This window comes from Zosterops lateralis (genome assembly GCF_965231275.1).
Source record: "Zosterops lateralis genome assembly, chromosome: 4".
Taxonomy (NCBI): Eukaryota; Metazoa; Chordata; class Aves; order Passeriformes; family Zosteropidae; genus Zosterops; species Zosterops lateralis.
In genome coordinates this window covers 8,960,084-9,248,441 of record NC_139765.1, presented here as the reverse complement: position 1 = coordinate 9,248,441, position 288,358 = coordinate 8,960,084, and the positions used below count along the sequence as shown (strand labels likewise).

General features: G+C 42.2%; 10 protein-coding genes and 1 long non-coding RNA gene across 14 annotated transcripts; 4 read left to right on the top strand and 7 right to left on the bottom strand.

The window, feature by feature from the left end:
- Positions 1 to 1,609: 1,609 nt before the first annotated feature.
- On the bottom strand, positions 1,610 to 3,295 carry LOC310909133 (peptidyl-prolyl cis-trans isomerase-like 4; the record flags this gene model as incomplete). The annotated part of the gene is made up of 1 exon (XM_083860699.1): positions 1,610 to 3,295. One exon carries the CDS (start codon positions 3,293 to 3,295, stop codon positions 1,958 to 1,960), a length of 1,338 nt encoding a protein of 445 aa, XP_083716825.1. The 3' UTR covers positions 1,610 to 1,957.
- A 59,887-nt stretch (positions 3,296 to 63,182) lies between these two features.
- LOC310908763 (putative RNA polymerase II subunit B1 CTD phosphatase RPAP2) lies at positions 63,183 to 65,006 on the bottom strand (the record flags this gene model as incomplete). The annotated part of the gene is made up of 1 exon (XM_083860127.1): positions 63,183 to 65,006. One exon carries the CDS (start codon positions 65,004 to 65,006, stop codon positions 63,183 to 63,185), a length of 1,824 nt encoding a protein of 607 aa, XP_083716253.1.
- A 3,131-nt stretch (positions 65,007 to 68,137) lies between these two features.
- LOC310908762 (pre-mRNA-splicing factor SLU7-like) lies at positions 68,138 to 69,320 on the bottom strand (the record flags this gene model as incomplete). Its single annotated transcript, XM_083860126.1, is given in 2 exon segments — positions 68,138 to 68,170; positions 68,172 to 69,320. Coding segments are annotated over 2 exon segments (1,182 nt in total).
- Positions 69,321 to 73,342: 4,022 nt separating this feature from the next.
- Positions 73,343 to 75,574, bottom strand: LOC310908761 (splicing factor Cactin-like; the record flags this gene model as incomplete). Its single annotated transcript, XM_083860125.1, has 1 exon — positions 73,343 to 75,574. One exon carries the CDS (start codon positions 75,572 to 75,574, stop codon positions 73,349 to 73,351), a length of 2,226 nt encoding a protein of 741 aa, XP_083716251.1. The 3' UTR covers positions 73,343 to 73,348.
- A 2,373-nt stretch (positions 75,575 to 77,947) lies between these two features.
- On the bottom strand, positions 77,948 to 78,787 carry LOC310908760 (pre-mRNA-splicing factor SYF2-like; the record flags this gene model as incomplete). Its single annotated transcript, XM_083860124.1, has 1 exon — positions 77,948 to 78,787. One exon carries the CDS (start codon positions 78,785 to 78,787, stop codon positions 77,948 to 77,950), a length of 840 nt encoding a protein of 279 aa, XP_083716250.1.
- Positions 78,788 to 82,682: 3,895 nt separating this feature from the next.
- LOC310909094 (E3 ubiquitin-protein ligase RNF113A-like) lies at positions 82,683 to 83,968 on the top strand (the record flags this gene model as incomplete). The annotated part of the gene is made up of 1 exon (XM_083860658.1): positions 82,683 to 83,968. One exon carries the CDS (start codon positions 82,683 to 82,685, stop codon positions 83,658 to 83,660), a length of 978 nt encoding a protein of 325 aa, XP_083716784.1. The 3' UTR covers positions 83,661 to 83,968.
- Positions 83,969 to 88,182: 4,214 nt separating this feature from the next.
- Positions 88,183 to 101,096, top strand: PYROXD1 (pyridine nucleotide-disulphide oxidoreductase domain 1). Of its 2 annotated transcripts, none has more exons than XM_083860024.1 (12): positions 88,183 to 88,474; positions 90,093 to 90,173; positions 91,593 to 91,712; positions 92,838 to 92,966; positions 93,815 to 93,888; positions 94,492 to 94,652; positions 95,280 to 95,380; positions 96,189 to 96,318; positions 97,171 to 97,283; positions 98,409 to 98,531; positions 99,440 to 99,577; positions 99,917 to 101,096. In XM_083860024.1, exons 1-12 carry the CDS (start codon positions 88,394 to 88,396, stop codon positions 100,163 to 100,165), a joined length of 1,500 nt encoding a protein of 499 aa, XP_083716150.1. In that variant the 5' UTR covers positions 88,183 to 88,393; the 3' UTR covers positions 100,166 to 101,096. The 2 variants fall into 2 exon arrangements, with proteins under 2 accessions (XP_083716150.1, XP_083716151.1); XM_083860025.1 differs by having other exon boundaries at positions 88,450 to 88,474; positions 90,103 to 90,173; positions 99,917 to 101,091.
- Positions 100,445 to 117,293, bottom strand: RECQL (RecQ like helicase). Of its 2 annotated transcripts, none has more exons than XM_083860023.1 (15): positions 117,269 to 117,293; positions 115,889 to 115,961; positions 114,574 to 114,771; positions 112,518 to 112,697; positions 111,874 to 111,980; positions 110,738 to 110,936; positions 109,153 to 109,319; positions 108,679 to 108,760; positions 107,389 to 107,537; positions 107,178 to 107,295; positions 106,404 to 106,542; positions 105,581 to 105,672; positions 103,565 to 103,784; positions 102,404 to 102,533; positions 100,445 to 102,211 (listed from the first exon to the last, which is right to left on the bottom strand). In XM_083860023.1, exons 2-15 carry the CDS (start codon positions 115,902 to 115,904, stop codon positions 102,023 to 102,025), a joined length of 1,986 nt encoding a protein of 661 aa, XP_083716149.1. In that variant the 5' UTR covers positions 115,905 to 115,961; positions 117,269 to 117,293; the 3' UTR covers positions 100,445 to 102,022. The 2 variants fall into 2 exon arrangements, with proteins under 2 accessions (XP_083716149.1, XP_083716148.1); XM_083860022.1 differs by lacking the exon at positions 117,269 to 117,293 and adding an exon at positions 116,916 to 117,001.
- GOLT1B (golgi transport 1B) lies at positions 116,979 to 131,375 on the top strand. The gene is made up of 5 exons (XM_083860026.1): positions 116,979 to 117,534; positions 122,765 to 122,856; positions 124,588 to 124,766; positions 127,301 to 127,382; positions 128,726 to 131,375. Exons 1-5 carry the CDS (start codon positions 117,054 to 117,056, stop codon positions 128,762 to 128,764), a joined length of 873 nt encoding a protein of 290 aa, XP_083716152.1. The 5' UTR covers positions 116,979 to 117,053; the 3' UTR covers positions 128,765 to 131,375.
- A 4,750-nt stretch (positions 131,376 to 136,125) lies between these two features.
- LOC310908227 lies at positions 136,126 to 139,942 on the bottom strand. The gene is made up of 3 exons (XR_014589815.1): positions 139,514 to 139,942; positions 139,028 to 139,256; positions 136,126 to 137,568 (listed from the first exon to the last, which is right to left on the bottom strand). It is a non-coding gene; the product is annotated as an uncharacterized lncRNA (long non-coding RNA).
- A 127-nt stretch (positions 139,943 to 140,069) lies between these two features.
- Positions 140,070 to 200,732, top strand: BCAT1 (branched chain amino acid transaminase 1). Of its 2 annotated transcripts, none has more exons than XM_083859045.1 (11): positions 140,070 to 140,200; positions 155,864 to 155,935; positions 171,836 to 172,036; positions 175,264 to 175,374; positions 176,865 to 176,984; positions 178,835 to 178,998; positions 180,363 to 180,505; positions 186,300 to 186,385; positions 188,010 to 188,150; positions 189,277 to 189,351; positions 193,377 to 200,732. In XM_083859045.1, exons 1-11 carry the CDS (start codon positions 140,192 to 140,194, stop codon positions 193,416 to 193,418), a joined length of 1,164 nt encoding a protein of 387 aa, XP_083715171.1. In that variant the 5' UTR covers positions 140,070 to 140,191; the 3' UTR covers positions 193,419 to 200,732. The 2 variants fall into 2 exon arrangements, with proteins under 2 accessions (XP_083715171.1, XP_083715170.1); XM_083859044.1 differs by lacking the exon at positions 140,070 to 140,200 and adding an exon at positions 140,233 to 140,287.
- Positions 200,733 to 288,358: the final 87,626 nt, after the last annotated feature.

The window sequence follows — 288,358 nt, the reverse complement described above, 5'->3', positions numbered from 1 at the left end:
AGGGTTCAAAACCCTACTGGAATAACAAAAGTACATGTTAAAAGAACTGTAAACTTTAACAGAACTTCTCCTCACCATACTTCACAACTCCTCCTCATTTGCACGAGCCAATTAACGCACCTTAGTAGTAACACCTCCATGAGAAAACCCCCAGATAAGAAACAGAGTAGCCAGGTGTACCCCTCCCCTGAGCTGTGGCAAGTCTTTTGTCTCTCTTAAGTACCCAGTCATTATTGTCTCCTAGCAACATATATGGGACAAAATTCCAAAAGAGAAATGATCAAAAGGGACAAATTCTAAATCCCAACAGATCTCAACAAAGCAGTGAAGAAATGCACCTCAAAATGGTGGGGTGTACACCCCACAGTAGCGGGGGTTTCCATATTAGGGGAGGATTTGGGTTTATCTCTTTGTCTCACTTATAAGGTAAAAAAACAAAGACTTCAATGATTTTCTTACTTTATTTAGCTGTGTGCTAAACAGAGACACCTAGTTGGATCTTTAGAGCTGTACATCAAATCCTGTTGCTGTTTCTATTGGGCAGGATGTCAAGAATCCCACCTCAGTTGTTACACACTTAAAAGAGAGGACAAAGGCTCTCGTGGCGTTTTTGGGGTGTTTTAGCAGGTACAAGGATCCTCCTTTGTGCCTGGCATGGCTTTTTTCCTTTCTTCTGAATAGTTTATTTTCATATTACTTAAAACAATTTTGTCTTCAAACATCTCCATTGATGCAGTCTAACTAATATTTCTAAGCCTTTCTGGGGTTGCCGACCAACCCTAAAGGTGACTCATCTGCTAGGAGCTTGTAACACTCTGGCTCTCTGTAGCTGCATCACAGCAAAAAAGAGACAGTCTAGGAGGTTGTTAGAGTGTGTGGAGGGAAACTTCTTGTCACAGCTGAGTGAGCTCACAAGGGGAGGGACTATGCTAGACCTGCTGTTTGAAAATAGAAATGGGCTGGTGGGAGATGTGGTGCTTGGAGGCTGCTTGGGGCACAGTGATCACAAAATTACAGAGTTTTCAATTATTTAGTGAAATAAGGGGGGACATGAATAGAACTTTCACGCTGGACTTCCAGAGGGGAGACTTTGGCCCATTTAGGAGCTTTTTTGAGAGTGTTCCTTGGGAAGCAGCCCTTAAAAACAAAGGAGTCCAGGAAGGATGGGTGTCCTTCAAGACACAAATCTTGAAGGCACAGGAACAGACTGTCCCTGTGTGCCGAAAGATCAGCCAACAAGGAAAACATCCAGCCTGGATGGATAAGGAGCTTTTGAAGGAACTAAGGAAAAAAAAGAGGGTGTATCACCTTTGGAAGGAGGGTCAAGTGTTGGTGCTCACTCCTCACATGGGGCACCCATTGACGGTAGACTCACAACTGACTCAAGCCTCAGTAAAGAATAGAGAGATTTGATGAACAAGTCAAACGCCCTTTACTAACCAATAGAGGAATTGGTAAGAAAACTATTAAGCAATTAGAATTACACACAAGATCTGTGGAAAGTGTATAAAATTAGTTGTGTGAATAAAAATTTGGTTTTCCTGTGTGAAGAAACTGAGTCCAGGGTGATTCATTACAACATACGGTGACCTCAAAGATGTGATCAAAGGGAGACAAACAGCCTGTCATGACTGAGAGAAGGTGAAATGAGCCAAGCTGACTGCAGGCCTGGGCAGTGAGACAGGACTTAGAGATGGAATATACAAAGATGCAAAAGGAAGATTACAGCTGGCTGGGCATAAAATATTGCTGTTCATCTAAGAAACCTGTTATAGATGTGGGGCAGCACAGGAAGTATCCCATCACCCCAGCTTGGCCACGGCAGCTCAGTTGGGGTTTTCTATTTGTTTGTTTGGGGTTTTTTTTTGTTGGGTTTGGGTGGGGTTTTTTTTGGTTTTTTAAGTGTTAAATTTATTATATTAGTTCTTCTGTCTTTTCCTTTCCTTGTTCTTCATACCTACTTGCCTTTTTGTCTCCAGTAAGTGTAACCTCTGTCGTGAGAACGGCTGCGGCTCCGATGTCTGTCTTTCTTCTTACTCTTGGTCCTCTCCCTACAGCGTTCTGCATGCTTTCGGTCAGAATACTTCATTTTTTTTGTTCTCTTCTCATCGTCTTCAGAGTGGTGGTGCTTTTTCTTCTTCTGTTTTTTAGCGAAATGTGACTGACTTGCGTGACACTCTTCTACATCCTCATCCAGCACAAGGTCATACTTGGCATCGTGCTTTGTCTTTATGTTTTCTTTCACTGCAAATCTCGAAGCTTTCTTACATTCTTTCTCATAGTCCTTGAAATCTTCCTTGGTATACCGCCCACCTTTGCCCTTCCATTTAACCTTTGCAACAGACTGGCTAAAATCCACATGGATCCGTCTGTCATCTATCAGCACATTGTCCATTTTGAAGTAGGCTTTCTCACAGTCTTCCTCCTTTTCAAATTCAATGAAAGCATAACAAAGTGATTCACCAGTCTTCCAGTCTCGGATCACTTCACAGCTTTGAATGGGACCAAAGCGTGAAAATATGATCTCCAGGTCTTCACCTTTGGTCACAGGATTCAATTTACAAACAAACAGCACGTTTTCTGGTGGCTTGATGTCTGCATCTGGTAAGTCTCCCACCATTTCCAGAAGAATAGCACGAGTTTTTGCTTCTTTTTCTGCCTGAACTTCTTCTATTTCATCTGCAGACCGTCCTTTCATGTCATCTATCTCTTCATCTGCTCCTATTCTGCCACTGTCCAGCTGTTCCTTTGTAGGTTCTGGGGAACGATCAGGAACACACAAGCCAGGTGGATCATCAAAGGGATCATCTAAAATTACTGTGTGATTTATCCTGATATCTTGATACGGGATAAAATCCTTATCTACAAAGGTTTCATTAATTTTCTTCAACACATCCATGCCTTCTGTCACTTCTCCAAACACTGTATGCACACCATCAAGGTAATCCAGGTTTTCCCCTGTAGTAATGAGGAACTGTGATCCATGCTGGTCACTGCCATTGTTCACCATTGACACAGTTCCCTTCTTCTTGTGCTTGATTCTGGGCACCTTTTCTGCCTCAAAATATCTGGCTTGATCACCATATAGCTGACAAAATATGGATTCCCCTCCACGGCCAGTTCCAACGGGGTCACCAGTTTGTATAATAAAGTCCCTCTGAACATTATGGATAAGACAATAGTTGTAGTACTTGACTTTGCAAAGCTTCAGGAAATTCAGGCAAGTACGGGGACGCTCCTCTGTGTACAGGTCGATGACCAGGTCACCCATCGTGGTCTCCAGCAGCACAGCCATGCTCTCAGGCAAATAGGAAAAACAGTTCCTTACCAGGATAATGAAAATAAAATGTAGTAGTACAAAAAACACTGACAGAGTCAGAATACAACCTGACACCCTGTCGGGCTGGGTGTTGGCAGCAGTCTGAATAAATGGTGGCTGCAGTCCTCCTGGAGTGACAGATGTGGTTCTGCTGAAGCAGTGATCCTGCAGAAGGATGGAGTTTTCCTCTGAAGATCCGGTGGTGGTGTAGAAATGGCACGTCTTCCTCTGGCAATCCAGTGGAAACAAGCTGCTGTGGAGTTCCAAACCTCAGATTATATCCAGGTAGGAATGCTTGGCTCCTCCCCCTGGGTGGAGCATCTCACAATGGGATGATGTAATTTTATCAGTCAGGCAGTGATGGCCCATTAACAGAAGGTATCTTCTGTGGGTGGAAGATGGGTCAGGGAAGAGATAAAGAAAACTCCCCCACCTGGTTTTAACAGATGATAAGAGCACACACTTCTAGTTACATCTTGCATTGCAACATAAGACAAGCACTCTTTCAACAAAAGATCCTTTAGATAACAGGCATTCCTGTTTCAATTTTTATGTGCAGTTGACACTAAACACATGCAAACTATTTCTATACACATACAGACACACATGCTCCTAAGAAACAAACTCACAGTAGTATATCCTGCAGGACTCAAACCTGCAATTCCTTTTTTATTTTCTCTTTTACCCAGAGTGGAGACTCCAACTCAATGCTTCCACAAAACACCACAGAGGGGCCTGAACCCCACAAGGCAAGAGCTGCAGAACTGCCTTCAGAACTCAGACCTGCCAGTTCTGGCTAGTCCATAACAAACCATGCAAAAAGACACAAGGGGGGACTTCAATCCCACAAAACCACAGCAGCAAAATTCACAGTTCACCCAGGAAATTACAAGATTTGGTATAGCTCTTATACCAAATCAAAATTCTGTCAGTGGCCACAGAAGGAACCCTAAGCCCCACAACAAAACCCTTGTTTCAGCTTTTGCAACTAAACCCAAAATGTTGTGTGCAGCAAAGACTTTAGAATTCACCATGCAATTTCATTTTACACTTTTAACCAGGCATCAAGGCTCAAACCCACTTTTGATATTCACTTACATAACTTTATACATATATTTAATAGAGGGTAGCAAATTATACCATCACTAGTAATTTCTTTTCATTATCTAATTATACCATTGATGCCAAATTTTTTTTGCTTTTTATATATTTTTCATATAATTTGTAGCTCCGTAGACTATTATTGTATAGTTATATAGTTTCTTCAGCTAATTCCAGTACTTTGTTAGATACACACATTCCTGGAATCCTATTCTAATCTTGCTTCCTCATTGTGCCAAGGCCATTTCACTTTCCCGTGTATTTAGACATAAATAATGTGGAGCTGGAAGCGAGGGGGAGGCTTGAGTAGGGGGTCAAACCAAGAGGGGAAATTACTTCATTAACTTTACTTCTAACTGGGGATTCTTGTTAATTATGCTAATTTGCTAAACTTACAAAAGTGTCCAAGCCCTCTATTATCAGCGATTGAAGGAGAGACGGGGAGACCGACCATGATCAGAATCCGATTTTACTCAGGTTTTCCAAGAACTTATATACCATTTCAGTAAGGTTAATAATTTCTACTACAATAATTAGGTTAAAAGATCATACAAACAATTCATACATTTTTCAACATATCCATGTAGGGGGTTGATTGAATTTTCTTCTCTTGAGCAGATTTCTAATCCCATCTTCTCATAAACTCAAAGTTCTATTTGTTCTTTCCAGGGCATCCTAGTCACCAGACTAGATATGCTAATTAAGTCTGTCTTACTCTCGTGAATCCCCACAATTTCTCCTTCTGTATTAACCAAAAACACTCTTTTAACAGCCTTATCAACCAACTTCTGCACACATTGAAGCAAGCAAGGTACCATAACTAACATAATTATTATTAAAATTATAACATACATTCTTATTTTAAGAAAATCTTTTAGCCAAGGTGTCAAACCCCAGCTACTAAACAAGTTATCTAGCTATGATTCAGATTCTACTTTTAATTTAACTACACTATCTTTCAGCAACTGAATGCTTTTATGGATAGATTCTGAATGGTCAGAAAGGTTCATACAACACATGCCATCGAAATCCTCACATCCATGGCCTTGTGCAAGGAGAATGAAGTCAATAGCAGCACGGTTTTGCAAGCTGGCATGCCTTACGCTGTCAACATCTGTTAATAAATTTGACAGGGCAGAGCTGTTGGCATTTGTTTGTTTTGCCAGCCAGCAGGCTGCCTTATTTAATTGGCTCAAGGCCTTCTTTGCAGCCAGTCTTGGCAAAAGCAAAGAGGCCCAGTTCATCTGGGTCACAGACCACAAGGACAATTCATCACTACAATATTCATCAAATGCATGCAAGCTGCGCTTTATTCTGCGGGGATACTTGTGCTGTAAAATCACGGATGCATCAGGTGTCAGCACAGTTAGCTGTCTCAAACTACAGGGACCTCCCTTGATGTGTGAAGGGATTGCTGCCCAGGCTCGATCTCCACATACCAGGAACATTCCCGGCGGCAGCCACAGGGGGGCGTTACTGGACTTAGAAGGGCTGCTAGAAGTGTAGTTACACCAGTAGGTCTGGTTCCTATACACGGGATGATAGGCAGAAACATCCCAAGCTTTAGACTGATTTTTTTTTGTGTAATCAAAATTGATACAAAAATCTATTTTTACGGAACTCAGGAGTTTTAATTCTTGTGGCTCCAAGAGAGTTATTGGAAGGTAGGGAGTCCACTGATCTCATGTGTCAAGAGGATTTGAGCTCTGTACAATGCTTTTAGTAGCTTCTGGTCTTGGCCAGCTATCTAATGGCAAGCTTACTAAATAGGTTGAAAATGGATTTTTTGGGGATGCAGTGGCCAGGCATAAGGTTTCTTGATTGGTTGCATTAGCCAGGGTTACCCAAAAATTTGTTTTGGGTTGGTTAACAGGCCATGCTGTACTACTATGGGCAAGCAATGCTAAAAGGCACAACATTTGATTCAATTCCATTTTTGCCTGTTTGTTTTGATCTATGTTGTGGAGAGAAAAAAAGATTTTTTCGCGTATCTCCCTTTTAAAAATTAGTTAAATATAAGGCACTTACTTAATTGTTGGTTGCATTCCAGTTTGCAAATGTGGCTGTGTTCTGCTATAATTAAAAATTTTAATGGCTGTATATCTGAATTACACCAAAAGAACTCTGTAATAACTAGTTTTCACACCTTTTGTACTGACATAAAGTTAAAAGTTCACAGTTTCCTAGATAGGACAAAAGATCATCAGCTGCAGTCTGGGTGGGGTTCCTCTTCTGTCTCTTCTCCTGTGGAGTCCAAGGTGTCAGCTGCTGGCAGAGGTTCTCAGAATGGCTTCACATTCTTGGCTGGGATCCAGCGGGGGGTCCGCTTTCTGAGGAGATACAAGCAAAGCCCCTCTCCCAGGTGATTCAAGGGGTAAGGGCCCAGGATTTTACCAGATTCTGGGTCACGGATTAGTACCGGTGGTTTTTCCTTGCAGGAAAGCAATTTGGATGAAGCAAAATGTCTAGTTATGGGAGGATTTAAATTTGTTATTGAACAGTTTAAAAAATTGAAAACATATAAGGCTTTACACAGTCGTTCAGCAGGGATGTCTCCAGCTCCCCCTTTTTGTTGTATTAAAAGGCGTTTCAGGGTGCCGTGGGCACGCTCTATAATGGACTGCCTTGTGGGTGAGTGTGGTATGCTTTTTTTGTGGGTGGTTCTCTATAAGGAGAAAAAATTTGCAACTTTACGGGAAATGTATGCAGGTTTGTTGTCTGTTTTAATTTGTTGTGGGATCCTTAATGTAGCAAAGGCAGCTGCCAAGTGGTGGTAGACATTTTTTGCTAACTTTCTTGTGTAGGTTGAGGCAAACAAGGCACTTGAATATGTGTCAATGGACGCATGCACGAGTTTTAGATGGCCGAATTTAGAAAAGTGTGTTACATTTGTTTGCCAAATCTGTAGGCTTTGCAAACTTCTTGGGTTAACTCTTGTGTTCACATTAGGAAGACTGTAACGCTGACAGTCGGGACATGTAGCTATAATACTTGAGGCTTGAGCTGGAGTCAATTCAAAAAGTTTTACTAGAGCTTTAGCATTTTGATGAAAGAAGGAGTGGCTCAGTCTTGCTTGCTCTATTTTGTTAGGTAAAACATGCTGTACTGGTAAAGCTAACAAGTCTGTTTGGGTGTTACTTTTAGTGAGATAGCCTGGGAGATTGGAATGAGACTTAATATGTGTTACAAAGTAAGGAGCAGTCTTTTTGTCTAACAGACTAACTAACAGTTTCAACTAGGAAAACAAAGTGTCATTTTTAACATTTTTCAAAACAGAATTTTCTGCTCTTTGAAAAATGCTTGAAATAAACAAAGTCAGTAATCAGATTAAAATGTGCACTGAACTTCTGAAACACTTTCACTACAGCGGCTAGTTTCACTATCTATGGAGACTTTTCGACAACAGTAATATTAGACTGCTAAGTTCTAGTTTCAGAATCTTTTTACACAATTACTGATTTTTTACTTTTCCCAGAACTATTTGTGAATATTGTCATAGCTCGCAAAGGGGTCTCACTTTTTTTTGGCTTAGGAAGTAAGTTAAATGAAGAATTTAATAATTTGTGTTATGAATAAAATGGGCGGAGATAATATTAATCTCCTTAAAATGCCTTTATTAATCAGCTCTTACAATAGTTGCTCGAGGGGTTTTTGGCTGCCCGTGTGCGCCGTGGAGGAGGAGAGTCTTTATCAGCTCTGTTGCAGAGAGTTGAGCAGAGCTGGAGAACCCGCCTCTCGCTGGGAGTAAACCCAGGATTCTGAGTTCTTTTTGTTTTCCTTGGGGGTCTTATTTCTGGTTTGGCACATTTAACTTACAGCAAGTAAGAAAAACTGGAGAAATCAGTTTTTTCGATACTTTAGGGTTTACACGGCTTAGCATTGGTTCTTGTGTGTTTTAATTTTACTTAGTTTTATTTTATAAGGGGTTTCTGGTGTTAAAAGGGGTCCCAAGACGCACTTCGGGGTCTTTGATTTGCATGCGGGGTCGGCCTGGGCAGCAGGGGCTGCGGGCTCTCATAGTATCCAATATGGCGTTTCGGAGGCCTCGGGGCTGGGCAGCACCAGGGCTGCTAGATGTGGCTGGCGTGGGTTCTCTCCTCTTGGAGCGGGGCGGCGGCCCGGGCGCGCTCGGGGACGCGCTGTCCAGCAGCGGCGGCTGGCCGCGGGCGGGCCGAGCAACGTGCGGGCTTTGGGGCTTCTCTGCGACTGGACTCAGGCCGGGCGGGCGGCATGGCGGCTGGAGCCACGCTGGGGAGGCGGCTCTGCGGGCTCCGGGATTCCCCGTGCTGGGCTTGGGGGGAGCGGCCGGCCCCTCTTTCTCGGTCTCGGCGGCGGCGGCTGCGGGGGTTGGGGCCAGACAGCCCCGCTCACTGGGATCCCCGCTGTGGGCAGGGAGAAGTGGCCGGTTCTGTTTGCTCTCGCCCCAGGCCGCCGCCGCCGCACTGCAGCACGGTGCCGGCGGGGACAAGCTCCGCTGCAGCGGCTCGCTCCAGGAGCGGGGGGGCTTGCAGACAGCCGCCCGAATGGGGGGGGAAACTGGGGGCGAGGCCCGCGCCTCGCCTTTCTCTTGGTCTTTGGTGGCGGCAGCGCCGGCTGCTCCGCTGGTCCCTCTCGCTCCGTCGTTGGGGGTGGGGGAGCCGCGGTGCCGGGCTTCTTTGAATGGAGCTCTCGAGGTTCGTTTTTAAGGTGGTCTGGGGGGAGGTGCCACGGAGGTGGTCCCTCACTGCTACATTACAAGATAAACATTCCAAATTTCATTTTTATCAATTTGTGTTTAGGTGGATGAATGGATATCTGTTTTGGGTAACCTGCTAAAGCAATTTGTAGTTTTTCAGGCATTTGCAGCAGCTTATTCAAATAAATCATGGTGAGAGGCAGAAAAATGCAATCAAAATTTTTTCCAGCCAAGGAGGTCAGCCTTTGACGAGCTTTGATAATCAACATGGCCATAAATTCATCCTGCATGGAAATAGTTTGGGGCATGTTATTAGACAAAAATGCTCATTCGATGATTAATAAAGAATTTGCTTTTTCTGTGTCTCACTGAAACATTAAAGCATAGGGTTGTTTACTAGGATTTAGAATAATTAGCCACATTGGTAATTTAGGTGCCCAGTGGGCTGATTGCCTCTGAGAGATAGCATCAGCTACTTTTTGAAGTGCAATTTGCACTTTTTTGTTTAAATGCTTAGGTGATAAGAGATTGGGCTTCCCCGCCCCGCCCCCCCCCCCCCCCACACACACACACAAGGCAAACAATGGTTTCAAATCTGCATTTGAAATTCTAAGTAGGGGACAAACTCAGTTAATAATCTCTAGTAATTTTTGTGTATCATGTAAGGTTTTTATCTCAGCAGAGATTTGCAGGGGTTGTGCTAAGATAGAATGCATAATTATCTTTTAGCTTAAATATTTCTAGGGAGATGTCTTTTGAACTTTTTCAGAACCAATGTTCAAGCCTGCTGTTGTAACAGCTTGACAGACTGTTCGCATTTTTTTTTTTACATGAATTACAGTTTCTGCAGCAATTAAAATGTCGTTCATATAATGAAGCAATAGAATATCAGGCATTTTTTTTCGTATTGGATTTAGAATTTTTGCCACATACCACTGGCATATGGGCTTACTTGAAGCCCTTGGGGCAAAATCAACTAATGATATCTTTTTAGTGGACATTGCACATTTATACTTGGTATGAAGAAGCTAAATTTGGGTGCATCATCTGGATGCAGCAGAATATTAAAAAAGCAATCTTTTAAATCAATCACTATTAGATGCTAGTTTTTAGGGATCATGGAAGGAGAAGGAAGCTCCGGCTGTAGAGGTCCCATTTTTTCAATTACTTCATTTATTTTTTTTAAATCATGTAAAAGCCTTCATTCTCTAGACTGCTTTCTAATTACAAAAACAGGTGAATTCTAAGGACTATTAGATGCGATTATATGGGGTTTTTTCAGCTGCTTTTGTACCAATTCCTGTAAAATGTGCAGTTTTTCTAATGACATGGGCCATTGGTCCACCCAAATTGGATCAGATGTTTCCCACTTCAATTTGGGTGTATTGCACATTTCAATGACCTTCAAACAAAATTTGACTGCATGAAAATTCTTCACTGAGATAAAACATCTCTCCTCCACAATATCAGAGGTGCTGAGACCACAAATGGTTTAACAGAAGCAACTTTTCCTTCAGGCCCTGTAATTTGCACCAGATGCTGGCTCTGATAACTTTGGTTGTTCTCACTCACCCCCGAAAGGACCTGGGGCACGGGCATCAAAGGCTAATCACTGGGCTATTGTTTTCAGGAGATAAGACTAATGTCTGCCCCGGTGTCAATAAGTCTAGTTAAAATTAACTTCTTGCCTTTTAGAGACACTTTACATTGGTATGTGGGACGCTGAGAAGTGATATGTTGTGTCCAAAATACTTGTGGTATCCTAGTGGAACCAAACCCACCACTTTTTCGAGCAGCTATCGGGGGTGCTAACAAAGGACTTGCCGGGAAAAGTATCAGCTGAGCAATTTTGCTGCCTGCGGGGACCATGCAAGGGGGGTGTGGGGTCCAAGCTATGATTTTTATTTCTCCAACTGTATTAGAGTCAATGACTTTTGGCAAAACAAACAGACCTATAACAGAGGTAGAAGATCTACTTAAAAGCAATCTATGATACCCCTGTGGTAAAGGGCCACAGATTCCTGTGGGGAGACAAAACACTGAGGAATTTGTTAATGTTACTGTGTTACTGGTCGATATGTCCAACCCAGTGCTTCCGGGAGTGGCTGTACATAATTCTGTGACAGTGGAGACAGAGCCGGCTGGAAACTGTAAGTTGGTTCTGGTAGCTGTGGCTGTGAAGGCTGTGGAGCTTGTGTTTTGACGTGTCGCCATTCCGTGTTGTGAGAAGAGTTTCTCTGCAAAGGCTGGCCATTTTTGTGAAATTTAGAAGGACAGGAATTAGCAAAGTGAGGACTGTAGGGATTTTTCTCCGTGGATGGCAGGGACAAGGAACTCTGCACACCTGAGATGCTCTAGAAACACGTGGCTTTATTATTACAAGGTGTTCTGGTTTGGGTTGAATTAGGGGAGAACCTCCAAGGAATCCCCTAATAAGAAAACCTCTACCACCCCTCCCCCAACCCTGGGTTTGGGAAGGAATCTCTCAAACAAAAAGTGGAAAAAACCGGTTTATTAACAAATAAATAAACACCCCCCGACACAAGGGAAAAAAAGAAAAGAAAAAGCTCAGGTTACTGTGAGGGGGAGGGCGCAGAGCTTCTTTCACGGGCCCTGGAGATCCTCCTCGGACTCCTCCAGTCAGATCAGCTCCAGGTGCCGGTCCTAAATCTTAAAGGGAAGGCGGGGGGGGGGGGGCAAGGGAGAAGAGGGAAAAGGAAAAAAAAAACCAACCAAACAAACAGAGCACAGAGGCGGCAGAAAGAGAAAGAAGGAAAGGGCAAGAAAATAAGCAGAAATTGCGAGCAGCAATGCAAGCCTTAAAGCCAGAAGCCAAGCAGCAGCGCGAGAGAGAGAGAGCCAGCAGACAGTGCCCGCCCAGCTAACAGGGAAGGGACAGCTGTTAGACATAACAAGGGAGTCCACGATATGGGATAGAGAGCACTGTCAACCCAGGACATTCCACCCCTTATCCCATATGTGGACACACAATAAAAACTTCCATCTCACTTACTCAGACCTTCGACACTTACACATTTCCATCCGTCTTACTTGCTCCGACCTTTGACACTTACACGTTTCCTTCTGTTTCATGTCTGAGTGATCTAATGTACAGACAATGGTAGTAACATTCAGCACATATGAGTTTCACCCCATATTCAGATCTCCCTGAGGTACACATCGTGTTGTTCCATCTTTCTGCATTATCCACCATGTATAACCCAGTCCTTGAGCAGAGACAATTCCACGGATGGGTTTGCCTGTACTCGAGGCAGGGTTGATCCATACTGTTGTTTTTAAAATGAGTCCCGTTGTCTGACTCAATTTTCTCGGGAGTACCGTGCCTCCAAAAGACCTGCTTTTCAAGGCCCAGAATAGTATTGTGGGCTGTAGCATGAGACACAGGGTAGGTTTCCAACCATCCCGTGGTGGCTTCTACCATGGTCAGCACATGGCGCTTGCCTTGGCGGGTTTGAGGCAGTGTGATGTAATCAATCTGCCAGGCCTCCCCATACTTGTACTTAGACCATCACCCTCCATACCAGAGGGGCTTCATCCGCTTGGCTTGTTTAATGGCAGTGCACAGTCATGGATAACCTGAGAAATGCTGTCCATGGTTAAATCCACCCCTCGGTCTCGTGCCCACTTATAGGTGGCATCTCTACCTTGGTGACCTGAGGCATCATGGGCCCATCGTGCTAGGAACAACTCTCCCTTGTGCTCCCAGTCAAGGTCTATCTTCAGCTCCCCTATTTTTGCAGCTTGATCTACTTGCTGATTGTTTTGCTGCTCCTCATTAGCTTTACTTCTGGGGACATGGGCATCTACATGGCAAGTCTTCACAGGTAGTTTCTCTAACCGGGCCGTGATATCTTTCCACTCTTAAGCAGCTCAAATTGGTTTTCCTCTACGCTGCCAGTTTGCCTCTTTCCATTTCTTCAGCCATCCCCACAGAGCGTTGGCTACCATCCAAGAATCAGTATACAGATAGAGCCTTGGCCATTTCTCTCTCTGCAATATCTAGGGCCAGTTGGATGGCTTTGAGTTCAGCAAATTGGCTGGATCCACCCTCTCCTTCAGTGGCCTCTGCGACCAGTCGTGTGGGGTTCCATACAGCTGCTTTCCACCTTCGACTCATCCCTATGACGCGGCAGGAACCGTCGCTGAATAAAGCATAACGTGCTTCCTCTTCCGGCAGCTGGTTGTATGGCGGAGCTTCCTCAACCCGGGTCACTGGTTCTTGTTCTTCATCTGTGACGCTGAAACTTTCACCTTCGGGCCAGTTCGTAATTACTTCCAAAATTCCAGGGCGATTCAGTTTCCCAACTCAGGCGCATTGTGTAATGAGGGCAATCCACTTGCTCCAGGTAGCACTGGTGGCATGGTGGGTGGAGGGAACCTTTCCTCTAAACATCCACCCTAGCACTGGTAATCGGGGTGCCAGGAGGAGTGGTGCTTCCGTACCGATCACCTCTGAAGCAGCTTGGATTCCCTCATAGGTGGCCAAGATTTCCTTTTCCATTGGGGTGTAGTTATCTTCAGACCCCCTGTAGCTCCGACTCCAAAATCCCAGTGGTCGGCCTCGGGTCTCACCAAGTACCTTTTGCCAAAGGCTCCAGGACAGACCATGACTCCCAGCTGCAGAGTAGAGCACATTCTTCACATCTGGTCTCATTCTGACTAGGCCGAGGGCTACAGCATGAGCAATCTCCTGCTTGATCTGGGTGAAAGCTTGTTGCTGCTCAGGGCCCCAATAGAAATCGTTCTTCTTGCGGGTAACCAGATAGAGAGGGCTCACAATCTGACTGTATTCTGGAATGTGCATCCTCCAGAAACCCATGGCACCTAAGAAAGCTTGTGTTTCCTTCTTATCCGTTGGAGGGGACATAGCTGTGATTTTGTTAATAACATCCGTAGGAATCTGACGCCGTCCATCTTGCCACTTCACTCCTAGGAACTGGATCTCCCGAGCAGGTCCCTTAACTTTACTTTTCTTAACAGCAAAGCCGGCTTCCAGGAGAATTTGGATGATTTTCTCTCCTTTTTCGAACACTTCTGTTGCTGTATTTCCCCACACAATGATATCATCAATATATTGTAGATGTTCTGGGGCCTTACCCTTTTCTAGTGTGGCCTGGATCAGCCCATGGCAGATGGTGGGGCTGTGTTTCCACCCCTGGGGCAGTCTGTTCCAGGTGTACTGCACTCCCCTCCATGTAAAGGCAAATTGAGGCCGGCATTCGGCTGCCAGAGGAATAGAGAAAAATGCGTTTGCAATGTCGATAGTGGCGTACCACTTTGCTGCCTTGGACTCCAGCTCATACTGCAGTTCCAGCATGTCTGGTACGGCTGCACTCAGAGGTGGAGTCACTTCATTCAAGGCACGATAATCCACAGTCAATCTCCATTCTCCGTCAGATTTCCGCACCGGCCAGATGGGGCTGTTAAAGGGTGAGTGGGTTTTGCTGACCACCCCTTGGCTTTCCAGCTCTCGAATCATCTTATGGATGGGGATCACAGCATCTCGAGTGGCTCTATATTGCTGCCGATGCACTATTGAAGTGGCAATTGGTACTATTTGTTCTTCTCCCTTCAAAAGTCCTACGGTGATCGGGTTCTCGGACAGTCCAGGCAAGGTGTTCAACTGTCGAATGCTTTCTGCCATCACAGTCGCTACTCCGAAGGCCCACCTGAACCCTTTCGGGTCTTTAAAATACCCACTCCAGAGGTAATCTATGCCCAAGATGCATGGGGCCTCTGGGCCAGTCGCAATAGGGTGTTTCTTCCACTCATTCTTAGTCAAGCTCACATCTGCCTCCACCAATGTATAGTCCTGTGATCCCCCGGTCACACCAGCAATAGAAATCGATTCTGCCCCTACATATCTCGATGGGATCAAGGTACACTGCGAGCCAGTGTCAACCAAAGCCTTATAGTCTTGTGGCTTCAATGTGCCAGGCCAACGAACCCACACAGTCCAAAACACACAACTTTCCCTAACCTCTACCTGGCTAGAGGCAGGGCCCCTCTAAGCATGATTATCCTTCTTCCCTGGGGTATATGTCTTAGAGGTTCCTTCAAGGGGATCGGACATGTCATCATCGACATCATATTTGACATCCTGGCTGCGAACAACTGGAGCTGCTCTCTGTTTATTGAGACTTCCTCTTTGAATCCTACCTTCCTTCAAATTACGTACCCGTTGTGCCAGAGCAGCAGTGGGCTTTCCATCCCATCTCCTCATGTTCTCTCCAGATTCACGCAAGAAGAACCACAACTCAGCTCGTGGGGTGTACCTTCTCTCCCCATCAAAGGAGCGCCTGTGTTGGATACCAGGGCCTCTAATTTGCACAGCCGAGATTTGGAGGAAGTCCTCCTTAATCTCTTCCCTGAGTTTCCTATGATTCTCCTCTATTTTGTCCTCTAATTTCTGCAGTCGTGTTTCCACAGCTGCAATTCTGGCATGAGTTGGGCCATGTACAGCGTCAGCATATGCTCGAAGCTTTTTCACCATATCGAGCACAGTCTCATCTGTCTCCTCTCGCTTCATTATTGCTAGGGCAGAGGCGTATTCAGATGGCCCAAGTCGCACAAGTTTCCTCCACATTACAGGTGTACATGCTACCAGGTCTGGATTCCTAGTTGTTACATCATCTGAAAAAATAAGCTCTGCTACTGCCATCTCTCTCAGACGTTGGATCCCCTGTTCTATGGTCCTCCACTGTGTCTGCTGCAAATAAAGGTCATCTGCACACAGGTATCTTTGTGCTACACCATCCAGAATCCGTTCCCAGAGGCTGTGAGGGCTAGCCTCCCTCATCATGCCCTGATCAATAACAGGGTCAAGCGACAGATGTTATGAATAAAAATGGGCGGAGAAAATATTAATCTCCTTAAAACGCCTTTATTAATCAGCTCTTTCAATATTTGCTCGAGGGGTTTTTGGCTGCCCGTGCACCATGAAGGAGGAGGGTCTTTTTCAGCTCTGCTGCAGGCAATTCAACAGAGTTGGAGAACTCGCCCTCGCTGGGAGCAACCCCAGAGTTCTTGGTTTCTTTTGTTTCTTCCGGGGGTCTCATCTCTGGTTTGCTCTTTTTAACTTACAGCTAGTAAGCAAAACCAGAGAAATCAGCTCTTTCGATACTTCAGGGTCTACACAGCTTAGAATTGGTTTCTGTGCGTTTCAATTTTGCTTGGTTTTTATTTTATGAGGGGTTTTTGGTGTTAAACAGTATCCCGAGATGCACCTGGAGTCTTTTATTTGCATGCGGGATTAGTTGGGGCGGGCGACTGGAGACTCTTGCGACCGCGTGGCAGTTTTGCCGCAGTTATGGTGTCTCGGGGTCTCACGCTGCCTCACAGCGGCGGCAACGTTTGCGGGGGTTCAGGCCGGTTCTTGTGAGGTGGGGGTGGATTTCTTTCTTTTGGAACGGGGTGGCGGTCCGGCCCAGGGCAGGCGGCACGGCGGCTGCAGGGGTCTGGGATTTCCTGTGCCGGACGGCCGACTGCTTGGCGGCTGGAGCCGCGTCAGCGGCAGCGGCTGCAGGCGGCCGGGGTTTCTCTCTCTCGGCCTCAGCACGGGGGAACGGCCGGCTCCTCCCTCTCCCGCTCCGACGGCGGCGGCCGCGGCTGCTCCGCTGGTCTCTTTCGCTCCGTCGTTGGGGGTGGGGGGAACGCGGTGCCGGGCTTCTTTGAATGGAGCTCTTTTTGTTTTTAAGGTGGTCTGGGGGGGAGGTGCCACGGAGGTGGCCTCTCACTGTTACATTACAGGATAAACATTTTAAATTTCATTTTTATCAATTCCCTCATCTTTTCTCTTGATCAGGTTTTTTTTTAACCTGCATCAACTTATTTATGGTAATATTTTTTTTTTTTTTTTTGTGACTTTTGATACTGATTATAGATTTTTTTCTGCTTTATTAAGTGTTTTTGTACTAGAGGTTAGTTCTAGTACGCTTGCAGGCTTTTTGGGGCTGAGTTTTAGAATTTGAAGACTGGTTTGTATGGTGGAGGTTATAATTCGAATAAAGAGGAAAATTATAATTACACTTAAAATTATAAATCCAGTTTTTTCCCACCAGGCTTTCTCTAGGGGTTTAAAATTGTTCCACCAATCGACATTGCCTTTTTTTGGGGGGGATTTTTTTGGTTTTTGTTTTGGAACAGTATTGTGATGAATTAAACGTTTTCCATAGGTTATCTTCATTTGCTAGTAAATAGTTTACAACTAATTTTATTTGGTTCATTTCTGCTTTTGTTTGGGCTATTTGATGGCTCATATGATTTAGGGTTAAGACTGTTCTATTCATTATTTTTTTTAATAATGCCTGTGATTGAATAGTCTGATTTAACATATTTATGAGGGTTTTGTACTTCCAGGACTTATTTTGTGTCCAGGTGGTTGACTTATGTATTTTTTTGGTTCTTTTTGGGGTCTTAACTTCACTGGTCCAAGTTTGGACTTTGCTCATATCAATCACAGCTTGGTTTTGTTTTGTCATTTTTTGCTTAATTTTTGGGGCTTTTTTTGAGGTGCTTTTGGTGCTAAAAGGAATCCGAATTTGGGCTACATTTTTGACTACTAGGGACTTTTTGTAGCTTATTCTTTTTATCAAACTAATAACCAAATTCTTACTGAGAGGTTTGCCTAGCCAAAACCATTCTCTTATAGAGCACTCTCCAGTTAAGCTTTGCTCAAAGGTGGCAGTATTTTTTATGACTTATTGTTTTTTCTCATCCTGACAGGTTGAGAGTTGCAGATCAGCAAAGCAAGTGTGGTTTGGGTTGATATAAACTTCTATTGAGGACTTTGAGTTCTTCTCATCATTGATGAGGGAATGCCTCTCTGAACCAGCTCCTCTCATGGGTTTACTCATCACCCAGACTATCATGAGTCCTCTCAAGAGTCCAGTATGAACCATTCTCATTTTTTTTGGTTTCACCTGGGCTTTCCTCTTGGTTCTAGGAGCTTTCTTGGTTCAGTTTCTAGAGTTTTTCTCTTGCACTTTCACACTTGGCTGTTAACTTTTAGGTAGCCTTTTTTTGGGTTGTGCTTTATGAGAGATTTTTAAATTTTTGTAGTAATTTTTCTCAATAATTTATACTAATTTAAAACAACAAACAATCCCACAGCTTTTGTGATTGATATGCGCTTTCAGAAACAATATACAATAATAACACCAACAAACTTTTAACAACAATATTACAACCAACAATACTAACAGTAAAAAAGAAGAAAACAAAACAAAATAAAACAAAAAAATTTCCTGTAAGCAGTATATAGTTCTTTTTCACTGAGATTTTGGGTGTTTCTTGAAAGTCATTTTTAAAGGATCTGTCTGTGAAACAACTGTCCACTGGGGATGTTTTCTTGGAAGATCTGGGCTGGACAGATTATTCGGAGCTGGCACTGGTCCTTTCACTCTGGTAACATGGGTCCAGCCTTTTTCCTGTGTTCGGACTGCGGTATGGGTGGTTAGCAGCACCTGGAAAGGACCTTCATATTTTGGGGTTAATGGAGTACTACTCCAGGACTTGATTAATACCCAATCCCCAGGGTTAATCTGGTGAGTATTTGAGTCTAGGGGAGACGTTTGGGGGAGATATCCTTTTTTTCTGAGATGTTCTAGTGTTTTTCCAATTGTTATTATGTACTTTTGGGTTTTGGTTTCTCCTTCTTGGTAACCTCCAGTGCTATAGGGGGTTAACAAGAATGGAAGTCCAAACATCATTTCATAAGGGGAGACTCTTATATCAGATCGGGGCCTAGTTCTTATCCACAGAAGGGCAAGAGGCAAACATCTGAGCCAGTTTAGTTGTGTTTCTTCTATTAATTTGGTTAATATATTTTTGAGAGTTCTATTCATTCGTTCTACTCTCCCTGAGCTCTGAGGATGCCAGGGAGTGTGGAGTTTCCACTTTATTCCTAATGCTTTAATTGTTCTTTGTAAGATTTGAGCAGTAAAGTGGGGTCCTCGATCTGAGTCAATATTGCTGATTAACCCATATCGAGGGATTATGTGTTCTAGGATGATTTTTATTACTACTTCTGCTGTTTCTCTTTTTGTTGGGAATGCTTCTACCCAGTGAGTGAGATGGTCAATTATTATTAAAAGATGTTTATAGCCTTGAACAGATGGCATTTCAGTAAAATCTACTTGAATACTTTGGAAGGGTCTTAAAGCTAATTCTCTTCCCCCAGGGGTAACTTTTTTCATTACTTTTTGATTGGTTTTTTGACAAATGACACATCCTTGGGTTACAGTTTTGGCTAAATCATACACTCCTAGACATAAATTTTCTCTTAGGAAGTGGTCACATAACCCTTGAGTTCCCCAATGAGTTATTTTATGGATTTCAGTTAACATTTTTCTTGCTAGGGGCTTATTTAAAAACTTTCTTCCATCAGGGGTTACCCACTCTCCTTGTCTCCCTTTTTGTATTTTTAGTTCTTCTATTACTTTTTGTTCTTTTTCACTATAGGTTGGTTCTGTGTCTTTTTCATTTTCTTCTGAAACTTTGGTTAATGCTAAAATTCTGATTGGTTCTTTAGAATTTAGGGCTGCCTTTTTTGCTTCTTGATCTGCTACTTGGTTTCCTTTTTCCTCTAAAGTACTTCCTTTTTGGTGCCCTTTTATGTGCACTACTGCTATTTCTTCTGGTTTTAAAAGGGATTCTAATACTAATTTTATTAAGTCTTTGTGCACTAGATCTTTTCCTTTGGAATTCAAGTATCCCCGTTCTTCCCAAATTTTTCCAAATGTATGGACTACCCCAAAAGCATATCTTGAATCAGTGTAGATTGTTCCCCGGTCTTTTTCTAATAAATCCAGTCCTCTTTTTAATGCATAAATTTCACAAAGCTGTGCTGACCACTCTGGAGGTAACCTTCCTCTTTCTATGACTTTTATGTTTTCTTTATCTGAACCTTCAACAACTGCATACCCAGAGACCCTTTTTCCCTCTATTATTCTTGAAGATCCATCTATGAACAAATGTCTCCCATATGGTAGGGGCACACTCTCCAAGTCTTCCCTCACCTTTGTTTGGAAGTTCATAAGTTCTAAACAGTCATGCTCTAAATCTAGAGAGGGCTCTCCGGAGAGAAATTGGGCTGGGTTTAAAGATTTGGAAGTAGTCATGTATAAGTTTTCAGTGTTCATCAGGGTCATTTCATACTTTAGGATTCGATAATCTGTTATCCATCCTGGGGCTCTCTGGCTCAGGACAGTTTTTAAATCATGGGGTGTGTGTACTCGTATTTTTCCTTGGAATGTTAGCTTCTGGGTTTCTTCTACTAGCACTGCAGTGGCAGCGATGGCTTGTAAACAGGTGGGCCATCCCCTTGCTACCGGGTCTAGTAATTTGGAGAGGAAGGCTATTGGTTTTTTGCTTCCTCCCCACTCCTGAGTTACTACTCCATAGGCAACTCCTTCTTCAGTATTTACAAATAGGTCAAATTCTTTTTTAAGATCTGGTAAACTTAAAACAGGTGCGGTGGACAATTTATCTTTTAATTCTTTTAGTTGTTTTTCATCTTCTTCTGTCCATTCAATAGGCTCTGGGTTGACTAGTTTACTATAGAGAAGTTTTACACTTTGGGTGTATTTGTCTAGCCATAACCTACAGTATCCGAAGAGGCCCAAGAGTTTTCTGATATCTTTTTTAGTTTTTGGAGGGGGTATTGACAAGATACCTGCAATTCTTTCAGGGCTCAACTTTTTGTATCCTTTTCCAATTAGGTGTCCTAAGTATGTTACTTCAGATTCAACAAATTGTAATTTGTTTTGGGATACTTTTAATCCTTTTTCTCCCAGAAAATTTAAAAGCTGTATACTAGTAATTTTTACTTTAGCTTGGTCCTCTCCAGATATTAATAGGTCATCTACATATTGCAAAACTTGTACTTGTTTCTCAGGAGTAAATTGTTCTAATAACTTTTCTAGGGCTTGCCCAAATAAGTTTGGTGACTCTGTGAACCCTTGAGGTAGACGAGTCCACCTTAACTGTTGCTGTCTTTTTTTTTCTGGGTGGTCCCACTCGAAGGCAAACCAATCTCTACACTCTTCTGCCAGAGGACATGCCCAAAATGCATCTTTTAGATCTATGATAGTAAACCAGGCATGCTCTCGGGGGATTTGGCTTAGAAGGGTATATGGGTTGGAAACTACAGGATGTCTGGTAACTGTTCTTTTGTTAATTTCTCTAAGGTCTTGGACTAACCGATATTTCCCTTCTGCCTTTTTTACAGCTAGGATGGGTGTGTTATGGGGGGACATACATGGTTCTAAAATGCCTTCTCTAATTAATTGGTCAATTACTGGTGCTAACCCTTTTTTCCCTTCTAGGGATATTGGGTATTGCTTCACTCGAATTGGGGGGATTCCTGCCTGCATTTCTATCTTTATTGGTGGAATATCAAGGAGGCTACTTTTCCCCCCTTCTGCCCAAACTTCTGGGTTTATTTCTTCCAGGTCTCTTGTGGTTAATCTCATAATTTTTACTACCATTTTCCCTTGTTCTGGGACTACCCCACTCCCAACCTAACTTGCAAGTCTCTTCCTAGTAAATTACCTTCTACATTTGGTAGATAAATAAAATCACACATAGTTTGTCGTGAGTTTCCTCGGATTTCAACATTCTCAATTATTAATGCTTGGAATGGTTTTCCTTCTGCTCCTGTTACTTCACACATTTTGTTTCCTAAAGTTACTCCTGTTGGGAGCTTATGGAGACCAGATCGATTCGCTCCTGTATCAACTACAAATTCATATTGCAGTGGTTCGGCTTTTCCAAGGGTGCAGTTCCGGCCAGCCCTGCCGCCACTACAACCCGGGGGCCACTTTGCCAGAGGCGTGAGCAAACCCGACCACGGTGCGGATAGTGCGCAGAATAGAAAGGCGGGACTCTCAGGGTGTGCAACCAAGGGGTGCGTGGTCCCCAAGGCAGCGCTCCGAGGAGAGACGCTGACCTCGGAATGCCACGGCTCTTTATTGAGTGGGTTACAGGGGTGGGATTGCGTGGGACCAATCACAACCTTTTGCCAACGTATAATGAGGGAATGCACAACTTTTGAACCAATAATAAGTAACTTGGGGAGGAGGAATACATGATGAGGGGGTGGGGAAGTTATATAACTTAAAGATTGACACTTAACAGAAAAGTGGTAAACAACTATTATGGGATAGGGTTACCAGGACAACCAAGTTTTGGCGGGAAAGTCTGAGGGAAGGAGAGAAGGGGAGAAGGAGAGGGAAGGAGAGGCCATCTTAAACAATAGTAATAATTACAAAATTATAAAACACAAATTATAAAACCAAACTGGAGCAGTGAAAACCCAATTGGAATTGAATTTAAGCACCACCACACATATTCCTCATGTTGGGGACCCACATTGAAATTTATTATGGGCTCCTCTTGGTGGTACATTAGGTCCCCTAGTGTATAGAGCCCATGACACCCCTAAGTTTCTTTACCTTCTCCCCTTAATAGTTTTTTTAATGCATCTTGCTCTTCTTTGATTGTCTCATCAAGAGTTAACTTTTGGCAATTTCTTTTTAGGTGCCCTGCTTCTCCACAGTAGAAACACCTCCGATCTTCTCCCTGCTTTTTAGGGGTTACCCAAGGTGGTAAAGTGTTTCTTTTCCCTCCGACTGGCTTTTTGTCCCCTCCGTTGGGCGGACTCTGGTTAGATACACTTTCCCTAGCCACAGCTACCATAACCCTGGCTTTTGTTCTAGCTTTATCTTCTTCCCTTCTTAAATAGACCTTTAAGGCTTCCCTTAACAAGTCATTTATTCCTTTTTCTTGCCAGTCTTCTATTTTTTCTAATTTTCTTCTAATATCTGGCCAGGACTTTGTAACAAACTCTGTTTTAAGTAACACCTGGCCTTCAGGGCTTTCTGGGTCAATATTAGAATATACTCGGAAATTTTGTTTTATTCTGCTCAGCCAAGTGGCTGGGGTCTCATCCTTTCCTTGCATACTATCAAATGCAAGTTTTGAGTTATTGCTTCTGGGGACTGACTCTTTAATTCCTTTGATTATCAAATTTCGATAATCATCCATATTTCTCCTGTCTTCTTCCCTATTTGGATTCCACTTTGGATCACTCACTGGCAGTTTCTGTTCACTTGGGGGCCCTATTCTATTCTCCCTTTCCCAAATCCGTATCCCTGCTGTTCGAATCATCCTTATCTCCTCAGGGCTAAATAAAATTCTGAATATAGAATTTATTTCCACCCACGTGAAGGTATTGGGACCCAGGAACTGATCTACCTGTTCAGCCACCCCCACTGGATCTTCTACTAAGTTTCCTAGTTCCTTTTTGAAGTTCCTGACTTCTGAGGCTGTCAGAGGGGCATTTACAAATCCCACCCCTCCAGCAACTCCGCCCATTGGAACTTCTCTCAAAGGAAAAAGCTTAGCTTTTGATCTTGTGTTATAAGAATGTCCCTCTGGATTATTTTCAGGGGGACGCTCTATGCTTGGGGTGGGCAAATTCGGTTCCCAGTTTGCAGGTGGGGCTGGAACCATAGATGGCAAGGGAGAAAAAACATAGCTACTGTCAGGGGAAACTGGGGGTATTTTTGTTGTACAGAAGGGGTTAGTACTGGATGGGGGGAGACTCACCGGAGGGCTGGTTAGGGAGGGGGCAAAGGTATTGGTAGAGGGAGGAATAGGGGAATTAGTTTGAGGGATTTGAGGGTGGCTTGGGGCTGAAGGTAGGGGGGAAAGAGGGGTTACAGTTTGGGGAAGTCAGAAGGGGTTTCCAGGGGGAACCTGGGGCATATCTGGATATGCGGGAGGGGGAGGTAAGTAACTAAGTGGATCCCAGATGGGGCCATTCTCTTCTTTATTACTCTTTTCTTTTTTCCCCTGTAACTTACAAATCTTTATGCTTTCTCTGTTTCTGCTTTGTTCTTCCCAACAAGCAGCATACTGCACTTGTTCTGATTTTCTGTCACCTTGGGCTCTCAGATGCTGATTTAACTGAGCACACATCCAAGGGTCTGTTGTTCTGTGCCATGGCCATTCTCCAGGTAAACCCAGAGTAGGCCATACCTCTATACAATAATGGATCATCTTGATCTTATCTAAATTTTTAGTACTCTCCTCCCTGTCCCACTGTTCTAACATTTTTCCTAGTGGGCTCCCTGGAGGGATGTGTGGTATTTTCTCTTTTTGTGTTTCAGCCTCTCTAGGCCTACTTATCCAAGTACCCATTCTTACTTTGTAACTTTATTCAAATTTTTTTTTTTTTTTTTGAAAGCTCTTTCACTCACACTCACTTGATTCACACTCACTCGTGAGCTCTGGAAGCAGTTCGTATGACCCGCCCTTAGGGCCCCGACCACTGCCACAGCCAGCCCCCGGTACCCGTCAATGGCCTCAGCACTCCTGGTGCTTCAGCCACCACCCCAGCCAGTACCCTCTTTCACTCCTGCGCGTCTGGTGTATCCCCATAAGCAGCCGGTCAACCTGGGCCCAGAGTTCCAGTCGCTACTTCTGCCAGGATACACACACACAGTATGCGACTCACTCACTCGCCCTATCGTCAAGTTCCTCGCACGTTGGAACTCCCCTGACTTTCACTCACTGCACCCGGTAGCACCGGCCTTAAATACCCCCGCTCAGCTTTACCACTCCGTGTCCGGTAGCATGGCACTCCTGGCCACCCCCGCCCAACACGACACACTCAAGCCCGGTAGCGTATCTAATCTGACCCCCGACCAATGCACTCTTCACACCCGGTAGCGTGCTCCCCTTTGAGCACCCCCGTCCAGTGTGACCATCCTGTACCCCGTCAGTTACCTCAGCCTGGCCACCCCTCCCCTCGGAGCAGCCCCTGGTAACCTCGGCCAGTACCTCTTGCTCTCCCCACACCCCTGCAGGTCCCTGGGAGCAGCCCCTAGCCACCCTTTCTCCTGCGTCGGTGTGGTGCGTGTCTCACACACTTGTCCCTGGCCTCCCCGCACACTTGAGGTGACCTGGGTGGTTTGCCCCTACAGGTCTAGGGGAAACCTACAGTACCACTTACTCTATGACGTGCCACTCACACTCTATTTAGCCTCCGCACGTCCGGAGGGGGGTCCCCTACACCCCTGGAGATGCCTCGCTCACTCTGTTTCCTTCCGCTTCCTCCTGTTCCTGACCACTCCTCTCGCGAAGAGGTGGAAATGCAGTACTGAGGAGTCCTCACTTGCTTCGGGGGTCTGAGCTGCCGGCCCCCGTCTCACACACACACACACTCGTCCGTCTGCACTCCCGCCACCGAGTTTATACTTACCCGGTGTTCCTCAATGGCGCCCCCTTGTGGCTGCCGTGTGTCCCTCAAGGCTGGCGTGCGTTGTCCTCTCTGGTTGTCCCTCGAGGCTGGCGTGCGTTGTCCTCTTTGGTCCAGGAGGCCAGCTGTCCAGGAGGTCCAAGGTGGGTGGCGCCTTCCCATCTCAGTCCCCTTCTGGGCGTGGCCAATCCCGGACGAGTCCCCAGTTGTTATGAATAAAAATGGGCAGAGAAAATATTAATCTCCTTAAAACGCCTTTATTAATCAGCTCTTTCAATATTTGCTCGAGGGATTTTTGGCTGCCCGTGCACCATGAAGGAGGAGGATCTTTTTCAGCTCTGCTGCAGGCAATTCAACAGAGTTGGAGAACTCGCCCTCGCTGGGAGCAACCCCAGAGTTCTTGGTTTCTTTTGTTTCTTCCGGGGGTCTCATCTCTGGTTTGCTCTTTTTAACTTACAGCTAGTAAGCAAAACCAGAGAAATCAGCTCTTTCGATACTTCAGGGTCTACACGGCTTAGAATTGGTTTCTGTGCGTTTCAATTTTGCTTGGTTTTTATTTTATGAGGGGTTTTTGGTGTTAAACAGTATCCCAAGATGCACCTGGAGTCTTTTATTTGCATGCGGGATTAGTTGGGGCGGGCGACTGGAGACTCTTGCGACCGCGTGGCAGTTTTGCCGCAGTCATGGCGTCTCGGGGTCTCACGCTGCCTCACAGCGGTGGCAACGTTTGCGGGGGTTCGGGCCAGTTCTTGTGAGGTGGGGGTGGATTTCTTTCTTTTGGAACGGGGCGGCGGTCCGGCCCGGGGCGGGCGGCATGGCGGCTGCGGGGGTCTGGGATTTCCTGTGCCGGACGGCCGACTGCTTGGCGGCTGGAGCCGTGTCAGCGGCGGCGGCTGCGGGCGGCCGGGGTTTCTCTCTCTCGGCCTCAGCACGGGGGAACGGCCGGCTCCTCCCTCTCCCGCTCTGACGGTGGCGGCCGCGGCTGCTCTGCTGGTCTCTTTCGCTCCATCGTTGGGGGTGGGGGGGAACGCGGTGCCGGGCTTCTTTGAATGGAGCTCTTTTTGTTTTTAAGGTGGTCTGGGGGGGAGGTGCCACGGAGGTGGCCTCTCACTGTTACATTACAGGATAAACATTTTAAATTTCATTTTTATCGCTCTTAGGGATGGGGGATCTGTGCTTGCTCAGAAGGCGTAGCATGGTTTCATAGACGTCTCTCTCGGTGGACATTCCCTGTCCCATATTTTAGTTTCCCTGGCTCACCTGTCACATCGCAGTGTACAGGGATTGTGGGCCTAGATGCGGTTCTTTCACCGTTACGATCAGTTCCAGGGGCGTCGCCGATTGCCGTCAGATAGCTGGTTCTTCTCCCCTCACACGGAGCACCAATTATCAGCGATTGAAGGAGAGACGGGGAGACCGACCATGATCAGAATCCGATTTTACTCAGGTTTTCCAAGAACTTATATACCATTTCAGTAAGGTTAATAATTTCTACTACAATAATTAGGTTAAAAGATCATACAAACAATTCATACATTTTTCAACATATCCAGGTAGGGGGTTGATTGAATTTTCTTCTCTTGAGCAGATTTCTAATCCCACCTTCTCATAAACTCAAAGTTCTGTTTGTTCTTTCCAGGGCATCCTAGTCACCAGACTAGATATGCTAATTAAGTCTGTCTTACTCTCGTGAATCCCCACACTCTATCATATGTGCATTTTCCCAGAACTGCACCTGGAAGAGCTTCAATAAATCGTAAGCACTCTTTATTTTTTTAATTTTGTTTGGCTTGTAATTTTAGGGCTGAGATGGCATCACCACCACTATTATCACAGAATCACAGAATCACAGAATGTGTAGGTTGGAAGAGACCTTCAAGATCATCGAGTCCAACCCAGCCTTAACACCTCAACTAGGTCATGGTATCAAGTGCCACATCCAGTTTCCTTTTAAACACATCCAGGGATGGTGACTCCACCACCTCCCCGGGCAGACTATTCCAATATTTAATCACTCTTTCTGTGAAAAACTTCTTCCTAATATCCAACCTATATTTCCCCTGACAAAGCTTAAGACTGTGTCCTCTCGTTCTGTCAGTTGCTGCCTGGAGAAAGAGACCAACCCCCAGCTGTCTACAACTACCCTTCAGGAAGTTGTAGTGAGTGATAAGTTCACCTCTGAGTCTTCTTTTCTCTAGGCTAAACAACCCAAGCTCTCTCAGTCATTCTTCATATGGCTTGTTTTCCAGTCCCTTCACCAGCTTTGTTGCCCTTCTCTGGACACGTTCAAGCATCTCAACATCCTTCCTAAACTGAGGGCCCAGAACTGGACACAATACTCAAGGTGTGGCCTGACCAGTGCCGAGTACAGGGGAAGAATGACCTCCCTGCTCCTGCTGGCCACACCATTCCTGATCCAGGCCAGGTGCCATTGGCCCTCTTGGCCACCTGGGCACACTGCTGGCTCATGTTCAGCTGGCTGCTGACCAGAACCCCCAGGTCCCTTTCAACCTGGGCACTGTCCAGCCACACTGTCCCCAGTCTATAACGCTGCAGGGGGTAATTGTGGCCAAAGTGCAGGACTTGACACTTGGACTCATTAAACTTCATTTTGTTGGACTCTGCCCATTGACCCAACCATTCCAGATCTCCCTGCAGAGCGCTCCTATCTTCCAAGCGGTCAACACATGCTCCCAGCTTTGTGTCATCTGCAAATTTACTAATGAAAGATTCAATACCGTCATCCATATCATCAATGAAAATATTGAACAGAGCTAGTCCCAGCACAGACCCCTGAGAAACACCACTGGTGACTGTCCCCAGCTGGATATAGCACCATTCACCACCACTCTCTGGGCCCGGCCATTCAGCCAGTTCCTAACCCAGCAGAGAGTGCTCCTATCCAAGCCCCGGGCTGCCAGCTTATCCAGGAGTATGCTGTGGGAGACAGTGTCAAAAGCCTTGTTAAAGTCCAAATAGACAACATCCACAGCCCTTCCTGCATCCACTAGGCGGGTCACCTGGTCATAAAAGGAGACCAGGTTGATCAAGCATGACCTACCTCTCCTAAACCCGTGCTGGCTGGGCCTGAGACCCTGGCCATCTTGCAGGTGCTGTATGATGACACTCAGTATAAATTGTTCCATTATCTTGCCAGGTACTAAGGTGAGACTGACTGATCTGTAATTACTGGGATCCTCCTTCCTACCCTTTTTGTGAATGGGTGTCACATTGGCTAGTTTCCAATCTTCCGGAACCTCACCAGTGAGCCAGGACTGATTGTAAATGATGGAGAGTGGCTTTGCAAGCTCATCTGCCAGCTCCCTCATCACCCTGGGATGAATCCCATCTGGACCCACAGATTTATGAGCATCCAAGCATCTCAGCTGTTCCCTGATTGCCTCCTCTTGGATAATGGGGAGACTATTCTGTTCCCTGTCTACCAGCCCAGGAGGACAGTTGTCCTGTAGGCAAGTCATCTTCCCACTGAAAACTGAGGCAAAGAAGGCATTAAGCACTTCTGCCTTCTCCTTATCGGCAGTTACTAAGTTCCCTTCCGTGTCCAATAGAGAGCAAAGGTTAGCCTTACCTTTCCTTTTACCATTAATGTATTTATAGAAGCACTTTTTATTGTCCTTTACAGAAGTCGCCATTTGGAGTTCAAATTGAGCTTTGGCCTCCCTAATTTTTTTCCTACATTCTCTAGCAGCCCCCTTAAATACTTCCCAAGGGACCTGGCCCTCTTTCCAAAAACGGTACATCCTCTTTTTATTCCTGATTTCATCCAAAACCTCCTTGCTTATCTGTTGCTTCGCGTATCTGTCTCTCAGGCCAGCCCAGCGTCCGGCTGGACCACCCTGCTAGCTCTGATACGCCTCAACAGGACCTTTGCATGGGTCTTTGGCTCCGCAGTACCTTTGCCTTTGCTGTCATGGCCGTGGTTCGAAAGAGGGGACACTCTCGAGGCTCAGGGAAGAAAGGTTTAATTCGGAGATCACAGGGGCAGTCCCTGGTCCCAGGCCTGTGCCTCAGAAGAGTGACCCAGGACCTGGTCAGCAGGGGGTTTTTGTTCACCAGAAGTCTCAGGGGTGGGTACAAGTTGCAAACCAATGAAACAAAGCAAGGTGGCTAATGCCAAATGCAATACACAAACTTCAACAAATCAGGTAAATTGGGGTAGGGTCTCTGGGGGATCCACCAACCACTGTCCGACACCTCTCAGAAGGTCTCGGGCCTGGGAGATTGATGGACAGGAGGGGGGAGAAGATACATTGGGATGAGGGAAAAGACAATGGGATGACCAAACTCCAGGCAGAGGCTTAGGTTGTCTTGGAAACTCTTATCAACTTCTGATAAGAACATACCAGGACAGGGGCTCTTATCTAGCTAGGGTTAAAGTCCAAACCATACCAAACTTATAACTAAAAACCTATAAAACAATTCCAGCATCCCCACACCTCCCCCTTTTTCTTTTATTTGTGTTACTGTTCTGGAGTGTAGATATCTGAATCGTACTCACTGCTGGAGGCAGAGTCTGGTGGGAATTCGATGGCAGGTACCACGGAATGCACAGAGGGGGTAGTAGTGGGGAAAATTGTATTCATGATCAGGCTTTTGACCAAACCAGAAGCAATGGCTACAATCAAAATGATGAACAGAACTAGCAGTCCAGTTTTGACCCACAAGCTGGCAATGTTAGAGAGTCCAACACCTATGAAGAGGTTGTCAAACCAGTCCCCTGTTTCTTGCTTGATGGAATCGACCATTCCTCGCAGCTGTTGGATTGACTTTTTGACATTCTCAGCCTTGGATGATAGATTGAAACAACACAGCCCTTCAAACTCCTTGCATGAATGTTGGTTCAGTAAAAGTAGATAGTCAATTGCGGCGCGGTTCTGAAGGGTCACCTGCCTGGTAATCTGTTCGTCTGATAGGAGGTCACTTATGGCTTGAGTTGTTAAATTTGCTTGTTTGGCCACCCAACATTCTAAATGGCCTAATTCTCCCATAGATTTTGCTATCGAGACGCAGGGTAAGAAAACTGTCAGGGCTGTGGCCTTTGCCCTAGACCAGTGGATGATTTCTGAATCACAATCCGGATCAAGACTTGTTAGGTCTCTTTTCTGGATTGGTACATGGAGAGAGGAATTTTTTCTGTGCCAATTAAGGATTTGAGTCATGTTTGGGGTAAACAGGCTCAATTTGCCTAATGTGCATGGGCCTCCAATCAGCCGAGCAGGAATGCCTGTAAAAGCTCTGTCACCACAAATGAGGAAAAAACCTTTGGGTAGGGAACGGGGAAAAGGACTGTGAGCATCAGTGGAGGGAGTGGTAACGTGCAATTTTTGTGCACCAGTTTTTTGCTATATAAGAATCCTTAATTTGCAACAAATGATAAAGTGACTTGGCGTGTTCATCTTGGGGGGTGTAACGAAAGTGAACACATCTAGTGAGGGCTACCTAGACAAATAAAAAAGGAGGCTGGCCAGAGAAAACGTAGGTCCAATCAATGTGATTAACACTACGCAACTCCTTTATTTCGAGAGAAATGGCATCTTTTATACATTTCTATATAGTTTACAGTTCAGATAGCTCAGTCATTGGCACACAGCAAGGGAAAGAATGAAAACACACATTATTTTAGTTACAATTAAGGTGGCTACACATGTGCCTACTAACTACTTCACTCAGTGACCTTCAAATCCCCATTATCTTCCCCAAACACCTTAATATCTATTTTCTAGCTGCGCCACACACCTGATGGAATTTTAGCTGCGCAACAGGCTTCAAGGCCTCGTCAAGGCCTCAGGTCAGAACTCAGTCACAGTAGTTCAAACTCTTGATATAAATCATGACCTCCTGATTTAAGAAAATCAGCAACAAACACAGAAAGGAGCTTTTGAGGACCCAAGAAAGTCTAATTCTTGGGGCTCTTGGGAGGCACGTGGGAGAGTTTGCAACCACTCTTTCCAAAAAGCAAGGGGATTTATGACAAAGGCAGAAGGGGCATCACCAATTTCTGTAAAGTGGCTAGCTTCAACAGGTTTTCGATTGTATTTTTGTTGTATCTGGAGGAGTGAGAATGGAAACTCCTCCTCTTTCACAGGGATTCCTACCAGGCAGGAGGACATGGGATCTTGGGCTGCTGCTGAGGCTAGGCAGATGTGATCTTGACCTAGACTCTTTGCGAGGGTTTTCCATACATTGGTTTTGGGCTGTGGAACGATCCAGGGGGTGGTTATCGACAGGAAGCTGAGCAGCACCGCAAGGGTAAAAACTGCTGTGCTGCGGACTTCCATGCTGATCACCAGGTCCGCAGTTCTGTAATTCAGAAAAAAGGGGTCAGTTAAACAACCACTGAAAACATTCAGCTGGAGGAAACAGCTCTTCTGCTTCCTCTTCATGCCAGAAAACCCAGGAGGGAAGAGTAATTGGGCAAGGAGGACTTGCCTCTGGGCCCGCTTTCTCTTCCTCCTTTTTCCTCTTTCTCCAGGAGGCCACAGTGACTTGGGGTACTTTTGTTTCTGAAGTCTTGGGGACATAGGGTCTCACATTGTGGGAGGGGATCCACCGTAAGCCGGTGGGAGTGGAAATGCAAGCGTACCTACGCCCCCAGGTGACCAAATCGTGAGGACCCTGTATCCTCAAAGTTTCTGGATCTTTGACAAGGACTTTTGGCCTTTCACGGGGCTCTAACTGTGAGGACCCACGGAACTGCCTTGTCACTGGCGGGTTCATGGTCTCAAAGGAACAGTTAAGAAAATTCAAAGTGAACACAGCACGGGCTAGTCTTACAGATGGTGGTTTAACTTTGAGGATCGGTTGCTGCTGGCTGAGGACTCTTTTGAGGTTCTGATGAGTCCTTTCCACAATTGCCTGACCTGTTGGGGAGTGGGGGATGCCAGTTTTGTGTTCCACTCCCCATTGCTGCAGAAAGCTGCAGATTTCCCTGGATTTGTACGCTGGTCCATTGTCAGTCTTCAGGACTTTGGGATGCCCAGGACAGAGAAAGCCTGGATGAGATGCTTGATAGCATCCCCAGCCTTCTCCCCTGTGTGGGCAGAAGCGAAAACAGCTCCTGAGAATGTGTCCACAGAGACGTGCATGTATTTCTGCCTCCCAAAGGGGGCAAAGTGCGTGATGTCTGTCTGCCACACTTCACAGCTGGACAAACCACGGGGATTCACGCCTTTGGGCATGGATGAGATGGCACATTTGTGACATTGTGGACAGCCGGTCACAATTGCTTTGGCCTGGTCACGGGTTAAGTTAAACTGCCGGATCAGACCTGGCGCGTTTTGATGGTGAAGCTGATGGCTGATTCTGGCTTGCTCAAAATGATTTGGCAGCGGGGTCACCTCAACAGGGGCAGCGAGAGCATCGGCTCTCCTGTTTCCCTCTGCTATGAACCCTGTGAGCTCTGTGTGTGATCTGGTGTGCATCACATAAAAGGGTTGCTTCCTGTGGGAAATCAGTTTGACCAGCTTAGAAAGCAACTGAAACAGGGTGATGTTGGAAACCTCCTGCAGCACAGAATGTTCTGCTCTAGAAACTATCCCTGCAACATAACTCGAATCTGTTACTAAATTGAAAGGTCCAGGGAACGTCTCAAATGCTCTAACGACTGTGGCCAACTCAGCAACTTGAGGCGATCCTTCCACCTCAACAACCTCTGATTCCCACTGCTGAGTGAGAGGGTCCCGCCAAGTCATAACTGATTTGTGGGACTTTCCGGACGCGTCAGTGAAGACGGTTAGAGCATTAAGAGGCTCCTTGCTTTGGACACTCTTTAACTCTAATTGAAATTGGGCATCCGAATTGAAAATTTTGTGGGCAGGCCGATGAATAGAAATTTGGCCAGGGTAGTTATCTAGGGCAAACTGCAATGCTTCATTCTCTTGAAGCAAGTGCTCTAACATTGCTTTTGTAATTTGGCCCGATTTTAATTTGATTGGCATGTGAATGCACTCAAAGTCACAACCAGCCAGTTCCTGAAGGCAAACTCTGGCTTTCCAAATCAGGTCAGCCATCAATTCTTGTGGCTTTGTCATCCTTTTGGTCCTGTGGTGGCTCAGAAAGACCCACTCTATAATAGAGAGAGAATCTTCTTTGCCTTGGACCTTCCTTGATTTTTGGAGGGTTTTGCTGTTCCATTGGAAAATCATCCCATGGAGGTGTGGCAGCTTTCCTAAGATGATGAAACGAAAAGGCAGGTCAGGTTTACATCTGTTGGCCTGTCTGGTGGACAATGCGTGTTGAATGTTCTCAAGTGCGATCTTTGCCTCTGGGGTGAGGGTCCTGGGTGAACTCCGTTCAACTCCCCCTTTTAACAAATTGAAAAGGGGGGCCAGGTCTTCAGTAGAAAGACCCAGCCAAGGTCTCACCCAGTTCAAAGCTCCACACAGCTGATGGACATCTGCAAGGGTCTGAATTTGGGTCTTGATTTCCAATTTTTGAGGAACAATGGTCCTCTTCCCAATTTCAAGCCCTAGGTATTTCCAGGGTGGCATCTTTTGAATTTTGGATTCTTGCAGCTCAAACCCTGCATCAACCAGTGCAGACACTGTGAGGTCGAGTGCATGCGCCAACAGGTCGTCTGTTGGTGCGGAAATCAACACGTCGTCGATGTAATGATGGATTATTACTTGGGGCACGGCTGCACGCACAGGTGTGGGAAGAGAAGAAACATACCTTTGACAAATCACAGGTGAATTTTTCAAACCCTGAGGAAGAACTTTCCACTGATACCTCTTTCGCGGAGCCTCTCGGTTCAAGGTGGGCACCGAGAAAGCAAAGCGTGAGGCATCGTCAGGGTGGAGAGGAATGTGGAAAAAACAGTCTTTTATATCAACGACAGTCAAATTCCAGTTTTCGGGGAGCATGCTTGGGGCGAGCATCCCTGGTTTTGTATGTTCTACTGTGCTAAACTACTATTTTCACTTCCTGGTGATTTGCAATGCCTCTCCTAATGCTGGAAGTTTCTCCCATGGCCTAAGATCAAAGTCAGTGTCTTCCTGGGCTCTGTGCCAAGGTTTCCAACCCCCCTGGACCGGTTCCACACCCCCCTGTCCAGGGCTCAAATTCTCTTTCCCAGGTCCCAGGTCATCCAAGGGGATGTCCTGGACTCCAACATCTCCCCCTCTTGTTTGCACCAAAAAGACCTCTTTTGCAGCCTTGTGCATGAGTTGCCGTATGCATTGAAAGAAACACGGCATGACCATGAGAAGAATTACAAATCCCAACAGTATGCAGAAACCTGTTTTTGAAATTTCCTTCCACAAAGGTGAAAGGTCTAAAAAATTGAACATGCCATCCAACCATGACCCTGTTAGCTTTCCAATTTTGTTCACATTTTCCCACAATTGTTTGATGTTCTCATGGATTGATTTGGAGTGATCTGACAAGTTCATGCAACACATCCCTTCAAATTCCTCACACCCGTGCCCATGTGACAGCAAAAGATAATCAATTGCTGCCCTGTTTTGGATAGTTGCTCGTCTTACACTATCAGTTTCCATTAACATGTCACTCAGTGTAAGAGAAATGGCTCGGGCATGCTTACTCAGCCAACAAGCCATATGATCCAATTGTATCAAGGCTACTCCTGATGCTGTCTGCGGTGAAAAAATTGCAACCGCAATTCTCTGTGCCTTAGACCAAGTATGAACATCATCATCACATTTTGAATCATATTGCTGGAGAGATCTTTTCTCTTTGGGATTTTGCTCTCTCAGTAACGTTATGTTGGGTGTTAACAATGAAAGTCTTCCAATGCTGCATGGACCGCCTTTGACATTTGCGGGGATTGCGGGCCGAACTCTGTCCCCACAAATAAAAAAGATTCCTCTTGGCAATTGCACTGGATCATGATTGGATGGTCTGCTCACCATCTTAGTGTAGTTACACCAAGACGATGCTTTTCTATTAATTATGTGATTTGGAGTGACATCTGTTGTTTTGTTTTCCGCCACTCCAGAGTGATCAAATTTCACACAAAATTTCATTCTGACTGATCCAAGAATTTCCAGTTCCTGAGGTTCAAAAGGAGCTACAGGAAGGAACTTTGTCCAAACGTCCCATTTGTCCACTGGATTTGAAATGATCTTTAAGATTGCTGGAGGGATGTTTTCTGGAATCGGCCATTTGCTCACTGGCAACCCTACTAAACATGTTGAAAATGGCTTCCCTGGTCTTGAGTGTGTCAAACAGATGGTGTCCAACCCTGATGCATTGGCCAGAGTTTCCCAAACATTTTCCTTTGGTTGAGCCATGGGCCAATTTGCCACATTGCTCAAGGCAACCAATGAGAAAATGAGGCAAATGTGTGCTATCAAAGGCCTCCTTCCCCTGGGAACTCCTAAAATGCACCACTACCCAAGTCCCAAGGAAAACCCAAATCCCAAAGTCTCTCTTGCGCGTAGAACAAGGGGATGTCCGCTGTCTTGACACCCGCTCATGTCTGCATGCCTGTGTTCCTGCTTCCTGTCTTGGGGTCCGCGTCTGCTTGCGTTTGGACTCGGTAGGGCTTCACATTCTTTGCAGCCACCCATCTCGGTCCAGCTCCTGTGGAGACACAAGCATAACCCTTGCCCCAAGTTACTAATTTGAATGGTCCTTCAATTTGTCCTGTGTCTGGGTTCCTGACCAAAACTAAAGGATTCTCCTTCAGTTTTGCTTTTGTACTATTTGAAAAGTGTCTGATGATTGGCGGAGTGGGCTCTGTAAAAGAGCCATTTAGAAAATTCAACACATACAAGGCTTTGTGTCGCTATATCGGACACACAAAAGACACGCAGGCCACAGCAGGTCAAGCAGCTATGAATATATTTTAAGGTCTGACTCCATCCTTATATACATTTTGTACAGAAGGCCAAAGATTGGCCAAAAGGGTCACCACCTTATGAACATCATTGGTGGGCTTGACCATCAATCACATTCCTCCTCCTAGAGAAGAAATATGTAAACACATAGATAAAGTTCTAAGAATACAATATTGTTTATGTGAAGCAGCGTGAGAAAGCTGCTGCAAAGGCACAAAATTTCACAGGCAAGAAATTCAGGGCGACAGCTTTGTTCAAGCGCATGTGTGGTGCTGCATCTGCCTCCCCCCTTTTCTGTTTTTCCAAAAGGTCTTTCAGTGTTTGGTGTATCCTTTCAATGATTGCTTGACCTGTTGAAGAATGTGGGATACCAAAAGTGTGATGGACACCCCACCTTTTCAGAAATCTGTCAAGCACTTTCCCTGTGTAGGTTGGACCATTATCTGTTTTGATTTCTTGCGACACGCCTAATGATGCAAACGCTTGTAAAAAGTGTCGACAAGCGTGTTGTGCCATCTCGCCTGTGTGCAACGGTGCAAAAGTTGCACCTGAAAATGTGTCTACTGAGACATGGATGTTTTTAAGTTTGCCGAAAGATGGGTATTTGGTGACATCTGTCTGCCACAGTTGCAGACTGTGCAATCCTCTTGGATTGACTGCTCCCATGGATGCAGGAGGCTGTACACGCTGACAGTCTGGACAGGTATTGATGATTTCCTTTGCCTGGCTTTTGGAAATGCAAAAGGCTTCCATCAATGCCTGAGCATTCTGATGAAAAAATGCATGACTCAACTTTGCCTGCTCAAAGATGTTTGGCAAAGTGTTTGAAATTGGCATAGCCAATTCATCTGCGTGTGCATTGCCCTCTGCTAAGAATCCTGGAAGGGAAGAGTGTGCCCTAATGTGAGAAACAAAATATTCGTGTTTTCTCTCTTGTAATAGAGTTCTCATACAAAGTAAGTATGAATACAAATCTTCATGGTCAACTTCCTTTAAAAGTGAATTTTCAAGCCTTCTGACCACATTTGCTACATATGCTGATTCTGTGATCAGATTGAGAGGTTGAGAAAACAGTTCGAAGACTCGAACCACTGCTGCCAACTCCACTATCTGTGGTGAACCTTGCACTGTTTCTATGTTTGATTCCCACTTTCCTGTTGTTGCATTTTGCCATGTGATTACTGATTTGTGAGTTTTTCCTGAGCTGTCGGTAAATATGGTTATTGCATCCAACGGCACCTCACTTATTTTTGGCTTCTCTCTAAAACTTATTTTTGCTTTCAACAATTTGTGGCTTGGAAAGTGGATTGTGGAAGTGCCAGGATAATCTAACAATGCAATTTGCAAGTCTTCCGACTTTTGCAATGCCCAGTCAAAATAATCTTTTTTCAAAGGCAGGTAAATTGTTGTAAAATCTTTGCCTGCCATTGTCAGCAGTCTGGACCTAGCTTTGATGATGATCTGAGCTATCATTCCCAGGCTTGTGAGAATTGTTCTTGGAGACCTGTAAGATAAAAAGATCCATTCTAAATTCAGCAATGGGTCTGTGTGAGATGCATCCCATTGAAAAATCAAACCATACAGTTGTATTTTCTCTCCCAACACTGCAAGGAAGAATGGTAATGATTCTACAAAACGATGTGCCTGTCTCTGTTGAAGGGCTTCTGCAATCCTTTTGAGGGCTTCTTGAGCTTCTAGCGTGAGAGTTCTGGGAGACTTTATATTGCAGTCTCCTTTCAAAAGGTTAAACAATGATGTAAGTTCGTCATTTGTGATTCCCAAGACTGGTCTCATCCAGTTGATTTCTCCCAAAAGCTGTTGCAAGTCTTGCAGATTGTTGACTTCTGCTTTGATTTGAATTTTCTGAGGTTTTATGCTCTGTTCTGAGATGCTCCATCCTAAGTATTTCCAAGGTGCAACTTCTTGAATTTTCGAAGTAGAAATTTCCAATCCTGCATTTTGCACTTCTGCAATCACGCAGTCACTGCAGAGCTTTCTACAGCTCCTGTTGTGTCGATGCTGCGATGAGCAGATTGTCCATGTAATGAACGATTCTTGCCTCTGGATATTTCTTTCACGCTGGAGACAAAGCTCGTGCCACAAACCATTGGCAAATCGTTGGAGAATTTTTGAGTCCTTGGGGTAAAACCACCCAATGGTCTCTTTCCAGAGGTTCTTGTCTGTTGATGCTTGGGATGGAGAATGCAAATCGAGGAGCATCATCTGGATGAAGTGGAATGTTAAAGAAACAATCCTTGAGATCGATGATCACAAGTGGCCAGTCTCTCGGAATCATTGAGAGAGCTGGAAGTCCTAATTGAAGTGGCCCCATTTCCTCAATGACCTCATTGATCTTTCTGAGATCATGAAGCAGTCTCTATGAACCTGAGGCTTTCTTGCGGATCACAAACACCGGAGAATTCCAGGGACTATTGGTTGGTTTGATGCGTCCCTTTTCTAACTGTTCTTTAACTAAAAGCTTAAGTGCACTCAACTTTTTCCGCTCAAGGGGCCACTGATCCACCCAGACAGGATCGTCTGTTTTCCAGGTCAGTTTCAAAGTGGTGAGTGCCACAGTGACCCCCACTAAAAATCCAGTTCCAATCTCGCACCCCATTGTGCCAAAATGTCTCTTCCCCACGCTGTGATGGGTTTTTGTATGATGAATGGACGAATGACTGCCGTCTTTTTTCCTGGTCCTGAGATGAGAATTGTATTTTCACTCTGTGGACAAACAGAACTTCCTCCAATGCCTGAAAGTGAGCTCAAAGGTGCAATCAGGCTCCACTCTCTGGGCCAAAAAATATATGAAATTACCGTGACATCAGCCCCTGTGTCAATCATTCCCTGGAGCGTGATTGTCTTCTGGCCATAGGTCAAAGAACATGTAATGATGGGTCAATCTCGACCTAGGTGCTTTACCCATGTGGCATGAACCTCCACGTGCTCACTCGAAGGGGAGTCCTGTTGACGAAACACTGGCATGACCTGTTCTGTGGTGTGAGATGGCAATGCAATGGCTTTGGCAATGGAAGTGTTCTCAGGAATGACCAACGGTGGTCGAAGAGCCTTGGCTAAGATTGTCAATTCTTCATTGCAGTTTGCCCAAACAAGTGTTGGATAAATGATGAGACCTAAAATACTACTTCTGTCTTTACCTATAATTAAAAATTCTTGGCTTTTCAATGAAGTTCCAGTGACCCCAGTGGGTATCACTGCATGGCTCTCATTCATGAAACATGTCATTTTGGAAGCTGCCAAGTCACATTGTGCCCCTGGTGGCAGCAAGTCTGAATCACTGGGGATCCTGTAGATTGTCCTGCTGAGGGTATTGCGTTGACGTTCCCCGACAACTGTCCTGTCTGTGGAATTTGATTTTGAGTCATCGCCATCACTTGTGTCGTCGTGCGTTGACGATTCGCGCTCTTCTTGGAGTTTCCCGAGAGAGGCAGAGGTCTTCCATCCACACCTGTTTTTGCATGGCAATGGCTTGCCTGATGCTTCCCTCTTCTGCATCTCAGACAAACACCTGATGAACTTGCATTTTTTGCATGTTCTGGACAGTTTCTCTTGAGGTACCCTTGTTTGCCGCACTTATAGCATTGTGCTCCTGAAAGTTTCTCTGTCATTACTGTTGTGGAGTTATTTTGTCGAAGAGCTGCCAAAGCCTCCTTAAGGTTTTCAGTCTGGGCTTTGATGATTTTTTCCATCTGTTCTCCCCAGATGCTTGCTTGAATGGATGCAACATGCTGTGGTGTTCCTACTTTGCTGCACCCTTCCAACATTTCTGCCAAGGACGGCTGGCCTGGCATTGCACTGATGATGCGTTTGCAGTCTGCATTGGCATTTGCAAAAGCAAGACTTCGAAGCAGATGTGGCTTCACTCCCTCATCATTGACTTGCCTGTCTATTGCTTATGTTAGACGATCAATGAATGAGGAGAAAGATTCTGATGGGCTTTGCTTTATATCTGTGTAAATGCTTTCTGGAATTCCTGCTGGTGGAATTTGCACTGTTGCTTTTCTTGCTGCTTCCTTTATATCTGTCAACACCTCTCGTGGCAAATTTCTTGCTTGATGACCTGCGTCATCATTTGGTGGATCACCTGCCATTTCTGCCACGGTGATGCCTGCATTTTGTCCTCCTTGATATCTCCTCCTGAGCTCTTCAAGGGCTCTTTTCCATTTCGCTTCCCAGATAAGGACTTGCGAATCTGTTAGAATCATTATGCGATGGATCTGAGATCAAAAGGCGTTAGATCATATATGCTGAATGTTGCCTTCAAAAGCTGCTTGAAGTACGGGGATCCCAATCCATTATCACGGATGGCTTTCACTAACTCCTTGATGACATCATGATCCAATCGCTCCCATCTCGGATTCTGACCTTGTGCATTGTATGCCACTGGCAATGCTAGACTTCTTGCACCTGTTAAATTGAATTCTTTCAATGCTTTTTTCTTTATCTCAGTCCAATATGTTGCACTGGGTACCTGTGCATCAGATATCTGTGAATCTTCCAAAAATGGAATTAATTGCTGCAATTGCCATGATGATGCTGCTCCTGTCATTTCGGAGTCTTCTTGTGTTTGATGTCTGTTCACATCTTCTTGAGATGTGATCCCTTCATCCCTGAGGGATATGTCTCTTCTTGAGATTTCTTTTCCTCCTAATTGAGGAGTAGGAAGCTGGGATTTCTATGCAGCACGTGATCCCTGTGCAGCACTACCAAAGGAGAGGGTTGATCCATCGGGTAGCCAGAGGATAAATGGAGAATGCGTCTGTGCAGTTGATTGAAGAAGAGCTTGATTGGCTTTTGGTGAAAGGAACACATGAGGGAATTGAGTGTTTGAATCTGGGTTGAGCTCCAAAGCTGTTTCTTTAAATTGCAGGAGAAATTGCTTCATGAAATCTTTGGATAATAAAATTGAAGGAGCTTGAGATGAAGAATCCGCAGTTGCTGTTGTTGTTGATATGAAAGGAATGCCTTGCGAAGCAATGATATGAATCATGCTTTCATCCGTGCTGACTGCTTGTTGTTGTAGTTGAGTTGCTTCGTGATCCTCTAAAGTTGACATAGGCTGTGTTTGTTCCTGTTGAAATTGCTGCTTTGGAGAATAAATCTGTTTTTTGTATGTAATTGGGGAAAAAAATATGTAATGTGGGTGTTCCGCCACTAGGAGGCGCTGTTGCTGGACTGGCTGCGTATGGAAGTTGCTGTGTTTGCTGTAATTGTACAGTCCCGCCACCAGGTGGCGCTGTCATCAAGACAGCTGGACCCTGTCCGGCACTAGGTATTTTTTCTGGGATCTGTTCCGTCAGCTCTGACAAAAGATGCTGTGCTTGTAACAAATTCTCCGTTTCTGGATCTCTGGAAACTGTTGTAATATTTTTTGGACATGCGCCCTTGCATATGAACGAGCTAGCTGATTTTGAATCGCTGAGCGCCTGCTGTGCTGGTATCAAGGCGCCGCTCATGGGCGGGGTCATGGTCTGCGGCTGCCATGAGGAGGCGGCTCCTTGGAGAAATTCTCCACCCTGGCCACACTCCATCTCTGCCTGCGCCACCCCTGCCTGCTCCAATCCTGCTTGCGCTGTCCCGGCACCCCCCTGGGAGGTGTTCCCTCTCGGCCCGCCCCCAGAGACCGCCCCATCCCGCTCGCCATCGGGGTTTACCCCACCCAAAGTGAGACTGCAGCTTGGGATCCACCCCACTCCCACCGCGCTTGTGCCAATATCCGCTGCAAGCACCTCTGGGGTTTGCAGTGCATGGCTCTGCGCCTGCGCCTGCGCCGCCCTTTCTGGCTCTTTGCCCATGCTTTGCGATGCGGATGCAACTTGGTCCACATTGCTCCCCGTAGCTTGCGTCATCAACCTGCACTCAGCTGCCGGCATGGACTTTCCCCCCGCTGCCGTCCCGGTCCCGCGGTTTGCAAAATCCTGACGGTCACCCGCAAGTTGTTTTTTTCTGCGATCCGCGCCCCCTTGACACGGTATGTTTTCCCGCTGCCCCCCATCGCGTTCCCCATCACCGCCGTATGATTGTTCCCGGCGCGAATGACTCGGATCGCTTTCGCACGCATGCGCTGCGGTCTTATCTTCCGCGGCTGATGCACTGTGGGGTTGTTTTCCCTGCTGTTCTGGTGTTTGGCACTCTCCCCCTCCCCCCTGCTGTGTTTGTCCTTGCTCTGCTGGAGGGAGAGGCAGCAAAGTGATTTCGCATGATGTCTGGGGGGTGGTAAACGGGCTTCTAGATGGAATATGCTCTAAATCTCCCTGTTTCCCCCCCTGGGGCAATTGTCCCATGTCCGGGGGACATGTCTCAAAAGAACGCATGTCTCTATCTTGATCGCTGGGATAGAGTACAAGGTTTTTGTTTTCCCGGGACTGGCTTTGGGGAATCAGGTTTTGGGGTTTGAGGCACTGAGACAAGCTGCTGTGCATCATGTGCCTCGCCTCTGGGAAGCTGCTGGCTTTCCCCTGATGTTGCCTGGGTGAGCTGATGGCTCTCCCTTCCCACATCCCCACTAGGAGATTTGGGACCCGCCTGCTGCTGAGAGGCAGAACAAGTCACTGCTGGCTGCTGCCCAGCGGAAGAGACCTTGCTTTGTCCCTCTTGCGCAGTCCTCTGCTGTTGTAAAGAAGGAGGAACTGCTCTTCTGTTACGTGAAATGGACTCCAGCATGGTTCTCGCTGCGGGCAAAAGCTTTGCAGCTGCTTTGTCTTTCTTAGTTGCTCTGTTGTAAAGTTCCCTGTTTGCCTCTTGCCAAAATGCAGGCTCAAATACAACGTGGGTCTCACAATGTGGAAAGTTACACCGAACCCAGAAAAGAAGAGCTTGAAGCTCCTTCTCAGAAAGGCCTGCAGGATGTGCAGACACTACTACCCTTAATTTTGATAGGATCCTAAGCTGTTCCTGGGAGATTCCCACCCCCATGTGTTCTAAATTCGACTGGTCTTACCAAAGCCGAAAAACAGGGTGCAGGTGTTCTCAAATTCATCCCGTAGGTGTCTTGATCACCAACTAGCAGATCTCAGGATGACGACTTCAGGGCCCTTGAAGTTCGTCTGTCCAAGGCGAATTTGAAGGCAGCTGCATTGGCCAAAAATCTTCCCCTGTCTTCTCTGGCTGTTTTCCTGGCTTCAGAGGGCTTGGTGTGTCCACTGGAAAGTACCCAGGGACGCCAATTCTCGGGTTGGTTTTCTCACTCGAGATTCAAGTTGTTTAAAGTCTTTGGTCCTCTAAATGCCCCGAGTTGCGTTGGTACAAAGAAGCGGAGTCTTCAAGGCCTTGCTTTCTGATTTCTCGAGTTGTTTATTATTTGATATCACAAAGTTTTTTCTCCGCTCCCAGCCAAGGTCTGGACAGCAGCTGGGACACGAGGCGACTGCCCACCGATGGGACGTCACCTTACATTTATACAGATAATTACATATAGGTTTCACACCAATGCCTAGTGCTTACACTAAGAGGGTCACTTCTGCTTTGACCCAATCCACTCTAACTATCTTGTATCATCACCACCCCAGAAGATGGAGGACGAGGAAGAAGGAGAGGGACACGAGGCACCACCCAAATTCCACCATCTTGTCCCCCATTTACCTCTATTCTAAGAATCTTAAAACTACTGAATTTTGTATGTTCTACTGTGCTAAACTACTATTTTCACTTCCTGGTGATTTGCAATTCCTCTCCTAATGCTGGAAGTTTCTCCCATGGCCTAAGATCAAAGTCAGTGTCTTCCTGGGCTCTGTGCCAAGGTTTCCAACCCCCCTGGACCGGTTCCACACCCCCCTGTCCAGGGCTCAAATTCTCTTTCCCAGGTCCCAGGTCATCCAAGGGGATGTCCTGGACTCCAACAGAGGGATACACAATTTATGAGAAACACCCCACAACTGCAGGAACTGCCACACCTTCTGTGAGGTGTAAGCAGGACCATTGTCGGTCTTGATAGCAGAGGGTATGCCTAAAACAGCAAAGGCCTGCCTCCAGTGGGCAATGACATCACGGGTCTTTTCTCCTGTGTGAGCCAAGGCCCACATCGCAGATGAGAACGTGTCCACTGTAACTTGCACATACTTGAGCCAGCTGAACTTGCCAATCTGGGTAACATCTGTCTGCCAAAGTTCCAAGGCCTTCAGGCCCCTGGGGTTTACCCCTGCTGGCAAAGGTGCAGCAGCTGCATGATAGTCATCACAGGACTTGATGATGTCATGGTCTTCAGTTGGTGTCAACTGAAACTGCTTCTTCAGTGCATGCACATTCTGGTGGAAGAACCCATGTGACGCCTCAGCCTGCACAAGTCTATCAGGCTGAGGTGCAACCCACACTGGGTTAGCCAACTTATCAGCCCTCCCGTTACCTTCTGCTACAAATCCAGGCAAATTTGTGTGGCTTTGAACGTGCAGAACATAGTGGGCATGTACCCTGTCCTGAAGTGCACACCACAGGGTCTCCAGTAAACGAAACAAGGCAGCATTGCTGACTTCTTTCAACACTGAATGACCCAACCACTGAGCAACGTCTGCCACATAAGCAGAATCCCTGACCAAGTTGAAGGGTTGCTGGGAAAATTTCTGAAAAGCCATGACGGCAGCCCTCAGTTCAACCAACTGGGCTGACCCGTCCTCGTGGCCTTCCAGGACCTTCCACTCAGATCCATCCTTCTAAGTGACAATGGCCTTCCCTGTTTTTCCTGACCCGTCAGTGAAGATTGTGGGTCCTTGCACTGGTTCCTGGCTGTGTTTGGGCTGCAATGAAATTTGTGTGGATTTCACCACCTGTAGTAGCTTGGGCTGGGCAGATGATAAGTGATCTGCCCCGTAAAATTCTCCAGAGCACTTTGCAGTGACACACTGTTTGCAAGGCTCCAGTCAAAATCTTCCTGTGGTACCGGGAGCACAATCTGTGCAGGATCCACACCCATCAATTGAAAACATGGTTGTCGGCATTTGATTATCAAACGAGCAATGAGCTCGAACAATGCCGTTGCCATCTTCTGTGGCTGATGGGGCAAGAAAACCCATTCCAGGACATGCAAGGGGTCACTTGTCACTCCATTGGCCAATTATGGCTGTGGGATGTAAATCTGGAGTGGTGACATACACAGTTACATTAATGGAGGGATCAATGCGATGAACCTGTCGAGTCGAAACAGCTCGCTGAACCTCTGGGGTCAATGTCCAAGGTGACTTCAAATCAGTGTCCCCCTTCAACAAATCAAACAGAGGAGACAACTTTCCTGTGGTCAGTCCTAAATACAGAGGGGCCTTTATTGAGGTAACAAAGAACGGGTTTTACTAGTAAATATATGTACAATGTCCACGGAAGAGAAGAGCGCTCTAGATGCCAGGGCCCGGGCAATCCTCCCTAGCCTCGCTTTAGAGAGGCCCAAGGCCAATAGCAACTCGGAGTTCTTCTCATACCATTTCCCCCGCACTCCTAAGGGAAACCCGACGAACTCGACAGTCTCTGTGTTAGTGAGGTCTCTGATTTGTGGGAGAAGGCCTTGATATTTTCTGACCTTCTCCGCGGCTGCCTCCTTAAGGGACGAGTTGCTGTGCTCGTATCGCACTGTCACATCTACCACGAACGCCTTAGTCTCTTTCACCAAGATTAAATCCGGCTTATAAAGCTCATTCTTATCGTCTCTCAAGTGATGATACCCACCAACTTCTGGGCATCATTCAATGTGCACACTGAATAGTCAAATTGTACTCTTGATGCTGGATTGTACATTCCAGTATCTTGACATCCAGATATTTCCAGAGAGGTCGCTGCTGAACCTTTTCTGGAGCCACCTGCAGCCCATTTGAATGCAAAACATGGAGCAGCTGAGGCTGAATCCTCTGCAACTCATCCTGTGTAGATGCAGCCACCAGGATATCATCCATGTAATGATAAATTTGGGCATTAGGAACTGCAAACTCCAGACAAGGCTCAGGCCACATACCATTGGCACAGGCTCGGGGAATTTCGCATACCTTGCAGCAAAACTCTCCATTGATACCGTTTTGCAGGCTCAGCATTATTAATTGCTGGCACTGAAAAGGCAAATTTCAGTCTATCATTTGGATACAAAGGAATGGTAAAAAAAATCCTTCGGATCCACAACGAGGACCAGCCATTCTGCAGGAAGCATGGTGGGCAATGGCATACCAGCCTGCAGTGTCCGCATGCTTTCCATCACTGTGTTCACCTTTTGGAGGTCTTGCAACAGCCTCCATTTCCCAGACTTCTTTTTGATGCAGAACATAGGGATGTTCCAGGGGCTGGTAGAAGGTTCCAAATGACCCTGGTGTCAAGGATCCCACGAAGATGAATTTCCAATGGCGTTGAATCAGGAAGGCACAGGGTTCATATCTTCTCAGGACGTCTCTTCTTGGTCAGGACATCAGTCCAGAAGACCTGAGGCAGCCCAGTGGATCCGAAGCCGCCATCTCCTCTCACCTGACTTTCTGCCCTGGGAACAGAGGACTTAAAGGGCACAAGTTGAGCAATTTGTGTTTTCTCAGGGATAGTGAGGGGAGGAGTGGACGTGGAAACCATGGCATAAATCCTTCCCATGTAATCTGCATCAATGAGACCTAGATGCACAATGATACCCTGAATGGTGGTACTAGATCTACCCATAAGAAAGGCACTCAAACCATCACCCAGAGGACCAAAGGCATCCAGAGGGATTTTATGCACTGCGCTGTCTTTCAGGACAACCATTTCAGCAATGCAGATGTCTGTGCCTGCAGAACCGAAGGTGCTGGCTGTGAGCTTGCCCAGCAGATCTCCATCAGTTCTGGGGACTGGGAAGACACTTGTGTCTGACTGTGCTTCCGCTTCGCGCTCTGCCGCTCGTTTCCCAAGCCCGACAGAGGTTGGCCGTTCACATGAACTGCTGCCTTTCTAGCATTGGTCATGTGATTCAGTTGTCCACAGCGTCCACAATAACACAAAGGAGTGGTCTCCATTTTTCCCTTTCTTTCCTTTCTTCTTGCCAGCCTGAGCATTTGCCTGTTTCTGCTTCCCACCCTGCTGCCCCTTCCAGTTTGGTTGCAGGGTGGTAACCATGGCAACCACCTTACCACCGGTGGTGCCCATCTTCAAACATGCCTCAACCACTTGCAAAAGTGAGGGATTGCCTGGCAAGGCCTCAATGATCCTCCTGCACTCTTCATTACAGTTGCTCTCCACCACAGACTTGAGCAACATTCTTATGGCAGTGAAATCATCCACCTGTCACTCAACAGAAGCCGTCAGCCTCTCTGCGAACCTCAAAAAAGGTTCATCTGTTCCCTGAAAAATCGTGGCAAATGACTGCTTTGGTGCAGACATCTCCATTGTCTGTATCAATGCTGTCATGCCAGTTCTTTGGCACTGCTCCAGCACCAAGGGCTCATAGGCAATTTGCTTATTCACATCCGCAAAGTCACGTATGCCCAGCAGCATGTCTGGCCCGACCCCATACCTAGGGTCATCCTGACGAGCCATCCGATTCTGTGCTGCAGCAGTTTCAGCCAACTGAGTCCATTTAGACTCGAACATGTCATATTCGACCGGCTGAAAAAGAACCCTGGCCAAACACCGAATGTCATAGGGGGGTAATATGTCTGTGTCTACCAATTGTAGCATTTACATCATCTCAGGAGACCCCTGATCATATTTACCGACCTATTACGAAGATCAATCAGTGCCTGCAACAACAAATGGGCATGTTTCTTTTGGCCAGCATCCTTTACCACAGCAAAAGCTTTCAGACTGGCTGGTGAAACATCATCATCCTCTGAATCCTGTCCCATGCATTCCATGGGGACAGGGGCGAGAGCATGTCTCTCAACAGCTGCAGAGCTAGGGAATCCATCCCTGCCCTGCAGGGGGCACGGTGCTGAGCCATGGCCACCCACTGCATTAGCCTTGGTGTGGACATTATCCCAAAACAGTGCGCAGTTCCAGGGACTGGTAGAAGGGTCCAGATGACCCTGGTCCAACTGCTCCTGAACCAAGTCACAAAAGGCGACCAATTTGTCTTGAGGGAGGGGCCACTGGTTTTCCCAGATGGGTTTATCATTCAGCCACTGCATAGGAGGCGTAGGACACCCTGCGCCCTTCATCACAGTGGCCCCTACCAAAAATCCGTCCCGATGTGCACCCCCCATGTGGCCAGAACATCCCTCCCCCAGAGATTGGTACAAACTTCAGTTATGACATGAGGCCAAACTGTGGCCATCTATCCCTCTGGGTTCATGATCATCACAGGCCTCTGGCTCACGTAACATTGCACAGTTCCTGCCAACCCTGTGATGGATGTCTGTACCCAATTCAAAGGCCACTCCGGGGGCCAAGCAGCAAGGGAAACAATCATGACGTCTGTGGCAGTGTAGAGGAGCCCTCTAACGAGGGCTACCTAGATAATAAGAGACTGGCCAGAGAAACGCAGATCCGATCAATATGATTAACACTGCGCAACTGCTTTATTTCGAGAGAAATGGCGTCTTTTATACATTTCTATATAGTTTACATTTTGGATAGCTCAGTCATTAGCACACAGCAAGGGAAAGAATGAAAACATACACTATTTAACTTACAGTTAAGGTGGCTAAACATGTGCCTATTAACTATTCAACTCGGTGACCTTCAAAACTCCATTATCTTCCCAAACACCTTAATAGCTATTTCTAACTGCACCACAAGCCTGAAGGAATTTCAAGTACGCCACAGGCTTCAAGGCCTCAGGTCAGGCCTCAGTCAGAGTAGTTCAATGTCCTGATATAAATCATGACCTCCTGCTCTAAGAAAATCAGCAACAGCGCCCGAGGAGGCGTATCTCAGATTGTGTTGCACCACATGGACAAGGTACAGATCCTCTCAGGCCGGCCTTTCATAAGGACAGCAGTCCAGTAAACCTGCAGCGGCCCTGTAGATCCAAAGCCACCATCTCCTTGCAACCGTTTTTCTACCCTGTGAACAGAAGACTTAAAAGGTGCAAGTTGAGCAATTCCAGTTCCTTCTGGGATAGTGATGGGAGGGTGGGTGTGGAAACCATGGCATAAATTTGTCCCATGAAATCCACATCAATGAGTCCCCCATGCATGACTATACTCTGAGAGATGGCACTAGATCTCCCCATAAGGAAAGCACTCATGCCATCCCCCAGGGGACCAAGGGCATCCAAGGGAACCTTGTGCACTCCGCAAGAGTCTAAGATGACTGTTGCTGCTGTGCAGACATCAAGCCCTGCTGAGTCGGTGGTGCTGGCTGCAAGCCGGCCAAGCAAACCTCCATCAACTCCAGAGCTTGGAGAGAGACTTGTGTCTGAGCACATCTCCCCCTCGCGCTCCACTTCCCATTTCCCAAGCTTGACAAGGGCTGACCATGAACCTGAATCATCACCTTACAGACATCCACGGTATGATTCAGCTGTCCACACCGACCACACAAAAACAAGGGAATTGTCATCCCCTGTGCTTTCTTCCCCTGTTTCTTCTTGGCCTGAGCATTCCCCTGTTTCTGCTTCCTGCCCTGCAACCAGTTCCAGGCTGGCTGCAGAGCAGCAGCCACAGCAGCCACCTGTGGTGCCTACCTTTGCACAAGCCTCTTCCATTTGTGGTACAGAAGGATCACCTGGCAAGGCCTCAATGATTTTCCTACAATCTGCATTACAGTTGCTTCTCGCAAGGTGTTTGAGCAGAAGCATCCATGCAGTCGGATCGTCCACCTGCCTCTCCACAGAGGCAGTCAGCCTCTCTGCAAATCACAGAAAGGGTTCCACAGCTCCCTGCACAACAGTCACAAAAGAGTCCTGTGGGACAGGGACAGAGTTCTATGGTCTGAACCAACGCTGCCATGCCCATTTTTGTACTGATTGAGCACCAGGGAGTCAAAGGCAACCTGCCTGTTAAGATCAGGAAAATTGCCCTGCCGTGGGAAGCACCATGGACGCTCTGCAGACCCCATGGGAAGTCCTGTCTGTTTCAAATGCGTGGTCCGTGGAAATGCCATGGGATGCCCCACAGGTCTGGCTTCTGCTGGACAACCCCTGTCCTGACCTTGGGACAGTTCTAGCCCCAAACTCCGCTTCTTCCCCTCCAGAGAGTCAGACCCCTGCGCTAACTTCCCCCTTCCTCCTCATTTCCTGGGAGGACCTCATCTATGAAGCTGTTACTGCTCTTATTCATTTTGTAAATACTTTTTTATTTGATACAGGAAGTGCAGTCGGAGTCCAAAACTATCTCAATTTGAGTTTTGGGGACGGGAAAGAGGGAGGGAGTGGAGCTCCAACATGGTTACACCCAGGGGAAGAACAAGGAAGTAGTAAAGTTTATTTTCCAAGAGATGAATTTCGTATAAAACCTTTAGTAACTTCAAAAGTTGGTCCTCAAGAAGTAGTATTGCAATTTTTAATAGATCTTGGGGTAGAGGAATCCTGCATCGTAGAAAAACCATGAGAATGCAAGGTAAGTTGTGATATTTTAGAAGTAGTAACCGTAGAGGTTACAAAGTTTAAAGTTCCTATCATAAATGATGTAGTAATTAAAAGAAATACCAATAGATGGATGGTCAATACTTTATTGATTCCTGAACTGGGTCTCAATGTGTTGGGAAAAGATATGGAAATACTATTGGGAATAGGGGTTATACTAAAATAATAATAAAAGTTTGGCAGAATAAAGTCTTCTTAGAAGAAGAGAGAAAATATGTTGATGGTTTGTAGAAAAGTCATACAAAGAAAAGAATGCTGGGATGTGCCTTTGAAAAAGCATAAAATGTTTACTGATTGTGTGCATACCTTTAGGTATAGTACACAGTTTTAGGAAAAAATTGAAGAAAAAAGTGGGCTGCTTGGAAAAGATTAATACGGTTTTACAGATTAATAGGGGGTTCATTTTTGGAGGTTTTTTTAAGGTTTTAAGTTTCTGGAGGCCTTTAAAGTTTTTAGAGGTTTTTGGAAATTTTTAGAGGGTTTTTTTTTTAGGTTTTTGAAAGCCTTGAAAGTATTTTAGAAGCTTTTGGGGGAATGGAAATTGCCTGAAGAAATCGCTATGCGATACCAGGGCGGGGAATGACCTTGGAAATGGGAGGGGGGGATTTTGATGGAGCAAGAGATTGGAGTCAAAAGAGTTGTGATAATTCTAGTTTTTCATGGGAAAGAATTGGAAATTTAAGAACATAGTGAAGGAGAAGAAAAAGGAATTATAGATTAAATTAGTTTTTTGTTCTGTTTTGTTTTGGTTTTTGTTTGTTGTTTTTTTTTAAAGAAAATGTTTTTAACAAAATTACTACTCAAATGCCATAAGTACAATGTGTACTGAGAGTCCAAAGGCGACAGGTTAAAACCTGAAAGTAACACTCTAAGAGATAATGTTTAAATTATGAAACTGCTGTTTATGAAGTAAGAAGAAATTAATGTTAAAAAGGTATGTCATCACAATTGCAAACATAGGAAGAACAGTTCTTTAACCCCACAACAAGACAATGCTTTTTCAGGTATCACAAACAACTGAAGCTGCAGTATGACTGACAACTAAAGCTGCAAATTTTGGATCAATGCCAGCAAGATCAAAAGACTGGTGCAAGAACCTAAGAATGAATTTGCCAGGCATCCCCATACCTGTACTTCAGCCATCGTCCGCCATACCACAGAGGCTTCACTCGTTTGGCCTGTTTGATTGCAGCGCAGGTCTCACAGTTGTGGATGACCTGGGAGATGCTGTCCATAGTAAGGTCCACCCCTCGGTCACGGGCCCATCGGTATGTCGCATCTCTTCCTTGATGACCAGAGGCATCATGGGCCCAACGAGCTAGGAACAGTTCTCCTTTGTGCTGCCAGTCCAGATCCACCTGTGATACTTTCACCTTGGCAGCTTTGTCCACCTGCTCATTGTTGCGATGCTCCTCATTAGCCCGGCTCTTGGGTACGTGTGCGTCCACGTGTCGAACCTTTACGGTCAGTCTCTCTACTCGGGCAGCGATGTCCTGCCAAATGTCAGCGGCCCAGATGGGTTTTCCTCTGCGCTGCCAGTTGGCCTTTTTCCAGCCATTCAACCATCCCCACAGAGCATTAGCTACCATCCATGAGTCAGTGTAGAGATAGAGCCTCGGCCATTTCTCTCGTTCAGCAATATCCAAAGCCAGCTGGACAGCTTTAAGCTCTGCAACCTGACTCGACCCACCTTGTCCCTCGGTAGCCTGTGCAACTTGTCGATTGGGGCTCCAAACTGCAGCTTTCCATTTCCGGTTAGCGCCTACAATTCGGCAGGAGCCATCAGTGAAGAGAGCATATCATCTTTCAGTCTCCGGTAGCTCATTGTATGGTGGGGCTTCCTCGGCACGCATTACTTGCTTTTCTTCTTCTTCAGACGATAATCCAAAATTCTCACCTTCTGGCCAGTTTGTTATAACTTCCAGAATCCCAGGGCGATTTGGGTTTCCAATACGGGCGCGCTGTGTGATGAGAGCAATCCATTTGCTCCATGTGGTGTCAGTGGCGTGATGTGTGGAGGGAACCTTTCCCTTAAACATCCACCCCAGCACTGGTAATCGGGGTGCCAGAAGCAGCTGTGTTTCAGTGCCAATCACTTCTGAGGCAGCTTGAACTCCTTCATGGGCGGCCAAGATCTCCTTCTCTGTGGGAGTGTAGTTGGCTTCGGAGTCTCTGTAACTTCGGCTCCAGAATCCCAATGGTCGGCCTCGAGTCTCCCCAGGCACCTTCTGCCAAAGGCTCCAGGACAGACCGTTGTTCCCGGCTGCAGAGTAAAGCACATTCTTCACATCTGGTCCCGTCCTGACTGGGCCAAGGGCTACTGCGTGAGCAATCTCTTGTTTGATCTGAACAAAGGCTTGTTGCTGTTCAGGGCCCCAGTGGAAATCGTTCTTCTTGCGAGTAACCAGATAGAGAGGGCTCACGATCTGACTGTACTCAGGAATGTGCATCCTCCAGAAGCCTATGGCACCTAGGAAAGCTTGTGTCTCCTTCTTATTGGTAGGTGGGGACATGGCAGTGATCTTGTTTATTATCTCTGTGGGGATTTGGCGACGTCCATCTTGCCACTTGACTCCCAGGAACTGGATTTCTTGAGCCGGTCCCTTAACCTTACTTCGTTTAATGGCAAAACCAGCTTTCAACAGAATTTGGATAATCTTCTCTCCTTTCTCAAAGACCTCCCTTGGGGCGTTCCCCCATACGATGATGTCGTCGATGTACTGCAGATGTTCCGGAGCCTCACCCTTCTCCAGTGCAGCCTGGATCAGCCCATGGCAGATGGTGGGGCTGTGTTTCCACCCCTGGGGCAGTCGGTTCCAGGTGTACTGCACGCCCCTCCAGGTGAAAGCAAACTGGGGCCTGCACTGTGCTGCCAAAGGGATGGAGAAGAAGGCATTGGCAATGTCAATGGTCACATACCACTTTGCTGCCTTGGACTCCAGCTCATATTGAAGCTCTAACATGTCTGGCACAGCAGCGCTCAGTGGTGGTGTGACTTCATTCAGAGCACGGTAATCCACCGTCAGTCTCCATTCTCCACTGGACTTACGCACAGGCCATATTGGGCTGTTGAAAGGTGAATGAGTATTACTGACCACCCCTTGGCTCTCCAGTTTACGGATCATCTCATGTATGGGAATCACAGAGTCTCTGTCAGTGCAGTATTGGTGGTGGTGTACTATTGTTGTGGCAGTTGGTACCTGTTGTTCTTCGACTCTCAGCAGTCCCAAAGCAGAGGGGTCATCTGAGAGACCAGGCAAAGTATTCAACTGTCTGATGTTTTCCTTCTCAACTGCAGCTATTCCAAAAGCCCAACGATATCCTTTCGGGTCTTTGAAATATCCATTCCTGAGATAGTCTATGCCGAGAATGCATGGGGCCTCTGGACCAGTTGCGATGGGGTGTTTTTGCCACTCATTCCCAGTTAAACTCACTTCAGCCTCTAATACAGTCAGTTCCTGGGACCCTCCTGTCACCCCAGAAATAGAGATGGATTCTGTTCCTACATACCTTGATGGCATCATGGTACATTGGGCCCCAGTGTCAACCAACGCCGTATATTCTTGTGGGTCAGATGTGCCAGGCCATCGGATCCACACAGTCCAGTAGATCCGATTATCCCTTTCCTCTTCCTGGCTAGAGGCAGGGCACCCCTATTCCTGGTCATGGCATACATTGTTCTCCTCCTGTACGTATGTTTCTGAAGTCCCTTCCAGAGGATCAGTCATATCATCATTCCTGTACCGTCTGGAGTTCTGAGAGACTGGGGCAACCTTGATTCTAGATAGGCTTCTTGTGGTAGGTGTTCCTCTTTTCAGTTCACGTGCCCGGGCTGCTAAAGCGGAAGTGGGTTTTCCATCCCACTTCTTCATATCTTCTCCATGCTCTCTAAGAAAAAAACAGAGGTTACCCCGTGGTGTGTATCCTCTCTCCCTGGCTGGGGGACGCCTGCTCCTAATGGCAGAGACTCTCGTCGGCTCTGGTGAGATATGGTAAATTTCTTCCTTAAATTCTTTTAATTTCTGATGGCTTTCTTCAATCAAGCTCCGGACTTGCTCAGCCAGTCTTGTTTCCACAGACGAGACATGGGTGCGAACTGGGGCGATGACAGTGTCCTCATAAATTCTTAATTTATTAGCCAAGACACCCACCTTGTCCTCACCTTCCCTCCATTGCAGTGTTGCCAGGTAACATGAGTGCATCTCTGGTCCAAGCCGTGCAAGTCTCAGCCACATTCGTGATGTGCACTGGACATCATCTGGGTTTTTAGGAAATCTCTCGTTTTCTGAAAAAATGATCTCCAACCCAGCTAATTCCCTCAGGCGTTGGATACCTTGTTCTATTGTGCTCCATTTGCCTTGGTGCACTTGGAGGTCTTCTTTACAAAGGTATCTGTCTTTCACACTTGTCAGCAGTCGCTGCCAGAGGCTGAGAGGTTCTTGGGTTTTCCCAATCCCCTGGTCAATGACCACATCCCGGGACAGCGATCCCAGTTGCCTGGCCTCAATTCCATCCAGAATGGTGTCACTGGCTGCAGCGTCCCAGATGCGGAGCAGCCAGGTCAGGATGGACTCGTTGGTCTAGCGGGTGAATTCCCTTCGCAGGTCACGCAGCTCACCCAGGGATAGAGAGCGAGTGACGATCTCTATCTCTGTCTCCTCTGCTGGCTGTGAAGGTCCTGCTGCATCCTCGTCAGTCACTACGCGAACTGATTTGCTCCTTGACTTCTTTTTCTGAGTGGTGGCAACTGCTATTGGTTTAGGTTGTTCCAGTTCAGTAACGGTTTGTGTGGAGATGCTGACGGCACCTTTAGTTCCTTTCTCCTCTGTGACAGTCTGCATAGGTGTGGACACTGTTGCCTTGCCTTTGGTTCCCTTTTCCTCTGTGACAGTCTGTGTAGACACGGACACTGTTGATTCACTTTTGGCTTCTTTCTCCTCTGAGATGGTCTGTGTAGATGAGGACACTGTTGCCTTGTCTTTGGTTCCCTTTTCTTCTGTGACAGTCTGTGTAGATGCAGACACTGTTGATTCACTTTTGGCTTCTTTCTCCTCTGCAAGAGTCTGTGTAGATGCTGATGATGTTGCTTTGTTTCTCTTTCCCTCTTCCTCTTCCTTAGGAACACGCTGTATCACACCAGGTAGTGTTTTGTTCCTAAGTATGGTGCAGAAAAAACAAAGGGCTGTGCAGAGAAGAGAAAGCAGGGATGACAATAACATAATACTGTCCTAGGCATCCAGAGGGTACTCAGTATTTTCAAAAACTGCTGTGTGGTGCCTAAAAAGCTGGAAAAAATCATTCTTTACTCCTCCCCACAGGGGCTGAGTGAGATTGTTGAGGCCCCAGATGTAGCATCCTAGACCAGGACACGAATCCAAAACTGGGTATACATTTTGAATGCTGTTCATTGCCTCGGAGTTTATCAAGCAATGGACATAGTAGACCAATAAGGCAATTTTAGTACCATACCCTGGTCTACACAGGAGCATTAAGACCAGCAGATAGTACCCCATGTGTGGAAAAATATAGAGAGATAGGTATAAGACACATGTAAGCATGTTGAGCATCATAGCAAACAGGTGTCTTCTCAAATACAAAACTATAGTTCTGACTTTTCTCAGTGCCTCGTGCCCCACGTTGGGCACCAAAAACGTTGGTGTTTGAAAGCAAAATGAATGAGAGGCTCCAAGTCAGAGATATAAATTAATAAGAAGAAAGGTAAAAAGGTAAAAGTAAAATAAAATAAATACAATAACACAAAGGATCACTGACAGACTCAGAATACAACCTGAGCAGGATGGTGGAAGCAGTCCAGGTGAAGTGCTCTTCCTGAAGCAGTGATCCTGTAGAGAGGTCTGGGAGCTCTGCTCCTCTGGGAATCCAGTGGATAAGTGCTACTTGCACTGTCCCACATACCAGCTTATATCCAGGTGAGAATGCTTGGCTCCTCCCCCTGGGCAGAGCATCTCACAATAGCATGAGAAGTGCGAAATGGGTCCTTGATGGCCCATTAACAGAGATAACCCCTGGAGGGAGTTACCTGTGACTCATGGGCCAGGCGTTGATGGGCCATTAGCAGAAGAGCCCAAAGGCCATTAGCAGAAGAGGCAGGGGGCTTGGGAAAACACTAGCCCACCTGGTTTCAACAGTTCATGAAGATGGTGATAGAATAAATACTTTGTGTACATCCTACACTGCAACCCAGGACAGAAACACCTCAAAGAAGGACCAAAAAATGAAAGATCCTCTCCTAATAACAGAGTGGGTCTTCCTAAGCCACCAAAGGTTCAAAAGGATGACACGGCCACAGGAGTTGGCAGCTGAACTGATTGGGAAAGCTAGCATCTGGATCAGGGAATTAGCTGGCTGTGATTTTGAATGCATTCACATTCCAATTAAACTACAATCAGGCCAAATTACAAAGGCAATGTTGGAACATGTGCTTCAAGAAAATTAAGCACTGCAGTTTGCTCTAGATTCATACTCAGGACAAATTTCAATTCATCAGCCTGCCTACAAAATTTTTAATTCAAAAGCCAAATTCACATTGAAACTTAAAAATGTTCAGAGCTGGAAGCCTTTAAAAGCTTTGACAGTTTTCACTGACATATCTGGACGGTCCCACAAGTCAGTTATGACTTGAAAAGACCCTCAGACTCAGCAATGGGAAACAGATGTTGCTGAGGTGGAAGGATCACCTCAAGTTGCTGAGTTGGCCGCTGTTGTCAGAGCATTTGAAAGGTTCTCTGAACCATTCAATTTGGTCACCAGTTATGCATATGTTACAGGGGTGTGTCCAGAGCTGAGCAATCAGTATCACAGGAAGTGTCCAATGCTGCCCTTTTCCAACTGCTCTCAAAACTTATTAAATTAATCTCCCTCCAAAAGCAACTTTTTAATGTGATGCACACAAGATCACACACAGAGCTGCCAGAGTTCATTGCTGAGGGAAGCAGAAGGGCTGATGCTCTTGCTGTCCTTGTAGAAATATCCCTGCTGCCAAATGTGTTTGAGCAAGCTAAAATCAGCCATCAGCTTTTCCATCAAAATGCCCCAGGCCTAGTTCGCCAATTTAATCTCACCCAGGAACAGGCCAAGGCAATTGTGGCCACCTGTCCCTCTTGCCAACAGCATGGACTCCCCACCCTGAGTGCAGGAGCAAACCCCAGAGGCCTTAACAGCTGTGAGGTGTGGCAAACAGACATCATGCACATCCCACAGTTTGGGAAACAGAAGTATGTGCAGGTCACTGTAGATACCTTTTCTGGTACAGTTTATGCCTCCACCCACACCGGGGAAAAATCCTGGAATGCTATAATACACTTAGTCCATGCTTTCTCATTTTTGGGCATCCCAAAATCTTTAAAAACAGATAATGGGCCCACATACAAATCCAAGGAGTTCCACGACTTCCTGCAGCAATGGGGAGTGGAACATAAAAAAGGCATCCCACACTCCCCTAAAGGCCAAGCAGTGGCGGAGAGGATCCACCGAGACCTAAAAAGGGTCCTCAGTCAGCAGCAGCAGATTTTGAAAACTGAATGTCCTTCGATCTGACTGGCCAAGGCTCTGTTCACCACGAACTTTTTAAACTGTTCATTTGAAACGCTGAACCCACCAATCGTTTGGCATTTTGGAAGAAGCCAGCAACTGACTCTGAGGGCAAAACCACCAGTCCTCACTAAAGACCCCAAGACTGGACAAACAGAGGGTCCTCTCAAACTGGTGACATGGGGACAAGGGTACTCCTGTGTCTCCACCCCCACCAGGCTGAGATGGATTCCAGCAAAGTGAGTGAGGCCCTATGTTCCAAAAGTCTCTGGGCAGAAAGAGTCACAAGTCTCTTTTCCTACCTGGCACAGAAAGAAAAAGCAAAATAATTCCTGGGAAGAGTACTCTCTCTTCTTGCTCTTTCCTGACTGACCTTCTAATATTTTGCTGTTTTAAGTTCTCTTTGCAGTCCCAGACCATATCCTGCCAAAATAGAGATCCCCACAACTGTCAAAATCCTGCAGCTGCTCCTGCTCACCAGTTTTCAAACACCTATCAGTGGACGAGCCACACTACAGCCAACAGTGAACATCTCATCTAATGCTGAGGACATCCACCAAAACATCCTGAATGTGGTTGGCAAGACTGAAAAGGAATCTGAAGACTGGCTGAGTGGGATATTTAGAAAATGGGGACTCCCAGGCTGGGCAGAATTCTGGGTCAAAATTAGACTTCTGATTTTGTTCATTATCCTTTTAGTTTCGATTGCCTTCTGTTTCATTAGGTGCATGGTTCATAGATTGATTTAAAGTTAATTCTTAATGCCATTTTGCTCCTTGTGATAAATCGAGTCACCATGCCTGCAGGTCCTGAAGATGAAGAGGACCCAGAACAAGAATGGTCCACTGACCACGAGAGGGTTGCAATCTCATATTTCAAGTCTGGAATTCCCTCTCCTCAACTACAAGACAATTCACTTTAAGTAAAAGAAAAGGGAGAGATGTTGCTGTATGCATTTTGGGTTTTCAGTAATTCTGTATGTTTTTGTTATTTGTTTATAATGGTTTGTTCTGACACCCCCATCCCCAAACCCCCCCAGTGGTCTTTCCCTGATGATAGATCTTGTCAATCACCCCTGTAAAGATCTGGAAGATTCTAGTGAAAATGCCCTGTGATTCAGGAAGGTACCCAGTACCACCTTTCTTCATTGTTCTGTTAAGTTTCCCTGTTCTGGGTCACACTCCCCGTACACCCCTGGGTACTTAGGGGGAGAACAGAGGGCCAGAGCTCACTCTTGCATGCGGGCAGCTCCCTGGATGGAATATAGCCTAGTGAATCCCACGTGAAGAGTCCACTCTTTTCTTCCATGCTGTCGATCATGCTCCAGACAGAGGTTCAAACTCATCAAGCCTTCCTTATATGTTGGTGTCATAGTTTGAAAGCAAAATGAGTGAGAGGCTCCAAGTCAGAAATACAATTTAATAGGAAGAAAGGGAGCAAGTAAAATAAAATAAATGCAATAATACAAAAGACCACTGACAGAGTCAGAATGCAATCTGAGCAGGATGGTAGAAGCAGTCCAGGTGAGGTGCTCTTCCTGAAGCAGTGATCCTGTAGAAAGGTCTGGTAGCTCTGGTCCTCTGGGAATCCAGTGAGTAAAGGCTGCTTGTACTGTCCCAAATCCCAGATTATATCCAAGTGAGAATGTTTGGTCCCTCCCCCTGGGTGAAGCATCTCATAATGGGATGATGAGCTGTGAAGTGGGTCCTTGATGGCCCATTAAACAGAGATAACTCCTGGAGGGAGTTACCTGTGAGTCATGGGCAAGGCATTAATGGGCCATTAGCAGAAGACAGCCCAGAGGGAGGGGGCCTGGGAAACACTGCTCCAACATTTGGATTCAACAGTTCATGAAGATGGAGATAAAATACTTTGTGCACATCCTATACTACAACCCAGGACAGTTGGTCAGAGAGCAAGCTAGCCAGTAACGCAGCTCAGAACATCAACATAATAGTGTATGTGTCTTCCTGAGTTCTCCTAAGGTAGTGGGGGAAATCTTCAGGAACAGCAGGAGTTCATTGTCTTCCTGTCCCAAGAAGAAGCTGGGCAGGGGATTTGCCCACCAGAAAATTTCAGTATTGTAAGGTCCTAACCTCAGAATATTTACCAGAAATTAAAAAGTTTAAAACTGCCTGTAGTACTCTCGTAAAGAAGAAAGAAGTTAAGGGGTAAAATAGTTTTTCTTTTTTACACTCTGTAGTTTAGGTTATTTTTGTTACTGAGAAAATTTTCTCTTTTAAGTTTCCTTTTAACCTGTCTCTCAGTCCTGGTTGCAGTTAAAAAGGTGGAGACTTTCAAAAGGTACTGTAACAAGAAAAGTGTATAAATGGTATCAGAGGTAGTTCCCTAGAGAGGAAAATGACACCCAAATTTCAGTAAAGTGATGATGCAGGAGAGTCACAGTACATTAACTGGCTAAGTAGAAGATGCAGTTATTTTGGTTTTACTCAAAGTGCAGTCTGGCCAGCACAAATAATTGTCAGTTCTAAAAAGGCTTTGCAGCTGGCCTTTAAGGTTAAGTGATTTTACTGCCTTTTAATAATGCATCTGTGTATATATATATATATATATATATACACACATCCTTGTGAATGGGGATTACTAGTGCCTGTTGAATGGGAGATACCTGAGGAACATGGAAAAACTTAAATTAAAAGGTATCAGAAGCAATTTGCTAGAAAATTAGCAAACAGAGTGTGACAAGAAAACAGGAGGGCAAGACCAGTCAAGACCACTGTATTCGCCACCGAGAAGAGTCATATACCGGCTGTGGGATGCACCCCCATAGGCCTGGTCAGGTGGGAATATAAGTCAAGGAACTGGACCTCTATTCTGTCACTCACTCTTTTACAAAAGACTGTAAACTCAGGTTTGTCTCTAATACCCATGTCAACATTCACTATTACAATCCATCCAAATTAAATACTTATATATGTAAAATTGGAACCAATACTAAAATTTTTAAAATTTAATTCTCTATTCTATTTGGCTAATCATTAGTGCAGTCCAAAAAAGGCAAATACTATAGATCCTAAAATAACTGCATCTAAAAACAGTATAAAAAGATACAGTGTGAAAGAAACAAAATAATATAGAAAACCTCTTTGAAGAAGCAAGAATAATTTGTAAAAAAATGAGCAAATAACAATAAAAGCTAGAAAACAAAAAAATATTGCTCAGGCCAAATGAACTATTGAAAGAAAGAGGGAGGATTGTTATAAATACATATTATATGATTGGCTTTTCGCAAATACTGAAATGAATACCATATGTGTTATGTTAGAAACTTCTGTTGCATAAATGCAATGTGTTATCAATACACATTATAAATTTAGCTTCTTGTAAATATTAAAGTGAATCCTATATGTATAAGAATGTAGTTTTTATTTCTGCTATTAGTAAAACTTTTATATGGTAGTAGGATAGCAGATATGTAGTTATGCTTAAGTGGATGGCCTGTTTGGTTGGAATAACAAACAGTGAACATATGATGGGGGACCCTGCTGCTGACATGCCAATTATCAACATCGACCATCTGTGGAAGGTGGGGACCATGGCCCAGGCTGGAGGTGACAACGAGGACACAGCCAAGAAACATGGATGCTCTAAAAAGGCAGACCCAAGGAGGGACCATACTAAACAGTTCCTGCAATATGGAAACTAATTTGTGGAAAAATTGGAATATGCTAGAGACTGATGCAATAGACAGGGTATTTACAGAAGGTGTCTGAAACAGCAGGCTGTGTACTAGGCTGAATGCCAAATCACCCAGCCTGGTTTTACTTTGCTTTTTTTCTGTGTCCTAATTGTCTTATTTTTTTTTATTAAACCTATTTCTTAAAATTTACCAAGCAAGTGAACCTCATTTTTCACACTCCCACAGCTTCCAGATGTTTGCGTGGGTAGATTCTGAGTGTAAAGAAAGGTTGAAGCAGTCAAAGTCCTGTCATCCACGTCCCTGGGCAAGCAGCAAAAAGTCTGTTGCTGTTCAGTTTTGCAGTGTTCCACACCTGATAGTCTCAGTGTCAGTAAGCAGGTCACTGAGTGCAGAGGAGGTGAGGTAGCTGGTTGCCTGCTTACTAAGCCAACATTCCAGGTGAGAAAGCTCACTGAGAGCCTTTGCTGTGGCCACCCAAGGTAAAAATAGTGAGACCACAACTCTCTTTCCTTTATTCCAATTAGTAACTTGGCTAATGAAATTTCAATCAAATTCTGTATATGATCTCTTTTGGCATGCCAATTTCCCTTTCTGCTTCCAATTTTGAAGTAAAGTTATGTTTGGGGTTAGGAAAGTGGGCTGGCCAAGGCTACAGGGACCGCCCTGGAGGCATGAGGGGATCCCAGTCCATACCCAGTCTCCACAGATAAGAAACACTCCCTGGGGCAGCACTTTGGAATGGAGTGAGGATGAAGACAGTGTAGGATTGGTGTAAATTGCACCAATTTGGAGTGGTATCATTTTTGTTAAATGGGATTAGATCTTTCCTATATGTAGACCTAATAAAGTCAAGGTAGGTCGAGTGTTGGCAGAAGGTTGATAATGAAATTGAACACAATAATGAGTTTTGGAGGATCCTAAAAATTCCAATTCTTGGAGTTCTTCTTGTGATTGCAGTGTGGTTTTGGTCCACTCATCCCAAGTATCTACTGGATTAGGTTTCTTATCTGCATATGGGTATTCATTTCCAGCTAAAGGGATCCCTACCACGGACATCAACAGTGGGTTGTGCACTCACCCATGGACAGGTATAGATTGTCTTGCTGTAGAGTCTTGGCTAGTGTGACCCAGATGTTCTGTTTGGGCTGAGGGATGTTTCATGCACGAGCTGATGGAAAGGAGCATCCAAAATCCCATATGGAGTAGCTGGGGGTTCCCGCTGAAGAAATGGCAGGATACTTAGGGATGATGATTTGATTTGTGCAGGTAGTAGGAGATGCTAAGATGATCATCTTATTTATTTGAGTTGTTTATCTATTATAAATATTCTTGTTAAACTTTCCAGATCTTCATTTTTGAAATGCAGTTCTTCTAGTAATGTGGTTAGGAACTGTGTGTACATTGGTCTTCTCTGAGTATTCTTGAAAAATGGAGTTGTTTGTGACAATACAGATAACAAAACAATAGCAATGAGAGTCCATTCAGTCATTTTGTGGATAATATTTCTGCTTGTTAACTGAAAAGTTTTGACAAGATTTTTTAGCTCTGTGTAAACATCACCTGAAGCAATCTGAAGAGGGCCCCAAACTGCAGATAATGCTTTTCTCAATTTTTCAAGGACGATTCGCTTCCTAATCTGCATTTGTGCATTTGAATCAACAAGTGGGAAGGTGAAATCTTCCTGATGATCATCTTTGTCTTTGCTTGGATGTTCCCCTGTCTGTGCTTGTGTCGCTGCTTCTTCAGCCCAGATGCACCTTCCTTCATAGAACTCTTTTACTCGGAGTTCTAGGAACTCTGTTTCTTCTTTTAACTTTTCATAACTAGGCACAGGCTTAACTATCCCACCTGAACCTGTGAAAGGCAAAGAGTAGTTCAGACTGTTCTCAGACTCCCCTACAGCAACACTGTCAAGATCATCAGTTGTATCTAAGTCATCTTCATCAAGTTCTTCAGTCTCTTGGTTAACAGATGCTATGCACTCTGATGAGCACAAAGAAGTATAGTTTGGGCCATAGAGAAATTTTAAAGTTTCCTCAGTTCTCCATTCCGTAAGTGTTTGCCTAAGCACTTCTAGTAAACTGCCTTTGGAATTACCTGGATGCTTCAGTTCAAGGTTTATATGTTCTCTTGAGTTAGCTAGTGTTCTTTTCAGATGTTCTGCTCCTCTTTTGCTCACACCTAGAAAAACTATCTGTGATCCACATGTATTTTTAAAGATTTCTGAAGCACCTGATTTCCCAGGAGCAGTATTGTTTGAAGGTGGTGCAGTTACTTCATCACAAACAGAGCAAGCATGTTCCTCTTTCTGAGTATCTAATTTACAATGAGAGAGTTGTTCGGTGGCTTCTACCACATCTGCATCTTCAGTTTTAAGGCTGGCATGAATTTTCTGAGCGTGCTTCTTTTTGAGGATGCATTTTCTGTCCAATTGCTGGACAGAATTGGCTGAACTTGACTGACTTCCTGGTAGGACAGAAGAAATAAATCCTTGTTCAGTATCAGAACTGCTGTCACTGGCTGTGTCATGAGAACTAGATTCACATGGATCTGAAGATAGCCTAGGATTTTCAATGTCAGATGGTTTAATTGCTTCATCACATAGTTTCACCTCTTCTCCAGACTGTCCACTCTGTCCCTCCTTCAGCAGCTCTATGTCTGGTGGTGTTTCTTCTTCTCTCATCCATACTGGACTTTTGGAAATTTGAGTTTCAAAATATTTAGATGCTCTATAGCAAAAGTTGCTGCAAAAGCACTTTCTTTCAGTGATATTATAAACTCTGTTCGTTTTTGTTGAAATTTTGTACTTCTGCTTTGGCACATTTTCCAGTTTATTCTGACATAGAGGGTAACCACACAGTTTGATGATAGACCGTTCATCAACAATGTCTTTATAGTGAGATGGAGTAATCCATTTCCCACAATTTAGAAGGAACTCCTCAGTAATGTCCTCTTCCAGGAGCTGTTCAACGATAGACAATGCTTTCTTCTCACATTCAATCTTCTTTCTCAGTGCAGCCTGCAGAGCTGCTTTCCTTTGAGAAGCATCCTCATTTTTCTGAGCAGCTGAATGCTTATTTCCTGTGCACTGCTGGGAGGGCTTGCTCATCCTGGTCACCATCATCACTCCTACGAGTGGAGGGGGAAATAAATGGCAGTTGCTTCTCCCTATTCCTAAAAAGCAAAAGACACTGAAAGTCAGAAGACAACCTGACACCCTGTCGGGCTGAGTGTTGGTAGCAGTCTGAATAAATGCTGGCTGCAGTCCTCCTGGAGTGACAGATGTGGTTCTGCTGAAGCAGTGATCCTGCAGAAGGGTCTCGTTTTCCTCTGAAGGTCCAGTGGTGGTATAGATGGCACCAGTCTTCCTCTGGCAATCCAGTGGAAACAGGCTGCTGTGGAGTTCCAAAACCTCAGATTATATCCAGGTAGGAATGTTTGGCTCCTCCCCCTGGGTGGAGCATCTCACAATGGGATGATGTAATTTTATCAGTCAGGCAGTGATGGCTCATTAACAGAAGATATCTCCCTGAGTGGGGAATGGGTCATGGAAGAGATAAAGAAAACTGCCCCACCTGGTTTTAACAGATGGTAATAGAGCACATACTTTTGGTTAAATCTTGCATTGCAACATAAGACAAACACTCTTTCAACAAAAGATCCTTCAGATAAGCATTTCTGGTTCAATTTTTATATGCCAGTGAGACTAAACAAATACAACCTATTCCTATACACATACAGACACACATGCTCCTAAGAAACAAACCCACAGTAGTATACCCTGCAGGACTCAAACCTGCAACTCCTTTTTTATTTTCCCTTTTTCCCACAGTTGAGACTCCAACTCAATGCTTCCACAAAACACCACAGAGGGGCCTGAACCCCACAAGGCAAGAGCTGCAGAACTGCCTTCAGAACTCAGACCTGCCAGTTCTGGCTAGTCCATAACAAACCATGCAAAAAGACACAAGGGGAGACTTCAATCCCACAAAACCACAGCTGCAAAATTCACAATTCACCCAGGCAATTACATGATTTGATACAGCCCTTATACCAAATCAAAATTTTGTGAGTGGCCACAGAAGGAACCCTAATCCCCACAAAAACCCCACATGTTTTGACAGTCCTGTCAGCCAGAGCTGCCAGGCAGTAACCATAAAAGAGGAGGGGTGTTGCCCTAAATTTTCTTGCTTTCGAGTGTTTGAATCCCTGCAGCGGAGAGTCTCATGCAGCTTGATATAAACTATGTATATATTTAGAACTTATCTACTTTTGTTTACATATTTGTCCTCTGGGAGGACAAATATGATTGATGGTGATGTTCATCAATGAGTTGGAAACCTGTGTAGCCAATCCTTTGCCCTCTGATCAAAGTGTATATAAGATGGAGTCAGAAAAATAAAACAGAGCTTTTCTGCCTGACTTTGTGCTGCCTGCCTCGCTCTTTGTGTGTTGTGAACAGCAACAGAGGGCAGGATTGAAGGAAGAACAGAAAAAAAAATCATACTGGAACAACAGATGAACATGCCATAAAGAACTGTAAACTTTAACAGAACTTCTCCCCACCATACTTCACAACTCCTCCTCATGTGCACAAGCCAATTAACGCACCTTAGTAGTAACACCTCCCTGAGAAAATCCCCAGATAAGAAACAGAGTAGCCAGGTGTACCCCTCCCCTGAGCTGTGACAAGCCTTTTGTCTCTCTTAAGTACTCAGTCATTATTGTCTCCTAGCAACACATACTGTATTAGCAGTTTGGAGCACTGCTGTCCCAAAGGAGTGGCTTGTAGGAGTCTCAAAATCTGATGGGAGTTGAAGGATTGGAAGAGTTTAAGGGTAGGAACCGGAGGGACAAGAATCTTAAAATCATAGAATAGCTGGGTTGGAAGGGACCTAAAAGATCATCCATTTCCAAATCCCCTGCCTTGGGCAGGGACATCTTCCACTATTCCAGAGCCCCATCCAACCTAGCCTTGGACACTTCTAAGGATGGGGCAGCCACAGCTCCTCTGGGCAGGCTGTGCCAGAGCCTCACCACCCTCACAGGAGATAATTTCTTCCTGATATCCAATCTAACTCTCCTCTCTGTCAGTGTGCAGCCATTCTCCCTTGTCCTGTACCTCCAGACCCTTTTCAAGAGCCTCTCTCCATCTTTCCTGTAGGCTCCCTTCAGACACTGCAAGGCCACACACCCAAAGCTTTTCTCCCCCAGTCACAACAATCCCAATTCTCCCAGCCTTTCCTCCCAGCAGAGCTGCTCCATCCCTCTGATCCTCTTAGTGTCCCTGCTCTGGACTGGCTCCAGCAGCTCCCTATCCTTCCTGTGCTGGCATCCCAGGGTTGGAGGCAGCTCTGCAGGTGGGGTCTCACCTGAGCAGGACAGAGGGGCAGAATCCCCCCTCCCCTCCCCAGCTGCCCACACTGGGGGCTCAGCCCAGCACAGGATGTTCTGTGTCCCATGTCACACAGCCTGGGCAGGGTCAATCTCACTCAGTAGCACCCCCAGGTCCTTTCTGGAAAATTTCCCTCTATTTTCCTGGGGAATAATGTAGTGTTAGTCACTGGTGTAGCAATGAAGATGGCTGAACTAAAGGAAAGCTATGAACTCTCAGGAGGTTTCCCCTTCAGTGCCTCTTGGTAAGGGTTAAGCATTTCCACCATGAGCTGAAGCAGATGTGAAAGGCCCTTGGTCAGAGGCTGTGACTGCTTCCCTCCTCTCCCCTCCCCTCCCCTCCAGGGTGCCATTGTCTCCACATAAACTTCTGTAAAACCCCCAAGAGTCCCAGCCCAGACAATCAGACCCTTTGGAGTTTCCTCAAGTCTCAGCCCTGAATGGTGACTTGATGAGAGAGGCAGCCTTGATCCAATTGTCTTGAAAAGGAATTTTAATAAAGCTAAAAAAACAAACAATAAGGTGTACACAGCATAAAGAGGGAATCGGGAAAAGGCAGTAACAAGGGGCTAAGAAGCACAAGGCCAAAAAGGCCCAGGTCACACAGGGGTAGTTATACATCCTGGTGTGGAATGGGAATTAAGGTGGGGTCTGAGGGAAGGGTCCAATAGGGGAGAATAATTTGGAATATTAAAATCTCTGCACCAAAAATCGCCCTATGGTAAAACAAAGAACTAAGAACTTTCTAGTAACAATTAGCAGGGAGGGCATGTGAGCCAGCCTCTTGCTTGTTGCACCTAAAACAGGGTTTCTTAGGGAATTATCCCAGGGCTTTTCTCTTCCCCAGGGAAACCACCTCTACACTTCTCTTTGAACTAACAGCAGTTGAGATAGGGGTGGCATCTAAATGTTCCTGTCCTCCATACTTCTCTAGGATCTTTTCTTTCTGCTGTGCCTTGAAATCTTCTTTTTTCGCTTTGAATGATTTATAAAGGAGCTCTAATTTTGTAGGGTCTGCTTGAAGATGAACTTCAGAGCCTTTTTCATAAGCCTCCCAGGCAAACAACTGAGTCTGTGCCATTGCAATGGTATCGCCTGTGTAGCGAATGAAGTTGTCACCTGCATAACTAACTTCATGTGGATTCTTGCCTGTGTTGGCATAAGGGTTCTCCCTCATTGCTCTTGTTTTGGGATCATAATAAGCAGAGTTTGGATCCAGATTCCTCAAGTATTTTGCAATGTCTTCCCGAATACGTAAATTTCGGACTGTGATGCGTCTTTTAAAATTAAAGTTCTGCCCAGGCACATCAATATCATCTGCATATTTGTCTTCATCTTCGTCTTCACTGTTATGATCTCTTCCTGTCTGTGAATTCATTTCCTCTTCTCCCCTCTGGTGTCTTGGGGAGTTAACTTGCTCCAGCTTCCCTGATGCAAACTCCTCCTGAAGCTTCTGACTTTTCAGTGCACATTTGGCCAAATCAACTTTGGAATATTCCTCAACAATTTTCATGTGCTCCTCTGGGTTATAGCCATTCCACCGGTCTCTCTTCCCGTCATAATCAAGTGTCAGCTGAGGCTGCACATGTTCATCTGGGGCAATATTCATGCCTGTGTATTTTGCTCCAACTTTCCTGGGTCTCTGCATGCAGTCTTTCTTTCTGTGTGTCAGTGCCCCACAGTTCTCACAGGCTCCTTTGCGGTACCTCGTGGCCACACTGTGCTCCTGAAGTCCTCGTTTGTACCAGTCTCCAGAAGAGTTATACTGTTTCTGTTTCTTTGGCTGAAGTCTCTGATGTTTTAGTGTGGGTCTTTTAGATGGATCTATGTACCATGGTACCGAGGATATGTACTGAGGAATATGAGGATTGATATCTTTTCCTTCTTCATCCACTTCAGCAGGTATATTTCCCAGTTTTCTCTGTTCCTCTAATTCTTTCTTTTTCCTCCAGTCTTCCCTAGACATCTTCTTTAGTTCCTCCAGGCTCACATCATTTGCCCCTCCTGCAGGAGGGATGTTCGCTGCTGCACCTGGGGCCATTTTGGCTTTTTCCCTGCCAGACCACATTGCTGCCCTGCACTGGGTGCCAAAATATGTTCTAGTTTGAAAACAAACCGATGGCAGATCCCAGGTCAGAACTGTCACCCTGTTGGTCAGGGTGGTGGCAGCAGTCCAAATAAATGGTATCTGCAGTCCTCTTGAAGTGACAGATGTGGTTCTGTTGAAGCAGTGATCCTGTAGAAGGGTCTGCTCTTCCTCTGAAGGTCCAGCGGTGGTCACGAAGCTCTTGTCCTCTGGGAGTCCAGCAGGTAAGGCTGCCCATGGTGTTGCAAGCCTCAGATTATATCCAGGCAGGAATGCTTGGTTCCTCCCCCTGGTGGAGTATCTTACAATGGGATGATTAACATGTTAATAGGCCCATTAACAGAAGATAACCCCTGGAGTTATCAGGGATGAGTCATGAAGGAGATAAGCAACACTGCCCCCCCCACCCCCCGCTTTAACAGCTTAGGGAGATGCTGGTAGAATACATACTTTTGGTCACATCTTACATTGTAACCTAAAACAGCCCTGGATTTGGGGGCAGGGAAGAAAAACCCCTGGCCTGCATAGCAAAGGGATGGCAGCTGAGTATAACACAAGACTGACTGGCTGGGGATGGTCTCAGTGGCTGGACTCTGTTCCCAGAGGACACTGCCTTTTGCAGGCTGTCCTGCAGAGCAGTGCTGGCTGTCCTCACAGATGATGGACACACAGACAGAGTTCCCTGTATGGCCACAGCTGTTGCCTTAGCAAGGGTTCTTTCTTATCAAAGGCAGGAGACAATTAGATTGCTGTGGTCATTAGGGGGGACTTGGGCTTCAACCAGGCCAAGTGCTGGGTCCTGCACTTTGGCCCCAACAGCTTCCTGCAGTGGTCCAGTCTGGAGCAGAATGGGTGGAAAGGGCCTGGAGACGCTGATGACAGTGGCTGAATGTGACCCAATATATGGGCAAGAAGGCCAGTTGCACCCAGCTGGGATCAGCAATGGTGTGGCCAGCAGGATCAGAGCAGTTATTGTCCTCCAATACTGGGCACGGGTGAGGTCACACCTCAAATCCTGCGTCCAGTTCTGTCCCTATCACTGCAAGATGGACATTGCGGGGGCTGGAGTGTGTCCAGAGGAGGGAACAGAGCTGGGGAAGGGAGGGGCTGGAGCACAAGTCCTATGAGGAGCAGCTGAGAGAGCTGGGGGGGGCTCAGCCTGGAGAAAAAGAGGCTCAGGGGGGACCTTCTGGCTCTGCACAGCTCCCTCACAGGAGGGTATAGCCAGGTGCTCTATGGAACAAGGGACAGAATGAGAGGAAACAGCCTCAAGCTGCACCAGAGGAGGTTCAGATTGGACAATAGGAAGAATTGCTTTACTGAAAGGGGGATTCAATATTGGAAGGGGCTGTCCAGGGTGGTGATAGAGTCTCCATCCCCAGAAGTGTTTAAGCAAAGGCTGGACATGGCACTGGGTGCTGTGGTCTGGTGTTTGGTCACAGGTTGGACTTAAGGATCTCAGAGGTCTTTTCCAACCTGAATGATTCTGTGATTCTGTGATTAATGTATTTTCCTGTGCAATAGTTTGCCTTCTGCTGGTGGGAATCACCAGCCCAGATCTGCAGAGTGGGTTGGAAAGGGGCAGATGGGAGGCTCTATCCATTCAGGTGTGGCACTGGAGAACCTTTTTGGTCTGGTGTGCACAGAAATAGGCTTGCAGGTATGGAGAACACAATGCTGGCACAGCAGCAGGCCCAACGAGCAGACAGGAAGGGAGCAGAGAGGTACCTGGGAGCTCTGGGAGAGCAAGGAAATGTTTTTAAACTACACAAGATGAGAAGCAGAGCAAGAGCACCCTGAGCACTGGCTTGTTGGTGGAGGTCCACATGAGGTCCAGAGCAGAAACATTCTGTATCGTTCACACCAAGTGCAGTCCTGCAGAGTTTGTAGGGATGTTTTAAAGCCCTTGAAATCCTGGTGAGGTTGGCTGTAGAGATTGACCCCAGGTGAAAGAGGAAAAGGGAACAGCAGTACCTGGACACAGATAAGCATCCTGTTATGATGATAATACCATGTCATGCAGCAGGACACAGAAAAGAGGTGGGAGACATGCTGATCTCTCTAGAGGGGTAAATCTTGACACAATTCATTATTTCAGTTCCTAGAGACATGGATACTAGCATCAGACCTGACACCAAACAGGGTAAGGCACAGCATGAGCACCCCTGGCACACTGCCTCCTATATTTGCCCTCCTGGAGGCTTTAATCTTCAGTAGAACCAGACCTACATGGTCCTTCCTGGGCCCTTATCTGCCTAAGTATGTGTGGTTCAGGAGAGTTTGATAACATGACACCTGTTCTGTTTTTTCTCTTTCAATCAGAGAAAATAAAAAGTGAAATCAACTCTGGTGAAGGAAAAAAAAGGTTCAAAATACATGTGGGGTCTCAAGTCCTTGTCTTGAAGGTGAGCCTAGAATTGGTCAAAACAAGAATGAAAAAGTGCAAATATTGATGTAATTTCCCAATTTTGAAAGTAGATGCAAGCCAAAAAAATGCCAATATAACAATGTCCACAAAACAAACCAAACCAGAATTCCTCTCCAGTTTACAGCTTGAACAAGTATCCAAAGTCTAAGGAGGGGCAGAGGAAAATTGTGCAGAGCCTCACTTTTATAAATTTGTATTTTATAAATAGAGCAGCTTGATTTAGAAAACTTTGTGAGTTTTTTTGCTTTGACACTATTTTATTCTTCATATAACCAGATACACGTATTTATTTAATAGAGGGTAGCAAACTATAGCACCACTAGTAATTTCTTTTTATTATCCAATTATATCATTGGTGACAGAAGATTTTTGCTTTTTATATCTTTTTCGTGTATTCGTAGCTCTGTAGACTATTGTTCTATAGTTTTTTCAGCTAATTCCAGTACTTTGTTAGACAAGCACATTCCTGGAATCCTATCCTTATTGTCTACACAACCAGGAAGAAGAGGCGGACAACTTACTTTATAAGCAGCTGGAGAATGTTTCAGGGTCATCAGCCCTTGCTCTTGTAGGTGACTTTAACCTACCAGACATCTACAGGGAACTTAATACAGCAGAAAAGAGGCAGTCCAGGAAGTTCGCTTTTTAGGGTGTGTTGAGGACAAGTTTTTGTTGCAGCTGGTGAGTGAGCCTACCAGTGGAGGGACTATGCTACACACCTGTTGTTTACAAATAGAAATGGGCTGGTGGGAGATGTGGTGCTTGGAGGCTGCTTGGGGCACAGTGATCATGAAATTACAGAGTTTTCAATTATTTGGTGAAATAGGGAGGGACATGAATAGAACTTCCACACTGGACTTCCAGAGGGGAGACTTTGGCCCATTTAGGAGCATTATTCAGGGTGTTCCTTGGGAAGCAGCCCTTAAAAGCAAGGGAGTCCAGGAAGGATGGGTGTCCTTCAAGACAGAAATCTTGAGGGCACAGGAACAGACTGTCCCTGTGTGCCAAGAGATGAGCTGAAGAGGAAAACATCCAGCCTGATAGGACAAGGAGTACATGAGGTCTGTGAAAACTGTATTAAATGAGTTGTGTGAATAAAGATTTGCGTTTTCCTGCATGAAGAAACTGAGTCCAGGGTGATTCATTACAACATACAGTGACCCTGAAGATGTGATTAATGTAAGCAAACAGCCTGTCATGAATGAAGAAGGTGAAATGAGCCAAGCTGACTGCAGGCCTGGGCAGTGAGACAGGACTTAGAGATGGAATATAAAAAGTTGCAAAAGGAAGATTCCAGCTGGCTGTGAGCATGGTATTGCTGTTCATCTAAGAGACCTGTTGTAGATATGGGGCAGTGCAGTGGGTGTCTCCCTGCCTTGGCTTGGATGTGGATTTTGGGGAGGGGGGTTGTTTTTTTATTTGGTTGGGTTATTTTTTTTAAGAAAAAAGGAACATGCCCAGTGCTGGGCCGGGCCTTGGGGACATCCACAGAACAGTGTCTGTGCTGTGGGATGAGACCTCCCTGCCCACCCCTGGCAGGAGTCTGAACAGCCCCTCACCGGCGGTAACGGTAACGCTTGAAGTGGAACCAGAGCTGGAAGATGCCATTGGCAAACTGGCAGCGGAAGCCGTGGCGGTGGGAATACTCCCACTCCCTGCTGACAATCTTGAAGGCAATGTCCTCATAGGGTGGCCCAGCATGGAAGCGCAGGATGGCAAAGTCCTTGTTGTCCTGGCAGGCCTCCAGGAAGTACTCGGGCGTCGAGCACTTGTCAATGAGGTCGGGGTAGAAGATGTTGAACTTATAGCCCTGCACAGTCTTGGGCGGGGGGTTGTCAACGTCGTAGTGGGTCTGGTTGTACTTGTTCCACTCAAAGCCTGTGTGCACACGGTTGAAGAAGCGGGGCTTGCGTGGCCGGTACTTGTCAGCCCACAGATAGGCCTTGCCCGTGAGCGGCATCTCCACGCTGAACTGCGCCTCCTCACTGCCCATGCCCTCCTTGGCCTTATGGAAGAAGATGTCATCCGTGCTCTTGGGAGCATCACCTGTCACCTGGAGCTGCTGGCGCAGGAGCAGCAGCTGGTGTGTGTCCTCCTCAGCCTCCAGCACGTGGGCATTGAAGGGCAGCTCGTTGGGGCTCAGCAGCCGGGGGCTGTATTTGCCTGTGTCGTACTCATCCAGGCTCTGCTGGATCAGATCCTCCTCCATCACCACAGCCTCCCCCTGAGCCTCTTCCTTGGCCTCCATGTCCTGCTCTGCCTCTGGCTCTGAGGACGGCCCTGGCTGTGTCTCAAGGCTCTTCTTGGGATCCATCCTGCATGAAAGGGACAAGAGAGGACTGTCACTGGGGGAAGCCGGCTCCTGCTTGATGATAGGGAAGACTGGTTCACTCTCCATGCCCTGCTCCTGCTTCAGCTTGTACAGCTTCTGGCGCAGAACATCCTGGTGCCTCTCCCGTAACCTGGCCCGAGCCATATAAGCCTTCAGCTGCTGCAGGAGGCTCTCCCAGTACCCGATGTCCAGGCTGGGCCCTCCTGCCTGGATCTTGCTCTCGATGCCCTGGTACAGAGCTTGCAGCTGCTTGTATGTCTTGCCCTTGAACACAGCCTGCACATCTGAGCTGACCGAGGCATTGACTCCATCCCGACGCTCCCCTGGTCCTCCCTTCCTGGAGGCCTCCAGCTTGCGGAGCTTGGCTATCTCATCCTCTGTGATGATGATCATGTTCCTCCAGAAGTCCATGTTCTTCCCTTGCTCCAACTTCATGTACACCTGGATGTCTTCCACCAGGTCCTCCATGTCGGAGACTGTCAAGCCGTTTAGGAAGGTGCAGGGTTCGTGCATCTCCACAGCCAGGTCATCGTCCTCTGTGCTGATGTACTTGGCCAGAAGGTCAATAGGTTTTGCTCTCCCATCTCGAATTCGAATCTTAGACCTCAGCTTGGCCTGCTGCAGGTGGAAGTTGTCCTCCTGCTCTTCCCAAGTTTTGAAGTGCTCTGCCTCTTTCTCTCGCTGCAGCATCTCCAGCTCCTGCTCCCGCATGGCTTTTTCCCACTCCCGCTCCAGGCGCAGCTGCTTCACCTTCTGCAGCTCCAGGCGATTCTCCTCCTGGATTCGCTTGTTCCTCTCCTTCAGGTCCTTCTCATCCAGATGGCTGATCCCTTTCTTTTCCAGTGCCTTGCTCCAGATGAATGTGCCCAATAGGTTGTTGTCCCCAAAGGGATTGTCGGTGTTGGTGTAGCCCAGGTACTCCTCACCCCAGCCCATCTTCTCCCGCTTCTTTCTCTCCTTGGCCTCCTTCTTGGCCAACCTCCGTGCTCGCTTCTCCTCGGGTGTCTCCAGGGCCTTCAGCAGAGCTGCCTGCTTCTTTTTCTCCTCCCTCAGCCTCAGCCGCTCCTGCAGGCTCAGCTGCTGCCCCGGCTCCTCCTGTCCCTGGGGCCGCAGTGGGGAGGGGGAGCTGACAGAGGACACGGAGAACTCGGATCCATCCCTCCTGCGGCACTGCTCCCGGGACCGTGAGTGCTGTTTCCTCCGGTCCTTATGGTGCTGGTCCTGGCTGCTGCTTCTTTTCTTCCTTTTCCACTTCTGTCTCTCATTGCCTGAGTGTGAGCCCAAGCTCTTCTCCGAGCATCGGCCCCGACTCTGGCTCCTGCTCCGGTGCCGTCGCCTGCAGCTCTCAGACCGCGAGTGCCCCCAACCTCTCTCCTTTTCTTGGGCTTGGTCCTGTTCCTTTTCCCAGGCCCTGTCGCTTTCCCACTTGGTGTGGCCACCCTGGGCCATACTGCGTGACCTGGAGCTCATTGGCAGTAGAGGTGTGGGGGGCTAGTCAGCTGAGAGAGGGCTGGACCCTGCTGCCCTGCGGGCTTCTGCCCACCACCTTCCCCGTTCCTTGCTTCTCAGTCTGGTTCTGCTGAAGCAGTGATCCTGCAGAAGAATGGAGTTTTCCTCTGAAGTTCCAGGGGGAGTATAGATGGGTCCAGTCTTCCTCTGGCAATCCAGTGGAAACAGGCTGCTGTGGAGTTCCAAACCTCAGATTATATCCAGGCAGGAATGCTTGGCCCCTCCCCCTGGGTGGAGCATCTCACAATGGGATGATGTAATTTTATCAGTCAGGCACTGATGGCCCATTAACAGAAGGTATCTTCTGTGGGCGGAAGATGGGTCATGGAAGAGATAAAGAAAACTGCCCCACCTGTTTTTAATAGATGGTAATAGAGCACATACTTTTGGTTATATCTTGCATTGCAACATAAGACAAACACTCTTTCAACAGAAGATCCTTCAGATAAGCATTCCTGGTTCAATTTTTATATGCCAGTGAGACTAAACACATACAGCCCATTCCTATACACACGCAGACACACATGCTCCTAAGAAACAAATCCACAGTAAACCCTGTAGCACTCAAACCTGCAACTCCTTTTTATTTTCTCTTTTACCCACAGCAGAGACTCCATCTCAATGCTTCCACAAACCACAGAGGGGCCTGAACCCCACAAGGCAAGAACTGCAGAATTGGCTTCAGAACTCAGACCTGCCAGTTCTGGCTAGTCCATAACAAACCATGCAAAAAAGCCACAAGGCAAAATTCACAGTTCACCCAGGCAATTACAAGATTTGGTATAGCCCTCATACCAAATCAAATTTCTGTGAGTTGCTACAGAAGGAACCCAAATCTCCACAATAATTCCCTTGTTTTAGCTTTTGCAACTAAAACCAAACTGTTGTGTGCAGCAAAGACTTTAGAATTCACCATTCAATTGCATTTTATACTTTTAACCAGGCACCAAGGCTCAAACCCACTTTTGGTATTCACTTGTATAACTTCACACAAGTATTTAGTGGAGGGTAGGAAATTATACCATCGCTAGTATTTTCTTTTCATTATCCAATTATACCATTGATACAGAAAGATTTTTGCTTTTTAATATATTTTTCATATAATTTGTAGCTCTGAAGACTATTATTATATAGTTCTATAGTTTCTCCAGATAATTTTAGTACTTTGATAGAAAAACACATTCCTGAATACTGTTCTAATCTTGCTTCTTCAGTGATCCAAGGCCATTCCACTTTTCCATGTTCTTAGAAATGAAGAATGTGGAGCTTGTGGCTTGAGTACAGGGGCCAAACCAAGAGAGAGAATTACTTCATTAATTAAAATTGTACTTCTAATTGGAGATTCTTGTCAATTATGCTAATTTGCTAGACTTACAAAAGTGTCCAAGCCCTCTATCACGTGTGCATTTTGCCAGAAGTGCACCTGGAGGAGCTTCAATAAAGGTAACCACTTTTTATCATTTAAAATAATTTTTTTTGTCATTTTAGGGCTGAGACGGGATCACCATCATATTTACCCCAAAGTAATGCTTTAATAAAAACACAGGGACCTTGCTTTCAACTCACTGGACTCAGGAACACAAGGTCTCTTCAGTTAGTATATTCCACACTTGCATGAAGCCCCTCACAATCCCAGAATCCCCAGAGTGTCAGAAGTAGTCATCCCATTTGGGATGCCAGAATTGTCACCAAAGCAGTGGGTACTGAGGTCAGGCTAACTGGCCTATAGTTACCAGGATCCTCCTTCCCACCCTTTTTTGTGAATGGGACTCACATTGGGCCAGCTTCCAGTCATCTGGAACCTTACCAATGAGCCTGGCCTCTGGGTAAATGATGGAGAGTGGCTTCAAAAGGTCATTTGCCAGCTCCCTCATCACCCTGGGATGAATCCCATCAGATCCCATGCATTTATGATTACCCAAGCACCTCAGTAGTTCTCTGACTGCCACTGCCTCCTTCTGGATAACAGGGGAGCATTCTGTTTACTGACACCATCAACCAACCCAAGAGGACAGTTGTCCTGAGGAAAAGCCATTAAAAAAAAAAAAAAAAAAAAAAAAAAAAAAAAACAAAAAAAAAAAAACCACAGACAAAACCCAACCAATTAGACTAAAGACTTTATTTAGAGTAGAAATAGCAGAACCTGGGTACTCCTGCAGGCAAATCTATTTACAGCTGAATTATGCAAATCAGCAAATCACCTGCAGTACACACAGAGCTGAGAAAAACAAGAGCTACAATCTACTGATACAATTTAAAATTGAAAATGAAAACTGCAACAGAGGAGCCAGGAGTGAGCTGCGCTGGGCAGGCTCACACCGCCGTGCCCCTCTCCAGGTTCTGTTTGATCTCAGCTGTGTATTTCCCGTAGAACCTCACGGCCTTCTGGTTGAACTTGGAGTTCCTCTCATTGATGTAGTCGATGATGGCATCGTCGTTGTAGGGCCGCCTCCGGCTGTACTTCTTCCTCTTCTCCATCTGTTTCTCCAGGTCCGCCACCATCCTGTCCACCCCTTCCTTGGAGGGCACGTGGGTGCCGTGCAGGAGGCTGTCTGGGGTGGGGTACAGGGCTTCCCCATACTGCTCCTTGAGCTTCTCGTACTGCTCCAGGTCGGGTTTGAGATGCCTGGTCAGCCTCTGGTACTGGCGCAGCTGCGCCGCCGCGTAATCTGAGAACCCCAGGTCGGGATTTTTCTTCCTCTTCTTCCTCTCCCACCTCTCAGCATCCTCAGCACTGATCTCCAGCAGCTTCACCCACTCGTAGTCCTCCCCTCTGGCTGCGCATTCCTTCTTCTTCTCCTGCACCTGCAGCTTCCACTCCATCCGAGCTTTTATAGCTTCCCAATTTGGGGGCAATTTCAGCCTTTTGTTCTCCTCCAACATCTCCTGGCTGTTCAGCCTGCAGGCCTCGTACCGCTTCATCTGCAGCTCCCAGAACTGCCGCAGCCGCTGCTCCCGCCTCTGCTCTGCTGCTGCTGCTGCTGCTGCTGCAGCAGGGCCAGGCTCTGCCTCCTCCTCCTCCTCCTCCTCCTCCTTCTCCTTCTCCTCCTCCTCCTCCTCCTCCTTCAGGAAATTCAGACAAGTACGGGGCCGCTCCTCTGTGTACAGGTCGATGACCAGGTCGCCCACCGTGGTCTCCAGCAGCACAGCCATGCTCTCAGGCAAATAGGAAAAACAGTTCCTTACCAGGATAATGAAAATAAAATGTAGTAGTACAAAAGCACTGACAGAGAGAGAATACAACCTGACACACTGTTGGTCTGGGTGTTGGCAGCAGTCTGAATAAATGGTGGCTGCAGTCCTCCTGGAGTGACAGATGTGGTTCTGTTGAAGCAGTGATCCTGCAGAAGGATGTTGTTTTCCTCTGAAGGTCCAGTGGTGGTGTAGATGGCACCAGTCTTCCTCTGGCAATCCAGTGGAAGGAAACAGGTTGCTGTGGAGTTCCAAACCTCAGATTATATCCAGGTAGGAATGGCTCCTCCCCCTGGGTGGAGCATCTCACAATGGGATGATTTTATCAGTCAGGCAGTGATGGCCCATTAACAGAAGGTATCTCTCTGTGGGCGGAAGATGGGTCATGGAAGAGATAAAGAAAACTGCCCCACCTGGTTTTAACAGATGATAAGAGTACATACTTCTGGTTACATCTTGCATTGCAATATAAGACAAACACTCTTTCAACAAAAGATCCTTTAGATAACAGCATTCCTGTTTCAATTTTTATATGCAATTGAGACTAAACACATACAGCCTATTCCTATACACATGCAGACACACATGCTCCTAAGAAACAAACTCAAACCTGCAGAACTCAAACCTGCAATTCCTTTTTTTTATTTTCTCTTTTACCCACAGTTGAGACTCCAACTCAATGCTTCCACAAAACAGCACACAGGGGACTGAACCCACAGGGCACAGAGGGGGCTGAATCCCGTAAGGCTTCAGAACTCAGATCTGCCAATTCTGGCTATTCCATAACAAACTATGCAAAAAGGCACAAGGTGTGGGGACAGTCCCAGGTGTGGTCAGTAAGGATGAGGAGGATGGGGACAGCCCCAGCTGTGGTCAGTGAGGGTGAGGAGGATGGGACAGCCCCAGGAGCGGTCAGTGAGGATGAGGAGGGGTGGGCTCTGCCCAGAGCTGCTTTCAGGGGCGTTTTTGGGGCCTCTGGAGTGGGTGATTTCCAGGAATCTCTCAAAGGACACCAGTGACAGTGTTTGTCCCCCCTGCAGGAACACCTGGATGCTCTCGGAGCGTGGCTGCAGGATGTGCCAAGGGACAAGCTCTCTGCCAGGGGCAGCACAAGAGAGGGAACAACACACCCGAGCAGGAGGGGCAGCGTATGGGGGTGCAGAGAAGATCTCTCTTCTTTCTCTTTTCAATTTCATCTTTCCAGTTCTATCCCAGTGCCTTCAGTCCTGTCCAAGTGCCCTCAGTCCCATCTCACTCCCTCCCTAGAGCATCCCAGTGATCCCAGCATCCCCCTCTAGGCCTGGGAGACTTGAACCACTTTATTGACAGAGTACCAACATGGCACAGAAAATAGGGGTGAATAAATCCTAGATATTGAGTTGTCAGACCTTAGTCAAACCCCACCCAACAGTACAAAACACTCAAAATTCCAGGGAAAGAAGAAAACTCCACAACAGCTGGCAATGTGGTAGGAAAAGTTTTTTAGCGGGTTTTTTTTGTGTGTGTGTCAAGGAAAAAAAAAAAAAAAACAACAAACTAAAAAACACCAAAGGGTTCCCACAGCAGCTTTAACAAAAGATGGTGGGAACCTGATGAATCTCTGGTGTTGGTCTCCTCTTCGCAGCAGGTGAAGCAGGTGGATTTGGGGTCCTTTCTCTTCCTGGCTTGGCTGTTCTGAGGCCAGGGGCCAAGATGGAGCAGCCTTCCCACTGGCCATTCTCTCTGATCTCAGACCAAAACCAAATCATACAGTTCACTTTGAAAAAAGCCAGCAAATGATCACTGCCACAGCCTCTCCAAGGCTAGGGAAAGACCTTCTTGCCTAAGCTAACAGAAACCAAGCTAGTTAAGCAAAAAAGAAAAAAAAGAATGCAGTCCACACAGCATCACAGGTGCCTTTGAAAAAGGCCACGAAAGAGCACCAAGGCTTCACCTTCCCACCCCTCACCGGACCCACCTTGAAAGTACGGCAACCATTTTGGGCATAAAACAGATGATCAGGGAACAGATTATCATCATAAAACCACCCTGGACACTGGTTTACTTTCAAACCAGCACAGCACCAAAAAACTAAGTTACTTGAGTGTAACCAAGGAATAACTGGATGGGTTTATTGCAAGTGTTGCTCAAATTTGGATGTAAAAGGAATAGGCATTTTAAGCACACACTGGTGGCATGTTCCAGACAATTTGGGATACTACTGGCTTAGCAGAAAGTTAGAAAGCTTTACCCTGTAAACAGCATCCTTGCTGTTTATATGCACCACTGGGACTGTAGTTCCAGAAACAGATATCATTAATAAATCGGAATTACCCAAAGGACTTCTGTGACTTTTATGACAGGTCACAAATGAAACTTAAATCCTTTAGTTGAGAGGTCCTCTGGTTTCCACAAGTTTATATAGAGGATTCTTACTGTGATTTGGAGTGCCTGAATAGGAAAAGGCTATAGGGAACATATCTGGAGTTATTAAACAAATAGAAAATCAGACAAACAATGCAATCAGTGCCTTGTAACAATGAATCACCAGCCTTTCAAAGGTAGCTAAACAAAATTAAATGGCTTTGGATTTGCTTTTGTCTCACAAAGGTAGTATGAGTACAGTCATCAACACCTGCTGCTGTGTACATGTAGATCAAAAATCAAACAGATTTGGAGGAAATTAGAAAAAATGCCAAGACCTTTCATGGAATACAATAAAATCAAGTGGAAGATATATTTAATCGGATAATAGAATGGATTCCAAATTTAAATGCTATTGTAAAAAACCGAATTGGTGTAATTATCATAATGTTAACATTCTTGGTTGGCTTAAGGATTTCAGCCCAAATTTGCAAAGCTGAATGTAACAAAATGGAATGAAAACCATGTTGTATAAAGTGAAAAGTTCTCAAAAGTCTAGCTGGCTACTCCAATTTGTTTGCTTACATGGTGCTGATCAGTTTGTTAGAGTACTAGATAACTTCAGTTTCATTAATGATTGTTGCATTTTTGATGTCTTATAAGTTTCTTTTTACAGACTGCTATAAGTTTGTTGCCAGCAACTTTACTGGAAGTTGTTCCCCACCGATCTTTTCCTCTTTCCTGGGTATAACTTCTGGGGATCTCCCTGAAACCTGGTTGGTGGGAGGGATAAGCATGGTAATCTGGGATATGTATACTTAGTTGGGTTATGGTGATATGTGGACCTGTAAGGTTACAGCTCTGAAAGGCAAGGCAGCCTAAATTGAACTCACTAACCTATTTTCAAGCTCATCATACAAGTCCAACAAGTATCAAAAATAGTTTTGTAAAATTGTCTAACATTTAAGAATGCTGAACCTCACCAAATAAGACTGTTGTCTTGACTATCTTAGGTTACAATGCAAGATGCAATCAAAAGTGTGTATTCTATCACCATCTTCATAAGCTGTTAAAACCAGATGGGGCAGTGTTCTTTATCTCTTCCACAACTCATCCCTGATAACTCCCTCCAGGGACTATCTTCTGCTAATGGGCCATTAAGCCTCACTTCATGACTCATAAAATCACATCATTCTATTGTGAAATGCTCTGCCCAAGGGGAGGAACCAAACATTCCTCCCTGGATATAATCTGAGGTTTGGAACACCAGGGGCAGCCTTATCTACTGGGTTCCCAGGGGACAAGAGCTACGTGACCACCACTGGACCTTCAGAGGAACACCAGACCCTTCTACAGGATCACTTCAACAGAACCACATCTGTCACTTCAATAGGATTGCAGACACCATTTAATCAGACTGCTACCATCACCCTGACCAACAAGCTGTGAGGTTATATCCTAACTGTCAGTTTAAACCAGTATTTTCTGCCTTTATTTTAATCAGCTGCAAGTGATGGCAGAGGAGAGCAACATCTGCAGGTTTGTGTTCCAGAAGCGGGTCCGAGCCATGGGCAGCGGCCGGCGAAAACGGCCCATCAGTGACCAGGACGGGGAGAGCAGTGGGGAGGAGGGCAGCACCATGGTGTGGAAGAAGCCACAGCGGGACACCCCCAACCCCATGATCCAGAAGACCAGGCGCTGCACGAGGGAGAGGCTGGAGTATGTGCTGAGCAGCAGTGAGGATGAGGATCCTGCCAAAGAGATTTGGGTCACCTACAAATCGACCAGGTCGGCAAAACCTGTTGGCCCAGCAGACATGGGAGCCACAGCAGTGTATGAATTGGACACAGAGAAGGAAAAGGATGCCCAGGCCATCTTTGAGCGCAGCCAGAAAATCCAGGAGGAGCTGAGAGGAAAGGAGGATGATAAAATTTACCGTGGCATTAACAACTACCAGAAGTATATGAAGCCCAAGGACACATCAATGGGAAATGCCTCTTCAGGAATGGTTAGGAAAGGCCCTATCCGTGCTCCGGAGCACCTGCGGGCCACGGTGCGCTGGGACTACCAGCCTGACATCTGCAAGGACTACAAAGAGACCGGGTTCTGTGGCTTTGGGAACAGCTGCAAATTCCTGCATGACCGCTCCGACTACAAGCACGGCTGGCAGATCGAACAGGAGCTGGACGAAGGCCACTATGGCATCAATGACAATGAAAACTACGAGGTGAGCAGTGATGAGGAGGACATGCCATTCAAATGCTTCATCTGCAGAGGTTCCTTCAAGAGCCCTGTGGTCACCAAGTGCCAGCACTATTTCTGTGAGAGCTGTGCCCTCCAGCACTACCGCAAATCCCAGCGCTGCTATGTCTGTGACAAGCAAACCAATGGGGTCTTCAACCTTGCAAAAGAGCTCATGACAAAATTGGAAAAACACAAAAGGGAGGAAGAAGAGAAGCAACACTTGAACCATGAAGAGGACCCACAGTAGCAGAACGCATTTTGTACATAACTGAATAAAACTTTTGTAGGAGGAAAAGAGGAAAAAACAAAACAAAAAAAACCAAAAACAAACAAAACAAAACAAAAACAAAAACAAAAACAAAAACAAAAAAAAAAAAAAAAAAAAAAAAAAAAAAAAAAAAAGGGGAGTGTAGGGTGGGTTTATACCCCTCACAAAAGTCTTGGATGTTCTCATGTTTTTCAATTGCATTCAACATGACCTAGCAAACCTATAGTTTGTCAGATGCAGAATGTTGTCAACAAAGGTAAGACAATCTACCCATCACCCTACTTGAACCCCAAGACGCAAGCATTTGAGAAACATCAATAGCAGAAGGATGTGTGTTTTTAATTGAGATGGTTTTGAGTTGAACAATTTCTTGTTTGTAGTGTTGAGTTGTAATTTGTAGATACATTTGGGATATGAGGGCTTAAGGATTTTATTTATTTAAGGACATCGGTCACAAAACCTAACTAAGACAAACTGTTTCTTCTATTAGTTGTTTTTTCAAACTGTTCTAAAGTTGAATTGTTTCTTGTTTGTAGTGTTAAATTGTAATTCGCAACTTCTAAGTACTGAGCCTGCAGCACATGTGAATGTTACAATTCTGGTGATACATGGGATACATCACTGACTGGGGGGCTAGACTGGTGGAGTTGGGTGGAAAGCCTTTCTTGAACTGGGCTTATCGTCTGTGTCATCATGCTGTCTTTGTCATCCTTTCTGTAAAGGGCCCTGCAGAGGATGACAAAGAACACTTTGTCCTCTTTAAACAGAAAAAGGGAGAACTGCACAGCCACAGCTGGCCTGTGGTCTGTACAGGCAAATTTGCCACAACAGACCTTAACTTGACCAGCCTAGCTTTTAGGGAGCAGAATAAATGAGCCCCTGGGTTAAGATAATGATAGATTGGATTTGAACTCAAACAGGGACCCCGAGTAATCTCATTCAAGCCTAAATGTAGACAGGTAATTGAGCTGGGCAGTGTTAAGACCTTGACCAATCAGATGTGTAAGCACAGGAATTTTGAAACTACTACAAAAGAGAGCAACCCTCAATAAATCTTGGCTGTTTGTTGCATGATCTTGGTGTGTCCAGTCATGTGTCTGTCTCCAAAACTACGACTGGTATTCAACATTTCCTTTAAAATTGTAGTTCTGACTTGGAGTCTCCCACTGGTTTGCTTTCAGACTAACACAATACCATCATCCAGAGTCCACAGTCACTGGGGAGCCCTTTTTCAGTGAGGACCTGGAGAACCCTTCCTGGCACTTGGGAAAATCCTACACGAAGTGTCCACCTGTTGCCATAAGGCCTCTGTTAGCAGTAGTTAGGCTAAGGAGTTGGTCCCTGTGCAGGCCCATGGGAACCAAACCTGAGAAATGAGGCCTGAGAATCTGCTGATGCAAAGAACAACGTTTAAAGGACTTAGTAGAGCATGTAGTACATAGGTATACGAATTACTTGTGAAATATGATTACATGGTTACCAATAAAATGTTTTCTATGGTGGGAGTTAAGCTTAGAGAATTAACCTTTATTTTAGCTAGAGCAAGCGTGCAAAATTTTTAGCCTTTAGAAAGGTTACCTGTAAGATGAATGTGAATGTTTAAAGTAAAATACGTAGGAGACTGCACGTAGGCTGATGAAGTAAGACTTGTAACAAAGGTATAAAAGATAAGCATCTTTTGTAACCAACTCGGGACCCTGACTTTGAGACATTAGTCCTCAGGTCCCCGGGCCCAAAAATAAAGCACCGCATAAACTGACACTCTGTTGGTTTGTGTTTTCTCTGGGGATCGGGCAGCACATCCATAGGTGAGGTCTCCAGTTCACCCAGAAAAGTGGCCCTTCATTGATAGGCCCAAATTGACAAGTCCAAGTGACTTGTTTACCTTTTTTGTGCAGAAAACATCTGGTTCTGATGGCATGTTTCCTGACCAGCTGCAGCCAGGGCTTGGCCAGAGCCCAGGCCATAGCTGGTGGGGGTTTTGCTTAAAATATTCCACTTAACAAGCCTCTATGGATGTCTGTTGGGAGGATTTCTTGATATATCTTACACACGATTATACAAACATCTCTATAACATTTTTTATAAAGAACAACTACCATAAGTGTTTAAATCATCTATTTTTAACTAAAGAACCTTGGTGGTATCAATAGCATCATGCTCAAGAATCATCTTCTAAGTCAGATGAGGATTAGGTCTGCTGTTCAAACCATCATAGCACATCAAAGCCACAGTCCAATTAGGCAGTGGTAGCAGTGCTGTTGAAGGAGTGCTTGAAAGCAGTGGCTCTGTGGAAAGTTCTGGCCCTTCTCTGGATGTGTCTAGTGGTGGTGGTTTCACTCCCCAGACTTTGAGATTATATACTCTAAAATTCAGGCAGGAATGTTCAGTGCCTCCCCCAGGATGAGGATTTTTACAATGGAGTAAAGTAATCCTATGAGTCATAGTACACTTTTGGAGTCCCTCATGGTTGTTCCAGCTGCCTTTTCTGCTGGAGCCATTGAGTTTGTGATGGCCCATAAACACCCCCTCAGTGTGGGTGGTGCTGCTGCTTCCCCCGGAGGTAGTTATTACAGGTGAGTCATGGCAAAGATAAATAAACACTGCTCCACCCATCTTAAAACAGTTCATCACAAGGTGATGTAGATAGTGGTAGATTACATACCTGGGTTACACCCCATATTGTAATCCAGAACACCTTCCTAAAACCCTGTTCACCGGCATGGCCTGATGGTCTTGACATCCACAAATTGGGAGTAGCCAGCAGATACACAGGAGATAAGCAACCATTACACACACAGAATCACTGGGTTGGAAAAGACTTTCAAGATCATCAAGTCCAACCCAGCCAAACTCCTCAACTAAACCATGGCTTACAGTGTGGAAGGGGCTGTCCCCTGGTCTGTGAGCCAGAGGAGTGAGTTACCTGAGGAAGAAATTGATAAGATTCGTGTTTACTCCTGAAAGGAGTTTTACCAAGGTCATTAATATGGAACCTGAGAAGATAAGAAGAAGATAAACAAAAGAAACCTGCAGCTGGAAGAAATATTTTTAGAAAAGCTTTGTAAATGCTAGCTGAAAACGGTGGTGGAGATTGCTTTGTACCAATGAATACTGTGTTGATTTATTGTAACCAATTAATGGAATATAAACTTTGTTAAGAAATAAATAAAAGACAGCATGCCCCCAATAATAAAGAAGAACCCTTCTGAAACTTTACTGTGTGTCTTGGCTGTCTCAACAGCAACACAGAGTGCCACATTCAGTCTTTCTTTAAACACATCCAGGGAGGGTGACTCCACCACTTCCCAGGGAAGACCATTCCAATACTTTATCACTCTTCTTGTAAAACTTCTTTTTCCTAAAATCCAACCTATATTTCCCTTAGTGCAGCTTAAGACTGTGTCCTCTCGTTCTATCAGTGCTGCCTGGAGAAAGAGACCAAACCCTATCTGAACGGTCTTTTATGTACAGGAGTATTGAATACCCAAAACACAAATGCATATTCATAACTCTGGTACATCCCATTCCCCGCTTCCTATGGTAATTAGCCCAAAAAGCCATTAAGCGTGTGTGGTTTGTTCTTTGAAATGGGTCGGTGGTCTTTTTTATAGGGTGGGGTCCCAAAATGATGAAGTAAGATGGGTCTTCCTCTCTTTGACTTTTTAACCTTTAGTGTTAGTGACAGCTGAATCCTGTTTTTTTCAGGACTGTTTGATTTATGATTGTATTGTTTTCACGGGGTCTATTGATTATTCAGGATGCAAAAGCCCTAGTTTGACAGCTTCCATGATTTATCAGTTCCTTCAGTCTGGCTTCTGTTAACAAAAAGGGAAGTCCTAGCTACATTATCTCAGCACTATCTATTTTGACTAAAGTCTTTAATTCTTCTAAATCAATGCTTCACCAGATCCCTCAATCATTCCTCACAGGGTTTGTGTTCCAAGCCCCTCACCAGCCTCGTTGCCTCCCCTGGATGTGCTCAAGCATCCCAATGTCCATCCTAAACTGAGGGCCCAGAGCTGGACACAGCACTCAGGGTGCCCAGTACAGGGGGAAAATGAGCTCCCTGCTCCTGCTGGCCACGCTACGCCTGATACAGGCCAGGATGTCGTTGCCCTTCTTGGCCAACTCGGTTACTAAGCTGTAATTGCCTGGGTAAAGTGCGAATTTTGCGGCTGTGGTGTTGTGGGGCTGAAGTCCCACCTTCACACACCCGCGGCTGCCCTAGACCTTGATTTAGGCAGGAATTTCACTAAACCCCACTCTGGGTCTCACTCAATGACTTGAGCAAGCCTTGCTGCTCTGATATTACACGTGAAGCTGGCTAATATGGGGAAATATGAAGGAAAATAGAAGCAGAGGTCACTGAGTAAAGTTCGACCGGATCAGGCCCGCGGTACGGCAGCGGGGAAAACCCGGACTGGCTTTCCTCAGAATACGGAATGAGGAAAAACCCGGACTGGATTTCACCGGAATACGGAATGGGGGAGCCTCGGACTGGATGGCGGCTCGATCCCGGAACGGGTGCACAGGATGGGGTTTGATCCCCGCCTTTTGTACGGAGACGTACAGCAGATACTGCATACGACGTCACACAAACACCAAATCGGCGGGGAAAAGCCGTTCCGGTGCACAGGCGGTGACTCAGGCCCTCCGTGAGGCGGAGTGGAAGTTTGGGCGCTGCCGCTCGCCGTAGGCGGAGCGGGGCCATGGCGGGGCCCGGCGGCGCGGCACGGACCCGGTTCGCGGTGGTGGGCGGCGGCATCGCGGGGGTCACCTGCGCCGAGCAGGTACCGGGGCCGCCCCTCCCCTTCCGCCCGCTCCCCCCCTGCCGGGAATTGTCCCCACCGCTCCCGGAGCGTCCCCGACCCCACGGCGGAGCCTCAGCGGGCCGGGGCCCTTGGCCGCCCTGTGCAGCCCCTGGGCCGCCTGTGAGCCCCTGGAACCGGGCTGTGTGCCGGGGGAACCGGGCTGTGAGCCCCTGGAACCGGGCTGTGTGCCGGGGGAACCGGGCTGTGTGCCCCTGGAACCGGGCTGTGAGCCATCGGTACCGGGCTGTGAGCCCCTGGAACCGAGCTGTGTGCCCCTGGTACCGGGCTGTGTGCCCCTGGTACCGGGCTGTGTGCCGGGGGAACCGGGCTGTGAGCCCCTGGGACCGGGCTGAGGCATAAATCCCTTCAGGGTCTCCTTCTCCAGGTTAAAGAATCAGATCTGCACAGCAACTACATAAATATTCGCGTGTGTGCAGTAGTTCCGTACTCCGTCCTGCACCCCCCTAATCCCCATTTCTTAACAATAATTCGTCTCGCTTGAGAAAACACAAACCAAACGCAGCCCCGGGGCAGTGTTGGTGTAATATAACGATATTTATCCGTGTAGAAATATGTCTCAAGAGGTTAAAACTTGATTAGATTATTTCGAAGCTACGCTTTGTAAAAAGAGAGTTAAAACTTCATAACTGCGGAGAGCTGGCACTCTGTGCCCTGGTCCAGAGGTCAGGGACTGCAGGATCCCTGCAGGAATTATTCCATAAAGGACTGAGCTGCAGCCAAGTTGAAGGCTGCTGTGATGTCCTCTTTATTATTAATACTGCTCAGTTTTTATAGGCTCCGTGTTTTAGAGCTGTATACTTCATCCACCTCTCTGTTAGTCCAAGCTCTAAAAATAAATTAATCTGTTTCTTGGTCTCAAGGTTTTTGATGGTTTTAAAGTAATTGTCACTGGAGATAATTTTGTACTTGTAGAATGAAATTATGTGGGTATTATTTTGATGAGGAATATTTTATCTGTTGGAGCTGTTTTTGACTCTGTTTTGGATGCCATGTGTTCCCTGGTGATGTTCCTTGTGGTTGGCATCCCTTCCCCTCAACAGCACCACTTGTCTTGGTCTGCCTGTCACTTTGCTAAGCAATGCACATTTAAAATGGGAATTTTTCCCTTTGGCTTGGGGCTTTGTAAGTCTTCCATTGCTTAATAACAGCCTGAAGATGATCACTTTACTAAATAGGGGATAAAATATCCTGGAGAAATCAGCATTTCCTCTGGGAAAATGAAACCTGTAAGCAATTAGTCACTGCTGTGTAGTAAAAAAAAATCTGTATCCACCAACTGGGTGTCTCCAGAAATCAAATGATCGTAGTCTGATCCATCACATGGCCTTTGGAATATTGTGACAATAGTCCTTTACACTGTGGCTGCAGTTCTTGAAGGTATATTTATGTGTGATTAAAATAAATGTGTCTCCAAATTCTCTTCAGTCATTATCCTTCTGTTACCCTGAAGTAGTGTTCATTCAATAAGAGTCTACAAAATCGAAGTAACGTATTAAGACATACTGCTTTTCACCAGTAGTTTTATTGTGTTAAAGGCTGATGATGACTCTCACCATGGTTTTTGTTTCTTTACAAGCTGGCTGCAGAATTCCCATCAGAAGACATTTTTTTAATGACAGCTTCCCCAGTTATAAAAGCTGTAACTAATTTCAAGCAGGTAAGAGAGACTTAATTTCTCCTCCAGTAAGATGTGTTCAGAGTTTATATGTGCAGATAATTTAGAACCCAATGGTGAAAATGCTCATCACTTTGAGCTTGTTTTCATATTAGTGTGATTGCAGCGGTGTTAGAAGGATTCATGAGCTGTTTTATAGTGGTGTTAGTAGGACTGAGGAGCTATTTTATAATGATTAGTAATTGGTGAATATATTCCCACCATTCAAACAAAGGTTAAACCGGGTACTTACATGGTTGAAGTGTGTTCAGAGTTACTGAAGCTTTATTTCACTGATTGATTAGTGAGTGACCTCTTTTAAGCACTGAAATAGTATCCTAGTCTTGGCTCATGTTTGAATTTGGGGCAGAAACAGCCTTCTGACAAGTAGCAAAAGAAGGGATAGATTTCTGGGAAATTGTATTGAGCTTTATCTACTCCAGCAGCTGCTGATTCAGTGACATCCTTCCTTCTGGTTTGAAAAAGAAAATCAAATGCATCCATGAATCAGATTTGTGGCTAGTAGGGTCATTAAGCTGAGTCTGAGAGCCCACTGTGAGACTGTTGGAGTAACACCCAACTAAAGAATATTTCCTGAGAGTGCTGACAGCACTGCCATGAGTGTCCAGTAAAGACATCTGCACAGTGCAGAGATGTAAAGTCTGTCATTCACATCAGTGGAAATTTGCATATCTGAAGAATAAGGGAATAACTAAGCACTATTTAGAGGCAGCAGCGTCTAAGTTTTGGACATGAGCATCTTAATTCCTCTCTGAATTGCAAGCATGGTGTGGCTTCTGGTTCCTAGATATGTTCCAAACTCAGAATATTCAATAAAGTAGCAGGTTTGGATGTTTGCATGCAGCTACTCTCTTTTGGAAAAACCACAAAATTGTCATCACTTACTTGAATGTTTTTCAAGTTCTGGTTTTCCTCTTTGAGGTTTTTATTTTGTTTGTTTGTTTTCTGTTTGATGTTGTCCATTTCCCCCGAGGTCTCTGAAATACCAGATAGTGGCTCTGGATGAGTTATTTTATAAAAGTTACAAAAAAGAAAAAAACAGGATTTTAACACTACATCACGTAAATTAAAAAGCAATGTTAAAAACTCCGATAATAGATTTCTTTATGGAGTAAAACATTGTAGCAGTTAGAGCAACTGTCAGGATTCTCCACTTTTGCTCAATCTCTATCTTTAGTATTAAAATGTAGTTCTTTGACTCCTTAACCAGGAACAGGCATGAAAAGATTCTGTATTGAAAAAGGAACGTTTAGCAGTTACATGATAACACATTTTCAGACAATATGAGCTTTATGTTGTGACTTTTTTACTGGCGATGAACACAGCACCTTCTGTCAAAAGCTTTAAAAAAAGAGATGGATAAATGATCTATATTTTTAAATATCTCTTTTTCTCCCACAGGTCTCCAAAACACTTGAAGAATTTGATGTTGAAGAGCAGCCAAGTTCCCTATTAGAAAAACGATATCCCAATATTAGAGTTATACAGTCTGGAGTAAAACAGTTAAAAAGTGATGAACATGTAAGCTAAGGTTTTCTTTTTTATTTGGTTTTTCAAGTTATGTATGCAAAAAATAATTTAAGAAGTAGCTGAATGTTTTGGGTGAGAAATTTTGTTCAAGAATATTTTGGTTATTGAATTGATAAGTTACCAAAATTGCAAGAAAATACTTTCTAATTCTAATTTCACTTACTGCTAAACACTGTTTTTCAAGTAGAAATATATGCAGAGGACAAAATAAATCTTGAAAGAACCAACTTTTCCACATTTTATTACTTCTGTTTAGCAGGAAACACATTGCAAATAGAAGCAATGGACAGCATGTACACACCCTTGTTAGCTCTGTGTCAACATATTATTTTTCACTTCAGCATGTATGAGAAACTCACATTCACATCCAAAACTCACTTTTAAGTTTTGGAGATGTAATGTCACGTAGATTCTGCTAACATTCTGAATCCAATGGTTTTCTTGTATCATTACTAGTATAGTGTTTTAATATTAGTCTTGGTGGACACAATTAATTAATGTATGTGGATTTGGAGGATCTTTTGCCCAAAACCACTTTAATGCAGCTTCTAGTTTGCAGAACAACAAATAATGTCATTAAAATGTTAAAATTTGTGATCTTCTTTCTCAGAATGACGTAGCTTGTTTAGTGCCTCCAGTTTTTCTTCAGCAAAGAACGAATTTGCAGTCTGTCTAAACTGTGTCCTATCCTGTGCCTGGTTACCTCAGAGCTACTGCTGTTGAAATGTTTTGAATGAGATTCCCAACTGCTCATGTATAGTAGTGCACAGTTCTGTTCCTGGGGCCCGAGGGACATTTGTCATGCAGGAAACACAGAACTCTTTTGGCACAGCCAGTGAGTACAAAGTGCCACCAAGTGGTAAACTTGATCTTGCTTCGAGTGCACTGTGCACACTTCCCATTTTATTGGTCACATATTTGTGGTGAGTGTGATAGGAATAAATGACACACAATAAGAGTATGAAGGCTTGCTCCTTAGGAAGCCCCTTACAGCTTTTAATATCTGCAAATTACTGTGACATTAAGGAAAGAGAAAGCTGATGTTCTCTTAGATGTCTTGATTTAGATGAATTCTCTTAGATGAATTGATTTTTCTTTTCTCTTCATTTTTAACAGAAAATTTACACTGAAGATGGGAAAGAATACATATATGAAAAGCTTTGCCTGTGTGCTGGAGCCAAACCAAAATTAATTGTTGATGGGAACCCATATGTATTAGGAATCCGGGATACTGACAGTGCACAGGTAAATCTGTTTTGCACGTAAAAATGTGTAATATATTCCTGCATCTGGTGCAAAATACCAGAATTATTGTGAAGTGAAATGGAGAAACAGAAGATAATGTTTGTTATTATATATTCTTAAATAGGAACATTTTCACTAGTGGAAAAACAGCCTTCTAATGCCACTAAGTTAATTAGCCAATATATTTTTTAAATTTATAGATAGCTCATGCACATTATTTCTAACATGATAATGTGGAATGAACAATATTTTTTCACCCTCCAGGCAGAATCTAGCTGGAAAATATAAGCAGGAAGTAGGCACCAGTAGAAATTTCCCTGGGAAGGTGTGTGTGATAGCTGGTACAAAGGGCTGCTTCTTATGGTGGAAAGCTACTGAAGGATTTACTTTTTATTGTCTTTTAATTCTACTGTAGCTTCTTCTCTTTGTACAGAAAAGAGTTAGATAAAGTCAAAGATGTGGGAAAGTTTTCACCTGAGAAATGACTTAATGGACTAAAAATGAAGCTTGGAAGGCAAAGGTGAAGTTTCACTGCTATAGGCTCTCAGAATTAGAGGAAGCAGGGTGGGCACTGTTTATCCATAACATGGAATTGCTGCTATTCATCAAATGAAGCTGGACCTTGAGGATAAAAAGAGGAGTTACATTTTCAAATAATCTGAAACGAAACTGAAATTGTTGTTTGTTACAACAACAGCTTCTGTTACAGGTCTCAGCCTAGCTATATGTGTATCAGTAGTCAGAGAAAATCAAGACTAAGAGCAAGAAAATACTGAAAAGTATATAGCTGATCAGTGTGAGGGAACTTGCTTTAAGTTCTAATTGACATTTTTCCTTTCCTAATGCAGGCTTTTCAGAAGAATTTGGCTCAAGCTGAGAGAATAGTGGTAGTAGGAAATGGTGGGATTGCGCTTGAATTAGTGTAAGTGAATTAAAAATACATAATCAAATAAAATCTTTAACAATGCAAGGCTAAATCTAGTGTACATGATTTGGGAGAAGGTTGACTTATAAAATTGTATCTCTTAGAGCACGTAGCAGCAAAACTGATTAGAGGGGAGTTTTTTGCAACATAGTGGTTTTTACTGACACATTATTAGGAAAGCTCCAGAAGAACCTTTGACACACAGATATCAAGAATATACAGTTCATGTTCCACATAGTGCAAACAAGATCCAAAAGCTTGTTTTTAACAGTGAGAGTCTGGCAGAAATGCACTTCTTTTTCATTATGGGGAGCAGGAAATATCAATTATTAGTATTATAAATTTGATCTGCCCCCAACCCCTTAGCCCAGTTCAGTCAAGGTTGTGTTGGTGAGAAAGTATGACTTGTCAACTTGAAGAGATATTTTTTTAATGGGTTCCTTATGTAAATATTTAGAAGTGGATTTGATAGGTTGGAAAGTCTTAGATCCCCTAATTCTGGCTTCTGGAAGGAAACTTGACACACTTCTGCTTGTGTTGCTAACAGTCAGATCCCTTTCAGGCAGTATGGTATTTAATCCCTTGTTTAAATGTCCACAGGTATGAAATTCAAGGCTGTGAAGTAATCTGGGCTATCAAAGACAAAGCCATTGGGAACACTTTCTTTGATGCAGGAGCAGCTGAATTTCTCCTCCCAAAGCTCACTGCTGAAAGCAGAGAGACTCCAATCGAGTGTAAAAGAACCAAGTACACACTGGAAGGTATGGGGTTTAGTGTACTGACACGGCAGCAGCATTTCATGTTAAAGAGAGTCTTAAAATCAGTCAATTTAGCAGCTTGGAATAAGGCTTCCTGTTATCATTAATGACATTTCCTTCTTCAAAAACTGAGAGTAAAAAAGCAACATAGAAACACATCCTGAATTTATGTAGACAGAATGTAATACAGTTTCTTGCAAACTGTAAAAAAGTGCTTACTTTTGTGCCAAATTTATATTAATCCCCTATATTCATTCTGCTGAAGAACTTGTTCCATTTTCTGTGATGTTTTGATGTGAACTATCTCACCATTATATAGGAAGGAGCTGTCCCATAGTAAGATATTGGAGGGGCACAGAACATTATTACAGGTGGAGTGAAACTGCAGCCTCAGAAACAACAATTAACTGGGTCTGCATGAACAAACATCACACAAACGTGTGACAAAATCATAACAAAAAGAAGAGCATGGTTCTAGACATCTGGCAGGAAGAATAAGGATATTACAATTTCCTCTTCCCCTTTGGCAGCCAGATGGTATTTTTCAATTAATTGAGAATCCTTGTTCTGAGTTCTGAGGACAAGGAAGTATGCACACTAAATCTGATATACTCCATCTCTTTCCTTTAGGAAGTGAGGAAAAAGGAAGACCTAGAGGAGCATCTGACAAACTGGGCAGTGCCTTAGGCCCTGACTGGCATGAGGGCTTACACCTTAAAGGGACTAAGGAGGTATTTATTTGAGTGTTGTGGGCATGAGCACTGTAAAGAGTTCTATCTTGGCAATAAAGCAAAAATCCTCTTTTTTTTTTTTTTTTTTTTTTCCATTTATGAATCACTTAGCTGTTAGGTGTTTGTTTCTGTTTTGCATTTAAAAAATGATCTGTCAAGGGTGATCAGTCATAGACCAGCTAAAGGATGTTTAGGATATTGAGCAGCTTAATCAGTGGTGGTTTGGCTGTTGAAGGCTGTGGTCCTGTATTTGTGTAGTGGAGAATAAAACAAGGCCCAAATTCACAAAACAATTTAAAGAAACAGGTAACTTTCCAACTTCTGGCTTGAGCTCAGAATATGCTTGTAATGTGGGTTGATAGTACAGAATACTTTTTCTTTTTACAGTGATTAGAACAAACTTATTATTGTTACCAAAATTTAATTCATGATAGAGAAACAGAGGATTTGCACTCCTAAAAGACAGAAAAGATGAATTTACTTTATTCTGTTCTGACCAGGTTTCAACTCTCTTCTTGTAAGCAAGCTGAGGGGAACCTGAATATGTTTTCTGGCATTCCAGAAAAATCTAATTGTTATGAACTTTCAAGGAACATCAGATACTTGGTAAAAAAGCAGGTAAATCGCCATTGGCTACGGTTAGATCTGTGCCAAAAAGAGGAAAGTGTGGGAATCCAGCTAGTGGGCTGGGATATATGGTCAGGGGTTTTCCAATTGAGTAATATCAATTTAGGTGAAGATACCCTTGCTATCATCAATCTTGTGATTGCTAATCGTTATGTTTAAAATTTTGTCAATTTTTCTTTAGTTTTCTCATAAAGTACATATTGAAATACTGTGTGAAGTAAAGAAAATATACTTACAGCAAGAATTTATCCAACTGCAGCGGACTTCCTTGACTTTTCCTAAAGGAGAGAAAAATGTAGAAGCAGATGAAGGTGAGTGCCTGTGTTGATAAGATGTTGAAGATGAATCTGTGAAGATGAATCTGGAGCATGTTTCATCTTGTTTGCTGTTTTAAAGCAAATACAGATATGAAAAAATAAATCTTTTATCTCTCTAAATTTAAGTCTAGCAGTTTACAGTAATCAAATTTATGGGCTACAAGTAAATTACAAAATCTTATGGGTCAGATGCTTTTTTTCCACAAAGTAACCAAAATCCTGTATGCAGAATATTCCATCCTTAACAAAATCCATTAAAGTAATATTTTAATAGTGAAGTTAAAACAGGAGAAAAGAAACCACCAACATTTTGTATCAAAACTGAAGTAAACCTTCAAAGTAGAGGAAAATATTCCTTTTTTAAAATGAGTAATTATGCCTATAATTTCCACCTAATTAAAATGAGTATTTAAAATTCTATTTTAGTTACTAACTAGTTACTTTCAGCGTAGAGTCAAATCTGTGTCTTTCTTTTTGCTTTTGAGGCACTTTGTGCATCTTTAAATTTCTACATAAAAGAGGATTTGGCAATTGCATACTTGAGAGAACAGGACACAGTATTTACCCCCCCTACAAATGAGGACTTAAATTTAGAAAAATTCTGAAGTTATTAGTAGGAGTTGGAGCTGAGATCCAAATTTTTTTTTTCTCTAGTTCTGAGTGATGGTAAGGAAAGTTCTAGGTAATCTCTGATAAGTTTTTCCTTTCTAATTTTCATTTTAATCTTTCTTTATTCGGTTACCTCTAAGGTTTTGTGGGGTTTTTTTTCTTTCATATCATAAGATGTAATTAATAAAATAACTTCTGTTGGTTACATTCTCAGGACAAAATTTTCCCCTTTTTCAGTGCTGTGGCCTGTATATGTGGAATTAACTAATGGAAAAATTTATGGATGCAATTTCATTGTCAGTGCAACTGGAGTTGTGCCAAATGTTGAACCATTTCTTGATGGTAATAATGTAAGTATACAGATTTCTTTTGGATCTTTTCAAGTAAGGTGAAAGAAACTGTTTCAGCTGGTTTGTGCTTCTGTTCTGACATGAAACATGGATTGCTAATGATTTAAATATTATGCACCATCTCAAAATAAGGCAGATTATGTTGATACTGAGATATCCAACATGATACAAGTGTATTTGATTTGTGGTCTTAATTTATTATGTTGTTCCATAGGTGTATATATACAGTATATATACAGTGTTAAGTCTGTGCAAAGAGAGAAAAAGCATCTGTGAAATTGGCTAATATGGAAAAAAAAAATAGAAAATTTCCGTGTTAGTTCTCTACCATATTCTTACCTTATTAATCTTGACATTTGCTCCTGGAAAGGGAGCAACTATTTCCAATACTTTTCATCTGGGACACTGAGCTGTCAAGGTCCTCATGTTCATTGAGGAAAGTCACCCTGAGTCAGCACCCAAATTTCAATGGTGGTTCTGGAGTTCATAACTGCCATGTGAATTTCCATGCCTTGAGATCAGTTTGTTTCTGTGTTCAGTGTCTGCTCAGCAACAACTAAAAAAAAAAAATCCCTGTGATTTTATCACAAATCCAACAAATAGCCCTATACAAGCTACTACTAAAAAAAGATCCCAGACAAAACCAGGATGTTGGGGTATTTCGGGTGGTGCTATTAAGTGCTGCTATCTGATAAGGAAATAAAAGGCTGTGCTTTGGTTAAAGAAGAAAGTGCTGAAACTATAGATCTGATGTTGAGCCATGAGATATTTCCAGGCTTGTGCTATAAACTTAGATCAGGAAGTAAGTTTTTGCCATGGTATTTTCTTACCTTGGCAAAAATACAAAGTGATCTCTCTTAAGACTGGGTGTCCCTGTAACGCACAGTGTGATTTGGAATTTGGCAAGCCCTGTGACTTCCCTACCTAGGTATCAGTAATGGTCCTTTAAAAGCCTCTGCTGTGCTCTAGAAATAATAATAACAATAACAGTAATGATTTGTACCTTCCATGGAGGCCTTGGCCCTCAGGATACTCTCATGGTAAATAATAAAAGAACAGCTTAAGGTGGAGGAAGCTGAGTGAGTTGATGACTTGTTTCACTGCTGCTGTGTGCAAACCCCTCAGTTTGCTGTGGGTGAAGACGGAGGACTGGAGGTAGACAAGCACATGCACACGTCACTGCCAGATGTGTACGCAGCTGGAGACATCTGCACTGCAGCGTGGGAGCCGAGCCCCGTGTGGCACCAGGTACATCCACAGGCCTCTGATCCACAGGGAATTACACACCAGGGCTGCCTTGGTTTGGAAAGACAGGTGTCTGCCAGGGAAAACCCAGAGCCTCCCTTGGAATGGAGAATGTAAACCCCCTCCCTCCGAATTATTGTAATTTTGAAATTAAGGGGCTTACAGGCAAAGATATGGGAATAGGAATAACAGTTCTTTACTAGGAATATTAAAAATAAAAATGCAGTAGTACAAAAATGCAAATAAGAAAACAAACAAATAAGAAAACACTGACAGAATCAGAATACAACCTGACACCCTGTGGGTCAGGGTATGGGTAGCAGTCCAATTAAGTCCTCCTGGAGTAACAGATGGGGTTCTGTTGGAGCAGAGATGGTCCTGTAGGAGGGTGTAGTTTTCCAGTCCAGTGGAGGTGAGATGAATCCAGTCTTCCACTGGGAATCCAGTGCAAACAGGCTGCCTTGGTGTTTTGAATCTCAGGTTTTATCCAGATAGTTTGGCTCCTCCTGGTGGGTGGAGCATCTCCCAATGGGATTATGTAATTTTATCAGTCATGCAGAGAGCATTAATGGCCCATTAACAGCAGATAACCCCCTGGAGGGAGGGTGGGTTGTGGAAGAGATAAAGAAAACACCTCCCCAACCGGTTTCAACAGATGGCAATAGAATTCATACTTTTGGTTACATCTTGCATTGCAACCCAAAACAAGTGCCCACACCAAGCAGTGAAAGTTTAAGCAAGTGGATAATCCTGGGTGGTTGATGACTGAGTTTTGTGAGGGTGGCTGGAAACAGAGTTGGCCAGCCCTCCTGAGTACTAAAACCACAAAGTATGCACTGAGGAGAGCAGTGAGTGTGGTCATGGCACAGTGACGCTCTTGTGACTTAAATCTTCCCAATTTTCTCTTTCAGATGAGGCTGTGGACCCAGGCTCGGCAGATGGGATGGTATGCAGCAAAGTGCATGGCAGCAGATGCTTTAGGGGAATCTATTGATATGGATTTCAGCTTTGAACTATTTGCTCACATTACAAAATTTTTCAATTACAAGGTCAGTACAGTCTGATAGCTGTAAACCACTGAGTAACACATACTACTTGCTTATATTCACTTCCTGACATTGAGCAGATGCTTTAATATTGAGAAAACAGATTTATGTAGTAGTTAATTCTGGCTTAGATATTCTCAATTTGTACTAATGTGTATTTAAAGGAGAAGATTTTTGAGTTCACTGTGTGTTTGCAAGCCAGCAGTGGAGGAAGGGACCCTAGAGACAAGTATTTCCCTGTCTGCATCACTTTTGAGGCCAAGAACTGTTAGCAGCAGAAATGCTAAAAGCCACTGCAAAGTTCTTATGAGAGCTTTTTCCTTTCCCTTTTCCTTCTGCCAGGTGGTAGTTTTGGGGAAGTACAATGCTCAGGGCTTGGGCTCAGACCACGAGCTGATGCTGAGGTGCACCAAGGGACACGAGTACATCAAAGTGGTGATGCAGAACGGCCGAATGATGGGAGCTGTGCTGATCGGTGAAACGGACTTGGAAGAAACATTTGAAAACTTAATTTTAAATCAAATGGATCTTTCAGCCTACGGTGAAGATCTCCTGAATCCAGATATTGATATAGAAGATTATTTTGATTGAACAATACCCCATTCCCATTTTGTATGAAGCTTTGATACCAAGTAGTACATCTTAAAAAACTCAGGATTTTCTCGGGATTACCAGAAATGAAGGATAAATGCACTCCTCTATTCAGATCTTGGGTTGATCTTGCCAAAATACTGACTGGTTACTGCCACAAGTACCAGCTAATGGTGCAATCTCTGTCAAGCTGGCTCAGATGAACAGAGTTTTAGGGCACAGGGTGCTCAGAGCTCTTGCTACCTGGAACGTGGGTTGCAAATGTGTGGCCTTACTCCCTTTTTTTTTTTTTCCCTCCATAAGTTTACTTCTGTAATAAATCTGTTTTCTTCTCAGTTAAGTACAGGACGCAAGTTTTGCACAATGAAAGCCAGGCTGAGATGTCAGTTGAGAGCAGCTTTTTAACTGCTTGTCTCTTCAGCTGTCCAGGTGTTGGGGCACAGCTGCACTGTACTGCATGCTGCTAACCCTGGACAGCAATTGCTTCATCCTGACTCTTGATTTTGTTCTACAGTTGCTGTCTGGGAGTTCCTATTTATTTTGGGTCAAATTGGGAATAATTTATTGTACTCTACTCAATGCAAAGCTGGCAGTACATACTGAGACTTGTCCCAGACAAATCACATCATTTTTTTAGGAGAATGACTGTTTTAAACTAAAATTTCAATTTTTGGCAAAGGTCTCAGGTAAAGGATGGGTGAAAGACTATAGGCTTTAGTCACTGTCACAATTTTACCAGAAAAATAAAGATGGAAGAGCATGTTCTTAATGATATTTGTTTTATATTTGTTATACATGTAAGGGAGGAGAACCAAAATGCAACAACCCAGAATTGGTGTTTATTAGAGAAACTGAACATGTCTTTTTGATATTTGGCTGCTAAGATGTTAAAAGTAAGAAAATAAAATTGAATCTAGCACTCAGCATATGTGCCTGAGAATGCCTGCAGGCAGCAATAGCTGTTGAGTTTTTCCTAGGCTGGCAGGTTGTCTTGTTTGTAAACTTAAAATTAAGTACTTCTGCAAAACACAGAAGTCATAAATTTCTGTTTGAATAACAACCTATGGAAGTCCAATTTTAAGAGCAACAGACATATTTCAAAGGAATAAATACACATAATATTTCACTCATAAATACATACAGTATTTCACTCAAACATGCCACAGTGGGTGTAGGGACACGTGTCCCTACTCAGAACTGCAGAGATGGCAATGCCCACATGGGCTGGAACAACCAGCCCTGGCACAGCAGCAGCTTTGACCAGCCAGGGCTCCAGAGAAGGATGTGGAGCATCCCAGTCTCCAGCTGTCTGATGTCACTCCCTGGGGCTGGTGACAGCAGCTGCCCTGGGGAAGCAGTGCCCTGGCTGCAGTGGAGAGTCACCTGCACAGCAGGCAGAAGGAACAGGAGGTGACAGGGTCTTCATGCAGACCCAAGGACCACCAAATCCTGTGCTGCAAAGGAGAGAAACCTCAACATGACTCTCACAGGAGGAGGGGGTGGAGGCTCCCACAGAAAGAAGTCTGGAAACCTCCGGATCTCTGGCAGTCCTTTCCAGACTGCATGAACCTGCCATGGTGTTACTATATACACTTCCAAAAGAGTTTAAAAAAGGCAACATGGTCATATAGGTTTTGTAATCCTTGCTGTATCCTAAGATATGCACCAATTATTTTGATATGAATCACTTTTTCCTTTACTACTAGCCTTCTATATTTGATAGGTTTTTAAGACACTTGTTCCCTGTTCAGTGTTTATTAAATAAAAATACCATTACTAAAACACAAACTGAACTTACACACTACATTGTCCATGGAGCAGCAACCATGACTAAATCCTAAAAGCAGTGTGTGATACTCAGTCAATAACTACTGGTTGGTCATTTCCACCTGCCTGAAGCTTAGGCTTCTTTGCTTTTAAGTTAGGACCACAGCTGGGCCGTTTATGTGTCTCTGATTTCTTCCCCACTGAATCTTGGACAGTCTTTGATCCAGTCTGGGCATTTTCTCTGCTTCCTTTTGAATCTGAAGATTGAGATGGTTTGGCCTGTAAAATAAAAAGAGTTCAATTAAAATTCTAACATTCTTTTCCTTCTTTTCCATGTTCCCACACAAGAGAGAAGATAATTATGATGTTACCTGCATTACTAGAAAACATGTTTTGAGCAGATAGCAAATCATTAAATTAGCCTCTAATGGAGAAGATACCTGTATGGCAAATCAGAACAGATCTAAATACCTTGAAAACACTTTTCCTGTTTGTTATCCCTTCTATGGTGATGACGTGTCCCTCATTTTTCAGCAGCCGGGCTTTCGGTCCCACCTTCAGGTAGGATATTGTAGCAAAAGCTGTGAAGCTGAAATCCTCCCTGCAGGAATTAAATCACTGTTACAAGGGAAGGTTGGAGATGGAGAGTATGCAGGGGGGAAAAAATCATAGAATCATTAAGGTTAGAAAAGACCTCCAAGTCCAACCTCAACCCAGCACCACCACTAAACCTTGTCCTCAAGTGTCATATCCACATATTTTGTGAACATTCCCAGGAATGGTGACTCCACCCTGGGCAGCCTCCTTCAATCTCTACAACTCTTTCCATAAGGAAATGGACACATTAACCCTTCTGATGGATGTTCCAAATAGCAGCTTCATTCTGCTTTATCTGTTCAAGTAGACAGGTGACTTAGAGCTACTCTGCTCAACACTTAACATCATTCAGTTTGTGGATCTTTACACACAGAAGAACACTCAGACACACTTGTCCATCTCTTGAAACACATGGAGGAAAATGAGGCAGAAAGATGTGGTAAGTCAACTGCTCACCCTCTTAATAATGTTAAAAAAGCTGTATAGAGAGATGCAAATAAAAATTAAGACAAAATAAAGGAATATTTCTAGATTTTCTTGCACTTAAAAAAATATGAGAGAAGACAAAACACATAGCACACAGCTTACAGAGGCAGCACTGTTGTTAGTTTCACTATTCTTTCTTAAAATTTCTGAGTACCACTTTCCACATTAGCCAGTCTTTCCTGACTTAGACATTGTGTGGGCAACCTCATTTGCTTCCTTATCCATGGAATGTGAATGAGATCTGTATGAATTGCAGACTTCTCCATAATGAATGCTGCTGCAGATTTAAACATTCTACCTGAATACAGAAGACCCTAGCTTTTTTAAATTGCACAAGATGCAGCATTTCAAATGTTCCTCTAACTTTTGAAATGGAAACATAGCAATATCTGAAGGGTTTTTAAGATTACATTAAATGCATCTGAAATAAAAACAAGACTACAGAATGTATCCATTAATGTTATACAGAAGTAACAAGAGAGCAATGAAAAACGACTACTAAATGTTAAAAAACCAAAACAAAGAAAACAAAATAGTTATCTGACATACTTCAGATACTGCTGCAGCAGTAAATGGGCAATAATTCTCTCCAGCTCCTCTCGAGGGTGCTTGGGTGGAGTAACTTCAGGCACTCTGAATTTGGACACACCTTTCCCAGACCAGGCATCGATTAATTTCAGTGGGGTGAGTTTCTCACTCATGCTGTCAGCTTGCTCAAGGATCTTTATTAGATCCTTGCAGTATCCTGTTATATCCATCTTCTCACATGCTGCAAGTAAAAGTGAAGAACATTTAAATAGAAAGCTCTTTGTAGTTATATATCTGTAGCTATAAATACATATCTTTGTGCTGTATAATAGCAAGGCCTTGTTTTGCTTTTAACCTAACTTAACAAATAAAGCAATAACTTTCCTTCTGTCAAATCAGGATATATTTAGACTCACACATTTTTCTCCTTCATTATTGAAACACTCATCTGACAAACATTTGTACTTGTCTTTGATGTTACAAACCAGAAATTATTTCAAAGCATAAAATTTGCAAGGTAGCTAGCATGTCACTCTACAGCTGGATTCCTTTTCCTCATCCATAGTGTTTATTATGAAAAGATTAGAGACCACAGAGGAGGTGAAACCTGTAAATGAGACATTTCTTCTCTCAAGACAGTTATGGACAAAATGAGACAGCCACAAAAAGCAATAATTACATTATAATAATTAGCTTCATCATTCATAACAATTCTGAGCACCAACACATCAATGTAGCACACAATGATCATCCTTCTCCTCCAGGATCAGTTCACGGCACAGAATTACCCCAGCTGACTCCTCTGATACTGAGGATTAAGTACTGGAAAACAAATACTACTGCTAGGTTTCCTTAGAGCTTGCTTAAGTACCAAAAGGCCCTGGAGGTGAAGAAGCAGTAAACAGGATATATTTCAACTTTATTTCATCACACAGCTCTTGCAAGCCTTGGGGACAAGCCAGCTCCCTTCTCTTCCCAGCCTCTGATCCCAGTGTACATTTCAGCTAAGCCCCATTTCTAATTAGGGGATAACAAGACATTGTTATTTGCAAGATTTTGCAAAAGACTTTTGTTATATACTAAAACTATATAATGAAAAAAAGTTGAATTTTGGTCTGTCTACTTTACATCCCAAAAGCATAGAGGGAAATAAAAACTAGTTATGAGAACAGCTTTGAATACAGAATTGTTCCTCAGTTTTTTTCAAGTGTTGATCACTGTATTATCCAAATACTTTTTGCAACAGATATGTGATACAAAGAGATGGTATTTTCCACATATTACAAGAATTCACCTAGGTGGTCCTCAATGAGATTTCAGGTGATTTTGTGCAACCTTTAGAGATGCTCAAGACCAACTTTCAGCTCTCCTTTCAGAGCTTCTTGCTTTCCATGGGGCTCCCCACGTTTAAGTCACAGCACTCACTTTTTAAGTGCAACAACAGATGCTCTGTTCATCTTCTGAGTCTTTTTTTGAAGGGTACCAAAAATCACAGCAAACCCTTGAATAAGAGTGCTCAGTTGTTCTGCACACCCGTCATGTGCAGTTCTGGCACAGGAACACCTCGTGAGCATGCAGCACTGAAATCCTCAGGGATTTTTCCAGACAAGTTGTAAGAGGATGTGCGAAGTTCTCAGAGATTAAGTGTGGACAGTCTGGCATGCAGGGGCTCCTCCTCAATACAGCTTTCACACCCAAACAAATCATGAAACAAAACCTGACACATACCAGAATCCTTTTAAAACAGGTAAGCCAATCTCCCCCTTGCCCCAGCTTCCCTTTTGGGAACAGGTGAACAGCTGAGCCTGAAAAATAATGAAGTGTCCAACCTCAGGCAAAAATCCAAACCAGGAATTATCCTGCTAAATACCCTGAACTTGGCAACAGTAGGCCATCAGAAACTGATATTCATAACAAAATCTGCTCCTTGAAAACAATCAGTAATACGAGCACAGATAAAAAAAAATTGTTTACAGTTTTTCTACACCAGGTATTTCTTTAAACCAGCTTTTCCAATGGTCTCTGTCCTTTACCTACCATTCTCTCTACAGCAGTTATCACACATTCTGTTGCAGTTTGCAGAATCCCACACTTCATCAAAGTGGTGGGCTATGAGCACCCGGCGACACCTGGAGAGCAGAGAACAGAGAGGGGCCACAGAACCCACATGAATATGTAACACCTGCATTACACATCATGAAAATGACAAAAAACATCCCCAGGGATAGCTCAGATCTCAAAACAAGAGAGAAGAATTATCAGAGGAAGAATCAAATACTGCAGCATCAGCATTCCCTATCAGCTATGCCAATACAGATAATGATTAAACACAGTGTACAAACAGTTTGGTTGAAGCAGAGGAGTATAATCTGCATTTTCAAGAGAATGAAAAATGGTAAGAATATGAAATAATTGTTATACTGAAGCCAAAAAAGGCTTTACTGGATGCACCAGTTGTCCACAAGACATACACACGTTTTCCAGCAAGTATTCTAAGTACCTCAGTGAAGCAGGTGAAGCAGTGAACACACATGGATTCCTGTGTGGCCATTAAACACTGTAGCTTAGAGTAAAACCACAGAATTCCAGTATTTCCTCTGACTGGGATTTGAAATCCAAACAGTGTTTGTTGACAGATATTTCACCTCAACATAACCACTTCCAGAATTGTATCCTGAAGCTGGCAAGCTTGTTCCCTTTTTTGTGGGTGGTTTTGTTTGGTGATGGGTTCATTTTGATTTTGCTTCAGGTTTTTAATTTTGGTTTTGTTTTTGTTTTTTTTTTTTCAAATGCCCCCTAAAAACCCCAACATAATTAGCCCATTTAAAAACTAAGCAACCAAGCCACCACAGTAACTTACTTGCTCATATTTTGGCAATAAGATACCATATCATACAGCTTCTCTTGGCCAACATTTTCCATCACCACCATTGTGCTGATTCTGAATATATCTCCAAACCCATAATACAAAATGCAGTCAGCTTTTTGGTCATCTCTACCTGCAATGCATTAAAATGAACAGATAATTACAATCTCAACCAATTGCCCCTCAAGTTCCTTGACAAGCTTTTCTCCACACAGACTCAAATCTGCCTTTAAAAAAGTAATGAGATGAACAAGATCAAAAAAAACCTCAAAACACTGCAAAACGTTTTTGGGGGTGGAGTTTGGCCACAACAGGTATTTAGTGCTGGTAAACACTGATCAATTCGTAAAATTCTCTGCTCCCATCCCACCTGTATTTCTGAAATTCATACAGTGATTAAACATCATCTAGAGACAATCTGAGCAAATCCCACATCCCAGGTGCTATACAAAATAAAAATATTTAAAATTGTATATCAAATCTATGTCAGGTTATTCTGGTAAGGCACAGATTTGATAGAAGTTCAAGTATTTTAAAAACTGCTGAGTGGAGGTCCAGATACCCAGTTATTCTTTGTTACACTGCAGTAGAGGCCTGGTCATGAATGCAATTTACATTTAAAGCCTTTACAGAGGCAGTTTCATTGTAGCCTTTGAAAATTGTCCCAAAGGCAAGAGACTTTGCACAAATGCCTGAAAAACTGAAGGAGAATTTTACTGTTGTAATGGATGTAAATGGCAACTTTGCAAAAGCCACTTCCTACAATACCTGCACGTCCACTCTCTTGGTAGTAGTTTTCCATGGACTTGCTCATGGAGTGATGAATTACAAACCTCACATCGGGTTTATCAATTCCCATACCAAAAGCAACAGTTGCCACTACAACCTGTGAAAAAAGAAAAATATCAGGAAATCATCAATATACCAAACCACAATTTGTTTAAATAAGACATAAGTCCATATAAAGTATTTACTTCACCTGGATTTGATTTGTTGCCCATCCTTTATGAACTTTGGTTTTATATTTAGCATCCATGTTTGCATGGTAAGTCCCTGCCTTGATTCCCAGTTTCTGCAAACTCACAGTAACTTGCTCAGAATCCTTTTGAGAAAAGCAGTAAACAATTCCTGCACAAAAGTGAAAGAGGCCTCATTGTAATGCCTTAAAAAGGCCAAACAATCCCCAATACTTAAAACAATTGCAAAAGTTTAATTAGCTTATAAAATAAATAATTAAGAAACATTATACAGTCTTTGTGCCTATTTAGTCCATAATGTTGGCATTCATGAAGGAAACTTCAATTATCAGCTTGGACCTGAAGGCTAAAGAGGAAATACATGTGCCAATCCATAGAATCATGGAAGCATTCCACTAATGTTCAAGGAGAACAATGCTTATTAAAGCTTCTTTAAAGGGGTGCTATGCCTTATGACATCTATGGCATCTCACCTGAGGTTTCAGTTAAATCTGCTTTCTGTCATTAGTCAGGCTGGGCTAAGTCAGGGCTTGCACACAAAGCCGTGTGATTTGTGATCATCTTAGCACAGTTTGTGCTCAAGGAGCTGCTGCTCACAGCCACAGAGCTCCAGCAGAGACAGGGACAGACTGCTGCTCCGGAAACCTGGGTTCTGTTGCCTTGGCAAGATGTCTCTCCTCTTTATTTCCACTACAGAATTTATTGATTACACAAGTCCAACTTTTACAGATCTGCTTTTATCTGCAATTTACCCCATAACACCCATTCTGGGCACTGAGTAACAGATGACTCTTCTGATCAAATATAAAAACCATGTTAAAGATAACAAGTATCCTGACACATGGATAGTAAATGATGTGTGATTTAAGAACATAGAGATCACCTCTCCTGAGCCTTATTTTTACAATCTTAAAACTTCCTATTTTTACCAATGTAAACATTTTTCTATTGACATCAACATTCTAGTTCAATACTTCAGAAATACAAGTAAACAGTAAAAACATTTAAACACTAACGAATGAAGAGAGAAATTATTCAAGGTATTAATAATAGTAATAATATTAATAATAGTAATAAATAGTAATAAATTAATAATATTAATAATATTAATAATAATAATATTCTAATTAATAATTAGAATAAAGAATTTAATTTATTCTAATGCTGGATGTTCAATGTATGGTGATGGTAGAATTTCTTTACATGCTTCAAGATCATTTGAAAACATCCCAACATCCTTGCAATGCTGAAGGTTAGGAAAGATAACACATGTCTTTTCTGACACTTCTTACCTGACAGTCCTTTGTATCTTCCATTAATGGTCTTAACTATGTCCTCAATGAAATCTTCATTATTTGAAGGCTTATGCCGAACCTCAAAAATATATCATGCACATGTCAGAGTTCAAGTGGGCAAGCAGTCTACCAAACAACCTTATTTTACTTTTTCCAGTACAATAAACACAACTATTCCACCATTAAAAAAAAAAAAAAATAATATACTCTTTTTATGAACAGTCAGATTAGAACTCCTAAGTCCGTCAAAAAATAAACCCCAAAACAAGTTTTCCCCACCAAGAACAATAAACAAACCTGTGGCCAAAGTGAAAATACAGCACAACAGAGTAATTCACAACTTTTTTGCCACCATAAGACTTATTTTCCAACAGGTTGAAGCAGTCTGAGCCTGCTGCTTTCCTCTCTCCCTGCAGGAGACAGCACAACAGCACTGCAGGCAAAAAAAAAAAAGCAGGTAACAAGACCTACCTCATAGTAAAGGTTGGGTCGGTTGAAGGAAGCAGTAAAGGTAATGCACTTCTGAACATGCAAAATGTTCTGAGCATCCTTTAAAACATGATTGGTAGCTGTTGCTGTCAATCCAATCAAGGGAGTATTGGGAAACTGTCTTTTCAGGATACCAAGAGACTTGTAGTCTAAGCAAGAAAACAAAAAGGGGAAAGAAGAAGTTTTCTCATACCACAAATGCAAACTTTAAAAAAAGACATTAATATAGATAGTATTTAATGGGGTAATTCTGCAATAAATGTTATTACTGCTAATCTACCACAGAACCAATTTATACATCCAAAGGAAGTAACAAGCAGGTTGCACTTACCAAAAGTGATGTCTTCTAATTGAATTTTAAAGAATCAATCACAGAATCATTTGGGTTGGAAGACACCTCAAAGACCATCTTGTTCCACCTTCCACTGTTCCAGGCTGCTCAGAGCCTTATCCAGCCTGGCCCTGAACACCTCCAGGGATGGGGCAGCCAGAACTTCTCTGGGCAGCCTGTGCCAGGGCCTCACCCCCCTCACAGCTCTTCCTAATATCCAATCCAAACCTACTCTCAGTTTGAAGCCATTCTCCTTTGGCCTGTCACTCCAGGCTCTTGTAAAAAGTCCCTCCCTAGTTTTCTTTTAGACTCCCTCCAGGTACTGAAAGGCTGCCATTGTCAGACACAATTCAGAAGATAAAAATGTATGGAAATAGAAATTCCTCACAGTCAGAAAGATGTGCAGCATTGTATTAACCAACATTCAGGTTATTTTGCAGGTCTGTTTTTACAAACAGCTTTTGAGTAAACAGAGCTTTTGTAATAAACAAGCAATGTGGAATTTGGATACATAGATTAGACTGTAATAATAATAAAAAATAAAGGCTCAATACTAGCAATCACTTGCTGCCTTTGAACAGAAATGCAGCCATATCCAAAATCTACACTGCCTGTTGAACAAACCTGGCTCTTGGCTCAGGCACCACTTTTTAGCAAAACCACTAAGAGTGACTTTAAAGTTAATTTTGCTTCAAATCAGATTTTCTTTCAAAGACAAAGAAACAGTAATCACAATATTGTACAGTCTTCAAGACAGGAAAAAGACTGAAGCACACTTTATTTCCCTGTAAGTGAAGGGCATTTGTTTCCACTTGATTTAGAGTGTAGATTAAAATATATCTCATGAATTTACAAAATGCTCTACCTCTTTCATCAGAAGTGCCAGGGAGTGGTGTACAGAATGACACTTTCATGTAGCAATAGATTAAAGGTAACTACTGCCCCTAGTAAAGATGCCAAACAAAACCTTTGATTTTATGAAGCTCCAATTAAAGTAAACCAAATAAGGCATTTTTTCAGAATACTGACAGCAAAATCTATGTTGAAATCATCATTTGCATGAACTTAGCTCCCCGACAATCTGTGAATTAAAGTCCTTGAGCTAACACAGGTACGGGCCACACATGAAAAATTAATTTAACACATGAAGGAAGCAGCTGGCTTTGTTGCAGGCCCAGCTCATTATCCACTGATGCCTGAAGAGCCCTGCAGAGGGGGTTTTTCTGAGGAGCATACCAGGCCTGAAGTCGTGGCCCCACTGACTGCAGCAATGCACCTCATCCACAGCAATGCGAGCCAGGCACCCGGCCTGATAAGCCTTCTCCAGCTTGGACATGAACATTTTGCTCTTTGCAATCTTCTCAGGGGTCACATAAATCAGTTTCAGTTGGGAATTCCTCTTCACCATTTCCGTGTGGACCCACTTCACGTGTTCCTGTTCAAAACAAAAGGAGGCAGCAGGAGGTAACAAACTGGGGCAACACACTGAAGTTGCTTAGCTAAGGTTCTTAAGAGGCGATTAGCAATTCATAAGGTGTGATTAACAGAGACTTATCAAGTGTTCCACGGTATTGGCCACTATAAGCCTTTGTAGAGGATCACTATATATAAACTGGTCATTTTAACACCTAGAAAATACATGATGGAGCTTTGAAGAAGCAAAGTGTTGAATATGTGTCTTTGCTTCATCGTGTGGTATCAATATTTTCCCAATAAACTACAATGTACCAAACATGCCTGTGATACTACAACTAAAATAATTCCTTGCACACGACAGTGGGTTTTATTACTGAGTTTTCAGAGTGCTCTGCTTCAAAGCAGGCTTCAAGTTTGGCACATTGCATCAGACCACTGACTTATCACATCCAGTGTCATGGGCAAGTTAACGATCATGGCCTGCTGCTAGTCAGGAAAATAACTGTAAAAAAGCAATTGTCTAGTAGGAGACTGGGATATAAGTTGCTTCTTGGGCTCTGGATCAAACAGCTCACCACCCTATTGTAAGAGACAAATAATTATATGCAAAAGCTTGCTCAACATGGTAGTAGTGGAAAAAAAATCTCCTACTCCAAGTCTAGAAACTAAGGAAAAATTTACAACACACAGCAGCCAAAAATTTACAACACATAGCACACTTTATGCCGTCTAAATATCCCCAGGAAATCTATTTATTCCACAGAAGGTGTTGCTTCCCATGGGTTGTTGTCACTAAAACATAAATACAAGATAGTTAACGACCTTACCCATATCACAGCACCCTCCTGGACAGATATTGTTGCTAGAACAGCATTAGCTGATAAATCTGTCTCATCCATTCAGCATTCACACAGAGCACAGACACAACACCACAAAACACACAAGGTTAAACACACCTTGCTGCTGGAGGCATTTAATAAAGCTGCAGAAATACCAAGCTGCTCCAAAACCATGAGCTGATCCTCCATCAGAGATATCAAAGGACATATCACCAGCGTGAAACCTGTAACAATCAATCATTGTGCAAAACTGATCAGATGTCACAAATATCTCCTCTAGTTCTTTTTACTGATGCACCAGCCCTGCTCTGAAGGAACTGCCAAATGTAATCTTAAGCTTCATACACAGCAGCAGATTCCTCTCCCAGACAGCTGACAAGTGAGTACCAGATCACACAGGGATAATTATTATTAAATGCCCATGACATGCACCTCCTCTCGGGGTCTAGACCACAAACAACTGAGCTGCAACAGACACAGTTGTTATAAAAACATACAAAACAAAACAAGTTGGATGTCTGTGTCATGAGGGGCTGATTTACCATAGAACTAAGCAGTGACAGGTAGTGGCAAATTTGGCCTTTGTAAACAAGTAAACTTCCAATGCAGTTGGATGAGTTATTAAAAAAACAACCAACCAAATGAAACCAAATCAACCAAACAAAACCCACACCAAATAATGTTCATTCTCCAAATAACTACAAAACGGAGAAAATAAATCTAATTCTTTTTATTATGTCCTTTTTTCCCCCCTTACTTACCATCAGAACAGACAGCTGGTAACTGGTAGCAAAGGCTCTTCCCACCACCTGTAGGCATGACAAGAAATATATCCTTTCCTGCCATTGCAGCATTTACTGTTTCAAGTTGCAGTGATCTAAACTTCTGGAGTTTAAATTTGCTCTGCAGTGCAGTTTTTATTTTCTCATACCATGGAAAATCTGTTAAGGGAAAAAAACATCTCAACAAACACATTTCATAAGCAAATTAAAATATAAGAAGGAGGGGTAATTTACATATTCAATAACTAAATCTGGCAGCGACACGATTTTAGATCTGGGAAAGTGTTTATTGATTCATAATGGCACAGAAAAAGCTCCACAAAACCTGAGTCTGGATACACCATTTTCTAGGGTGGACCTTTGAAAACTCAAATTGTAAATGCAATTCACTTCCAGACCAAAGCTCTCAGTGCACATGGATGTGAACTAATGTGAAAAACTCAAAACTCATTAGTCCAAAATAGCTAGAAATTAGAATCCCACCATGAAAATAAATAAAACCAGACACTGAGCCCTACAATAGTTACTCAAATGCTTCCCCCATACAAATGCAGCAATTAAATAGTATACAGAAGTAGGGATACAAATTTTCCATACATTCCATTAATAATAGGCCTCTATTAAAAAAATAAAGAGGGAGAAAATTTTTCAATCTTCTCCAAAATCACCACACAAATATGCTTATAATAGGTTTTTATTTTCTTTACTAAAGAGCTAAAGACTGCATTTTTAAAATATGCAATACTGTAAAAACTTAAATTATGCCTTCTGCTGCATCTTTTTACTATTAAAATTAACAGTGAAATTAATTATTTTGATTTTAAATTAAACTATTAAAATGCAGAAAAACTGCAGGAGCTCCAGGTTACACCACACCCAATGCAAGAATTAATTTGGGGACTTGAGGTGACATTGCAAAGAAATTTACAAAGAGCACAGTTAAAATCCAAGGCTCTCTGAAACCATGAAAAGCCTCCCACTGACTCCCATGAGCTTTAAACTGGGAACAAATTTAGCTGCTGCTCTTGTTTAATACACATACCCAGCATCTGATTGCAAAGACATTAATTTTCAAAGCACAGGAGGTGAGAATTAACCATAGAATTACACAAACCAAATGATTTGTTCAATACCATAATTTGCAATGATAAAGTATCAGTATTCTTACATAGGCATAATACTCCTCAAACACAGAAATATGGATTCAACTACAACACTAATTTCATTTTTTAAAAAAACCTAAAAATAGTGTATGTATATGATAGATATAGGCATTTCCAAATTGAAAATTAAATTAAAAAGAAGAAAAAGATAATCAAAATATCTGAGTCAAATTTGGCAAGGAATAAGATGGCCAAGAACCAGCAACTATTCAGTACTTCATTTAATATCTAACTTGAAAGACAGAAGGCCTCACACCACCACAAGGCACTTGTAACTTACATTAATTCTACAATAATAATGTATTCTAGTTATTTTTGGCAATGAACATCTACCTAATTTGCATTAATTTGGTAAGACAGTGAGGCTGCATAACTCATCACAAACATCACCAATGTCCTACCCACTCAAGCAAGAGGAAACACCAAACCAGCACAAAACAACTCTGAGTGCAAAATTGTCATTATCAAATCCTGAGAAAATCCAGAGCAATTTGTTTTAGAACACAAAAAGGGATAAGTACTGCAGTATAATTTAAGCATTTAGAATACAAGTATTGCAATAAAAAATTACTTTGGGATTCTAAGAGCAAATCAGATCAAATTGTGACTTTGCAACACTCAAAGAATTAAAGTAGTTATAACAAGCCATTCTGACAGAATAGATAATTCTGCCCAGAACAACTCAAGATTAGTGTTTAGGAATGTCCAATGAGACAAGTACAAACATTGCCCCATTACCCTGGCATGTCAGCCAGCTGATGAAAATTAAATAGGACAATATCATTCTCCAATCAAAACTCTGTATAAGTGCATTTTCCCCTAGTGAATTAGTCCACCTTTCTGTTAAAATATTAGAATTTGACTCTGCAAACCTGTTTTGTTCCATTCCTCAGCTGAGTTTTCAGAGTCTTTACTTCCACCTGCCTCCAGCTCTCCTGAGGACTGTTTTATCAGATTCTTTATTCTCTTCTTCTTTTGAAGGAGTTCCTGCTGCTTATCCACAAGCTCCTGTATCTGCATCTCCACTGCCTGCAGCTCATTCTCAATGGACACCAGCACCTCCTCCAGCACTGCAGGGAAAAACAAGGAGAAGGCACAATAGAGACCACAGTTTTAATTGATAAATTACAGCTAGTTACAAAACTGATGCCAGTTTTAACTGTATTAATTGTACTCCAGCCAATCCCAATGTAAGTATAATGTGGTCAAGTTGTTAACAGAAAGCATTTATTTTTAGGTGAGAAGCAGCATTAACCTAAGCAAGTTAAACTCTTCTGGAGTTTAAAATAGGGCCATTAGCAATCAGCTGTGCCTCATGCACCAAGATCTCCCTCCTACACACAACAAGAGGATCTGCTGAACAACGAGGTCTGGAAAAAGAGGAGAAATGATTTTGCAAACACAGGTGGAAAAGTGAAGCAAATGCTCCCCAAAAGCTTGGGTTACACAAGTGACTCTTTGGCAGGAATTTGCCTCTTTCCATCCCAGTCTGCATGTGTGGGAATTGCAGATTGTGTTCTAGAATCCAATCCCTGGAGTTTAAAAGAATAATTAACACACAGGCCTGTGTGCCAAACATGTACCACTATTCCAGAGCCAGGTCAGAAAAGCACAAGAAGAAATTATTTCCTCCTCCACACCCAGAAAACCCAAGAGGTTTTGGCCCAACCAGAGCAGATGTGGTAATATGGTTAGGGAAACAAAAATGTGTGATATGGAAAAAAAACCCCTCTTCATTTCAAATAGCACAGAACGGTGACAGCTGTCTTCCTAAATGCCCACTGCTACTCAGAAGAGTTAAGAGTATCTTAAAATATGAATCACTTTTTCAAAGTATCGAAAACCAAGTAATTTCCTCAACAAAGTTGATTTTCATCATCCAATAACTTGGGTTGGAAGGGCCCTTAAAGCTCATCTCTTTCCAACTCCCCTCAGAGCCCCATCCAGCCATGCCTTGAACACTTCCAGGGATGGGGCACTGTGGTTTAGTTTTACCTAAGAAATAAAAAGTTATCCAGTAGAAGAATTTTTTTTTTCTTCAGATCTTAAGTATAATAGCACAGACTTCACAAACTCTTTTCTGCATAGATTAAATTCATATAAACAACAATCAGTAACATCAGGAAACTGTGTCTTGTTAGCTAAGAGACAGCAAAATGAACATAGGGAATATTAATTATGGATTACCTGCAACAGCTGTCATCTTTGGAGATTAAAGAACGTTATCTTTAGGAGATCTTATTGAACCAAGTAACTGTGACTAAAAAAAAAAAAAATAAAAAGAAATAAATACATTTAAAAATATATTTTATAAGTAAACCTCAACTTAGAACAAATTTACTGCAGGAGATTTTTCACTACTAGAGCTGTTAATGTAACAGTTTAAGTACTGGTTAACTTAATTTGCTTACAAAAAGAAACCCTGCTAGATGACAACTGCTTTTTCCCTTCTGCAAAATGGACAAACACAAAACCACAACCAATTCCCAAGGCCACAGCTCACCAGGCTTCCAGATGAATCCAAGTGAATTTTAACCAAGTCATACATTTCCTGCAAGAGGAATGCTCTAACATAGACCAGTCACTCACCAAGTGCCCATTATGATTTTTGATCTCTTCAAAGATTATTTTACAGAAAAGTCTGAACACATTTTGTTGTCCCCCTTAGAAAGGCAGCTACCATAACATCTGGAGGCTCTGACAGGAGAAAGGAAAATGTGGTTTGGCTTAAAGAAGAGGGATAGATCACTAGTGAAATGAACATAGAATTGCATTTATTGGCTCTTTTTTTTTGAACAAAATATATTTTTGTGTTTTTCATATTGTTATTTGTTAACAAACCAAACTCAAGAAACTTGATATTTACTGTTGCTACATTCTGGACTATCTATTACATCGATGGAAGCAAAGTCCAACGGAAGGTGAAAGGGAATAAATTCAGCATATCCTCACTATCAGCTGATTCCACCATAACAAAGATCTTCCCCGCTCCTGGGGGAAGGAGAGGGAAATACACATTTAAAAGGATGCGTGAATAAAACACTTCCGCATCACCCAGGGCCAGATCCAAACGTCTCTTAAATCACCTCCAGGGACGGCAACCTATTCCAATGTGGGACTATTCACACGCACACGGAGTGAATATTATGTGGAACGCGTATAGAAATATATATACAGTGAACATACACAGTGGGACAGTCCCAGCATTCCTCACCTACACGCCCGCTGAGGGCACGGCGCTGGCCAGGCCGGGAGCACCTCCTCGGCAGGGCTGCAGGACAGACGGACGGAGGGACGGACAGGCAGGGAAGGCCCTGCTCGGCGGGTGCGAGATGGATGGAGGGATAAACAGATGGATGGATGGAGGCTGCCAGGGCGAGCAGAACGCCACGCGCCTCGCTGCCGTGTTCTCCCGTGCAGCGGGCTCAGCCCGATAGCTCCCAGGGCTCCCCCAGGGGTTAGCGCCGGCCGCGCTCCGGCATGTTTTATCCCTTATCCTCGCTCCTCTATCCTCAATCCCTTCCCGTCCCTCAGCCCGCGCCGCCCCCGCCCCGGCTCCGCTCCCACCTGCGCCGCGCGCCGGCCCCGCCCCTTCCGCCACCCGCCGCACCGCCCCTCCGCCAATCAGCGCCGGCCGCGGGCCGTGGGCGGGGAAGCGCGCCCGCGCGGCGATACAAGGCGGCCGCCGATTGGCGGGCGGCGCGGCCAATGGGCGGGCGGCTCTCATGCGGCGGGGTGCGTGTTTCCGGAAGACGTGGCCGCCGCCGCTCCCGCCCGTGCCGGTGCCGGTGCCGCTCCCGCCGCCACCATGATCTCCCTGTCCGACACGCAGAGTAAGCGCTGCCGCCGGGAAAGCGGGGAGGGGCTGCCCGCTGCGGGGCTGGGGGCGTTGGGGGCTGGGGGGGTCCGGGGCTGGCCGGGCCCGCACCCTTTGTCCGCGGCGGGGCCTCCCGGGAGCGGCCGAGTGAGTCCGGTTGGGCCCCGGAGACCGGCTGGGGACGGGCTGGAGCCCGCGGCGGGGCGGGAGCGGGCAGGGGCCGGGGCGGGGGTAGCTCTGGCGGCTGTTTCCCCGCAGTGGAAGGCGCGGCGGTACCGGCGGCACCGCGGGGAGCGCGGAAAGGGAACGGGAGCGGCGGGGAAGCGCTCGGCGGGGCCTCGCCCTTTGGAGAGCCCCGTCAGCCCGGCAGCCGGCGTTCGTCTGGGCTGCGAGTGCTCGGTGTGCTGTGGGGGAACCCCAGAACGGCCTGGGTTAGGAGGGACCGTAAAGATTGTCTCCCTCCAACCCACCGCCGTGGGCAGGGACAGACAGCTTCCCCATCAGAGCCCCCCATCCAACCTGGCCTGCAATATTCCCATGGATGGGGCAGCCACAGCTTCTCTGGACAACCTGTTCCAGTGCCTGGCTACCCTGACAGGAAAAATTTTCTTCCTGTTATCTAAGCCAGCCCGTCTGTGGGTTTGTACCCATCGCACTTAAATCTCTATGAATGAATGAATGAAAGCTGAAGGGTAAACAAAGTAACACTTAGCTTGACTCTTCTCTTGTACCTCGCTGTGGACGTCAGTGGTCTGGACCCACTTAATTATTTAAATAGCTTTACTGTGCTGCTCTTGCTGGTACCACAGCAAATGTCTGCAGGTGGCACTGAGGGGGCTTCGAGGTGAGGGCGAGACGTTGAAGTGGAAAAAAGTAAAAAAAAAAACTTTCCCGAGGCCATGGTTTTGTTTCCAATGAAGTGTTTGGAAATACAGATCAAAGTAAAGAAGTTCATAAGTGTGTCCTGGCAGCCAGGAAGACCAGAGGGATCCTGGAAGTGTGGCCAGCAGGTCAGGGAGGTGATCCTGCCCCTCTGCTTGGCCCCAGTGAGGCCATACCTGGAGTGCTGAGCCCAGTACAGGAGAGACAAGGAGCTACTGGAGAGGGTCACAGAAATGATGAGGGGTCTGGAGCATCTCTGTTATAAGGAAGGACTGTGGGAGCTGGGCCTATTCAGTCTGGAAAAGACTGAGAGGGGATCTCACTAATGCATGTAAATATCTTAAAGGGTGCCAGGCTTTTTCAGTGGTGCCCAGCTACAGAACAAGGAGCAATGGCCATGAAGTAAAGCACAAAGAGTTTAATCTCAACATGAGGAAACACTTCTTTACACTGAAGGTGGCAGAGCCCAGGAATAGCTGCCCAGAGAGGGCGTGGAGTCTCCCTCTGGAGACATTCCAACCCCACCTGGACACATTCCTTCATCACCTGTTGTGGGTGACCCTGCCCTGGCACTGGGGTTGGACTGGGTGATCTCCAGAGGATCCTTCCAGCCCCAACAATTGTGATTCTGTGATAACAGCTTAAGCTGCAAGGTAAAGGACAATGATAGGCCTGTGATTTAAATTACCATCTAATGTATGATGCATTTCTGGTATGATTGCCACAGAAGGAAATGAGTCTGCCTGATAAGCGTCACAGCATCAGTTATGAAGGAGGGTGTGAAAATTTTAGAAAAGTTAAAATAACTAAGTTTGATAGCAGGATACTGGAAATGGAGGTATTGGAGAGCCAAGGATGAAGACAGGCAGCAGAGTTCAGCAGCATTCAGGGTCAAGGATTTCTTGAGATATTCAGATATTGTGCTGTTACTGGGATGAGTACTAACCCTTGGGGTTAATTTTTAGATTTTTGATTGATTAAACCCTTTTGGGCTTTGCTTTTGCCCTTAACTTCTTGTTTGGAGTATTTGTTGGGCAAAATAATAAAAATCTCTTCAGAAAGAGACTCACTGTTTTTCTTTTGCTTAGTTCTTCGTGACCTTCAGCTATTTCCAGTGCTAAGGCTGTTGGTTTTAACTGTCAGAGACAAGAGTACTAAATAAAATACACTGACATTTAGGGGTTTAAAGGGTTTTTTTTATTTTCAGGTTTTCTGAAATTCTGAAGATTAGACATTTTAAAATTCACTGCTATTTATAAAAATACAGAATTAGCCATAGTAGCGTGATAAATACCTGGAGAGAAGCACTGCATTGGTTGATGTTTGGAAAGTTAATTCTGCATCTGTAGTCTAGAACATAATTTTAAGTGGTGCATTGAATGGTGTTATATACCACCATTAATTGCAAAAGAAATGCACTTAGCTTTTCCCAAATTAAATCTTCAATGCTAAAAAAATACTGCTAGCAAAATAATAGTTCTACATCAAATATGAACTGTATTAGTTTTTGTCTTCTAAAAGCCTATAGCGCACAATTCAATTTATTTTGCGCTATATAAGGTCCTATAAAAGACTGGGGATGTGCATTGTCTGCCCTAATCTTTCACAAGCAATGTATCTTCATTTTGAATCTTAATATCTGCTAAGCTGTTTTGACACGGTGCTGCAGACCTCTTGCACAGATTATGGAATTTCAGGAGAAACAATGATGAAGGTTTGCTCCTTTGTCTCAGGAAATCATAACAAGCCAGAATAAATGCAGCCTGGCTGGTGTGTATTTCTGCATTTCTAGGCATTGATATGTTGTATTTGACTAATGTGGGAAAGCTCTTCTGGCACAGGAGAAAACATTTAAAAATAGTTTGCTCCCTCTATAAATATTCATAGTTTGTTATTGAAAAGATTTGATACAAGATGCCAGTGCATTTTCTTTTCCTTCCTCCAAGAAGAGTCGTTAAATATATTTACAAATTCTGATATAAATCAAGTCTGTAACACCCTCTGCTGAGATATCAGCACCAGAGGATAATAGTCCGGGACCATTCATCTTGTTCCAGCAGTTATTTTGGGATAATGAGAATAATGTTCGTTTCTCTTTTTTCCTTTTCCCTCCACTAACCAGAGAGTATGGGTGACTTGTGAAGTGAATCAGAATCCATTGTGGCAGAAGTGATTGCAAACACGTTTCGGGTGATTAGAGAAGTGTCAGAGTGGTGATTGCAGCAGCTGTTGGGAGTTGGCCTCTGCCTCTTTGCCAGATCCATACCTTGAGCTGTGGCTGGGGGAGGAACTAACTTCCCATGGCTGCATATTTATCTTGCTGGCAGCTGGTAATTCCTCTGGAGTCCTGCCTCCAAGTGTTTTTCCTTCCAGAATACAGATTGTTTCTGCTCTTCTGAAGTAAAGAGTACTGGGGAAAAGGGCAGTTGCAATTGTTACGTTGCCTTCAGTCAGCAGATCCATTCAAAATACAATTTGCAATTCCCTTCTTCATTGTAAACAAGTACGGAGAGTGCCCGTAGTAAATTGATTGTATTGAGTTACTTAGTGGTTTTAACTGTGGGGTGTTAAAGTGCTCATTGTAACAGTTGAAAGTGGCAGACAATACTATAGAACTACAGCTCTAACAGCATGTGCTCTGCAGCCCTGCTGAAAGCCAAGCCCTTAGAGACGTTTGAGGAGTGGAATGTTGCTGTAACAAATCTCTGAGCTGTTTTGAAATTTATTTCCAATAACTACTTGCAAGTCCTGAAACAGGCATAATTATCCTCCTTTATTCCCAAGCTCATCTACCAACAGCAAATGACCAACTACGTCTACAAAGTGCAATTAAAATATATTGAGGTAGATCCGGCCAACAGTAGCAGTGAGGGCTGTAATTGTGGGGGTGTGTGTGGTTTTTTTGGGTTTTTTTTCAGGACAGGGTATGCAAAACTACTTGGAACTTCAAAATACACATATACACAGGCATAGTATTAGGATGGGTTTTGCTAAACTGTTTTTGTGCCTTATAGGTTTCTAAATTGTCTGCTCACAGGGAAAGCAATAATAAATGCATGTGTTTGCAGCCCTGTTGCTGCCCTTCCTGGTTTTTCTCTCCCATTCAGTCTGTGTGAGAGTCAAAGGAAGGCTTTAGAGATTTAAAATTAAAAGCAGGATGTATTTCTAAGAACAGTCTTCAAGATACTTTAAAGGCTATTGTCAAATGATAGTTATAATCATAGCTTGACATTTCTAGCCCGGTTTCTCATACAAACCTTCCATCCTACTCTTGGCTTCCCAGTATTTCTTGAGCATCCTTTGCAGAACTCAAAGTTTATAGAGTTTATAGTTTAGACTGGGAAAAAACCCAAACTGTTAAGAGCATTGAGTCCAACCGTTAACCCAGCATGTCCTAGTCCATAATATAAGCAAATATATTAAGTACAAAAGGTATTTTTTTAAAAATCTGCAAATTAATATCATAAAATGCAAAATTTCATAAAATGAAACCGCTATGCAACATCTCTAGCAGTCTAGAGATGTTATATCTGTGTGTAATGTAGATCTACCATTTAATTAATAAAAATTAAATATGAAGCATGAAAATTATAATTGAACCTTAATCCCTCAATATTTAGTATCTATTAGTTTTGTGAAAACTGGGAATTGTCTGGAGACCCAGGCTCATATTTGACAGCTGTTAGCACATGTGTAACTTGGAAAAATCCTGTAGGATTCATCCAAATTGTGTTCCATCTAGAAAGTGGGGGGAATGGAACTGCTATACGAGGTCATGGGGCATGGCACGTGAGGTCTCAGGAGGATGGAGAGGACGAAGGTACTTACATTACTGTGGTAAAGGTAATGGGATAAGATCTGCAAATCCCAGAGTGTTCTGAGTTGAAAGAGAAGGATCACAAGGATCCACTCAATGATCCCCAAGGATCATTGACTCCAACTTTTCAGTGAATGACCCATATGGGAATCAAACCTTGGTGTTATTTGTACCATGTTCTGGCCAGCTGATCTAATCTGAAAACAAAGTTTCATTATCTCTTTACAAAACAATCCTTTTCTCCATACTAGCAATTAATCAAAAGGGACTTATGTCTTTGCCATATGTATATATCCATATATTGCTTTTGGTTGCATTCAATTTCAGTGTCTAGTTCCAAATACAGACTTTTTTGATAAGCAGCTTCCAAATATCTGTCTATTGAAGCAGTTGGTGTCTACAAGATTCATGATATTTGTACATTCAGGGAAGTTTCTAAATTTAAAACGTCTTTAGCTTGGATGTTCTAATTTTTTCCCCAGTTTTTATCCATTACTTTTTCTTGGTACCATGTTTTGTTAAATGCCTAAATTTGCTTCTTTTTCAGAGATTGGAATGGGACTAACAGGCTTTGGAGTGTTTTTCCTCTTCTTTGGAATGATACTCTTCTTTGACAAAGCTCTTTTGGCTATTGGAAATGTAAGTGCTTTTTCTGTACTTTACTTTAGAATCAAGTATGTGATCTATCAAAGACAATTTAAAAATAGAACAGTATGTTATCAGTTTGAAGCTGCATGACAAAGATTACTGTGGTGATTTGGTATAAAGGAGGAGTTGTGCTCAGTGATAGGAGTGAATCATTTTTCCTGCTTGAGGTTAGAACAGCTCACACTGATGTGAACATCACCTTGGGTCAGGCCTGTGGGATGTTGGTAGACAAGAAACAGCTTGTTCCACAGTTGTTGTGCTGCTGCAAATGCGATTTTTCATGATCCTCTAAGATAACTGTCAATTTAAGTAAGTATTTGGGTAAGAATCATTAAGTATGTGCTAGCAAATGTAGCTTTGCAGTGCTGTATGAGGAAAGAAAGAAGTATGAATCGCTGACACTTCTGGCTTTGGAAGAGCCAGACCTCTTTCATAAAAGAGAGATTCAGTGTCTTCAGCTTGAAGTTGTCGCTCAAAGCAGCACAGAAAATAAATCCTGGTTCTGGTACACAAAATTTCCAATCCAAATATAAAATGACAGGGTGTTTTCTGCATGTGATAGTCTCTGTGCCTCTGCTGTTCTCAGCTTTGCCAGCCAGCCAAAGCACAGTCTGTTTGGTAGAGGTTCACCCCCTCTTTTGCTGATGCCTAAAAGTCTGCAGCCAAACAGATCAGTTTCATTCTCAAATACTGAGATTCCCTGAAGGGAAATAGAAAACTGTGTATCTGAATTAGGGTGCATTAGTTGAAGCATTGTTATGAACCATCAAATCAAGTGTGCAGTGGAAGAGTGACCAATGAAATAATGCTTATTTCTTCTTTTCCTAATGTAAGGTGGAAATACGAGATGCTGTTTAGGGAAAATGAAAACACAGGTAGGAAGAGACAGTGACAGGCTATATGGTAACCAAAGATAATGCAAGAAAAGGTACTGTATCCTTGCAGAGAGTTGTTTATATATATATATATATATATATAAAAGTTATATCAGAAGGGGCAGAGAGTTCTGAAAAAGTGATTTATTAAATACCATACAAAACCTAAACTTGAGTTAAATGATCTTGAGTAAAATCTGAGATACTATTGCTTCCTGAGCAAAAATGTTGCTGAAATGATTCCGAGTCCTGTTGCTGCAGGACACCAGAAATAATTCTAACTAGTTGGGACTAGTGTGATAGTGTTGAGTCTAGACTGAACAGTATAAACAGTAAAATGAACAAATAAACACTAAAAAGGGTCTCTACACATTAAAAAACAACTGTTCAGCTTGTTCCTTCTCTGGCTTTGCATTATGAGTAGATGAGTAGAAGCTGTTGAAGATGTCAGTGGCACAGAACAGAGGTGCTTTTATGTGTGTTCTTAGTTTTTAGGAATCTTTGCTGTCAGTAGTACTAAGCTTCAGCACCATTTGTGGTAAAGATTGTATGTGACAGGGCAGATACAACTGTTGTCAGCAGGTTTTTTGTCTTGAGTGTGTTTGGCAGAGACCACAAAAGATAGACTCTACTTTCAAGCAGCTGAGAGCTACAAGTGCTTTAAGGTGTACCTTACAAAAGAAAATCAATAGTAAATTCATTCTCACCAACTGTTTTTTGGTGTTAAAAGAAGTTGTGCAAGAAAAGCAGTCTAATTTTGTAAATATATATATATCAATATTTACATTCTGTACTTGGGAACATAACTAGTTGTTTTCTTTCTTTGGCTTGTTTTTGTCTTTTCTAGGTTTTATTTGTGGCTGGCTTGTCTTTTGTTATTGGTTTAGAAAGAACATTCAGATTCTTCTTTCAAAAACACAAAATGAAAGCAACAGGCTTCTTCCTGGGTGGTGTGCTCATAGTTCTCATTGGTTGGCCTTTAATAGGAATGATCCTTGAAATTTATGGGTTCTTCCTATTGTTCAGGTAAGTCTTGTTTAAAAACAACTTTGTGTTAGTTTATCTAGGAATAAATGTATTCATGTAGTGTTTCTGTGTTAGAGTTGACAGAGCAGTATCCTTTAAATGTTTCTTTTAGACACATAAATGAAATTGTTTATTTACAAGTTGGTAAGTATTTTTCCAAGACTCTAATCTGCTAATGTTTGTTAGGCATTTACCAAAGTAACTTTGATAAGGGCAAAACATTTAGTTAATACCATCCTAGGTTTGTAATCTTATCATTTCATCACTGTGGCAGCCCAGGAAAAAGATCTTTTCTGTCACGTTTCATTACAAATGTGCCTTAGAGTCAGAACTGCTTGTTTGGGTTAGTGGTATCTTGACTGAGTTAAGGAAGAATGGAAATTCTTTTTTTTTTTTTTAACAACAATATTGAAACATGTTATAACTTTCACAATGTGTCATTTAAGTTCTTCCTAAATGCAACTGTAATAGTGAAAGAATTTGACTTGTTACAACCTGCATAGATATCTATATTTTTATCTTTATTTCCATGATTGAAGTTCTATGCTTCCTTACAGAACAAAGCAAAAAAGTAGAAAGGGATGCTTCTGGTTGGTCTTGGACTTCTGTCCAGATGCAGACTGTTTCACTATTGATCAAGTTTCAGACCCTGAAGTGTTCAGTGAATGGCTAAATAATACTGTTCATGTTAATCAAAGTGAAACCATTGTTCTCATGGAGCCCTTTTTGTACTCAGTAAAATTGTATGTTAATCCGGTATTTAGTTCAGATAAAATGTTTATTTTTAAAAACAAATCTGAGCTTGTCTCCTGCTGGAGACAGTGAAATTTCAAAAAATTAATTTTGTGGGTTTAATGTATTTCTTATTGTTCTATTCTGTGTAACTCAGAATTCTGTCACTGCAAGTGCTTTGATAGTCACAGTACTTCACTGAATACATTGTCACTTCTTGCATGTAGTGCTTGGTTTAATCAGCCAGTACAAAGCAAGTAGCATGTGTTCCCAACAAAACCACCCTCCTTTTAAAAGATCTCAGAAGAGTTATATGTTATTATGGCTAAGCAGGTATGGTTATAGATTATCTAGTGGTGCTTGCAAGGTAAAATAGTGTTGAGAGGTTTTTAAAAGATCAGTTATCCCTAGGACTATCCCTTAGACTGAAGGGAATCAACAAGGGATGGATAATTCCAGGTGTGAATGTTTATCTGATCTGTTTTGATTTAAAGCATCTGGAGACCAGTGGTTTGGACTGAATGATCTTAAATGTCTTTTCCAACCTTAATGATTCCATGATTCTGTGACCATCCTTTCCAGTGCTTATTAGTTGATAGAATCTAAATCCCTCACTACAGTGGCTAATGACTACTTCAAGCAAAGCTTTTTGTTTTGCTTCAATCCTGTTCACTTGAACAATCATCCTATTGTCAGCAACTTGCTTCTTTCTAATGAAGTTATAAAAGAAGTCTTTTCCTCAAATCTTATTTTATACTGTTCTTCCAGATCCTGCTGCTTGGTTGCATAGCAAAAAAACTGCCCTGGCTATTCTGGGACAGTTGTTGTAATCTAAAGTGCTTTTGGAGATTATAGCCCTGCAGAGTTATGGCTGACAATATTATCCCTACTGTACCGACTATTCCTTATTCTTGGACACAGCAGTTGTTTTTATCTGTTACAAATGGTTTGTGCACCCTGCCCTTCACAATTTACTGAGCCACTGAAATGATCTGGTCTTCAAAAAAAAAAAAAAAAAAAAAAAATCTCAACCTCACCCCCTTATTGGTGTGGGTATTACCCATCAAATGGTTCTTAGCTGTGTGATGAAGAGGATGATGACTTGTGAAACTTGAGTGTTTCACTGTGGCTGAGGCCTCATTGCACATTAATCCTTATTCCATGCAGGGAATGCTCAACACGCGATCCCTGGGAATGCCACCAGCTGGCTGCAAACAGCTGAGTTACTGCCACTGAAAATTTGTTTTTCTGCTGCAGAGATTAAATGGACAGTGCAGGGGCTATACCATAACAGCTATGACAGGCAACATCCCCGGGGTCATGATTCAAACCACCTAAATTTGAGAAATAAATGAATACACAACTCTGCCATGCTTCATTTTCTTTAATTAATGTAAGGAGTACCATACATGGTTTTGATTACTTAGAACTAACTTTACTTGTTTCTACATTGGATCTTGAATGTATTTCTTATAACATAAAGAGGAATTATCTTAAAATATATATACTAATTTTGAGCAATCAGTTTTGCTGACTAAGTTGGGTATTCTCACTTGAGTTTTTTGATGAGCTGACTGAGAGTTGCCAGCTGTGAAGAAAATTAAATCCATTGAGAAATACATTGTTTCTTTCCTGGTTTTTTCCTTTCTCTGATGAATGTGTATTGATATATTTTGTAAACAAGTTGCAAGATTTTACATAATCTTGGTTTTAAAATTACCTGCTATTTTTTTCGTGTTATAGCAATATGAGAAAAGCTCAATTATAAAAACTAACACAGTCTTCTGATGTCTTACCTAAAGGGGGTTCTTTCCTGTGGTGGTTGGCTTTATTAGAAGAGTTCCAGTTCTTGGATATCTCTTGAATTTACCTGGTATAAGCTCGGTAAGTATGGGACTTTATGCAACAACTGAAGCATGTTATGGTTTTTATTCCACTGATATAGCACTTGTAGAAATGCATCAGAAATAAAGCAAATATAACTTGGGAGCAGTGACTTCCAATGCATTCCTGTACCATACATGTCACATTCATTCCCAGGGAGAGACTTCTCGGTGTAAAAGGGACAAAAGGACACGTTTGCAGAAGCTGCCCCTGCTCATGGGTAGTGAAGTGGGAAGAGCCCTGCATTGTGACTGGGAATGTTTGGGTTCTTCCTGCTTCACTCTTGGCCCTGGGTGACCAGATAGGGGAATCCTGCCACTGCCCTGGGCCTCTTCTCCTGTCTGTACAATGAGGTGTAGTACTACACCATGGTGTAGTATTTGGGTGAACTTAGGAAAAGTGGCCTGTAAAAGCAAAGAGTGGAGTTCAATGTTAATTTGCAGCTTGTATGGTGAACCCAGGAAACTCTGAGGATGTATAGTCATTCATCAGATATATTTATTAAGATCTCCTGCAGCAGGCTGCATCTTTTTATTACTAAGATTTGTATTTTTTCAAACAGAGTTTTCCATTTTTAAAATCAAATGGCCAGGGATTTGAAGATAATTAACAGAAAGGTGCTAATCTATGGTGTTTCAGTCAACTACTTTTACTGTGCTGATTTTTGTACATATTTTAACACAAGCATTTGTAGTACTAGTTTTGAAAGCAACAGTTTTAATAGCTACTACTAAAAATTAATAGTGAGAATAACTTAGATGCATACAGGCTGTTTTTTTAAAAATAAGTGTTCCAGATCATTTGTTCCAATCTCACAGTTAGGCCAAGTCGTGGCTCATAATTCATGATCAATTGAATGTTTCATTTGTCAATTGATCTTACTCATATTTAATTTGATCATAACGGGGTTAAATCTTGTTTTTAAAAGATAATTGTTAATGTTTTATTCAAAGCCTACGTAGGCTCAGAAGAGAATCCACAGTAATGGTCAGTTGAAATATCTTCCTTGGTCTACTAATGCATGTGTGGCTGAGACTGTATTGTTTTGTTTTAACCATTGAGCTGGCAGTGTTATCTGCATTCTTCTATTTCCTTTCTCATTCTGTTGCATCTTCATGTTGCACTGTTAATGTCCACATGAGAAAAACATGTTATGCAGAAACACAATTGCAATTTTAAGAATTTTGGTTTTCACAAACCTAAACCATGAGACCTCGGTGAGTACTACTTGACTCTCATTTCCAGTCGCATACTAACTGTGCAAGTAGCAAGCAGTATTTGAGAGTAGCTTCTCTGTACATAAATGTCATCAACTTAAAACCTTTTTGTCTCCTTTTCCACAGCTTGTAGATAAAGTTGGAGAAAGCAACAACATGGTATAATGACGAGAGGGTGGAAGACTGATCTAAACTTTTACTGTATTATTTATAAAATCCCTTTGAAGAACATTCAGCACAAAGATTAAGTTGTGTACAAAGGAAAAAGCTTGTTACATTCTTTACATAACAGTTTAATTTAAAATGTATAGTCAACAAATATACATTAGAAAAGAAGCTCAGCAAGTATGCTTCTAGAAAAGTAACTCCAGAGTTCGGGAAGTAAACTGAAGAGGGGAAGGTCATGGAATAACCCATGTTACAACTATTCAAGACTATTTTTGTTGGTTTTGGAAAACATGCTAGAGTCAACGAACCCGTGTGGAATTTAAGGTGCCTGTTCTTTACCTCCTTATTTTGAAGGTGCAGTAGAGCAAACAGGCCTACATTTTTAAGGGTGACCCAAATTTACCCAACCCTCTGCTTGCTATCCTCAGAGTGCAAAAAAATCAAACAGGAAACTTCTTGTGTAACAAGAGATGCATCTTTGCATGAAGGTTAAGATGACTATTCATCTATAAGTGTATTATGACAATAAAAAAGGAAACCCTACACAGTTCTGTTGTAAACATTTTTGTAAATATGTGGCTGAAATACAGCATTGTTATCTTAATGTTTCAAAGCCAAATGTTAGTTGATTGTATTTGCCTTCCGTTTCGGAATATGCAAAAGGTCAATCTTTAATAACTTTGGTCTTAAATGTTGGTTTTGAACATGTAGAGCTCAGTGAGGACCTCTGGAAGCTGACTTGCAGTCCTTCCAGATTTCTCTCTTTGAGCCATGTTACATGTGCATCCTGATGAGAATGTAGCCCCTTGTCATTAACATGAAAACTTTGTGAAATATGCTTAGTTCACAAAAAACTGCATTAGGTTGAGGTGCTGATGTGAACCCTGTGACATGTAACTTATCTGAATTTGGAGCTTTGTTTTTAAACAGTTTGAAACTAAGCTTTCTTTGTTTACTCTGGAACTACAAATTGACTTTTATTTTTTACGGTAATAAAATGGAAACCTAAAGTTCTGTGTATGTGAGTCTCTGGGGAGAAAATGGAGTCTCTGGGGCTGACTAAAGATCAAGTGCCAATCTCCTTGTAACTTGTTACTGGGTTATCTTCAAACAACTCTTGGTTACAGCAACAGCTTTGTTTTTACAGAGGATTCTAACCTGGAATAACTGTCCCCTCCTAATGCACAGGTCACATTTCTGCTCCTGTTGCAATGTTAAATGTTGTGCACTTTCAATAGTCTTAGTTACAGTGTCCTCACCTAACAAACAGTGCTAGTTCTGTGAATTGTGTTTGTGCAGGCAGGGGGGGTTTCTGTTGTGTTTCACTTTCTTTTCCCTTTCATGTAATCCTGAAATAATTACCCAATGTAGTATTAAAAGTAGCTATGTAGCCTAAAGATCTAGTGACTGGGGGGTTTTGTGTTTGTTTGTGGGGTTTTTTTTGTTTGGTTTTGGTTTATTTGTTTGTGTTTTATTATGCAGTTAAAATTGGAATTTTCCAAAGTAAGTTTTAAGTTAAATAAAAATCCTCATCTACCAGTCCTTTTGAAAGTTGCTCTGAAGTTTATTTGTCTAAAACATGGGGGTTTCTCATTGTAACTGTATAAATAACCACAATCTACTATTATCAAGATTTAATTTGCTTCCTTGTAAAACAGGCACACAAATGATTCAGGGGAAAAAAATACCCCAACCTGTTATTTTACAATTAATAACATCTGAAAAATCAGTGGGTCTATTTTATAAATTACCAAAAATGGCTGTGTTTGCTTGATGGCATGTAAATTACAGTTTATAGACAGGAGTAAATATGACTTGTGGGTTCTACCTCAAGAGATAAACCATTTTAGATAACCCAATTTTAACTGCTCCTCTAGCTCTGTTGTGTGTTACAATGACTAGAGAATACCACGACAGCAGCTTAGCCAACTCATCTTGTTTGCTGTGGTAGGGCACTAGCCTGTGCTTGTGGGACCCAACTGCTGTCTCAGACAGTGTTCATCATTTACCTTAGACATCAGCTACCTGAAGGTTTTTGTTCTTCTGTCTTGAAAAATAATGTGATGAGAAGGTGGATTGCACCACACGACTGTGGATCTCTGGCTGCAGCAACTTGCTTGGTAAGCTGAAGTACCTTCATCATCAAGAAAGCTGATGATGTGTTTTGGAGGTTGTTAATGTGTTGCTGTGGATGATCTTTTGCCTCTCTGAAAAGCTGGGGTTTAGGCAAGTTATGTCATTTATATTTAATTCATTGTTTTAAATCAAAAGTCAATTTTTTGTCACACGTGAACTGTTGTGAAAAGCATTTGAGGGAACAGAATTGTTTGTTGAATTTAGCATAGTCTATCCCTCAAGGTAACATTGGCTTTGGGATGGTTTTGCCAAGATAAATGTGGGTGGCAGCAAAGGTCAAAACAACTTAGCCTTAAAGTGTTTCTGTCCTTGTAAAAATATCTTTAACAGAAACATGCTTGGAATGTTTCCCCTTTTAAATGTAATTTATAATTGCTGCTTTAAAACTCCTAAGGATGGATCTTATTCTGAGCAAATGATTACTGTAAATATCCTTGTCATACCTTGAATAAATGGGTACCTTTTTCTATAATTCGTCTTTGTGTCTTCGTGTGCACATTTTAAGAAAGTCTGTTGACAAGTTTTCCTTTCCAGCGGGTCAGGAGTACAAGCTGTTACTGCTTGGCTGTCCTACACTGTTGTGACTTTTACCGTAAATAGGGACTTGGAGTAATCTTAAATTGAAAGGCTTCCTCCCTTTTTTACAACAAACTTTTTACATAAGCATCCCCCGACTTTTTCAAGTTCCAGTTTTGGACACAGCACAACAAAATATGAAATTGCAGTTGCATGGGAAACTGCCTTCTTTTTTTCTGAGGAAGTAACTGTTGAACTTCAGGAGAAAAAGAGCATGCACCTACATCTTGGTGCAGGTTTTTAGTCTAGTTCAAGGATGAGTGCCCTGTGTCCTAGAAAGTGGCCTGATAAGCAGGTTTACCATTCCACTCTGCAAGCTTGTGGCTCATTGTTGAGGATTTTCACAGAGGCAGGAGAGCAGCAAAGCAAAGCTTTTAACTGGTTGTTAAAAACAACCAGTGTTGTTTTTAGAGGTGTTGTGTTGGTGCTATGTACTAGTTAGTACCCTAAAAACTTAATTTGACCCAAGTTGCTTCTATAGTAAGTATTCCAAAGAACTGGCACTTCCTAATTTGAAAGGAAAAAAAACCAAACCCACAGCAATTTCTAGTTACATTTGTTAAACTAGAAGAGGTATAATTTTAATCCGTAGATAGCTCATGGCCAGTTATTTTCACTGACTAGTTGCCATTCATTAACCAGGAATGCTTTGGCTTTGTTACTGCTCAGAATGCGGTACCGTATTTGGGAAATAAATGAATACACAACTCTATATGGTACCATACAGAGTCTGTCAAAAGCAGTGTAAAGAAAAGGATCTTGTCCCTGTGGCAGATGTCAAAATGAAGGTTTTAGAGGATTACTTTAAATTGTTTAGTCACCAGATTTCAAGGCACCGACTCATCTACTTGTTGCCTTTCTGGACCACTGATTATCCGTCAGGCTGGAGAGTAGAGTCCATATCCCTAAACCAAATGTCTGTCTCCCAGCTCTCTCTTCAGAGGTCACTGCTAGCCCTTGGACTCCCATCTCTGCTTCTCTGGCTGCCACACCAGAGGCTCACTTTGGCTGTTCTACCCTTCAGACTGCCAGTACCAGCTGTGACACCATTGGCATGTCATTACCAGACTGATTTACCATCAGAACTTGGCCCTTGTGGCCCATTTGTTCTGAGCTCTGCCCCTCTAGTATTGATCTTGGCACATTAAAGCATCTCTTGGAGGACTTGGATGTCATGCTCAGCCCAACAAAGAGATTCTGCAGCTGCTGCAATCCCTCACCAAGCCTAATTCACCACAATTATATGCTAAAGCATCCTCCTCAAACATATAACAATTTACAGAAAAATTACACAGCTACTGTGGGGTACTTTGTGTGGAATTCATTATCTCAGATGAAGCATTATGACTGATAACCTGGGATATGGAGCAATATCTATTTATAGAGATGCATTTATGTGTTGGTTACTAGTCATTAATGCTACTTTAATCAACAGTTTACCTGCTGAGGCAGTGCATGCCCAGAAATGTGCTTGCCAGAAAGCATTTGTGCTGCCATATGCTTTCTAGCAGACACCATTTTCCACTGAGTACTCCTTTTCCAGGAAATGTGGTGGCTCTTCTATGGAAATTTCTAAGTTTGGGGTATCTTTTCGCTCAGAGAAGCACTGGATTCATAGCTGAGCGCCTATGAATAGGTACTCAGGACATGTTGTGCTACAGTCAGCAGGAGGAGCCACGAGGAAGCAAAAATTCCTGGGATCAGGGATGGCAGGAGAAGCCCGGAGGCTTGGGTGGTCACCAGGTCCCAGGGAGCACCAGCATGGAGCCCTCGTCCCTGCAAAACCTGGGCAGAAGTGGTGATGTCTCATGCCCAAAGGCAAAACACACCTTTAATCATCTTTTCAATCAGCCCCAACACACACTCACAGCTCCCTAACAGCTCTGAGTCCTGGTGCTGGTAACTGGGACCTGGAAAACAGCTTGAAATTTCCTGACTGTTTTTTTTTTCTTTTGTGCACTTCTTTCTGTAGTCTTTTAGGCTTGATTTAATTTAGCCTGGGGAACCGCAGTGTAGCTTTAGAGCACAAAGAGGATGTTGAGCTTTTTATAGAGCCAAAATGCTGAGCGTCAGCCCCTCTCTGGGCTGGCAGGGTTGTACTTGGGAGGTTGGGAAAGCAGGCTCTCCACTTTGGCACAGCCCAGCTGCCTCACTGCCTCCTTTTCTCCAGAGCTATTCCAGTAACACCAGAGAAATCAAGATTTCACATTGATTCTTACAATTTAATTCTCCTACTTTGAAATAAAAGGCTTCTTTGGACCCAAATGTTTTACACCAATAAATCCACACAGCTGTTTAGGTGAATCTTTAAATATTGATTTTTCTTTCTATAATGAAACCAAGCAATTCTGCACTGAATCTTCCAGATGCTCCAGCTGAGTGGCTTTTATCATTAACTGTCAAATTTCTTGATCCAAAGAAAAGTAACAAAGCTGGTGAAGGGTCCGGAGCACAAGTCCTATGATGAGCATCTGAGGGATGTGGAGGTGTTTAATCTGGAGAAAAGGAGGTTTAGGGAAGACTTTATCACTCTCTACAAGTCCCTGACAGGAAGGTGTAGCCAGATGGGGGTCGGGCTCTGCTCCCAGGCAACCACCAACAGGACAAGAGGAAATGGCCTCAAGCCACACCAGAGCAGGGTTAGGTTCAGCATTAGGCAGAATTTCTTCACAGAAAGATTGATTAAACAATGGAATGGGCTACCAAGGAAGGTGGTGGAATCACCACCCCTGGAGAGATTTAAAACAAGTGTAGACGTGTCACTCAGGGACATGGTTTAGTGGTGGGCTTGAAAGTGTTGGGTAATGGTTGGACTCAATGATCTCAAAGGTCTTTTCCCACCTAAACAGTTCTGAGAACTTGAGATTTATCCTCCACTTGCTTCTTCCCCCCTCAAGTGCACAAAACATTGAGTGTCTCCTCACTCTCACTTTTCTACCACTTAGTTTTTAAGGAGGGCTGAGTGGGGGACAAAGAAGCAACTTTGGGAGTAACTTTAGATGGGGAAAATGGACTAGAGCAAGGAATGTTGGTGCTCCCTCTCTTAAAAGGTGAATGAGGGGGTTGATTTTGATGAGAGCTCAGGATTCACTTGATCCCGGTGCCAAAGCCTGGAACAGAGCCAGCTGGTGTGGGCCAGGACCCTGCTGCCCACCCCATGCCTCCTCCACTCCCAGCTCTGGAGCCCCTAAACTCCTTTAAAAGCCCTTTGAAGGCTGTGCTGTGATGAAGATGTGACTTGAAGGAAGGCTGTGTGTCCAACAGGGCTGGAGCACTGGGCAGAGGCAGGTGCGGCCACCCAGAACCTTCTGGAAGGGTCGTGGAGGAGGCGGAGCTGAGGGGAGTGGCTGGAAAACACAAGGCTGGAAGAAATGTTGAAAATAAAAAAAACAAACAACGCTGTTCTTGGTTAGTTCCCGCAGCTCGATGTTTTTCTTGCCTCTCCGAGCAGAAATAAGTGACACATTCACAAAGCGCTTGTTTAGGAGGAATGCGTAAAATGCTGTTTCCCTCAGAGGGTGGGGATGAGGGGGGGAGATGTGTTTATTTGGTTCCAATTACCCTGGCGCACACAGGCCTTCTCCTTTTCAGCCTTTTTTCTCAGAATTTCCCTGGTTGTCAGATGCTGTGTGGCTGCTTTCCCTTTTATCTCCTCTCCCGGCCCTGGGTCTGTGATGTTTCTTTCTGAGGGTGAATTGTGCAGCCCGTGCCCTTTGTGAGGCCGCCAGCCGAGTCGCTTTCCGCCCTTCAGCATCTCCGGCAAACCGCTTCCCACTCCCAGCCTTTTTATCTGGGATTTTACACCCAGATCACTCTGCTAAGGGGCTCTACAGCAGAGCCCGCACACAGCGGGGCTGGGCATGGACAAGGAGGTGCGAAAACAAGAGGGTGCAAGTGAGGAAATGAGCACCGGGAGAAGGTCCTGCCGCACAAAGATCTGTCCCACTCGAGGCCTTCCACAAGGAGACAGACCACGGTGCATTCGTCTTCCTGTTTCTGCAAACAACCCTTTCTCCTCCTTCTCCAAAAAGAGGAACAGTAATTACAATCATCAGCTTCTCCTGTCGTTGCTGTAGTCCCAAATGACATAATTTTACAGAATTTACAGAATGGCCAGGTTGGAAGAGACCTCCAAGAGGATTGAGTCCAACCATGAGCAGTATTTAAAGGACCTCTCCTCCTTCCCCAAAATAAAAACAAATTTAAAACTACCCTAACATTTTGTGCATATCTGAACACATATATGTGTATAATTACATAATACTTTATATATAAACATATAATAATTACATAATACTTTTTATTTTCTGATAGAAAATTTCTGCATCACCAACCTGGTTCTTAACCAATGGTTTGTCCTTCTGTCAATTTAAAAGCTTTCCACAGATGTTCCCCCCATCTGCAAGGCAGCTATATGGAAATCTTGTACCTTCTTAATCATTCTTAAGAGTTTTAGTTTTGTGGCTAAAATCAAACACAGGTTTTCCCTGAAGAATGTTGCAGATGAAAGCTGGTGTTTCCTTATTTCAAATATTTGTGCCAATGCACTTACAGGCAATCATAGAAACTATGCAAGATTGAGTTTTAGTAAAAAACTAACGTAGAAGTAAAGCATTTGACAAAGATCGAAACATAACATTCTGGTATTTCTGGAAGAGATATAATTATTTTTTTCAAATAAGCTTTGGAACACATTTCGAAAGGGCTTATATTACAAAGAGCTTTGAAAGTTTTAAAAGATCAGGATCAAACTGAAGCACAGACTTTGTCTAAATTATACCATTTGATTGAATCAAATTTGCTTTCTCCACATTTTCCTACAGGAAGTTTTCATGCCATTTCAGAGGAAAAAAGAAAATCATAGAATCCTAGCTTTCTCTTACATGGAAAACCTGGTTTCTACCAAGGTTTCTACCTTCTCCCTAAGCTCTTCAGAGGATACAATCAGGGTTGGAGAGGAAACCTTGGAAAGAAAGAAGGGTTTGTGCTCTTTATCTTTATACAATTATAGAACTACAAGCTTCCTCTTTCAACACTTCCCATTTGGCTTTATATCATACTGCCTTTTGATTTCCATAACAGTGGAAATCATATTCCAAAATATTCAAATTATTCAAAAATAATTATTCAATAATTCAAAATATTCAAATTCCTCATATTTCAGTGGCTTAAAGGTGAATTTATTCAGGTCTGGTTTGGAAAATGTGTGTGACTCAAATTCTTCACCGTGTGAATCCCTACAGGTTGTGGAAACACTTTGGACTTGGAGCATATAAACTACCTTATTCTCTCATATGTGTGAAAAATTTACTCATTAAAACTTCTAAAGTTTAACAGTGCTGTCAAGCGTTCCCAGGATTCTTGGTGTTAATGGAAAAACTAGCGTTAAAATGAATAATGTTTTCTGAAAAAATAAATATTTGGAGTGTAGAAAACGTAATTTCTTACTGGGTGGATCAATGCAACAGAGTGAATCACTAGAGGCAAAGATCTAATGTCCTTTGCCTCGTAACTTCTGGAGTGTTACATAAAGAGCTGTAACTAGACTGAGGTAATGCAAACTATCCCTGCAAAAATACATCTGTATGGCACATTTACTAATGCAACTTCAGGTTTGAGGATGCTGCAGCAAGACATAAATTTTAAAGTAAGTTCTGCAGCTTCTTTGAGTTTTGGTCTTTTTCTGACTTTTACTTGCAAGCTCAGGACCAGCTTGGCCCTGAATAAAAGCAAAAGATCAATACAAAGATCTCTTTTTTTAAAACATCCTAGATATGTAATAAATGGTGGTTTGGCTTTGCACAAATCCTCTGTAGTACAGATAATATTTCTTCTTACCCTTTCATTCTCCTATTTCTTAGTTTTGCCCAGGCCATGGATTCTGCTCTGTACCTCAGTAGTTGGCAGTAGTTTAAGGATAACTTGAAATGCATCTCTGTGGTGGAGCATGTGGCAAAGAATTTAGGTAAAAGGCTGATTGTTCAGACTGGTAAACTGAGTTGTGGAGGCAAATTGCACTCAAACAGCTTGTTCTGGTTTTTTTTTTAGGCATTCAGGATACTGAAGTGAGTCTGGAGAAAATGTACAACCTATAAGAAGAAATGCAAAAAGATATATGGATAAATATGCCATTGAGAAGCAGACTCAGCATGATTTTTCTGAAAGGAAATCCTGACCTGTCTATCTATAAACTCCTTCAAAGGAAGCAAAAATCCAATGGATACGATCAAATTGGATTTCCAAGGCATTTAACAAAATGTCTTAGCAAAGGCTCATAGAAAAGAAAGGTGCTTTTATGGTTGCTCTCTTTAATTGGGTATGAGATAAGAAACAAAAGAGAGAGTCTGTAATTGAGAGGAGAAATTGAGGCAGACAGGAAAAGGACCAAGTTTGCTGATAAGACTTAAAGCCTTCAGGGTAAGGGTATTAAAACAATTCCGCCAAACTAGGGCTGTCTGCAGCAGGACCTTATGAAACTAAATACACAGTTGTAAAAATAATATAATATAATAATGTCTGTGAGTATAAAATTATGCACACAGAAAAAAAAAGGTAAATTTATATAAATGGGTGGGTTATGAATGAAGTGTTGCCTTTAGCAGAGAAATCTTAGAATAAAGTAGTTCAGAAATAGTTCAGTTTACTTTAGTGCTCATGAACAGTTCAAATAGGAAACAGAACTATAATAAAAAGAAATAGAGGAGGGAAAAAATGCAAATTAAAAGTAAATGGGATGATCTGCTTTTTGAGAGTATTGTGTAGCTCATGTGCCCATCCAAAATCAAGGATGATCAAGGTTATTGAACTTTTTTATAGTAAACATAAAAGATTAGAACTCCTCATCTGGAGAAAGGAGATGGCTGACAGGATTCAACAATTGTCTGTAAAACCATAAATTACATACAGGGTGTAAAATGCTCTTCATTTGTGTTTAAAGCCTCTCAGTATCAGAAAAAATGGAGCAGGATGTGAAGTTTTCAAGTGGCAAATTCAAAATAAAGCAAAATTATGAGGTTTTCCACAGAACAGAGCTAAACTGTGGAACTGATGAGCACAAGATCTGAAAGATATCAACTTTTATGTAGGTTCAAGGAACAAATCAATAGAACAAAAAGCCATGAGGACCTGTTAAGCCTAGAGGATTCATCTTTCAGGAAGTTGATATAAATCCTTTGAGGATAAGAGTGTATAGTGAAAGAGTATATGGAACAAAGTGCCTCTATGTGCTTATTCTCTTCTTGTAACTCTTCTGCAGGCATTATTATAGTGTACTGTCAGTGACAGGATATTGAATTAAATTGGACCCTTGGCCTGATCCAGCCTGGCTGTTCTATGTTGTGGTTATAACCTGAAGACAACTTGTTGTGAATGGATTGATTTGCTCTCATGAGCCCTGGGCAGTACTGCCCTGATGATGAGCTGTACCTGCCTGAAGCTTCTTTGCTGCTTTCTCTGCCTCCTGATTTTTGCTCCAACTTTCTCCTCTTCTAAACAGCTGCCAAAACATCACTGTTCATGTGAACTTGCATTTTGGGCAGTGCTGCTTACCTGTGTTCTTTTGGAATCCAAAATGCTTGTAAATCCTCTAAACAGCACTTTTTTAGCTGGCTGAAGAGCAGCAGGAACAAAAAATGTACTTATGTAACCAATCTCTGGCACCGTAGAACAGAGAATAATTCATGTACATCGTGCAGAGCAGAATTTGGCACTTCTGACAGTCGCACTGAGATGAAACGACTTCCTACAACAACTCTAAAGGAGATCAGAGGGGGGAAACCTACGAAAACATTAGTAAAGGAAGAAAAGAAACGTAAAATCAGTTATGATGAAAGTAAGCACTTTGTGAACATTTTCTCTGAAAAATTCATGGGGTTTTTTTTGTATTAGTTTTATAAGCGTGGGTAGAAGCAACACAGTGGACAGGCTGGTGTATTTATTATTTTAAATTAAGAATAATCTTCGGGTGCTAGTCAGCTGCCTGCCAGGTACCAGAACTGGGAGGTGAGAAGTGTGCCGAGCTGTGCAGGTACATACCAGACCTTCAGCATGGACTGGGGGCACGGGTGAGCAGGGAAACATCTGGGCAATTCCAGGTAAAATGGGATGTGTATCCTCCTCTGTGTCGGGCGGTAGTGCTGGGGCACTAAGCACCAGCCGCGCCGAGGGAGAACAGGGAAGAGCCGCTGATGGGAGGGATAACTGCGAGGTGTTGATGTGTCAGCCGAGTCGGACGCGAGGCAGAGGAAATGACTCAGAGAACGACGAGCTGGTTTAACGCTGGAGAGAGAACGTGTCGCCCTCGGTTTGAGTTACAGCACAAGCACCGAATTGTCTCCCCTGGGCCGGCGAGCGGGGCCGTTTTAGGGCCGGGGTGACCCTGCCCTGCCTGCAGCAAAGGTGCGGGCGGGGGGGTTCGGCCACGCCGCTCCTTCCCGAGGCTCCTGCGGGCGGGGGGAGCTGCGGGAAGGGCGGGGCGGGCGGGGCGGCCCCCAGCCCCTCGCCGAGCTCCCAGCGCCCGCCGTGCGCGCCGCCCTCGCCCGCTGATGCAATCCCAGCCCCGCGGTCCCAGCAGCAGCAGCAGCAGCACCGGCGGTCCGAGCAGCAGCAGCCCCAGCCGGCCCCGATCCCGCCGCCGTGTCCGCCCCCGGAGCTCGGCTCCATCCCGCCGAGAGCCCGGCAGGAACATCACCATCACCGCCCCTGCCCGCCAGCATGATCAAGGTAAGCGGAGCGGGTTTCCTGCTCAGAGCCGTCCGTGCATCCTTCCGGCGGTGCGGAGCGGCGGAGGGGATTCGCCTTGGCAGAGCGGTAGGTCGCCAATCTGTGTTAAAGGGGTTTTCGTGCCCCGGTTCATTGTGCTTTGAGAAGGGGGTTTCTGTCCCCGACGGATTTGGTGTTTGAGATTCAGCGGCAGATTGTGTGTGGTTTTACATCTTTCCTTGCTCTTTCATTGCAGGCGGCGTGTGTGGAAGAGAAGTAATTCTATGGAAAAGAAATAATGAGGGAGGATGGAGAAGGGGGAAGGGAAGATGTGTGATTTCCTTTGGGGTCATTTTCTTGTTTATAAGACTCTCAATGATTAAAAAAGCCACAAAAAACCCAACAAACCAAAAGCCTGCAAAGGTTATGGTCTCCTGGCAGACATCAAGGCTTTTTACGCCTGTGAGTTTGTTAAAGCTCTTATGTCTGCCCTAGTACTGAAATAGACTGTGGGTAAAACCCAGTAACATGTGCTTAGAGGTTTTGAGTAATTTCAGAAGTAACTTTAAATCATGGAAGAGGAGCTGTCGGTGACAAACACCAACGTGGCAGACGAGCATCTGTGGGCACTGTCCTTTTATAAATGTCATGTTTGTGCTCTTCAGCTTAGTGACCTGATCTGGGGATTAAACAGAAGTCTTCCTGGTCGAGGCAAAGGGCATGGGGTTAATGCTTGTCTCTTAGACCAAGGGAACATCACAGCCACGTTGCACCCTGTGGAACAGCTGCAGCAATGCTTGGGTTTTGGGGAAGGTCTGTGCTGGGCTGACTGGGAACTGCACAGCTGCAGTCTGATGCCAAAGTTAACAGCTGAGGAAAATCACGGCTCAGTTATTTGCTTTCCTTGGGTTGCTTTAGCAGAGGGAGTACAGGCACAACAGGTATGTGACTGGCAGGTGTCTCCACAGCTCCTCTCTGCTGCTGATGGCAAGTGTTCCTCACACTCAGCAGTGCTGTCCCCTGAGTGGCTCTGGCAGTGCTGCAGTTGCTACTCAGGGTGGCAGGGCTGGGATGGAGGAGCCTTGGGATGCTGCCATAGCCCTGTTTGCCCTCCCTGCAGCTGGAGAGTGGCAGAAACCTGGTCTGAAACTACTCAGGGAAAATACCCAAGAGCTCCCCCAGCCACAATGCTCAGAAACAGAATGGAGCATCTCAAGGAAGCAGCAGACTGTCGTGTTTCATGTCACTTCTGATGTATCTGTTGTGTGTGAAGGAAAGAGGGGCAGGGTTCCTCCAGCACCTGTCAAGAATGCTCTGGCATGGCCTTAGAAAATAAGTAATGGGGAAACCACAGACCTACCAACCTGTCTGCTCAGAGCAGCACTGACTTCTTGTTGGCTTCTTTTTACCTGCACAAACCTTTGCTTTGTCTTTTTTTACTGTAGAAGGCATGGAAGGAAGCAATAGCTACAGCAGTAAAAGGACACTCTTGCCACTTAGAAGTGATGTGACCTTGGGCAAGTCAGCGCTGTCTGAGCCCTTTCCCCTTTATTTGCCTCATCTGTTCAGACTGTCAGCTCTCCAGGGTTCTGGCTGTCACTGTGTGTTTGTAGAGCATTTATCAGAGGTACAGAAAATTATGATTTGATTATTACCATACTTATGTAAAACCTGATACATTTATAAATAACCTAATCAACAGCGTTATTCTACCTTTTTTCTTCATCTCTCCCTTCACAATTTCCTGTGTTTAGTAACAACCCTCCATTTTTCCTTGAACTATGTACAGCTCAACCACAACCCTCCCTTTTCTGTTCTCCCATCCTGGTTAAAGTAATGTATAAAAAATGAATTATGCCTCCAGTTTCTGCAGTCTCTGCCTTGTCCACCTAATGCACTGATTGTTACTGACAGCCTAGCACTTGTGTGTGATCCAGTGGATATGCTGATTTTTTCTCCCATGGAAATTGAGCATTGAAATATGCTGCAGAGCCATAGGTAAAAGAGAAGATTGCAAAGTCATGAGGTAGCTTTAACACAACTGATAGCTTGTTAAAATAGTCCATAGGCCATAGCCTTTGTTTAATTAGATGGATGAAAATAATTCAGATGGATTTCATTAGTCATTAATTTATCCCTGGGAGGATAGTGTTAGGAAAGGAGGTAAATCAGTTAATTAACTGTGTAAACACTCAGGTGCTCTGCATTTATTCTGCATTTTAAAACAAATTAAGAGACGTGGGCATGGTAAAGAATTGGAACAGACATTTTCATTGCTTCCCTTTCATTGTTATGCCATTTTCTTAAATGAATAAACATAACTGAATGCATAATGCTGAAAATTACCAGTTGGTTTGAGGGCAGGACCTTCAGTGCCAGAATGAAGGAGCTGAGCAGCAAATTCTCTGTGTAAAATTTGCACAATCAGCCTTCTTAGGCCACAGATGTGAGGGCTGGCACGTCCATGTCGCCACAGTGACACATCATGTTCTTTGCTGCTGGATAAGCTCATCAGGCAGCTCTGTGAGTGCAAGGCACTCTGTGCTGATTGAGGCTTTTGATAATGAATTGTGGCTACCCACATGCAACGATGGCTGTAGCGGAAAGATTAAATGCCCAAACTTCACCTTAAAAGTCTGACTTCAGGTGGTAGTTGAGCATAAATCAAAGCAGTATGTGACCCTAATGTGTTGTGTTTGTAGTCACTTTCATGTTTGCACCTTGATGCCTCCCATTCTAACACAGGATGAAGTGAATGGGTGGCCCCATTTACCTTGGAAACAGCCTCATTATTTTATGGCTTTATACATTAAAGATCCTGGTAAAATTACATCGTAAAACAGAGCACCTGTTGCAGAAGGGCAATTTAGGAAGTATTACCATATGCTGTTGCAGAGGAAAAGCCAGTGTTATGCTTATGGAAAGCACCCTTTGGTGTGTGCATCAGAGCATCCAAAACAACGTGAGAATAGTTGAAACTATCTTAAGAAATGATTAATAGATTTTACCCATCTGTGGGTTTTTTTGTGCATCTTGGCCCATAGTTTATTTCTAGTTTTGCAAACTAACATTATAATATCATTCCAACAGAGTTACTCATTTACTTTTTTCCTTGAGGTCTGCAGTGTGTTCCAAGTTTTTTTTTTTTTTTTTTTGAGTGTACCTGAAGCATTAATAAAGGGCAGCAAATAATGTCTCAGCAGGTACACAGCTATTGCTAAATCAGTTTGCCTATTAGAGCATGTCACACACCATATTGATAAAAATGTTCCTAGTGAGCACAGAAAATTGTTCCTCCTGGTATACAAATAGGGTTTAATTCCACAAGGTTCTGATTGGAATAATTCCCACTAAGATTCAGAGACATCACTGCTACACAAATCATGTCCTCTTGTTTATTTTCATTTAGACTGTTGTGTTAAGCGTCATCACTTCCGTAACAAATGTTTGAATTTGCATTACTCCTACTGAGAATGAAGTTTTTTAAATGCTTGACACTGAGAGTTTGAAAGAACAGAGGGTGCTCAGTCTGGAGAAGGCTCTGGAATGCAACCTTGCACAGTGTAGAGGGAAATGATGGAGATGGGGCCAGGCTCAGTGGTGCTGTATGGCAGGAGGACAAGAGACAATGGTGTTACCTGAAACAAAAAAGGTTCAGATGAGGTGTAAGGAAAAAAATTCTCTCCACAAGCACAGTTGGGAAGTGGGTTACCAAGAGAGACTGTGCAGTTTCCATCTGTGGGAGTTCTCAAGACCCAGCTGGATCAAGCCTTAGGAAACTTGGTCTGAGCTCAGAGCCCACCCTGCTTTGAGCAGGAGGCTGAATTAAAGACATCCTGAGGTCCCTTCCAGCCTGGATTTTCCTGTGGCCCTGAGAAAAAGCTTGCGAATAATTTTTTTTAATCCAGTCTCAGTTTTTGACACACTCAGTGGTGTAGACCAGCACATATTTGTCCAGAGCCCTGAATGCTTGGCTTTTAACAGCACAAAGAGGTCTGTGTAAAGGTGATATTTAAGGTCACCACTGTAGGCAGGTTTCTTTGCAGAAGGTATATTCTTTAACTTGTTGGTATAGTAGTATAATTTAGTTTATTATCTTAACAGAAGAGGTTAAGCTGGAAAGCTATGAAGCACTGAATAAAAGGAGATATTTTTGATTTTCAGGCATGTGAACTTGAAATTGCTGCATCTAAAATACAGTCTATAAGGTTACTACATGAAATTGCACATTCTGCTCTTATAAAATGGTACAGTTGCATATGATCATGCAATTAATTAAAAATTACAGGTAGCCATCTAAAATCACTAGTAACAATACAATTTCTTTTGATGTAGGGTTTCTCAACCTCTCTTAAATAAAGGAAATTATTAATCAAATGAGTAAGGAAAAGAAACTTCAAATGTTAACATTTGCTATGAAGTTATCATCAGCATAGCTGGCAGGTCAGTTGCTATGTACGTTTCTTACCAGGTGCATGATGCAGGTTTTACTCCCCCGATTTTAAAATTTGAAGAAACTGGTGGAAGTTTTTGATCCTGGATGAAGAAAAGTGCAATTATTTTTTAAAAAGCTCTATAGTTTATAGTTTGTTTATTATAAACTAGCTTCATAAATTTATAGTTCAGAGTACTGTAACTATTTTTTGAGAACAGAACATCAAGATTTATTACCAAATTATCATCATCACAGTCCTTCTGAATTCTGCCCTGTGGCAATGCCTGCTTAAAATTTGACAAACCCTTTCCTAATTGCTAGGAAGTATTGCCTGAAATATAGAGGGTAGAAGGTATAAAAAATAAATAAGCATGAAGTAATAGTCTTAGCACAGGGTGTTACTGCCTGTAGTGGCTACACAGGCAGTTTTGCCACAGCTGTACAGCTGCATGTGTACATGCATGCAGAAAAAAAGCATAATTGTATTCATATGCTCAAGAATTTGAGGCATTTAGCCATCATGAGTAGGTCATCTGTATTTTTAATATTATCCTTTGTCATTCAGCAGTTTTTTAGAGACCATTTTTGGCATTTACAGTTTGATTCTCTTCTTGACACCTGAGGATAGAAATTCAGTATCAGCATTCCGTTCTGGTTGTTCACTAAGCTGAAAATTAGCATTTACAATTGTTTTCTTAAGGTGTTGTGCTGTAGCCAGCAATGTTTTCATCATGTTAATTGGGCAAAATACTCATTAGACCATGCATATAAAATAAATGTTCTGTGCTGCTGTTTCCAGGTGAACTGGATTTCAGCAGTGGACAAATCAGATGCAATTCCAAACTTTAAAGGTGCTTAAGATTAGCATCATACATTCTGAAATGTGAAAAACATTGATGTTCACATGCAATGAAGCCTCACAGACCCCTTTGTACATTTGTCAGTTTAGATTCATGGAGCTGAGCAGGGCTGTTTGATCCTTGAAATGGATGTTGAATTGTAGGAGGACAAACCTACATTACTTGTCATAGGTCAGTTTATTATCTTCATTTCCAGTGCCACTTCTGGCCATTTCAAAGCTGTCATTTTTCAAATAGGGACTGCATCACTCCTGATTTATGTTTGTTACAGCTTCAACCATGCTGGGATTTGGGCAAAGGTCCTCTCTTCATTTTGTGTACTTCATGTGTGCTTAATGCTGACACCTCTACAAATACCTCATCTGTGACCGCACTTTTCCAAGGCCATTTTTAATGTGCTGAGTGATATTTTGCTCTCAAATTCCTTGGGCAGCATCCAGTTTGCTCTGGGCACTGTCAACAATTGATAGGGGATTTCAGATTAAGGACTTGCTCACGTTGTTTAGAAAGGACACGTAGGATAAGGTTAACACAGCTCCTAAATTTTGGAGTGTTACAATCCATGATTTTTCCCTGTCAAGGGGTTGTTACACAGTTCAATATATATTAAGTAGGTGGGATATCTGGTACTGTCACTAGTTGGAAATACTTTACCTCTTTTGGGCAGATGATATGAAGAAAAGCAGCTTCTTCTGGGTCTTATCTTGTTGTGGTACCACAAGAAGGGAGTAATGCGTGACACTGCAGTGATGCTGTAGTTGTGCCTAGCTTTTCCTGACTTGATAGGAAGCTTCCATGAGAATGTTTACACTTGCTTGTTTTGGTGGATAATGGTTATTGCCTTCTGTTACAGCCTCTGCAACTCATGAAGAATGTAAAGCAATTAAGTTCTTAGAATATTGTGAGCTGAACATCTATCATGCGAATATGCTCCCTTTCTGTTTTTATTGGAATGAGAACATTATTGTAGATGCTGTCCTCAAACAGGTCCCAAAGATTTTCCCCTTGGCTTAGCTCTGTTCCTACTGCCCTCTACATCAAGATAAAAGCTTCAATTTCCTTTCTACTTTGCTGAACTGTGTTGAGTTAAAACAAATCAGGGCAGTGTTTGAACACACAGCAAAACACACGTCAGAGGGGTATAACACAGGCTTTGGAGAGGTCTCACATTGCTTCAAACTAATTATGGCAGGCTAAAAACCTACTGGAGCTGGTATAGACAGGTGTTCTGCAGCAAAACCTCTGTGCTGTTAGGAAAGAAATTTGAATAGGTTATAGCTGTGAGTAGGGAACAGCCAAACCCATTTTAAGTCACTCATTTACACCTGCTCCTCTTCATTGTGAAAAACTACAATGGATTTGATGGGTATGTTCCTGGGGAGCTGTGCAGAGCCTGTTCTGGCACCCTGGTGAATTCCCTGAAGCAGCTGCCAGGCAGGGTGAAGTGTGCCAGTGGGACAATCCATGCCTCAATTTCCTGCTGGTAGAAGAGATGGATATTTCTGCCTTCTTTCACCTAGATGTTGTGTCTGTAGAGCCAGGCTTCCAGGTCTTACAGTGAGAAAAGTCCTTTAAAGCTTATAAATAATGAAGGTCTTCATTCTTTATCTGGAACAAACAGTTCCAGCCCACTGTCAGAATCCAAAATAACACAGTATTTGCAATATTTCTGGAAAGCTTGTTGTCCATCTGGGTTTTTTTTGCTTTTTTTTTTTTTTCCTTTCCCCTGCCTTGCATCATCTGTTTAAAAAGATACAGGATGACTTTAATTCACTCTTAACAACACCTACTAGATCACCGTGAGCCCTGAGAACTTGGGTCAGGGTCCTTCTGCAGTATTGTGGCCAAATGTTCAGGCAGAGCCCAGATCTGGGTGTGCAGGCTCTGCCTGCAAGCAGAGAAATGGGGCTTTGCTCAGACATTTGAGAACTACACAGCAGAGAAACACCTTTATAAGGAGCACTCTCTGACTAGTGGAGCAGAGTGTACCTGCAGATTTGAGCCCATTCAGATCCCCAGGTGAGATAGCTGCTGCCATGCCTTATCAGCTTCATCTCTTGGACACTTCACAGACATACCAGCCTCATGGGAAACAGGGAATAACAGCCGTAACTGCCAACACACACTGCACAAAGTCGTGCTCCTTGTGCTTTTCAGCAGTGGCATTTGATAATGGGCTGTGATTAAATAGGCTGTGGAAAGTCACCAGGGTAGTCGTGGTGTCAGGCCACCCTGTGTCAGCCCTTTACACACCAGCAACCACATGTGCACTTGAATTTGAGAGCCAGCTGTGTAAGTTACAGTTCTGTGATCTCTAGTGGGACACATGATTTATGGTGAAAAAAGTAACTCCTCCTTTCTCCAAGAGCTGTTCTTGGTTTTTTTTTTTCCTCCACGGAGCTTTTGTGTTCAGTGTGTCATTCATCTTTCCTCAGTGTCTTATGTAAACCTTTATTCCAGTGCAAAATGGACTTAAATGGGACACGGTCTGAGCACTCTGAGAATAGCTACAAATGACCCCTTATACAAGCCAGTGATTCAGGGCTGACCTCGTGCTTCTCCTGCTGCTGCTGTAGTTATGAGGGAGCTTGCAAACAGGACTGCGTCCTTAAAAACAGGTTTTTGTCTGCTAGCTTTTTCCTTTGAGCATGTCAGTTCTCATTTTGGAATCCATCACTGTCTCTGCTGTGGTTTGGTTGGGTTTTTTTTTCCTCCAGGAGTTTACAATGATTTATTTGCGAACTGCAGAAGCTTTGGTCTCCTGCACTAAATTGTTTGCTTCCAGTTCTAAGCCCTCAGTAACTCTTCAGACAATGATTAGATTTGTTTCTGCTCTCTATGCCTTTATGTTATTTATATTTTCATTTGGTAATTGCATCAAGCCAATTGCCTTGGTCATCAGCTGCAGAATCTCTGTGGAGTGGAATCTCACTGTCAGGCAATTTCACAAATAAATTGCAAGCTACATTTTATGCATCTTTAAATCAGATCTGTCATTTATCTGTACAGCTGTTTCAGAATAAAAATTGTAATCAGTGTAAGTGAATCTTCAAGTAAAATAAACAAATTAGTTTTTATTGTGCTTTGGCTCATCTTTTCTAGTATAACAGTGCAGTTAATTATGCATCCTGCTTAATTCTACTATAAAATCTTAAAATGCTAATTTAGTACCTGGCAGTATAGAATACATGAGGAAAGCGAAATGTTATAGGAAACATAATAAGCACAAGCTTGTGATAAAGAGCTCAGCCCTGCTACAGCATTTAAATAGCATTTATTATACCCTTTCTTGTTGCCAGTTTGATACAAAACCTCTCATATCAAAGAACCAGACCTAAACGCAGTAAAAGAACTGTGGTGTCTTTCAGAATTTAATTTGTTTTGTTTGAGCAATCACTATATCATACAGCCATGAGACAATACCTAGTTAGAAAACAGGCAGATGAATTTATAGGTCAACTAGATCCAGCTGGTTGCTTTAACATGTTTTCCTTCATGGCATTCTAGCAAACAATGCACTTGTTAAAAACCCAATTATGCTAGAAGGGACAAACAAACCAACAAAAGAGTCACTTAGAAGCACTGTTCATAGGAGTTAGAGATGGAAGAGCTCCATTAGGTCATCTGCCTCTTCCGCTCATTGTACGAGGCTGTTTTCCCAAATCAGAAGGGAAGAACCAGTAAACTGTGAAGACAGAGGAAATGGCACTGGGGAGTGACAGGGCAACAGGAGGGTCATAGGAAGGAAAACAACCAAGAACAGTGTGGGCAGTGAGTTTAGAAATCAAGGTTAAAGCGCACTCCACTTGGAGATCATTTGTGAAGAGGGTTTCTCTAGAGTACTTGCCTATTTCTGCAAAGAAAAATAGGAAGGAGAATTGTCTGGATGTGCAGGAGTGTATTAAGACCAAAGTGACTATTGAATAAAGGGACACCACACAGAGATTGCAGCTGCTTCTTGTCCTGTGTTGGATGGCACTGGTGGGAGGCTTTCAGTATTTTTCACTTGGGAAGGATCACACTTCAGACTCCGTGGTGTATGGTTGTAATTCACAGCTCATGTTGTAAATTTTTCTGAAATATGTGACCAAATCAATTCACCCTGAAGCTGAATAGATCCCTGGTCAGGTTCTCTTTACAGTTAGTTTCTGGAAATTAATTTGTTGTCTACTTTTGCTGATCTCCCTGTTCCTTTAGGGTTCTTGATAATTCAGCTTGTCAAGCACATGTTCTTTTTGGACTTCAGGAGTAGATCTCCTTCACCTTGCCTAGCCTTGCTATCTTTCAAGTGAACTGAGACAAGCTTTCTTCTGCGTCAGTTCAGGCATTACTGAATTTACTCAAATATTAATTTAAGCACTGAGTCAAAAAATTGACATTACTTCTATAAGAGGTTTTTCACCAGAGTGCTGCTTGCAATGGCTTTATTTGCAAGCATTGTTCTGCATTTATTTGTTCTCATGGAACCAAGTTTTTCTGGTTATAAGATGTGATAAAGCTATAGATGTTATTAAACATGAGTCTTGGGTGGACTAGCTGAATGTTTCCACTTCTTGATGTTTTAAGGGTTTTCTAACCAGTAAGCTGTGCTCTTATAATCTGAATTGTCTTTTATTTAAGCGTAATAAAAACAGTGATGCTTGTTTTAAGAGGAACGTATTTCAGTTTTAGTCAAACCAATTAAACTGGTTTAAATTAAAGCCAATAAACTGCTTAAGTCAGGGATAAGTGCCTGCACAGTTTTTTGGACTAATTTAATTACAATCTATTTCAATTCAACCTTATTTCATGCAATGCAGCTTTCTTGGACATAAAACCTCTTGTATTATCTAAGCCCCAATGCCTTCACTGTGAGGCAAAATTATTATTAAATAGTGTGGAAGCTTTCTTTTTCTGCTACACTTGTTGCCTTGTGCTTTTCTTTGTTGAATGCTGTCATTGCACAGCCTCTGTTTAACTAACATTAGTGCCAGCCCAGGGTTGAACAAGCAGCTACAGTAAGGTAATAATGCCAAACTGACAGGGCATCAGGGAAGATCTGTGTAAGGAGGAACAGTCTTAAAAAAATGTATTGGAAGTGCAGAAATTAGCACTGTAATTCATGTAAATGGCCCAGCCCAACAAATGGACTTGGTGGCACTTGCATGGTAGCACAGGCATGTGTTGTGTGTGTTCATGGTCACATACCTGCAGTATAAAGACAGGATTAAAATGCTTTTATGTCAGGCACCTGCTCCCATGAGAGCTGACATAAACATGCCTGGCTCTTGGCTTCCATAAATGAGCTTCTTCAACTATGGAAATCTTCCACAAGTGTCACTAAATAAAAATTTTAGTTGATACTGAAAATGGTATTATATCACTTGGCCCTTTAGCAATTTCTGTGTGAGAGTTGTGTGGGTTTTTTAATTTTGATTTGGTTATTTTTGTTAAGCTGTGAACATTATTAGTGGTTTTTTTTTTCCTGCAGATTCATCTTTTATATGATGTGGCTGCCAAATTGTATTAACATTTCCTAGGGACAGATGAAAGCTGTTTTGAAGTCATGGAAGTGTTTTTGTCTGACTGTAGAAATACACTGACTATATAGCATTTGTACACATTGGATTCTGTTTTATACCTGGAGCAGAAAGGCAGCTCTGGTTTTGTGTGGCTGTGAATGACAAAGTACCTGTCATCACACACCTCATTTGGCTTGCCTGTAGGCAGAGTGTGAGTCATGTATTGGATTTATTGATCTGCTGTATTCCTGCAATCTGGCAAGTGTTCTAATTTCATTATCTTTCCAGTGCAAATTAGAGCATGAAGTATTTCTTAGACACTTGGTAGCCAGAAGCAGGCATGGGGAAAAAGACACTTTTAGCTTGGAGAAATGTCTCAGAAAGGACTTTCTTCATTGAAAATTTTCTTTCATATGGCTTCTGAGTGAGAGGAAATTTCTGATCCATCTTTTCTGAGATGTGATGACTGCTACACGAAAGGATGATGTTTATAGCAGGAGGTGGGTTTGCTTTGATAGAAGGAACTCTGTGCAGGCATTGCTGTCTATCTGTGGTTTATTTGGTTTCTTTAGGTTCTTGACCTCCACGAATGCTTGCCCAAAAAAGCACTGTCTACAGTTCTTTCATGGGCATGAAATTAGATTTCCACATGTTCCCTGTCACTGGTGGTACTCTACCAGGGCACTGATGCTGTTGGGAAAATCTCCCCGAGAATGGAGACTCTCTGTGAGGGACTTCACTACGTGACTGGTGAAACCAAAAAAGATGACTAAGGGTTTTGTGAAACTGCAGAACTTGAGTTGTTTTGAAAAGCATCCAGTATGATTTCCTAGCTGAAAGTGTGAGCTCTGTAGACAACATTTTCAGTTTGTTTCTTTACTCTTGCCTTCTGCTAGGGAGAGTTTTCTGTTCCCTAGAGGTCAGAAGGGTTCTTAAACAACAGGGAAAACTAAGTGAACAGAGAACTAAATAAATAATTAGTTTTCTTTGAGAAAGAGTGACAAAGCACATGGCATTTAGAGGTAACTGGAAAATTTTGTTGAGAACTTTTTTTTTTTTTTTTTAATAAATGATCTCATACACTATAGATTAAAGAAATGCAGTTTGCAGCTGGAGTTCACAGTTATGGAGCTCCTGGTAATCTTCAGTTCCTGTTTCATAACTGAAGATGAGCCAATGAGATGAGTAGCTGAACCCCAAGCACAGCAGTTTGACAAAGCACCTGGTAGAAATGCAGTTTATAGAACAGACAGTCCCAAACAAGAACAAAGATGCTGATGCTTCTGCTGAGTGTCTTAAAAGCCCCCAAGTGTGAAGGCACAGGAAGAGCTAAGGCACACTCATGCAGCCTAGGGAGGAGATGGGCCAATTTTTGTAGCAGAAGGCTGAATGATTTGACTGCTTAGAAGAAGTGGAGAGGGTGTGCCAAAGACAGCAGGGAAAGCATTGACTGCAGCATCATGATGCTAAGAGATGTCTAAGGCAGCCTGAGGACCAAGTGCAGGAGTTGAATGTCCAGGTTTGGGAGAGCTCTAGGAAAAATGCAGGTGACAACTGTTAAGCCCAAAATTTGTCAAAAGTGCCACTAAGTGTTACATACACAAATACCCACCTAAGGATCCACCTCTGCCTTGTATAAGAATGAGGTTAGAACTAAGTCCTCATGTGAGGGGAGCACTGTTATCCAGCTGAGTGTGTTGTGATTACTTCTGTCAGTGCTAAGGATATGTAATGATCATTATAGCATTGACGTCTTCTGTAAAAGTAATAACAGATTTACTGCTCAGCAGGTCTTTATTTCAGTAGTATTTCACTGTGATAAAATGACATATAAACCAAAATTTTCAACCAAGTTCGATCTATTGCAAGACTTTACACCTTTCTCATATAGGCTTTACAGTAATGTTAAAATCAGTGTGTATTTTCAGTATTTTTAAGGAAAACTTTGAAATACTCTTCTATTTCCTGTTTAAAAAAAGCAGTTACATATTCCACAGAGAAAACACTGGTATCTCCACAGCACACCATAGGAAATAATGTCATGCTTATGTAATTGTACAGCTACTTGAGATAGTCTTGAATGACTTTGGAGAAGTTGTTGGCCCAGTGGCTCAAATGTATCTTTAGGATAACCTCAGTGTTTTAATGGAGGCAGTTTTAAATCTACCATTCCATTAAACACAAAGGGCAAATTTATGCTTGGCAATGTTGGCAGTAAACCAGGGAGCAATTTTCCCTATCACATTTAGCAACATGTTTCAGATTTGTAAGCCATGGAGCCGCTAAAATATGACTCCATTAATTAAATAGTAATTGTGGTATTTCTTTCAAGTGCCAAGGGATTAACTCAGTTTAATCTCAGTGTGGTTTACAAAGGCAGTTAGTTACTTGCTTTAAATATGAGTTAAATCTATAAAAAAATAATGACTTCATGGAGAAGGGGATTGGCCCTATGGCATGTGCCCAAAAATTGGGCTGTTGACTTCACTGAGCTCAGTGGTAATCTTGAACTGAAGAGCAACACGATGGAGCCCCCAGGGGCTGTTCCTGTAGGTGGTCCGTACTTCAAATTCACATGCAAGCTTGGTATCTTTAAGAAAGATGATGAAAGAGAATATTGCAGTTTCAGTCCTCTGTGTTGATGCCAACTCTTGCTTTAGGGCAACTTCATAAAACAGCAACAGGAAGACGCTGAAGCATAATGGTTGAGTACTTGTCAGTATTTGCTGTCACCAGTAATTATTATTAGCAAATCCAGCTTGGCACACTGGATATTAGACAAAAGCCAGAAATGGAGCTGGAGCTCTTTGAGATATTCTTCTTCCACAGCTGGCAGTTCCCATCCTGTTAGCTGGTAACCAGCACACTCCCCATCCAAATTCATTGCAGTGCAAATTAAAATCAGTTGGCTCATTCAATCTGTGGAATGCTGCACTTCTGTCAACTGTCATGAAGGCTTTCTAGGATTTTAGCAGTGGATTTGGCAGTATGTGAAAAACTACAGGTAAAGCAAGGACCTGTTATTATACAGTGCCCTTTGCTTTGGGTAACACTTGGGTCTGCCACTGAAGGCACATGCACAATCTGCCAAAGTCTTGTCTTTCTGGAGTAGAGAACCCTAAGCTTTAAGGCAAATAAAACCTTTTTTTTTTTTAATGAAGGATAAAGCATACTGGGTTATTGGAAAGAAATTTATGATCTCTCTTGGAATGTTCTCTTTTAGTGGATATGCAGGATGCTGTAGCCATGATTGCCTGCCTTGCTGTAGAGGGTTACAAAAAAAGAGGAACAGAAGGGTTAAAGCTGAGAAAAGGCAGCCAGGAGGGATGTGGGGGGCTCCCTGGGGGGAAGGGGAAAGGAAGTGAGATCTGCTGTGTGGCTGGGAGTTTGCCTTTTACCTTTTGTTGGTAGCCAGGCTGTGATCTGTGGAAGGTACCCTAAAAATACTTTTTTTTTTTTTTTTTTTTTTTTTTTTTTTTTTTTTTTTGTATGCTTTACCATATTCCCAAGATCTGTAAGAAGGGAGAAGAATCACGTTGTTTGCCTTATGTGTGTCGTGCTTTCCAGCCTGTGATCCATGTGGTCCCAGCCTTGGCCCCACATTTTGGTGGCTGCTGCAGGACAGGTGGCTGCTGTGTCCCTGACACTGCTATCCACCTGCACCAGCCCTCCCTGTGGGGTAAGGGCTGCTCCTTGTGAAGAGCTGGAATCTCACAGGCTGATCATGAAAGGTTTTCTCTGCATCTTTTCTTATGGGGATTGTACCTTTGGTCTGGGGCTTTCCCATCTGGGCTGAGAGTTCCCACCTGAGCTTGTGGCCTTGGCTGGGGGGTTCTGTAGCTTTGCTTGGAGGAGGAGCTTTGTGTGTTTTCTGTGCTCTCCAGCAAGGAGACAGCCACTAAGTCCTCTCCATCTTTCCAGCTGTGCTCCCTTGTGCCATCATCCCATCCAGCCTATTCCATGGCCCATCACCCCAACCTCTTGCTTTCTTTTCTCTCCCAAGCCTCTGTACTCATTTCACCTTTTCAGCTCCTTCAAGGCTGCTGGGAAACGAGGAGCCCTTCAGGGCTGTCCTTGTCTCCTTTGTTCCTTGCTGTTGGGTGTAACATCCATTTAGTGACTATTGGCAGGGAAGGTACAGGTAGTGCAGGAGTGTCCACAGAGATGCTAACATGATGCTGTGGGATCTGGGAATCTTGTTTTTAGGTAGATGGCTTGCACTTGTCTGTTATCCCTCTGTTGCTGAGCAAGAGGATGCCTGGAACTAGCGCTCCTTTTATTATTTTTTTTCTTCTTTCCCCTCCCAATTCCTTTACAGGAGCCTGAAGTTCAACATTGTAGATAATGCAAAATATGCTCATTATTTATTCATATTGGTGAGCATTTCTTATTACTGTCTTTGTTTAATGAAGATTTAACAAAAATAATTCTTTCTTTTTTTTTCCATTCTGCCTGCTCATCCTTCTCTTAAAAAAGGCAAAAGCAAATCTTTATGTAGATGCTTTAGTAGAGAAACTTGGCTCTGATGGAATTGAGTAAAAACCTATTTTATTTATTCAGCTCTGGATGAAAAACTCGTTATATTGTCCATAACCTTCTACACTACAGAGTAATAATCTAATCTAGGATATTATGTGTCTAGATATATGTTACATATATAAAGCCTGGAAATGCAGTTATACAAAATAATGCCAATGAAGTAAAACGGAGAATCCAGAAGATGGAAAGTCGTGCTAAGAACTTACCACAAAGTTCTTGCTGATATATTTACTGATGCCAAAATCTGATTATTCAATACAATCTGTCCCTGAAATGAATTAACTGAATGCGTATCAATTTTCCTGCAATGTGCATTGAATTTGATTTGCTCTGGTTTTATTTTTTCTAGGGCTGCCAGAATGAGTGCACAGGGGGAGGATGTTCGGGAGAAACAGGAAAGCAAATGACTGAATCTTTCAAGGTATGTGGGAATGGTCTTCAGAAGAAGGTTTTTCCATTGGGTCCCAAAGATCCTAAGAATCTTTGAGCTTAAATAAATAAAACTTAATTGGAGATTAAATCTAAGAGCTAAGGATTGCAGAAGGACTCTGAAGCACTGTGGTTCTGCAATATTATCAGCACTCCACAACTCCTTATGACAGTAAGGAATGCTGAGCACCTGCCAGGAGCTGACAGGAAATTGCATCCCTCTCTTTTTTTTTTTAATCTTATGCTTAGAAATGAGCTCAGTTAAGATACCATTCTTTTCCTCAGCCTCCTTCCTGAATGCAATGCTGGTAACTAAAAGCTCATTTTAGAAACTGTATGGATACAGATGTCAGCTTCCAGTTTTCTGTTGAAAGTGCAGAGCCTGTCAGCATGTGCTCCTTTGAATTCTGCATCTGTCCTAATTTCCTTTTTTCCTGACTTTCATTCATCTTTTGCCCTTACTCTTTATGTCACACATCTGTAATTCTTTTTCACTCTTATTCCCTGATTTACAGTTTTTAAAAAAGCCTTATCTATATTTTTTAATATAAATATAAAAGTAGTACTCAGAAAAACTCATGTTTTTTCAGCAGTTCCTGTTATTTCTGACTATTGTCAGCAGTACATGAGATGAAATTATAATGATGTGCTTTGTAAGTGTCATGTTCTTCCTGATTTTTTTGGGCAGTGCCACTGCTGTGCAGTCTTCTGAGCTGTGCTAAAGTAATTATTTCCCCTTCAGTTGTCAGGCTTTAAACAGATATGAAAAATTAATCTGTAATAAATATATTGTACTCTTTGATAAGATTTATTCTAAAGTTGCTTTCATTGAAAATAGCAAAGAATTCTTGAGAGTCCATGACTAAAGGATTTCACTGTGTAGCAACATGCCATTTAATTTTTATTTCCTCATTCTCAGCCCTTCCCAGTTCTTCTCTTCCTCATTTCTTTGTGTTGTGTCTCTGGCAATTCTGCCCAAGGAGGAAAATTCAGGATGACTTTTCAGCCAGAAGGTCTGATTTGAAAAATGCTGACAAAAACAGGCATGCAGCCAGTTTTGAAACCACAAGAAATCACAAATCTGGAGTTCAAGGGTTGTTTTATGAATTCACCTTCAATAAATAGATAGATCTCAGTAGATTCATTCAGCAGAGTGTCCTGGTGTATTTGCAAACAAGAATTGCTTTACAAGGGGAGACTCTTGTGTAACCAAACTGCACCATGTCTTTCCCTCATTGAAGCAATCCAGAAGGAAAACAGAGTGACAACAAACTCTGGTAATGTTTGGGCCACAGGTGAACTTGGCATAAACTAAAATAGTCTTAAGGCAGATTTAATTATACCAGCAGTCAAGCAGGTGCATGAACAAAGCTGCAAATACTGGGTGGCACAAAGCTGGATTTAGTCCAGGTTCCTTTCCATTGATATTTGTCTGTCAGCCAGAATGGCAAATCATTGTAGTGGAGAGGCTGGGTGAGGGGAAAAATACATTAGCAGGTGGGACAGATGGTCATAAAGGGAATAATGCTAGGAGAAAGCAGCTGGCTCAAGCTGAAGTCTAATTTGTAAGACTTCATTCCTTCCTTATGGCTCTGTTTCTGAAGATTAGCTGCAGTCACTAGAGAGGCAGAGATTTCTAGAAAATACTGTACTGTAGGAAGGGTGTGTATGAAAGTTAAGGTGAGAATATAGGTCCTGGTTGTAGAGTCATGCATTAGAATAATTATTTCCAGCCTCTTTAACTTTGCAGTAAAATTAAGAAGGAAAAACTTCATAAATGAAGGAAGAAAACAGCAACAGAAAATTAAAATAAAATAGCCTGGATTAATTCTAGGGAACTTCACAAACATTTCTGTGGAAGACAGTTAACGGTTTAGTTTCAGAAACTATAGCTACTAATATTTCAAAGGAATCAAGTTGACCCATGGGGCTGACTGTGCTGAAGAAAGCTGCAATTTTGTGCCAGTGACCTCAGCAATCCAAGATTGTCGGAATGTAGAAAACAGGGTATGGTTTTGGTTAAAGCTTACATAAAACATATTGTTTACAGTAGGTCATGCCCAACATTTGACTGCCAGATTATCCCTCTGAAGACATTTCTGTTCAGAATGCAGTGCTGTGCTTTTTAGGTGGGGTGAGCTGCAGTTTCTGTCTGGCTTTGGAAGGTGGATTAGAAAGTCCCTGTACCCTGGGAGGGAAGGCATGAATGTTACCTACAATTTCTGGCAGGCAGTGAGCCCCTCTGCTGACTGCTTGCTGTTCTCTATTCTCATGGACTTCTTTAAAAGCAACAGATCAGAATTGGCATTTCCTTCATCCTGATTGCTACTGAACTGCCTTGATTTAACTCCATTCTGCAGTTAAAAATCTCATCCTGGCAGGACTGGGATGTACATGGCATTTAATGTATGGCATTCAGAGTTGCCATGTGAGCAGTGATCTCGGAACAGCTAAGAAATATTGAAGGAAATAGTGATTATGCTTCAGTTTCCTGTATAATAGAAAGTGCCAGATCTCCAGGATTTATCTACCAGACTCCCTTCATGAGAGTGAAATAATCTTCCCTCCCTCAACTGTTGGATGAACTTATAAAATATATTTGTTTATTTAAATAGCAGATGGTGATCTGTGTCCACATCTAAGTTGTAGTTTTTGTCTGTTGCCAGCATTGGCTCTCTGTGAGGGGGGATATTGCACAAGTAATGGAGAGTGCAGTCATCCTTTGTACCACTGAATGTTTCTTTGGGAAGAAATGCACGTATCTGGTTTTGTTCTTATACTTGCATCCAGTAATACCACAAAATAGCACGCAATTATGTCAAAGGCACTTAATTTTTATGACTAAAAATCTGGTAGTTCCTTTAATGCGTTCATTCTGCTTATTGTGCTGTCGCAAGACAGAATGACTGTTGTTTGGGGAATGGAACAGTCTGTTTCCATATGTAACTCTGATTTGGTTTCTCTTGATGTGTGAATTAGCTCTGACTTGGAATTCCTAACACTTGATGTTAAGAAACTAAAGGCACCTGTGATGCCTTTTATTTGTCTCATCTCCAGAAAGATGATTTAATGTCGCCCTTTGTCTTGGAATTTGTCTTTGTTTTCTCTTTGAGACTGATCCATGGAGCACTTTAAAAAGGTATTACTTACTCCTGCAATGTTTCTCTGAGTTTCAGCGATCTGAAACTCTGGAAAAATTGGCATCATAATGGTACAAAGTTCAGTTCTTTTGTTTTACTTTTTTATGGCCTATTTAGTGTGCCAAAGTGGGGCAGACTTTCTAGGGAATTTCTAGGGAATTTCTAGGGAACACTGGCTAGTTTGCTCACTAAAGCAGAATGGAGTGGCTGTAGCTTACAAGTGGATCTGGATTGAGTTGCTTATGTGAAGAACTGTTGTGGCAGAATGAGAAATGTTTAACTGGGGCTTCTGTGTCTCAATGCCTGCTTGTGCTACTCGGAATATCTGAGAGTGCTCCCACAGAGTTCTCTGCAGACAGACCCAATCCTCCAGGCTCTGAGCCAGTGGGATGTGAGCCCGTGGCAGACTGGAAGCTGCATGGGCAGGGCAGTGCAGTGCTGAGCTCCAGCTGGTGGTCCCTGTGGGGATCTTGCACTTGCTAGACCAAGAACAATGCTCTAATATGCTTTGCATGGCTTCCAGTTCAAAGGTATCTCACCTCTAGCTAGGTGAGGTGCTGGATATATTGAATTTTCCATGATGATGTGTGGTTTGTTATTTGTTTCTTGCATTGCTGTAACGTTTTTGAGCCCAAGCTGTGAATTAACAGACACTGTACTAAGTATTGTACAAATCCGAATATAAAGATTATTTCCACTCTACATATATAAAACCCCCCAAAAAACCCCAACCAAAATCTCTGGCAATTTTTCCACAGAATCTGAAGCTTCTAGTATTTTACACTAGAAGAAACTGAAATCCTTTTTCCAGTTCAGGTTCAGATTTCCATTTGTGGTTTAAATTGAGAGATTGCCAGGAAGTTTTACATTACTGTGAGCCATAACCATTTTTATACTAAGTAGGCCTATGGTTTGTGGTAAATACAGTGGGATATAGGATTCCTTACTCTGGGAATTGGGAGACAGAACAATGCATTTTCAGAAAATAGATAGTTTTAAGCTTTATTTTAGAAAACTATTTTGTATGTGAAAAGTTTGCTGACAGTGATGAACAGCAAACAGTTCTCTGATTTTTAAATGAAATATAAAAATTATATTTTTACCAAACTTTCTTGTTTCCCATTCAATGCAAAGATGAAAATAAATAAAATACAATCTAGTCTAATTTTTGAAACATCATCCGAAAGTCTAACCTAATTGACTTTAGCACATTAGCACATTAGCATGGCAGGGTTAAAGTTCCACTTCTTGAACAGTTTAGGAAGTATCAAGTAGTTTTCCTCTATTTTCATTTTGTAGGAGCAGTAGGTGAAGTTACTGACAAGCTCAGCATATGGATCAAGGGAACACTAAAGTATTTTTGGAATGAGGAAATACACACAGTATTTTTACCACATTACCTACAAGGCTAATAAATATACAGCAATTTATGTGATATATGTGTTTTCAAATATATATTATTTCCTCCCCAGCTTGTCCTCAATTTGTCATTTTCTACTGACATCAATAAATTACTTAACTGCTAAAGCACATCTGCACTCAGTGAGGCTTTTTGTCATACTGCAGATATTGATTCTTCAGGGGTTTTGAGTGTTAGATGGGGATATTAGAAGAATACCCTGCATTGCCATTTTAAATTCCATATTTGACTCCATTTAAGATTTTGCTTGATGAGATGGAATATTTCCTTTATATTAGATTGCATGGGGAAAGATTTATTATGGAAATGTAATGATGTCTTGATGCTGTGATGAGCAGTAGCTCCCCAGAATGTGTATGTAGAAAATCTGCTCTTATAGAAATTGTCTTGAAGCAACAAAAGAGAAACAACCAATTGGATGTGTGTGTAATGGGATACAATAAGGATCTCCAAATACTTTGTGTCTCAGAACCTTAGGCCATCCAGTCCATTCTCCCACTGAAAGTGAGGCTCTCACCAGCACCAGAGCAGACCCTCTGTGGCTTTGCTGAATGCAGTGCTGGGCTGCTTTCTTAAAGAATTCTTGTTTTCCTGGTGCCCAGTCTAATCCTCTTAAGCTAAAGCCTTGTCAGTTACCATTTGGTAGGTCATCTCTGGATCACCTCCATGGGAGTACATAGCTCTAGCCACTGTTGGGTCAGGAATACCAAGCTAGAGGCCAGTTCTGTTATTGCCATAACAATATTTAGCACGTGTGGGCTGGGCACTGCCTTAGAAAAGGTTATTCTGGTTTTTATCTTGATTTCAGCTGAATCTGTTTACTTTATGTTATTGTCAATGGTAACAAAACTATTTGCATTTTGTGATGTGTTGAATAAAAAAAGATTGATGAATAGTAATACTGTTAAATCAGTGTACTTTCATATCACCTGGTTATGCCTCCTGGCAGGTATGTATGTATATGCTGCAGAATTATTTCAGGTAATTTACAATCAGATTTCAGGCATTTACAATCAAATCCATTCCCTCATCTTTACCTGCCAAGAGGGAAACCAGTCCCAGGTTAAAGTGTGCTAAGTGGTTTCTGTGATACTCTGCATTCACATGGGCATGGCAGAAACTCTTTTGAGTATTACTATTAATAGATGGACCAGACTGACACACAACTGCTGCTCTCATTCCAGTTATTAAGAAAGAATTTGGGATCTATGGCAGCTCCTTTCAGCTTGATGGCAAGTGGTTCTGTGCTTCCCTTCAATTGGGTAATGTTCTTCAAATAGTTGCAGGCTTTTAGCAAACAGATTCTCTAAGCTGTAATAGAGGAACTGATTGTCCCATTATCTGAAGCTGAAGGATTTGCAAATAAAGCTAATTGTCTTCGGCAAGTAACCGGAGCTTTTAGGCAAGATAAGAGGAAACTGCTAAAAAAACAGCCAGGGGCAGTTTGGCTGAGTTGATTTATAGCACAAGAAAGTGATGCTTTATCACTTCTTTTCACTAGGAGCTTAAGATGTGTCTGTAAAAGCACGGAAATTGTACTGGAATTTTGGAGATTGCATTTAGCTTGTATCATTTTCTGGATTAGTTTTTTCCCAAGATAAAGAACTGCTTTTAAAATTCAAGGTTTAGCACCAGTCAGTGATCCAAGTCACCTTATGAACTGACTCCAAAACTTAAAAAAGCCCTAGTGTCCATACCTATTTCCATGATTTCTTAAATTTTAATGTCGTTGTGATATCATGTCCTCAGTTTTGATAGTAGATGTTTTCCTTGCTGAACACACTTGAATAGAAGCTACAGTTTAGGAAGAGAATTAAGTTGATTTTCTTTCCCCCGTAGGATTTTCTCTTGGCCTTCCTGCTTGCTTTTGAAAGGATATCCTAACTTTCCATGAACTATCAGCCTAGAGAGTTGGAAGAGGTTTATGTTAATCCTGTATTTAGTCCCTATTTCTAAGAAAGTACTGAGTGGAATGAAATGGCAAGCTGTGGCAGTTTCATTGGCAGATCAGACACTGAATTTTATGGCAATATTTAAATTTACCTTCTGTCTACCAGCGTGAAAGGCAGATGGAATCTGAGAAAGAGTCAGGTGTGGTTAACTGAATGTTTGAAATGGTTCCCATAACCTCTCTATGTTATAGAGACTGTACCATGAAAGCATTTTATATTTCCAAAAGGTTTGGAATGCCTGCATTCCATGAATCCACTTCTCTGCATGGCTGCAAGCTTATTAAAATCAGGGTAAGAAGATTTAATTGCAACTGCTCAGGACTTGGATGTCTGAGATTATGATTCTATTCTTGGCTGTTCCACACAACATGTTTGTGACTGGCCAGGCTACTTAGGCAAAATAATTCCAACTTGTTTGTCTGAAATTTGGGGTTGCAGTTCATTTCTTCATTGAGCATGGCTACTTCTTTTAGAGAAGGTTAGATGCAAAAATCTCATTTTTTGTTTCAGTTGCTTCATGTGAAATACAAATTCTGTTTTCCAAACCAGGAGACGAGTGGTGTCTTGAATCTTCGTGCAAAGATGTGTTATTGGTGAAATGTCAGAGACCTCTCTATTCCAGTCCTGTGTCATGGGGCAATGTGAGCCCTCAGCTTGTGTTAGACTCAAACCTTCTCCCAGGCAAAGTCTTTCTAAAAATGGAACATTGTGTTTGTGCTGCTCTGCAGAAATACAGTGGTTGGGAGGCAAGGAGCAGCACAGCATCAGGAATTGCATTAACCAAGCTGTCAGATCTTTGAGAAGAAGCAGTTTGTGTTAATACTGAATCATATGATTTAGGTAACTAGCTGATGTCTCCCGTTAGTGAAGAATGGTCCTAGTTCTGTTTTTATGGAAATGTTTGCCTACAAATGTATAAGAGGACTTCCTGTTATTACAGAATTTCAGTCTGTCTTTCCCTAAGTGGAAATGCTTCTTTCTAATCTAAATCCCAGGTGTATCTACACTGCAGACATGAAGTGCATTTGCATGGCCAAAGAGGATTTTTAGAGTTGACTTGCCCAGAAGTAACAGGGAGCTTTCAGCAGTGTGTTTTTCACACCAGTGCAATCACTGCATTCAAGCCTGTGCACACTTCCTGATCACCCCACTTAGTTGATTGAAATAGCTGTTATCAAACAGAAGTGATTCATGGGACCAAAATACAGTGTGTTTGGTTTTATTCCAGTGTTTAATAGTCTCATCAGTGTCTTTGTGGTTTGAATTACATAGAGGAAATCATATTTGAAATGTTTTTGAGAATTTTCTGATACAAGAGATATGAAGTGATTGTTTTTTGTAGATTTGAAAATACAAATAGTTGAAGTAGAGGAGGGAGACCACACTAAAATCAAGTAGGTTCTTTTCTGAAGATTTCCTTATTATCAGGTGGGAGGTTCCCTTAGGATCTATAGGAACCCCATTCCAGCATCTTTCTTAACCCTAAAAGCACATCTTTTGAAATGCATCAGTAGAGAACAGACTAATGAGTAATGGAGAAAAAAAGCCCCAACAATTCTAAATCCAAGTACTTTTCCTGAAGCAGAAGAAATGGATGAGGCTGAAAAGATTCAAGTAGTTCTGCCTGCCTTACAATTCAGATTCCTACAAAGCTGGAAGAAGGGATCTTGATTAACTTAAAATGGTCTCTGGATCAAATCAGTGGGAAGTTATGCTGGCAGTATTTCAGCAACGTGGAAAAAAACTCTTAAAATTTATTTAGTGCTGTTGAAATGAATGATATGTTTTTAAGGCATAAATAAATTTCTTTTATGCTCTCTCTATCATCTAGCCTGACTGTAGCTTTCCAACATCTTTATTTCCTGTCTGTTGTGTTTTGATGGCTTTAGAATATATTTTCAGCTGTGCTTCTGCCCTAGGTGCCCTTTTCATTCCTTAGGCAAGAGGTTTATGTCAATTCCAACCACTTTTCTGTTTTCTTGTCAGAGCAGGTTTACTTCCCTACCTACTGCTCCAGATCAAACATTCCTGCATCAGAGTTGGAATCTCTGTCAGATAGGGGAAAGGTTAAAGAAGCCAGCAGTAGGTTATGCTGCCTTCCTTTTCTTGCGGAGTGTAGCAGCAGAATTTCATTCTTTGGTGAGACAAATATTTGAGAAGTATCTGTTATGAATAATGGAGGTTAGATGTCTTGCAGAGGATGGACTAGACATAGTCCTTCCAGCCACGTTTTCTGCTGTCTCTATGTCTGTCTCATAACTGATTCAGACCCTTTACTCTCTTTTGCTTTGTCATTTGTCTTGTGGTTTATTACCCAATGTACAGCCAACCTGATGCAATGATTCCAGGACTCAGTCCAATTACATGTGCTAACATATTCTCAGATGAAGTTTCAAGAAAGCTTTATGTTGAAAGATTTCTGATATTTTTGATATTTACCCTGGGATTGCAAAAGATTAAATTTTCTAATTTTCTCTCTCTCTCTCTTTTTTTTTTTCTTTTTTTTTTTTTTTTTTTAATAGTAGTAGTAGTAGTAAAAATAGGGGGTTTTTTTCCTCCTCAAATCTTACTACATCTTGGTACACTTTCCATTTTCAAGCCTCAGGCTCTGTTGTAAATTTAAAATAGTGTTGATGGTAAAGGGATTAGAGGATAGCTTACATGAACGTTACTTTATACTTATAGGCTGGTAATAGATTTCTAGGAATTTATTTGACTCACTCTTGGTTTGGGTTGATAGAACTCTGTGTTTGTGTTATTTCTACTGTAGACTTTATTATTGTGATCAGGGCCATATAGGGCTTGGCTCTGTACAGAAACTGATGGTCTCTGCCCCAAGGACTTCTTTTCCAAAGAAGATGGTGATGGAAAAGAGACAGGGCATGACTGGAAAGTGAATGTGAGATCTCCCAGTGCCAGGAAGCAGAATGACTTCATGGTGGGTGAGGGGGTTGGCACACGCCTGGTTCTGTGGTGCTTTTTTTGGCTGTCTGTTGGGCTGAGAAATATTCCTGAATTAGTCCAGGCTGGCAGTGGTTGTCCCTCTTGACTGCCATGGAGCTGTGGGAGAGCTGGGCATTGTTTGTGACTGAGCAGTGCTGGATCCTGTCTGGCTCCGGGCTGGGGGAGAGAGAGGCTGCTGCTGTTGGCTGCCAAAGAGCCATGGGACAGCCCTGGTGCTGCCTGGCTGGCAGGGTGGGAGGCTGCTGGTCTTGGCAGTCTGAGCTGGCACAGAGCTGGGGGACCTGCAGTGTTTTTCAGGCTCTTTGTGTGAGTTTTTGTGCATCAGACGTGGTCTGTCCCAGGGTGACTGTGAAGGTTGGGCACCAGAGAGCCATGGCACAGCCTGGGTGTTACTGACTGGAGGTGGTGGGGTGACTGACAAGCTCTGAATTGTCGGTGGAGTCTGCAAGAAAAGGCACAGCAGCAGTTCCCAGATGGGAAAGCACATGCCTTGCTGCTTGTGAGGACGAAGTGACAAAGGACAGCAAGTGATGGCCTGGCAGAGCTCTATTTCTTCGTTCTTCCTGCCCAAGGCCCCGTGAGGAGTTGGAGCTCCCCTGCAGAGCGCTGGATTGCAGCTTTGGCACTAACCCCTCTTCCTGCCTGTGCTCCCTGCCTCCTGGGCAAAGGCACATTCCAACATGGCAGCAGATCTGCATCTCATCAAACTGCCTAGCTGCTTGGTCAGCTCCCATGATGGGGGGCTGCTGGAGAAGGAGGGGAAAGTATTGAGCCCCAGCTGCCCCAGCATCAGGCAGATCCAGGCAGTCCCTGCTCTTGTGTCTGCCCTGTTTCCAGCTTCCCCATGAAGCTGAGGACAGGTTATGGGACAGAAGGTGACCAGGCCTGCCTGGGCTGGTGCTGTGCCTGATGTCTCATGAGAGCAGCAGTGCGCAGAGCACATGGATTGGTTTGGGATGGGATCAAGTTAACTTTGCATGGTGCCCTGTTTTGAATTTGTGACCGAAACAGTGTGGCTGACATGCCACTGTTTGAACCACAGCTGAGCAGCGAGTGCACAATGCTAAGGCCTTTTCCGCACCAGTGAACAGGCTGGGGGACACAGGATGCTGGGAATGGGATACATCCAGGACAGCTGTCCCTGCTGGGGATAGCCCACTCCTAACATCTGCTCAGCAACACAACTGCCAAGCTCCTGCTCCTCCTGCACTGGTGAGGCATCAGGTGGCTGGTAGGGAGCCATTGTGGTCTTTGGCATCACTTCTTTGGTTTTGTTTTGTTTTCCTTATTCATGAAATTCGTGGTCAAGATTGGAAGAGACTTCAAGATCATCACATCCAACTGTCAATCCAACCCTCTCACTGTAACCCCTAAACCATATCACTCAAATATTAAACTGCCTTAGCTCATGAGTTTTGGTCCTATCATCTGCTGAGCCGTGGTATCCTAAGCATGTTGAAAACCAAGATCCATTCCGTGTCCCATGAGCATTCCCAATACCAGGTGACACGAAGACCTGCACCAGCTTGGTTCCCACCCCTGTCCTGTCAAGCTCTCAGCTACAACTCAAAACAACCCCAGGTAATGCCCCAGGTGTGGGGAAGAGTGTCTGGACAGCTGACAGCTGGAAAAGATGAGGGTGCCACAGCCATAAGGACTGAAAGACAGGAAGCTCTTATCCTTGGAGCCTCCTTCAATACCATTCTGTATAGACCCAAACTCATTCTCTCCAACTCTCCTCACCTGTGCTTTGTTACTTTTCCCCATTATAGTAATTCCTTTTGCTTTTTGTGTCTTTATCATTTATATCTATCATCATAGTAATACCTTTGGTTTTTTCTGTCTCAGAATTTGTCCCATTGCTGTTCACAAGTGCAAGGGCAAAACAAGTTACTTGATCTTGCCTGTGCTTCCGTGTTTGTTATTGCATGATATTGTCCCTGATCTTTCCAAGATAGGCTTACAAATTCAGCATAAGATAAAAAATAATTGCAGTTGGTTGTGATCTTGAATTAATCACTGTTATGGGTTGAAAAAACTATTGCAGTCACCTAGACTGGAAGTCAGGGAGGTTACTTTTTTTCATCAGAGGAGATTGCAGTCAGTCTCACTTGAGTGCATATTAATGTTTGGAGGATCTTTGCTGAAACTTGCTGGTGGTGTTAGGTAACCTGTGAGCTGTTTTACAGCTGGGGCTGCCAGATTTGTTTTTACTTAGTGAAGTGATAGGAAGGCCTGGCCTAGTTTAGAAAAGTTTGGGTATATCAAATGAGTTAGACCTGTTACAGCTGCCCAACCTACTGCGTATGGTCTAGGATTTTCAGTGCAGTGAAAATAACTGCAGCCAAGGATCATTTGGGAAGGCATTGATAAAACTTGCTAGAAAAGCATTGGACAAAATATGGACTTGCCATCTGCATGTACCTGAGACATCTCTCTAGGGTAAGGAATGCAACAATGAGAGTAACAGCTCTGGCCAGGGGCTGCTGTCAGCTCTGAATCCACTTAAAGCTTTTGGAAGGATGGGGTAGAACAAGCATTAAACTGACAGCTTGGCCAGAGGCACCAGGATGTCTTGTCACAGCATTGATTGGAATAAATGGACCAGCATGTCACCTTTAATTTGACCCAGCTGATAATTGAGAAGATCCGTTGATGAATTTTATTTTCAAGAGGTCACAGTATATCTTCTTTACTTGGGCAGGGTAAAGCTTTGCCCTGGAAGAAACTGCATTGGAATTAACAGGCACTTTTCAGATGAGGGGCTTCTCAAACAATGTCTCTTTGGGCCAGTGGCCCTTCCTAGGTGTAATATTGCCGTGTAAGCCCTGGAAATCAACAGTACCCGGCTGGTTTCTCTACCACTTCCTTTTGCCTATGATAGGCAGGGCAATCTCATACTTCCTGTTCCTTGCCAGCTTATCCTGGGATGGGATGTCAGCAGGTACCTCTGGGATGTTCCTTTCTGCTGTGACATGCAGATTTTGCAGGCTTAGGACTATGTCATTTTACTTTAGGCAACAGGTGCCAAATAGCTGCACTCAGTAAACCATGTGCCACATCCACTTCTTTGTTTAATCTCCCTTATTCTTTTTGTTCGACATTTACCAGTTTTCCTTCCAGTTTAATGGTTTTATTAGGCAACCGACAGGAGGTGCCTTAGAGCATGTTGGATAAACAAAACAAATAAAACACAAGCCTAGCTGAAAGTTCCCCTTTGTGTTGGCAGTACAAACAGTGGAGATCTGGATGGGTGCTAATCCCAATCCCTAATGCATCCTTAACGTGCTGCTTTAAGGGTTTGGGGAATGTTGGCAAAGGAGGAAAGTAAAATTGCTGTTTATAAAGCTCGTAGGTGGTAGCAGGGTAGCACTGCGATAATATTTCAGTGAGTGATACTAACAGAATAGGCACTTATAGAAAATCAGTACCCTGGCATTTGTCACCTGGCCTTACTCTGCTCCCCTTTTGTGGGTTCTTCTGAGTGTTTGATTTCCCTCCTGGTGCTGCTTGAACAAGTGAAGCCCAAGGGTTTAGGAGCCAGGTGAGATGTTGTGCAGGGTGTCCTGCTTCTCAGGGACCCAGAAGAGGTTGAGGTAATATTCCATGCAGACCACACTGTGACAGAGAGTACTCCAAGGATGATCCTCCAAAACCTCCTCCCAACCAACATGTTATCCTCCACGGAAAAAGAAAACGAAATGCATTGCAGCACTTTATGTCTTGACATAAAAAGCACTTTGATTCTGAAAGATTTGGGTGCTGTTGCATCCTGTTAATTTGCACTGCTTGGTAAAAAAATGGAGAAAAAGACACAATGGATAACGGAAAAGAGTCCTAAGAAAGGATCTTAAGAAAGCAATGGCCAAAAAAGTGGATCTCCAGAGAGCTTAACAGGATTGAAAGAATGAGAAAAAATGCCTTTTTGCCTGTTGAATCATTGTTGCCCTACTGGTTTGTGCAGTTCAGCCTGTCTCGAAGGTCTTACCAAGGGTGTTCCTACTGTTGTTTGAAGTAATTGTTATGGGTCAAGTGCTGGACCTGACACTGTTGACTCAGGTGTTGGCACAATGTCTGAATGAAAACTGGTTTCCCCAAATTCTGAAGGAGGTGAGAAAGAGCAAATGGCATCTCTGGTCAGATAGTGCAGTTCCAGGAAGCTCTGTGATCTGGGAATTGTCTGCTTCTTTTCTGGAAAAAGGTAATCTTTTCCTACGTCTCTAGGCTTTCTGCCTTCAAGGGACTCAAACTGAAGTGCAGTGTGTTTCTTCACTTGTGGCTGCAGCTTGTTGCTCCCTTTACACCTGCATGTGGGTTTATGAGAAGAGCCAGGTTAAAGTTCTTTCCCATCCTTAAAGAAAAGCTATTTGTCAACCCCGGCAAATTTAACAAACCGTTTTGAAGTGATGCCTTTCAAGTAGTTGTGCTGCCACCACTGAGCAAACTGGAGTCTTAAAAGCAGTAATCAGCACACAGATGGGACTTCTAGGAGAACAGGCTTCATATGATAATTACAGTCCCCAGCCAGTTTATTGTAAAAATAATTGCCCTAATGAAAGTGACCTGAGATGCAGAAGCCTGGAGTCCAGGGAAAGCATTTGATACCACTGAAAGAGGGAGTTCTTTAGAAGGTGTGATTCTTTGCAGAGATAAACCCAGAGATATCGTTGTGTTCTACATACTCACTTAAGCCCCAATGACATCCCTGCTCCCGTGTAATTGTTTTCTTGAGCTGAGTCTTGCACTGTGGATAATTGCAAACACTCCTTTGTGGCTTTTAATATGATCCACGTCTTCTGTGTTATCTTTTTTTTTTTTTTTCCTTAAAGAGTGATAAGAGCTTACCAGGTAAAATTAGTTTCAGGACATCATTAGGCGTTTCTTCTCCCTTTGGAGCATTCACTGTCAGAAGAATAAAGGGAAGAGTTTAGGAGAGTAATTGTTGTTTCATCAGATTATGTATTAATTCAACCAGACTAATGCACTATAATATCTAGACAAACCTTATAATTGGAGATAGTTGAAACAAGCTTTTAGCTATTCATGTGCTCCTGCTCTGAGTTAATTTCACATCTAAGCCATTAAGCAAAAAAAAAAACAAACAAAAAAAAAAAAAAAAAACAAAAAAAAAAAAAAAACAAAAAAAAAACCAAAAAAAACCAACCCAACCAGACCTAAACCAAAACAACTAATCAATGAGAAACAGGTCTTTGTCCATTAAAGACATCTTGAAAATTATTTTGTTTACAGAAACGGGTACATGTATTCTTTTTTCAAGAGCTTGGGACTGATTTTGTCTCATTTTGCAAAATGTGTGTGGCGGATGAGAAGTCCAAGACACCAATATCTCTTGCAGAAGCACCTTTTTTAGAGCATTTGCAAATAATTTGGTCAGCATTCTGGACTTCCCCTGTTCCAGTCTATTCCATATGCACCCAACACAGAGGAGCAGGATTTCACTTGGGGGTCTGTAATAAGGGACAGTGCTTTCTGAGTTATATTAGGAAGGAAAATAGAGCTTTGAATACAATTCTTTGAATTCTCCCTCTGAGCAGCACAGTTTACGTGCTCAGATGGTGTAAGAAGAGAAGGGAAAGGGTGAACCAAAGCTCTGCCTACTTTCTAGCCCTCTCTAGTTGTTCAGCCCCTACCTGTGAATTAAAGAGGAGTGACATGCCAGAGATCTGAAATAATATTCCTTATTTCCCTGCAGTTCTTTAGGATGATTCACACCACAGGAGCTACCATAAAGAAAATTAACTCTATCTGAGCCAAAACAGGTACAAAACCCTGTGGCACGTGTCTACAGCCAGTTGTGGCTTAGAAGAGAGTCTCTACTCTACTCTGCATGAGTTCCTCATGCAGGGAAGCATTTAGCCTTCTTTGCTAATGGGATCATTCTAGGATAATAACTTCGTGAATGAGCAAGTTATTGTGGCATAAGTAACTTGCTGACTGCTGCCTCTGATCTCTCACACTGATTTTAGGTATTAAAGGAAAATTAGTGTAACATCTGCTTAGTTGTGGTGGTGATTAATTTCTGATGATCAGCTTATATTCTGAGGTACAGTAATTGAGTGTTTATTGAACTTGTACAGGGATGTTAACCTAAGTGTTCAAGAGATTTCATGTGCTAAATTTCTGGGTTTGTACCTTGTACTGCTTCTTTAACTTAATTCTTACAGAATTTCAAAATATGCTACTCCTTGTATAACAGCACCGTGTATATGCTTGTGTGCACTTTATGAGTATTTTTCCAGCTACTTAGAGGTTAGTTGCCTTTAACCATTGTGTTGTTAAATATCCCTACAGAGAAAATATTAAGGCTTGTCCTTGTTCACTGATGCAGAATAATTTTAAATCAGTCTGACTTCATTATTTTGATACACTTCATTTTTGTTTCCGTGTTCCTCCAGGCTTCCGACTTGATTATCACCCCAGCTACGACGTTCAAGGAAAAACCAGACCCCACTGGTTTGGTGTTTGGAACTGTGTTCACTGATAATATGCTGACAATTGAATGGTCCTTGGCTTCAGGATGGGAGAAACCCTATATTAAGCCACTAGAGAACCTCTCATTGCATCCAGCCTCCTCAGCCCTGCATTATGCTGTAGAAGTGAGTAGTAAATTGATTTGGAAACCACCGTTTTGTTTTATTAGCTCTGGAAACCACAGCTTTGTAATACAAGGACTATTACTGCCTTAAGTTCATTAGTATTGAGTTACATCTTGTTTTGTTAACTGGTGTTCTTCCAGAATAATTGCATTATTTACAACAGGGTTATGTGTAACACAGAAGCAACTGTGGCCTGGGGAATTCCAGCACACTTAAAGTCCTAGCCTAGGGAAGGTGAGCTCTTTCTTGTGTGGTGATAAATTTATTTGAAAAACCATTCTTGTTCACTGACAGTCGGTTATTCCAGTTACAGTCTCTGATGTGGCAGTGCATGACTCAGTAAGACCATGAGATTCTCAGAGTAGCTTTAATTTGGGGCTCAACATGCACTTTGTAAAAGTTACTTGAAGCTGGTTTAAAGGCTGGTAGCTTGGATTGCAGGACAGACTAGACAGGTGCTTGTTTGAAACTCTGAACAAGTCCCTGGAGCTCAGAACTAGGTCTGATGCACTCAGTGTGTACAAGTGTGTTTGAGGAGAGAACATACAGCAAGGAACTTGGAGAAGTGAATGTTAAGTCGGAAACCAGCGTGGTTAAAGTTTCCATGCTTAGCTGATTACTGCCTAAAGCTGCCTTTTGTGCCTTTAGAGCAGCTTTGGCTGTACCCACATCTGTGTGGGTATCCCAGCAGGGCACAGACCCTCAAATGAAAGCCCACTTCTGGGTAGGTGGGAGTGTCTCCACTGAAGTGTGTAGAGTTGCTTGTGCTGCGTTTATTTTTTCTTATATTTTTCCTTTTTTCCTTCTTAATTTTTTTTTTTTTTTTTTTTTTTTGTATTTTAACCACTGGTATAAGGGAAGCTTTCCCTGCTTGTTGTCCCTGAGCCCCTGCCTTCACCATTTTTATTTTGACTGATTTTTTCCTCATCTAGTCACCAAGCCTCCAGAGGTCCTGTGTAAATTACAACAGGCCCCTGCAACTGAGGCTGCAGCTCTTGATCTGCCTGAGAAGTAAGAAACCACGCTGGAGTCCCAAATCTGTATTTCACTCTTAGTAGCATATTGCTTTAATGCTTAACCTCTGGCCTGGTCTGAAATCATTGCTAATATGAATATGCTCTTATTTTTTTTTCCATTTTTTTTATTCTTTTACCCTTATTGCATCACGTTTCCTCTAGCCAAGAGGACAGACAGAGGAGAATCTGGTGTCATTGCTGTGGCTCAATGAATACACAGTGGGTATAATAAAAGTGATGAATTTGGCATTCCCTCCCCTTTCTCCTTGCCCTTCATGATGCAGTGTGGTGGTAATCTGGATCTGCTGAACTCCAGATCCAACTCCTGTGATGTACAGATGTCAGATGATGCTGTTTTCACACCACTGTAGCAACCAACCATCCAGCAACCACAACAGTTGCTTTCATTAAAGCTGAACATTTCTGGAACACATCACTGTCTTCCTTTTTAATGGGTGAAAGGTTTTACTGAGCTCTGGAAGATTAAAAGTATTTCTTTTTGGAGAAAAAGATTTTAACATCTTGAGAAAGGTTTGTGTTTCAGTAATGATGTGATTCTTACTTCTGTCAAACCATTGATCAAATCTTAGTAGTGACATTCCTCCCTTTTTCCTCTCATTAAAAGTTCTGTGAATGTGTTTGGGAGAAGGGTGGGGGGAAGAATGTATTCTGTGATATGAAACTAATGCTTCAACAATATGCTGTCAGATAGTAACTGGCCCAGTAAAAATCACATCAAAGTATCAGCCAGATGATCCTTTATTAAAGACATTTTTTTTCTTGTGGCTACAGTGTCTATCCTAGGAACAACTTTTTCAAAATTGTGCTAAGCTTTTAGTAAGGTTGGCATTGCCATAGGACTAAGATAAGTTTTGAAGGCAAAAAGTTCTGGGTTCTAATTCTGGTTCTGCTACATAATTGGCACGCAGCCTGAGGAAAATGGCCAGGATTCTGCAATCCAGTTACAACCCAATTAAAATTTGTCATGTGGAAGGACCTAGCTCTGCCATGGAACTGCACACAAACTTTCTAAAGATTGCATTTCACTGATCCTTATGGAAAAATATCACGTAGAATTTGATAACAGTGAAACTTGAAATAGTGTGTTAAAATTACTTGCGCACAAATACAGGATTGCTTTTTCCAAATAAAAAAGCTGCATATCTAGACTTACAGCCACGTAGGATGCAGTCACAGCCACTTTTTGTAGAACAGGTAGAGGAAGAGAAGCCTGAGGAGACTGGCAGCAGTGATGCAGTTCACTTCATAGAAATTACACTGAAATTTAATGTACAAAGAAATGCTTTGAAAGATAAAATTCTAAGAATCTGAACTGTTGTCTATAAAGATAAGTAAGCCTTTAATCTACATAAGACTTGTGTATATATATATATATATATATAAGTGTGAGTTTATATAATACATGTGTTTTCTGTCCATAAGTATAACCAGAAATTACCAATCTGTAACTGAAAATAACTGGTTATTTGGTGGGCATGTTTCTTGATGTGATTAGGAGATGATTTTGCGGGGAGGACATAGATAGGGTAAAGGTTTCTGATTGTCAACCCCAGTTGTCTGGATCCTGCAGTTTGATGGGATAACTATGCTTAAATTTCCTGTAAAGTATATAGAGAAAATATTTTCATGCATTTTATCTCTAGTGTAAGGCTGCATCTCTCTCATGCAGGCTAAATCCCATTCCATAGCATAGGGGTAAAAGGGGGAAATAAATGACCAGTTCCTGCTACAGCTACAGCAGGAACTTGGCAAGAATTCTCTCAATTACCTTATTCTTAACAAAGGCGTGTTTTGGACAGAGCTCTTAAAAATAATTAGCATATATATAATAAAATTCTATAGATCCCTTTAAGTGAAAATGCTGTTTTGACTCAGGTATTAGTCAGGATGTGAGGGAATTGTTAAGTCAAACACATGCTACAAATTTTAATTGCTGTAACCAAATTATGAAAAAAAAAGAGGTTATCATGAGGAATTATGGAGTTTATATTACAAAGATTACCTGCCTATACTTCAGATAAACCTATCTCACTGGAGTGTTTTGCCATAATTCACTAGTTAGCACTTTTGTGTTCGAGTACTGTGAGCATGAAGGTGAAGGTTTTATTTCCAAAATCTGCACAGATCATCACGAGGTAACACATCTCCATTATTACTTGATTTCATTTCCCTCCTTTTCTGGCTCGGTAGTTGTTCGAAGGGATGAAGGCTTACCGAGGAGTGGATGGCAAAATCCGCCTGTTCCGGCCAACCCTGAACATGGACAGGATGGCACGATCAGCCCGGAGAACAACTCTGCCAGTACGTACCCAGGGCATCTCCTGCTCCTTCAGTCAGAGCATGTTTTCATTGTTAGAGTATGTTGTGGTTTGAAAGCAAAACGAATCAGAGGCTCCAAGTCAGAGGTATAATTTAATAAGAAGAAAGGTAAAAAGGTAAAAATAAAATAAAATAAATGCAATAACACAAAGGATCACTGACAGAGTCAGAATACAACCTGAGCAGGATGGTAGAAGCAGTCCAGGTGAGGTGCTCTTCCTGAAGCAGTGATCCTGTAGAAAGGTCTGGGAGCTCTGGTCCGCTGGGAATCCAGTGGGTAAGTGCTACCTGCACTGTCCCACATACCAGCTTATATCCAGGTGAGAATGCTTGGCTCCTCCCCCTGGGCAGAGCATCTCACAATGGGATGAGGAATGTGAAGTGGGTCCTTGATGGCCCATTAAACAGAGATAACCCCCGGAGGGAGTTACCTGTGACTCATGGGCCCAGGCGTTAATGGGCCATTATCAGAAGACACCCCAAAGGTCATTAGTAGAAGACACCCCAAAGGCCATTAGCAGAAGACACCCCAAAGGCCATTAGCAGAAGAGGCAGGGGGCTTGGGAAAACACTAGCCCACCTGGTTTGAACAGTTCATGAAGATGGTGATAGAATAAATACTTTGTGTACATCCTACACTGCAACCCAGGACAGAGTACAAATCTCTAAAGCTTTTCAGTAGCAGCGTTTACCAAACACTCTTAAGTCCTTGATAGCTCAGTAAAGCTTCAGTAACAGATCTTACTCACTGAAGGAAACTGTTTGAAGTGCTTTTTTTGAAATCAGAACAGTGAGTGTTTTGCTTTCATTGTTGTCTCCCTGCTGCTTCAGATGTACAGAGTGTTTCTGAGGGATAGGTGCTGTCTGCATGCAAATACCTGCAGACAGCTCTCTGATTTGCTCTGGTGCTAATGTTCTCCCTTTTCTTCTTTGCACTTCAGTTAAGTTGTTCAGCCTCTTGAGTGCTTTTGGTTTTGATCATGCCAGCAACTTAACACTGCTTTTAGCAGTTATATCTTGGCCAGTGAACTTCCTCCCAGGCTTATTAGCTTAATTGCTGTAAGAACTTGGGAACTTTGGGAGACTTACTGGCCCCTTGGAGTTGTAAACCAGAGCCTTCTGTAGAAGAGGTGTTGCTGTAGCTTGCAGCATGCCCGGCTGAGTTGGCTGCTCAGGGAGTTCTCCACATGCTTTGGAGGCAAGAGGGGTCAGTGGCTCCTTTTTACCATCTCAGGAGGATACTTTGGAGCAAAGGAGGTCATTTGGGGTACTGCACAAAAAGGCACAGTAGCTAAGACCACAGGATATTAAATTCTCTGAGGAATGAACTCGAGGAAGATGTGAACCTCTACAGCGTGTCACTGCTGCATATCCTGAGGAAGTGTTCCTTGTAGCGTGTGGATCTGTAAAGACCACAAAGTGTTCTGGCTTTATTTCTCCGTTTCCTTTTCTTCCTTTCTTTTCCTTCCCAGGCTTTTGACCAGAATGAGCTGTTGGAGTGCATCCGTAAGCTTGTGGAGGTGGAACAGGAGTGGGTCCCATACTCAACCTCTGCCAGCCTGTACATCCGTCCTACCCTCATTGGAACTGAGGTGTGCAATACTTTGGTTTTTTCCCCTCTCTTTTGCTTACTCAGGTACGAGGCAAAGTCGTCATCCATAAAGGGAAACATCCAGCAGTCAGTGGGTGACAGGATTAATTTTGGGGGCGGATTGGTTTCATGGTTTTTGGCTGTAGTGTTGCAGCACGAATTTAGCGTTGACCACATTGCCACTTAGTGGCCACACTGGCTCAGAGCACGGCAAGCAAACTGCTGGCAGTGGGAATGGAACAGTACTTGCTAATTGGGGTTGTGCTAGAAGGACACTTATATGTGACATGGTAATGTTAAATAAATCCTGGTAATTCGGAGAGAACATGATGGAATGCAAATTGCTGTGTACGTTTTGTAATTTCACGTCATACCTGATCTTAGTGAGCTTTCGGAAGATTTTACCCTGTAAATTAAGATGTCTCAGAAGAGACACTTTCAACAGAATTAAGGACTAGTTCCTCTGTCAATTTATTCTTGAAACTGACCTTCTAAGAGTCTCCTTAGCAAATAGGTATTAATGTGTCCTCTCTGAGTTTCATCTGTGATTCAGTTCTATAGTATTGATAAAGGGAATTAGAAACAGAGAGTTTATTTTATTATATCCTTCAGGGTTCTTTTTTTCAGCCGTAGCGAGAGAGGAATGTATAATGGTAGAGCATAGAACAAGGAAGCTAAAGAATGTAAAGCTAGGTAAACTAAACTTCTGCAATATCTATATCTATTAGTTACCATACGTGAGCATTTTACTTTTCACATAGGTTCTAGGATTCCATTAATTTAATACTTTTAAATTAGTTGCAGCTTTTCAGATTAAAGAATGTCCACTCAGTGACTATAAGGTACTGATATTAAAATTGGGGTGTTTACCCCCATTTTTGTTTTTGAAATTATTTTGCTCTGAGCTTTGTTTCAGGATAGCCAAAACTTGTGGCCTTTCCACTATCACATGGTGTTTGCAGGTTGCATGTCCTACTAGGCTTTTATGAATCACTCCAGTTAGAAACCCAGGGAGCATAATCTTTTGAATGATCATGTCAGCAAAAATACCAAGATCTCAGTTAATCCTGTTAGAAGTCTTCTTGAAGCAGTAAGATAGAAATAAGTAAGATAGAAATCAAAGGAACCCTTTCAGCTCCTGGAGAACTTTGGCCAACACCAGACTTCTCACCTCCACTTTAAAGTATTGATGGTGATGACTTGGAGTATGAGAAGCCATCTCTCAGAGAGGAAGGGGAGAAAAAACAGTTAAATTCTTGGTTATTTCCTGTGCTGTTGTGTGAACTATTTTTTAGCATGCAAATAATTTTAGCTGTCACACAGGCATTCAGAGAGCCAGCACTCAAGTCTAACAATGCCAGTTCTAAGTGGCACTGGACAGTTCTTCTCACTAATCCAGCTGACAGTGGTTGCTCCACTGTTGTGGTCTTGCCACTCCTTCCCCTAGAAGGCTTTGTGGGCTTCTGGTATGATTAATTCGTAATATATATAATTTATATATTTTATATAGATATATAATATTTAATATATAATTATATAGCACTTTGTTAAGCTAATCTTTGAATTCTCAAAAATTTGAAACTGTTTGAGAGCCCTGGAATAACATATAGATAAATGGAATGGCTGCAAGTGAATGGTGATAGTATATAAAACTAGGGTTGTTATGTTGCTTGGATAGGGGAAAAGTTATATAACTATTTTTTTATTCATTGCAGCACTTTGCACTGTCCTGGTGAAAGAACTCTCATGCTGCAGTTCCACTGAAAGCTGTGTTTCACAAGCTGATGGTGCAGCACCTGATGTTTGAAGGATACCAGTAACTTTTGATTTGTTTACATTCTTTATTTTCAGCCTTCTCTTGGAGTGAAGAAGCCGACTAAAGCCCTGCTGTATGTCATCCTGAGCCCTGTGGGCCCTTACTTTTCAAGTGGAAGCTTTAATCCAATATCCTTATGGGCAGATCCAAAATACGTAAGAGCGTGGAAGGGGGGAACAGGAGACTGCAAACTGGGAGGGTAAGAAAACATCCTGCATTTTCTACACAGCTCACAAAGCAGATTTGGTTTTTAGTGAAGTATCTAATCCAGCAGAAATAGAGACATTAAATGCAGTAGTTAAGCAAGCAATGTACTACAACAAAGACTTTGAAATTTTACTCTGCAAATATTATTTATGCAACTCAGTTGCATATTTTTGTTTGAATATTACAGCCAATTGATTTTTTTGCAGCATCTCAAGCTGAGGAACTGCACCTGGAAGATGTCCATGTAATACTTTGGCTCTTGCCCTTGCAGCAGTTGACACTGAAGTTACCACTTTGTGCTGCATCATCAGTATAGCAGCCTGCCACCAACAGAGCAGAGAGCAACTCTGGCTGCTGGCCTCCTTCCTTGGATTGTTCTAGCCAGGAGTTTCTTTGCTAGGCAGGAAGTCAGTAGCTGTCAAGTGCTGCTCAGCTGAGGTGGTAGAATAATCAGAGAGCAGGAAAATAACTTTCCTTCATTCAAACTGATGTTCTGAACCTTTGTTTACGAGATTTTGCTTAGGTCCAGCAATATTTTGTTTCCTGTGGATCCTTCATACATCAGCTGTGAAAAAAGAGTAGTCTGGAGTCATTACTGACTTGATTTGTGCCCAGAGGTGAGAATTTGACTTCAGTGTGGTCAGCATTTTGGAGCTGCTGACTTAGCGTCTTGAACATTGTTGAACCTCAGAAGCAAAAAAGGTTTTTCCTCCCTCAGAGCAGCAGGCATTATTCACTCAGGTTCAATCTGTAAGGCAGCATTTTAGAAAAACATTTTCTCCTAAAGGAAATGGAATTCATGGAGACCCAGTTGAATTTTCTGAAGATGCTGGTTCTGTGAATATCTTTTATTAAAAAAACCCAAAACCTCACTTCTGGTGATATTAGTGCTCCAAGAGTTTAATCTAATGTATATTACCCATCTGACATGAGGTAGATGAAATTAAATAAAAAACAAACGAAAAACTCCAAGAAAAGCACCAAAAACCCCAAAAGCTGGAGGGGAATTGTTGCTCTCTCTCCATGATGCCAACTGCTAAATAAAGATAAATGCTTTCTGAAGGTTTTCAGTTGCAATAATTAGAATGTCCAGAATATGGAACAAGAGGTATGTGTAAGACAATTTGGAGGGAAATATTTGAGTTGTTGGTGGAATTCAGCCCTTCAAAATTTTTGGGTTGTAGGTACAAATGAACTAGTAAAATACTAGTGGAATGCTTCCAATGAAAATGTCTCAGGGACAAGCAGTGACTGTTGCAGAACACTTGCTCATGAGGTAAATGTGCACAAAATCTTGTTTAAATTGAGAAGATGCCCAACCAGGTACTCATAACACTTTGGGTTTTTTTCCTGAAGGAATTATGGTTCTGCTATTTATGCCCAGCAAGAAGCCCTGGAGTTTGGCTGCCAGCAGGTTTTGTGGCTCTACGGAGAAGATCACCAAATAACTGAAGTTGGAACAATGAATCTGTTTCTCTACTGGATAAATGAAGATGGAGGTATGGTAACATAAAACATGAAAACCTTAACAGAATAGACAATTGAGACCATAATCCACAAAATGATTATTAGAATGCAGACCATAATCTTTTTTAATGAGGATGGTTGAACAAAGGAAATGCCTATTATTTTCTGAAAATCACTAGGTGTCTTAGGTGTGAGAGAAGAGATTCTGGAGCAGCTGTGAGTGCTGCCTGCTGATAACAGACTAAACTGCTGGGCTAGTCCACATGCTCAGAAAGGCAGAGTTCAGCTAAGCACAAGGTCACACATCAGCTTTGGTGTCAGCAGGATGTTTGGTGTCCAAGGAGGACACCAACCTCTGTTGGCTCAGAGGCAGTGCAGATGTGCTAAAAGGCAGCTTACAGCTGTGCCACTCTTCAGACTCTGTAGCTTTGAGTATGAGTGGCTCCCATCATCACTTGCTGGCAAGTCAAATATTCCTGAGCCATATCCAAAAGCATTTCAGCATCCAATCCAAAACTTCAGTTCTTCTATGAAGAACTTGAAGTTCTGTCCAGTGGTGGCAGGGAGAGAGAAACATGTCAGTCAGTGTCTGGTATCACTAATGCTCAAAAGATGCTTTCAAGACGTATCCTCATTCTTGAACCTATTTTACCTCTTTCTAGCCACAGTCATCTCTGAGCAAGGTACATGCTGATTAAAAACTGTCTAGTTAATGAGCAGCCAACTATTCAGGCATCTCAAAACCACCCATTGGGTGTGCAAGTATTCAGTGCTTGAGATGTGATAGCTGTGGTAGCTGCACCTGATAACTGATTGGGAAGACTACAGGCAAAGGAATTAACAGGATACCTCATGACTTCCATCAATGCTGGCTCTCCAGGAAAATGAAGTATTACTGAATTTTTGGATGGCAGCAGATGCAGGGGTCAGATTGGTTTCGTGGTAGTGCCATGGATACTTTAGAAAACTGTCAGCTTTCTGACAATGCCCAGCTGCAGAAAACAGCAACATTTTGTGGGGATAGCAGTGTGCCTTGGGTGTGATGGGGATCCAACTGCCTGACTCCCATCTCCAGTTCTGTTGCTCGTTCAAAATCATACCACAAAAATCTTTACCACATCTGTAAGAAGAGGGATCATACTCCTTCAGTGTTGAATGAGTCTGTGAAGCTTTATGAATGAAGTGATAAATATTAGACATTTTCTTGTTGTTACAGCAGCAGTTGATTTTTCAGTGTAGATAGATGGCCAAATTTATGCCTTGTGGAACTTTGCTGGAAAAACGTGAAAATAGATTTGGCTCATTCTGCCCAGGGAAGGACACAAAGCAAGGATGTAATTAGAATTCAATGTTCTCATTGTACTTAAACCAGGAATATGCTGGAAATATGCAGCTGCAGCACCGTACTGTTCCAAAGATCTGCCAATCACTGTGTTACCAGTGCAGTGCTGAATGGTGCTATTGTGAGGTGGCTGTAGCAAACAACTTGTAATTCCTGCCACCCAAGTGGGCTGTCTGCTGGCAAACCTGTCATTTCATAGGACATGGGCATTATCCTCATGGAGCACTTTGCTGTCTCCCAGGGTGTTGAGTAACTCTTAATTTGTGGGATCTTTGGCTGGGAATCACTCAGGCTGCCAACGTGTGTCATCACATACCTGCCTGTGGCTTTGCACAGGATTTGTGCTAGTCATTGTGTCCTGTCACTTCACAAAGGACACTCACTCAGGCTGTGGTTTGGTTTTGTTATGCAAATGCTGCAGCTGAGAGGGATCAAAAAAATCGAGGGAGAAACTGCAGATCATCATCAAAAGGAAATGCTCTTCTTTGTGTGTTCTGAGGTCACTGCTGGGAGCTGAGCTGCTCTCTTTGGTTTATAACCAGAGGCTTATCCCAGGAAAGCCTGGTCTGGAGGACAGCCATGCTTCCAATGGGAGCAGGCTTTCCTTGCAGCCTTTGCTGTATATTTTCAGTTAAAGCATTGTGCCTAAAGGTGACATGTTATCCTGGATGACAAGAGGAGCCTGAAAAAATACTTTGTAGCATCAAGAAAAGAACTGCTCAGTTTTTGGTAAAATAGCGTGACTTGCTCTGTACTGTTCTTGTGTTCCCACTGCTGCTCTGAGGCTTATGATATGGCCAAAACTGGATCCCTGCTATTGCATAAATACTTCATTCATCAAACCCTATTTATAGTTTATGTTCACTAAGTGAGAAATTTAGACACCCTACAGTTCCTTCCACATGTCTCTTCAGAGCATGTAACTTATCCCAAGAAGCTCTTGACATTGAAGTTCACTTCCTGTCACAATGTCTGTACTTCTGCCTAGAGTATAGGCTTGGCTTTATGGAAAACCTTAAAATTTAAACATATGTCTAACCCGAAGATTGCTAACTTATCAAATCTGTGTGCAGTTTTGAAAAACTCAGTTTCTTCAAAATCATTTGCAACCATTTGGGCTCTACTTCTATCTTTAATGTTAAGGCATTGTGAATAGTATTTAGGTATTATTTAATATTTTTGTGCTGCAATTGAAATGGTGATTAATAGTACTCACTTCAAAATTTCATAAATTAAAAAGTAAATCTGTTAAAAGATCTTCTGGAACAATCAGGTAAAATTTAAGGCAAGTTTGCTGAGTATTCTATAGTTGGAACACCAGTTGTGCTGCAGAAGTGCCTTGTACAATTACAGTGCTAACAAAATCTAGATTGTAGCTTCTCTTCTAGTAGAGAGCCCCAGCAACAGAGTGGAGGGAAAAGCACCAAATGAATGAGGTGGCAGACAGAGCAAAGGATGAAAAAGTAATTGGGGAAAGCAATTTAATAGACACAAAAGTAGTGGTTGCTTGAGGGAAGAGTTGAAGAAAAGCCTGAGGGGGAAGTAAGGAGAAAGACCCAGAACAAACTGGTAGAAGAAGTTAACTCTTAGTGAAAACAGGTTTCTAGGTTCTCCTTGATCGTGAAGTTCACTTGGAATTTATCACTTTGGTAAAATATATATTTAGGTGAATTTCTTGGTGTTGTGTGACTAGTACTGAAGGCATCCCATGAGTGTAATCTTACCTGCTCTGTGTTCATAAGTACAGGTGTTTAAAAGCTGAAGTTGTGTAATATGGAAGACGTCATTTTAAAAAACCCTTTAAACACTCTGATGGAATTCTGTTGTTAGAGCAAGCCTACACCAGGTTTAACAGGGCACTGGGCAGACAGTATTGCTGGTATAACAGTAACAAGAGTCAAACTGAAGAGAAACCCTGACATTTTCCTTCAAATGCTTCTCTCCCACTCTTTGCAACTATACATTTTAAGCCCATCAACATAATTCAGAAGGCAAATGGAGTCTGTGAGCTCACAGTCTGTTTTTTTGGAGATGGACAAACTGATGTCATACAGAGCCTGGTTTGGCATCAGTTCACAGAGAGGATGAGCTTTTGGCATGCCATGTTGGATAGTGTTATCATCCCTGCCGGATACTAGGGGAGCAGATGTTCTCTGGGTGGCCCCAGGCTGGTAGGCATCATATGTATACTTGACAAAATTCTACAGAGCAGCCTGTTTGGAACATTTTGAGACTTTCATGTCCTGTCTACTCAGTGCTCTTTGGCGGCTGGTTTGGCCTGGCACCTTTTCAAACTAGCTCAAATCAATTAATATATGTTATTGAGCTTAAACAGGTTCTGTACAAGATCTGTGGCAACATCACCAAACAGAGAAATGCAATCAATCTTTGGTATCAAAGTCCACAATAGTTGAAATTTTCTGTTAAAGAAAGCAGTGTATTAGATTGTGAATGGGTCACAAATATAGAATATCAGGTTTTCAGTGTTTGGAATCAGGTGAGCCCTGTGGCTCTTAGAAAGTTTTAAAGTCTTCTCCTTGTGATAGTTGTGCCAGAATCAGGACCAGACATGCATCACAAGTAGGAATGATGCTAGACAGACTCTAAGAAGGGAATGCTGTTATTCCTGACTGTATGAGAAAGAAGAGATGGCTGATGTAATTACAAGTCTGGGATAGGTTGGGGAATGACACTATGGGCTAGTCAGACCAGAGCCAAACATACAGCTTGTTCTAGGGTAGCATCTCTATACATTTTGGTATGGCAGTTTACACTTATTACTGAAGTGTGTGTATAGATCCTCATAAAAGGAACACTGAACAATGGTAGGAAAGTCCAAATTAATAAATCAAGATGTGGCTGCATTAGAAAGTGGGAGATATTTCCTGGGAGCATGGACAGTGAGTAGCAGATTCAGTGAACTTATCCTGCACTTCCCCCATCCCATCCCATCTCAGTTCCCAATGCCACCCCTTCCAGAGTAGGGGAGCCCAGTATGGCAGGCAGTTTTTGTGCACAGAAATATCTTGTTGAGTGCTGAAAACAGCATTGAGCAGCTGAGCTCAACTTGCTCCCACAGACCAAGGACAAATATCATGTTTCTCTCTTCTACCCAGCTGAAAGTATTCACAGGATCTCTAGAAATATTTTAAAGGGAGGCTCTCATTTGAGAAAGCTTCAGTCAGGCCTGGATTCAGTGAACTTTTTGCAGCCAGGGAGAAAGTGGACATAAGAAGTACATCTTCATCTTTTAATTGGGTTTTTTATGTGACCTAGGTAAAAAATAAACAAAACTCTTAATGGTTTGTGGATTTATTGAGCAGGGATAGTACCCTTATAAGGTAGAGAAAAAAAAAAAAAAACAAAAAAACCCCGGATTTTAAGTAGGGAAATGAAGTGGTTGGGAAAAAATATGAAGAGTACTACTGAAAGACTCTGGATATCTTGACTTCTCAGTGCAAATTTGAGACTATCTTAAAATCCTCTGTCTGAAAAGAGTAAAAGGTCAATCTTTTCTGATAATAGAAACCAGTGAGTACACTATGTGATGACTTAAAATGAAAAATATTAACTCTGCTGCAGAAATCAGATGGAAGAACAAAGTCTACATACAAACTTGTGTTTTAAGTATTTACTAAGCATGGATTGTTTAACCAAGTGTTTATTGTTTACCATTTATCTACCATTTCATTAGTTTTGTTAGATGAACATTTATCTACTGTTCTTTTTCAAAAGCAAACAAGAAACACTAGCTAACAAACCAAACTAGGTGAAAACTTGAGTTATTGTTGTTAGATTTTTCTTACAATTGCACTAATTATGTAAAGAGAAAATTAGCCCAGAAAAAGGGTGTCTAGACTACAGCAAAGGATCATTAAGGAAGTCTCCTTCCAAGGAGGGTTGGCAAGATTTCCACTGCTTTGCTGGTTCATTAAATGAACTTCAAAATTTTTGGTGAATGTTTCAAATTGCTGCTGTGGAATGGGTATACTAAATCCATATTCCTGAATTAAGTAAAACATTTCAAGGAAAGGTGTGATCTACCCTGGAATTATTAGGCATGACTTTCCCTCTGCCTTTCTATTGTGAATCTGGAAACTGAACCATTTCATAGTTTGCAGTAGTAACACAGTGAGTTACACAGTTACATGTACAGAGAGTACTGAGGAATAAAACCACCTACAAGGCATTAGACAAGTATATATTAATGTATTAAATATATTTCTTCCCCACCCACTGAAGTTTATGCAGAAGGTTCCAAACACTCAGCAACAACTTAGCTGAACTGAATGTCTGTTTGTGTTCTTGGAGAACTCTGATAAATACTGCATCTTACAGCATAGGGGTTATTTTTGATGCCGTACAATCATGGAATATCCTGAGTTGTAAGGGACCCACCTGCCTATTTGGTGTAATATCAGTAAACTTTTGTTAGTTTGTTTCTTTGTTTGCTTTTCAACCAGTGCTTCTCTTTTGTTTGGCAGAAAATGAACTGGCAACACCACCTTTAGATGGCATCATCCTTCCAGGGGTGACAAGGCAAAGCATTTTGGATCTGGCCCGCAGCTGGGTGAGTGTTTCAAAGTAATGGTAATGGTTTCAATAATCAGTAGAAGTAAACATTTCTGGTGCTCAGTATCTCAAAGTTCAACTGATTTGTTTAAATCAAATGGTCATAGACCAGTCTGGCTTCCTAGAATCATACAAAGGCCTGGGTGGGAAGGGACCTTAAAGATCATCTCATTCCAACCCCGTGCCATGGGCAGGGATATCTTCACTGTTCCAGGGTGCTCAGAGTCCCATCCAACCTGGCACTGGAAAGGACCTTTAAAGGAGGTATTCCAGCCTCCCTGCAATGCTAGGGGCATCGTCAACTAGATCAAATTGCTCAGAATTGTGTCCAACCTGTCAGAAACTCTGCTTTCAAGGTCCCTCTGGATGGCACCTCTTCCCTTCAGCGTGCCTGCTGCACCACATAGCTTGCTGTTGCTGGCAAGACTTACTGAGTATGCACTCAGTCCCTTTAACCTAATGGGAACTGAGGACATGCTAATTCAGGGATTCTCAGGAGCATCATCAGAATACCCCCACCTGTCACACAGAACAATACCAAGCTTGTTAAAGTAGCTCCGTGTAGTATTTAACATGAAAATTCTCATTAAATCCATTGGTACCAGCAAGGAAACAAAGAATTACCATGCATGACCATAGCTGTACTTCAGTCATCAGCTCATTATTTCTGCATTTAGTTCTCATGCTTCCAACCTTGTTTCTACTAACTAGCATGCAGCCTACCCAGCCACAGTCTTGAAGTCATCTGTCTGTTTCCTGTTCCTGGTCTGTAGTGCAGCAATCCAAGAACTTATTTGGACATTTGGGATTAGCAAACTCTGCCTTACTGTATTCAAAGGTTTTATTGCAGCCTGGGTAAGGATGCTACACAGCCAAAGGCTCATCAAGCCCAGTATCCTGCCTCCTGGGATTGGCTGGGATTATGCTTAGAGTGGGATAACAGGAATATCATGTACATGAATTAAAAATTTCAAGGTCTGATGTTCATTTTATTCTTGAAACACATCCCTTCAATTGATTCTTATGCATTCTTCAGCTCTTGTAGAAGGTAAAACACTTCCAGTATTAAGGCTGTGCAGTGCAAGTAGCTTTACTCATACCTGCAGTACAGTTAATTTTTGTATGTGACAGCTTTGTGCTGGCTACAGTGGAAAGTTTCACTAGGGATAAAAAAAATACATCACATGAATTGGCCTGGCAGGTGAAATGAATCAACAGAATGTATCTTGCTTTGGAATTGTCTGAGAGTGGAATGCAGAGGCTCTGTTGGACAAACTCTTAACGTGCTAGAGACCATGAGTAGAGAGATCCAGTGTCCCATAACAATTCTTCTTTGTTATTCCCTAATGTGATACTGATACTCTGCACCAAAACAGAGGAAAATGCCACTTAATCATCAGCATTGTATCTAGCAAACCACTGGCATCTTTGCAGGGCATTCTTTTGATGAAAATCTACCTTCTGTGACGCTGGGATGTTGGAAAAGATCACAAGAGCAGAGTCAAAACTTTACTTATTGTCACTAGGCTAAAAGTTCTACTGGAAATGTTTTGATGTAGAAAACAAAAATACTAATGTTTTTAAACTTTTTACAATTTTTGTGGTTGCTTCTTCTTGGTCAGGGAGAGTTCAAAGTTTCTGAACGGTATATCACCATGAGTGACCTGACAGCTGCCTTGGAAGAGAACAGAGTAAAGGAGATGTTTGGTGCTGGAACAGCTTGCATTGTATGTCCCATCTCCAAAATTTTGTATAAGGGCACGGTAAGGAAATGTCTTTTTTTTTTTTTTTTTTTTTTTTTTTTTTTCCCTTCCCTTTTTTCTTCTGAATTTTATCACAGTTAATTCCAACTGAAGCCAAAACCAAGGGAGATAGAGAAGGTACACTGCCTGGAAAGATGAACAGTTGTCAGTATGTTTTTTTCCAAGTGAGTTGCTAGTTGTCAGAAGAGAACATTCCCTCTTGTGTCTGGGTTTTTTCCTAATAGCTGAAAATACAAAATCTCAAGTTCTGGGAAAGTGAAAGAAAAAACCAGTTCCCAGCCTGTTTGCAAATGTAGAAAAATACATTCTCCCTCATTTCTTTTATTCAGCATTTTTTGCTAAGGTACCTGAGAAGGGTGAGGAGAGCAAAGACCAAATTTCTGAGCCACTGCTGTCCTTCGTTCTCAAGTTGCTCTCTTTACCCCTCATTGCAGGGATCCTAGTTCTGATGGAAGAGCTGTTTCAAGGCAGTGCACAGCTGCTTTCACCTGATACTCACCATGTGGGAGATTTCTCCTGCACAGGTGGAATTCCCCAGGCATTCAGGCTGTTAAGCCAACTTGATGCTCTTTAGTCAGCACAGAGTTAGTTCAGGGGACTAGTGCATGAAAGGTTGTGCTTTGTCCATTAAACATGATTAAGTACAAGAAATGTCTGTTAGATGATACTTCCTGAAGGAATAAAATAGAATAAATGTATTGCTATCACCTGATGGTAAGATAATACGAGACATTGAGGTGCTGACTACTGTAAATTATAAATGTTGTATATCTATACAATATACTTTGAAATTAAATACTCTCTCTATATAATGTTACTACTATTGCATGCACAATATTCCTTCCATTCTGGACTGATCTCTTGAAAGACTTAGATTAGCTTTATTGAGCAACAACATAACAGCTTAACTTTTCACTGGCTTAGCAATGCCCTCCTGTTTAAAAAAACCAACCAAAAACCCAATGAGAAACCCAGAACTAACCACCCTCTCCTACTCATAAGGAGAGCTAGCCAGCATGATAAATATTTATTAAATTTTTTGGCCACCATAAGGTATTCATATGTAAAGCTATTATTACATGTTAATCTTTCTCTCCCCTTCTCCCTCTCCTTTATTCAATGCCAGCACTTGCACATTCCAACTATGGAGAATGGGCCTGAGTTAACAACCCGTTTCCTGAATAAGCTAAGTGATATTCAGGTAAGGTGTTTCCTCTTCTATAAAGACAGATAAAAGGTGAACATTTGAAATGAGTGGAATAAAATCTTTTTGGTAGTGATGCTATAGATGGCATTATATAATAATATAGACCCTTTTGTCTAGTGTGCTTATTCTGTCTGTCAGTTTTCTTTCCTTGAGAAAGTATGATAGAGATGAAGTATAGTAAAATTTTTCCCTACTCATCTTGTAAGCTGGGTAAGAGTTGCAAGATATTACTGTTATCAGTGAAACCTAATACTGTTGTTAGAGGTTGCTTTTTAAGGGAAAAAGACAGGATTATGAAGCATCTTATTAACCATAATCACAAATGAGAACAGGTTAATCAATAAAGAGATGAGTGAGGCAATTAAACACTCACTGGGCACAGCCAGCTGATCTCCATTTCCATTTCTCATTATCTTCCCAATCACATGGTCACTTTTCATTCTTAACACAGTTCCCTCCTCTGTCATTTGCTAAATATCAAAGTCTGTTTGGAATCAGTGCTTTATCTCCATGTGCTTTGTCTCCAGGATCCAATACCATTTCAGGGGAAGTTAGTGAGCAGCAGGTGATGACCCTTCTTGTTAAAGTTGTCTGAGTTTTTTTCCTTATTTAGTGTAGTTTATGGTATGAGGGATTTGGGGATAGGAGGAGGTCTTGGCAAGTTAAAAAGCCCCTTTATTTAAGATCTGATAGCAGTCGCTTTGGCAGTATTTCCAGGATTTTTTCAAATTGATTCTGATGGTTTCCGTTCTACATTTTTTGGCTCAAAGTGTTCTTAGATTTGCCACTAAAATTTTCATGTTGCTGCCAGTAATCTTGTGATCTGTGTCTTTCTCCCTTGAGATAGTGAGCAGTGTAAGACAAATTTATCTAGCCTTTTCCCTGGAGCATCCTTCCCTACCCTCCCTGATCATAGAATGTCAGGATGAGTCAGGCTGGAAGGGCCCATATTGGTGTCATCTGGTCCCCCCTCCCAGCTCTAGCAGGGCTATCCCAGAGCGCAGGGCACAGGATTGTGTCCTGACACTTCTGGAATATCTCCAGTGAGGGAGACTCCACACCCTCTCTGGACAAGCTGTTCCAGTGCTCTCAGTCACTGCACAATGAAGAAGTTCTCCTCATGTTCAGGTGGAATTTCCTGCCCATTGCCTCTTCCCTTATCACCCTGGTTTTCCACCACCAACCAAGGCTCAGGAGGAGGTTGAAAAAGTGTGGATAACGAAACATTATTTTTCTCTGACCTTTTCACTTTATTTGCCTGTTGATGTGGACCTTTTCACTGTATGTGTAGTCTGTGTTCATTAGTTATGTGCCAGGAGTAAATTTGTTACTCCTGGAAAATGCTGGACTATTATGTATATATGCTTAATTCTGAGTTCTCTTCCTTCTTTAAAAGAAAATCAGTAGAGGTGAGTCACATAACCATTGAAAACATGATTTTAAAGAGATTAGTGGTTGCTTCCCCATTAAGAGTCAATCAGTGGTTGCTGGTTGTGTTTCTGCCTGTGTTTCAGAAAGGTCTGTGTTTCAGACCTTTCTGTCTGTGGAGAAATGGACTCATATCCAGAAGGACCCCGTGATGTGGCATAGAAAACAATGCTGGGACACAAAAAATGGACTATATAATAATCTTAAAATGTCAGAGGAGAATCCTTGACCAAGATCTTCTATATTCTCTACCAGGAGAAAAAAAATAGCAGATCTCTTTGCATTATCAGTGGATTAGTGCCATATCATTTGGACAATCTGAGGCTGTAATTCCAAAGAATCTTCCAGTTTTGAAGAATAAAGTGCAGTAGAAATAGCAGTCAAACACACCTTTAGTCTCTGTGCTGTTCTGTTGCCTGAACTGGGGCATTGTATCCATTTCATGTCAAACAATGGGAATTTGTAAAAAAGTAGAAATTCTCAGCACCATGTCCTGCATGTTAACCTGTGACCAAAAGGTGCAGGCTCCATATCCACTGTCATTATACCAGTTCCCTTGTGTGCAGTACATGATTCTTTTATTATTTTCATATTCTCTTCATTATTGTGTTTCCAAGTCTGTTTTCATGCTGCCTATTGTTCTTTTGCAAGTCTTCTGTGTTCAGTGGGATGCTTTAGATGTGAACAGCTGTTCAGTGCAACCAGAGCTGGAGTGACAAATTAAAAACTCATGGGCAGAACTGATTTAATTTCTCATGCCAGTTGAGAGAGACTGTGGTGACACTGCAATACACATTTCCCTTCCTGTCATTTAGTAGATATCATGATTGGTAAAGGCTGATAAAGACTTCAAATTAAAGAGCATACATTATATAAATTAATGGTGTGCTTATGAATGAATTAGAAATAGTACACTCTTCCAAAGCTGCTTAAATTAAAAGATTTAGGGATGAAGTTCTTTTCTCTGGGAATACACCCACTTGCATCCATGCTTTGAGAATAAACAAGCTTTTGCTATGCCCTTTAAGACATAGATTGAGCTGCAACTTGAAAGGGATGGATAGATAATAAGGTATATTGCTTATGCTACGTGTTGTTAAATACATTTAAACACTGCAGGTGAGACAGCAGAGACATTTAATCAAACTCCCTTTCTTTCTCTGGGCAGTGGAAAACAACCAGAAAGGACCATATAAGTGTTAATTTTTACAAAGAATGACCTGGAGGTGCTGGACAGTGAAAGAAAGATCAGAAGGATCACAAAGCTCTGGACAGAATTAAAAAAGGAAGCTAAATCTGCTTTTATTAGCAGAAAGAAATGATCTTCATTGTGGTATTGCATCTTCATTCCCCTTTTAATTCTGGAACCAGGTGCAAACTCTAGTCAAATGGCAACTCAGACTGGTCCTTGCAGCAATTTCTGTATCAGAGCATTCAATGATACTACTGCCTAAAGACAGCAAAACCTACAAATAACTGCAGCCTGCAGAGCAGGAGCAGCAGAATTAATAATAAAAGGAAAAAGTAGGTGTGGTACTTGTGAAGGTCAGTTACAGGAGTAAAAAGTAAAACTCCTTGCCTGCTGGAGTAAAAACACAAACCCACTAAACACCATTCCTTTGTGGATCTAGAAGTGTGTTTCTTCTGGCTCATCCTGATTTGGAGCTGTTGTCTTTTCCCTGCTTTAGTGACCTGTTATCTCTTCTGCTGATGCAGAACCTGTACTGGAGGAACTTTGTTTTTTCCACTGTGGAGAAATTAAGTGATCTTTTCAGCCTACATAAAGCCTCTAAAATCAGTCTTCATTTCTTGCTTGAAAGTGTTTTCAAGCTCCCTGAATATAACACTATAAGGGAAAGGACTCCCAACTCCCATCTGCTGCTGTCTCTCCACTTCTGAATTATTTACCTGCTTGAGCCCTGTGTGTGTGTTTTGGAGTGTCTCTGGAGCATTGTTTACAGGACTGGTGACAGAGCTTTAGGACGTGGAACCAGTCTAGCAATCCAAAGTGCTGCCTTGGGGCTGTATCCTCCCCTGGAAGGGGATATGGCTGCATGCCATAGGTTGCCTTCATTTCTGCTTGGTGATCCCATTCATTTGTGTACAGAAAGACAACTTGTTTTATTTTGGATTACAATTCTCCCTAATTGTACTCCGTGGTATTTGTGGTGGTTTTATTTCACATGCAGTCAGAATGTTATAATAAAAAGCCACCTTGACAATAAAAGGAAATAAAATGAAATGTGTTTGTTTATTGGAGCTTGAGCAGGGGCATACTTAGGAGTGAATTAGTGAGCAGGCCCCAGGGAGTGACTGCATTAAACTGATGGAAGTGAAGCAGGACTGTTCTGTGTCATCTGTAACGAGCATCAGCATTGCCCCTTCCTAAACCAGCTATTGTAATATGGGTAAAGCAAGCTACCTTTGTTCTGTGCCCAAATCAAAGGCAAGTAAAGGCACGAGAAATAGTGTAAACTATTGTCAGAGCAGTGGATATGAACATTTCTGAGGACAGACCTAAGAAGTTACCATAAATGTACACTGATTCTTTTAACTTTAATTCTTACACTTCATTTTTTGCTTTGTTTCAGTATGGAAGAGAGGACAGCGATTGGGCAGTGCTGGTGTCATGAAGGTGGCAGAGCTCAAGCCCTCCAGACAGACCTGACATCTGAATAATGACAACTTCTGTAGCTGCCAGTGTGTAGCATAGTCTCAAGTATCAATTTGCTCCCCCAGGATGATTGTCTCCACAATCTGGCAAACGTGAACACAATCATTTTGATTTCTACTGTATTCCTCTTGGTAGAAGCCTGTCTTCTTGGTAGAGGTGCTAAATGTTAGCAATAGAACTTTCCTAATGGTTTTCTTAGTGCCTCCTTATATACAGTCTAAAAACTTGTAAAATGCTCTTCAACTGCTCTTCAGTTTGGTTTGTTTACTGCCACTTCAGCACAACATGTGTCACTTGAGGATGTTGCCTGTTACCTGCCCACAGGGTTCTGTTGACATAATTCTGCCTTTTGCTCTGTGTTTGGGAAACAAATAGGTTTAGCCACACACTCCATCCTTTCTGCTCTGCTTCTATGGGAGATTCCTCAGTTCGCATAGACTGGTAGATGCCCTCATACTCTGTCCAATAACTGGCCTTTAGCCCAAAATTCTCTGAGCCAGTCTAGCCTGCAAGATGGTCCCTTTTGGCCTATGGCCCTTCCCTCCATGGGGATTTGCAGTGGCTGTTTGGGCAGTGCAGACCTCTCTAATAGCTGAGTACATCCTTTTAGACATGATTTAAAAGGCTGTGTCAGGCCCTGCTAAGATTAAAATTCCCCTTTGGCCCAGCAGAGCTGGGCTCTTGCACACACAGTGTTGCCTTCCAGGTGAGTGTCTAGGAAATGAGATTAGACAACTTTGGCTGTGAAAATTGAACCATTCTTCACAGCAGCCAAACCTTTGGATTGAGGAATTCATTGAGGATTTCTTTCATCATCCACTCACATAATTCAGGTCAGAAAAATAGTTTTCTTATCCCTTTCACATATTTGCTGTATTCAGCCTCCATTGACACGTGTACTGTAGAAGGGCCTTCCTGTTAAGGAACAAGCAGTATTGTCAACAGAACAGAAAATATCTAGAGGGAAAGAGATTTCATTCAAACCCTGATTTCATTCTGGTTAAGCAGTTAATTCATACAAATGCTGCTTTCCCACATGCAGTCTTGATACTTTGGAAGCAATACAGAGCATGTAGCCCATAGATGGGGAAGTAACTGCTGCAAATGTTCACTAATGATCATTCTGTAATATTTATTAGCTTTCTCCTTCTGCACACAGCTTTGTTGAACAGCTTTAAGATACCTCTTGCCAAAAAGGATAACCATATTCTGTATCAATGTTCCAAAGTGCTACTTCAGTATAAAACTGGTGGAACTTTATTGACACTTTATTGGAGTCCTGTAAGAAGTAAAAGTGAAGTATTTCTTGTTCTAGTTTGCAGTAGAGATGCACCAGTATTAAGGGAAACATTTAGTACTTTAATTTTTTTAAAGACCAACAGTATCTCTCCCATGCTTAATAAGTCCTTTGTATTTACTGGCGTTTGTTAACATAGTTTAAAAAGGCAAAATATAATTTCTAGTGGACCATCCATGCCTTACACATCTGTTAAAGAGCAGCCTTATGGCTTCCTGTTCATTTTTGGTCACATTTTGAAGTCCTCTCCTTAGGCACCACTTTCTTCTGCTCCCTCAGATCATGATTTTTCCTGTCTTTGACTGCAGTCCAATCTGGTCTTTTAATGAAGAACAGTTGAAGGTTTTCTCTGACAATGTAACTATTGTTAAAAATCGATGGATATTTTTTTTCTTTAGTCTACAACTGCAAGCACAAAATGTTGTTTCACTTACAGTAGCCATAGTGTTGTGACCGTTTGAATCTGTATCATGTGCTGGTCTTTGTTCAGTATGTTACTATGTGTTATAAGCTGCTGGTAGTCTTTCCTTCTATTTAATTAGATGGCTGGAAAAACTAACATGGGGAATATGTCTAGGTGCATTATGAGGTAGAGAGTTTTATCCAACAAGACCAGTATGAAAATTAAAGAGTGCCTTTAACCAGAGTGTGGCATGGAGCTCTCTAAAGATTATGTAATAAGCAACCATTTATGGCTTACTGATACTGAACTATCTAATCTTTATCTTTAGTTCATCTTTGATTTATCAGCAAATGGAAAAGTGAAAATATCTAACTTCAGATGCATGGCAAAGTGGTTGTGCAATACCATAACATCTCAGCTTTGATAGAGTTGACATATGATACCATATATCCAAAATCCCCATGAAGGCCTCAGTATACCAGCAGCAATCTATTCACTAGGCAGAATGAATAAGGACCAGTTAGAAGAATTATTTTACTGAAATGTAAACCTGAAAGTTGTGTAAAACTTTTCTTAAATTGGTTGCAAGTCATTTAACATGAAGAAACCAGGTGGTTTCATTTGTTGTGTTTTGCACTGTTTCCTGCACTGACTTGAGAGACTTCCTCTTTTTTCTGCTGATGGAGACTTCAAAATAAGGAGAATTGATAGTGGAATGACCCACAGTTGTCTTTCCTCAGAGGGAAGAATGAAAATGTGGAGTGTGTGTGTTAATTGTTGTCTTTAACATCTTGGTTAATTGCCTTGCTCTGTCTGTCTCAACTGAAAGCTGTGCTTGTTTCCAAGTGCAGTCCAAGGGAATAGGTTTTAGATTTTAAATTTTGAAACCTAAATAAGAGAGCTGACAGGTCAATATAGTACAGGAAATTCTTCTGATGTTTCATGCCGTCCTACTCTGAATTCTGATGGTACATTTTATCCCCTTAACCAAAGGAAAGAAAGAACCTGTAAATAACAATCAGTATTTGATATTCCATTCTCCTTGTTTTCACTTGTAAAATTTAGGAGGGAACTGTGGTATTCCCTGAGCTGGTAACAGATTGTAAAAGAACATCTGCACATCTTTTCTCCATGTGCCCTATTTGTTTAATTGCAACAGATTTACATAGAAAGAGTATGGTACATCATAACTAGGCAATTATCCATTCTTCATCACTTAGTTATGGTTCTGGTAATTGATCATTTAAGACATAAGATAGTCTAACATTAGGAAAATTTGAAACTGTTCAAAAAAGATCAACAAATTAATATTGTGTGATATTTGCATAATTGGCTGCAATTATTTAATGTTTAATTGGGTTGATCAAATGAGATTCAGCCTTTCACATGCTTATGTTTTACAAACACTGGTACTTTAAAATGATAATAATGAAATCTAATTTTCATATGTTCTTTCTTCTCCTCTTCATTCTTTTGATTATTATTTTCAGTATTGAGCATGTCCTTAATTTTCAGTTTGGTTAGCATGATTCATGACTAGGAGAAAAGTCCTTCAAATAACAATTTTCATGAAACTGGCATTTCATACAAGCTCTTTTGGTGCCAAGAATTATGGCTTCAGCAACTGGCATTATTTCGCCAGATTGTTAACTGCAGTGAGAGCAAATTCACTGAGAATTGACAGGGACAGACCTAGGTGAGGATGCTAATAAGGGTTCCTAGGGTAGATAGTTTGTTACACCAGTGCAAAGCAAACATGGTTTTTCTGGGGTATAAAAGGGAAGACTGATAACACAAAAGCAAGGTAGTGAGATCTCTCTGCCCAGCCATTGTTTACACCTGTTCAACTATCTCAAGCCAAAAAGCAGATACCAGCCACTCCTTCTCTTTGTACATAACCTCTTGTTTGGGTTTGCCTAATTCACCATAGAGATATCATAGATCCTTTCCTGTATGCTTATTATTTATCTTCAGACGTGAAGAAAATTGGAAAAGTGAGATACTTGGAAGTCATTTGGAGTGCAAGTTACTTGAAATGTCTGTCTTCCAAGAGGTAGACGGAGAGACAGCTGGGGCTGATCTCAGAGCTGCTTAATTAGAGGAGGAACCCTCTTGAATTCAATGGCCTCTCCAAAACAATCTGCATAATCCCAGCAGAGTTGTGAGTGTGAACTGTCTGTTCACTGTGCCTTCTATTCTATGGAATAGAACACAGAGATGCACAAAGCTGGTGGCACAGCCTGGCAGACTGTGGTACATTGTCTTTCTCTGCATGGGATCCACTCTACTGAGGGTAAGTTTTAATGTTCCAGTGGCAGACTGATACCCTGAGAGGTGGCAGCTGTAAATGATGGCTGAGCATGCCCTGAGACAGTTGTTGCCCTGTTCCTTACTGTCTCCCTTTCACACAGACTTGCACCCCTTTTCCTCTTTTTCCTTCTATTGTTGTCTCATATCTAAAAGTGACCGTTTAAGCAAATTTGCATTCTTCTTGCTTTTAGCAGTAGTGACAGCTTAAAAAAAAAGGGTAATTTTTTCACATTCCAGGTGTTGATCAGAATTGTGCTTTACCACCAGAATGTGTAATCCCTGAACAGACTCCAGTGACGTTGTGACCCTGGAAAAGTTATTTAAACTCTTTGTAAGTGCAGAGTCATAGTGCTACCACTTACACCACTTTTAACTCTAATCCAAACTTTTGCTTAAAAGCTTACTTCATTAAAGATCAAGTTAAGCTTTCCAGAAGAAGCTTTCTAAGCAATAAGAAATATGCCATGTAAAGTCCAGTATTTCAAGGACTATATTAGAAGAGACTAACTTGGTTATGCAGATAAAAACATCATTTAAATGAGAAATACATTCAAGGTTTGCTGCATAAACACAAAAATGTGTAGCAAATGTAGTTCAGAAGATAAAAATTAGCATACAGAATTATCTTGACAAGAGAAATTCACCTCAAACTGGGCTATCTTATTTAAAAAGGGATGCTTGAAGGAATCATAACACTTCTTAATGTAAAGTCATTAGCATGGGACTGTGATAGAGGTGCACTTGGTCATGTAGCACTGAGACAGACCTCTTTATCAGTCTTGACCAAAAATTTGCTGAACTGCAATGCTTACCAATCTGGAAGTATGAAAGACCTGTGTTTCACTGTATTTTGTCTCTATCCTCAAGATCTGGAAAAATAATTTATAGGTTATGAACAATTTAAGCTCAAAAACTTCTTAATAAGTTACTTGTATTTTCAGCCATAAGAGCAAAAGAGAATACTGGCATTGCATTGGTGAAAAATACTGTTGCAGCAGTCCTCCTGTCCATGCCTTGCTTTGAACATGATTCTTATTAGTAGGAATTCCAGGATATTTCCTCTGACTGTGCAAAATCTGAGTGCCATCTGTAGTACACTTGGCAAATGTATCCCCAGCTCCACAAACAGAACTAACTTGGCCATTATCTTGAGCTAGAACAGTCAGGTACATTAGGACTAAGCAGATGAAGAGCAGTACTAAATTACAATAGTAAATAGATTTGAAATAAGATTAATCAATAGATTTGAAATAAGATTAGTCAATAGATTTGGAAATAAGTTTTGAAATTAATAGTCAGATAAACAGAAGTCTCATTAATCACACTAGCAAGGTTAACCATACCCAAATATACTAAAAAAAAAATGGTAATTATATTCGCCAGTAGTAACAGCATGGTTCTCTCTGAATGTAAATTTATACTCTCTGATTTTCTTAAAGCTTAATTTATTTTGTCTGATTTTTACCACAATCCTGCATTTTCATGCCATGCTTTAAAAAAAAAAGTCTCTTAAATTTCATGTTCATGGGAAGATCTTAAAGAAGATTGAAGACCTTGATGTAAAATTTTAAAGCCTTTAAAATTAGTGCTGGGTAAAGTTAAGGTAGAAACAGGGAAGACAGCTTTGTGGAAGTATTTGACTAGTGTTCCAAATGGTTTACCAACACTGGCCATTTTTGGTTTCTACCAAAGAGGTATGCAGGGAATAGTTGATAAAATAAGCTTACTGCTTGTTTTTCTAAGCAAGAGTTGGGGAAGTTTCTAAGAGCTGGTTCTCTTAACACTAACTCTTTATAGTTCTTGATTCTGTCAGGCTTAGAGCATCATTTCAGGGAGAGATAGAAGAGCTCAGAAGCTTATCTCAGGCAGTAACGTCTTGCAGAAACGGATTTTTTGTCATTTATGATCAAAGTGATTGAGGTATGAACATGGAATCTTTTTGCACCTTTTAATAAAAATTTTGTTTCTCATTTTAGAGTTCTGATACAGTCTTGCTGAACTATTGTCTTACACTATCACACTGCAGTAGCTTATAGGAAAAAAGCAAACATTCTTTATGTAATCACCTTCTTTCTATATGCCAAATTCCCTGCTCAGTATGATTTGGTCACCACTAGAATCGTGATCACTTCGGGTGAAATAACTGCACCCTAGTTGTTCTAAGACTTAAGTTCTTAATGCTGGCAGCAAATGCCAGAGCAGTAAGTGAAAACTCTGCTGTGTCCAGAACAGGCATGCCAGGAGTGAGAGTGAAAACACCCATCAGGTCAGCGAGGGCAGGAGCACATCATCACCATCCTTGTGCAGTCCAGCTGAGAGACTACCCAGGTACACCAGAAGTCTAGCAGGATCAGAGACTGATGGTGATATTTAAGAATGCTCTTACTCAGTTACTTAAATACCTGCATCTGTGCCTAAATTTTGAACTCGGGCCCCTGTGTCTTAACCGGAACCTGCAACCTGCTTTTTATATGTTGTAAAACGGTGGAATAGTTGGTAAAACAGGTAATGCTCCAATACTATCTAACGGATCAGTGATGTATTCTCTTCCAATCATGTGTATTAAGCCCAGTGGTTGACTAGAACTGCAAGTGGGAGGAGAAAACACATCATTAACATTGTTTCATAGTCAAAGATGTTAACAAAGAGTGATCTATTCCTTTTGTCCTCTGGCGAGATGGCTTGGACTCACCTTGGCCACTCAATGACAAAATGTAAAAGGTTCTTTGCCATAATATAGAAAAGTAAGGGTTTTATATGAAGCTATTTACAAACAATTTCTGTTGGGAAGCCAGAAGTCCCAATCTACTTAACCTTTGAGGCATTTATTAGAAGGGTGCAGTAGTAGTTAGTGAAATTGTAGCACATAAGCAGTGGGAAATTAGTGACTTAGAGAGGGAGAAGTAAACACCTCTGAAGGGTCTCTATTTTCTCAAATGTTGAAAGTTAACTGGGTATTTTACAAGAATCTGAAGCATATAAAAGCAGTAAAGGACAGATGTGTGAAAAAGTACTGGATAAACGAAAGGAAACTCTACCTCATTCTTCTCTAAAGGTTTTGTAGCAGCACAATTAAGTGCTCCTAATGGCATTGTTACGTACCGACCATCTGGCATGAAAGAAGCACTATATTTGTATGTCTGTAAATCCTGTAAGAACTGTATTTTGCTGGCAGTAGAAACAGTCTATACTATTTCCAGTTTTCCTCATCCAATCTGTAATTATGCAATGTTTCTGTCTCCAATAAAGGAATTTAATTGGCACCTGTTTGTGGCATGTTATGAAATCATCGGTGTTGAGTACCGCTAACTAAGTGTAATTATCCCATAGATGGGAGCTGCTATGAAATAAATTCTTGAAGGCTGGATTAAAATTTAAAAAAAGCCCCAAAACCTCCTGAATGAAGTGTGGCATGTAAGAACAGCAAAGTAAGGCTCAAGTGGCAGACATGAACCTACCCTGCCAAGCCTGGAGGCTGAGCCAGTTATCTCACTTACACTAAAATGCTGGACAAATTAAGCAGCAAAAGTACTTACCTGCTAACCATGTAGTCATGAAACAGTTTTTAATATGCCAGGGCTGTGTAGCAGTGATTGAATACAGCTCCCATTCTAAGGGTTTGGGGGTGTTAAAGTCACAAGGGAGAGAATGCCAGAAAACAGCTTTATACTTGGAGCACTTACTTCACAGGGCATTTTTGAACAGTCATTACTCCCAAGTAAGTCAACCAGTGGGAAGCCTTTTGAAGATGGAAAGTACTGAAAGTGAGTGTCATTAAAATCTTGACATTTGCCATGTGTGGTGGCTATATTTACAAAAATCTTTACATATTCCCCCTTTCCAGTGCAGGGAATGCTGTGATTAAAGGTAGTACTGGTCCATGCTGTGGTAAAATAAACATCAGGGTACATTTTCCACCTGGTTTGGTTCTTGGTGACTTCAGAGAAAGCTGGCATGGATACAGGACACTTTAAAGAAGCTGTAGATAGTAAGTACTAATAGTTACAAATTACTGCTAGGAGAATGAACCTAACATGTCAGAATCTGACTTTTTTCCTGTGTCTTGGCCTCTTCTCTTTCATCCTAAGGGAACCTTTCTTAACTGTAACTCTAACTTTCAAAACTCACTTATCCCAAGTATTAATAAGTTGAGGACTGATTATACGAGGTGCTGAGTGGGCTTCAGTGACTGACCTGTGCCTTTAAGCAAAATTTTAATAAGACTTTGTGTTTTTCCTCCCATTTGAAACATCCCAGTAGCTGGCAATAGCTCTGTCCAACAAAGCACTTGCAGTATCACCACCAGCACTGTGTTGTTGGGGCTGGAGAGTACCAATTCTGAGGACTTTGATCGAGAATACAAACTCTTTTATAGCTGGTGTGACCAAAAAACCCACCAAACCCACATTTTTAAAATAATACAGTGGGAGGGCAAAGCAGAAAGCAAATAACCTGCACTGTATTCATGTAAAGAAGGCATGAAAACAAATTTGGGAATTCCAGTAGAGGCAGTCAGAATTAGAAGTGCCAGTTTTAAAGAGTATGACAACAAAAGTGTTGAAGTGAAGCTTTTCTTCTCCCATTAATTTTGCTCACTGTTTTCATACTGTGACATCACAGTGATTTTTAACAGCTGCTGACAAATTACCCCATTGGCCAAGAAGAGCAAAATTTTCAGTAGTAGTACCTCTGTTGTTCTGGATGCTTCTCCAATGACAAACTTGTAAAAAATATAAAAAATGTGGAAGGTGTGTCTACTACTCTCCCTCCCAAAGGGAATGATTTTTAATGCCCGGTAAGAGAATGTCATGTTTCACCTGCAGGTGGTACTATATTGTAGCTATACAAATTAGGGATTTAAAATTCTGAGAATTCAAGGAAATTGTTCCTCTGAAATTATTTCAGAATAAGCTCTGTTTATTAACTCTTCTCATTTTGCACAATACATAATTCTTTCAGAAGATTCAACTTTGGTTTATTTGAACTCATAGTGGTATTTAGACAATTATCCTTAACTTTGATGGTGGTGTAAGTTAACCCTTTATTTTTAGAGTGATGTAAAGAAAACTCATACACAAAAAAAGGATCCTAACCAAACTGAGTATTTGTGAGATAAATAGATAATTACCTAACCCTAAAGGAGAAACACACAACAAAATATTTTAAATGGGTGAGCTCTAACCACAGACTCTGAAGTGCACCCACACTTTGAAGTTCAACACAAGTAATGTAGTATTTCAAGTTGTCTTCTTACTGAGTTAACAGTTGCTTCTGTAAGCAAGGCACATGTGCATATTCACAGCCTGCAAGGCATAGCCTTTCGAAGAAAAAGCTGATTAAGTCAATACTGCTTTGCTGTGTGGGATATCTGAAGTGGCATTCTCTAAATGCTCAGGAGCCGACCAGCCATTCTGAGTACACAGCAAATGTTCAGGGAACTTCTGGGTCTGCCAAAGGCAGATGTGGGCAAAGCCCTGGTCTAGGTGGGGCCTGTGCAGGTGAAGCTGTGGCATGATCTGGAATCCTGTGCTTTGCAGGATTGTTGTGTGTGAGGGACAGATTTTATATCTGTCCTTTATAGATGTGCAAATTAAATACGTGCTGGGAGGCTGCCACTACCAGAAACACCATTCCCTGTAGAGCAGCCAGGGCAGTTCTGACTTTTGACAGTCTGATTTTGACAGGGATGAAATTCATCTACTGTACCACACCACAGTCTTAAAACAGACTGTGACTTAGCTGCCTTTTAGTTGACATTTACAAACTTTATCACCCAAGCAGAGCCACTGGAAACACCAGTTTGATCAGAGGCTACAACTGGTGTTAGTTCAGAACCCAACTTGAGGTGACTTCTGTGCCCTGAGTGTGATGAGGAGAATGGCTCCACTCCTTTCCAGCTGTCCTATCTCTGACCTCCCCTCTGTGGCACTGCTGGCACTATACCAGTTGCAGGGTGACCAGATCTGACCCTGCTTGGCCACAGGAAAGCAAAAGCACATGCCCAGATGCCATAGATAGGAAGAGCAGGGCTGCTCTCTTGTCCTCAGCAGCATTTGTAAGGATCTGAAGCCAGTTCAGGAATCAGCCCATATCAAACATCGGGATCTGAGTATCTCCCAGGTGCCAGACACTTTTATTATGTGTCTTAAACCTTAATGCACCAGACCTTGCTTAAGTCATTGCTGAATTCTGGGTTATTATTTTTTTTTTTAACCTTCCTTTAGCTCATACAAACCTTATGCCTGAGCGAAGTCTGTAGTATTTGCTTTACTATGAAGTCCCAGGTTGGATAAGAAATGACCTTCTGAAGATTTTGTATCTTTGTCACGAGGGCATGTCTGAAAACCAGCTACAGCAGACAGTGGAGAATACACCCATTTATTCAGGAAATCTTAGTGCTTTAGAATTTGCAGAAAAATGTCATCAGCTTACTGTCCTGGGATTTTTTACCTCTAGGGATGGGATCCTGACCATCCTATTGTTCTGGATCCTCCCAGCTAAGAATCATATTGCTTTTAAATGCTTATAAACTTCGTATCATTCCCATCCTCCACTGCAGAATCTATCCTTATATCATATAGAGAACAGAAAATATGAGATGTTTATGAGATGTTTATATTCCTCTCTTGAAAGTGCACTCCCACAAATACCAACCTGTAAATATAACTCATAGCGCAAGTACCCTTTGCTGCTCCCTCCTTTTGCAGGTAAAATATTTTTATGGCTCTGGAGGAAGAAGCAGTAGAGTCTGATCTAAATTCAAGGTTAGAAATCCTCTCTAATCCCGGATGCCAATCCCTTTTCCGTGGAGGGTTCAAAGGAGTGGGTCAGTCACTCAGCAGTGGGGACAGATCCCACCTGTCCTCAGTTTGTTGTAATCAAAATGTTTACTTTGCTTGTTACTTTGTCAGGTGGCAGCAATCACCACACAGTTACACTTGCAAAGTCATTATGTGGCTTGTGAAGCTGAGAGGAGAGCTGGTTGTCCAAGACACGTTGCCTTGCTAAGAGAAATGACATTTCCCTTTGCTCTGTTTTGGTGTCTTCATCATCAGTGCCTGTGTTAGGCTGGGAAGTGCTGATAGCTGCTGTCAGGTGAGTCACTAATCCAAAGCTCTTCAGATTCCTCAATGGCTTCGATTTCTCAATGACTTCTCACACTGCTGAGTTTGTAGCCTCTGTGTGTGTTAAGGTGGGAAGCAAAGAACGTCAGTGTCATGCGTGTTTTCCTGAGGGACCAAAGAAACAGAGTTTTGGGAATGTAGGCTTTGCTTGCACAGCACACTGGAAGAATTCTGATTGAGGAACCTCTGCCTTTTGGTCCCACCACATTCCTGAAATAAGGCTTATTTAAAAAAAAAACCCAACAAGTTGAAGACATAGTTTTACCTAACTTGATTGCCAGTATCTTTGGCGTTGTGGAAGGAATCCAGTGAGACCACAAATGTTGCACTTTTCCCCTTGTGCAGTATGACTTCCTAAAGAGGCAAAGTACAATTTATATCTATCTATATATATGTGTATATATATAGTTGGGTTTTTTTGTTTTGTTTTTTTTTTTTTTTTTTTTTTTTTTTTTTTACTTCAGGGAATCCAGGCTGCAATCTGCCAGCCTGGGCAGAGGCTTATTTAACAATATGTGCATGAAAGCCTTGTAACTGAGACTGGTATTATGCATATGGACCATAACCAATCAGCACATTTTTAGGTCAGATGGCTGCCTGGTTTTGAGAGGTAAATGTTGTTGAGTTCCTACCTTGCAATTCCTTGCATCTGCTGGGGTGAATCTTAAAGCTTGATGGTACCTTTTAGCTCTCAGAATCCCTTGGAAGGATTCCCTTATGCTGATTTATCCATGTAGCACAAAGGAAGACTCCTTATTCCACATTTCCCTCACATTTCAACAGCAACAAAAAAAATCAGCATCTGTGTTATTTACCCATTTTTGCATACATGTAATATTGACAAGTTCTTTAGTACTACGAGAACACGACCCATAAGTTAAGAGTGATGTCAATAAGCGAAAATTTCTGCCTGAAAAAAAGGGAAATTCCCCCAATTTTACAGGATAAGATCATATTAAAACCCCAACCTTATTTTCTTGAACATGTGCATATCTCTGCCAAGCCTCACAGCCTCTTTATGGCAACCTTTTCCTGGAAAGAGAAAGTAGCATGAACGAGGCTTTATTAGCTGTTACTGCAGTTTAAGCAGCATGGAGGAAGGCCAATGTGAAAATTCAGTGAAACTCTCATCAAATTATATATGAAGTTCAGGGCCAAAATTATCTGCTGTAGAGTTGTTTAACCTGTTTTTGTCTCTGATAAAACAGATACCATCAGGAAAAATAATTTTGTGTCTATGTAGAGCTGGTGGCCAGAAAGTGTTTTGATTTTCATTTTAAAAAATAAAAATAATTTTTCAGGGAAAAAATAAAATTATGACCCACAGGTAATCAGTAATCAACCAAGAATATTTTAACAGTTACTACTTCATTCAGTCGTAAGATGATAAGTTTGAGATCTTTCACAGGAAAACTGAAAATCAAACTGCACTTACAGTAAATTGCAAAAAACCAGGATGGCTTGTAGTGATTTATTTTTAAAAGACACTGCTTCCCTTGGTGTGCATAATCGGCGCTTCTCTGCAGCCCATAATATAAGTTTATCAGTTAAGTGATTTTCTTTAGGGAAAAATTATAAGCAATCTGGAAAGGAAGAAGAGATTAGCAGTTATCCTTGATCAGTTCCTTTCTGTGCCTTTGAGGAAGACAGGTAACCCTCCTAGCTCCTATTTTCCAGCTGTAAAATGGGGGTAATAGCTCCCTGGAAACAGAGTGACTCCTATGAGGGTAAATGCATGACAGGCTCTATGATCCATGAGCAGGGGAGGACCATATGGACCTGACAACAGATTCCACCATGGCTGCCTTCTCCACATTAATTTGTAATAGCAGGCTTATTCTTTCAATTAAGCCCTACAATCACATTTCTGCCAAGTTCAGCGTTGCCTCCAGTTTCAGTAAAACTTCACAAGCTGGAACACTGCCTGCAGCTGACAGTGACATTTAAATGCGAGAAAAATCAAGCTTATGCATGGCCAAACCTTCTATAATTCTAGGCCTTGTCAGCCTACAGTATGGATTCTGGTTTAAACAAATAAACACCCAGCTCATTTTCACCTAACCTTGGAAGAGTTTGCGTTGCCTAAATGTTCTGCTCTGAATCCCAGGTGATGCCTTCTGGGATTATGAGTGTTCAGAAGCAAATTAATTATACCAACATCAGGTATCTGGGCACAGTGCTATGTTTTTGCATAGAAGTGTCTGTCCATTTTAAGCCCTCTCCTTTGTACATGGGGACCAGAGGCAACTTGAACCTCAGGGGAGGAAGGAAAATTGCAAGTAGGACTTTAGAGTCTATTCCAGGAAGTCAGGTTTCTGTGCACGTCTAGTTGCCGTAATTTTTTGCATATGCACTTTTCCTAATTGAGGTCCAGCTGCTTTGCAGATACAAAGTTCTTTTATGTCACTAACCAGTACAGAGTAAAAGAATTCACACAGGTGAGACTTGAAACATTTACTGTGTTTAGCTTTGTGATCTTGACCCAAGCCCACACAACAGGGAAGCCCTGCAGCCATCTGTGGAAAAACAACGCTTTAGTTATTGCTTCTGAGAGAAAAGATGGACTTGAGCTGCAGTTCAGTGACTTACCCAAAATCTTTCAGCTCCAAAACTGCCTGGCTGCCTGTGCCTTGTAACTGCAAGAGCCCTTTGGTGCCTGTGTGTGTTAGTGAAGAAATGGCCATTGTGGCCTCCTGCCTGGCCAGGTGAGGATGTGGTCAGGCTGGCTCTGCTCACTGTGCCTGCAGGAGAGTCCCCTCCACAAGCAGGTTATTCTACAGCTGCCTTCCTGCTCCTTTATGTGCCACCACAAGTGTTCAACTGACCAGACAATCTTTAGGTGTACAAGATGTGGTAAAGTGGCTGAGACACACAGAGTAAGACCCGTGTTTGGCCTCTTCCTTCCTGCTCACGAGTGAACAATTTTTGTTGCTTAGACACATGATGTAATGCTGATTTGAAAGAAAAAGGGGCGGGGGGGGAGGGGGGAAAGAACCAAAAAGGTTCTTCTATGACCTCCACTGCAGAAGCAAGAGCTGGCATCTGCCCTGGAGCCACTGCAGTCAGTATCTATTACGTTCATGTCTGTATCTTGTTCCTGTTTTTGCTTTTCCAAGTTAATGCGATTTTCAAATGCCTGAACTGCAGGAACATTTGTTCCCCGATAAAACACTGAACTCCCAACTTTTCTTCGTTTAGCTTGCGCCTAAAACCTGCCTTGTCTCCAGCAATCATATTGTGACCCCTCTGATTTCCACAGGCAGAAAGACTCTAGGTTCTTTATCACAATTCTAACTTTCTAGGCAAATTATTCTTTTAACTTGAGATGCCTGCTTGGCTCTTCCTTCTACGTGAAGAAAGACATGCATGAAGGGCTGTGTGCAGTTCTCTCTTCCCCTAGAAATTGTAGGGAATGAAAGAAGTATTTTTTGCTGTGCACAAAATATAAAAAACAAAATAACCTTGCATATTTTAAGTTCACAACAGCTTCCTCTGAGTAAACACAGCACCACAAAGAGAACAGCAAAGCCTCTGTGAGAAACCAACGGATTTTTAGACCTGCTGTACATAACCAACCTTCAGCCCTGCTTACAACCCAAGTGTGAAGTACTGTGCTCTTACTCCTGTGCTTAGGGGCATTTCATCAGTGCAGACAGAAGGCTGCAGATCTGCCAGTGAAGCTGCATTTGGTGTTTATACAAGTGAAACCATACCTGGCCACAGCCCCGCACAGGAAAAGTTGTACAAGGAAAAGCACATTTTCTTTTGCTAGAACAACGGAGTCATTTGGGGCTTCGGTTGGCACAGCTATGCTGGGGAAATCACAATTCACCATGCTCCTAGCTGGCATTGCTGTTAGCAGAAGTTTGGAACGGAGTCCTAGTCTCACAGGACTCTCATAGCTCAGGAAGAACAGATTGCCTTTAAACTTGCTGATCCCAGGCGACTCGGGCCTTTGGTGTTTTCTTGACAGCCCTGGGAGCTTGTGTGAGCTAGAACAGGCTTTGCAGAGCTTTTGTAATGTACTGTGATTTGTTTTAAACTAGAATATCCTTCCTTCATCTGCAACTGCTTCTACCACGTTACTTTTTGGAGCAGACTGGAGTACCTCTCCAGAAGGTAATTTGTAATAATTTTTGCTTTAACCCATAACCAGTTATTTAGCTGATATGAGAAGTTTGCTATAGGTTTGGGAATTGGATCTCATTCTGGTTACCTTCCCAGCTTATAATGTGGTATAAAAAAATTAGGAAAAAAAAAAATAAGCCAACCCTCCAAACAAAAAAATATTCTCTTTCCCCTGCCATCCAGCACATGCAGCACCCTGTCCTCTTAAAAAAAACCCAAAAAACAAAATAAAGAAACAAAATCCGCAAGAAATCCCCAACTCCCCACCAAAAAAAAAAAAAAAAAAAAAAAAAAAAAAGGCAAAACCAAATACAGAGAACAGAGTAGTGTATTTTATATTTCAACATGAAACCTTCTATATTGGTCCTGCCAAGAAACACAAGAGTATTAATTAATTTTGTACTTATTTAAAAGCTTTATTACTATGTTCCTTCCAAACCAAACAAAAACTGATATAAAATTCCTCTTATACTGAAATAATGTACAAAGGGGAGCATTTGGGACAGAGTGGACCACAATCACCATCATCTTAATCCCAAGGGTGCTACCTTGTAAGTTTCGTTTCTTACACCACATTCTCTACTTTCTCATTACTACTCCCCAGATTGTTACCAGCAGCATTCAGAGTCATAACAAAGTAATTTTTAATTCTTTGCTGTTTGGATTTCAGCCAAATTCAGCCTTTCTGATGGTCTGTTCAATGAGATATTCCTGGTGGGAGGATGCCCTCGGCAGACACAGGGTGAGGTTGATGCTCCTGAACTCTTTGTGCTTCTCTGCCAAAGAGGTGATGAATTGGCCAAGAATCTTTGTAAGGTTGTACCTACTGAGTGTCAGAGCTGAGTCAAGGTGTAGGTGAACTGTCAGGAGCACATTCCTCCACTTCAGTGTCTCTTCATCCCACTGGGGGTCCTGTCCAAGGACTCTTCCCTTGAGTAGAAGTAGCAGCCACTCACAGACTGGGACAAATTTTCCAGTCGGTCCTGCCTTGTCCTTTATATTCCTCTCAATTCCACCTGGCCAGTGGCTGGGTGAGATCTGTTCCATAATAAAGTTGTGCTCATACCTTTTCTTCTCCTGGCAATGCTGACAGGACAATCTGATTTCCCCCACTGCTGCAAGGCTCTGGGAAGAGGGAAAGAGGTGAGGATAGAAGAGAGTCAAAGTCAAAGCTGTCAGAAAGGCTCAGCCCCAGGGCCCTGTGAACCAGGCCATGTTCTCCTGACACATCCTGGGAGATGGAAGTGTCTCCTACATTCTAGGCAGCAATGAACAATTATCTGGCTACAGGATATTAAACTAAGGGGATCACAGAGTCTCAAGGAGAACACACCTGAGTTTGAATTATTTAATTCTTATTTTGGTTTCTTGCTCCCCTTTCTGTTATTTATGAGGAAAAAACAGTTTTATTCATTTACAAAAAGCAAGCAGTCATTAGCATGCTGATTATACAGTTTACGTTGACTTCTGAATCAGTAATAAAGCCTAACACAAAATCATGAGCCAGGACTTAGAACACTTCAGAACAACCTTAAAAATCCTAAGGATTTTTTGCAGAATAAACCAAACATTTCTCTTCCTTGGCTTTTCTGGTTATAAACGGCCTGATACAAATATTTCACCTTTCGTCTCCATCATATGTGCTAAAAAATAATGTTTATAAGTAATTTTTTCCTTTCTAAGGCATGTAAATCTTTAGAAAAAATGGTATTATGGAGGTATTAGCAGGTATTACGGAGCTTGCAACAAACACAGCTCTTTACACTGTATCAGGATTTTTTTTTCCCTAACAGTTTGAAGATGTCTCATCTTTATGGCTGCAGACACTTTGAAGAGGTGTTGCCCATCTTTTTTTGTTATCTTTACCCTCTCCTTTTCTCAGGAATCTTTGCAGCCAGATCTGTTGGAAACATCACAGAGCTAGACAACATGCTCCTGGTCTTTGCAGCTTGTGTACAGCAGCACTTTGGTCCAGTGCTGTCAGATCTCTACCCATTAGTTCTCCTAAGTTTGTCCTCACTACAAATCTTTGCATTTTTGTGGAAAAGATTGCAGTAGTTGCTTAAAGTGAGAAGCAGAAATTAACAGCATCATCACCTGGTGCTAACAGTTAACATCCCTTCAGATGTATTCAAAAGTTTTATATGGGACTCAGAAAAGATACAGCTTTTGCTTCTGTCATGAAAATCCACCCACCCTATACTCCCTGATAGTATTTTCAGAGTTTTTGTCTTATTAGGGATATGCATTTGTAAATTATGTTTATCCCGTACAGGGAACTCCCAAAGACCTTTGACAAGAAAATGACCTTCAGCTTCACATGAATGCCTCGTTACAAACCAAGCCCTGCTCCCAGTGGCAATGCTGACCACTGCTCTCTTCCTCAGGTTCTTGGAGTGCTCCTTGGCTGCAGATGAGTGAGAAGATGCTTGCCTTGATTACTCCCTTCTTTCACATCAGTTGCTCACTGTTGTAAAGGTGGCACAGCCAGTGTTGCCAAAGGCTTGGGACTACAGGCTGTGCAGAGACCAGCTTTATGGTTTCCCTGTGTCAGGCATAAACACCAGAGAGTGAGATTAATACCGCAATATTTCAGGCCAGAATTAATTGCATAATTACACAAAATATTACAGGAAAGCTGGTTCTCACAATATTTCCAGGTTGACGAAATTAGCTAGGGACGCATCCCTAACTTACAGATTTATTTTCTGAAAAGCCTTAGGGCTTTAACTATCAATTCAAAGCAGAATTGTTTCTCGCGGCCGTGGGGATGCTGCTGCTGGATTGCAGGAATCCCGCAGCCGAGGCTGCCTTTGAAAAAGGGGCTGTTGTCGCATCCTTCCCAGAGCAGCGTTTTTATTATTAGTCAGCAATAGATGGCGCTCGGTTTCCACCTGTCCGACGCCGTCAGGCAGAAAATGTATTTGAAGTAATTAGGGCTGCGAGATAACACTTAAAAGGGTTACTGCTGAAGTTGATGAAAGTGTGTGGGCATGGAGAGGCAGGAGCGCCAAGATGCTTCACCAGCTGGAGAAGTCTTAGGTGAGATCGTCTGGCTGCCAGAACAGGCTGCCAAGATAGTCAGAGGGAAGGAGCCAGGAACTGGAGAAGGCTCTGCAAATTCTTGAGAACAGCTATCGCGATCCCCGAGCTGCCTGGGTCAGGTAATGCCTGTCATTATCAACGATTGAGGATCCCAGGCCAGACATGTTAAAATTCCGCTCGGGATTCTCAGTCTGGTTGTTGGTTTGTCACAAACTCCCCTCGTCCCGGGATTAACCCATTCCCCAGCTCCGGGGAAATGCTGGAGCTGTGACAATTGGAGTGAGGCTGGGCTGGCAGAACCCGAGGAAAGGGTTGCAGTAATTTTATGACATTCCTGCTGGCTCGTCACCTCCTGGCATTTCCAGCTGTGCTGGGCAGACACAGACGTTTTTCACGTGAAGCAGAAGGGGCAGGGAAGAGGTTTCCCTGCAGAATTCTGTGCTCATTTTTGGTGGCAGCAAGGGAGCACCTTCAGAGCTTGCAGTTTTCGTTGCACTGTCTTTTTCTTTTGTGTGATAGCTCAGCAGCCCGAAGGTGACAGGTACAGGTGAGGAAAAGGACGGGAACAGCTTATTGCAACAGCAAATCACTCCTGTGCATGCTGTGGAAATTATATTCATGAGAGGAGAAGTTGTCCTGCTGGGAGCCAGAGCACAGCTGGTGCCATATGGCCTTCTCTCCAGCAGCTATCCTCACCTGGCCACTCTGAGCAGCTGCCCACAGCCCCCTCAAGGGTTCCTTAGTGCTCTGCATTCTGCCCTTATGCAGGATCATGCCCCAGATCCCTGCTTTTTAAAGTACATGGAGTTACTTAGAAAGATGTGGAGTGTGTTTGCCACGATTAGCTGGGGGTTGTATCACATGCAGGGCAGTTGTGGGTACCACTAGCCTCAAATGCTTGGCCAAAATCAGATATATCACAAAAAACTAGTTTTCTTAAACAGTTTCCCTCCACTGACACGCCTAAACATACCTTGCAGGGCTTTTTTTTTTTTTTTTTTTTTTTTTTTTCATCATGGATAAGAATCTGTTTCTGCATTTCCCAGAAGGCTTCTCCTCAGAGCTGTTTTGCATAATGGAGTGAGCTAAGTCAGAGTGTTTTGTGAATGATGGCTGCACTGTGCATGCTTTGCAGCACACTGGCTTCTTTATTAGGTGGGCAGGAGCTGGCACTGCAGAACTCGACACAAGTAAGGGTGTGCAAAAGGAAAAGGAATAGCCCAAAAAATGAAATCCTGACCAAGGATGTGAATGAGATATGGAAGATATAGAAACACAGTGTCAAAGTGAGGAACGCAGAAAATTTTGCTCAGAGACACACCATTTGACAATTAAAAGCAAAATGGAAATCTTTCATTAACTTTGCAAAATCATCAAAACTTGTCAGAGCTGACCCTGACTGACTTGCCTTGTCTGAGAAAAGGCATCCAGATTGATGAGGCTCATCTGGACTCTCTGTCCTACATGCTCCAAGCCAACTGACTATTGCAGGAGTTCATAATCCTTCATCTGAATAATGCCCAGTGTTTTGGAATAAGACCATTCCCTAGTTTGGTACCATTAAAGCAAATTTTGTGCTTGAAATGTGTAGTCTCAAAGTTTAAATGTGGAAGCTCTTTTGTCCCTCTCTTTACCTCTTGTCCTTTGATAGTGCCTTTCACCAAGGAGTTCTCTCTGTTCAGTTCTGTTAGTTTCTCTAACAGAACTCATCTTTACAGCAGTGGTGTGCAAATGATTGCACTCTGTTCAAAGATCTAATTAGAGGTGGTATGGTTGTTATTATTATTACTGCTGTTACTACTGCTGCTGTAATGGTATCTCTGCAGTACTTTGCAAAAGAAAATATTGCCATAGATTGAAGTTAAAGACAGTTAAAGAAGCCCTCCTGCCACCCACCCTCTGTTTCCTACTTGTGCTTGCAAAGCTGTCTTCTAGCAACACTCAGAAAGGGCCGCCTGTCTTTTTTGGCAAAAACTTGAAAGCCCCAATGCCAAAGGCAGCTAAAGGCTCTTCAGGGGCAGAGTTTTGTTTATGAAGACACCAGGAAGGCTGTGGTGCTTATCTAAGACTGTAGGATTCGTGTGGTGTTAAATGTAGGACACTGCACATCATTTGCCGGCCCTGTGGTTTCGGGAGCTCTGCTGCAGGGTTTGGGAATGCTCCTCTTCCTGCTGGCAGCTCCTGCTGTTCTGAGGGAAGAGGAGGTGGCTGGTGCCACTGAGCAGCAGGGTGCTCCTCTGCTTGTTCATATCACCAGCCAAAAAAAAATAGTTGTACGGAGCAGAGACTCAAACCTATAAATCTGGTGTAATTAAAACACTGAGTATTAATTGTTAAAAGTACTCTGAACAAAAAGGCTCTGAAAGAGATATTAAAAAAAAAACCCAAACAAACAACACTCAGTTTTCAATTACTGCTAAATGAAGCAATAAATGCACATACAGTCAGTGATGTATTTTAATTATTATTCTGAGCTTCTGCCTTATTAGTAATGTACACTGGCTGGTGAGTGCAACAAGCTGCAAGAATCAGAAAGGATTCTCCAGTGTCTCCCTTTTTCCAGAAGGTGTTGCTATTATACAGCTCTGCTACAGACTCACAGGGTCGTGTAGAAAGCACGGTGGAATAAAATGTGGTAAGGCTGGATAAAAAAATGTAAACCATACTAAGTATATAGAATTCAGTCACAAGGATTTCTATTATACAGGGAAAAGAGAGCCTTTAGTGTAGTGTGTGTCCACAGTATAAATAGTTCGGCAAAATGTAAACACCAAATATTTCCACCAGAGTTCTTTGCAACCTCACATACAGTAGCTCTACTTTTCTTTTTCATTAAGGGCTTCTTTTAATAAAGAGACTTTTGTGGACTGAATTGGGAAAAATAGCAGCCACCTGTAACTTTTTTTAAACCTAACAGTACATACAGTACATCTATCAAAAGCAGAGGAATTTGAAACCTGCAGACTTTTTAAAGAAGCAAGTTCCACACATGATATAAAACAAATGCCATGTGTGCACCAAGCCAAGCAAATTAACAAAAGGGCAGGGGCACTTCCAATATTGCTTAAATAACTCAGGCTTAATAATGAGGTCTTTTCACACAAGCTCACAAAAGCTAAAATGTGTTTAAGAAGAAAAACATGCATTTTTATTGTATTGTGTGGAAAGAAACCCGATTTTTAAAATTATGATTATTTATTAAAAGCTATTAGCCTAAGCACATGAATTCTCTGTGGGGTTTTGGGGGGTGAATGTAGCATGCTGGTACAGAGCTGTTCTCTGTGGATAAAGGGGAAAGATTGGTTTTCCTCGACCACTATGTATTGCTGGTCTGTCAGAAGTATTCTAGGCATCACAGAAGTCGACTGAGTGTTGCTTTGTGTGCTATCAGTGCTCAGGGAGAAGCCAAATGTATGTGGGTGCAGAGAGTGATGCAGTGAGAGCCTGGTTTGCAGAGAAGCAGAACTTGTTCTGTCACTGTGAGAGCCGGGTTGGTGTCACTGGATGCTCAACAGTTCTGTGTGTCAAACTGTGAAACATTCCCAAAGGTAGAACCTTTAGGGCAGGGCAAGTGTATTCAGTTAAGTTGTTCTTCAGAGTTAGCAAGTCCCTTATTTTTCACAGCCCCAGATAACTCATAAAACCCTGAGCACGATCTTTCAGCTTCCGCTCTTGGTGGCTGGTGTGCTTGTGGTGAACCATGGTGGTGTTGTGTAGAGATCTGGAGTCACTGGGGTTTCCTTACAAAGGGAAAAAAGTATTTTTAACATGATCATGCTAATATTTTTCAGTTCATTGAAGAGTGACCAAGAGACAGGACAAAGAGATACCAAAAAATAACTAAGGCAGGAAATTTAAAATTACGTGTTGGTTGATATAAACAGTTCATTGTATGGAGCTGTTGGGCCCCTTCTTCATTGGCTTTGAATAAGCAACACATCGTGTCACATTTTACTTTTCCTGTTGTCCTCCATTTAAACTTCTCCATTTCCTGTGGCCACATCAACATTAAAAGGTCTTGCACATAAAACATTTGTCATTCTTCCACATTAAAGACCAAAGGATCTCCATCTCAGCTCCACTAGAGATGATCTTCTGTCCCCATGACACAGAACCCTGTCTGAATACAACATTTACAAATCCTTTTGACTCCAGCCCCGTCTGATTGTGTTCAGCCAGAGATTAAATAGTGAGATATCGCTGTGCCAGTGCTGTGCTTGCCAGGTATCTGGAGCTGTTGGTGGCTTGCTCTGTGTCTCAGGTGTTACTGAGGCTTCTGCACCAACTGCTCAAATGCAATTGGCATTCAAGACATTCCAGAAATGCTCCGGAAACTCTCCAGGTGATATTTTGCCAAAGCCAGGGGCCAAAGGTGTGAACAAGAGCCACCTGCACCCACCAGAGAGTGTCGCAGCAGTGTAACCTTGAACACACATCTAGGTTTTATTATGGTCCCTTTGTGTTTCCATAATATCAGTTGAGATTTTCCCTCTAGTTAAAAGGGCTTTGCAATCATTAACAAACAACTTCAAGATTCAAGATTTTTGTTCTCCTTTGGAAAGCACAAAGATATGTCAGGAAAACTGAGACGACCAAGAAGCACAAAGTCACACCAAGGATGTGATTAGAAATTAGTTCCCAGTTCCCCTTTTTCCAGCCATGGGGTTTTGCTCTAATTTATTCTTAGTGATCTATTGTCTTGCCATGAAATTAGAGCCTTTTTCAGCAGAGGACATCACCTTTCTTTTTGCCTCTTACAGGCCTCACTAATTGCTCCCTGTAGGAACATAATAAGTGTCATGAGCATTACTGTTGGGTTGGACCTTCAGCTTTGGCTGTGTGTTTTCAGTGCACTTGAATTAGAGCCTGAACTTTGATTCAGGTCTGAATGCAACAGTTCAGATGTACAATCAGGTCACCCTGGACCCACCAGCTGAGTGATGCAGCTGGGATGCTGAGGCCTGACTCTATTGCAATTCCTCTGTTTTGCTGGTCAATGTGGAAAGATGTGTCTCCATGTACAGGCTACTGTGGCCTTTCCAGCTTCCCTGAAGTGCAGCTGTTATGGCTGCTCTCTGCTATCATACTAAAAAGAGACTTCTCTTTGCATCATGGTATATCTGACAAATATCTGACAATCTGAGCAACTTAATGTACTATATGTGTTTGCACATCAGCCAATGTAACAAAGCTGGTGGCTCTGCAGCTGGTTGAAATTAGTTTTGTTGTTTTTTTTTTTTTTTTTTCACATGTACTTATTATTAATTGTTATCACTTTTTAAAACGAACAAAAAAATTTTAGTTTTAACTGAGAAATAAGTGTCCCCCGGCCTCTCATCACGTTCTTCAATAAGGGAAAAAAATAAAAGAAATTAAAACAAAAAAAAACAAGAAAAAGGAGGAAATCAAACAGTGAACAAAATTGTGTTAAACTGAAGACTCCTTCAAGAGCAGAACAGTTATTTGCAAAGTGCTCTGATTAAAAAAAAAAAAAAAAAGTTGGGTTTTTTAACACTAAAACAGCCTTCAGGATAAAACATTGCAACCAGCTTTCCTCCACTGCTATCTACACTGGTGCTGTTTTCCCTGACCTGTCTCCGCATTTCCTGCCTGCCTGGAGATGCAAGGGGCAGCCTCGGATCAAACAGGGGTTGCTGGCACTTTGTGGTAGTCATTTTCAAACGAGACAGGATGAGCATTTCAAAGTCCTCTTCTGGGCAACTGAGTCACTGGATCAGTCAGACATTAAAACAACTGCCCATCTACCTGTAGCAATAAGAAAGAGCCCTCTGAGTAGCCCAGGAATGGAGCAATCTCTGATCTCCAGTTTGGCCAGCACAGGTCACTGCTGTCTGTCTGCAGCCTGTGTCTGGTGAGGAAGCTTGTTATGCCACTAGCTGTAGAAGCCAAAGGAAAACAATTGCATCACAGAAGGATTTTTTTAAAATATTTTTTTTTTTGTCTCCTGTGCAAGGGAGGGCAGGCCATGCAGCAGTCAGCAAGCTGCAGTCTGTAAGGTTTTGCTTTGTTGGTCAGTGCTGAGCAATCTGGTCAGACACTCAGCCACTGAACAGTGTGTCCTAGTGCCAGCTGCTTGTGGCCTCAAGTCTGCTGGTCAGTCACCGAGATTAGGTGGGGTTTTAGGCAATTTGGATTTTAACAGGGCTCCTCTGGGGCTCTTCCCCTGGCAGTTTCAAACATAATCCTCATAGACAGCAGGGGAGACCCATATTGCTCTCCCTCCCTTAGCCCGTGCCCTTGTGGCACCTGTGGCAGGGCACAGGCAAAAACCAGCTCCTGCTGCTGCCCTCCCTGTCCCACCCAGACTGTGGGAGCTTCTTTTGTGGCAGGGAGGGAGGAAGGGAAACCAGGGGGAAATTCAGCTATGATTTTCAATAAGCAGACAAATTTTGCTGGGGAAATGGCCCATACGTGGTTTGCTGGCAGGATTCAGCAGCAGGAGAGCCTGCAGTTAATCAGCTCTGCCTTTGCCACTAGGTTTCACAGCAGCTGGAGCCACATCCCAGAGGAGGCACAGATGATTCAGCTGCTGGACAAACAAGGAATTAACACAACAATATTAAGCAAGAAATATCACCATGAGCTCCTACTTCTTTCCCCTCTTCCTTTCCTCCCCTTATGTAAAGCTGTATTAGAAACAGATCTTGGCTGGTGGCTTAAAGAGGAACATTTGACAAGGGGAGCTGGATAATTGGGAGTAGTGTCAAGGCTTCCTTTGGCCAGGGCACAGCTGGGAAGGAGGCAGCAGAGTCTGCTCTGCTGTGCTGGGTGCTCATGCATGCCCAGAAGCCCTTCCCACCTCCAGCTTTTTGGCATGCCAGGCTGGAGAGAGCTCATTGTGTGTAGCCATGGCAGTGCTTTTGAGGAAAGGCTGGGGCAGCCCAAGCAGGACTGTGCATCTGCTCCTTGTCTGCCCTGAGGGCAGAGGAGAAGGGATGGAGGCATGGGGGACAGCTCAGGATGATCAGGTGTGCCACAGCATCACTTCATCCCAGTGGGGAGAAAACCTTCCTGAGCCTGGGGGAGAGCCCTGAGGGAAGTAGCTCCTTCCCTTCACTGTCCCAGCACTTGCCCCTTGCTAAGCAATGGCTGAAGTCTGCTCAAGGCCAAAACAGTGTCAGTGGGAAGCTGAAAAACATGGGAATGCACAATTCCTTCACTGGCCTGCAGGATCTCAGCACACCAGGGATCCAGATTGGTCTCTAACCCTGAAAAAGTTCTTTGGCTGGTAAATAAAGAATATCTCAAGGTATCTGCTTAGGAAAAAGGCACAAGAGAGACACCTGGCATTCCTGCACTTTCCTGCTCAGTCCTGACAAGTAAACAAGTGATAAAGTACCTGAATATTGTCTGCCCTTATGTGATCCAAGGTGGTAAAATAGGGAGGAGGGTTGCTATTGTTATCTAATTAAAGGTGCCCAGGCAGCACTCAGATGAAATCAGATCCTAGATATGATCTCTATTTTAATAAATCAGCCCACCATGTCAGCCAAGTGTGAGATGATGGACCTACGAAGGACATGCATTATACTCCACAGATGGAAGGAAATTATTTGGAATTGTAGTTGCCCTTCACTATTCCTTCACATTATTTAAGGCTCCCATTTCAACAGGGCTCAAAGCCTTAAGAACTGGCAATGACCTTGAGTGCAGTCAACCTCCTCTTGCTCTTACTGCAGTTGTACCTTGTCACTGGAGAAATCACCTTCCCTTCAAATGCACTTTTCCAGGTCTCCTCTGCTTTCCCTAGGCAGCATGTAGGCATGTTGTCAGCTTGCCCTCTGAGCAGTGAGCTCTGCTTACTGGATATTTATGCATTCCCTCTCAGGTATCAGTCACAGTATTTATTTTTGATTTGTATGTGCTGCTGGAGATGCAAAATGCTGAGCATATGCTGACTGGTATGGGTGCAGAAAGTAGATGGGGAAATAATACTGTTCTCTATCTAGAACTTCACAAATTTTAAAAATTGCTATACATTCTTTACATTTTAATCTTGTTCTATAATGCCATTAGTAACAGATATATATCTTGGAAATTACTACATGACTTTAGTTTACTCTTCTTGTCCCATCCACTGTGTTTGTCATGTTTTATAGTTGCCACAGCCATTTGTTTTGCCCAGCCAGTGATCTTGAGGTGATATGTCCCAACTCTTCATTCTTTACCCAGTCAGTGCCCTGGCAGAATGTGGGTAGCTATAATCTAAGTGACCTCATGCAATTTCTATAAGACAAAACTTGGCTTAATCCAGTAAAGAAAAAAAACCCAACAAACCCAACCCAATACACCCCAAAGAAATAATCAGGAATTATTTCAAAAGAAGAAAAATACACCAATACCTGTGTCATATCAACTAGTGAATGCTATTCTAGTGCAACTCTCTGGTCTTCACACTTAAATATTCAAAAAGATTGCTCTTTCTACCACTAAAGACAAACATAGGCTATTCAATGTCCCTTAGAATACATAGGTCCTCTGTAACAAGTAGCATTAAAAATATGACAAAAAGAAAATTTTACAAAAATATCTAGATTAAGGAAAGTGAGAAATTTGGATGTGCAGGATAAAGAGCTTGAACCAGAAAACAACAAAGGAGATTGGGAGTATCAATTGTAAAGTCTTAATTTATTCTAAGAGATATATAACTGGGGCTTTTATAATTGTTCCCTCACTCCTAAGAAAAATAACTATTGTGCAGAAACCCACTGGATTTGTAAAAATGATTTGTTTAATTTACAAGGTATTTGTGAAGCATATGACTGTGGAATTATAATGCTTACAAACACCACCTGTTGAGGAAACTAAGTGTTAATATTCCTAATTTCACGGGGAGAAGTGGAGAATGAGGAGATTAGTTTCAGACTAGATTCTGAAAACTAAGAATTTCTGCTTCCTGTGCCATTGTCTGCAGGCATTAGTCCATGGAATGGAGATGTCCTTTCCACTACAGGAAATATAGGATGCAAAAAGACTTCCAGAGAAGTCCCTGAGGACTGCTCAAAGAAAAGATCTACAGATGCTGTAAGCAGTAAGTACTTACACATCCAGTATTTGCCATCTTTTGCTTTGATCATATATATTGGTCCAATCTCATAAATTCATGGAATTTTTCAATACACCATGTTGACTCTTTTTAGTTTCTTAATTCAAAAGAAATGTTTGGAATCTTGAAAACTCAGGTATTTGACAACCCAGGAACTCTTTCTCCTTGTTTTGTTTTTGTTTTTGCTTTTCCTCTCAGGGAGTATGTTAAAGATAACCAAATTGTTGAAAACTTTCTTGTAACTCAAGAAGTCGAACTGTTAATTAAATTATGCAGTCAATGGTCTGCTTCTTCCTTCCCTTGCATCTTAGTTAACAACTTACAGGTGAGTTGTAACTGAGTATGTGAACAGCTCTGATCTTGTATTTAGATGCTTACTTTGTTCTAAGGGATTGTTCAGTGTGCAATGTGATGAAAAATCTGATTTCTTGTCTTCTCAGAGCTAGAAGAGGTGCTGGATGGTCCTCCCCTCCCCTGGTAATAATTCAGTGTCATATTTAGAGTGACCAGTTTAGTTGAGTATATTTTAATCAAAGTTAGCATGAAAATAACTATCTGTTAGGTTAGATGTCCATGATTTTTTTTTTTTAATGGTAAATGTTGGAACAAATAGTATCCCATATTGGTTCTGTAATTAAGATATGCATATGTTGGCTCCAAAGATCCCTAATTAGATCTGCTTTGGGGATGCTGTTAGAGAGAAGATAATTGTATACTGTTGCTGCAGTAGAGGAGCCTAATCTGAAATATAGAGAAAGTTTAGAATAGTAGTTTTGGACCTCCATTTGTTTTGTGAGTTCTTACTGCAAGTGTTTATTATCCTACATGTTCTGCTTTAAAAATTATAGATATTTATATTTTGGATGTAGCTTTTCTAGTCTGGGCTTCTTCTTCTTGATAAATCAATGACAAAATTCCCATAGATTTTAATGGTGTGGTCTCAAGACCTGAATATCCAATACTGCTCCTGCTGAAAATGGCTTTTATTATGTAATTTCTTCCATCCAAAAACTCCTGAAACATCCCAGACCACATGAGCCAAGTGCAGCACCACGAGGGATTCTTCAGACCAAGCATGAAATTTTGTCATAAAAGAAGTGTGGGTACATCAGTAAAAATCTCCTACAGAAGGTTTTTGTTGATGAGATGTGTGCTGACGCCCTTTGTGTTGGTGGGATGTCAGAACACAGGGACCAAGGAGCACCTGGGGATAAAAAGACAAGATTCCAGCCCCAGCATACCAGAGGCTTGTGGCAGACTGCAGGAAAAAGAGCAGTGGTGAACTGGGTTAGACATACTGAGACAAAATGGCTACAGCCTGCCAATGACTAAAAGAGTCATTTTAAAATTATCCCTGGATGGATGCTGCCTGGTGTGGTGGGCAGGATTTGAAGGGATGCTTCCCGTCTGTGTGCTGGCAACTTTGCAAACAGCAAGAGTTAAAAATTAACAATCTGAGGACAAGTCAAAATACACTCCCTGTCCGTAAAGCAAAAAGTACTGCTTCAAACTCAGCCAAATCTGGCTGCTCCCTTATCCCCCACAATCACCATCATAATTACAGCAGCTGATTTTCCTCACACCCACCTCAGAGATTTCTGGGGGTTTTGGCCAGGTTTGCATCCCCATATGATTCAGCCTACTTTTACTTATGTTTAGCTCATTGTGTAATAAGTGAAGCTTACATAAGCTGGGGACTGTGGCTCCAGCTCCACAAACCTTCTTCAAAAATAGGAGTTTGGAAGCAGAATAACAACTCATGTAATTTTTTCCTTTAGCGCCGATACAGAACCAACCGCCTTTGGACTAAATGTTCAGCTTTTTCAAATCTGTGCAGAATCATTAATTCCTACTCAACTAAGCTAATTTGCACCTTGCTGAAGGTCTGGTTCTCGTCAATAAGCGTCCCAGTGTTGAGATCTTGACAGTAACGAGTCAAAAAGAACAGGGATGGAATTTTGACATGTTAAATTCGCGGGGAATTTTCTCATTACCACCAGATAAACCCTCACCTTACCCCAGAACAACCAGCTATTCAAAGTAAAAGACAGACCCTGCTGTGTATCTCTGTTCCTGTCCTGAAACTGTTCCCACCAGAACAGCCAGCAGTGCCCGCTCCAACTAATTTTATCTGGAAAAGGTAAATAGAAACCGCCAGTTCCTCACAAGAAGAGGTTTGAGCGTCTCACTGAACTGATACAAACTGCAATCAGTGAGCTACAGATGCATGGAACATTTCCACAGGATCCAGACCATAATAAGATTAACTGTGTCTCTCTAGCACCTTACATGCCAAGGATGTGTTTCCTTGCAATAGGTATTGCAAAAATACACAGAGTAAGAAAGCTTACGAGGAAGTCAGTGCTATCTACAGGATGCCTCCTAGCCTGAGTGATGTTTTCTAAAGATTAAAATAGTTCCACTGGTATCTTTTGGGGTGATATTGCTTCTAAGATATATTTATATACTCTTTTAGTTGCTGGGTGAGTCTGTGATCACTGATAGATTGATGTAGACCCAGGACTGTGCTGCTGAAGTCAATAGTTATTGTAAAGTTATGCTGTAGTGGAGACCAGTCTCTGGTCTTGTATTTTAAAACACTTGTGTTCTTGTAAATCCACTGGGTTTTACTTTATGAAAATAAATTGATAAAAGCATGCTTAGTAATGAAGGAGTTAAAAAGTACAGTCACAAAAGGGCTGAGCTACAACCCAAGCAGTTTCTGTATTTAAGGATTATTTTTTCAGTGTCTCTGCACCTTCAAGTTTTTGTTGTTTATTTTAGCTTTTTGGTTTTCTTTTTGCTTTTGCTTTTACAATTTAATCTTTCCCATAATGGGACAAACACAAAGCCTTGGTTGGAAATCTCCCCCTAGCCTGTTGCAATATTTATAAAGCTGTGCTTTTTAAACATGCTGCGAGATGGGTTTAGTAAAACAAAAGGCATTATAATTTATTGTTCCAAGATTATTGATTCAATAAATTAACAATAATTTCCATGGAGGGTAGGAGCCCTGGCACTATAAAAATTTATTTATCTGCACTTTAACTAGCATTGATTAGAGTATTCAAATTGTCCCAATGCTATATAATTGCTCTTTATAGGTGGAATGTCCTCTGCTGTGCAGGAGACAGTAAAATAAACATTCGGCTACAAGTGACAATGGCTCTTTTAAAAGCCAGGTTCTTTTTTTTTCTTTCCTTCTTTTTTTTTTTTTTTTTTTTTTTTTTTTTCCAGTAAGAGGGAAGAAAGAGTTCGTGTAATGTTTTACAAACACTGCCAGCTTTGGCCAAACTACCTTGCAACATTGCAAGGACAGACAAGGAAAAGATTGCTAAAGGTTGCTATTGTTCTGAGAGGCACAAGGCATAAACATAGGAGTTAAATCTTTACATTTGATGATATCCAGATGAAGAAGCCTTTTTCTGCTGCTGTTTTAAAGAGCCATTCTGTGCTGCACTGAAGTGCCAGGTGGAATTTTTTGTTGCACATGTTTTTCCCTTTCTCCTGTTTGTTTCTAAAGTGCCCAATGAACCTGTTCAAGGTAACTCTGAAGCTATTGTAGATGTGTTAATAACTCAAACAAAACAAAACAAACTTCCTGATTCACATTCACCAGGCAAGGTTGCTCAGAAAGGAACATTTTTGGCACTGTGAAGAACAATAGCTGATTTAGTTCACAAGCAATTCTGTTCTTCTTATGTAAAATATTTAAGACAGTTACATTTTTCAGACACGGAGTTCTGACAGGTCTATCTTCTGATACTTATGATAACCCTGCTTTTATTTTACAGCTCTGTTGATGGAAAAGATTAACAGCACCTTTTTTCCTCTTTTGGCTTTAATAAAACATCCAACTGCTAGAAATGTCACTTAGAACCACGAGCTCGCAATAATGAAAACAAATTATGCATCTTAGTAACCCAAGGTGGATGATTAATGCAGGCTTTAAATGATTGTTTGTGTTAAATTGTTTCTCCAAATGCAATTCAGGAATTTGAAGTTGTCAGATTAACTGCTGTATTTACTGGTCTGTTTGATTAGGTGAGCATAGTTTTATATTCCCTCTTGGAGACCTAAATAGCAACCATTTCCTACCAAAACAGCACACAAAACAAAGGCCCCATTCAGAGCACTATTCAGAGTGGGCAATGCTCTATAGCCCTTTGTATCCTGAAACAACACGGTTACTGAAGTGCTTCTAAAAGGTGCAACAAATTTTAAAAAGAAAATAATAATGGCCATTATAATAATAGTTGGAATATTATGTTTTCGTCTAGAAGTAAATCTAGTCCATCATCAATTAATGGATTAATTTCATTAATGAGCTTAAAGACATCTCGCAGAGTCCTTTATGATTAATACTGTAAAATTGGGTTTAATGAATGCTTCTAAAAGGATGACTAATATTCATTTGAAACTGTAATCCACACTGCCAGAGTTTGTCCACTCTGGATGCTTTTCATGAACATCCATGGAGTTGAATTTTAATAAGTATTCACAGGAAATAGATTCTAGGCTTGGACATTCAAAAATTTAACCAAAGTGAATTTTAATTTCTTCTTCTTTGGGACTTTTGCACCAGAAACTTGTTCATCAGAGACAATCAGGGTACAGGAACAATGTCACGTGTGTTCTTTCTCTTTTTACATTCAACAAGTTCGTAATAAGCACAGCTTGAACTTTGATCATCACAGTTCAAACATCAAAACAAATGAAGTGTTTACAGTAGATTTTGATTAAAATTGCATAGTGTCTTTCTATGTCCAGATTAGATACTAAGAATTTTTCTCCTGGTTTGATGATAAGTGGTTTATGCACCTTTCAAGAGCAGCTGGCTACCAGCTTTGCTGGGACAGTGGAAAAACACTGAGGAATAATAAATATTATTAATAACTTCTTGGTATTTCTGGGCAAAGCCAACCTGATTGCCACATCATTCCTGAGAAGGGAGGGAAACCAGAGGACATCCTTCACCTTCTCTTGATGCAATTTCTCTTATTCCTTTTGTTTGAGGGTAGGGACCCAGAAACCTGACTCACTGCAGAGTTTTCACTCGTATTTCCTCAGGATTGTCCTTTTTAGACAAATGTCCCTTTCTCATTCCTATGGACATAGCTGAGTAACGCAACATGTGCAACATGAGATTTAGAGAGATCAGAAAATATCTGCCTTCACAATTACTGGTTTGGTTGGAGGGAACCAAACATCACATGGGATGAATTTCAGTGAGATTCAGAGATGTTGTTATGCTTTTCCAGCTTAGAGAGCTTTAAAGCCTTTAGCAGTACTGAATCCAAAGCATCCTTGGTAAGAAGATGGCTATTGCATTTTACTCATCCTCATGGAGAGATCCATGACATTCTGGCTGGTTAGCCAGAAGGTTAAAAAAAAATTGTACCTCTAGGAAGTTTTTGTTTCTCTGTGCCCTGGATCACTAAAACCATATTAAAGCAACAGACAACTGGAAAAATCTAATGGATGAGTTCATGGCTATGAGGACACAGGCTCCTTCTCCATAGATCTTTGAGTTGTAGAGTTAGAGGATGCCTCTGCATTCTCCTGTCTGGGATCTCAAGTGAATTATATTGGATAATATTATTCACTATAATTATATTCACTAATAATTATATTGGATACCTGTCAAAAACAGGTGTACTACTCCCCAGTCTGCTTCCCAGCCCCTGGCAGCAGGGAGACACAGCTGGGAGGGATGCTGACTGCATCATTACATCAGGAGTGACACAAGTATGGTACAACCAGGGGTAGCTGTAAGAGCTGGAAAAGTGCTACTTGGAGAACATCCACAGCGCTCTCAGACAGTGTAGGAAATGAGACACTCAAAGAGAAACTCTTACACTGGAATTGGTGATGCGATTTGCTGTGGTGCTGCTGTGAGCATCTCAAGTGCTAGATGGCTGACTGCAAAGGTGGAAGCAAAGGGAGGAGCTCCCTTAGTCCAGTAAGAATGTTGGAGCCCTGGGGAAAAAACAGGAAATCTATTAATTGCATTTCTTATATTTCAGTTAGGAATTTACAGCTTATAAGGGTTCATATTCCTAACAAAGAGATGAGTATATTTCAGAAAGTGGTGAACTATTTCTCCTCCTTTTCTGCAGTGCTTAGGGGAAGATACTTGTACCAGCCATACAGAGAAAAACAGCCTGGAAAGCTGGACTGTGATTTCAGTTTGAAGGAAAGTGGATCATAGGAAACTGCTCTGGTGTTGCCTTCTGCTATTTACATTTGAAGCAAAAGTATTTCAGCTCAGTTATGTTCTTACAAGTGCTCCAAGCTGAGCAGCTGGATATCAACTTCCATAAAAACCTGCCTTAGTTCCTGGAGTTCTCTTCTCTAAGGGTCAGATGCTTGCCATGCACCTGAGTTGAGTCTGCCTGACTTTGTCTTTAAAGATGACCCTCATCCACTTTCTTTTATGTAGCAATTTACTTATTCACACATTTGTTTCCCCTTCCTTCTCCTTGATTGATTACTACATAGTAATACTGTAAATTTGTTGTAAAACTTGGTCCTTACAGGGAGACCAGATCCTGACTCTCCTCTTTGTTAAAGAACTGCCTGGCTGCAAAACTCCAACTATTGAAAATGCCTTTCTCTGGCAAAGCAAAACACATCCTGTCACACTGAAGACACTCAATTTCTCAAGGCTGTTCCACTAGAGCAGCCACCTCTGAACAGAGCACTCAAATGATGTTCAAAGGCAGCTGGAACAACTCTGCAAATACAAAGTGAAAGTTGCACAGCCAATGTGAATTACACTATTTTGATTGTATTAACTGGTTTCTATTTTAAATCAGATATTGTATTGGGTTTGCCTGGCAAGATTTAGGTAGCAGGGGGCTTCTATGAGAAGCTGCTGAAGCTCCACCCTTGTCTCATGCAGGCAATGCTAGCTGGTGAGGTCGAGGTCCTCAAGAATGGTGGTGGCACCTCTGGGGTAATGTATTTGAGAAAGGGGGGAAAAGCTGCATAACAGCAATCACACAGAGGAGTAAAAATATATGAGAGCAACAGCTCTGCAGCACTGAGGGCAGTGAGGAAGGGCAGGCAGGAGATGCACCAGGCACTGGAATTCCCCTGCAGCCCATGGTGAGGCAGCCCAGGGAGGTCCCTGGGGGAGCAGAGATCCACCTCCAGCCCAGGGAGGACCCAACACTGGAGCAGGTGGATGCCCAAAGGATGCTGTGACCCTGTAGGAAGTCTGCCCTGGAGCAGCTCCTGGCAGGACCTGTGGAAAGAGAAGCTGGAACACATTTGCTGCCTGGACCTGTGACCCTGTGGGACGCAAGCTGGAGCAAGGCCATTCCTGATGGAACTTCTTCACCATGGAAAGTTGCTGAAGAACTGCAGCTTGTGGGAAGAACTCAGGTTGGACAAATTGATGGAGGACTGTCTCCTGTATGAGGGACCCCATGCTGGAGCAGGTGAAGGGGTGAGAAATTCTCCCCCTGAGGAAGAAGGAGCAGCAGAGAGAATGTGCAGTAAACTGCTGATGCTCATTCCCAGAATCCCCGCACCACTGTCAGGGAGGAGATGGAGAAATAGGGAGTGGAGTTAACCCCTAGATGAAGGGAGAGGTGGGAAGAAAATGTTTATAAAATTTGGGTTTATTTCTCATTACCCCACTCTGATTTGACTAGCAATAAATAACGATAATTTCCTCAAGTCAAGTCTGTTTTTCCAGTGACAGTAATTGGCGAGTGATCTCACCCTGTCTTTATCTTGACCCATGAATGTTTTGTTGTATTTTTTCTCCCCTGTCCTGCTGAGGGGTGGCTTTGGTGGACACCTGGATCCAGCCAAGCTCAACCCATCACATATATCGAAGCATTCAAAGATGACATAAGGATTTAATGATTAAAAAACCCTAAAGACACATGTTATATACTGCAGTTTTTCAGTTCATTTCTTTCTCTCTATTGGACATCTCTGACAGGACTAAATGCCACAAAAGATGTCAGTCTGTAGGTCACAGGTGACACGTATCTTCAATATCAGAGCTTGAGCCTGAATGCTCAGTGAGACCCACTGAAGTTCAGCACTCAGCTTCTGCTGAGTGTCATCATATTTTGGAAGCTAATTTCCTTTGAAAATCCCAGCACGAAGGAACATCAAAGAGCAATGACTGAACATCATATTATTGTGAAATGAAAGAAGTAGGGAATATACAGTGAAAGGTTTTTTTTCTTTTTTTTTTTTTTTTTTTTCCTGCTAGGCTCCATTAGCAGTAGAAAACATAGGGAAAAGTGGAGTTGAGTATAGGTAACCTCAAAATATTTGTGGCTAAAATACTCAAAGCCTTTTTATTTTAACAAAGTTCAGATTCTTTTTGAGGAACTGTCACGCTGATAAAAATGTTGGCTAGCAAAAAATCAGTCTTCTAACACAGAAGTAATAATAAAAGTCTTTTGGCTAGGCAAAGATGTACAATTGTACACAAGGCAGGGCCAGGGGACTGAGTTGTTGCCAGCACTAAAATGGAAGGGATGATACCTTTCTCTGAAGATGTTGGTTAGACTGGCACCTAGAAGAAAGATCCTACAACTGGATATTGTGCCCCTTGCAGAAGATCATAAGTTAAGGCAGTTTGTGTTGGTGACAGGGCCTTTAGGTTCCCTGCCCAGAGTCCTTCCCCTCTGCCCAAGGGGCAGTGATGCCACAGCAGGTCCAGTCTCCAGCTCCCCACAGCCCTGCCCTGCCCAGCTGTGGGTAATCCCACACTGAAAATGCTGTCTGTGGTAGCCACATAGAGCACAGACATAACTCATCTCCCAGTATACAGGCTGCTTTTGGCCTTGCTTATTTAAAAAAAAAATCTATTATTGAGATTTTTTTTTTTTTTTACGAAAATAAATATTTCCACTGTCTTTAGTCTGCTTCCAATGCCTGAAGTGAGATTATTTTTTCCCCTTCAGTTTTCACAGGATCAAAAGCAGGTCAGGATTGAGCATTTTGAGATCTTGTCCAGTACTGTTGTAAGTTGAAAGCACTTGATACAGAAATCACTAAGGGTCTGTTTTCACTGAAGTACAAACAAGTGTGTTGCCCCTAATATGAATCCTGCTGACACAAAAAACTCCTTAACTATTAATATGAGTTGTCTGGGTTGTTGTGGAAAGAAGGGGGAATTTGCTGTGGTTCACACACCTCAGTTGTTGCTAACCCTTCAGCAACTCAAGTACTATTTTTCAGCATGGCTCTTCTCACTTAAGCCTCCCTAGCTGTAGAAGTGGGCAGGCAAATGGAGCTAATTCTGTTGCAAATGTATAGCAAGAGATGGTTAATTTTACTGAATTATTTTACACCACAGCATGCTGAATTATAGCTCTTGTGGCATGAGACTGGGTTTATACATTTTTTCTTCAAATTTTAGAGTAAAAATCCCCAACCCTTTGTGCAGAGCTGTATTAGAGTTTGCAAGGAGAATTACTCTGAACAAAGAAATTATATCAGTAATTGGTGACCTTATGCTAAAAGGAGCAGAGTTTGCATGGCTACTGGATTATTTGTAGATTATTTGTAGATTTGTAATTTAAAGCAATGACTGTTGACTGGATTAACATCCTGCCTTGCCTTCTGCTAATCTGTTACCCATGACCAAAAATGGTTTGCAGTTGTGGAGTGCTTGCACTATGTGCACTGTCCTGGAACTTGGAAGCAGTGGATTCACTGGTAACAATTGAACCAGTTAGTTAACGAGGCTGGAGATCTGGCATTGGCATCCCTGAGCTCACAGCAGTCAGGAATATATAGACTCTGTGTATACATGCTGAAGCTTAATTTGCAATCCTATTTAGAGTGGAAAAAAAATGCCACACTTAAAAAAAAAGAAGTGCAAACAGAGTTCTTTTCACAGTGGGCAGAGAATACTGTTAAACAGAGGAAGCACAATATCCCTTTTCATAGCAAGAGATCAAATGTCTGCAGAAGAGTTTAATTTATACTTCTTCATGTGCCAGAGCTGTGTCTGAGACATTGCAGCGTTTCAGTACTTTCAATCAGGTCATAGTTTCCAGCACAGATGACTTCATCCCTTTTAAAATAGAACAAATAGAATAAATGGAATTCCACATAATCATGGGAGGATCTGGGATTATAGGAAATTAAAACACATATTTGAAGGCAGAGATCTGTGGGGTAAATAACCATGACATGGTGCTTGGGAAGCAGAGCTCGGTCCCCTCTCGGTACTTAGCGGGCGACACAGGCCCTTGGCTCTGCGGTTTTCTGTGGCGTGTGGGTGTGGGTGTCTCCTAGAGGAGGATGAGGAGGGTGATGGTGGATGATGCACAGTGTCACACGCCATGGAGTTGTTGCCTTTCCAGGAGAAATATTAAAGTGACGCCACCTGACTCCAAGGCGACCCAGACGGGCGCTGGCTGCTGTGACTCAGACGCGGCTTTGGAGCCTCCGCGCGCCTTTGATTGCCTTCCCCACTTGGGTCCTCTGTTCCCTCACTCTTGCAGAATTATTTCACATCTCCCAGCCACAGCTCTGCGTTGGCAGTCAGAGAAAAGGTGTTGATGAATTCTGTCTCAAATTTCTGCATGTCTGAAGAAAAACCCTTATAAAATAGCAGCATATATTATGCTGATATCCCCCAAACAGAGAAGCAGCTCGCTGCAACCTGGAATGCTTTGAACTAGTGCTGTGAGACAAGTGTTTGCAGTATTTATTACAACAGGAGAAAATGAAACTAGAAACATGTTGTTCCTTAATTATAGAATTTGCTCAACACTGCCCTCATTGTGATCCATTTTTGGCATTAAAAAAAAACAACCCAAAAAACTATCAATAACTTAGTTGTGACATGACTAAATTCTAAATCATGTCAGAGGCTATTTCATTAGGCAATAGATAATCATGAAGTGAAGAACAGCCTTTGCCCCCAAAGGACTGTTTTGTCCACATAAAATCATGAGAGACTAAGATACTACATGGATCACACAACCAAGACATAGAGGAATTCCAAGGCAAGGCTGGGAATTGAATTCTGGAGTCACAATCCTTTGTCATCAAAGATAAGCTTCCTCAGGTTGTGTGTGTTTTATGTATGTGTATGTGTGCACAAATACAATCACAGCAGGGTAGTTCAACACGTAGGCTGGACTGTGGGTCTGTAACTTACATATTTGTATCCTTTTTTTACATCATGTCTAACTATGGTAAAGATTACACTGACAGACTCATTCCATTTGCAGAGATTTCTGTTTAAAAGCAAGTGAAACTCTGGAAGAGAAGGCAAATTCATCACTGGTGAGTTGGCTGAATCCAGTCACATGCTGTATAATATAACTTATCCTTAGGAATTCATGCCTCCACTGGGTCTGCCTACCAGATAAGCTACACTGAGATGAAAGTGAGTTGCATCAGATTCTGGTGCCCAGAGCACACAGTTCAGGCTCTGTTTCTCTTTTGTTCAGCTGGATGCTGTGTAACAAACAGCATTCCCTCTCTCAGAAAAAGAAGTTAATCAAGAGATCTACAGGTAAAAGTTTTATGCATGGCACTCTTAATAATATCTCTGAACATTTCAAAGTGTACGTGAGTTACTTGTGTCGACTCAGCTTCTTTAAAAGTTTAACCTGGATTGCTTTAGTCGCAGAAAACAGAACTCTCTTGCCTGATTCTGGTAAACGCAGTCTCCTAGTGACATCAAAGATTATAGCAACTGCAAGGCACTAGTTTGCCTTTGTAGTTCCAAGTTGCTCAAAAAACTTTTAATATATTCTTGTAGGTGTAACCATGTGTCATAAATATACCCGCCAACAAGAGATAAACCCTAACTTGAAAACAACTGTTAATCGATTACTGCGGAAAAACTGACAAACTCTGAGTGAATAATGCTAAAAGGTGTTAATTTGTGGATTTCTGTAGGCTTTGAAAAGCAGAATTAAGTCTATATGGGATTTTGGATGTGTGACATAAACTGTGGGCCATGTGCCTGTTTGCATAAACCAGCATCATTGCACTGTGAGCCAGGAGAGCTCTGCTGCACTCAGCTGAGAGAGTGGCCCATGACTCTGAGCACACAGTGATCAGCATCAGTTTTGGTTCAGTTTCATTTATTTGGGGAGGGAGGAAAAAGGATCTAATGGGGATTTGCTAAACTACTACTCAAGGCTGTAATCGTTTTTTCCTTTTCTGCAGTAATGTTGCTGCTCCAGCCTGGTGTGAACTGAGTATGAACAATGTTTTATGCTTGACTGAGCTCTAGACCCCCGAGCCTTGGGGACCCTGGCAATGATGCTGGGAGATTATATGATCCACAGCAAAATGATTCCAGGCAGGCAGCAGACAGTAGCCAACACTGGCAATCAAGAGGGGCAGTGCTGGCAGCTCTGTCATTGTCCTAGCTTGCTAAACAGCTCCTCTATTTTCATGCAAAAATGCAGGCACACACAAAACCACTCATCTTCAGAGCTAGGCAGAATTTTTGCAGTGAAACTTCTTACCAGCTCTGCATATTTAGCTCCAGAAGAAACAAATTCACAAATCTGTCAAAAAACTGAAATTTTTAATTTCAGAAAGAAATGTTTTGACTTCTTTTATTTGAAGTGCTTTGCTTTGTTATCTTAAATTTCATTTACAATTATAATTTAAAAAATAATTGTGTCAACAAAATGAAGGGTGCATTCAGGTAGAATAGGATTTGAGGAAAAATGGAATATAAAATTAGAAGAAGAAAAAAAGTTTTGTTGGTTAGCAAAGTGAAAGATCACCTTAGTTATAATTGTCACTGCTTGTTTTCTTTTGCTATATCCTTTTCTGCATGATTTTGCAACATGCACAGGAACATTTAATGAGGAACAAACTCAGATAAGAGGCTATTTGAGATGGATACCAGATGTTCCTAGAAAGTCAGGTGAACTGTACCTTTGCCTTCCTGCTAGAGTTGATGTGGCAAAGGCAAAGGAGAGAGCAAACAAGAATGCAGTTGTATAGATGTACACATATATTTATTTTATTACTTCAAGCCAGTATTGGAAAATCTCCTTCAGCCTGCTTTTGGTCTGTACTTCCAACACCAACTGTGCTGCTTTAGCCTGCTCAGTGTAGATTGGGCATACTCTGTAGCAGCACAAAACACCTCCATGCCACAGCACTTGTGCCTTCTCTATGGATTTTGGTCACCTCTGGACTGGGAGACAAGTGCTTATTTTGCAGCTGAAATTGCTCCACAGTGGCACAAATTACTGAGGTGGCTATCCTAGCAAGCACGCAATGCCTGGCCATTGTCTAATTAGCTGCCTTCTCAAAGCAACAACAAACAAAGCAGTTCAGTCCACTCATCCTGCACTTTTCATTTCAATATCATTTGCCTGGTTTACAACTTTGAAAGTTCTGGGAATTTTAATTCCAGTGGGGAAAAGTCTCATTCTGTAACTGTTAGCTGATCTCGAGGCACACTGAAAATTAAACCTTCATACTCTAGGGTTTGTTTGGACCCATTGTCCTGAATCTCTCATTGTACTGCCATCAGTGAGATTTTTTTTTTCACCATCCTGCATGACTGGGGCTCAGCAAACAGTAAATTTACTTTTCGCAAACTGATGCAAAAGATGAGGTATGTGCAAAGTGGCTGAGTTAATTGTGCAGGAGAAACGTGGGGCCAGGTGCATGGTGATTATCGATTGAACTGAAGCCAGAGGCTCAGCCCCTTAACTTTTCCAATCTCTGACTTCCTGATGTTGCCTCTCCCTCTATCACACTGCATTAACTCACAGCGTAGCTGGAACGTTCCACAGTTACTCACAAAAAAGGATCTGTGTGGGAAGGTGAAGGAGGATGGTGGGGGCGACAGGCAATTCATGGAGAGGAAAAGAAAAGAGCTGGAAAAACCAAGAAATAGAAGGAACATAAGGGGAATTGCATTTTTCCCCAATTTGAGTGGGATACTCTTGGCATTTCTGCCACTATGAAGTGCTGTGTGAAGCTATATATCAGCTCACCTTTTATTCAAATAATTTAAGATGGCATTTCAGAGCAGTCAAGTTTTTCGTTACTCTCTCTCTAAATACATATTGCTCCATAAAAAAATGGTGGTAAATAAGTCCATTTAATGCCTCTGAAATGTTGTTTGAAATATTTTGGAATGTGGATGACATAGTTGCTTTATAATTGGCATCTGCAAATGTGGCCCTCCAGAAACCCCTTGGCCAATGTGCCTCAGACTTTGTTTAATCAAAAAGGGCTAAAAAACTGAAGGAAAATGGATTTTAAGTGTCTAACCTTGGCCATTTTTTAAAATGCATTTGAAACTTGCAGCAAAAGTGTTTTCCATCCTACTCTCATAGCATAAAATGTCTAAGCAGACTTTCTTTCTCAAACTTTCTACGCTACCTACCATTGAGACCACACATGGAAAATTTCAGGGCAGAATTTATTTCATAAAACCCACAGTAACAAGAGATTAGAGTGGAATTCCAGGGTGTTTAACTGAAGTGTCTGCTCTTCTCCAAAGTTTTATGTCCCTCTGACACATATGTGTGCACGCACACACACAGAACTACTACAAAAATGTAAAAATTACCATCTGCCAAGAGACATGGCAAGTTATTGCATTTATTTCCTGTTCAAAGCAATTGAGATGAGCCAGTGGTCTATCAAGCTCTGGTGTGATAAATAATGGCTGGTGAACAACTATCTATTTTTTAAAATGATGAGTGTATGTGCATATACTCACAGAGGTGGTGGGCAGTTGCATCTGCTGTGTGACTGTGGAAGCTTTTGGTGTGCACAGAGTTTATTCCTAAAGACTGCCAGGAAGGAAGGTCATTCCCAGAGTGTGTGTTGGGGGCAATGGGTTCCAGAGAACCACTGTGACATCCACCTTGAATATTAGGTGACCACCAAGGGTGGAAGTGTAGCAAAGGCAGAGAATTCCCAGATGTCTCTTTATAATCTGCTGATCACCACACAGTAAAAGGTCTGCCTTAGCATGGGCTCCTCCTCTCTAAAATGATTGGTTTTTTTTCCTTACCTAGAAGTCCTCAAGGTTTTAACCTCTGGGTCTTAACTAATGCCTGTAAAACATACTGGGATGGGATGTGCTGCAGAAATGCAAAAATATAACTAATGCTGCTGTCCAGTGGTAAAGCTTGATTCAAAGCCCACTGACTTTCCTCAGTCTTGGCTCAGGTCAAATGATTTTAAGTACTACAATTGCACTGTAACACACCCCTGACTCTCTGATGGTTTGATCCTCAGTCATGCAGAGGATATAAGGAGCAGAGAGGAGAAGAAACGCTTCAGGTTCACTGCTGAGCATCTCACAGGAAAAAAATTGTTATCTGTGCGAGGCTGCTCCTGCCACCTGCCACCATCAAACCCACGCAGGCGCCGCTCACTTCTTTTAATGTTTCCCATCTTGTTCTCTGCTTAAGCCAGGCACTAATGCTCTGTGACAGCACCTGAGAGCAGGGGCCAGCCGTGAGCCGTCCTGCTGAGCTGCTCCAGGCAGGAGAGCCAAGGCAGCCCTGGATCTTGCCAGCCACAGGCAGCTCTGGCTGGAGCCAGGGGCAACCTCTTTGAAGTGGGGCCACTCTTCCCGGCCCCCATTCCCTCCCCTCTGCTAGGTGTTAACACAAACATCGCCCTGGCCAAAAGACTTCCATTATTTATTGGAGGCTACTTTCCTGCCAAGCTGAGTCCCAGACTTCAGGAGCTTTGAAGGGGCCAAACAACTGGATATATGTCTCCAAAGATATCGTAAAAAGCCAGGGTGGAATGGCTATTGAAGGTGCATGCAGAGCACCTTGTGAAAGCAATCCCTTGTGTCAGAGTGCCAAGAGAAACAGCAGGCAAGCCCTCTCTGCAAAGAGGTGCTGACAGTGACAGGTATTAATGCTCAGATTACAATGGAAACGTTTGTATATTAATTGCAAAGCACTCAGACTTACCCTCCTCCCTGGTTTGCCTTTAATTTTTTTTTATTTTTTTAAAAAGAAAAGAGGTGGAGGAGGGAGGTTTTCATTATTGCTGATCAGGGAGTATTACTTGCATCTCTCCCATGGCATATGTTCATACGCCTGTGGGCTCACACACGGAGCGTTCTCATTTCAAAGCTGAACAGCTCTCTTAGCTATTTTTCTTTTCCCTTCCTCAGGACTTCAAGGAGTGAGTAGGATGTAATCTCAGAGTGAGGAGGCTTGGTTGTGTGCCAGGCACTACTGACTTACCACGTTGTCCCTGAGTAAGTCACCTCACCTCTCTTCTCCTTCATCTTGCCACCTGTAACAAAGAGAGTGTGATATTCTCCTTCCTTTGTTTAATTAACGGGCAGGGCTTTAAAAATTCATAGACTGAAAGCCTTCACATCACTCCTTTTTTTTTTTTTTTAATTAAAACCTAATTTACTTTAGGGCATTGTAGAAACCTCCAGAAACATGCAATTTGAGTCTTATCTTACACGATTACTGTAACCTCACTGCTTTAAATAACTTCCATCATTGTGAGTGCCAGTCTGCCTGTTGCAGATGTAATAAGAAGGCAGTCCTGACCCAGCAAGGCTCATCACTGGGACTACACCTACATGGGCCTTTGCTGAGCACTTCTGGGAAATTCCAGCTTCACTGAGGAACATGAGAAGGAGATTTTATATCTGGTAACAAGGAATGGACATCTTCCCAAAGCAGGGATAGGATTTATACCGTATTGTAAAAGAATCCAAGTCACGGGGAATAGGTGAGGAGAAAAGCACACTGCTGTCACCTGGCCCAGCTTTCTGGCTGTTACCTGTCTTATGCTTTAATTTGTCTGTATTTATATCATGGAAACTTAAAAATTAGAGATGGAAAAGGACACCTGGGTCTTTCAGCTTGCTTTTTTTTTTTTTTTTTGCTGCAAAGTTGCCTCCTACATCCTATGTCCTGTTTTATTTTATCAGGACAAAGGGCAGAAAGGAGCAGAGAGGTGACCAAAATAATGGCATTTGCCCACCCCAGAGATCCCCATTCACACTTTTTTCTGTAAGCCCTTCTTTCAGGTAGCAGCTGGGATCTGATTCTGTGATTCCTGCTAATTTGAATATAAGCCATTTTTGTATGCAAAGGATTGCTGACACCAGCAAGTTTCACTGTAATGATTACTATGGAAACGTTTATCTATAAATATAAAATTCTTTAAAGCTTAGCCTTTTATCTTTATAGAAAAAGGCCTGTTTATGTCACTTCTAAGCTTCCAGCTTTAATGTAGACATGAGCTGTTCTCATGCCAAACAAGATAACCTTAGTGTTAGAGCTGTGTGAGCTTTGAAACATGGGAATTTGAGCTAAAACTATTATTTTTTTAATACAATATTAATAGCTGAATGGAAAAATATTTTAAAATGCCTTTCTAAGCCCCAAAGCTCTAGTTCACTTGCAGTCTTCTTTTCTATGTTTTATTGTAATGTTTCTTGTATGGTGTATCTTCTTTCAAGTGCCAATCAGTCCTTAAATTCTCTGTGTGTGTGTGTGCACATACACGTGTGTATTTCGTGGTGAGGATTGAGGCAGAAGAGAAAAAATAGAGAAGCTCCTTACTCATTAGCTTTTCCCCTTTGTGTTTTTAGATTTTGGTCTTCAAAGCCTTCAAATATGGATTAGAAGTTTAGGTCCCCAAAATATGTTTTTGATGTTTTGGGGGTTTTATTGCTAAATGACAAAAAAAAAAAAAAAAAAAAAAAAAAAAAAAAAAAAAAAAAAAAAAGAGAGAGAGAGAGACAGACATGATTTTAGGTTAATAAGATTAAGGGGTTTGTTATTTAAAACCCAGAGTGAAAATGATGTATTAGAAAGATGAGGACTAGTATTTTTTCTTGGCATGTCTCTAAGGATTTTTAAAACTAGTTTGCCTTGACTTTGAAAATTACACTTGGGAAATATCTATATTAACATAGAGTTTTTTCCAATCATACACACAAACACCCACATTTGCAGATACTCTAAAGCTATTCCATTAAAAGTATTCTCATATAAGATGAAATCATGGGGTTAAGTAATACAGATTTAGGGTCAAAACTTAAATGTTCCAAAATGTTTGCAGAATCAGGTCCCCACAGACTTTGGAAACAGAATTCATGACATCCACAGAGTGAAATTGTAGCTGATGATGATCAGAAGGTTAATTTGTTATTCATAGCCAAGGAGAAATTGATAGCAGCAACCTTGTCTACAAGGGCACAATTCATATATATGTATTAAAGTTTCTCTTTGTGTCGGTTTTGATTATTAATACTGATGATTTTTCTTGTTGTTCCACTTTTTGGATGGAATGAGAAAATGGACAATTAAATATTTCATTTAAAATTAAGCACTAGCCTGATGAGTGAGAACTGAGAAGTCAAGTTCAAGGATAGAGGGGGCTTTAAGCCACCTTTTGTTCTTCCACTTTTATGAGAGAATTAGGGAGATCCTTGTCACAATTTCAACACTGGTTAGTGTAATCTTTTATATTAAAACGTCTTTCCTGGATTGTTCCAGGGACTACAGTGGCATCCACAGTTCTTCCTGTGCAGGAATTTGTGAGGGCAATCTGTGTTAGAGGACTGCAGAGGCTTCTGGCAGTGAGACATGGTCTGATCCTCCTCTTTGAGCCTCCCTTTGTTCATTCTCTCTCCTTGGTTTTCCTCCCCAGTGCACTGTTAATAAAGCCCTCTGAAATTTTAACTGGAAGTCAAGTACAGACAAGCCATCCCAGACCTCTGCCTGCCCTCACTGTGCTCTTCCAAGTTCACTCACAGTGTCAGGCTCTGAGAAGAGCAGCACTCAGAGGAGTCAATTGGACACTGTCAGTAACTGCACAGATTGCCTGGAAATAAAAGATCTAAGAGCCAGCATTAAACTCTTAAATAGGACATGCAGTAAAAGCACAACAATACACTGTGGCTCCCATAAGGCTGAGGAAAAAAAAAATCAAATGGTAAATATCTCATATTGGATTCAGAGAAACACTCCCAAATTTAGAAGCTCATTTGAAGCCTATCCCAATAATTCAAACTTGTTGGATCTGTAAAATTAGCCTGTAAATCTCACAGGAAAGGCTGTGGGGTATTTCAGCACTTTCATTTGTGCTCCTGGCAGGAGCATGATTATTAGTATAAAAACATAAAAATGACCATGAAAGTAACTTTTAAAGCAGCAGCAGCTTTTTACTCTCTTTCAAATCCTACAGAAAGGATTAGAGTTGTGGGAAAAAGATTTAGCTTACTTTCTATTCAGTCCTAATTGGCTTGCCCAGCCTTGATATATTAAACCATACATTGTTAATGCCTTTATCACGTCTTTATTTCGTCCTGTTTCAAGGTTCAGATCACGGTCGCCAGTCCTCACCAGAAAAGAATCTCCTTTCCTAGAGGGTTGCCCTGTAAATGCAGCAGCGATTTAAGGTAGGACTGAGGGTAGGGCCTCTCCATGATCACTGGTAACTGGAAGGAGAGGTCAGGGATGAAGCTGTGCTCACTGTGGTGCTCCAGGAGCACCACAATCAAGAGAAAGGGGGTGGAATCTTTGGGAGGTTAAGTGTTCCCTACTGGAAACCTACTGGAAATCTCTCACACTCCAGCAGGCTGTGGGGAAATCAAAAAATCACGGGTTGGAATGGAATTTACAGATCATTTAGTTCCAACTTCCCTGCTTGAGGGCTGGATACCATTTGTGGAGGATAAGTCATAGTAACCTCTGCTACCTGCAGATTTACTGATACTAGTGGGATTCCTTGTCCTTCCTTTAGAAGATGAAGAGTGTGTGACAGTAAAGAAAAAATCTAACAAATTTTGCCTTCTCTGAGAGAAATATGTAATGTTGCCAGGCAGACTTTAGCCTGTCAAAGAAGAGGTAAAAATGCAAGACAGGTCTGCCCTGTCTGGTCACACTGGAATATTCTGAGAAGGTTCATGTGGCTTTGAGCACCCAGGAGATGTTCACACTGTTGTCCTGGCACAACTGCATCATGCAGAACAAGGTGTCCATCTGCCACATGTACATCTACACCTCCATGAATATTTGGCCTGAGGCTTGGGGGACAATTAGGTCACAGCTCATCATTACCTTCTTTGCTGGTACATGGTAACAATCACCAGCCTTCCTGATGTGCATGAAGCTCAAGGATTTTTGCCTTTTTAATCAAGTGAACGTAGAAGTGATGAATTATCTGAGGAACTAATCCATAAGGCTGGACAGTTTTACAAGCCAAGAGCTAGAAGGTGTTCTTTCTAAATTAAACACATTGTTGTGTTTCTTTGGATCCTGTTTCCTTGTAGTTTGTGATGGAAGTACCTTCTTTCCATTTACAAGTGGGTAAACACAAGAATACATTTACTCTTCCAACTCTCTGCAAAAATGTTGGCCAGCAGGCTGACATGGAGGGGGCCCAGTGTACCTGGAATAATATGAAACACCTTTTTTGTGTGTATTAGTTTACACACTGTGTTCAGGAAACAGGGTACAGAAACTTCCTTAAACCTTCAGGAACAAAAGCTATTGTTGGTTGTTGATATGGCATGAGCTCATATCCAGGATACACTGAGAAAGGAACTCCTGACAACAATAAATAATATACTTCTTAACTCCCAGTGTGAAAGAATGTATTTATTGTTTTTCCAATGAGAGATGGAGAAATAGGGCTTTAAAACAGGGCTTTGCTTGGCAGGACAAAGTCTTGGATTTTTTTTTTCCCTCTTAAAAATTCAATTAAGAAATTTCTTATGGAAGAAAAAAAATTATAATCAGGTTCCCAGTAGTTTGTGTTAAAATCTATTTTGAATTTGACTATATAATATCAAAATGATAAGATTAGTGGGACAGGTCTATAAAGCCCTTCTTTCTAACTGTTTTTTTTTTTCTTGCCTTCATCTGCAGTGGGGGTGGAAAACTCTACACCACACAGAGCTCAAAGCTCTTGGTCAAAGTTATACAAGAATACATTTCTCTGGATTTTTACAAAGTTGATTAGGGTGAAGGAGCTTCTTTAATGCTACACTCTGTCAGTCCTTTAGGAGCAAAGCCTTAGTTGTTTGAAAAAGAAATTTGCAGAACCCTGGCTGTTCTATCTCAAACTGACACTTACACTAGATTTAGTGGATACTCATGACTAAATTGTGCACTACAAAAGGAAAGGCCTTGAAGGGAGTCTAATCTTTAAATGGAATGTGCCAGTTAAAACACAGGAGTGGGAGTTAGGGGGCTCTGCAGCATTTCTGATACTGTGGCACCAGTCATGTCACTTTGCAAGGGAAAAGGGAAAAGGCTCCTATCTGTCCCATGGATCCTCCACCTCCAAGGAGCATTACCTTTTCATCCCTTTAATGCTTCCCAAGAGAGCCATCTGGAGTATTTGGGGGAAGTAAAACTTTGTCACATACATCATTTTATTGAAATGTTATCCTCTGCAAAGCTTTGCTGCAGTGGGTTTTGGGTTCAGAGGGAGTGCTTGCTGGGCTTGCTGGAGGTCTGGACTGTGTAACACTGAAGCCAAATCCCCACTCCCTACTTGGTCATTTGGGGTGCACACTCACACCTCTGCATTCCCAGTCTTGCCAAAAGCACCCAGTCAATGCCTCTGAGGTAGACTCCCCTGGAAAACTGAGTTACCCCTCCTTGTTCCTGAGATACAAGTAAAGTGGACATTCAAAACTATTCTTATTTTTTTAAAATGTCTCCTGCTCTGAAGTCTGGTTTTTAACTATCCAAGTGGCTATTTCAGTTTTTCTGTGCATTAATTATTGCTGCACAGGTGTCGTCTAAGGGCAGCTATTAAGCCTTGCAGTGACACTTCTTAAATGAAATAGTAAATTTAAAACCCCAATAAATTCCAAGACCCAATGTGTAGGAAAAGGGTTTCTCTTAATATATATGGTCTGAGGCACCAGTTTCCTGTAGAATTATATATTATTGGCTACTGCACTGTATAGGTGTCCCAGAAATAAAAATTCAGTGTCACATGCTCCAGAGCTGAAAAATGGAGGATGACCGTTGAGAGGTTATTTTTTTTTATTATTTCTCTTAGTCACTTGTCCTTACTAAACTGAACCATTCTTGGAATATCAAAGTCTTTTGCAAATTTTTTTATAAATAATTCTTGGTTAGAGATAACTCAGATTTTTGTTCTTAAATATGTGCACTTTACGTGCACTTTGAAGAGAACATGGCATTCTTTTGGTTCCCTGGTTGCAGGGCTTTAAAAATAAACCCAGTGCAGCGTTGCAAATGAGAGAAGATACATACTTTGACATTCATTTTTGTTTTCTCCAAATCTTAATGAGAAATTTAAATAACTTACCACCAAACATGCCTAGGAAGGGGTAAAGCTGTGCAAGGGAAAGGGAGTCCAGTTCAAGTTGGTCTCTACAAACTGGCCAGTGTTTGCTCAGGCCTACCTCTTGATTTTCCAGGTGAAAAGCAAGAAACTTTGGATGATACTTGTTCTGTGGTCTTCTTGCCTTTCTCATTTTAAGGGCAGATAGCAAAAGGCTGAGAATCAGACCTAACTCCCTGCAGGGTGAAGTTGTGAAGCTGGTTCACAGCTCTGGGCTGCCAGGGCTGTGACCTTGCAGGGACACTTGGGGAGATGCTCTGCACTCCTTCAAAGTCCTCAGCACACACAGAAGGACTGACCTCCACTCTGCCAGCAGCAAGGGAAAATCACTCTCACAAGCCACCCTCAGGTTTGCAATGAACCCCAGCCAGCACTTCCCCAATAAAAATGAACCTATTTTTTGGTAGGGTTAAAACCATCTGCCAAAAGGACAGCACCCCTTGCCAAACTTCTCTCAACTCTCTGGCAGAGATGTGTAAAACCCATCTATCAGCAGTGGGGCCATGGTCTGATATCTGAAAGACAGGCACTTTTAAAATTAGCTTGGGGTTGAAGTGAATGATAGAATAAGCACGGTCTTCTTCTATTGGGTAATCAACAGCCAATTCCCTGTGGGGTTTTCTTGTAGAAAATCAGGAGCAGTTTGTCTATTGGTGGTTAAAAATCACACCACTTAGTGCTGAAATAATGAAGACTTTCTAGCCTTATAATACTCTTCAACACTATTGCTTGTAATACAAAGTTTGTAACTCATGTATTATGGTGAGAAAAATTGTCTAGTTTGAAAAAATCACCCATCACACTTGACAGACAGAATTAAATGAAATAATCTTTAAGAATGCAGAAACTTTGCTTATTTCAGAACCCTTTTTTGAATGTTCATATTCCATGACAGCCAGCTCATGTACTATGAATCTGAGCAAGGAGAGAAGCAGGTTTAGAACAAATTTTGTAGGATTATTCTTGCTTCCTTGGGAAACTACAGAGATGCTGGTTTAGCAAGTTGCAGCTTTGACTAGAAGGTTATATATTCTGCACTTTCCTCTGTATAATCCAGCTACAAAAGCTGCTGTGAAGGCGGCCTCTTAGATGTCCAAGGGCAACCTTGCCAAATTAGAATGACAAAACATTCCTTCCTAACGGGATAAGCCTTGCTCTCATACCTTCTGATGTGTGTGTATCTCCTCTGATTATTTTACTACAAAAAATAGGAATTGCTGCACCAAAGGCACTGAAAATACTTAATCCTCCCATGCCAGGTTTTTCCTGCTGATCTTGTTCCTAGTCCCCTACTAATGTTTATAGATATTCTTCTCCCCTCATCTCCTGCTTAGATTCCCATGAAAAAAACAGAGTGTAGTTCTACAAGTGCCCAAACCTGGTTGTTGTGGGATGGCACTGAGACAAATAGTTTACAGAACTAATTTTATTTTTTTTTATTAAATAGATTAATAGATTTTAGAAAATAGCATCGGTATAAGCATCTGGGTCTAAAAGAGAAGGACTTCTGTCACTATGATTCTCTGCCGGGGATACTTGACACCTGGGGCTGTGATTCATTCTCTTCAGGATCAGGATGAAGGACTGTGAAGTGCATCATGAGAGGCTTTTTTTTTTTTTTTTCTGATGTACCACGCAGTAACTTTTGTTACAAGCATGAGGCTGGTGACAAATGGTACTTACCCATTATGTGTTTGCAAGCCTTAAAATAATTGTTATCCTCAAGATCCGGCAGCTCTCACAACAAAAAGGAAAAATATTTTCCTTACCTTCACCCTTCCTTTATTTTTGCAATTTTAAATGAGGAGGTTGAAAATGACTTCACGCTGCAATCTAGACTGTGGTTGAGTCTTGTGAAGTTCAGAGGAAAAAAAGAAAGATAGGAAAGAAATATGTAAAAAGCTAAGTAATGTTTTGTCATCTGAGTTCTGGTCCAAAGACACGGCTTAAGGAACTTTCCCAAAAGAAATAAAAGCAGTGTTTATGGGTGCTGGGATATTAAAAACATACTTGTACAGGTTGTCCAGAGTTCCCAGTCCCCTTTACCATCACATTACCATTATCTACAGTAATACCTGCATAAAAATGGCCACATTTGTTCTAGTCTGTCTTGTATGGTTAGAGGCCATATACCACAGTTGCCATGTGAAGAAGCCAGAATGAATGCCTCTGATTTTTGTTAAAATAGCTGCCTTTTTAGGCATGTTTTCAGATGTGTGTTAGATAAACATATTTGGGGTTTCTGAGAAGTGTTCTAAGTGTACCAGAGTAGTCAAACCATCCCCCTCTATGCACAAGGGGACAGACTCTTTTAAATTTACTTTCTACCTTGGTCATCTGTTGGCCTCATTCTTGTGACTACCAAAATTATTTTAATACATCTTTGATCTCTACTTGGACAAGCAGTTTTTTTATCCAAGTATAATTCAGCTTTTCAGACTACCTGAAGGCACATTTATCTGTGGAATATTGCAAAATTCAGAGCAAACATTGTTTTGCCTTTCTTTTTCAAAGAAACACAATAGTTCCCATCCAAATGAATCCCTTTGGTCAACCTGGTGTACTCCAGAATAATCCAGTTGCTGTAGTTATGAGCTTCAGCCTAGATAAAGACATAAGAGGTATAGTGAGATAAGTATCAACATGAGATATCTCTGTTTTGTAGTTTACAGGAGCATTTACCACTGCTGATGGCATAATCAGGATGGAATTGCAGAAAGTATTTGGAAAGCAGATAATAAGACAACATATAATCCAAAACTTCTCTGCCACAGTCAATATAGATAAGTGAATGGAAAACTGATAGTAGAGAGGCCTCTTCCAGCTTGTTCTGTTTCTTTTAAGTGTCAGACATTCAGAGTCACCACCAAAAGTAATTTGATGACTTCAGTTTCATCAAAGCGTTGCAATTCCTCTGCAAGGCTGATGCAGACAATTCAGCAAGGGGAGGAGGATCCACAGGGCTCCTTAGAGGGAACTGAAACCAGATCCATTTGTGGCACCTGCCCTTCCCAAAGGCATCCCACAAAAAAAGGCATGATTTTGCTAAGACTGACCTCCCCAGTTTCCTCTAGTACTTCTAGCTTTCAGGGTTGCAAACAACTTGGAAAAATTTTATTTGTGACATAGCTTTATCTTGCTATGCCATGTGGCTTTTTTTCTCCTTTTTTTTTTTTTTTTTTTTTTTTTTTTTTTTTTTTTTTTTTAATGCCAAGCATTTGGAAGCTCTCCAGTATTTCCAGTATTTGCACTCCTTGCATCCGTCTCTATTGCTGCTATTTAGAGCTGTTGCATTTCAATCCATTAAATTATAACCCCTTTTTTCAGAGAGCAACTGACTCCATTTCAGCAATTTGGTGCCCTTCAGATATGGGAGACCAAGTCTCCAGTGCTACAAATGACTTTTTAATTATCGGGAAAAATGCAAGAATTTCAAAAAGAAAACCAAGTATCCCTTACCTCAGCTTTTCTTCCACTTGCAGTTCTACATCCATACTTGTAGTTTTGTACCCATACACCACAACAGACAAGATCACAGCCTATTAGGAGGCAGCTTTTTAAATTACCCCTCTACAATGGGAGTGATCCATATTAGAATTCCAGGATTTAATCATACAGAGGAAGAATAAAAATCCAGAACACTCCAAATCCCAGCTGACCATTCAAATTCAGAAGATACTGGTTGTTTTGTACAGCCAAGATTATTTCTAGAGTTGAGAAGGAAATTGAGATTTGGAATTAGTTGAAGACTGTGAAGTCTTCAAAGAAGTTTGTGTTGGTAAAGAGGGGGATCCTGCATTCCTTGTGACTTTCCTGTGAGATTTAGTAAAGGATCTGCTTCAGGCTGCTTTGTGAGCTGAGCATGTTCAGCATCAATTTCCATTTTATATGGAAGGCATCCCTTACAAAAAAGGGACTAGACAAAAACAAGATGGGTGAGAAATTAGTGAATTGAGAGGGAACTCCCTAATTTTGGAGGTAGTTTCTGGCATGCTCAGATGGAGGAGAGCAACTGCTCTGCATAACTGTGGGTCATGGCTTAGCTTTATTTTTGGGTTCTCAGGGAGAAGCTCTGACCAGGTTTTTTTTTTCAGTAGTGTTTGTCAAGGCCCTCCTTTCCCCAAATGCAACCTCCCCAAATGGAAGCAAAGGAGATCAACAGAGACATAAAGCATTAACTCAAAGGCAGAAATGAAGAAATGAATCCAAAATGTTTCCTTTGCAATGCTTTGCACTAGCAGTGTGTCATAGCACTGCTTTCAGCTCAGGTGAATGCTCAAGTCCTTATGAGTGGCTGTATGTGGGGAAAAAGCCAGCTGTTCAGAGACAGAAAAGTGTTTAAAGAGACTGTAGAATAAAGACCTAATTGGCAATGATTTGGCTTCTTTGCATCTAGCTGATAATTTTATCCTTAAGTAAAAAGTGGTTCAGGTGGGGCTGCTCCTTTTAGAGTGAACAGCTGAGTGTGGGAGAGAAGTTTCCAGCTGCAGTGATCAGGTGGAAGTAAGGTGAGTGTGAGGAGCAGGAATGTGACACTGGTGTTCAAAAGGCAGAGAGCAGTGTGTAAACTCCACAGTCAGGTCTCTAGAAATGGGAATGAATGGTTCCTAAGCACCAGAGAGGACTTTCTTATCTGTGCAGTTGCTGCAAAGCAGAGCCATTAATTTCTTGAATACATGCTTGGAAGCAATGACCTACTTCCAAGAATGTAGCTAACAGGGGAAGACTTGGGTATAAACCTTTTTTTTTATTTCTATTCTGCCTTGCCTACCCTCTTTTGAGTTTTCTCCACTTAGAGCCAGCTAATTAGTTTATAATCTAATTAAATTTGGCTTTTTATTTTACTTTGGTCATCTTTGGGGAGCTGGCTCTAAGGAAAAGCTCTGGGAAGATGTAGTTCAAAGCCAGAACTGATGAAGGATCCCACTGGGCTTTCCCCTGCCTCATGCAGGGAGATCCAGCCTGCACAGCTTGCTGCCACTTCATATTTGGGCAGTGGTAGACCCCCATCCCCATCCCAGCTCTGACAGTGCACAGAAAGGAGCTGGTGGAGGCCAGAAGCTCCAAGCCTGCTGAGCCAAGGTGTGCTCCCATATTTATTCCGAGTATGAATAAATTGGATTAATGCCCCTGAATTAATCTGCAACTTGCTCTGGTTGTTCTGGGTGGAACATTTTTTGTCATAAAACTGACGAATCACAGACCTGCTTTTTCTAGTGTTGTTATTGTTGCATACAGTGCCATTATGAAACTACCTGTGACCTTCAGACAGGTTGAAAACTATGAAAAAAAAAATAACCAAACTGTCTGCAATACAGCTGGGCATAGGAAGGCCTGGCTAGAAAATGAAAAGGGGATTTTGGAGAAACATTTCCTATTAATTCATGCTGCCAGTTGGTCCTAGAATTCCTGTGGATATTACTGAGAGTCAGTCATCTAATTATGGAGGGCCTTCAGTGACCCATTTGATTCTCTTACACAATGATACTTAAAATCACAAATTTCAAGAGCTTTATTTGTTATTTCTGCCTCCCCACAAATTTACTGCTGTCCATACACCTCTTAGAAGGGAATATTTTATATTAAAGTCATTTATGCAGATTTTATTGTTGGGCTTGCTGTAAGTCATTTATTTCTAAAGTAAACTCAAGGTTAGAACTGACTGCAGGCACTAGAGTGGTGATTTCTTACCATAACTAGTATCCAAGCAAAAATCTCATTTTCATCTGGTTTTGAAAAATCTTGGCCTTCAGATTTTATTGTAGAGTTCTTAGTAGGTCATCCAATTAATAGATTGACCTATATTTATTTCATTTCTCTTGCTACAGGTTAATTTTGACCTCTGGAACTCAGAGAAATAAAGCACAAAATAATGCATCAGATAAAAGAAACTACTGCAATGTAAGCTGAGAAGCCAAAGCTTCTCAGGGCAAAGGTGGCAGGGAAGAAGGCACAGTACATAATTTTTGGTGGTGATATTCATGGCTTCTCACAGTAAGTGCATTCAAATACATTTCTAGAAACTCAGAGTTGCTCCTTATGGATGAGGGGGATTAGCAGTAACAGGAGGTAGGACTTTAAAGTGAAAATGTATTAAAATAGACTGCTTACAAAAGAGCATGGCTCCTGCAATCTTTCCAGGGCTTGCATCTTCACTGCTCTGTACTGTGTTTGCATCAATACAGAAATTTGTATTTGCAGCCTGTAGGAGTTTAACTTAGCACCTGCTGCCACCTTATTTAGAGAACTGTATATTTTGTTGCTGTTTGAGTCTTTTTAAAAAATATATATATTTTTAAAAAAGGTGCAGTTCTTTAGCATATTTTCTGTCTCCAGATATAAATACATTACAGGCTAATTCCATACTGAAGGAATCACCTGCTTTTGCTTAGCCCACAAGCAGGACCATTAGGATGCGGGCTGCCCTGCGCTGGAGCTGGTTTGGGCACCACAGGATTTAGAGCTGCAGCCATTCAGAGGGCATTAGCATTTTGAAAGGTTTAACCAACAAAAGCACACTTGTGGGCTTGGGGAATACAGATGCTGAGAAAATGTTTAAATTCATGTAATGATTTGGATCTTCAGGACTGCTTGATTCACCCTTGCAACCTTGTCTCCAGACAGTGCCACAGGCTTAACTCACCTGCCAAGAAGTGTGAGCATTCCTTTGAGTCTCTGTAAAATGCATCTGTGTGCAACTTTGATAGCTTTTACAAGGCATAAAATTACTGTTCAGAGTAACTCCCTTCAGCTACTTTTAAGTCAAGTGAAGTAAGAGTAAATATTTCTCAGCAGGTTGGAATTCCAAGTGCCACTTCTCTTTCTGTCTTTGGAGTCTCTTTATATTTTTGTATGCATATATTTCATGCAGGTTCAAGCTGAAATGTTTAGGGGTCAAAGGAAAAGAAGTCTGGAAAAATCACAAAACATTCTTGATAAATATTCACCAATATGGTAAATTCCATGAAAGTATGGGTTGGTTTGTTTAAAAGAAATATGTATACATGAAGTGCTAAATCCATATGGAGTAGTTTTTGTGTGATGATAAAATAAGAAAAATTTACATTTACCTTGAGATTTTGTTGGTGCTTTTTAGTATGTAAAATTTCAATTAAATATAGAAAATTAGTAATGGCTATGTGGATGAATATGGGTTTTTCTGAGAAGGAAATGATATGCTGACGTGATGGGCACTGCACTGTGGTGAAATAAGCCGAGTGGGGAGTTGTGTCTCTGGAGCAGAGCTCCAGTGTCACTGTGTCAGTAGCAAGGTTTGACTCTGAAAGTGGAGTGGGGCTGCTGGAGAGGGGTCTCACAGTGCTGTGCTGCTTTGGACCTCCCAAAGGGATCCTCTCCAGGGTTCTGTGAGAACCAATTCTTGCCCTGACCAGGAGTAAATGCAGCCTTAATCTAAATGGGGCATAGATTTTGCCCCAAGTGTATGGGACTGCATCAGTACCTCTGTGATTCTTACTTTTTCAGTCTTAACCCACTTTCCAGTAAGGCAGGTGAGACATTCTGCTCCAACTCCACTAGTCAGACCCTGAATCCAAGAGTCCGTTTTCCCATTTTCAGTCTCAGGACTGAATCCTTCTTCCAAGGGGCAGGGTAAAAGTGCTGAGTCCAGGCTCCTCTCTGGGCTCTTTTGCAGTGGCAGGTAAGAGAACTGTCAGGGAACTGCAGCTGGATTAGGCTTTTTGCATGTCCTCAGCAAACACCTTCTCCTTTGGAATCAACATAATGAAGGTCGTGAAAGATGAATTTGTTGTTCCTTGTTCAGAAGGTGTGCTGGCTTTGCCTCTTTACCTCTATCTTAAAAGGAACTTTCATTATCTCATTATGCATATTCTGTTCTGGTTCATATTTCAGATAATGCTTACCTTCTTACAAATCTTTAGGTTTTTTTTTCATTTTTTCTGAAGTTGTGTTATCACCTTGTGTTAACTGATTAACACAGAAAAGGGATGGATGAATAATTCATTGTGTATGATTAAATCAAAGAATTTACGTTTCCTTTTGTTTCATAAAATGTCTGCAAATATATCAAAGCTTTCTTTCAGCTATTTGTTTTTGCAAAGTTATTTTGCCAAATAATTGCAATAAATATTCCTTTGTGCTGAAAGTGAAGCATTATTTGTGTGAGAATTTGATGTGGGTGCCTAATACCATTACAATGCTGGTAAAGGCAAAGAGGAAGGTTGTTTTGGGTTGAGTTGTTTGGGTGGTTTGAGCTCCACTACAGTAATTTTTGGACACACCTCACTTGAAGAACCAGTGGAGGACATGAGTGCTCTCAAAGTAAGAAGGGAAACGGATTTAGGCAGATGATCATGTCCTACTCGCATTTCAATTTTTATTTTACAGCTAAAAGGAGTAGAAATAAGATGCTGTACACTTATCTTCAATATCTACCTTCCTAAATCCAGATGTTTATCTGAGAGCTGTGTTATTGGGCATGCACCTTGTAATGTGGAAGAAGCTGCACAGACTGGCTTCTCCTCAAGAATATAGTCCTTTTGTCTGTCCTGTCATGGATCTCTTCATTGTGTCCAACAAAGTTAGAGAAGGAAATGGCATTTGTTGTTTCCAATGTTTCACTCACTCTTGGAAATCCACAGACAAGTACTTCAGCTGGTAGAAGTAGAATTAAAATGGCAGCAACTTGTTTGGTGGAGGAAAGATTTACTAGCTCTACAGGAAAGGCCTGGAATCTGGGGGCAGTGGACGGACTCTGAGCACTTCTTTCTCTGTAAATGGCTAAACTGATAAAAAAATAATGGTATTTGGTGGTGCCTTTCAGCTGGAGACCAAAGCATCTTTACCAAGATTTTTCCACTGCAGATTTCAGGTCTTACAGGCACTATAAAAAATTATAAATAAGGATATTTAAATTATTTTTTTTAATGTTGCACACAATGTGTGCCTGTGCGTGTATTTTATTTTCATAGCCATTCCTAAGGAGACAGAGGGAAGATTTGCCCTCTTAAAATAATGGCAAAAATAGCAAATCAGATGGTAGTAGGGGGGAGGAACAGCCTTGAGGAGACAGTTTATGAAGGCTTTCATTCCATCATGTACCTTGGACATAGTTCAAGTGAGGGAGAATCTGCTATGCCAAATCTAAACTTGGCCCTGGAAGAGGCAGATAAGGACCTGTGCCTAGTGCAAGCCATGGGAAGAATCATCTTTGGAGACAGGCACAGCTGATGGAATCAAAGATAGTGATAACCTGTGGATCAGGCTATGCATCTTTTTGACAAGCATCAGCTGTTCGTTCCCAGCCTCTGGGTGACTCCTTTATACCAGATGCAGTATTTCAAAAAACAATTGCTAGTGATGTGGATTAGGAGGGGAAAAAAATGTGAATTGGAAGCGACCCAAGTTCCGACTGTGCACGGGTGTCCCATGGGTCAGATGAGAGAGACTGTTTCCCAGGAATCACAGGCCAGATGACATTTGCAGAAAATATGGAGGGAAAGGCTGTTAGAAATGGGATTGTCTGAATAGGAGGAGGCCACATAAGAAGAATTAAAATTTGCTAATGCAGCAGGGTCACCATTAGTATCCCCAGAGTGGGCAGCTATCCCTAAACCGTTGCTATTATGTTTCTGGAGACATCAAGAGAAAAAAGATTACAGTGTACAGAGGATCCAAATTTGGTGATCCCTGGAAAATGACCAATGTAGAGGACAAGTACACTTCTTACCACAGGAGTTCAATAGGTGGCCCCTGCTCCCATCCAGCAGGAGCAATCCAGCTGTTTATCTGATCAAGGCTGCTGCACAGCTACACGATGTTTCAAGCTGGAGCAAGCAAAAGGAAAAGCAAATAGGATTACTGTGCAGTCACTGGAAAAATCGGATGTCTAGAAAGGAGATTCAAAGTCATTCACAAGGGAAAGAAGACATCCACAGCTTTGGGCAGGACTTGCCAGAAGCTTCTGCTGATGACAGCTGACAGAAATATACAAGCAGTTGCTTTTACAATTTTTTCCAGGAACAAGGTCTTCGTAAGATTGTGCTGAAATAAGGGACTGTTCAGGCAGACAGATTTCATGTCTTGTTTTTCAGGAACAGGCACCTGATGTCTACCAGGTGTCCACCCTGATTGTCAGGTGAGTTTTTCACACATGCTCTGTGCTGCTGCATCCATTCTGCTGGCAACATCTGTTTAGTTAGTCCAGGGAAAGCCTGAGTATATTTCTGTGCTCCACAAAAAATATTTACTGAAGTCCAGAAAGATTTGTTCTTTCTCCCACTCCTTCCCTCCTACTCACATCATATACCTGTGACTTTCCCTCCATGATGATTTCTAAGTGTAAAATCTGAGCAAGTTGGTGCAGGGGCAGTGGCAAGAGGTTTCTACAGTCAGCAGAAAGACCTATGACAGAACTCAGCAAGGCAACAGGCAGCTGTCCTGGTGGGAGTCTGTTACAAACCACCCAACCAGGATGAAGAGGCAGATGAAGTATTTTATAAGTGCCTGGCTGTTGTTTTATGATTGTCAGCTCTTGTTCTTGTGTGAGACTTGAGCTTGCTGGATGTCTGCTGGAAACTCAACACAGCAGAGAGGAAGGAGCCTAGGAAGTTCCTGGAATGTGTGGAAGAGTGGAAGTGGCAAAGGAGCCCTCCAGAGATGGTGCCCTGCTGGACCTGCTGTTCATGAACAGAGAAGGGCTAGTGGGAGCTGTGGTGGTTTCATAAATACGACAATGAAAGGGGGGCCAAGGAGGTCTTTATGTGAATCAAGCCCAGCTTCTAATGACAGCCAAGCACAGCTCCTGCAGAGGCATAAGACAATGAGGCTGCCAGACCACTCAAAAGTCACAAATCCCTCCCCTCTGTGTTTGGTCTGGAAGGACAATAAGCAATTTGCAAAATGACAAAGATACAAAATGATATGGGAAGATTAACAGATGACTTTACTCCGTAATATTCTCAGCAAATCTACTACAACTTTTAAAGTATGTTAAAAAGGAGAAGAGGAAAGGCTGGTTTTAACATGATACAGTCAACTGATGGCAGTCATTGCTGTGGGATAACTATGAGTCCTGAATTTTAATGGATTCGAAAAAGAGAAGTGGGCATATTTAAAGGAAGGGGAAGATTAAAAGATTTAAAACAGAACCACAGAGAGTTGCACTCAGCATCGTGAAGATGAAATCTAAAGTACAAATTGACAGGAACTGGCATATGTTTCTTTTTTGGGTGAATCTTTCTGTAATTGTCCACAAGAGTTTCTTTGCCCTTTCCTCTGAAGCTTTAAAGCACGATTCCTGTCAAAGACAGCAGAAGTAGCACTGCTGTAAAAAATGGTTTAATGGTTGAAAATAGCACTTTGTAGTGAGCATTGGAACACAAAAATTGCCAGCCATGAAGGGTAACTGGTGGTAGATGTTAAAGAACGAAATAAAACTTTTACCCTTTATTTGAAGGGTCTACTTAAGGCTTCCATTAGAAGGATTAGGTCTTTTCTTCTCCATCTTCTCAGCTTGTACATCAGTCTTACAGCAACATAGCACTAGAGCTGCCCATTTGAGTCCACTCTGGCACTTATGGGAGACAAGGGCTTGTGGTTTGGAGGAAGAGCTTTCAGACTCCAGCACCTTGACCCAGAACACTTCAGGATGATAAGTGCACTATTCTTTAAGAGGAGGGATTAGGAAGAAGCAGGTAAAGACACTTCCCAGAGTGTCAAGTGGTTCATGTCAGAATTATGACAAGGCAAATGAATAGTTATAAACTTTCCTCATGTGAGGTTAAGTGTGCCTATCCATTTATGTGTTCATATACATAAATGTACGCGTGAACTGAGATGTAGTTCTGAAGAGGCCAGGCCAAAAAGCTTCATGAATTGTCAGGTGCAAAGCCAAACAACACAGATTCTTTCCTTTCATTTGGCTTTAGCATGGGAATAGCTGGTTTGAAACCCACAAGCAGTTTTATGTCCAGAAGAGTATTAAGTGAGAAGTTTTTATACGAAATCATTATCTTCCCTCTTCTAAATCCAAATACTAATTGCAACCTTGCTGTGAGCCTACAATATTAAGGCTATCATAGCCATGGCAACGGAAAGCAACATTAAATGGAATACATATCCACTGCATAAGACTGCTTTTTTTGTTTTGTTTTTTTTTTTTCTCCATTTGGGCAGTAGGCACACGTTTTAGCAGCCATGATATACAGATCAAAAAGAGCTTCCAGTTCTTCAAACTGCTGAGTTATTTTGCCACATATACTCTCCTATCAGTTAATATTTTGTGTATCTGTATAATTAATTTCACTGCAGGATGGTTTGTTAATCCACAGTCACAAATGAAAACACAAATGAACATTTCAGCAAGGATTTTACAATGGCCCATTTACATTTCAGGATTAAACTCATAATAAAAACTTTTGTGTAGTTATAATTGAGCTGATTTTTCTCAAGACGAGGAGATAAACATCTATGTAAATAGCCTCAAAAAGATATTGTCTTTAGGAAAGGAGCACTTCAAATGAGCTGCTTAAAGTCACCTTCTATGCTTTGCATGATAATTGTAATGCAAAATAATAAACAGCACAGGGCACCAAGCACAGCACTTCAAGGATGGAGGATGATACTGTGCAATTTATATAAAGATAATTAGGCATTTAAAAGCAACCAATATCACTTTAAAACCTTCCAATTAAAATAAATAAATTAAGACAAAGAGAGCGAGAGTGAAGGGTGCGTGCAAGGTAAGATTATTGAAATAAGTTTCCATTTGCTTTATTTTCCTGAGGGTATGTGTCCATAATGATCTGCCTGACACCAAAGCATCTGAGCACACTGTGAAATTAATTGCTGGGGACACTGCAGTGCACCACAATTCTGTAGGCCACGGGTGATGTTTTGGGTGTGGATTTGGTTTTTTCCTCTTTTTTAGTACATGTGAAGGTGAGTTTTAACTGGAAAAGATGCTGCCATGTCCAGATTGCCATGTGGCATAGAGGAAAACTTATGTTAGCCAAAGACCTTGTTGCTTAGATTGGCTATTATTGTTTTCATAGAGGAAATACATGAGAGAAAACTGCATCAAAACAAGTGTCTCTATGCAGGTGTAATTGTGTCCCTCCTAACGAGACCTCTTTACCAGAAAAAGCTCTAAACACATTGCACCTTAATTCCACACTACTCTGTCAGTAAAAATTTGTATTCTGTAATGTAATATTTATGTATGTTTATAAATGGTTAAGAAAGGGCTAACATAGTCAGACATCATTAGCATGGGCAGAAACTACTGGGAGGTGTTAGAGATTGGCTCCTTATGCCTGTGATTTACAGCAATTGTCCTGCTGGAACCAGTAATTATCCAGCAATTGATTATTAAAACACCCTTTAGCGAATTATTTATGAGGATGCTTTTCATGTAAATTGCACCAGAAGTTGTTCGGAGGAGAGTTTTGCATTGGTAAATAAATATTTTACTGCAGACAATTGAAAAAAGAATTTTCAGCAGGTGAAAGCATTGCTTTTAATGGTAGAAATGTGTTTGGATACGTCATGTATGTAACCAGAAAAACGATGAGTGTTTCAGCTGAAGGAATGAATGTCTTGTGTCCCACGGCTGTAGTTGCAGAGGGCAGAAGAGGAGGAGGTGAGATAACCTAAATCAGAAATCTTTGCAGTGCTCAGTGTGTCCTGAACCGTTAGCAAAGCGCTTAGACTGAATTCAAAATGTCTCTCTGAGCTTTGTATGGGCTCTTGATTCTGACTCTTTGCATGGGAGGGAATTCATCTTTTCAGCTCTGTGTGGCCATTTTCTTATGCAAAAATTTTTTTTAAAAAAAGGACCTTATGTTGAGTCCCACCTATGATGTACTCCTAGCTGAACAAAATACTTGATGGTGGCACTGCTTGTTCTGAAAAGGCATCTCATCCTGCAAACTATATCTTCATGACTGCTTGGCCTATCATGGCTACAGCTACTTCGCAGTTAACATCTTTTAACTAACTCTACAGGGGCAAGTGGAGTGTTCAACCAAGTTACTACAGGTAGTTTGTTTGCCCTGGGCATGCTCGGAACCTTAATATGACTTTTCTGTACCTATTCCTTGCTATTTTCATGTTGGCTCAGTCATTATTTTTTTTCCTGTGGTAATAATGTGACACCTGACTTTGTGTTATAGTTGTAGGAGGGAGAGTAAAGGTAACCCCCAGAAATTCAAATATGCTTAAATCATTTTGACACAACCTGTAGAAATTAAAAGCTGATCGTACTTTTAATAGCAACCTTGTCAGTAATATTCAAAGCAGTCAGTCTCTCATATTCTAATAGCACAGATTACCTGAAGTGACTGAAAAGAGGCTTCAAAGAATCTATAATTAAAATCAGTAATATGTACCGTGCGTTTTAGAACCCTGAACTCTGTTTGAGAGATTATTTTCTTTATATAGCACTTAAGAACACGTTCAGATATATTGATACCACTATTGTCTTATTTAATGGCCATTCCTGCTGGAGACAGGCTTGTGTTTGGCTGAGCCCTGTCTGTGGGACTATAGTCCATTGTGCTGTCCCAGGAGTAAGGCTGACAAAGAAACGTGTCTCAGACACAATGCTGTCCCATTCTGCTCTCTCAGGCCAGAAAAAAAATCTATAAAAAAGGTGCAGTTTACTTCCCCCTGCCTGTCTATGGCTCCCCTGGCAAGCATGGCCTGAGCAAATTCCTCTTAGTCTCCATTCATGTGCAAAGGCACAAAAGGAGAGAACAATATCTGCATTTTCCACTGCAACCCGTACAATATCTGGGTAGGCAGTGTGGCTAGACAGGGATTTGGGGAATTGTTCTCGTGCTTGGGTCTGAATGACAAACTGTTCTTGCAAGAGCAGATTCTGCTGGTGTTGTTACACTGAACTGTGGCTGACACACCTGGAGCTGTCTGTGGATGAAAGGCACTTTATAACCAAAATCTGTGCCCTCCAGAAGGATTTATGAACCATTTGTACAACAGTGTAAATTTAACAGTGCTCTTAATAAGCTTTTGGTGATTTCACTGGGAGTTCTGTATGCAGAAGGCCCGAGGATTAAGCTCTCCTTAAAGGTTTTGAGGTTTAGAAAATGAAAATAGGGAAGGGGCTGGCCTTTATCAATCACCTGGGATCCTCTCCTTTCTTCCCATCCTCTCTAAGGTAGGCACTGCCACAGTAAGATCTTTAGGTGTATCACAACAAACTTCACCTGGGGAGCTGGTTTAAATACCTTTAATTTACTTATTCTTTTAACTCTTTCTCCCCTAGTCTGACGTTTACTCTCATTCTATTATTAATGTTAATTTTGTGGACATGTCTCCTAACATTTTGTGTGAAGATGACAGCAAGAAAAGACATGGGACTGTGTCTTCCTTCTGTCATCCACTGTTTATTGTTAAATCAACTATATTTTATTGTTTATTTATTAAATAATGGAATTAGAACTTTCTTTGCCTTCCCCTTCTATTGTTGCACGTAGTAGCAGTAATGAGAAAGATATGACCTCTTTCTTGGCAAGCTGGCTTGTTAAAAGTTGAATGATACTTTTCATTGTGGAGACAGGTTTTTGATTTTAATTTAATTTCTTATAAAATTATTTGAATAAAATTAATTTTCAGGCCTCCTCATCATCTGTTCTCAGTGAGCTTTTAGAAGTCCCCCCCTTTGACTTTGAACGTGAAAGGTCTGAAAGCAAAATGGATTCTCTCTTAAACTGTTATCACTGTGTTGTTTGAAATACAGTTTAGACCAGAGAAAACCTAGTTTTGTTGGACTGATAGAGAATTAATTCTTCTTTCTCCTTAGTATTGAAGTCCAGAGCTGGAACCAGCAGGTCTGTTAGAAATAAAGAGTAAAGGTGAATTCTCTCCTTTATTTTTCCATTCATTGTGAGCAATGGGGAGATAATTCCTTATTGCTAGATTTGCTAGCTGGAGGTAGAAGGGAAGGCTATGTAAAGAGAGTGGTGAGAAAGAAGATTTAGATTTAAATATTCATGTTTTGGGGGCTATTCAACGATATTAGGAATAAATTACCAGCTAAGGACACACTTGATTGATTCTGTCTGAATTTGTTTTATAATAATTTCACATAATTTCATTTATTCTTTCCTTTAACATCCATTAGAAGAAAAGAGAAAAAAATATACAGCATATGAAAAGAACACAGGGAAGTTTTTAATATAATGTTAATAATAGTTGATATTTAATTGAGATCGTATCTTTAATCTTTTCTTCTTTTCCCCTGCCAGTGTTTCATCTCTATACTTATTATCTTGTTTTCAGTACAGAATTATCACCCACTGGTTTTCAATTACAGCGATGCCCATATTGATTCTCCCCTTGATTTTAACTCGAAGCTGAAAAATTACTCACTTAAGCCAATAAAAGTAGATGATGTGCTTAGTTTTGGGTTCCTTTTTTAAAATAATAAACGAATAAAAAAGAAGAATGAGAAGCTTATAATGATTCTGAGTTACAGCAAATTCGTATGGAAATGCATTTTAAATCATTAGAACTCGGAACAGTGTTACAAATTTACATTTATCTCTTCACGTTGAAGTGGTCCCTAAGGACATAAAACCTATGTCTGTAATTCTAAGTTGCATTTGTCTGTTGTTAGTTCTTGGGCACTGAGACCCCCTGGCAGATAATGGATTCTGTCTGCACTTCTCTTGGCTTCCAAAAATAAGGTTTCTGTATGCAAAGTGCCCATTGGGAATGGTCCATGTCCATGCTAGCTCACAGACCGTGGCCAGGAATTGTCTGGGGGAGTGCCAGCTGGCATGGGCCAAAATCACCACTCTTTTGGATTAACAGTAGAGATGATTGCATTCCCAGGCTCAGGGAAGTTCCCAGGCACTGCTAAATTTGCTAACAGAGATGTAGCCAGAGAGGATTGTCCCATGGAGGAGAAGTTACATCACCTCTGCAAACTCTTCTGTGCATACCTGTCTGCTCAACACACAAACAGTCCCACAATGCAATGATAACAGATTGTAAGTTCAAATGGTGCAAGGTTTGACTTTCCAGAGAGGCAAAGGTCAAGGGTTGTCATGGTGTGGTTGTGGTGGCCATGTGCAGTTGTGAATCAGTCTTTATTGATGCTTAGCAAGAATGAATTCAGGAGCAGAAGCTGAACATCATCTTTCCTGCACTGAAGGATTTGATTGTGCATCAGTTGCTGTCAAGGGAAAACTCTTACTTTCTGTTGGAGCAGACTGAGAGCTAGCTATAAGGAAAAATCACACACAGCCATCAATTTTACATACACAACCAAAATAGAAATAGAAAAGGATCAAAGTTACTAAACTGCAAAATTTAAGATCTTTCAGAACCTCTGTCCTAAATATCACAAGTAAATTATCTCAAATACTTTTGACAGAATGAGTGATTTGTAAGGGAATCCACATAGGTGCACACATTAAAGTGTTGGTCAGTATGTGTGTAGGTGGGCTTTCTCCAGAGGAGGTGGAAGGAAGTCTCTCAATTTCAGGAAGATGCTGAATGTCTGTAGAAGAGAATTGCTTTAACTAACATTAGCCCCATTGATCTGAGGTGATATTCCCAGCTGCATTCAACTACCTACACAGACACAGTATAAAAACATTTCTTTTCAGTCTGACCAGGAAACACTGAAAAGACAAATCACATAGGCTCATGTGCTGTTGGTTAGTTTGCCACATGTCATCTCTCTTTTTCTTTGACTGCCTTCAATATTCTTGGCCATGTTTTATTGGAACTCTAACTTTCAAATTTAGGGCTGCTAATCTGTAACGAGACTTAAAAATATTTGAGTCAAGATTTTCAGGCGTGTTCTTGTAGTCGTGAAAACTCCCTCACCCAAAAGGCCCATTTTGAAGAGCAGAGCCACCATGAAACTTTTGGTTCCATCCAGGTTCTAGGATTCTGTCCTGCCTTAATCTCTAGTTGTCCCCTCCTAGCTGCAGACACAGTCCAGCTTTCTCAGAGGCCCAACTGTATTTGCCCCATTTCAAAATCCATCTCTCCTGTTTAGAATCACATACTTGCTTTAGTAAGTGTAGTTTTTCCTATGCTTTTCACTGCACAGGCTTCTTTTTACATGTCTAATTTGACCACTTTTTATGCATCATAGCAGCACTGCCCCTCTTTGGAAATTTTCCAGGAAGCACCTCTACTTACTCGTTTGTAAAATGCCAGTATGGTAGGCTGTAATTTGCCAGTCCATTTCTTCCCCAAGAGTAAATTAATTGAGTTGATAGTAGCAGAATTTATAGTTTTATACAGGCTATATTTACATGCTAGGGAAATACTTTAGCATTTGGATGGGGTAAATGAGTCATAACTTATTACAGAGGAATTCCTGTCTGGGCAGAGATAAGAAGCCAAGGCTTCTCTTTCCTTTCTTTCTGGGATGCATGCTCTTCTTAAACAGTTGCCTATCTTCTTTTTCTTTTGCACTTAGTGTCACACAGGGCTGGGACCTCCAAGGAGTTGTGAAACTGCAGAAGACAAACATTTTCTGCAGTAGCTCATAATCACTGATGATATTGTTTTACTGCCTTTTCTGTTTGGGGCATATCTGCTGATGAGGGCTTCAGCCTTGCTGGTCCTGCACATTATACATATTCTAATTTTTATTTCTCATCTGTCAATTATTTACTTTTTTTTTTTTTCATTTTTTTTTAAATTTTAATTTTAGGGTTGGTCTAGTAGGTCTGTGGCTCTTTCTGATTCTGCACAGAGGCTTTTCTACCACACCCACTCCCCTCTGCCCCTATAACACTAAAACATTTCTTCAGACTGTAGTACCCTCTATACCATCAAAAAGTTGTTGTTGTTTCCTGTGAAATACCTCAGGTGCCAAACACAACCTCAGTGCAGCCGGTGGAAATGGGGTCTCCCAAAGGGGGTGCTGACTGTGCATAAAAGTGGGCTCTGTTTTCCAAGGCACCTGCCAGAACCTTGCTGACATTTTCAGCATAGGAAAATATTTGGCACTGGACAGCTGCTCAAAAACTTTCACCCTTGTAGGTAGTAAAAAATGTTCCCTTTTTTTTACACATATTTATATAATTTTTGGGCCTACACACATGTGAAAGGCTTCATTTTTTCCCCCACTGTGAACTTCAGGGAATTTACCTCCTTGGTTCTTCCTATTTCCTCTATCATTCCACACTGCAAACACATCCAGCTCTTCTTTTTAGTCTCAGACTTTCCCAACAACCAGTTGCATGATAGTTCATTGCTTTTACTCTTTCTTCCAGGAATTAGAAGTCTGACTCCAGCATCTATTTATTATTTTTAGGTTCCCCTAAGAAGTGCACCTTGTTGAATGCTTAATATGTTTGGATTTAACACCTCCTCCCTTAGCAGTATTGCAAGTTATTTCTCTTCCACCTTCTTTTCCCATAAAAAATGATGAGGACAGGGTTGTACCTGGAAACTCTGAGGTGTGCCACTTTCCACCTTTCTGCCAGCTGGCTTTTCCATCTCATGATGGGCAATTGGCTTATGTTTCAGTGTAAAATTGCTGAGCAGCCCATTTCAGCCTGTAAGCTGAAATTTTAGCAAAGAGTAAGCTGGTGTTTTAACTATTGCTCATAGGAAATGTTTATAAGAGTGACTGGCCCTGTGTGTCACCTTTGTGTCCTGCACAGTGTGCCAGCTTTGGCAAAAGGGCTGGTGCATCATTCATTCACGACAAAAAGAACAATCTCTTGCAGTTGCAAATGCCAGGCAGCGTCTTAACTCATGGCAGTAGCTCTGAAGTGTTCAGCTGTGTGTGGCATTGTCCTTTGCCATTCATCACCTTGCTTCTCTTTTACTTTTAAAATCCCAGCTAAGAGCTTTGTAAAGTCTTTCTATCCAGGTCTCTTCTTTCAGTACTTTGCATGTTCCATAAAGACTACTAAATAGATCATATGACTATTATCTGAAGAATGTGTTGGTGGTGGCCAGGTCATCTACAAATCATGGATTATTTATAGGCTCATATGTTACTTCCCCTGTTTTGTACCTTTTCCTAGTAAACAGAATCACAGAATGATTTCGGTTGGAATGGAACTTGTCTTGTTCCAGCTCCCCTGCCCTGGGCAGGGACACCTTCCACCAGACCAGGTTGCTCAAAGCTCCATCCAGCCTGTCCTTGGACACTTTCAGGAACGGGGCATCCACAACTTCTCCAGGCAACCTGTGCCAGTGTCTCACCACCCTCACAGGAAAGAATCTTGTCCTAGTAGCCAAACTTAACCTACTCTCACTTTGAAGCTATTCCCCCTTGTCCTGCCACTGCATTTGTAAATAGAAGTAAAATGCAATATTCCCCTAATGCCCTGTTTTTCACAAGTAGAAATTATCAGATTTTTCAGTAATCTTGAAAGGGTTGGGTGTTGTTGTTTTTTTTTTTTTTTTTTTTTTTTTTTTTTTTTTTTTTAAAATCTATTTGCTTGGTGATTGCAATAGATATTGTACAGGAAGAAACTCTGATAAAGACTTTCATTGTCCTTTATTTTCTTGGAAAGTTTCAACAAAATAGAGTTTTTTTAATCTTTTTATTTAGCAGTTAATCAGAGCCCTTGACTGATGAATTCCCATTTCCTATCATTATGGAATTTGAGTCTTCGTACAGCACAAAATGCAGCCTATTTTAACAAATTCATTGAGTTACAATTGGGAAGGAGATACTAGCAAAGTCTTGAACTGTGCTCTCAGGACATGCTCCTTCACTTTATTTTATTAAAAAAAAAAATACAGATAGAATTATATAGCTAATATAGAAAAATACTAGCTGCTTATGAGGGAAAATATAGGCTGCATTCCAGAGAGAAATATATGTGAAGTGTTAGACCATGGGTAAGCTAATATGCAATTACTTCAGTGAATCATAATTGGAGAGTAAAGTCAGTCACCTTGAGAACATATTTGGATACTTCCTAAAATATCTCTCCAAAATAATTTAGGATAGTGTGCTCTTGAGTATGTATGTGGAAACAGTGTTGAAAAAAAAAAAGATAAATATAAGAACCATACTCTCCCAAAACTCTAAAATTTTTGTTGTCCAAGCTCTATGGACTGAAAGAATAGAAAAACAGTAAGATTCAGTTATGAAGTAAAATTGAACAGCACCATTTCCTTAATATTTATCAAAATACGACTTAAAACATTTACAAGTGATGAGCAGTGTAACCCACACCACCAGCACCAGTTTCAACCTGTCATCCCTAGGAAGGAACAAATAACATGATCGTGATAGCTGTTTTTTAAGGGGTTTGGGTGTTTGTCTAGAATACACAAATTGGAAGCCAAATCTAAAGTGAAACAGATTAAATCATCAGGCAAAATGAAATTTTCTTTTAAAGAGGGAGCTGGAAAATGAAAAGGCAAAGGGGTTATTTACAAAAGAAATCCCACTCTATAGACATGATTAGAGATGGTTTAAATAAGTGAGATGAAGTAGCTTTAAATATCAATTTTTAAATTTTTAAATTATTAATATGCTGTTTCCCAAACTGGCCTATTCTCCCTCTTTTTTTTTTTGGTAGAAAACAAAATCAATCCCTTCAAAATGGTGCAGGGAAAAGTGTGTGGGAGCAAGATTTACAGAATAAAGTTTTCCTTTAATTTATTCACTAAAGATTCCTGGCAGGTAAGACTAATTTAAAGGAAACACTTTTTTTTTTCCTTCCCCCCCCCCCCCCCCCCATGATCTTCTAAATTCCAATCTGTACTCAGTTATTTACACTGTTACATTCTTCAGGGGCAAAACTTCTCCGATGTAAAGTGCTGAAGGAGCTGCACATGAAGGTTGCTGAGAAATGTTTCTGTGCAGAGTTTCCCGAAAATGACAGTGGTGTTCACCACAACAGCCTCATGCAGTCAAACTCCCAGGGTACCACATGCACTGATCAAGGAAGCTGTTGCAGCCCCAGCTGAGGAGACAGGGCTCTTTTCATTAAGTTAGAACAGGTCTTGTTTTTAATGCAGAAGGCCCTCAGTTTGTTCTCTGATCTCTCAAGCTCATGGTAGTTAACATACTCGTACTAAAGATATTTTATCTATGGGATAAACATACCCCAAATGAAGCAAGCAAAGAAGAGAGCTTATGGCAAGAGACATGTCCAGTTAGTGCAGCCAAAAGCAGTTACTTGAAATTGCTTAAGTGGCTTTAAAATAATCCCTACACCAAACCCAAACTTTACCTCCTACCCTTCTATTTGCTAGTGTTTTTAATAGTTTCAAAACCTCACAGATGTCTTGTCCAGTTCTTGAGAATGTTCAAACAATTTTGGATTTGCCAGGTTTAAACCTTTATTTACTCTTCATTGCTCTTGGACCTAAGAAACTTTTTCGGTCCATGATCTCTGCCATGACCTGAATCTGAAGTGTTTTTATGTGATCACTTCAGTGCTGCAGCAGAGTTTCTTCCAGGTCTCTAATTGCTTTCACAGCCCAGCAAATCTAAGTGGCAGCTGGTATCCAAAGTCCACAAGAAGAAACTATTTTGCAGTGTCCATAAAAGACTGGTAAATTTTTGTTAGGATGCTAACAGCAGAAGCATTACAAGAGGGCAATACATTTACAGCAGCTAATTTTGTGATACTTTCTGCAAGACACTAAAATAGTTCTGGAATAGCCAGCCCATACAACTTTTCCAGGCATTGATTCTGACTGCTTGGGTGGTAGCAAATGCAGGTTGTCAAGATTTAAAACTCTGTGTATTGTCAGTGTTCTTCTGTTGCAATTTCTGAAATGCCCAAAGGTAAGGAGCTGTCATTGTTTTTAGGACCTGCAGAGTGTAAGACAGTGAATTTGCCAGCCCTTGCTGGAAACTGTCAGTAGATGCTGAGATGTGTTCTTCCAGGATCCTTAGTAGATTAACAAATGAGGTTTTCTTTATGAAAGATTTATACCAGCGTGGGGAATCCCTGGTCTTAAAACACATAAAATAGGGTGCTGTGAATGAACAAAGGGCTAGAATAGGTGCATGAAAATCTGGCAGTGAAGAGTGGACAGCACAGTGGTGCTTTGTTGAAGCACCAAAATACTTGAAGATATGAATCCTGATGCATTCCAAAGCAAATGCAGAAATCACACTGGTGATGGATGTTTATGAAAAGCTCTCTGTGCATACATAAAGAAGCAATGTAGCATTAGGCTTTACAATCACAAGCCTAGGAAATTTCTGCAATAAATTCCAAGCCAGACAACAAAGAAGAACCATGATGCATTGACTGCCTTGCTGTCCTTGGGTCAAGTTAGGTATTTGCTTGTTTACAAGAACTGAAGAACCTTGTGGTGTCTGACTCCTGTTTGGGTGACTGGGAAGCAGATCCCTCACATGCAAAAGCAGCAGGTCTTCATTGAGAGCTCATTTGCCTGGCGTGGAATTCCAGAGACTGTAATTACAGATAATGTAACTCAATTTTCCTGTCAGGGATCTGCTATTTGTAGTACCAGCAGAACCAGAGTGTGTCACATCCCTGCCACACTCCAGCCAAAGCAGAAACAGCTGTCAGGGTTTGCCAAGTATCCTGGGGAAGAAGGGATACAGAGAAGGTATTTTTGTACATTATTTGGTGATCAGCAAGCCTGCAGGATCATTTTGTGTCACACCATGCATGGATATGGATACTGTAGTGCACAAATGCAGCAACTCAGTTGTGGTAGAAAAGCACTCCATCTGCTGTGGCCTGATTTGTAACACAGGACTGTAAAACCTGAACCAGATATCCCTCCTCCAGTGAAAAGGTCTGCTGTGCTCAGTATGGTATGTCCAACACAGCAGCAGCAGCAGAGAACCTACTTGAATAACAGTAGACATAATTTATAGTCAGTCAGGCTCTCAGAATTAAAAACTACACACAAACTCAAACCCAAGGCTGTTACATTTAAGGATGTTGTATTTGTTCTAATTTGTGCATTTAGCAAATTAGGCCCTTGGCTTTTTTCCACCATTTGCAGTAAAATATTGCCTTCTTGCAAAGAGGGCCTAGAAGAAAAGTATGAGATTCTGGGGAGGTACTGAACTTTCAATGCCCAGGACTAAGTAAAAGGTCATCATTAAAGCAAGCAGAAATGACAATAAGATTTCTGTTTTAAAAGCTAGCATCAAGACACCTGCTGTTACTGAATAACATGTATCAAAAATTTTTCCACTAAATAAAGGTCATCCTTTCTCTTCAATTGACCCTGTATTTGTAAAAGCAAAATTGGCTTGACTCAATCAAGACTGGCTTTTATTCCCTCTATACATTAAGGAATTTAACATATATGCGGAAATTAATGACATTTCCTCAATTTCCAGAAATCCAATGGCCATTTGCGACTCCCTTTTAGTTTGATTCAGGTTAGAGTAACTGGTTGTTGAATCTACCTTTGAGTACCCCTCATGCTTAGACACTTTAGCTATCCATCACAGGGTTATTTAAGGCAGAGACATCTTCACCTTCAGCCACCTGGAAAGAGAACCTCCAGTTTCCAATTCCTGTCTTCCGTCACACCCAGCAATTTTATTCTGAGTGAAGATTAAAATCAACTTAGAGGAACCTGGGAATTATGTTTCAATGCATGCAGGTGCAATGGCTCTGAAATAGAACTAATAATGCTGTGACAAGTGCCTTGTAATTTCTGGAGATGTCACAGTTCGTTTGACATCATTCAAATGCCATGTCCTAGTAATGCAGAAAGAAGTGGTGCCCACGATGTAGAAGTTGTTACGTGCTGAGGGGAGTGAAAATTGGAACAGTAATCAGAGAATCTGAACAATTCAAGTCATAAAAAGTTATAAAGGTTGTTTAATCTGACCTCCTGCTCAATGCAAGGCCATCTTGATCAGTAGTATTTCAGGGCTGTATTTAAATTTCAAAAATCTCCTGCAGCTTCTCTGCATATTTTCCAGTTCTGCACCAGCCTCAGAAGGAGATGATTTTTTTTCTCATTTGGGCCAGCTAGAATTTTCTTGCAAGCAATTTGTTTTTCATTGCTCCTAGGTCTTTTTCTGTGCCTCCCTGGGATGAGTCTGGCTCCCTTTTCTTTATGACCTCCCTGCAGGACCCCCAAAGCCGACTCTTCTCCAGGCTGAACCTCAGCATTTCCTCACAGGGCAGGTGCAGCTGCCCCTGGCTGTCACAGTGGCTCTCTGCTGATACCTTTCCCATTCGTTGGTATCCAAAACTACTCCCACAAATACCAAACAGAGGAGAATGACCCTCTCCTTTGACCTGCTGTCTATAGCCTTGCTGCTCATGATGTGGTCGCCCTGTGTTGGCAATTGATTCACATTGCTTGCCTTGCTGGGCTGTGAAGCCTGGGAGGGCAATATGGATAAATACCAGGTTTATGGAGGCAAGGAGGTGAAAAGAATTGTTCTTGTGGGAAATTTTGAGCAGCATATCTCATCCAGGAAACTGAACACTGTGCAAGACTTGGAGGATAAAAATGGAAGTGATATACACAGAAAGAAATGAGTGAGGACCAGCAAGACCTGTTAGGGCTAGCACACAAAAAGGTTTATAAATAGCAATCTCTTTTACCCAGATGTCTCCAGGCAGGGAACTGAATGCTTCTGGTCATGTTTAAGAGCTGTGTATGTTTGGCTTGCAAAAATACCTGTGGATTCTGGTTGGATTTGTTTTGGGTTTTAAAAAATTTATTATTTCCTGCCTCACACCCACAATGTGGCTTGTCCACAATGATGGGTTTATATTCCTGATCAATGTGTACAAACATATCATTTTCACAAAACATGCATCAAGTGTACAGTAGGTCAATGATGTTTTGATTGGCCATGCACATTGATTGTCTGGGATAGCTATTGCCCAGCAGTCCCAGCAGCTCAGAGCCTGGAAAACTGGTACACCACTGCTCAAAGCTGTACCTCTCCCTTAAATCAGGAGAAAAGGGATTGCAGCTTTTACTAGAAAGATACATTAAAGTTAATCCTCGAGCTAAGAGTATATGTATGTGTATCTATATCTACATCTATATCTATATATCTATATCTATATCTATATATCTATATATCTATATCTATATATATAAATGTGTTTCTAGAGGATGGTGTTTACCTCCTTCAAAAAGCTTTATGTTCTCCAAGAAGATACCATAAGTAGAGCTATACAGAAAGGTTATACAAAAAGGCAAGCTTATTCACAGTGATATCACACTATAAAATTGAATATCACTGTATTATTTTTAATTTTTCCCCTTTAGAAATATCCTTCTCTGCTTTGCAGTATTTATGCCATGGAATTAGTGACATAAGTAAAATAATTGGGTAAGACATTACTAGACATACTTCGTGCTTCAGTTTATGAATATAGAAACCAGTAGGGCTTGTTAAGAAAATGTTCGTATTTTTAGGTTTGCATCCCTTGGAAGAAGGCAAAGAAAGCCCTGGCATTGAGAATATATAGCAGCATTGAGCCAAATGTGAGGACTTTTTAATGGAATGAAGTAGGAAAAATTTTGCAATCTTTAGTCACACCTGCTAATCTTGAAAAATTGAAAGTGCAAGTGCATTGCATTACAATATATTTCTTTTTAAAGAGAGTCTTGCTGGAGCAGCTTACTTAGTAGTGTGATGCTACTTGGAGCCTTTGCCAGAGATAAAGAGTTACTCCTCAAGATTTGTGCAAATGCAGTTGGAAGATGGCACTTTCCTCAGTACACCAGCTCTGAATTCATCAGCAGTTGTGCCTGGATGCACCTGCAAGACCTGACACTAGTGATGCCTTGGGAAGGCTGACCTGGAACAGAGACTGGACAGAGCTAGAGAATAAAGTAGGGATTTACTGAAAGGCCTCCAGGATACACCTTGGGTGGGACAGGGCCTGACCAGGGCTACACCCAAGGTGGACTAACGATGGTCACAAAATGGCTGAGCAGTCACAAGGTCTCACACGTTTATAAGTTTTGGTCCATTTGCATATTGCGATTTAATTGTGCAATTACAGCTTCAGATTGTGAGGTCCCATCCTTCTTGTTCCTCCCTTCAGCCACCATTGTTTGTGCTTTTGGGCCTGAAAGTTGTCCTTGGTCTTGAGCAGGAAAAGGATTTGTTTCGTCTCCCTACTCTGTGAAGAGAGCTTACGAGCACTTAGTATGAGGCTCAGCTCTGCACCCCATGGCAGCACAGGATCTGAAAATATGAAAGCTAAAACTTAAGGCATCATCAGAAAATAAAAAGTGAGTGATCCTAGCTCTGCCTTTGAGATTGGATGTATGAAACAAGAAAACTGTAAGAAAACACTAAAACAGTGCAGGCTGATGTAAACCATGGTGCTGTGCAGTGGAGTGAGGGCTCAACCACACCCCACAGGGAGGGGATTTTTCCCCTCAGCCCTGCTCTGCTGGGACCCCTCCTGCAGGGCTGCACCCAGCTCTGGGATCCCAGCACAGGAAAGAAGTGGAACTGCTGGAGTGAGTCCAGAGGATGCACCAAGATGATCAGAGGGATGGAGCAGCTCTGCTGTGAGGAAAGGCTGGGAGAATTGGGATTGTTCTGCCTGGAGAAGAAAAGCTTTGGGGTGACCTCATTGTGGCCTTCAAGTACCTGAAGGGAGCCTACAAGAAAGATGGAGAGAGATTCTTTACAGGGGTCTGGAGTGACAGGACAAGGGGGAATGGCTTCAGGGTTACAGAGTGGCTTTAAATTAGATATTAGGGAGAAATTCTTTTCTGTGAGGGTGGTGAGGCCCTGGCACAGGCTGCCCAGAGAAACTGTGGCTGCCCCATCCCTGGAAGTGTCCAAGGCCAGGTCAGATGGGACTCTGAGTAACCTGATGTAGTGGAAGGTGTCCCTGCCCATGGCAGGGGATTGGAATGAGATGGTTTTTAAGGTTTCTTTGAGCCCAGGCCATTGTGTGACACACGGGAGGGGAAGTTGGTGCCACACAGAGCCCCCATGCAGCAGCACTGGCACAGAGTCCCACCAGCCTCTTCCCCTGGCTCCATGTGTCTGCTTGGGAATCTGCCTACCACGGTCACTGGTCTTGTGTAGATGTCCCAGCAAGTCTCAAAAGACAACTGCACACATTGCACAACTTTTTAAAGAATCATTGCATGTGAAACACACTGTTTGCATCTAAGATTACAGCCTGAATTAGAAAGGGAAGACAGGAAAAGTGGGAAGGATAGTTCTCTGTGTTTTTTCACAGCTTCTATTTACCTGAAGAAAATGTTCACGTTCTTTATGTCTTTGGGGCACCCACCACTGCCCCAGTTCCAGCATTTGCTGTATCTCTCCTCAGGGAACCCTTGAAGCCATATGGTTCACTTGCTGTTCCTACATTTCCGTGTGCCTAAGGAGTTGGTAGTAGTAGTCCCTATTCTTTCTGCTACTTCACTCCATGTCTCATTTGCTTTTTATGCTTTTTTCCAGATGAAAATGTGACTGTTGCACTCTCCAGCTTCCCTCTTGCTCAACACTAGGAGCACATAAATATACTTCCACCAGCACATGGTCCTTTTTCCATATTAGAGAAAACAAACAGATACAACTTTGCTTTGTAGTGACAGTACTGGAAAAATCCACCTTCCTAATCCTTTTGTATTGATCTTCTCTTGAGCAAGTTGATGGACTGGATTTAGCTTCCATTATATTCCTACATATCTCTTCAGACCTTTTTATCTGGGACTCTAACTCCATGGAGAGAGAAATCTCTTCCCAAAATCAAAGAGGCTGGTTGCTTTAGGAGTGTGCATATGTGTGTTCAGCGTGACAAAGCTGGCAAATGATTTCTGAAGAGACTATTACAGGAAAGGCCTTTTGATTGTGTATAGTATAAGTGGATATAAATACATAATATTTGATATATCACTATGTAATATGCAGTGAATATGGTGTAAGTGAAAGAAACTGCACTACGATATATGAAAATCCCATCCAAGTGTGTTTACCAGGTAGAGGGCCATCACTGGGTTTGCAAGGGATGTGTTAGTCTCAAGTGACAAAGATTTAAAGGGTAAATAACAGCCAGCTAAATTTTACCCTGTTGTCTAAGGGTGCTGGAGCTCCTGTTTAGACAAAATGAGTGAAGAAATTCCACTTATATGTATGTGGACTACTGGTATATTTATTTTGTAATACATAAGATTTGGTACAAAGGTTGTATTTAGACATTTAGACTACACAGGCATGGTCAGTGGCAAAATAACATGAAATGCAATATCAGCAACAATTTTCCATAGCTCCATGTTAAAGAATTACACAGAAATGCCACAGTAGTGAGTACTATGGGATGCCAAGGTCAGTGCTGCCTGCTAGAACTGTGGTTCTGTCCTCCAGGATGCAATGGCTTGTTTTCAAAGCACATCATGTTCAGCAGAAGAACAGGAATTCATGGGATGATTGCAGGACAGAATACTGTGCAAAGTGTTTGTCAATAGCTCTTGAAACCAGAGCTTGCAAAAAGAGCTGGCAGAGGATTCATGAGAGTCTCCTTCAGGCTGAACCACTGAACCAAATCATGTTTGTTCCAAACAATTCGGGCCATGACAAGAGCTTCAAAGAACTGTCTGAAGACTAACAATTACACTGAACCTGAAGAATTAGCACTTAGGGACATTAAAAAGAACAAACTGATTTGTGTATCCAGAGATTTGACTGCGTATCTCTCAAGGGGAAGGTATTATGTACAGTCCAGTGTCTTTGCAGCCAAGAACAGAATAGTAATTCTAACTGTAAAAGAAAAACAAAAAAAGAAAGAGTTGCATTTGTCTTCAGTAACGAATTGTTTTGGACATTTATATCTGAAATCTGCTTTTCTATGAATTTATTTTTCTCCAAGTTCAGATTTGTACTTTAAAATTTTACTGCTCATTAACAGTAAAACAGTTTAGCATTTAACTTTTTTTTCCAATTCAACTTTATTGAAGTTGTTGGGTAAAAAAAGAGATTCTGCAGAGGTAAACAGAGATTCTGCAGACACAAACAAAATTATGCATCTGTTCTTGAATCCCTTGCCTAGGAGATGTAATGGATACTAAGGCACCATATCCAGTATTTTAAGGAGTTGGTGACATTATACAGCACATCTGAAAAATGGCTGTGTCATTATTTACATTGTACAGAACAAAGGAGTATTCATAAAATGTCATGGATGATTAAAGCAGGAAAAAATGAAATCCATTCCCCATACTGACACTTATTTTCCTTGTGTCCTCACACAAGTTTCATCTTGCAGGCTGCTTGAGCACATGCTTTCTGGGTGAGTCACCTCACCCCAGTGGCAGGCTCCAAGACAGATCCAATACATGCAAGTGTTTTCAGAAACAAAGGCCTTCAATTTTAGGTGCCTCATTTCCCATACCCTCAACATCAGGAGGATATATTTATTAACTTCGTGGGACTGAGAGGACATATGATTGTTTGAGATGTCAAAGGGAAGGTTTTAAGCAAGTAAGATAAACACAGAGACAGCAAAATGCCAGTACACAAGGTACAATTGCAGCTGAAATGAAAACCTGAATTTTGAGCTCTGAAACAAAAAAGCATTTTAAAAAAGGCTGTCTGCTAGAAAAAAAGAACATCAGAAGAAAAAGTATTTATAAAACAGGCTTTTAAAATATTTAGATTAGCATTTACCTAAAATATAGCCCATCCTTAAACACAGTTACAGATAAAATTAACTATTTAGTGTGACACTTCATTGTGTGTCCCACAGAATTCTTACTTGATTTGATTCTCAAATTGATCTGTTTGTTAGGTGTAGGACAGCTGCACCAGTCTTATTTGATTTGTTGGTCAGGTGGACACACAACTGTGATGGTTACAGCTAACTCTGACAGAAGCCTTCTTTGTCACATAAAGTAGGTGCGAGCTGAATGAAACAAAAAACAGGTTCACGCCACCTTATTCCATTAAAAAAAAAAAGTCTTCTGAATTATACAGTGTTTGGGAGTTTTTTTTAATTTGCTTCTTTTTTAAGGGTTTATCATTTCTGCGATGTTACAGCTTTATCCATATATTTGTAGATTTACCACAAAAAAGAACTCAAAATTTTCAAGCAATGGAGATAAATCTTACCTATATACCAAAACCCAAAATATCTCTCTGTCCATAATGGGAAAAAGAGGATTTCTTTTCTTCATAGTAGTCTTTTCCCAGACTCTGGTGCTAGTCCATGACAGGAAAACAAAGGCTTGGGCAACTTCCTTTCCTCTCTTTCCCCAGTGAAAGTGTGGTTCTCTTCCACTTGGTCCCTTTTGTTTTTTAAGTAAAACTGAAGTGAAGATAAGGGCTGCTCAGATAAGACAGTGGGTGAGATGAATGTAGTATAATGTATATATGAAATACATGAGCTGGATAAAACACATCTTATAGATGTAACGTAGAAAAGTAACTTAATATAGACTATATAATTATATATATAAGGGAACATATAAACAAAAATTAAGCTTGGCTTAAAGCATATGGGAAATTGATGGTAGACTGGACAACTTGTGTTAGTCAGGAGATCATTCAGCAAAACCTGAAGGAAGGTTTATTTCTGTATTAACTTTCATTTTTTTCCAGACAGCATTGCCCTTCTAAAGATATCCCTTCAAAATATGGACCTTTTAAGAATGTCGGCAGATCTGGACTCCCTCAGATTAACTAAGGGCACACATTTCAAAGGGAAGTGGTGTTCATGGGAATTCTCTGCCAGCCACCCAGATCTCAGTTGCAGAAGTAAAGGATAAGTAGTAAAGGAGTTTAAATTTCCTCGAGCTGCCTTCTGTTGTGCTTCAGCTTTGATCTGCCAGGATTACCTTGAGAGGTGAGAAAAGTAGTTAATTTTCCACTTTCACTTGACACTTCCCCTTTCTCTAGGGGCTGCTGAGTTACTGCCCACTGCCTACCGAGGTGAGTTGAGTGCAGTACCAGAGCTTGAGCTTTCTGGGTGCTGACTGACTTCACAGACTGTCAGATCCAAGGATTTTCCTTGGTTTCAGTGCAGCTGCCATACAACTACAACCAGAGGGGTGGACTTTATACTCTGGCCAGCCCATCTTCACTTTGTCTTTTCTCTGTGGTCCCACAGGAACTCTCTTGAGTTCCCAGGGAACATTCTTTACATAGTTTTACAAGTTATCTTTCTCCAGCTCTAGATTAAAACCATTCCTTGTGGTGATGGCTATAAAAAAAGATTTAACTCTGCTTGGGTGACTTCTGCTTTGTTTATAAAGTTAAATGTGTTGTCTTCTTGTGTTGTTTTACTCCTTAATCTTTTATCTTTGGAGTTATATTTAGGCTTTTGTTTTATTATTAATTAGACGCCATCCTTTTGTTCTGCTCTTATCACACCTCAAACAATAGATTCTCAGCCATAGCCAAGGCTTCTGTCTTCTTCAGTAATACAAATATTTGGCAACAGAGCACAATGTGTGTTTGTTTTTAAACAACCATCACATGGAAGCTCTCATGTCCTTGCACTGTTGTCAGCTGTTGCAAAGGACACGATAGCAGATGGCAAAATGGGTTTGGAAAAATGACTAACCATGACTTGAGCTGCACTAGGAGGAAGAGGGATCAGAAATAATGATGCCCTCCACTCCTGGATCCAGCTTTTTGCAAACTTTTGGCACTGCTACTCTTGGCACTGGATGAGGCTGGTCCTTGTGCTGTGGTTTTCCTGGAAGGAGCATGATGGCCAGGGTACACGTGCCCTGGCACCTCACTCTCAGAGCTGCTCTGCTCTCAGAGCTGCTCTGCTTTAATTCTCAGCTGCAGTGCACTGTGACAGGTCCCATGTGCTGGTATTGTATGTTGTGCATCTAAAGCTCATCAAACAGCTCAGATGTACCCTGCAGACTCAGAACCACATGGTGAAAACAATATAACCTGAGGCACAGGTTTTGTTTCCCCTGTGGCAGGAAGCAGAAACCTCTGTGACCAGAAGCAGAAACATTGATCTAAACTGTTTAGCTGGTCACAGCTATCCTTGAACTGATCAAAGTACTGCTGGTAACCTCCAGGACTTAAAATATGCTTTCTCTTTCATGGCAATCTGTGTTCAGTCCAGGGACAATTTTAAATGAGGCATTCAAAAAGTCAAATACAGCTTCTTCACTGGGCCCAGCCAGACCTGCCACCATGCATGGGGTAAGTTGCTTCTGTCCACTCTGCTCCCAAGACACAAAGGGCAGATAAAACAGCATCATGGCAATTTCTAGGAAATGCAATGAGTCAGTTCCTGTTAATGATGAGACCCCTGTGACTCAGATCATTAGCACTGATTTCCATTTCCATTGCTCTTGTCGCTGTTGGGCTTTTTGTTTGTTTTAAGAAAGGGGATATTTTCATTTTACAACTGTTTTTACACTACTGTCATAAGGAAATAGGTCTTGCATGGTAATTGATCTGTTTGCCCATCCTTTCCCGGGAACTTTTGTGCTCGCCATCAAGAAAGGTAGCATTTTCAAAGTTGCTAAGTCCCTGCAATGTTCATGAAAACTGCTGGCTGGTTAGAAGAAAAAGCTCCTGTTAGTGCTGTGGTGAGAGATATGCCACAAAGGCAACTAGCTTCGTGAGTCACCAGAGAATCCTCACCTCTAGATAGCAGGAAAAGCTTTGGAGTTTGCATGTTATATTAGACCTCAAACAGAGACACATCTATTAGAAACTAAAAATAATCATCACCGTTGCTCCCAAGAAAACTAATTTTTAATTGTACAAAATCCATCCTGTAAAAGCAGCATTTGTATCTGGCCCTGTAGATTCATCTGCTCCCCTCTCTTCACAGGCATTAAGATTTAAGGTACTCATCAGTGGGAAATATGTACAACCTCCCACAGGACTGCAGTCTCTCCTTCAGTACTAACATATTAAAACTAGACTTCTTAAACATTCATATTAATTAGTCTGTAAGGAACCATTATCAAAATATGGTGTGAATACATAATGATGAGGGTGTGTTGTCTGGCAGAAAAATGAGGGTCTGATCCTGCCTCCTCCCAAGTAAACGGCAGCTTCACCACTTGTTTTTGTGTAAGCAATAGCGAGCCCTGAGGCAGCAGAAACGGGAGACAATTTCCCCCTTCCTGCCTCCCTGGAAGCACTGTCTCACCCTTGCTGAGAAAGCACTTCACCCCTCCTGGGAGGGGAGATAGAAAGCCGAGCGTTTGGCGGCTATTATCAATATTCATGCACAGCTGCAATTCGCAGGCCTTATTCCCTGCTGAAATGTGCCATTAGCTGCAGCAGGGCTCGACCCAGAATGGGACAGACCCCTGTTAGTGACCCCCCAGGAATTCCTGGATGTGCTCTAGGTGCATCTACTGTCCTGCTACAGGAGAGGACAGCCTGGCTCTTCTTGTGTCAGGGCTGTTCATCACCTGGTCCTGGTGCTGTGAGAAGGGCCAGCAAACTGTCCTGTATGTGATAAGTCTTCAGACAATTGCAGAAGTTCAAATTCTGCCATTTCACTGGGTTTACAGGAAAAACCTTTGTTTGGCCCCAATATATGCAGTGCCAGAACCTGCAGGATATGGCAAACTATGTGTTAATATTAAAATATCAGTCCCACAGCTCATCTCTGATGAGGATCTCATTTGTTCGGGCTTTTTTTGTTTGGTCTATTTTGTCCTAAATAAAAATTAGCATGGTCTTGAAAATGCAGATTGGGACTAGAAAACTGGAAAGAAATCTCAGATCTTGTTTTTCTGCCACAGATTTGTTTGCAGCCCTGGGAGAATACAAGGATATTATTTCCCCATCCCCAATTAACTTCTTGTTTGTAATCTGGTGGAAGTGCTTTCCCTGCTGTTCCCCATCCCCAGATTTCCCTTCTTGGCTTAACTGTATGCAAATCAGTAGGGTTTTTTTGCTAGCACTGGAACACATCCCCTCCTGATCCAGGGTTCCTTTCTCTCCTGCAGTTCCCATCTCTCACATTGGCTGCAGCAAAGTTGCCCTGCATTGGGAAGAGCAGGCGTAGAATATGAGCTTGTTCCCAGCTGCCTCTCACTGCCCTCCCTGCCTGAGTCCTGGCAGGGGACAACTGTCCTGACACAGGGTCCCCAAGGTGTCCCCCACTGCGTGCTCCACCACCCAACAGCTGCCTTGCTGTTTTAGGAACAATGCTCTGGCAAAAGGCACCTGCAAAGGATTTCCATTTCACACTCTGCTGGTATAACTGCACAGGTGTGCTAAAAACACCATCATGAGGTTTTTTCAGTCGTGAGGTTTAACAACTCTCATTGAAGACAGGCAGACTCAGAGATAGAAATCTCTTAGTGATTTCCATATAACCCTGACAGTGGCAGTGTAGAGCTCCCCTTGAGGTCTTGCTGTAACAAGTTCCTACCCCAAACAACATCAACGACCCTGGTGGTGGTAGGACACTAAAGACTGGAGTGAAATTCCTACTTTGTTTTTACCAAACAACTATTGCATATCAGTAAGGGTGAAGGTCAGTTATTGTTTAGAGAAAACTGGATCTATAATAGGGCAGGCATTCAATGAGATTTTCTCCATATGCACAACAGAAAATTTCAGAAATTCCTTCTAGGTGCACAGTTATTCTCTTTTTTGCATCTGATTACTTCTAAAAATCTGGCCTTCGGTCACTGGCCACTTGAACTGAATTATTTCTTGTGAGCAAGTGGAGAGGGAGAACCTTATCAAGTTAGCAGCCTTTTAACACACAAGCTTCACCCTTTTTTATTAGATCCCCCCCCCTCTTAAATGTTCTGTTGGCTTTTAGGAGAACAAGAATTTGAAACACATCAGGAGCTGAGGGAAAAGGTTATTCTCACCTCTCTCTAAATATTGTATATCCTTGGGATTTCAGAGGTGTCCTGAGATGAACAGTGCCAAAAGCTTTAGTTTGGTTGAGATATACTTAGCCAGAAACAAATTCCCAAGCCTTGGATATTTTCACCAACTTCCACCTCTTTCTAAGCAGTTTGCTTTCTATGAAAGTAAACAGCTAAGAATCCCTGCAAAATGAACACTTTCTAATTGGATTTACTGAAGTCAGGACTGCCTATTGATGATGTGCTCAATAAACTGCTTTAACCTGGGACCTTTAGTGCAGAATTTGATTATGACAGTGATTGTTTAACTAGAAATGCCATCCAAAATGCAAGTGAAGCATGCGGCTATAGTGACTGTACCTAGCCACTAGAGAGAGACATTATCCCATGTAGTAAAGTGAAATGTTTCACTTGCTCCCGTGGTTTAACCCCAGATGGCAACTAAGTTCTACACAGCCCCTCTCTCACTGTCCTCCGAGGGATGAGGAAGAAAATGGGAAGGGTAAAAGTGAGGAAACTCCTAAATTTGGATAGAAACAGTTTAGTAGGTAAAGCAAAAGCTGTGCACACAAGCAAAACAAGGAATTAATTTCCTGCTTTCCATGGACATGCAGGTGTTCAGCCATCTCCAGGACAGCAAGGGCTCCATCACACATGACAGTGAATTGGGGAAGATAAACACCATCACTCCAAAATATCCCCCTTTTCTCCTTCTTCCTCAGTTTTATATGCTGAGGATGATCCATATGGTCTGGGACATCACTTTTGTGATCAGTTGGGGTCAGCTGTCCTGGCTGTGTCCCATCCCACTAGTGGGGTGGGTGAGGAGCAGAAAAGGCCTTGGTTTAGCAATAACTAAAACATCCCTGTGTTACCAACACTGCCTCCAGCACAATTCCAAAACACAATCCCACACCAGCCACTATGAAGAAAATTAACACTATTACAGAGTTAATTTTTCAGTCGAGCCCAGCACACTTCCAAATGTTCAGGAACCTCACCTCAGAGCAAAGCCTCCTGTTCATCTGGTGCAGGTGACAGAATTGGGCTCCCTGACCAAACCTTGGAGAGGTACGAGGAAACCAAACCTTGCTGCACGTACAAGGAAGGAGGCCGTTCCAAAACACTATAACAACGATGTGGGGAAGGTATCAAATTTACATTTCTATATTTTCAATCACATCTGTGCAGGTGCAATAGAGCAGGGCGATGCTCATCAAGCAGCGCAGGTAAACTTCTTGCAGTGTGACACTTGGGCAGGCAGATTTTTTCGGAGTTTACAGAAAGATCGAGAGCCAGACTGTACAGAATTGCTGCAAAACCGTCAGCACCAGGGTGCCTTGTTTAGACCAGGTGTGTTTTCAGACCAGGTGTGTTTTCATCCCAGACAGGAGAGTGCTGATGTGCTGGGCTGTCAGCAGAGACCTGGGAGGCTGCACCAGAGCCCCCATGGTTAATACGGGCTGCTCAGCCCTGAGATTAACAGGTGCCCGTGTGCTCGGAAAGGGGAACCGGGCAGGCTGGAGACTGTCATGAGCTGACAGCAGAAACGTCCATAAACCCAGCGCCGCATCCCAGCCGATAAATGTGCGGATAATGCCCGGGGGTCAGAAGCCGCGCTCCTATTTGTAAAGCCTGCCAAGGCGGTCAGGCTCCTGAGCACAGGGAGATGTAGTTAAATAACAGCGGTGGGGAACGTGGGAATTCTGACCGCGCTAAAAACGCATCTGGATGCAAAAGCGGCTGGTGCTGTGAGCAAGCGGGACGGTGCCCGCTGCAGCCGCGCTGGGTGTTTAACCCCGGTGGTTTCTGCAGGCAGGTGCCGGCTCTGAGCCCCGGAGGAATTCCTTGAGAAGGGGACTAAGCACCGCCTTGCTGTTTTGATCTTTCACAGAGCACCGAGCGAGGATCCGCTATCAGGATCAAGTGGTCATTTCCTATGTGATTAGTTCTCTTTTAATGCAGGCGAGGAGTGGCATTGTCCCCGTGTGCGCTGTTTAAGTTACTTGGGGAGTCCTGCAGTTCTCCTTTTTTTGCTAAGGTGAAAACACTTGGTAACACTAGGTAATTTATTTTCTGACTTCTAATTATTTTATAGCGGTTCTTAAACTTAGAGTTAGAACTTATATCAGCATCTTTGTTTGCACCTGCACTGAGTCTCGATTTCCCAAAATAGAGCAGAGGTTCGCTTGTGAAAATCCCGTTAAATTTCACAGGCTGATTTGAAAATCTCGGTAGCAGCGCTTTAATCCTCTGAAGGTGCGGGTTCAGCTGTATGCAAACATGCAAGGAGAAGTCTCGGTCTGGGTTTCCACTAGGACTTAACTAGGTGCACGTTGAAAGTGAGCATTCAGTTTTTGTCTTGCAAATCAGCCAGCACTCAGCTGAGGGGAGTCCTCAATCATTATGCAAATAATAAACGGGTAAAATCCCCTTTTCTTTTTATATAGCAGCACACCCTTTAGCGCATCCTCGGAATTAATCAGTTTTAAGGATTGATTACTGTAAAGCGCCACAATCTGCTGGCATTAAAATATTAAAATGAAACCTCTTAAAAGCCCCTTTTAAAAAAGCTAACCAAGCCTGGATTGCAGACAGGGGTATTTCCTGACCAGCTGTGTTGGTTCCGAGAAGCTTTTCTAGAATCTGGCATGACACTTTCTAGCATCTTATGAATGTTCAACATTTATACTTTTACCACATTTTCTACATACTGGAAAATTACCTGTATACATTAACATTTAAATGAAAAAAAGTATCTGATTAATACTCCTGTATCACAGAACGGTGATGCATGTGCAAGCAGCACTAGAAAAGTCTGTAATATACACTGAGTGAAAAAAAATATACATGCATTCAACTACCATCTTGATGGTTGATATTGATCCTCTAAAATGAGAAACATGAGAAAAAGCCATCCTCAGTTTTCATGGGAAGAAAGGGGGCAAAAAAGGGTTCAGGACAGATTCACAGAAATAATTGTTTTCTGCTTCTCCTCAATTTTGCAAAAGTGGACAAGAACAGGTGTCTCTGCGCCTCCTATCAGCAGCTGTCCCACTCTAGGGCAACACAGCATATTGCTATTTGCATTTGCAATATGGATCCATCATCCCACTCTAAAATTCAGCAAGTCCAGACTGCTAAGCAAAGGGAATAGGAAGAGCTTCAAAAACTTTATGGAGACTTGAGCTTGGCTGGGAGGGGGCTGAAGGACAGTTATTTAAGGAGGAAAGTATTGTCCTGCTGTGACAAATTTGTGGCATTCCCTGACTGCCACCTAATTCTAACTTCATTTGAGTTGTGCTTGGGCACAACGTGATTAACCTTACTTTACAGAGGAGACTTTATTAAAGCTTTCCTTTCACAGTTACCGTTCTGCTTAATGAACAAAAAATATTTTCTGCTCTCACCCCAATGCAGACGACCTCAGGTCAGTGACCTTTTAGTAAAACGTCTGAAGAGTTATTGACTATTTTCATTTAGATAGGGAGCTGACGTAGTGATGAAAGAGTGGCTGTCTTTGCAATATAAGAATTCCAGATGAGGATGAGGAGCACACAATAATGCCATGGCTCTGTGTGTCTAGGGCAGTTTTGTCTGTGTGTGAAGATGGGGATTTTGGGGAGCCAGGTGGGCAGTGCTGTGTGCTTGCACACTCGTGCTGTGTATACAGACTAAATAACTTTCTTCTGCTGCTGAGTATGCATTTCAGCTTTGAGGGACTCAGGGTTAAGTATTTTCACTAGTTTGAAAGTGGGAAAACTGAGATGGGAGAATGCCAGTGGCTGGAATGGGGCAGGAAGTCCTGGCCAACTCAGGACTGTGAGGCTCAGAGTTCTGTGCTCAGACCATGCAACCACAGCCCTGTGCAACAATAACAAGTTTCAGTTCATTCCCATTTGTGGAGGAAAATGAGACCATTCAAATAACTCAATAATCCCTTTCTCTGGAGTGGGAATGCATCCCATTAAAAGGTGTGTCAGAAGAAATAAAGGTGCCCAAAGTTTATACATGTCATCCTTTTTTTTCCTCTGTTGATTGCACTGTTTCAGCACCCATACTCTAAAGGACTTTGAAACTGACGTGGCTGTTTATTGAAAGGAAACGTCTCAGGGTGGCTTAGCTTAATTGTGTTCTCATTGGAGTGAAACAGGATGCTTGGCCCAAACCTTATTTCCTTCATTTCACTCCGTTCTATTCCAAGCACTTTTCCTGCATCCTGAAGTAAAATATCAGTGATGCTGCATTTTTGTGAGAACAGGGCACTTGAAGGGATGCACGGTCAAGGAAATTTTCATTTATTGATCTTGGAAGAATTGGGAATGCCCATGTCCTGTTGGGAATTTCCGTGGGCAACTCTTTAGAGCCACTTTTCCCAGTTTCCACTAGAGGGGTTACATGCTCTAGTTCAGAGTGCTGAACAGCCCAGGATAAGATGGAGCTGCTTCTTGTCCACCTATATTTTTAACTGCTACAGTTAATTCACAAATACAATAATGAGCTGACAGTACTAGGGCTGGAGGCCTTAATAACCATTACAAAAATCATTAATTACCAGGAAATTAGAGAGGTGTCCATTAAGTGGTTAAATTTGCAACCTTCTGTCCACAAACAAGAAATCCAAATGCTTGCCTGAATCATAGCTAACTTCCCACACATTGCTTATAAGCTATATCTTGTTTATTTCTGCATATATTACTCTCAGTAAATGATTAGATTTGTCACCCATGACCCAGTATGCTGTTTGCAATTATTTCTTTTATTAAATTAATCACTACGTATTTACTTTGAGAAATTATGTATGATATCTATCAACGCACGCATGTGTATGAGTGTATGTGAGCACATGAACTTCCCTGATTGCCTTTCCTCTTGTACAGCAAATTAAAAATAACAGGCATTAAAGCTGGCACAGCTACACTGACAGGGAAACCAGCTCAGAGGGAGAGGGGGGGAAATTGCTATATAAAGTTTTTTCTTTTGTATTTTAAGTATTTCTACTTATGTATTGAATTTTAATGATCTGGACAGTCTAATCTTCGCTAGCAGATGTATAAACACTTGTGGCTTTAGGATTTAAGGGTGCTGGTGTGGACTGCACTCAGCTTTGCTTTTTCCACCTCCCACGTCGTGTGGATGTGCCTGTGTTGGGGGGATCTGCAGACATATGGGCCCTCACCATATCTTTGGCATTTTGTGTAGCAGTAATACTACCCAGATAACTGCTTTGCAGAATCAGATCCTTTGTGAATTACTTACTGGGAGAAAGTAATTCACGTGGCTCACCACTTTTTGCTGGGGAATATGAAGCTTTTCCTTTCTACAATGACAATAGAAGTAGCACTTTTTCTAGGAAAACTAAACCTTATGGCATATGTAGAAATAGGACTTCCATCAGTTTGGGCTGCCATAAAGTTGGGGTTCTCTTTTCTTTTTCGTTGTTGTTAAATTTCTTTTTTCAATAAAAGTATTTCTATTTCTGTTTAGTCTCCATGTAATCTTTTAGATATTTCATCCTATCAGATGTCTGTTCTGTCTGGTGCTTTACTTTTCATTGCAATGCTTTCTCTGTCTTCTCTGAACATAATTTCTTCTGAGCAGAATTCAGCCCCCAACAGCTTCTGAGCTTAATTTACAGATCCATTGTATCTGAGTTGGTTCAAAATGAGACAGAAATACTCACTTTTAATCTGTTATATTTCTGAGGTGTTAATTAGTTTGTCACCTCTTGTTTGCCACCCAGTTCAAACTGGCAACCCGAATGCTATGAGAAATTCTTTTAATAATCCTCTAAGAAAATGATATGGAGTAATTTACTTCTCCAACAAGTAACTTGCTTCAGGAAGGGGATCACTGAGATCAAGACAGTTGTGATAATGTGGATTTCAAGCCACAAACACTTCAGCTTGTAAAGAAACCAGAATTAGGCCTATTAAAAGACAAAGTTTAAACAACCTTGTAGATTTCATGACTTTTGTCTGTAAATACGTAGTGTTCTTTTATCCACATACAAAGGGTGGGTTGGAACCTCCAGTAGGTACACACACAAATTCCTTTCTTGACTTTTTGACTCTGTTCCTTTCTTACCCAACAATGAATTCAGGGACTCTGGGCTTTGCATCACCTCAATGGATGATCTGCTCGGTTCCACCTTGCTGCAAAGCAACAAGGCAGGGATGGGAGGGAAGTGATCTGGGAAAGAATCAGCCTCCCACCTCTGCAGAGTACGTGCATGAACCCGCCCTGACACACGAGCAAACCCTGGGGTTTGAAGTGTTGCATTGTTTTGTCTTCTGCCTGCCTGGAGTCCTTCCAAGCCCAGCTAACAAAGGCTCGAAGAAAGGATCCAAAACACCATGAGGGAGGGAAATATCTTTGCTAAAGACTCAAATGGGGTTTTGGTGCATTGCCAGGTGTGCAGGGGAGGGTGCCCAGAGCTGATGCAGCTGCAGCCAGCCCCGGGCAGGTACCCAGCTGTCCCCAGAGACACCAGGCTGGCACCAGGTCCTGAGTTCCCGGGCAGAGCCTGAGGAGGGTATTGGCAGAGCAACAGGTTTGGGGAGAGCAAAGGGGATATCCCACCTTGAAAAATGCTTCTGTGTGCATGAGCTGAGGCTTTCTCTTAAGCTTTTTCTTGGTTGCCTGCTTGCCCCCCTCCCCTTTGCTCCATCCCAAAAATACGGTTCGCCCCAAATGAAAGGACTGTTGGTGAAAAATCTGTGGGTTACAGACAGACAGGTGGATGATCACAGTAGAGATTATTTTCTCTCTTTATACAAGAAAATAAACATCTGGAGGTGAACTGTCTTGTATTCAGAAATAAAATCAACAGAAGGACTCTGCAACCGATAGAGCTGTATTCAGGTTTGGTATTCAATTCAAATATTCACCTGAAATTCTGTAAGGTGCTGCTTCCTCTTTTGGACTCAGTGGAGGCTACTACAACAGTTTTGGTAATAGGTTTCATTGTAAAATTCCAAACTAAAAAACTTAATTTTTGCCCTAAGTCTGCAATATAAATATTTGGCATATGGATCCAGTTTATAGTTGGTATAATTTATCTGTGTTCTCTGTCAGTGGAAGTCACTGTCCATCCTGTCTGGAAGCCTCCCAGTTGCACAAAGCCTGTGGGATGAGTTCTAAGACAGAAGCACATGGGAACTCCAGCTGTCACCCTGCCAGGTAGTGCTAACACCAGCTGTGGAATTGCAATTCTTAAAATGCCCTTGGCACCTTCCTACAGAGGGATGTCTGGGAAACACCACCCCTTTTAGCATTAAAAATGCCAGTAGCCAGGAACACACCTGAGGAAGGCCAGTTAGCACCTTTCAGCTGTTTGTTTGTGCAATCCCAGATCCCACCAAACGCAGCTGCCAAGATGATAATCACTTCCAGCCAGTGACATTTTTCATGAATGTCACAGTTTGAGCAGGGCATATTTTGTGATCTGCTAACCTTCCCTCCTCTGTCTGTCAGAAGCTGGTTATGATCAACGGGCAGTGGCACAGCTCATCTTCTAAACAGCCAAGGATCTTTAAAATAGCCTTACCTACTCCAGTTCTTGTTCCTAAGAGAAGGGATTTTAAAGCCAGAGGAGCTGTCATACCTCACTCCAGTTCACACAGGCATCCATGACAGAGACGCAGTTGGAACTGAGCAGGAATCCTCTTAGTTAATTCCTCAGGTTGGGTTTTCCTCTGTTTTTACCTTCAGCATTTTTTTCTCCTCCCTTTTCTGTCTGACATCCTTTACTAGAAGTTTGCTAATCTCAGGATTATGCAAGGGAGCATATTTTCAGTCACAGGATGCTCACATGCTTCATGGACCAGGGTGAACTTGAGCTCCATTGCACACTCGTTGCCTCACACACACACACAGACACACACCAGCACTGGCTGAGCAATGATCATCGGGGAATTGATTACAGCAAGAGTGAAGATGAGCTTGTGAATTACAGTAACAAGCAAGATTGTGGTTTACCACCTCTGTGGAGTAAATTTATCCAAAAAAAGTCCTTCCATTTCCCTTCAAAAATGACATTAATCTCTGTGCATTGTTCTCTGATGGGCTGTGTCACCACGGAAATGGTAATCCTGCCACTTGTCAGCAAGCTGCTTTTTAGGAAAACAGTGGGCGAGGAGAGCAAACAGGTTGTAGGGGAAGGTAATGTGAGAGTAGGAGGGCGATTAGTTTTCAATGCCATTTCAACAATCCAGCTACTAAATAGATTGTAACTTTTAATAAAGAGAGCTGAAAGAGGTAAAGAAAGTTTTTTTTTTTTTTAAATTTTTTTTTTTTTTAATTTTTTTTTAAATAGGTAAAGATAGCTTTTCCAGCTCTGGAGTGCTTCAGGAGCTGCTAGATATTCCTGAGTAAAAGCGTCCTTACCTGCTATAAAACAAAGCCTAATATTTAATTATTCTGAAAGCCTTGAAAAGTCCCAAAAGTCTGGGAGCAGCCTGCATACTGCAAGCAGTGTTAAAACTCACTACTTGATGACTGATGGTCTTCAGGGCTCCTTTGTGTCTTCCTTGGTGCCTCTTCCTCTTGTCCCGTGCCTGTTGTTGACCCTTCTCCCTCCTTCCCCTTTGTCCTTCATTGTCTGCTTCCCTACGGATACTAGTTATCTCACAGCCAAAAGTTTTCTTTTTGAAAACCTCCTTACTCAAAAAGGAAATTTATTAATCAACTGCATGAAGGCCTTTCACTATGAAAGTATCAGTTTGAATCTGTGAAAGAAAAAAGGTAATTCCAGATATAAACAGCTGGTGTCTGGGTGAGAAGGACTTCAAGAATATTATACTTGGAGAGTCCTTGCTGTGAACTCTTGGATTTGGCTCTTTGTCTGCAAGCCTGGCTTCTAATCCCTGCCCTGGGTTTACAAATACCAGCCCTGCTTCTGGCTTGGAGGATGAATACAATAGGGGTTTATTGCAGACTTCTTTCTGAACAAAAGCCCATACTAGAAATCTTCTGTTTTTTTCCAAACTTTTTGGTTTGTTTTGAAGTCAGTTAAAAGGCAAAATGCAGACATCCCCCACCACACACACACACAAATTCAGAGACTTCTAATTGGTCTGACAGGTTCTTAGTGAGGTGTTTTGTTTTTTAATTTGATTATAGATAATTTTTTGCAGGTCCCAGAGTGCCACTTGACTTCTTGTTTCTATTTTGATTTCATCCTTGTGTCCTGACATCTCTTCTGGCCTTCTTTCCTGCTTTGACTCTTCTGCACAGGGCCCTGAACCTGGTGACAGCAGAAGGCTAAAGCTCAGATTTCCCTGCCCAGGACCTCACCCTATATTCCAGCACATCCTGGGACTGTCTGGTGCTCAGCTACAGGCTGTGGGCTCTTCACCTTCAGCAGAAGGTCACAACAGGTGCTGCAGAAAGGAAAACCATCCCATTTAAACAAATCCAACTGAAAAGCTGGTTTTTACTAGTGAAACTTCAACTTTATCAATAACGGCTCTTCACATAAACATTTGCAGAA

Coding starts and splice junctions, on each gene's coding strand:
- GOLT1B (XM_083860026.1), top strand. CDS start 117,054: ATGGATGGATGGAGGCTGCCAGGGCGAGCAGAACGCCACGCGCCTCGC. Junction 117,535..122,764: donor CTCCCTGTCCGACACGCAGA/GTAAGCGCTGCC, acceptor CTTCTTTTTCAG/AGATTGGAATGGGACTAACA. Junction 122,857..124,587: donor CTCTTTTGGCTATTGGAAAT/GTAAGTGCTTTT, acceptor TGTCTTTTCTAG/GTTTTATTTGTGGCTGGCTT.
- BCAT1 (XM_083859045.1), top strand. Junction 176,985..178,834: donor CTACCCTCATTGGAACTGAG/GTGTGCAATACT, acceptor CTTTATTTTCAG/CCTTCTCTTGGAGTGAAGAA. Junction 189,352..193,376: donor ATAAGCTAAGTGATATTCAG/GTAAGGTGTTTC, acceptor GCTTTGTTTCAG/TATGGAAGAGAGGACAGCGA.
- PYROXD1 (XM_083860024.1), top strand. CDS start 88,394: ATGGCGGGGCCCGGCGGCGCGGCACGGACCCGGTTCGCGGTGGTGGGC. Junction 91,713..92,837: donor AGTTAAAAAGTGATGAACAT/GTAAGCTAAGGT, acceptor CATTTTTAACAG/AAAATTTACACTGAAGATGG. Junction 96,319..97,170: donor AAATGTAGAAGCAGATGAAG/GTGAGTGCCTGT, acceptor CCCCTTTTTCAG/TGCTGTGGCCTGTATATGTG.
- RECQL (XM_083860023.1), bottom strand. Junction 110,937..111,873: donor TAAATGCCTCCAGCAGCAAG/GTGTGTTTAACC, acceptor TGTTTTGAACAG/GAACACGTGAAGTGGGTCCA. Junction 107,296..107,388: donor GGGCAACAAATCAAATCCAG/GTGAAGTAAATA, acceptor CTTTTTTCACAG/GTTGTAGTGGCAACTGTTGC.